Source organism: Pelobates fuscus, chromosome 3, assembly GCF_036172605.1.
Source record: "Pelobates fuscus isolate aPelFus1 chromosome 3, aPelFus1.pri, whole genome shotgun sequence".
NCBI lineage: Eukaryota > Metazoa > Chordata > Amphibia > Anura > Pelobatidae > Pelobates > Pelobates fuscus.
The window spans coordinates 9569036-9857393 of NC_086319.1; the positions used below are offsets into that span (position 1 = coordinate 9569036).

Below are 288358 nucleotides of genomic sequence, written 5' to 3' on the forward strand. Positions count from 1 at the left end.
TGTCTTCTTTAAGAAATGTTATGCCTTTATGGTGTAGTTGTAATATGTAGCCTGCTCAAGTGCTCCAAATTGGGTCACAGACGCATCAAAACCCTCCATGAAAATTCACACTTAAAAACCTGAACTTGTCACATCTCTTTTACAGCACTGTAACTTCACAAAATAGTGTCTAGGTCAGTGATGGCGAAACTTTTTGAGCCCGAGTGCCCAAACCGCAATACATGCCAAAATGTTTTCCTTAAAGTGCCAACATGGTAATTAAACCTGAATATTGAGGTTTAAGTTTAGAAAAAAAACAACTTGTACTGTTGTCCGAACTAATTAACAAATTTTGTTTTAAAAGAACACAACAGAGAGTTCAATTATACAAATTTTAACCCCTTAAGGACCAAACTTCTGGAATAAAAGGGAATCATGACATGTCACACATGTCATGTGTCCTTATAATGATATAAATAGATACAATTAAGCTTATATTTATTAGTATCGCCAACAAATGCAATACACACACACACACAAGACTGCTGAATATAGAGACTGATGAATACACACACAGACAGTCTGCTGAGTACACACACTGCTGAATACACACACACACAGACTGCTGAATACATGCGCACACACACACAGACTGCTGAATACATGCACACACACAGACTGCTGAATACACACACATACTGCATTGAGGGGTGTAGTGTATGTGTTTGTGTGAGGTGCTGTGTGTGAGGGTTGCTGTGTGTGAGGGTTGCTGTGTGTGTGGGGTGTTGTGTGTGTGTGTGAGGGGTGGTGTGTGTGTGTGTGAGGGGTGCTGTGTGTGTGTGGGGGGGTGGTGTGTGTGGGTGTGTGTGTGTGTGTGAGGGGTGCTGTGTGTGTGTGTGAGGTGTGTGTGTGTATGTGTGTGAGGGGTGGTGTGCGTGTGTGTGTGAGGGGTGCTGTGTGTGTGTGTGTGAGGGGTGCTGTGTGTGTGAGGGGTGCTGTATGTGTGTGTGTGTGTGTGAGGGGTGCTGTGCTGTGTGGGGAGGTAGGGGTGCTGTGTTGTGTGGGGGTGCTGGGCGGGGGTAAGGGTGCTGTGTGGGGGGTAGGGATGCTGTATCTGTGTGTGTGTGAGGGGTGCTGTATGTGTGTGTGAGGGGTGCTGTGTGTGAGGGGTGCTGTATGTGTGTGTGAGGGGTGCTGTATGTGTGTGTGTGTATGAGGGGTGCTGTGTGGGGAGGTAGGGGTGATGTGCTGTGTGGGGGTAGGGGTGCTGGGCGGGGGTAAGGGTGCTGTGTGTGGGGGGGTAGGGGTGCTGTGTGTGGGGGGGTAGGGGTAATGTGTGTGAGGGTAGGGATGCTGTGTGTGGGGGTAGGGGTGCTGTGTGGGGGGATAGAGGTGCTGTGTGGGGGTTGTAGAGGTGCTGTTTGGGGGGTTAGAGGGGATGTGCGTGGGGGGGTAGGGGTACTGTGTGTGGGGGGGAGGGGGATGGGAGGGGTGCTGGGTGTGGGGAGGGGTGCTGTGTGTGGGGGTAGGGGTACTGTGTGTGGGGGTAGGGGTACTGTGTGGGGGGGGGTAGGGGTACTGCTGGGGGTAGGGGTACTGTGTGTGGGGGGTAAGGGTACTGTGTGGGGGGGTAGGGGTACTGTGTATGTGGGGGTAGCGGTACTGCTGGGGGGTAGGGGTGCTGAGGGTGTGGGGGGTACTGCTGGGGGGTAGGGGTGCTGTGTGTGTGGGGTAGGGATGCTGTGTGTGGGAGGGGGTAGGGGTAAGGTGTGTGGGGGGGGTAGGGGTACTGTGTGTGGGGGGTAGGGGTACTGCTGGGGGGTAGGGGTGCTGTGTGTGTTGGGGGTAGGGTACTGCTGGGGGTAGGGGTGCTGTGTGTGTGGGGGGGGTAGGGGTACTGCGTGTGTGTGGGGTCTTTCCTCCTGCATTCCACTATAAGCAAACTTTGTGACAGATGCAGAAAAGCCTGAACTCTGGTTCACTTCATTCGAGGCTGGCATCTGCATTAAAGGGACACTATAGTCACCCAAACCACTTCAGCTCAATGAAGTGGTCTAGGTGCCAGGCCCCTCAGGTTTTAACCCTTCAGATGCAAACAGTTTACATTTGGGGTTAATCCAGCCTCTAGTGGCTGTCTTCCGGACAGCCACTAGAGGCACATCTGTGACGCAGGATGCGAATTCCGCATCCATCACGCAGAGCGTCCATAGGAAAGCATTGAGAAAGGCTTTCCTATGGACTCTTTGAATGCGCATTCCGCTCCACTAGGGAGCTGACGTCAGACAGGGAGGAGAGGTCATCAGCGCCGAGGGAGCCCGGCGCTGGATAAAGGTAAGCTGCTGAAAGGGGTTTTAACTCCTTCAGCGCCACGGGAGGGGGACCCTGAGGGTGGGGGCACCCTCAGGGCACTATAGTTGCAGGAAAACCGCTTTTTCCTGACACTATAGTGATCCTTTAAGTCTCTGGGTTTAAATATCCCTGAGAATTATCCCAGCTTCAATTGTTAACCCTTTGTGATCCACTTGATAGTGTCCAGAATCGAGGCTGCTGAGACTATGACTAAAATCAAACTAATAGTCACATCAAAGGGTAAAAGACAATTAAAACACGACTAGTGCTGCTATGGACACAACTAAATGAATCTGAAGAAAAACACTCAAATGGCAAATATAACGAAAATATGACAAATACAAAAAAATTATTAAACAAAATAAGATCAATTATAAGATGATATCTCAGACCAATGGAGCTCATTAAAATACATTAAATACACTAAAATACATTCAGTAGCACAAATAAGAGGACTGAAATACATTAAATATTACTGAATAAGAATAAAATGTTGATGTGTAAAACCATAGCAGCCTGTAAAATGTAAGGATCTGCTTAGTGTGAATAAAAATGGGAAAAAAAGATGTAAAATATAATAATGTGGAAAAAATGCTTAAAAATTCACAAAAACACATTGTGTGAAATCGATGTTTAAACCTTCAGAGGAAAATCCTTGTGAAGAATTCAAAATAAAATTGATAGAACTTTTAGATGAAGGGAAATTCTTAATAAGAAAGAATATGACTATTGCAAATTCCCTAGAATGGCTGCATTCTACTATTTACCAAAAATACGTAAACGGTGGTTGAACAATCCCCCAGGTCGACCTATTATTTTGGGTATTGGATATTACTCTTGGTCGCCTAACTGATGCTGGATGTCTTCACGCTATGAATGAGGACATCCAGCGTTATGTAAACCCCCTCTCCCCCCCAGGAAAGCGTTATACATGTTTTCCTATGGGGGAAATAGTAATGCAAGTGTGGCCATTGCCGCGCATGCGCCTTAGGTTTTCCCTGCCGGCTGACATCAGCGGGGACTTTGGCGCTGGACTCTGATAAGTAATAGAATTCGTTTTTAAACCCTTCTGCGCCACGGGGGCTGGCATGGGGCGCAATGGAGGCGGCACTATAAACAGCTAACTTTGTTTTCTGGGCACTATAGTTTTATTTTAAGGCTCAGGGAGGATCAATTCTGTAGGTACGTGGGATCTCATTCATAGCATGTTCATTCACATTGGAGAATGACAGCCAATCGCCTTAATCTTCTAAAATGTGTATTAAAAGACAGATTGGAGAGTATGGGATTACAAATGCTCGGCGTCTAACTGCCTGATAAAATCCCTCTCCTCCTTTTCCATTTTCTTTATCCCTATAATATAATATAATGTTACAATTAAAACGGGAATACAGATCCATGGCATATCAGAACATTTTAGGAAGGTTCATAGTGGACTGACTGGTGCAGGGACATAATGTAGATTTTGAATTATTACATTTTTTCATAGTATTTTGCATTTTTGACATGTGTAATATGTATTTTGTGAGCTCCAATGTTTTCGTTTGGTGATGAGATCTACTATAAGTGAATCTGTCAATGCAAATCTAATGAAGAGTAGATCGGAATCAGGTGAATAATCAGAGGTTTAGTTTAAATGATGCAGAACGCAGAGAGACGCATTCCGTGTGCAATATGTCAAAGTGTACCAACCATGTCTCTATGTATGTCGAAGCCCAGAAACATGACTATTTATTTAATGATTTACTTTTTTCTTTTTTTTCTTTTAAGTACTTTTCATACATAGTTTACATTAGTTTCATTTATATGTTTTTATTGAGGAATGCACATATTACAATACACAATATTATACGCGTTCACATATTTCAGGTATTAAGAGATCTATACAAAGACCATATTATTATCAAGGTATCAGAAGTATAATAGGTGTATCTGGCAGACTCCAACATAGAATCACACATATAAATGCAGCATTGCACAAAAGGTAAAATAAAGAGAACGGGCAAGTCATCCCTATATAACATGGGGCACTGAAGTTTGAGTACAATTTTCTAGCATGTATTATTTGCTTGAAAGGTGGGACTGATGTCAATCCCTATACACATCCAGACAGCTGTATCAAGTGTTGCCAAGTGTTGTTATAAAGGACACGTTGAGATGATGGTTGACCCCATTTAAATTTAAAATTATGTTGTTTCAAAAGAGGAAAAAATAAACGAAAATGTTCTTCTCTTGGCTCTTGTATCATCTGAAATGTTTGAAAGTATCTTGATAACTTGAAATTTTTCATTAGTAGATGACTTCTTTTTAAATGCTGTGTCTTAAAGGACCACTATCTGTGTCTTAAAGGACCACTATATGTGTCTTAAAGGACCACTATAGGCACCCAGAGCACTTCAACTCAATGAAGTTTTAACCCTGCAGCTGAAAACATAGCAGTTTCAGAAACTGTATCCTGGCTAGGTTTTAAGGAACACTACAAACGCATAAAGCACTTCAGCTTGCTGTGTGAACAGAGCATCTTCTTATTTTCATTTTACAAAAAGTACAGATTTCAATACAAATTGTCACTTTTATAAATTAACCCTGTTACACCCCTCTGGCTTTCAATCAGACAACAGGTCCTGTTACTTCCTGGTTTGGTTAGTTCAGTGGAGCTAACCCCAGAGCACCTGCCTTGCAAAGACTTCTCATTGAGCTGCTTTGGGAAGTCTGTGATTGAACAGCCACAGAAAGTCTGGGCGGGGTTAGAAGGGGAGGGCTTGCAAAGGCAGCAGATCAGAGAAGTGCCTCAATTGCAAGCCAAGATTTCATTTACCTCCATAGAAAATATGCATATTACATATAACATGCATAAAACATATCATATGCAGATTTTCATTGGGGGTAGATCTACTTAAAAAATATTTTTTTTAATGGAATTTTCCTTTAACAGTTGCAAAACTGTAGAAGGCATTTGAGTAGAGTTGCTCAGAATAGAAGTGAGGAGTCGGAAAACCCAGTTTAATATTTTCAAATTATGCCCAAATTTGTGTACATCAACACATATGTAATAATGTATCAGGTCGAAACGGCAAAGTAGAAGGGTGTACATGCTGAGGTTTTGATGGAGTCAATCTTCTATAGACCAGGTGACTGGATACAGGGCAGAAGCACATAAGTTGGAGATAGATCTCTCATAGATTAAATTAACGCTCAACGGATACACTGTATTCATTCCACGGGCAGGGAGAGCTAGACGGTGGATAATATACTGGGAGTTAAAGAGCCGTGGCTCGCCAGTCTGATATCATATGAAGAGTTGGCAAAGTACTTGTGTAGTATGGAGCCTGCTGGAGCTGAAGAACCCAGGTAGAGGACGCCTCGCGAATTTGGCTGAAAAACAGAACATAGAGACCAATGAAGAGACTCAACAAATTACTTGTATTAGCGGCGTTATTCACCAACGTGAGAACTGTGGGGAATTCAAAGTGAATTTCAAATTTAAGGCCATAATTACCAAACTCACAACATCATTGACTTTATGTCATTCAGTTACTTTGATCTAAATTTTTAAATCCCAGAAATTCTCACCTCAGTAAATAACCCGGAATAGATTTTCGAATTAGCATTAGGACTGGAAATATAGTGATATGAATTATCCACAACTGAAATTGTGTAACGTAAATAACTGCGGCAAACCCTGCTAGACCCACAGATATTATAACATTATTATTATTATTATATTATTATTATTATAACATTATTATTATTGTAGCAGTATAGATATGTGGGTGACGCTATACAGGTATAGAATTCTCCTCGCTGAGTATACATAGAATAACCCCCAAAGTGTTTCCATAAGGTGAGAGGCCCATAGTCACCATTTATTCTGTAATTTTTTTGCCTGGAGATAATTAAGTTATTACTATATCAGACTTGATTATCTCCAAGACTAGGGGAGGGAATTGTATGTTTGTGCTGGGAGTGTTTTATGTTTTCCTTGTAACTGATTGGATGTACCTTGTCCCTCCCTGTGGGATGTCCCCTTAAAAGCCAGTTCTGTTGCACCCTTCTTCTAGACTCCGGCTGATGTTTGGGTGTTCGTATGCTTTATTAAGGGAATCATCTTGTAAAGCTATTGTATTCGTATGGATTTCGTTTATTTCATCTGCCGAATGGAGAGTTATATTCACTGATGCTCTGGCCGTTCGGGAGGAAACTACCGAATGAAGATTGAATATACTAGGTTTCCTTACAACTGGTCGGCATACCCGCCTAGACCCTGTCGGGTTGGCTTGGGGATGTCCGATAAAAGTACTTTAGGAGTCCAGTTCGGTCTGTCGGGACAGACCATCCGCATTACCGTTTTGTTTGCCCAGACGGTATTGCATAGTAAAGTTATACAGCTGAAGGACTAGGCTCCACCATAATAGCCTGTGGTTGTCACCAGCTACCCGGTTTAGCCACACAAGGGGGTTGTGGTCAGTCATAAGGGTAAACAATCGTCCATACAGATAAGGTTGTAGTTTCGTTAGGGCCCAAACTAGGGCTAGGCACTCTTTTTCTACGGTGGCATAGTTGACCTCTGTGGGCAAAAGTTTACGGCTGAGATATGCCACCGGGTGTTCCATGCCATTGTCCCCCACTTGGCTCAACACGGCTCCCAGCCCAAACATGGAGGCATCTGTGTGTACAAGAAATTGTTTAGTATGGTTGGGCGCTGCCAACTTAATGCAGCTTTAAGTCTCTGAAAAGCGTCCGCGCTTTCTGGGGTCCAGGTTACTTGTTTAGGTAGGGCCTTTTTGGTAAGGTCGGTGAGAGGCTTGGCCAGTGCGGCGCTATACTCTGGGACAAGCTTTCGGTAGTAGCCTAAAAAGGCTAATACCTGGGTTTTAGTATGGGGTTGGGGCCAATTAGCTATCGCCTCTACTTTAGCAGGCTCTGGACGCTGCCTACCAGAACATATCTTGTGGCCAAGATACTGTAGGTACAGTATCTTGGCCACAAGATAGGTTCCGGTAGGCAGGTTCCGAGGTCGGCCATGTCTACGTGGCATTTGTCAGGTTTCAATGTGAGGCCCGCTAGCCGAATTCGCTTGAGTACCCTGGACAAGTGCCCCAGGTGGTCCTCCCAGGTGTGGCTTTAGACGGCAATATCGTCTAGATACGCACATGCAAAGTCCTGGAACCCCTCCAGGAGCCTATCGGCCATCCTCTGAAAAGTAGCCAGGGCATTCTTCATCCCAAAGGGCATAACCTTGAACTGGTATAGCCCAAATGGAGTGACGAACGCCGACTTGTGGATGGCCGCAGGCTCCAAGGGGATCTGCCAATACGCCTTGCACAAGTCCAGGGTAGTCAAGTAATTCCCCCCGAGCCATACGGTCTAATAGCTCATCTATTCTGGGCATGGGGTAGTCGTCAGTTATGGTGCGATCGTTGAGCCTCCGATAGTCTACACAGAAGCACGTGGTGCCGTCGCGCTTAGGTACTAGTACTACCGGCGAAGCCCAAGGACTACGAGAGGGTTCTATAACCCCTAACTTGAGTATATCCCTTATTTCAGCGAGCATATTTTCACGTACTGCCTCAGGGATATGATATGGTTGCTGTCATAAGGGCGTTTCTCCATGGCTTTCTACACGGTGTACCGCAATGGAGGTATATCCTGGTATGGCAGAAAACATTCCTTGGTATCCCTGAAGCAGCTGAGATGCCTCACTCTTCTCTAAAGGGTTGTTGCTGCTGGGCCTTGTGGAGGGTTACTTACTGGGGCTCTAGCTGGGGCAGGGGTTGCTGGTACTGGGTATGTGTGTAGGTTGAAGGTTGGTCTGCTAACACCCAGTTCTCGCCTCCAGTTTCCCTGGTGTTCATCCGCTAGTCTGGCGGCTTCCTCCACAGTTTTGGGTTTTCTGTCCTTTACCCAGTCTTTTATATCGTCCACTGTGTGATTAAAAAACTGCTCAATAGTATGAGCTGTATGGCATCTTCCAGGGTAGTTGTTTGGCAGCCCTGCATCCAATTCCGGGCTGCCCTGTGTAGCCGGAAAGCACATTCCATGTGCAAATCTTTCCCGGTTTTCCAAAGTTCCCTAAACTTCTTCCTGTACGCCTCTGGGATTACAGCGTATCTGGCCAACAAAATGTCTTTCACCTTGTCATAATTGTGGATGTCCCCATCGGGGACTGCTCACCACGCCTCTGCTGCTCTTCCCGATAACTTGCTGCTAAGTACTGCAGCCCATTTTGTGAAGTCTAATCCCTCCAGCGCACATTGATGTTCAAAGTCTTGTAGATAACTGTCAATTTCCATGTCATTATCATTAAAGTTTTAAAAGCCGCATAATTTACCTTCTTTGGTAGGTCATTTGTACTTCCCGGGGAGTGTAGTAAATCCCCCTGTAACTGTCTCGATCATCTCGCTCTTTTTGCGATTGCCTGGCTTGTGCCATGACCTGCAGAACTGCCTCTGTTGATGGATTGGGTCCCAACACGCTGAGCATCCATCTGATATCCTTCTGCATCTCGGTTTCTTCCTCGTGCTCCATCTCTGTATTACTGGTTCCGTCGCTCTGTATTAAATCCGCAATTAATGTGGCTTTTGTCTTGTTACTTGCCACTACGCCTCGAGCTTCCAGTAAATCTTTTAGCGCAATCTTTTAAGTAGCTGGTATTGCTGAGCCATTCATTCCCTTTCTTGGTTCAGAACATCCATTCGGGATTCGAATCCCACCGCTGCCACCAGTTTTAAGGAAACCTAGTATATCCAATCCTCATTCGGTAGTTTCCTCCCGAATGGCCAGAGCATCAGTGATTATAGCTCTCCATTCGGCAGATGAAATAAACGAAATCCATACGAATACAATAGCTTTACAAGATGATTCCCTTAATAAAGCATACGAATACCCAAACATCAGCCGGAGTGTAGAAAAAGGGTGCAACAGAACTGGCTTTTAATTATCACACACTGGCTTTTATGCAAGTCCCTGTGCAAGGGGACATCCCACAGGTAGGGACAAGGTACATCCAATCAGTTGCAAGGAAAACATAAAACACTCCCAGCACAAACCTACAATTCCCTCCCCTAGTCCTGGAGATAATCAAGTCTGATAAAGTAATAACTTCATTATCTGTAGGCAGAAAAATTACAGTTTTACCCAATATTTAGAACACCCCTTTATGCATATGGTATCCCCACAAATAATATGTCCCCTGATAGTCCCGATCTGGGTGACCAAAATATTCAAATTTCACCCAGATCGGTTCAGGGGTTCTCAAAAAGTATGGAAGTCTTTTGTGATCGGCTAACCACGAGGTTGCTGTCCAAAACAGTTCCAATAATTCCACGAACGATTGTTCCCCTCATATGAATGAACAAAAGTACCGAACAGCGCTCTTCTAGCTGTTCGGGAAATAAAGATCCAGCGTTCGTATGTTCGGCGAGTCGAGTGTCCGATTTTAGTGCCAGACACTCGACGACCAAGTCACGCTGCCTTTGTTCACACAAAAAAAGATGGCCGCCATTTTCTCAGCCACGTGGCGTTCGGCCGGACAGGTAGAGGGTTCAATTGAGGCATGCTTTGAAGTTAATGAGCCAGGGGGGTGGTCTCTGTACTGTAGTTACATCTACCGGATGGAAAGGGGAGAAAGAGGGATTTCTTCACAATCGCCATCTTCTTCCTCGAGATCCTCTTCAGCTCCTGTCAGTGCTCTACCACACTGATGTCCATGAAGGATCCTATGGGATCCTCCATAAAAATAGCCTCCCCCTTCCCCCCCAGTCGTCCCTAGTGATTGCTGAGGGCTTGACAAGGCTTGACAGAGGAAGCTCCACGTTTTGTCAAGCTGTGTCAAATGTAGGAAAAATACAAAAAGAGTTTTCTGAAGATGTCCTTTGACTGGGTTGGAATTCCTGTGAAAAGGCAGTTTTTATTGCAGAAAGCCTGAAGGTAATGTTTCTGCTCACTAGAACAAATACAATAAGCTGTAGTTGTTCTGGTAATGTATTTTATTTGTATAATCTATGAGCCTTGCATTTTATACAATAATAATATCACTAATGAACGCGTTAGCCGACCTGTCTATAGCGTGCTAGCTCAGTAACATGTCAGTGCAACAGGATTTGGCATCGGAGGCTGAAAATCCAGGTTCTGCACTGACTACAAAATCTGGAAAGCTGTCTGATGCTGATCCGAGACTGGGAGAAAGGAGTTTTAAGGGTTATTTTCTAACATGTTATTTAGATAGACACAAATCTGGTATACGGTCAGGCTACGGAGAGACAGATAAATATTGTGTAAGGAAAAAGATGAGCACTTACTCCAAAAAGAGTGCTACTACTGACCACACAGAGCCAGAAACTCTCAAGCAGGAGCTTCAGTTAGCTCCCCTGAGCCAAGCCCTGCAGATTCCTTTAAAAACATGGAGTCCATTGTGATGGAGTTGTTATGGTTCCCAGAGTAGTAATATAAAAAAAAATAAAAAATAGACTAAGACTGTAATTCCCATAGAGGACACTAGATGTCACTGCAAGTTTAACATAGCTTTTCACTATGGATTTAAAATGCAGACGCTAAAAACCATCAGTTATCATAATATAAAAACTTTAAAAGGGGGGCGGGGCCTAACTGTCATGGAGGACAGACGTGATCCACTGAAGCTCCTCCATAATCTTGCTTAAAATAGCAACAAGAAGCATTACAAAGCCTGATTCCGGGTCCACCTGGAGCCCAACCTGACGCCTGACACTGCTGGGCTCGGTTGTAGGGGTCGTTGACCCGGAAAAAACAGATAGCCACGCACGAAACGACATGCGGCCTAGTGTACAACGGGTGGGAGAGGCGGCCGCTCTCCCACTTCGAGGATACACAGTGACCGCTACGGAGAAGCCCCGTTACCCCCCCCCTGGGACCGTTAGGGGTGAACACGGTCCAACACGGGAGAACTGTACGCCACAGTGGCGAGGGGGAGGTGAAAGCCAGCAGACAAGCGACTCACCTAACTGCAGACTCACCTCTAATGGCGGACACCTCGTGCCTCCCTCGCACTAAGACCACGCTCCAGACCAAACTAGAGGCTATCATGGCGGCATTCTGGGTGAAGCTGGAGAACTGGGCACTGCAACATGCTGCACAGCGGGCGAGTAGTCTGTTACCTAACCAGCAACCACCACGTAAACGGGACATACCCACGGCTCCGGCAGGGAAGAGGATCACGCGGAGAAGGCTGCGCAGGCCCCAAACCTCGCCTCAGCACAAGCTAAAGCAAAGCCAGTCACACCAGAGCCCGACTTTTGCCCACCACAGAAGACTCCCAATACTTACCACAACCACTATCCATGGGACTGACCGGCCCCGCAGAACGAGTCCAAAAACCAGGGGCACGAAACACCACATCGACCTGCACAGCCGTGAGCTACGCCACCACAAGCCGGAGGCCTGGAACTCAACCACGCAAAAGCATCAGACACTGCAGGCTGAGAGAGCCCAAGAGGACAGCGTCTGGCACCCAGCTGGAATCGGATGAGTGCAAGTAGCAGACCAGAGTCAGCCAGACACAGACTGATCAATCTGGACGTTACTAACATTCCCCTTAATGCAAGAACTGCCTTATGTCAACTACCTAACCGTAAAGTTACAGTTTATGTGCTGTCATTATCTCACCCAATTTTGAACTGCTTACGTATACATATGTTTATCTTAAAAGCTTACACATAGAATGAATAGCTAACCCTATCTAAAATGACAAGTTAAGTGATTTGTACACTAGCAGTGAAAACAAAACTCAGTTTCTCTATTATTGTTTACTTTAATCTTTTATTTTTTTTGCTGATTATGCGCTACGAACACAAGCCTGTCTAGCCTAACATTTGTAATCTTACTTAATAATGTTAAACAGCCTGTTATTTTCATTTTAAAACAAAAATGTGCAGACCTCTCATGCCACTGCTGATCCTATGTTTAACCATTCATGCACGCTGTTGTGGCGTACGTTTATGCTTTGTAATCACCTGCACGACAAAAATAAAGAATTCAAAAAAAAAAAAAAAAAATTTAAAAGGGCCTTGTTACCTCCAAAGATTGTTAACCCCTTCATATGAGAATGAGGCTAGTTGTTTTTTCCTGCGTAATTTAACATGTTCTCTTTGCACCCAAACACATTATAAATCATGGTAAATAATAGAGCTTTCTTCTTATACCTTACACATGCAATGCACAACTTTTTATTCATAGTGTTTCTAAACGAATTGTGCAACTAAAATAAAATATTTAAAATAGATCTGATTATTGGTAAAATGCTAATTATTGATAAAATGCAAAAGTGAACAGCAGTTTTAAAGCTAAACCTTTGCAATATTTGATATTCTTAGATTCTAACGTTAATAGCAGTCACAGCATCCAAAACTGCTAAACAGAAAGTATAAATTTACAGAAATTAGACCCCCGAGGTATTTATGACAATTTTTACCTAACTTTATAGCCAACCGCTGACAAATCAATTTTAACTTATTTTTGTTTCATTGTTGGTGTGAGGAATTTCTCAGACCACGTCTGTCCCACTGCTGTAGAGACCACCAAATTATATTCTACCACTGCCATAGATTTGTATCTTCCTCAATACAGCAAGACCCAACATGCATACTTTAACCAGGTTTTTTGTGAACTGATTAAATGCCAGACATGCTCTAATTTTGACATTTGCTATAATATCACTGTCTGTGTCACTGTACTGACCAATATCAAAATGTTACATTATTTCTTACTTTAGCTAACCCTAATCCTATCTAACCCTAATCTTATGTGGCCCTAATCCTATCTAACCCTAATCCTAATTATCCTAACCCTGATCCTATGTGATCCTTTCCCTGTCTATCCCTAATCCTATGTGATCCTAACCCTAATCCTAAATGACCCTAACCCTATCTCACCCTAATCCTATGTGATCCTAACCCTATCTAACCCTAATCCTATGTGACCCTAACCCTGTCTAACCCAAATCCTATGTGATCCTAACCCTATTTAACCCTAATCCTATGCGATCCTAACCCTATCTAACCCTAATCCTATGTGTCTAACCCTAATCCTATGTGACCCTCACCATGTCTAACCCTAATCCTATGTGATCCTAACCCTGTCTAACCCTAATCCTATGTGACCCTTACCCTGTCTAACCCTAATCCTATGTGACCCTAACCCTGTCTAAACCCTAATCCTATGTGATCCTAACCCCGTCTAACCCTAATCCTATGTGATCCTAACCCGGTCTAACCCTAATCCTATGTGACCCTAACCCTGTCTAACCCTAATCCTATGTTATCCTAACCCTGTCTAACCCTAATCCTATGTGACCCTTACCCGGTCTAACCCTAATCCTATGTGACCCTAACCCTGTCTAACCCTAATCCTATGTTATCCTAACCCTGTCTAACCCTAATCCTATGTGATCCTAACCCTGTCTAACCCTAATCCTATGTGACCCTTACCCTGTCTAACCCTAATCCTATGTTATCCTAACCCTGTCTAACCCTAATCCTATGTGACCCTTACCCGGTCTAACCCTAATCCTATGTGACCCTAACCCTGTCTAACCCTAATCCTATGTTATCCTAACCCTGTCTAACCCTAATCCTATGTGACCCTTACCCTGTCTAACCCTAATCCTATGTGACCCTTACCCTGTCTAACCCTAATCCTATGTGACCCTTACCCTGTCTAACCCTAATCCTATGTGACCCTTACCCTGTCTAACCCTAATCCTATGTGACCCTAACCCTGTCTAACCCTAATCCTATGTGATCCTAACCCTGTCTAACCCTAATCCTATGTGATCCTAACCCTGTCTAACCCTAATCCTATGTGACCCTTACCCTGTCTAACCCTAATCCTATGTGACCCTTACCCTGTCTAACCCTAATCCTATGTGACCCTTACCCTGTCTAACCCTAATCCTATGTGACCCTTACCCTGTCTAACCCTAATCCTATGTAATCCTAACCCTGTCTAACCCTAATCCTATGTGACCCTAACCCTGTCTAACCCTAATCCTATGTAATCCTAACCCTGTCTAACCCTAATCCTATGTGACCCTAACCCTGTCTAACCCTAATCCTATGTAATCCTAACCCTGTCTAACCCTAATCCTATGTGACCATTGCCCCATCTAACCCTTTCCAAATCTGATCCAAATCAGAATTAAAGGGCGCATCTGGTACTTACTCTCAGCTCTGTGTGAAAAATTCCGGCCGCTCAGAGCTGTCAATTCCTCCGAGCTCCCTGTGTTCAATTTAACCAAGTTCTACTGAGCTAAGCCCCGCGATACACGGTTAGCCCATTGGCTGAGAGCGCAGCTGTTTTAATGTTGGGAAGAACAATGTGACCTTTATTTAAACTGATTTATCTAGAATTAATTTCTTGATGTAAACATGGAGGCCTGAGTCGGTCTGAAAGACGTTACTCACCCCCGCTGATCGGGTCGGGCCCCGGCAGATCCTGTTCCCATGTCCAGAGTTGGGGCTCTTGGTACCGCTGAATGCTGCATGGAAGGACAGGAAGTGAAACTAATTTTATTAAACAGAAAATGACGTCTTACTGAATCATGATCCACTACATTAGCAAAGGAACACAAACAAGCAACGATTCCCCATTACCGCACGCCAGTACTACTGGTAACAGGGAAACAGAGCCCTTTAACCCCTCATATCCCTAAGCAGTTTAACATATGAGACAAGTACCCAGAGACAGGAGAGCAGAACGCGGGCATGGATACTACAATACTTCTGTCTTACTGGCGTATAGCTAGATGTATTGGGATTGTCTCATGGTGATGATGGTTCTGTAATTAGCCTCATGTATCACCTGACGCAGCTTCCGTTTTAGCTGTCTGTGACCGTGACTGGCGACATGAACTGCGACCATCATTCCCCAGAGCCAGGAGGCGGCTGGGTGAGAAGTCGGGGTGAGTGGGTGAAGCCACGCTGTGAGTCCATGGGCTAGATGGCGGCTGTAAGGTGTGAGGAGGAATTTTCTCTCTGAAAATCACACAAAAAACATGGCACACGCAAGCGTTACAGACTAACATCATCACAGGTGAACTTGGGTAAAATATTTTAGCATTTACTTACAATCTGCACAGATCTGCATTCGAAAAATTATCACTTATGGAGTTATTTACTAAAGTGAGAATTCAGAGTGAAGTTTAAATGTTAGGCCAGAGTATGTAAACTGTAAGTAAAACTTTTTGACTTTAGAGGGACATGGTTGGCACCATAAGTCAATACATCACATTAAAGTGGTTATAGTGTCTAGATTCCCCGGTGCTGTCTTACCATTCAGATTGAAACTTTTTTTTAATGTTTTAATGCTAAACCAGAATCCCTGGCAGCCCATCCCATTTGTGCTGCTTGGGTTAATAAGGAAGCATTAGCCTGAGCAGCAATGGGCAGCTGTGATTGGCTGAGAGCATCAGCTGACCGCTTTCAGCCTATCACAATGCCTATTATTGGCATGAGTTTATATGGCTACAAGGAAGTGTTTAATCTCTGCCTTAGCCACAACTTCAATGGGGCGGGACTATGGGAAGCCAGGGACCCTCATTCAGTGTTGTTGAAAATGACTCTATAACCACTTCAATGAGCTAAAATAGTTATAGTGCCTAAAGTGTCCCTTTAAGTGAATAACCCTGTTATAGTTTTGGTAACAAAGAAAAAGCAAATTTATCTCCTAAGATACCAAGCCTGTCCGGAATGCATAAAACAAATAATACTGGAGTTAAGATTGCATTAAAAAGGAATACTGATAAAAGTGCAAAGCATATTTCAAAGTCACAAAGTATTATATAGCAACATTAAATCAAAGTCCATGTTTTCTATATTAAGCTTTTATTGTAGTTTAATGGCCACATTGGGGAATTTAATGTGTGTACCAGTTATATTGAAATAGAAATTGGAATTTTGTGGTTACTTTCTGGGTCCAGCACAACCTTCGCCAACACCCAGACCTTCTTGTTATTATGGGAACACGTTACGTACCGTCGCAATAACACTACCACCTTTTCCTGCTCAGGATACATTGAATGTATGACCGATCCAATGTCTGCGTCCAGATTCCATTCCTGCGTCCTCGGTTTCGACATTTGTGGAGAGGTTTTAGGTCGTTCTTCAGACACTTCATGCCGCTCTATAGATTTGCAGTTTTTGGGCCGCACGGGAGTGTACCACGCCACAGACTGTAGGGAATCAATATTAGAATTTAGGATAATATAGATTAACGGTTAATAGAAACCAATCATATTTTTGAATGAGTGGAAATCTTTTTTAAAATAATTTTATGTTAACTAAACGGCTTCAATACAAGAAGCAGCAGAAGACAGATGTTGTTGGCCTTGGAGTAATCTCCCAGAGAGACTAACACACAATTTCTATGAAGACAGGAAAAGGGCTCTAAGCCCCTTGTTTGGGGCCCATCATTGAGTCCCCATACTATATCCAAGGGCCCTCACTGGATGGAACAGGCTCCAAGTTTACCATCAATGCTGCCTGCTCAGGTAAATTGAGACCCCCTATGACATTGAGAATAACGAATAAAACGTGCAGGATTTATTTAAGCGTGTATTTTATTGCGATCACATGAAGTCTCTCCAAGCGAATGATATTATTTATATTTATATATAAAACCTGAGGTTCCGCACTTAATGTTTCTCCACTTACTTGCACCTGGTATAAATCGTCTGACCAATATATTATAACTCCGTGTATAAGAGAGAACTCTGGGGACATAGTATTGATCATAAGTGAAGGAACGTCGATTATCTATGTTTGTGTGCTATTAAATAAAGCAATGTCCCTTGTGATCCACACCAAAATACCAACTCTCCCGAGTGCTCTCCTGCATCACAATGATTTATTCCTACAGGACTCTCCTGCTAACTAATTCTATTTGAGGGGTGAAAAACGTCCCTTCCATTTTATTTTTAAATGAAGAAAGACTCACATGGCCATTGGCGTTGCTCAGTATGGTGGTACAACGTCGTTCGGTGATGAACGTTTTCAGCTCCTTCCACAGGAAGTCAGATGGTGGATTGTGAGGAACGTTTGCTGTGGCTGCCCACACCTGCCAATCAAGCAATATCATTTTATTTCCTGTTATCATAGAATGTAACATAGAGCACTGAGTGTGTGATTACAGCAATCTGCTCCTGCTATTAAGTCACCAGAATGGGAGAACTGGTATAGATGGCACCATGGATTACAAGCTTATATTGATTATTAGATTATTAGAAAGACAGACTGGACGGCAGGTTTATAGGCAGTGGTGTATTTAGGATTTGTGCTGCCCTAGCCAGGACGGTGCCCAGTTTAAATTTTCTCCACCCCTTCCTGTCAAAGCCGCACCTTGACTGACAGACGCTCACTCACTGACAGACGCACACTCACTGACAGACGCATACACTCATTGACAGACACACACTCTCATATACACTGACAAACAATGACATACCCACACACTATTACTTGGACACACTCTGACAGACGCACGCACTCACTGACCGACACATACACACTCACTGACCAACACATACACACTCACTGACCAACACACACACACATTCATTGACAGACACACACAATTACAGACACACACATTCATACTTACAGACACACACACATTCACTTACAGACACACATACATACATACACACTTACAGACACACACACATAGACACTTACAGACACATACACACACACACACACACACTTACAGACACATACACACACACACACACACACTTACAGACACATACACACACACACACACACACACACACTTACAGACACATACAAACACACGCACATACACACACTTACATACACATTTCAAAATTAAAAAATTATTATTTTTTCATGTTTATGTAAAATCCACCCAGGCTCCCTGGGAGAGCTGGAGTGGATTCCTTACCTGCGGTCCAGTGTGGCTGCTGGGCGGGCAGGCAGGGGGCGGACAGGCTGAGTAGGCGGCAAGGGAGCTTTAATCTTCCTGCTCAGCTCCCTCGCGCGCTGCTTAGTGATGTCGGGAGCCGGAGTAACGTCATATTCTGGCTCCAGGCTTCATTAAGCGGCACGCAAGGGAGTTGAGCAGGAAGAACTCAGGTGAGCATGCTCCCACGCTGCCCGCAACCCGCAGCCAGCCTCGGGGGGGTTCAAAAGTGGCCAGCCGGCCAGCTCTTGAGCCCCCCAGGACACGAGGCAAGCGAGGAAGTGCCGCCCAATGCAGATGCCTTGTTTGCCTCGCGGAAGACACGTCCCTGTTTATAGGGATGGTGTGATGAGAGCCATACATGTAGGAAGTAATGAATGAACCTTAGAGAGATTGTAAGAACAGGAGACTTAGAATGACAATAAAAATCTGAGCTTTAAAGGGACAGTATGGATAAAATCCTTAGAGGGACAGCAACACCTCCCCTGGCAGTGACTGACACAGCCTGCATGAAAACAAAAGCTTAATTTGCAATCAGAAATTTGAAATGTTTAATTGAAATGTTTTTATCTCTTTCTCTGTAAATTGAACTTTAATCACAGACAGGAGGCTTCTACAGGGTCTAGCAAGCTATAAACAGAGCAGGAGATAAGACATTTTAAATTAAACAGAATTTGCAATAAAGGAAGTGTAAATATTAGATGAATCTTTACAGGAAGTTTTTAGTCTGGCTGTGTAAGTCACATGCAGGGAGGTGTGCCTAGGGCTGCATGAACAACAGTGATTTGACTCCTAAATGGCAGATATTTGAGCAGTGAGACTTCAGAGGCATGATCTACTCATACACCAAAACTGTTGCATTATGCTAAAGTTGTTTTGGTGACTATAGTGTCCCTTTAAAGGGACATTATGGATGGGTTAGTAGAGGAACCTAATAGACTGGAGCGTATATGAAAGGGAGTTTTAAAAAAGAGATTTTAAGTAATGATACTTAGAGAATGACTATGGATAAACTCCTTAGAGGGACGATATGAATGAGTGCCTTAAAGGGAGAATATGTATAGGAATCTTAGAGGGACAGTGTAAATATGAAACTTAGAGGGACGATATGCAATGGAGTTGCAGAGGGTCAATGTGCACGTGAGTACTAGAGGGACAGTATGGATAGGAGTTTTAGAGAGACAGTTTAAATAGGAGTCTTAGAGAGACAGTATAAATGTGAAGCTTAGAGGGACAGAATGGATGGGAGTCTTAGAGGGACAGTTTGGATAGGAGCCTTAGAGAGACAGTTTGGATAGGAGTCTTAGAGGGACAGTTTAAATAGGAGTCTTAGAGAGACAGTATAAACATGAAGCTTAGAGAGACAGTTTGGATAGGAATCTTAGAGGGACAGTTTTGATAGGAGTCTTAGAGGGACAGTTTTGATAGGAGTCTTAGAGGGACAGTTTTGATAGGAGTCTTAGAGGGACAGTTTGGATAGGAGCCTTAGAGGGACAGTGTGGATAGGAGCCTTAGAGGGACAGTTTGGATAGGAGCCTTAGAGGGACAGTTTGGATAGGAGCCTTAGAGGGACAGTTTGGATAGGAGCCTTAGAGGGACAGTTTGGATAGGAGCCTTAGAGGGACAGTTTGGATAGGAGCCTTAGAGGGACAGTTTGGATAGGAGCCTTAGAGGGACAGTTTGGATAGGAGCCTTAGAGGGGCAGTTTGGATAGGAGTCTTAGAGGGACAGTTTGGATAGGGGTCTTAGAGGGACAGTTTGGATAGGAGTCTTAGAGGGACAGTTTGGATAGGAGCCTTAGAGGGACAGTTTGGATAGGAGCCTTAGAGGGACAGTTTGGATAGGAGCCTTAGAGGGACAGTTTGGATAGGAGTCTTAGAGGGACAGTTTGGATAGGAGCCTTAGAGGGGCAGTTTGGATAGGAGCCTTAGAGGGACAGTTTGGATAGGAGTCTTAGAGGGACAGTTTGGATAGGAGCCTTAGAGAGACAGTTTGGATAGGAGCCTTAGAGAGACAGTTTGGATAGGGGTCTTAGAGGGACAGTTTGGATAGGGGTCTTAGAGGGACAGTTTGGATAGGGGTCTTAGAGGGACAGTTTGGATAGGAGTCTTAGAGGGACAGTTTGGATAGGAGTCTTAGAGAGACAGTTTGGATAGGGGTCTTAGAGGGACAGTTTGGATAGGAATCTTAGAGGGACAGTTTGGATAGGAATCTTAGAGGGACAGTTTGGATAGGAGCCTTAGAGGGACAGTTTGGATAGGAGCCTTAGAGGGACAGTTTGGATAGGAGCCTTAGAGGGACAGTTTGGATAGGAGTCTTAGAGGGACAGTTTGGATAGGAGTCTTAGAGGGACAGTTTGGATAGGAGTCTTAGAGGGACAGTTTGGATAGGAGTCTTAGAGAGACAGTTTGGATAGGAGCCTTAGAGAGACAGTTTGGATAGGAGCCTTAGAGGGACAGTTTGGATAGGAGCCTTAGAGAGAGTTTGGATAGGAGCCTTAGAGAGACAGTTTGGATAGGAGCCTTAGAGGGACAGTTTGTATAGGAGCCTTAGAGGGACAGTTTGGATAGGAGTCTTAGAGAGACAGTATAAACATGAATCTTAGAGGGACAGTTTGGATAGGAGCCTTAGAGAGACAGTTTGGATAGGAGCCTTAGAGAGACAGTTTGTATAGGAGCCTTAGAGGGACAGTTTGTATAGGAGCCTTAGAGGGACAGTTTGGATAGGAGTCTTAGAGAGACAGTATAAACATGAATCTTAGAGGGACAGTTTGGATAGGAGCCTTAGAGAGACAGTTTGGATAGGAGCCTTAGAGAGACAGTTTAAATAGGAGCCTTAGAGAGACAGTATAAACATGAAGCTTAGAGGGACAGTTTGGATAGGAGTCTTAGAGGGACAGTTTGGATAGGAGTCTTAGAGGGACAGTTTGGATAGGAGCCTTAGAGGGACAGTTTGGATAGGAATCTTAGAGGGACAGTTTGGATAGGAGCCTTAGAGGGACAGTTTGGATTGGAGCCTTAGAGGGACAGTTTGGATTGGAGCCTTAGAGGGACAGTTTGGATAGGAGCCTTAGAGGGACAGTTTGGATAGGAGCCTTAGAGAGACAGTTTGGATAGGAGCCTTAGAGGGACAGTTTGGATAGGAGCCTTAGAGAGACAGTTTGGATAGGAGCCTTAGAGGGACAGTATAGATAAGAGTCTTAGAGGGACAGTTTGTATAGGAGTCTTAGAGAGACAGCATGGATAGGAGCCTTAGAGAGACAGTATAAACATGAAGCTTAGAGGGACAGTTTGGATAGGAGCCTTAGAGGGACAGTTTGGATAGGAGCCTTAGAGGGACAGTTTAAATAGGAGTCTTAGAGGGACAGTATAAACAGGAAGCTTAGAGGGACAGTATGCCCTGGAGCCACAGAGGGACAATGTGCACATGAGCATTAGAGGGACAGTATGCACGGGAGCCACAGCAGCATTTATTGGAACCTTACAGAGACAGCATGAATTGGACTCGTAAAAGCAAACAATTAAACATGCCGTCAGCTTTGAGAAGTACTGGACACAAAGAGAAATGGCAGCTGATGTTCTGACATTATTCTCAGGACTCTGCATTAAAAGCATCCTTCATTTTCTGATTACAGAATCCCACCTCTATCTCCCTACATTCTCACCGTCACCGCACAGGCTGCCGTGATGCGGATCTTGGGTGGGAATCGGTAGACAGATACTGGATGCCCACAGACGTTCTGCTGGAGGATGTAACCCCCAATGTCCTCCTCTTCTTCAGGAGAAGCGTTAATGATTCGTACAAAATTGCCATTTACTTCTACAATCTTCAGGTTCCCAAGAGAGCTATGAGTCCACACAGGGAGAGACAGGAGATACAACAAAATGATGACCTTAATTTCCAGTAATACGAGGGAGAATGTTAGATGACAATAACTGTGGAAATACTTTATGATAAAGTATAAAAACGTGTATTTAACAATAAAAAACAAGAGTCGTAAAACAATATTCGGCTTTACGAGTGACTATAAAGTAGTATATGCTGATCCTTTCCAACCCCTGCCCAGCCTATGACTAAGTACCCAGCATTTAAACTCTCCGTGTTCTCCATGACTCTCTTGGAGACCCCCGTATAATGCTACATTAAAGCTACAATTGGAAAAATGTATCAAAATAAACTGAAACCTGTAAATATCTTTTGTGTGAACCTCGATCTTTGTTAAGGTAATTATAGTTATAGTATCACCCCAATGGCCATTAGATTGTAAGCTCACCTGCCACGTCAAGGTGAGTCCTGCACTAACAATTCACCTTGCTTCCTTCAGGTTCAGGTAAAAAAATATGTAATGAGACAGAGTGGGGTATTTTTCTAAACGCCTACATACTTATCAACACAATAGAGATTTGTTATCGGAAGCTATGGGAAACAAGGTGAATTGTTAGTGTAGGACCCGCCTAATAGGTTTGCCTTGACGTGGCAGGCGAGCTTACAATCTAATGGCTATAATAAAAAACCTCTAGTAATTTAAATGTGCACAGGTATTTGAAATAACGCTTTTCTTTGGTTTTTATTGTATGTATTGGGTCTGATGTGTACTATGGTCGTTGCTGCCGCCCAGGAGTAGTGGGAGTTTGTGCACTGGACTTATTTTTGTATAGTTATAGATTTAATCCGATCCTGTGCCATTATAATGTTTTATATAGTGGACTTTGTAAAAATGTAATTTTTTATAAAAGTAACAAACTCCCTATGCAGAGAGCAGAGCCTGGCACCAATCTATTGAATGTAACCCGATAAGGAACTGCATTCAATTAAAGGGATCCTATAGTGCAAAGAAAACGACTATAGGCTCTTGGAGGGCCCCCCTTCCCTGAGGCCCTCCTCCCTCGGTGCTGAAGCGGTTAAAACCCCAGAAATAATCCAATTCGGCGCTGGTGTCCTCTCCTCCACCCGGCGACGTCAGCTCCCGAGTGGAGCCAACATGCATGCGTGGCCAGAGGCACGTGCACATTCAAACCAACCCATAGGAAAGCATTACTCAGTGCTTTCCTATAGGGATCTTTTCTGACTCTGGGGATGTCCAGCATCAAATAAGTGCCACTAGAGGCTGGATTAACCCTCAGTGAAACATAGCAGTTTCTCTGGAATTGCTATGTTTACAGCTGCAGGGTTACAACTAGGGGGACCTGGCACCCGGACCACTTCATTGAGCTGAAGTAGTCTGGGTGCCTATAGTGGTCCTTTAACCATCCTACCGAGGACACAGAGAGGCCAATAGGGGGCAGCACAGGACATTGAGATCTCTATAAGGTGAACTAACCAGTAAAGTATACCGTTCACCCTTTTGGGAATCAACAACTCCCATAATGCTGAGTGAGCCACAAACGTAGGATTTGATAAAACACCAAATCTGCAATTAGTACTAGCAGATACAATTCACTTACAGACTCTGCCCTTCCCTGGTCGGTGCACAACTAGGATATTTAACTTGTGCCCAGACTGTGATAACCGTGCCTTAGGTGCAGTTTGTCAGATCACTCACCATAATTGCAGCACTTTGATGTAATGGCTGGCTGAGGGTTTATGTAGATAATACTTGTATTCTGTATTGGTTTTGACTATTTTATCTGCGGAACGTGTAACCAGGGCTCAACACATGGTGCAAGAAAACAGACAGAACAGCCACTTAACATTCACTTATTATATAAGATTCATAGTTTAATTTACTACAACAGAGCGGACGATTCTTCCATGTGACATTAAATCCATAATTCACCATTTCTACCATCACAAAGTATTTATGACTAAGGCTTTAATATGAATTAGTAAATTATAATGTCATTTCTATAGGTGCTAATTAGGTTATTTTTAAATAGATTGTGTTGATGTGAGTTTGGAGTTTAGGGGTAACTTTTATTTTTTCAGATCCGTTGTCATTCTTCTCTAGAGAGCAAATTCAATTATTTAAATAAAATTATATTTTGTAATGTTACTGCGCACCCACTGTTGGAAATCAAATGCTAATTCATGAACAAGCCCCTTTCTATCAAAGCTGTAAAGAATTACTCAATGCTCTATCACCCCAAAACCAGCAAAATTCTGCGACCCTTGTGTAGTCAGCCAATTAGTATTATGTTTAATTTTAGATTTCATTATACAAAATCAGGATCATCATTCTCCCCATTATATGAGATCCTTTCAAAAGGAAATTATGGGGGTTCTTGTCTCACTTGACCGATATAAAGATGTGTAATTCATGAGGTCTCAGAGTAATTGGGCAGTTTCTCAGAATATAATTTATTTCCTAGATTTATCTCCTATTTATTTATATTCAGCCTGGTACTCTGGCCATACTGATGGATATAGATGGGTGATATCAGAGTCAGAATTCTATCAGAGAGATACAGACAGCAGACAATCTAAATGTGATTATTTTTTAAATGCAATTTCTTTAACTAAAACAAGTATTAAACCCCTTTATTTAAAGTAGTTTTAATTTCTCATATAATGTGTTTCTTAATATTTTTGATGATAATTAGGATGTGGACTCCCACTGGGCCATGGATGCAGTGCGTGAGGGGGAGACTAATTCCATGGGCAGAGTCTAACGCTATGTCTGTTAACCTGAGGAGAACATATGGGATCAAGAAGGATTTTCCCTTTTTCCAGCTTAATTTAAAATTGCCCCAAGATTGATTTTCACTTTGTTTTGGATCAACAGCAGATTCGGGGAACATGAACGTTTGGACTTGGTGGTCTCACGCTGTTTCATGGTACATGGCGTTTTTAATGAGCGGAGAGATGCTAATTAACAGAGGACATACCTTGCTGTGGCGGATTTGTGGTTGGTATCAGCATGGTGTGAGTTTTTATTCTTTGAACTTAAAGTCTTCCTCATGGAGGATATTGATTCTCGTTCCTCGCCTTCCCCCAGAGAGTGGCCATTGAGTAATGGAGTGACTCTCTGGAGTGACTCTCTGTGCTCAACGTGTTTATCTTCTAAATGGGAATAAATAGCTGGTTAATGTGTGTAAATAAATCATATCAGAATACATATAGCGAGATGGCCGATACAGCGAGATGGCCATTCTACCCACAGCAGTGACAACGTTTCCAATAAAACACGCACTCTGTACGGTTACTGACAACAATCCCAAGAGGTTGAAACGTTGACATTCTGTTATGATTTTCCGATAGACGTTTTATCTGTATGATCTGCGAATGCTCTCATTCTTGGCTATGTATTAATTAGTTTGACAGGAACCTGGGCAGATACATGTGAGGTGATTGTCAGACTACTGGTTACACACCAACATATTGTATAAATAGTATCTGTATATAATACCCTGTCATCGGGTATCTCTCGATGTTAAAATATATCACTTATTCATTAAATAAAAATGGGTTTTATGTCCAATACAACTTGTGAATAATAAAGATTCAAATCTATTTTAAATAGCCTGACATTGACATCTATTTAGCAACTTAAACCCAATCTGTTACCTACAAAACTCAACAGTTTTATACAAATTGATATAAAAAATCATGGTGTATTACTCTCACTTTTTTCCCACCAGATATTAAAGTACTCGGCATCACAGCACCATAGCTAAGAACATGGGAAGTGGTGATGGTGCTATGATTTTATGTGTGCCATGCCTCGCTTTGGGTCAAATAGTTTTTGAGCTTCTTCTGCAGGTCCACACATAATGCAGACACATCACAGTGTGAATCTGTCCAACATGGAAAGCAATTACTGGCTTAGAGTGCTGGGACCGGTTAACATGAATCTGGTCTGTCTGAAAACCAGGGCACAGCACCCAAAGACATAGCACCACAACCACTGCAATAAACTATAGTGGTTATGGTACTTGGAGCTGAATAAATGCAATCATGGAAATGTTCTGTGAAATAAAATGAAAATAAAATAAGCTACGACTCCAAAAGAGAAATACAGCCCAAAATATATTCACAAAATATCTAAGGAGATGGAGGACGCTGGTACTGAATCGAAACGTAACATACAAACTTAATAGATGATTCTTTAAATAGATCAATATAACATAAAACATACTTTATTAAATGTCATAAAAACAAAATAAAGTGGCCACTAAGTATCATTACATTTGTCTGTCACGTTACAATAAACAAGTTCCCCAGTAACAAAGTCTCTAGAAGTGTAAGCTGAATAAGGGCTAGATTTATGGTACTTAAAGTGCCCCCTGCTGGCTGTCAAACATATGATCAATTCCTCATGATTCCTGAACATGTTCTATACTTACTACATGTTTGATCTAATACTGGCATTTATTACATGCTGTATTTATAGTAGAAGCTTATCAGTACGGAGAGATATAGTGATGTAATATTCATTGTGTGTAAGAATAAAGGCTAAAGACAAACATTTCCTTAGCTTTTTGTAAATCGCAATAACCTGCGGCTGATGTAGAGGATTTGACGGTTTCGGAAGAGTCTCCTGAGTTTAATGAAGTTAAGGTCTCCGACGAATCAAGCAGACAGGATTTAGCAAATTCAGAGGCTGCGCTATACATTGACGAGGGGAAGGAATTAATCAGAGGGTGCGATGGGTGTGGGATCAGGGGGCTCTGCATCCGGGTATTACTCATCCTGGGAACAGAAACAGCAATTATTATTGAAAGCAGTAACCTTAAAAAACAATCTCACATAAATACAAAATATAGAGACAAGTGTCATCAGGTGTCGATCATACAGGTGTAATATCTCTGCTACAATCACTAATAATACAGGTAAACCTGATGTAAAATTAAAGCCAGAATGTGTGGGATTTCACTCACTGTTCCTCTTCTTCTTCCAATAATGATTTCAAGACATCCAACTCGGATCTCAGACCCACGTTCGCCTTCTGAATGTTATCTAACTCTTTCATTTTTACCAGCAGGAGGTCTTGGACTTCCTAATGGGACAAAAAAGGTGACATTAAAATGTATGGCAGGTAGAGGGTGATTTCTGAGTGTATGTATCACTCGGAGCTGGTGATATGGCTCTTCTTGCTATTGATCATGATAATGGTTGCTGCCATTGTCCACCAGCCTGGTGCTAACCGTCTACTTGGCGTTTAATTCCCACCACCTCACCCGTCAGTTTGAAGTTTGTTTTCTCCAACTATTAGAAACCCCTACCAATGTCATCCTCTCTCTCTCTGAGGGGAGCAGAGGTTGAGACACTCTGTAGAAGTCGTTCTCAGTAATGTAGGCGTTGTGGTTAATATTACTAATGATAAAATGAGTTGTCCTAATCACATCTCCGGTAATAACATATGTATTTGATATCTGAATATAGAGAGCTGCAGGGTTCAGTGCTCAGCCTATGGAGAGCTGCAGGGCTCAGTGTTCAGTCTATGGAGAGCTGCAGGGTTCAGCGTTAAGTCTATGGAGAGCTGCAGGGTTCAGCGTTAAGTCTATGGATAGCTGCAGGGTTCAGTACTCAGCCTATGGAGAGCTGCAGGGCTCAGTGTTCAGTCTATGGAGAGCTGCAGGGTTCAGCGTTCAGTCTATGGAGAGCTGCAGGGTTCAGTGTTCAGTCTATGGAGAGCTGCAGGGTTCAGCATTAAGTCTATGGAGAGCTGCAGGGTTCAGTGTTCAGTCTATGTAGAGCTGCAGGGTTCAGCGTTCAGTCTATGTAGAGCTGCAGGGTTCAGCGTTCAGTCTATGTAGAGCTGCAGGGTTCAGTCTATGGAGAGCTGCAGGGTTCAGCGTTCAGTCTATGGAGAGCTGCAGGGTTCAGTGCTCAGTCTATGGAGAGCTGCAGGGTTCAGTGTTCAGTCTATGGAGAGCTGCAGGGTTCAGCGTTAAGTCTATGGAGAGCTGCAGGGTTCAGCGTTATGGAGAGCTGCAGGGTTCAGTGCTCAGCCTATGGAGAGCTGCAGGGCTCAGCGTTCAGTCTATGGAGAGCTGCAGGGTTCAGCGTTCAGTCTATGGAGAGCTGCAGGGTTCAGCGTTCAGTCTATGGAGAGCTGCAGGGTTCAGTCTATGGAGAGCTGCAGGGTTCAGCGTTCAGTCTATGGAGAGCTGCAGGGTTCAGTGCACAGTCTATGGAGAGCTGCAGGGTTCAGTGTTCAGTCTATGGAGAGCTGCAGGGTTCAGCGTTCAGTCTATGTAGAGCTGCAGGGTTCAGCGTTCAGTCTATGTAGAGCTGCAGGGTTCAGTGCTCAGCCTATGGAGAGCTGCAGGGCTCAGTGTTCAGTCTATGGAGAGCTGCAGGGTTCAGCGTTCAGTCTATGTAGAGCTGCAGGGTTCAGCGTTCAGTCTATGTAGAGCTGCAGGGTTCAGTCTATGGAGAGCTGCAGGGTTCAGCGTTCAGTCTATGGAGAGCTGCAGGGTTCAGTGCTCAGTCTATGGAGAGCTGCAGGGTTCAGTGTTCAGTCTATGGAGAGCTGCAGGGTTCAGCGTTAAGTCTATGGAGAGCTGCAGGGTTCAGCGTTATGGAGAGCTGCAGGGTTCAGTGCTCAGCCTATGGAGAGCTGCAGGGCTCAGCGTTCAGTCTATGGAGAGCTGCAGGGTTCAGCGTTCAGTCTATGGAGAGCTGCAGGGTTCAGCGTTCAGTCTATGGAGAGCTGCAGGGTTCAGCGTTCAGTCTATGGAGAGCTGCAGGGTTCAGTCTATGGAGAGCTGCAGGGTTCAGCGTTCAGTCTATGGAGAGCTGCAGGGTTCAGTGCTCAGTCTATGGAGAGCTGCAGGGTTCAGTGTTCAGTCTATGGAGAGCTGCAGGGTTCAGTGTTCAGTCTATGGAGAGCTGCAGGGTTCAGCGTTAAGTCTATGGAGAGCTGCAGGGTTCAGTGCTCAGCCTATGGAGAGCTGCAGGGCTCAGTGTTCAGTCTATGGAGAGCTGCAGGGTTCAGCGTTCAGTCTATGGAGAGCTGCAGGGTTCAGTGTTCAGTCTATGGAGAGCTGCAGGGTTCAGTGTTCAGTCTATGGAGAGCTGCAGGGTTCAGCGTTAAGTCTATGGAGAGCTGCAGGGTTCAGCATTCAGTCTATGGAGAGCTGCAGGGTTCAGTGTTCAGTCTATGGAGAGCTGCAGGGTTCAGCGTTCAGTCTATGGAGAGCTGCAGGGTTCAGCGTTCAGTCTATGGAAAGCTTCAGGGTTCAGTATTCAGTCTATGGAGAGCTGCAGGGTTCGGTCTATGGAGAGCTGCAGGGTTCAGTCTATGGAGAGCTGCAGGGTTCAGTATTCAGTCTATGGAGAGCTGCATGGTTCAGTCTATGGAGAGCTGCAGGGTTCAGTCTATGAAGAGCTGCAGGGTTCAGTGTTCAGACTATGGAGAGCTGCAGGGTTCAGTATTCAGTCTATGGAGAGCTGCAGGGTTCAGTCTATGAAGAGCTGCAGGGTTCAGTATTCAGTCTATGGAGAGCTGCAGGGTTCAGTATTCAGTCTATGGAGAGCTGCAGGGCTCAGTACTCAGTCTATGGAGAGCTGTAGGGTTTAGCGTTCAGTCTATGGAGAGCTGCAGGGCTCAGTGTTCAGACTATGGAGAGCTGCAGGGTTCAGGACTCAGTCTATGGGGAGCTGCAGGGTTCAGTACTCAGTCTATGGGGAGCTGCAGGGTTCAGTGTTCAGACTATGGAGAGCTGCAGGGTTCAGTATTCAGTCTATGGAGAGCTGCAGGGCTCAGTACTCAGTCTAAAGAGAGCTGTAGGGTTTAGCGTTCAGTCTATGGAGCGCTGCAGGGCTCAGTACTCAGTCTAAAGAGAGCTGTAGGGTTTAGCGTTCAGTCTATGGAGAGCTGCAGGGTTCAGTATTCAGTCTATGGAGAGCTGCTGGGTTCAGTCTATGGAGAGCTGCAGGGTTTAGTGTTCAGACTATGGAGAGCTGCAGGGCTCAGTACTCAGTCTAAAGAGAGCTGTAGGGTTTAGCGTTCAGTCTATGGAGAGATGCAGGGCTCAGTATTCAGTCTATGGAGAGCTGCTGGGTTCAGTCTATGGAGAGCTGCAGGGTTCAGTTTTCAGTCTATGGAGAGATGCCCGGTTCAGTACTCAGTCTATGGAGAGCTGCAGGGTTCAGTTTATGGAGAGCTGCTGGGTTCAGTCTATGGAGAGCTGCAGGGTTCAGTGTTCAGACTATGGAGAGCTGCAGGGTACATTTACTGAGTTGTTTAATCTCTTTAAAATAGGTTTTATTCCACTGATAATGTTTAATTAGTCCCAAACAAACGATTCAGGTAAGTAGTCCTGTTTCTAAGATAGATGAGGATTTTCCAATCTACTCTCTGCCTCATCCCCAATTCCAGATCTCCCCATTGCCCCCTTCGGTTACCTCCAAATTCAAGCGATCCCTGGTCAATAACCAAACCATCAAAGATCAGAAAAAAATCCTTCCATGTCCGTTACTGCGCTCTATCCACATACATGAAGTTATTACTGTAAATAAGTGCAGATTGATTTGAGCATGTGGCTGATTCCTGCAGACTCTGTGGCGTTAGATTCACTGGGCTGCACTGCAGTAACACAGCAAATCTCACACATTCAGCTAGACTGCACTCTGCGAGCCTCACTAACTGCATTAAAACTAAAACATTTATTAACACAGTGATAAAAGGATGCCTTCCATCTCGCCATAAAGTATGGAGCAGACGTACTGTATGATGGGGGACAGAGTATTATCACTTATTACAAATGCAGCTAACACAGAGCTACAAAGTGGCAGAGAAAGATTGAGGACCCTGATCTTGTGAGCTTACAATCTACATGGTGGTGACATTAGAAATGGCATCGCCATTCGCCACAAAATACTGGAATCGTCATTCAGAGGTTGGCGTAGGGTAACAGATACTTATAATTTTTTATGTAATATAATGCAAACATATAAATAAATACCTTGGTTTAGAGCACCCACTGACTTAGCCCTGCTCTGTGGGGGCGGCCATCTTTAAGGACTCCATGGTCACATGCACAGCTTATCCAACCAAAAACCATGCAAGTCAGAGGAGCTAGCCTGACCAGGCCTCCAAAATGTGAACCAGGTAAGTGATTTTTCTGACCAAAGAGGGTAGGTCTGGCTATCGTACCCTGACTCAGCATGTGCGAGAAGCGAGCTCAGCCGTTCAGTACTTTATTATTATTATTATTGGTATTTATATAGCGAAGCTTATTCCGCAGGACTTTTCAGTTTTATAAAGGGGGGAATTTAACAATAAATGAGACAATAACAAAATGTTACAGGAACAATAGGTTAATGAGGACCTTGCTCAAAAGAGCTTACACTCTAGAGGACCAGATGGTACCTTACGTTAAATAATGCTCCAAGTCAATGGAAAAATACGATTTAAAATGAGTAATCACTCACTGGCAATCTGTGTACTTTCTGGAGAGGAGCATTTTTCCAGGTCCCTGCCCCCTGCGCATTGCTTGAGGGAGGGGTACTCACATTTTTTGGAGCACTCAGGGGGTTCTGGGGATCCCCAGCATTTGAGTTTTGTTTGAATAATGTTTTTTATGGTTGTGTGGCTATGGCTGTAGACAATTAGTTAGTTGCTGTTCCAGATGGCTCTTAACTGCTGATTATTCAGGCCATCCCGACAGCTCCATAAAAAAACATTTTTGTTGATAAAATAAATTCGACTCCCATTGGAGCTGTTACGCAATGCACTTTCTGCTCTATCAGGATCCTGTAACGTGAGGAAAGGCTGTTACAGCCAAAATATGATTAAACAACTGTGCGTCCGCCCAGCAGGTAAACCGCACATTAACCTGTTTAACAATTATTTTATACTGTACATGAAAGAACACTCACCGGACATATTGATATTTAAATACATACATAATATATACATAATATATATATAAACAAAATATAAACATAATATAAACATACTATATATATACACAATACATACTATATATATATATAAACATAATATATACAAAAAATATATATACTATATATATATATACACACAATACATAATATATATATATAAACATATTCCATACATACTATATATATACACAATACATACTATATATATATATATATATAAACATAACACATACATAATATATATATAAACATACTATATATATACACAATACATACTATATATATATAAACATAATATATACAAAAAATATATATACTATATATATATACACACAATACATAATATATATATACACACAATACATTATATATAAACATATTCCATACATACTATATATATATATACACAATACATACTATATATATAAACATAACACATACATAATATATATAAACAATATAAAAATAATATATACAAAAAATATAAATATTAATACCGTACTCGCATGCATTAACTATGCATGTATAAAGAAAAAATGAGAAAAATCAATATGTAAGTATGCAAGAAAAAAATCATTTATTGTACACTAGTTGTGTGTAATTCATGCAAATAGAAAAAGATCTATTGTAGCAAATTAATGATCTCTCCATAAATTCATAGTTAATGCATGCGAGTGCGGTATTAATATTTATATTTTTTGTATATTTTATGAGGTTATATTGGGGATGAACCTCTAATACCTGCACCATTACGTGATCGAGTGCCAGCACTAACTATATTTGTTTAAACATAATATATACATAATACATATAAACATAATATAAACATAATACATACATTATATATATATAAACATAATATATACACAATACATACATAATATAAACATAATATAAACACTATATATATATATATATACACACACACAATACATGCTGTCCCATGTATGCCAAGCTGTGTGTATGCAGAATTATAAAGCAGATTAATGCCTTGATCTCCCATTGTCTAAGAAGAGTCCAGGACTCGATTGGGACCTCGGAATTAAAGAATTTTGCAATAACATATTGGTTTTAGTTAACGCACAGTAATCAATGTTGCATCGGCTAAAAAAAGTTTAGAAAAATTACCGAGAATTTTTCTAAACTTGACAATTCTGCCCTAAATTAATGTAAATTAATATTATCCCATTGATACAATTTTTATTTCCTGTAATACCACACCTGGCCACAGAGGGCGTCTGGTAGAAGCTAAATGAGACAATAACACTTGGGCAGGTTTGTGCCAATGTGACTGCATCAGAGGCAGACTGTCTTTAATTATTATTCATTAATTATTCATATAAAATTTATTTTATTTATAAAGCGCTGGATACTCGAGTGGTACTCCTGCCAGACATAATACGGGTAATATATCAACGTTCTTACACTCACAGTTAGCCTGGGACATGTAACTTTGGCTATTCTAAGCCATTAGAAGCTTAGCTAATCTGGGTTAAAATTTCCATAAGTTTCCAAGTTTGTAAACCTCCCAGTTTAGTGAATAAACGCCTGAATTAGAACCTCTGACAGCTGGCGGGAGTATTATTTACAAGGGCCTTGTTGTATACTTTGTGTTTGGTTTTCGGCTCCGAAATCCTGTGAGTTTGGAGATTTGCTCACTGGATCCTGGGACGTGTCCTTTATTCTGTAAAGAACAGGAAACCCGGAATTTCGTGCGTTATCAATGCTGAGATTGTTAGTCTCAGCGACGCCTCTTACCGAACACAATTCTCCATATTATTTTATGTCAGAGGAAATTAAATGACAGTCTCCATGTGAAGACCATAATGGGCCCTTTGTTGGATAATTATCAGAAAATGACAGACACTGACCTCCAGCCTGACCTCCAGGGCCCGAATGTGCCGAAGTTCGTGAACACGCTCCCCGTCCAGCTTCTCAATGGAGCTCCTGTTTTCCGCTTCTTCTGAGAGGAGCTGGGAATAAAGCAAATACACTGTTACTGTCAGAATTCAGCCATTTTTATTTACCGTTTCTGCATATATTACATCTTATTGTTGATATAATGTATTAAATTGCAATTTGCCATCTAACTCATTAACCAATCAGGCCTGTCTGAGAGATGAGTGCACCCCGGCCTCCGATTAACTTCCTCTGAGAAACACTGTGTGCGCAATGGGGTATAAATGGGCGCCCCCACAGGATATGATTTTATTTCTCCTACATTTCATATAAAGCGCTGGCCTTATGTTGAATAAACAAACAGGTAATTCGCTAAAATGTGAATTGTCTGGATTTCAAAGTGAATTTCAAATTTAAAGACAAATAGAAGGAAACAAACTCTCCAAGTGAGCGAGGCTTCTAGTTTAGCTGTTTTGACTTTAAATTTGAAATTCACTTTGAATTACTAGCAATTCTCACTGTAGCGACTAACCCTGCATATCTGCCAGACGCACGGTGCTCATTGTAAAACGCACGGCCTGCACAACACCACCTGACGCGTTCTGGCCTTGATTGGATTCTGCGATAATGGTCGGGTCTGTGATTAGAATGAACCCTGGCTATTTTGTCTGCCCTAAACCAATCAATGAACATTATGTGATGACAAATGGTGTGTTCAAGTGACTGCAGACTGCGTGGTGGGGGTTGAAGTGCGTTAACAGGGGTGCCAGCTGTGGACAAAGTGGTTAAAGCCAAAAATCAGTGCGAGACTTCCCTGCAGGGTGGTTAATGAGCTCTCTGTATGCCTGGTCAGACCCTACCTCCCCTCCATCCCTATCAATGAATAATAGGAGGGGGGCTATAATGACATGAATGGGGGATTGGAGTGGGCTCTGAATATTCAGATATTTCTCTGTGGAATTGGATCAGATGAAAAGTACCTGATGGAAAGTACCAAGCTCCCTGTGGGATCACCGGCTGAGCCCATTAATCTGTTATTTCATTATTGACAAACTACGGATCTCCAAATATTTACCCAGAGACTCATTTAAATAGCTCATTGACAGCCTTGAGAGGGCAGGACGGACACATTGGCCCTAATAGGTGGTGATGAGGCCTAGGTAGGACAGAGGTTAAAAAATTACTTAATCATTTGTTCCGACACTACAGCATGAGGGTTATCCACTAATCAGCCAGCAGCAATCTGTGACAATAATGTTATATTTATTTAGGATAAAATAGTGAATTCAGATACAATCCTCAACTCTGATACACTGACAGTTTCTTTATCCACCTCAGCTACTTTGGGAACATTATGGGCTCTCTGCTCACAATATCTCAGTACTCCCTAAATAATATAGAGCAAGGCTGTTTATTGTGTCCGTGTCAGGTGGCTCTGTGTGCGATATGGTGACGCAAGTTGGAGGACTCCTCGCAATGTACTGAGATCAAAGCCAGGTCTCCCCGTCAGATTGACGGCAGAACCAGTAATAACGCGTGTTTCGTTATACACCCCCTCCCCTCCACCCTTCCTTTCAAGTAAACCCAGATCATTTGATTCCCTCGCTTCTCTCTGTGAATTTGTATCTCATCCATTTAGATTGTAAGCTTGTTTGGCAAGGGCCCTCTTCAGCTAATCTTACTATATATAGAATCTGTATTCTATGAATTCTTTTTCTTGCTTTACCTGTTGAACAGCGCTGCAGTTAACGTTGGTGCTAAATAAATAATGTTAGCGTCAATAAATGCTGTAAGTAAACCAATGTTTGTGCTAGTAATAAACTAGTTGTGATACGTGGTCTTATTCAAGAGAAATTGGAGAATTGTTACAGATATCACTTTACCTGTGACTGATGAATTTGGAGAAAGGAAATTATGGTACCCCCTCACTCAGGAAAGAGACCCCCCCTCCCGCCGTCAGATTAACCTTGTTCGTCTCCCGTCTCAGACATCAGAGATTTCTTTATTACCCAGCCGCGGGGAGTTCAACGCTATAATTATAATTAATTTCTATTCGTACACCTTACACGGGTGGGGGATGCTCACAGATTGTACGGTTCACAGAACACATTGACCGATGTTAAACTTTTTGCTCTTTTCCTGAATTCTGAAACCTAAAGAGCAGATATTTATTGGAGGGTTACACGAAGTCCATGCCCCAATTCTTCTTCTGCCTACATTCATCTTCAGCGGATAAAATAAATAATCTCAAACTCGCTGAATGCGGACATTGGGAGAATGAGGAAACCCTGGTACACGGAGAACATTTGGGGTTCAATCTGTTTCTCCTGTTACCCTCTATACGGGGACACAGAATCCTAACTGCAACAAGGGCTGTGCCGCCATAAATGATGCTACGGGCGCCAATAAGTAAAGCCGAGACTTGCCAACCTTACTGGAAACAACGTGATTGAAATACAAGGGATTATTTGTAATAAAGTTATCAATAGACTTGTGCACGGTGAAGAAATTTGGTTATTCTGAATAGATCTATCCAGAAAGAGATTCAGGATTTATGGAGGTGGTGGTTCAGTTCGGAATAATTTCTTCCCTGCAATTGTTTTGGCATCACGGACAGAACTTTGAAAAACAAATCAAATTAAACTATTTTGTATGTTGTCTGTTTCTTTTGTTTCGTGATTTGTCGCTATAGCGATTGAGGGTTCAGAAACCAGCCGCCGATTGCCCCACAAAATTACCATCATTAGGGTGCACAGGGCCTTACTCTAAGTTCTGGAGCTCCTTTCTAAGGGTCTTATCTCCATTCTAAGTGTCTAATCTCCAATCTAAGTGTTGTATCTCCATTCTAATGGTCATATCTCCATTCTAAGTGTCGTATCTCCATTCTAAGTCTTGTTTTGCCATTCTACTGAATTGTATCTCCATTCTAATGGTCATATCTCCATTCTAAGTGTCGTATCTCCATTCTAAGTCTTGTTTTGCCTTTCTAATGAGTTGTATCTCCATTCTAAGGGTTGTATCTCCATTCTAAGGGTCGTCTCTCCAATGTAAGGGTCGTATCTCCAATGTAAGGGTCGTATCTCCACTCTAAGTGTCATATCTCCATTCTAAGGGTCGTATCTCCATTCTAAGGGTTGTATCTCCATTCTACTGGGTCGTATATCCAATGTAAGTGTCGTATCTCCATTCTAATGGTCGTATCTCCATTCTAAGGGTCGTATCTCCATTCTAAGGGTCGTATCTCCATTCTAAGGGTCGTATCTCCATTCTAAGGGTCGTATCTCCATTCTAAGGGTCGTATCTCCAATGTAAGGGTCGTATCTCCATTCTAAGGGTCGTATCTCCAGAAATCAGTTACACCTGCTGTAATGTGGCTGTTTTTCCTGTAGCAGGCAGTATACTTAAGGTGGTGGTGATATCATCGAGCACATCAAATTCCCCAGTGCTGCTTCTAAACTAGGGGTGCCCAAAAGGTAGATCCCCAGATGTTTTAAAACGACAGCTACCATGATGCATTGCCATTCTAAATGCATTCCAAATACATGCAAAGCATCATGGGAGTTGTAGTTCTACAACATCTGGGGATCTACATTTTGGGCAACTGTTCTAAATAAACTAAGAAAACCCCTGTGCTGGTCATTACCTAAATCCAGGGACACTGCGGCTATAGCACTGGAACAGTAGAGGGCGACACAGAGCTGAATACAGGGGCGGACTGAGAACCCTCAGGGCCCCCGGGCAAAATAAATCAAGGGCCCCCTTACAGGCCCCACCCATACTCCGCAGCAAGCGCCACCCATGTCCCGCCTCCATGCACCGCCCCAGCCACACCCTACACCAGGGGTAGGCAACCTACGGCACTAGTGCCATGCACGGCACTCAAGGTGCCTTTGCACGGCACTCAAGGCTGCTAGAGCCAAACAGGCTCTGGCCTATCAGGCGTCTCAGTGAAACTTCAGATACCTGCTAATACAAAAAGGTGGTGAAAGACAATCCTCAATTTATGCATTGCAGCACATAGAGGAAGTGATCTCAGATCACTTCCTCCCAGCACTTGTGAATGGTAATCCACACAGTAGTAGAGCAGCCTGCAACTGCTGTTGCAGCTCCTGTCCTCGACCTGTACCTGGCCAGCCTGGTCCCCACTGGAACCAAGGGAAGCCACACACACTGCTAAATATACACATAAATGCACAATAACCCTCCCCTCATACAAATAATACGAACAGCCCACGAACATACTCACAATCCGCAGAAACGTAACCTGCTAACAATCCACATACATGCACACAACCCCACATGCAGTCTCTCACATGCAATACCCCAAACAGCCCCCACACATACACACACTACCAAAGACACAACTTGACATATACATCCACACACACACAATTCCACATGCAGCCCCCATACACAGCCCACATTCATATGTATCATACACGATACCACAAACTACTCCTGTGAACATACACATTATAATAGCTCATATACGCACAAATATTCAGCGATACAAAGCAATTACCGTATAAATAACACAAGCAGAATACGGCAGCATACACACCTCAATTTAAAAAAATAGGACCGGCCCGCTACGGGACATCACAATCCTATATCGGCACAGTGCTGCTACAAGGTTGCCTACCCCTGCCCTACACAATCTTTAGACACAAGGAACAAAAGTGCAATAATCCCTTCGAGGCCCCAGTAGAGACTACAACTGAGGGCTAATGGGCCATGGAGGGGGGTCTTTCTAGCAGAGGCTATCTCAGTGTCCTTTAGAGAGTGTGTTAAAAAGAATTTCCTCCAGGTCCCATTAGAGACTATAATGGAGTCTAATGGGGCCTGGAGGGGGGTCTCTCCAACACTCTGGTTCCTATTCACAATATAGCAACACAACATAGCTTGCTGATACCTAGGCCAAGTTAGCTCCTCTTACCTTAATTACTGTTGCTGGCTGGCAGTCTGTGGGCTTGCTGGAAGGCTGTGGGCTTACTGGCTGCGGCTGGCAGGCTGTGGGCTTGCTGGCAGGCTGTGGGCTTGCTGGCAGGCTGTGGGCTTGCTGGCAGGCTGTGGGCTTGCTGGCAGGCTGTGGGCTTGCTGGCTACTGCCGGCAGGCTGATGGCTTGCTGGCTGCGGCTGGCAGGCTGTTGGCTTGCTGGCTGTGGCTTGCTGGCTGCGGTTGGCAGACTGCGGGCTTGCTGGCTGTAAGCCTAACTGGTGGCCTGTGGGCTGGCTGGCCGGCCTGTGGGCTGGCTGGCTGGCCGGCCTGTGGGCTGGCTGGCTTGCTGGCTACTGGGGCACTTGTAGATTATTTAAAGAAATAATCTATGCACAATAACCACTACTGCTCTGTGTAGTCGTTATGGTGCCAGGAGGGCCGGACCCCCCTTTCAGAGTAAGTAGTCAAACCGTTTAAGAACAGTTTGACAACTTACCTGGGGTCTGCTGGGATATGAGGCTGTAGTAGGGTATAGGAGCAGTGGTGCAATGTGTAAGGGGTGCAGTGTGTGTGAGGGGGTGCAGTGTGTGAATGTGTAGGGTGTGTGGGGAAATGTGTGTATGAGGGGGCTGTGTATGTGTGTGGCAATGTTAGTATTGGGGTGCTGTGTGTGTATGGGTGGGCAGTGTATGTGTGTAAATGTGTATGGTGTGTGTGGGTGTATGGTGGGCAGTGTGTGAATGTGTATGGTGTGTGGGGGCAGTGTGTTTATGGGGCTAGAGTTCATTCTCACCACTGCGACCACCAGGAATCCCTGGTGGTCACAGTGTTGAGAGTGAACTCTAGCCCGTAGCTCCAGGGCTAGAGTTTACTCTCGCAAGAGCCGTAACGTTGCCGTGGTAACCGCGGCAACGATCTGTGCTCGTGCAAGAAGGACCCAGAGGAGCTGCAGGCTGAGCTCCCGGGTCCTCTCTTCCTCCCTCCCCTGCCGGCTGCCCGCACGGTGCCTGCGGACAGGGGAGGGGGCAATTGCCCTCCTCTTACTCCCCCCCTTCTTACCCCCCTCTTCTTACTCCCCCCTCACTCTCTTCTTACTACCCCCTCCCCCTCTTCTTACTCCCACCTCTTCTTACTCCTCCCTCTTCCTACTCCCCTCCCTCTCTTCTTACCCCCTCCCTCTCTTCTCCTAACCCCCCTCTCTCTTCATACGCCCCTCCCTCTCTCTTCCTACCCCCCTCCCTCCCTCTTCTTACCCCCCTCCCTCTTTCTTCTTACCCACCCCCTCCCTTTCTTCTTACCCACCCCCTCCCTTTCTTCTTACCCCCCTCCTCTCCCTCTCTGTTCATTTCCCCCCCTCCCTGTTCATCCCCCCCTCCCTGTTCATCCCCCCCTCCCTGTTATTTCCCCCCCTCCCTGTTCATCCCCCCCTCTGTTTATTCCCCCCCCCGTCCATTCCCCCCTCTCTGTTCATGCCCCCCCACCCCCTCCGTTAATTTCCCCCCACCCCCTCCGTTCATTTCACCCCCCCACCCCATCCGTTCAATTCCCCCCCCCCCATCCGTTCATTCCCCCCCCCCCCCATCCGTTCATTCCCCCCCCCCTCTCTGTAGCGTGGCCGAGCTGCTGTCCGGTCAGATGCCCGGCCGGAGTGATAGGAAGGTGCACACTGAGTGTGTACCTTCCTGTCAGTCCGGCCGGGTACAGGAAACAGAAACTCCTGTTCCGCGCGGAACAGGAGTTTCTGTTTCCTGTACCCGGCCGGACTGACAGGAAGGTGCACACTCAGTGTGCACCCTCCTATCACTCCGGCCGGGCACTGCGGACCGGCGAGCGCTACAGAGGAGGGGAGGTGAGAAGCTGCAGCCGCCTGAGCGCTCTTAAGAGAGCGCTCAGGCGGCTGCAGCATTTAAAGGGGCGGCCGGGCGGGCCCCCTGATGGCGGGCCCCCCTCCCGGCCGGGCCCTCGGACCATGTCCGAAGTGCCCGACCGGTCAGTCCGCCCCTGGCTGAATAGCATAGTAAGGGATTGTGAATAGGTAGGACAGAATGTGCTTTGATATAGAGAAGTAGGGAATTAAATAGTTTGAAAACAAATAGCCAAGCGGCAAATATAGCAAGGTTAGAAGATTTTTCCCAAAATCACTTCTTTTTTCCCAAGTTTTGCAATTCAAATTTCAATTGTCTATAGATCTAGCCAAACCACAATGATTTTATACAAAGTAACCATAGAGCCCTGCTTGATTACGGATGAGAATACAAAATGGAGTAATGACTCCAACACAAGCAGCCGATCGAGGAGAGATCAATGAATGCTGGGAATACACACGCCTGATGGGAGTTTTAGTTCACCTCCCACTGTTGAGAGGTAGGTACAATCCTGATACCCCTGCTGCACCCACACAGCCGTGCCTCCCACTGTTGAGAGGTAGGTACAATCCTGATACCCCTGCTGCACCCACACAGCCATGCCTCCCACTGTTGAGAGGTAGGTGCAATCCTGATACCCCTGCTGCACCCACACAGCCGTGCCTCCCACTGTTGAGAGGTAGGTACAATCCTAATACCCCTGCTGCACCCACACAGCCATGCCTCCCACTGTTGAGAGGTAGGTACAATCCTGATACCCCTGCTGCAACCACACAGCCATGCCTCCCACTGTTGAGAGGTAGGTACAATCCTGATACCCCTGCTGCATCCACACAGCCATGCCTCCCACTGTTGAGAGGTAGGTACAATCCTGATACCCCTGCTGCATCCACACAGCCGTGAGAGGTAGGTACAATCCTGATACCCTTGCTGCACCCAAACAGCCGTGCCGTTTACAGGTTTAGAAATATATTCAGCAAATAAAGCTACGAGAGAATCCGGATTGGCTGAGCCACTTCCTGGTCTGGTCAGAGCTCACTGCAGGAACTTCAAAGCCTGGAGTTTGGCAGCCAATGCAGGAACTTCCATGCAGGAACTTCTGCTCTGGTTAATCAGGGCTTATTTAAATGTTTACTCCAACCCATTTTTACTATACGTTGTTTTTTTTCTAATTATAATTCGTTATTGGGCATTATTCTTTCTTAGAGTTTCCTGGTCGATGGTCCAGTTCTCCCTCCCCACCTTGTGTCACACAGCACGCAGCCACCTGTTTAATGTCAGGCCCGCTATATGTATGTAAACCCTGTTCATCTCGCAGATCCAGCAAACAGACAATTCTCCTCCGCGCTCGTCTTCCCCACTTCGCTACTTGTCAAACAGTTAGACTTTCCGTAAGATGACGCATCTGGAAAATATGACTGTGATAGAATATGCCAGAGAAACCCCCCAGCTCCCTGTAACGGGGACATTTTATGCCCTTGGTAACTTCCTGGGAAACATTTCTAACAAATCTTTACTCCTGTGTTCCAAAGACCGTGAACGGGGCCAGCAGAGCGGGGGTTTGGACGTTCCTTGCCCACTGTGCTACAAATTAAATAAAGTAGGAGGACCATGTGGACCCAATCTCCAGCCAGATCCAAGCCTCCCGTGCCGTTCTGTTTAGAGGTGAAATATCCATCCGGATAGTAATCAGAGTGACACATCATAGGCATCTAATGAAATCACATGAAGTGACCATCACGTGTCAGTATTAATATGATCCAAATAAATGTCACGTGAACTCATAAACTTCTCTAAAATGTTATATTCACCTTTAAATCCGCCTCTGGTAACTCAGGGGTTAATGCAGACTGTGAGCACCTGTGATTAAACCTGCACATTATATCCCTCATTACTCGTCTTATCTTCTGACTGTTACTTTGATTAGAGAAGATGACATCTCAGCAAATAATATGTACCGGTGGGAATGTGTATGGAATGTACTGTCTCACACATTAGAGACAATATCAGTTTGGGGTTTAAGACCTTCATTTAAAGGGACACTCCACACCCTAAAGCAGCATAGCTTGCTGGAGAGCTGTGTGAAGGGTGTGTATAATATTCTAGAAACCATAACCACTTCCAATCATTGAGGCGGTCATGGTGCTTAGACTAATCCCTTCAGTGCATTCTCATGTCTAACCTATAGAATTAAAGGAGCGATCTGATAGCTGAATTAATTGCTAATTTTCATCCAACAAGCAATTTGTTTTCCTTTATTTTGTTAGAAATGCAATTTGTTTATTTGTAATTCTAGGTATGAACACATTGATGAATATGGATTACATTTGGATTTGTCCAAAAGCTACTGCACACGTTTACGGACCAGCAGAAGCTGCTGAACGTATACATTGCTGTTTAAAGCATTGATTTGCATACACCATCCACATTTGTGTTAAGGTTAAAGGGACACCCCAGACCCCTAAAGCAGTTTAACTTGCTGAAGTGCTTTATGTGTGAAGAATGTGTTTGCTTTTTTTTAATTTTACAAAAAGTGCAGATTTCAATAGAAATCAATTCTAAATGAACCTTGTTACACTCCACAGCCAGTCAATGAGATAACCACTCCTGTTACTTCCTGGTTTGTTTAGCTCAGTAGAGCTACAGTCAAGAGGCAGCAACTGTCCAGGGCACCTGCCTTGCAAAGACTTCTCATTGAGCTGCAATGGGAAGTCTGTGATTGGACAGCCACAGAAAGTGTGGGCGGAGTTAGAAGGGGAGGGCTTGTAAAGGCTGCAGACAGGAGAACTTAGATATATTTAGATATAACCCCCCAATTAAAAAAGATGGAATTAAATGCATGCACGTCTTCTTTGGGAACATAACTACTAAATAGAGATTTATTTTTTATTTTTTTATGTATTTTGCATTTGGGCAGCAGAGTGTCTGTTTTATTTAATATTTTTGGATACATTTTTAAATGTTTTTTTTTTTTAAATATTAAGCTATCAAAAATATATTATTCATATATATATATATATAATATGTCTATATATCATAAAGATATCAAAATATAAAAATATTTTTACAAAATAGTAAATCATTTTAAAAGCTTATCAAAAAATGTTTAAATCAAGGCCTAATTTTGCTACAGAGTTACAAAAGAGCAAACTCAGCACCCAGTCAGAATGGCCCGTGAATGCCGAGTAATATTGTATATGTTATATACCACAAAGAATACACTCTGTGGGGCAGGCTGGCTCGCTTGTCTCCCATTGGATGACCTAGTTTAGAAAACTAACACGTGCAAGTTTCAGACAGACTGTAACGGGTCCGGTCAAGCCATCACTCAGTTACCAGCCCACTCTTCTGACACAACTAAAGCCAAGCACATGCATTCCAGCAATATATGTGATATTATTTAAAGCTGGCTGAATCTATGTCTGGCATAAAAAGTGTCATAAATGCGTTCTTGCTGGTGGACTTAAATTATTCCTTCGGTTTATGATCAAGCAATAGACAACCAATGTCCACTGTAGGCCTAACCGCCTGTGACCTGTTCATTAAAAGGATTGGATAAATTACAGATTTTATCTACATAGACTTGAAGAAAAGAGATTTCACCCAGAGCACAGTATGGAAAATGGGATTTAATGATAACAGATTTAATATGCTCATTCGAAGCAAATCTATTATTGTGATAAAGATGAATGTTAAAATGATTTTGTAAAGAAGCTGAGGTTCCATTGTCAGTGTAGGCCTGAGTTACACGCTGGTCAGCCTACATTCAGGGAGGGAATGCCCCCATGACCTCGTTAAATAGCAAGGGGGACTTGATTGCTCTTTGACAATGAGCAGTGATTTCTGTGTAATGACAGCTATAGACTCTCATTACTCAGGATGTTTCACAGGACTCCGCAATCAAGGCGTTAATCAGCACAGCAGATACAAATCATTGTTGGTCTGGGACCGTTTTAGGACTGATTGTGTTCCAGCTGCCAGCTCTATACTTTATACGTAAAGGGCTACAGTTTAACCCTTTCCTGGCTCTGTTCCCTAAATTTAATTTGCAATGCTTGTGGACATAATTAATTGCAGGTGAAATTACTCAACGGATGTTCCATTCTTCGACAAGACGCCATCTTGTTTTTAAAGGAGATATATTTGTGCTGGGCCCTGTGTACCCCCTCAGGCAGCCTAAGGGCGAGGAGAACGTTTCATTGCACTGCCGAGAGACTGGTGAGTTCCCCTCACCCTAAATCAGGGCCTATGCACAGTATTAATGAGTCATAGCCAACACAGAATGTATTAAGCCAGCTCCCAGAATCATCAGGCCGTATCGTTACCCTAAGAGGCGTCCAAACCTCATATAACCAAAGGGCTAAACTGTGACATGAGCCGTTAGGGTACACCAGTCATTTCTCATAAAAGGAGCACACCTCGTACAGATATTAAACAATAACTAAATGCCGCCTTTAACCCTGAGCGTCAGGGAACAATGTTAGTAACAGGCCTAGCAGCAGGATCATATGATGTGTTTCAATATAATTCATAGGATTGTTTAACACAGACACTGATGGTGAGATTCGGTATAAGTAAAGGAAAGATAAATAGTTTAAACTTCGTAAAATACAAAGGGAAGGTGTGGTTTGGATCTTTCTGGAGATCGTTCCTCTGAAGCAACATGAGGAATCTCCTTACTAAGCGAGTTATCACAGTCACCGAGGTTCTGGGGGAGTGAATATATGTAGTTATTGGGATTTTTAGCAAAATGACATCTGCTCTCTTCATAACTGCACTACACACCTCCGTGTATTGTAAAATAAGGCTGATTTTACATATCTGAGCAGGAATAGTTTATATATCTATTTACCAATACGATAAATAGGCTCATTGTTTGCCTTAATAGCCGCAGATCCTGTGACACCTAATCTGCTGATTGATAAAACATGTTCAAATCTCCTCAGTCACTAAAAGACAAATAAACACCGGCTGAAGGGTCCTTTCATTTATTTAACTGATCTTAACTACCAATCAATATCATTTGAAAGGTCAGAGTGACACATCTATTGATCAAATAGGATCAAATGGGCCAGACATGGCCACCCAGCTAGAAAACCCAGCCATGGGGGGGAGTCCTGTTTGGATGTTGTCTTTGTTGCGTGTTTTATACCTTATTGTGTATAATGAATACATTGTGTGTGAAGATGGAGGTGGTCTGCTTAGGGTAATACGGCACCCGATCCATTAACGAGTTAATTTACTGAAACATTTTATTCTGCAATTTCTGTTACAGTTTGAATTATTACTAGTGATGAATCGTGCTGTGCGGATAAAGTGTATCTTTTCGCATTATCCTAATGTTAGCTTATTTCATAATTTATATATATATAATATATGCGGCAGGAAATTAACTCTGATAACGGAACGTTAGCGTTTGTGGGATTTTAATACGGAGAAATGAATTCACAGATTGTCCTGGGAAACTTCGATATTAGGCCTCCCGCCCATCCCGTTACTCCATCAAACATTACATTATTAACAACTAATTATTAACAAACATGATGCTCTCAGTGTGCGAGTGTGACAACACAAACCCATTAAACGTCAAACTATTTCTAGAACTCAGGTTAATATATTGCACTAACATGTTGGACACAATGTGCAGATGGCAACAAGCAACAAGGAACAACTCTAGCCCCTCTTATATCTCCTCACAGATCCATAGGTATGTCCCTTCTCGGTCTCTCCGCTCTGCCCGTGACCACCTCCTGTCCGTTGTCCGCACTCGTACAGCCAACTCGCGCTTGCAGGACTTCTCGCGGGCGGCTCCCTTCCTATGGAATAGCCTGCCTACCGCCATCAGACCCTCCCCTAGTCTTGCATCTTTTAAGAAGTGCCTTAAAACCCATCTCTTTAGGAAAGCTTATGGCCTCCAAGACTAACCAATACCTCACATACCTGTCTCTTGCCCTCTCCTAAAGGGCAGTCCACCTTATTTGATTGTAAATTCCTGTCCTAATGTGTTTTACACCCCACCTCCTATAGAATGTAAGCTCGTTTGAGCAGGGTCCTCTTCAACCTATTGTTCCTGTAAGTTTATTTGTAATTGTCCTATCTATAGTTAAATCCCTTCTCATAATATTGTAAAGCGCTACGGAATCTGTTGGCGCTATATAAATTGCAATAATAATAATAATAATAATAATAATAATAATTTGAACTGTGATCCACAGCAGATGCATTGTGATAGGTTAGAAATTAGTGGAGAACAATCTGTCACCAAAAGGGTTAAAATAACAGAATCATTCCTCCTTTGCTGGTAATCAGCAAAGTGACCACAAGAGGAGACTGATTTTACCAGAGTTATAAATAATAAATACATTAAACCACACAGCAACAGGTCACGCCAATACGTGCAAGGACACCATGCTATGGCAGGGCGAGGAGCAATTATAGACCATTAACGAGCTTTTATCTATGGGAATCATAGGGGGTTGTTTGCTCCTTCCATTAAAACATGACATTTTGAAATATAAAAAGATTAATTACAGAGTTAAAGGACAGCTATCATCAGTTTTTTAAACTGTTTTGCATTTAATGAAATGTATATGATTATAATTATTAATGATGGTGTATTAAAGTATATATAGATATTTTGTTGCGTCAGACTCTACTGTTATCTGAGCAGCTCAGACAGGCAGCAAGTTAGGTTGAGCATCAGTTGGTAAGATAACAGTAGAATCTGACCCATATATCATTTAATATCCATTAAGGGGACACTCCGGGGCACCATAACAACTTCATCCAACTGAAGTTGTTATGGTGCCAGGAGGCGCCTATCGCATTCTGACCTCTAGGTGTTAAACCCAAAAGGGGGCCTCCAGCTCGAATCTCAGCTCGCCAGCGGCAGCATCCCGCTTCTGACATCCCGGTTTCAGGAAGTGCGAAGTGCCGCAGGAGAAGGGCACCGTTGCTTGGCTGAGAGCCTGTAAAAGTTACGTTGCTTTTCAAGTCAATTTTTTTTTTTTGCAGTGCATATAAACGGTACAAGCAGGCGTGAGGTGCCCCAAAAGCAGTCCTCAGGCTTTTCCTCGCTTAACATGCGGGGAAAGTGGGTAATAAGCACAGTTTTATAATATAATCAAGCTTGGTTAGAATGTCAGCAGGCAGACAGTGTCGAGTATGAGAGACATTCATGTAAGCCAATAATGCTATGAAATCTGCAGTGTATATACCAACATTTTGATTAGACAGTGACATGGTAACGTAGCATGTTCGTATTCTAAAAACAGGTTTAAACTTTCTACTGAGGGGCGGAGCCTAACCACCGAGCCGACCAGACGTGCTGTAAATCAGCTCCCACAAAAAACGACGAAAACGGGGGTATAAACCCCGCTAACGGACACGTTCTGGAGCCTGAGTGCACCCATTGAATCAGGGTAACCATGGGGCGTCGAATGAAGCCACAAATGAGTAGTAAATCGCCCGGAAACCCGAAATCCGTGTATGGGGCCTATCTGTGCCGGAGCCAGGGAGAGACGGCAGCTCTCCTGGATGGTAATGCCAGATATCGACCCTCTCAAGCCCCCATTTCTATTCCGCCCCCCCCCTGGACCGGTGGGGGTTATCCCGGTCCGCAATCTGCTCCAAAAGCACGCAGCCGAGCAGACCGCACAAGCATGACACGGGCGTACTAATCAGCAGGCCCTTAACGAGACCACCTAAAATGGCGGACGGCAGACTATCCCGCATGGTGAGGATGTTGCAGCCACCGACCGCACTACTGAGGCACCCAGAGGCGATCCGGTCCCACCCCTGGGACTCACCTAAGGGGAGACAACAGGCGACCCGACCCAAAACGCCTCCACCACAGAAGAACGACAAACGGAACTGTAAATGCTGGGGAAGGAGGGAACTAACCCCGGGTATGAACTCATCTCACTTACCCATCCAAGCGCAACCTTACCCACCCGGGCAGCAGGCCGTAGGGCATAGAGCCCGTAAGCATCGTCCACATCGGCGGAGGAAACATAAATGCAAGCGACAGACAACGACCCGCTCTTCCGTCTCTCCCACAAGAGGAGGAAACCCGGACCCCAGAGGCAACCGAGTTTGTGGAACGAAGATGCAGGCCTGCACTCCAGCCTGGGGCTGGGGGGACACCCTCTCTGACACAGGAATTGCAGCTAACCACAACTACCGAGAGTCGGACACACATCGCCTTTGCAGAGCCGGCATCGGGTGATAGAGAACCGGATGGAGGCTGCATGTAAGCGCTGGTACGGGACACTGTCACTCTGCTAGCCTGCATACTCTGGTCACTAACATGCTCTTAATAGATCCTACCGGACGGTCGGACACGCTTTTGGACAATATGATGCCTATCTAACTGATCTTATACCTTGCTATGTAGGTAAACAGTGGCAGGTACAGATACACGTTATATGCTGCCAGCAAAAGCATTTTAGAGCTTAGACAGTTATGCAACACCGACACATACCTGCCACCTGACCTTACACACACTTGAGAACACATGCTCACATGCATTTGATTTATAAACAGGCATTACACTGTACAGACAGGGACCGGTGCATAGGGGTACCTTAATATTGTCTACATGCCCAAAACCAAACCGTTTAAGCGTTAGTCTAACTGGGTGATACTAAGGGGCAGGAGGCGCTAGACACCAATGGAAGCCGTGTTACAGTTCACTTAGTCCATACGCAGGTCATACCCGCTTAATGTACGTGTTATGTGATTGTCTGCTATGCTACAGTTGTTATATTCTGTTGTGATATGTTCGGTAGTTTTTGGAGCGAATCTAGCCTGAATCGTGCTAGATTTACTAACTGCATGTCTAGGAAATTATATTGTATTTTGCTATTCCTTTGACACTCTAACACGTCATGCAGTGCTCATGAATATATTATGTTGTTCCTGAACGACAAGTTAACTATTTAAAAAACGAAGCATCGTTATCCCAGAAATGTAATAGTTTAAAGCTGATAATGTTTAAACCCTCTACTGTAATCAAACTATACATTTCCCTCCTTCTCTTCTGTACCCCATCAAAAATGCTTCAATAAAAGAAAGATTGACAAAAAAAACCAAAAAACTTTCTACTGTGTCACAAACATAAGAAATTTAGGTACAAGAGTAAAAAGGCATGCATGAGTGTGTTTTTAGAGACCAGACTTGTGATTTGCTTATCTATGTCAAGTGTACCTCTGTGGGCACTGTGTGATTATGTGAATCCGCACTTACTGGAGGAGCAGATAGGGGTGGTATAGGGTGCTGGTGTAGGTCACAGCTCCGGTATTGCGTTGTTAGACTGGATGTCGTTGGATATGTGTTGGTGAGTAGCAAGCAGGATGAACACATGTCTGAACAATATATCTGGTACTGGTGCTTGTGTACGTGTTAAGAGGTGAAAGAGTAGCCATAAACATATATCTGCATAAGAGGTTATGAGTTGCGGAATCAGTGTCCATGAGTGGCTGGGTAGCGTTCATTTATGAGTGTGGGGTGGCGGATAAACGCCCGCCTGTCGATTATTCACCCCAATCCTTCAGGTGGGAACCGTGTCCGCGGCATCTGGGGTTCAGTGAGGTTGGCGGTCGGCCAGGTGGTAACCGGCTGTGCCGTCCAGCTCCGGGTCTGTAGTGGGGCTGGCATCCTGTGGCCATGGACTCGGGGACTTCTGAAGACCGGGTCCTTCCCTTTTGGGACAGGTCGGGAGGCCATGTTGTTGGTGTTGCGCCGCCTTTGGCAGGCAGGTCTACACCTGCGTGGTCGATGCACTGGGGTTGTTCCCTTGGTGGCCCTCAACCCAGATGGGCTAATGTGGAGGTTTGTGGACTGCTTTTTAACGGCTGTGCCCGAGGGTAGCTGAGTCCCATTCCGGCCGATGTCGCCTTGTGTTCCCGCTTTTCAGCAGCAGTGGCGGTTCCGCCATGTGTCGGGCCTTAATCCGTGCCCAGAAGGCCTCGAACAGCTCGTTTAAGCGTGTGGTGAGTGACTCGCTTGTGCTGGGGCTGTGTGTCGGAGGCCTGCTACCTCCACAGGGTTGCGTGTCTGCCATTTTTATGCGGCGGTCTGCTTGCCGGTGTGGTGCGCGGCTAGGGCTGATCTCCGCATTTAGTGTCCATGGAGACATGCCGATCGAGATAGTTGGGACCGGGATAACCCCCACCGGTCCCAAGGGGGGGGGGGGGGGGGCAGCCGTGTGCTGCGTGTGTTTGTGGGCCGGTAGAGTGGCCGTCACTCCCTTGCTCTGCGTGGCATAGGCCCCAAGCCTCAGCTCTGTCATTCCGGCATTCATTCTTGGCGTGTGAGGCATCCCCCGGTTCACCAGTGTTTGTTGAGTAAGTTGTGGTAGGCGGGGGTTCAGGATTGATCAGTTTGACCCGAATTTCAGCCGGTTTTCAGGCCCAGGCCCAGGAGCTCAGAGTTTGTGATTCTGTACAGCTTTAGAGTCAGGCCACGCCCCCATTTCAAGTCAATTTTATGTCAGATTTCAGAAGCCGGATGCCACCTGGGGGGAGTTGAAATCGGTGCTGGAGTCAGCTTTGGGGTTTAACTGTTCCAGCCTGGCACCATGACCACTTCCTTTAGATGGTAACAGTTCCACATGCCAGCCAAGAGACTGGGGGGGCTGAGTATCGATAAAGCTGGCTGAGGGGCATACATTGGCACTCACTCCCTGGCATTGAAAGGGCTACCAGAACACCATCAGCACTGAGCCCACTCACAGGGCAGAGTCTTTATTTCAGCTAATAAAGGGTTGCCTCGCCGCTGAAGGTGACACAGCTCATCAAATCTTCCATTAAATATTTAAATGACCCAAATTAATTTATACACAACGTTTCATTATCGAGTCGCAGCTACTATTTCCTCCTCCGTCAGGTCTAAAAATAAGAGCTGTCCTAGTTTATAGATAAAGTTCTGTAATCTGCCGAATGTAAAGCAAACCCCGGAGCAATTCTAGGGCAACAATGCTAAATACGGAGCAAATACAAGACAAATTCCACTGGTTTCCAAGGTGACTGCTCTAGTTTTAGCAGTTTGCTCCACTTTCTCCTGGAAACTTTCTTTCTGGGCGCCAAAGGCATTTCACACCTGGGATAAAGAGAAATGACACCGAGACAGAGAGAAGAACCCACCGAAAGCCTAAGATTATTAAGCCATTTAGGGATTATTCACAAATAAACGAGCTGTGCCACAATTCATACCGATGGAAGATGAGAACCTTCTCCGGGTCAGTTAGATAGATCTGATTTTATCTTCCACCTATTTAGGGAACAAATCATTCTCCGAGTGTTTAGTGAATAAATCTCTTGGTGAAGCTATCGCACAGCATTTATTAATAACAATTAGTAAATATCGGTATATTGGAGGCGATACTTTGCGGTCACCGTTATTAGAATAGAGACAGAGGTCCAATGCGTAATTTGGGGTACTCTATATTTCTAACACAAAAAATAGGTCAAACGCTGTCAAAGCATCATTGGAATTGTAGTTTGACAAAGGATCTAACTTGTATTGTATCCACAATTTATTAACATTTTTTGATATGAGAACAGAGATGGCCAGATTTGAGAGGTTATATAAAGACCAAATTGTCACCTTTCAGCGCTAGAGGATCCTGGAAATCATTGAATCTCCTGCAACGCAATGCGGACAGGTTCATTAAAAAAATGATTCAATTTATAGGCAACATGTCTGCACTATATATTTAATACCACACATCGCCACGCCAGGTACTGTAAGACCAGTGAAAAGGTAATAAATTGATATAACAAAAAGTCACATTCTCTTTCACAGTAAATACTCCCATCAGATTTATACTACTTTCATCGACCCAAACTCAGTGCAATTGTCCCAGTGGCCTTGAAATTGTTCAGTTTCCTTTAACACAGCACCACGCACTCTGCTCTACTTTAAGAACCTACTTTCACCCCCTCCAATCTGTCTGCCTGAAAACACTTGTTAGCCCCCGCTGCAATATGTTTATAAAAACACGTTCCTGATTTGACTCTTGTTGAATGAAACCCGCTATTTGTTTTATGAGACATGCCCTCTTACAATGCTGCCCTCTGCTATTTCGGAATCAGGGGCATTTGACCATCCTCTGGAAAAAATAGAAAGTCCCCCCTCCCTCCCTTACGATATAATTAGGAGTATTTGATGCTGAACACTGATAATTTGTATTTGTTTTTTAATTTGAACATTTTATTGTAAGTGGAATTTGCTCTGCCTGTAGTTACTGCTGTACAGACCCAGTTTACTGTCCAGTAAAACACTCACTATTATTCACCCTAAACGGCTGCTCTGTTACGCTAATCCTTTCCCCGACGCGTTTCACAGGTTAGGGGTAACACAGCAGTCAGTGCGCTAATCTATGGAATCTGGTAAAATCGGACTAGATTGTCAGCTTGTTAGAGCAGGGTCACTTCCGCTGTTTGCTTATATCTACTTTTGTCATTTGATTGTTTTTACATCCTATTTGTACAGTGCTATGGCATTTGTTTGCACCATATACATAGAAATGATAATGTGTATACTGAGATATGGGGGAGCAGGTATTAGATGACGGGCACATTGGTTTGAATATGGACTAAACAATGAACTATATGGACTATTTGTGTTTAGATTCAGACTCCATTTCTGTATATTGTATACAGCGGTGGGGTGTAATGCACAAATAGCGGAAAGGATGGGATTCCACAAAAATTGGCCCTAAACTGTGGCCCTGCCCGCACTGGTCAGAATAATTGCAACTATGGAACCTGAAATGGTTTTATTCTATTATTATGTAGAAATCACCAACCTATTCCACAGCGCAGTACAAAGTCACAGATACTACCAGTTACTTTGTTTCCCTGTTATCTCTCTTTCTGTTCACTTGATAAAATGAGTCTTTCCTTTATTATTTATTATTATTATTATTATTACTTTTTTGCCCTCTCGCTCACTTACCATATCTTATTGGTGTCTTCTTCTACCAACCACAAAATACTAATAAAAACGTATACAGTTCCCATTCCAGACATTTGTTTTGCTACGATAACAATATGGTCTCTTGGGCAATTACCATTTACCTTCAGATCAAAGACTCCCGTGTCCGGAATCAGGCGACTGAGATGGTCCCCCCTCCCCAGCCTCAGTCAGGAGGATTCACTTGGCACAGTGAGGATTCTTTGGGTAATTGGGATATTATGTAACATCTCACTGAATGTCCATAATCATTTAAGGCGCAGTCAACCCAAATACATATTTGTTGTATAAATGAAAACCTTGGAAAATGAATTATTGTATTTCATTTCAAATAAAAAAACATTTAAAAAAAAAAAAATGACATCTATCCCATATAGCACAGTGCAAAGTTCTAATTAATCCCCCCCCGCTTGACACTCCCAGCTGTAAATTCCTTTAAAGTAAAGTAACTGTCTTATCTCTCTTCCTTAGACCCAAACCATCCATCCCAGCAGCATGAAGGCCATTTCATTTTACTCGGCTCTACCCGCCCACCCTGGTTCCTTCTAACTATATAGCATGCACCTCCAGCTGTTTGGAACCAGAGCCAATCACCTCCCTATTCCCTTCACATGCTATCAGCTGCAGCAGTTATATTATTAACTCTCTCTGCCATCACATACAAATCCCTCTGCTACCTCTTGTCTCATACCCCCATTTTAACCTTTAGATTGTAAGCTCACGGGCACGGCCCTCTACCTGTTGTATCGGTCTGTTCTTATTGTGTTTGTCTTTTTCCCAATTGTACAGCGCTGCGGAATATGTTTGGCGCTTTATAAATGCCAGTAATAATAATAATAATAATAATAATTAGTGGCAGTAGGAAGAGATGATGTAATGGTACACGTATCTGTAGGAACAATAAGAAAATCCTGAGGATAATGGGATCCACTTGTGGTGGTGGTGGTGGTGGTACAATGGCTGCGATGAGAAGCAGTTGTCAGAGATGTTTGGGAGAATGTATTCATTAGAGATAGTTCTTGGAGATGCTTGGCATAATATACACTGATCAGGGCTGTCTATAATATGAATAGGACCCTGGGCAAAGCATTTTCGTGGGCCCCCTAGGCCCTGCCCCTCCCCCCCCCCCCAATTACACCCAACCCCCAATCACACTGAAAGACCTTCTGACACATACACACACACAGACAGATATATTAAAACATTCGCAGATACATACTGACACACATACACTGACACACAAATATATACTTATATACATTCAGACATACTGACACACACATACACTGACAGATATACTGAAACACACACAGACAGATGTATTGACACACACAGACATTCTGACACACACAGGGATACTGACACACACACAGGGATACTGACACTAACACAGGGATACTGACACACACAGGCATACTAACATACACACCGACAGGCATGCTGACACACACACACACACAAACATACTGACACACACACAAACATACTGACATACACACACAGACATACTGACACACACACACACACACACAAACATACTGACACACACACAGACACACTGACATACACACACACAGACATACTGACACACAGACATACTGACACACACAGACATACTACTGACACACACATTTAGCCACCCTCCAGGTTCTTACCTTTTCCTGGAGGGTGGTTTCCCTGGGGTCCAGTGGCAGGCTGAGGCAGATGGGAGTTCTCCTCTGGAACTCCCCTCCTCCTGCCTTTCTCCTCCCGCGCGGCTATTATCTCCGGTGGGAGGAAGTGACGCATGGCACTCACTTCCTCCCAGCCGGTACAGGAAGGGGCCCGGTCGCGCTGTTTAAGCGTCACAGCGCCCGACCGGGCCCCTGCACACACTTGCTTACCGGGTGGCCCGGGTGCATGGGCCACCCAGGGGAGATCCTTAGTTGGCGGGCCGGTGCGGCTCTGTGCAGCCGCACCGCCGGGTACATGGGGGCTGCTCAAATTGCGGGGCCCACGGGGCAGCTGCTCTGGGGCCCCCCAGGAGCAACCGTGCCCGTGGCAGCTGCCCCGTTTGCCCCGCGCTAAAGACGGCCCTGACACTGATCAGCCACAACATTAAAACCACCTGCCCCATCGTGCTATGAAAACATCTCTGATGCGTCTGTCAGGGTACCTGTGGTCTCTACCTCCGAAAGAGGTAGAGACTTAGTTGTTCCTCCATGCAGACGGTCTGATGGCTCCCTTCCCCGCGGTCTATCCGGTCATGCTAGGCCGGCCGCGAGGGAGTGACTGCCATTTACAGCATCTAGGCAGGAAGTAGTCATCAGGACACTCCCCCGGAACGACCTGTCAGTCAATTGCTGCAGGACCAATCAGGACGCCTCGGAGGCGTGGTTACTGCTCTGAACAGGGTATTTAACAGAGCTTCTTTCATTAGCTCATTGCCCTGTCGTGGTTCTAGCTTGTTCTAGTCACTCAGTGCTTGTGTATTCTATTATCCCTTTTGGTTTTGACCCGGCTTGTTTACCTTACTCTGCTTATCTCTGTTACCCTTGATTCGGCTTGTCTCTCGCTTACCTGTCTTCTGTTACCCTCGACCTCGGCTTGTCTTTGACCATTCTATACTGTACTACTTACGTTAGTCCGGCCATTCTAAGGTCCGGTATACGTATCTGGCTACTGTTTGTACTCTGCGTGTTGGATCCCTGTCCCGATCCTGACATTACGACAGGGCCAATGGATCCTGCAAGTACAAACAGTCAGCTGGCTGCTTCTGATCCTAGGTTTGAAGCCATGGATCACAGAATGGATCAGATGGCGCTTGCGCTACAGGCTCTATTAGCTTGTGCCAATAACCCACCAGAGGAGATACGTAATACCCCTGTTTCTCCTGTCGGTTCAGGTCTAGAGGTAGCCACAGTGGGTGCTTCTTCTCACATTACCCCCCCAGTACGCTATGGTGGGGCTCCTGAGAAGTGTCGTGGTTTTTTAAACCAAATTAGTATCCACTTTGAATTGCAACCTCGCTCTTATCCTACAGATAGGGCAAAAGTAGGATTTATTATCACCCTACTCATTGAGAAAGCTCTGAGATGGGCCAACCCACTATGGGAGAACGATAATCCATTAGTTTATAACTATAACGCATTTGTAGCTGCTTTTAGAAGAACATTTGACCCTCCAGGTAGAAAGGTTAATGCAGCCAGATTACTGTTGCGCCTGAGACAGGAGAACCAAACACTGGTGGATTATGCACTAGAGTTCAGGTCTCTGGCGGCAGAAATCAAGTGGAATGAGCAGGCGTATATGGATGTATTTTTGAATGGCCTATCTGATGTAATCCTTGATGAGGTTGCTACCAGAGAACTCCCTGAGAATTTAGAGGATTTAATTTCGTTCATCTCTCGTATAGATGAACATCTAAGAGAGAGACAGAACACTCGAGAGAGGAACCAGAGACCTTCTTTTAGGTTAGCTCCCGCTGTTCCAAGTCCTGACTCCTTGATATCTTTGCTTACTGAACCTATGCAGATAGGGCATACCCGCCTCTCTGAGGAGGAAAGACAGCACAGGAGAAGAGAGGGTTTGTGTATGTATTGTGGAGCCAAGGGTCATTTACTCTCGAACTGTTCTAACCGCCCGGGAAACGCTCGCACCTAAGTCTCTCTAGAGGACAGGCCTTGGGTGTTTCTATTTTGTCCTCTACTCCTGATTATAAAGATCACAGGCTTCTGCTACCAGTTTCCTTAACTTGGGGGAAGGAAGTAGTAAGGGCTATGGCATTGATAGATTCCGGTGCTGCTGAGAATTTTATCGACCAAGCCTTTGCTAGAAAGAACAATTTCCCATCCCAGCTAAGGGAGACACCTTTGGCCGTTGAGGCCATAGATGGTAGACCACTACTAGACCCTGTTATCTTTCGTGAGACCATACCCATTAATTTAAATGTTGGTATCCTACACATGGAGAATTTATCTCTTCTGCTCATTTCGTCTCCTTCCGTTCCCATAGTTCTGGGGTACCCATGGTTGAAAAAACATAACCCTATTATCGATTGGGAGTTAGGAGAGATACTCTCGTGGGGCCAGGGCTGCCAGGATCGGTGTTTGTGCAAGGTTTCTCCATTAGCTAATATTAACATACCGGAGAATCCTACTCAGTCCACAGAAAGACAAATACCAGACCTTTACCTAGACTTAAGGGCAGTGTTTGACAAGAAGAATGCCGATTCTTTGCCTCCACACAGGTCATTTGACTGTAAGATTAAGCTTCTACCCGGCACTATGCCTCCGAGGGGCCATGTATATCCTTTGTCTGTTCAGGAAAACTCGGTTCTAGAGGAGTATATTCGGGAGAATTTAGAAAAGGGATTCATCAGGAGGTCTTCTTCTCCGGCCGGGGCTGGGTTCTTTTTCATTAAGAAGAAGGATGGCACGCTGAGACCTTGTATCGATTACCGAGGCTTGAATAAAATAACTGTCAGAAATGCCTATCCTATCCCACTGATTACCGAGTTATTTGATCGTCTTAAGGGCTCCAAAATCTTCACCAAGTTAGATCTCAGAGGGGCTTACAATTTGGTGAGAATCCAGCAAGGTCACGAGTGGATGACGGCATTCAATACCCGGTATGGCCATTACGAATACACTGTTATGCCATTTGGACTATGCAATGCTCCTGCAGTATTTCAAGATTTAATTAATGAGGTACTTAGGGAGTTTCAGCATGATTGTGTTATCGTTTACCTGGACGACATACTAATACACTCTAAGGAGATTGAGACTCACCATAGACAGGTCAGAAAGGTATTACACAAGCTGCTGCAACATGGTCTATATTGCAAATTGGAGAAGTGCAGTTTTGATCAGTCTCAGGTAGACTTTCTTGGATACGTGATTTCTGGGGAAGGTTTTAAAATGGATCCTGTAAAACTTCAATCTATTTTAGACTGGCCCTTGCCCAAAGGACTCAAGGCTATCCAAAGGTTTATTGGTTTTTCCAACTACTATAGGCGCTTCATTAAAGGATACTCCTCTATCATTGCGCCTATTACCAATATGACCAAACAAGGGGCTGATACTAAGTTCTGGTCTAAGGAGGCTCTGGGTGCTTTCAAGACTCTCAAGGAACTTCTTGCCTCGGCTCCCATTCTAGTCCATCCTGATACGACTCTGCCTTTCTTGCTCGAGGTCGATGCCTCTGAGAAAGCAGTTGGGGCTGTTCTGTCTCAAAGGTTAGGGGTGGATAAACCGTTACACCCTTGTGGTTTCTTCTCTAAGAAATTTTCTGGGCCTGAGAGCAGATATGACATCGGGGAAAGGGAACTGTTAGCAGTCATTAAAGCCTTAAAGGAGTGGAGACATTTGTTGGAGGGGACCCTACACCCTATTACGATTTTGACGGACCACAAAAACTTGTCCTATATTGGGGAGGCTAAGCGCTTATCCTCTAGACAAGCTCGTTGGTCCTTATTCCTGACTCACTTCAATTATGTACTGACTTACAGACCTGGTTCTAAAAACTCTAAAGCCGATGCATTATCTCGCCAATATGAACCTTCTACTGTACCTGAACCAGTTCTTTCTTCTATAGTTCCGAAATGCAATATCATTGCTAATACGAATCTCAGGATTCATTCTCCATTATTGGCCGAGATCATTAAGTTGCAACATCTAGCACCTAAACAGACTCCTGCGGGCCGTCATTTCGTTCCTCCTGCTCTTCAACTGGAACTTTTACAGTGTTTACATAATAGCAAGATGGCGGGACATCCTGGTATTCGCAAGACTTACGCGTTGATCTCTAAGGACTTCTGGTGGCCTGCTTTACGGAGGGATATTGAGGAGTTCATCGCTGCATGTGAAGTTTGTACTAAAACCAAACAATCCCATACGCTTCCATGTGGATTCCTGCAACCCTTGGAGGTTCCAGAAAGACCATGGTCCTGTTTGGCCATGGACTTTATTGTCGATCTACCTATCTCTAAAAGACAGACTGTTATCCTCACCGTGGTTGACAGGTTTACTAAGATGGCACACTTCATTCCCCTGCCTAAACTCCCGTCTTCTCCCGAATTGGCAGAGATATTCGCTAAGGAGATTTTTCGCCTACATGGGATACCCTCTCAAATTGTATCGGACAGAGGCTCCCAATTTGTTTCCCGCTTTTGGAGGTCCTTCTGCTCTCAACTTGGTATTAAATTAAACTTTTCTTCTGCCTATCATCCTCAGTCTAACGGAGCTGCTGAACGTACCAACCAGAAAATTGAACAATATTTACGATGCTTTGTTTCTGAACACCAGGATGATTGGGTCGGTTTGATTCCTTGGGCGGAGTTTGCACACAACAATCTCGTTTGCGATTCTACTCATTCAAGCCCCTTCTTCATGAATTATGGTTTTCATCCGTCTATTCTTCCTTCGGATTCTCCTTCCCAGGGGGTACCGTCGGTTGATGTTCATGTTGCCAATTTGAGGAAGTTGTGGGATCAAACTCGACAAATCCTTGTGCACAACTCTATGTTGGTCAAGAAACACGCTGATAAACGTAGAAGGGCGGCTCCGGTCTTTGTTCCTGGTGATAGGGTATGGCTGAGCACGAGGAACATCCGTTTAAAAGTGCCCTCCATGAAGTTCGCTCCTCGTTATATTGGACCCTACAGGGTGCTGACCCGTATCAATCCAGTTGCGTATCGTTTAGCTCTTCCTAATACCTTACGCATCCCGAACTCGTTTCACGTTTCATTGCTGAAACCACTCATATGTAACAGATTTTCCTCCACAATAGCCCCTCCTCGCTCCGTTCAGGTGGAGGGTCAGGAGGAGTATGAGGTTAACTCTATTATTGATTCTCGAATCTCCCGGGGGAGAGTACAATATCTGGTTGATTGGAAGGGATATGGTCCTGAGGAGAGGAGTTGGGTACCTCAGGAGGATGTTCATGCTCCCCGTCTCCGCAGGGCGTATCACTCTCGCTTCCCATCTCGTCCCGGTTCATTCCGCCCGGTGGGCGTATCTGAGAGGGGGGGTACTGTCAGGGTACCTGTGGTCTCTACCTCCGAAAGAGGTAGAGACTTAGCTGTTCCTCCATGCAGACGGTCTGATGGCTCCCTTCCCCGCGGTCTATCCGGTCATGCTAGGCCGGCCGCGAGGGAGTGACTGCCTTTTACAGCATCTAGGCAGGAAGTAGTCATCAGGACACTCCCCCGGAACGACCTGTCAGTCAATTGCTGCAGGACCAATCAGGACGCCTCGGAGGCGTGGTTACTGCTCTGAACAGGGTATTTAACAGAGCTTCTTTCATTAGCTCATTGCCCTGTCGTGGTTCTAGCTTGTTCTAGTCACTCAGTGCTTGTGTATTCTATTATCCCTTTTGGTTTTGACCCGGCTTGTTTACCTTACTCTGCTTATCTCTGTTACCCTTGATTCGGCTTGTCTCTCGCTTACCTGTCTTCTGTTACCCTCGACCTCGGCTTGTCTTTGACCATTCTATACTGTACTACTTACGTTAGTCCGGCCATTCTAAGGTCCGGTATACGTATCTGGCTACTGTTTGTACTCTGCGTGTTGGATCCCTGTCCCGATCCTGACAGCGTCAAGGCATGGACTCCACAAGACATCTGACCATGTCCTAAGGTATCTGGCACCAAGACATTAGCAGCAGATCCTTTCATTCCTGCAAGTTGCCAAGTCCACAGATGCTCAATCAAATTGAGTTCTGGAAATTTGGAGGCCAAGGCGACACCTTGAACTCTATGTCATGTTCCTCAAACTATTCCTGAACACATTTTGCAGTGTGGCAGGGTGCATTATCCTGCTGAAAGTGGCCACTACCATCAGGGAACACCACTACCATGCAGGAGTGCGTGTGGTCTACAACAATCTCTAGGTAGGTGATACGTTTCAAAGTAGCATCCACATGAATGCAAGGACCCAAGGTTTCCCAGACGAACATTGCCCAGAGCATAACACTGCCTCTGCTAGCCTGCATTCTTCCCATAATGCATCCTGCTGCCATCTCTTCCCCAGGTAAACAATGCACACGAACCCGGCCATCCACCTCATCTAAATGAAAACATAATTCATCAGACCAGGAAACCTTCTTCCATTGCTCCATGGTCCAATTCTGATACTCAAGTCCCCATTGAAGACGCTTTTGGCGGTGGACAGGGATCATCATGGGCACTCTGACTGATCTGCGGCTACGCAGACTGCCGACACCTTTTCTATCATGGCCAGCATAACATTTTTCAGCAATCTGAGCTTCAGTAGTTTTTCTGTGTGATTGGACCAGATGGGCTAGTATTCGCTCCCCATGTGCCTTGGACGCCCAGGACCAAGATGCCAGTTTACCCGTTGTCCTTCCTTGCACCACTTTTGGTAGGTACTAACCCCTGCATACAGGGAACACCCCAGACATGCCGTTTGGGAGACGCTCGAACTTAGTCATCTAGCCATCACTATTTGTTTCTTGTCAAAGTCACTCAGATCTTTCACTTGCCCATTTTTCTTGCTTCAACACATGAAATGCCAGAAATTACTGTTCAATTTCTGCCTAATATATCCCACCCCTTGACAGGGGCCATTGTAACAATATAATCAATGTTATTCCCCACATCTATCAGTGTTTTTTGTGTTTTTAAATATATAATTATTTATTGATTTTTTATCTTTTTGGACCATACAAAAAGACACAGACGAATAAAACAAAAAGTATTGCGTTGAGAACTATTAATAAATAAAGACCCGGGGGGCGTGTCCTGGACTCCGGAGCGAGCGGTCGCATGTAGCCGGAGCTCCGCGCTGCTAAGGCCTACAATACTCACAAACGGTGACCAAATACCGGGGAGACACGAAGCCACATCATGTCCCAAACCAAGCAGCGGCGCCAGACGGAGAAAGGCGAAAAAAGCAACTTCTTTGGCGTCAAATCGAGTCAGACGCGAGGCCCCTTGCAGCATGGAGAAATACAAGATGGCGGGGAGGAAGCTCAAAACTCGCCCCAAACAACGACGGCGGCAGCCGACTTACCTGTTACACAGGGGATCCTGCAGACAATGCTGGACGCCATGTCAGATAAGCTGCAGCACACACTACAAAGTGCAGTGCAGACTCTGCGCACCGACATCACTGAGCTGGAGGATAGAACGGCCACGCTAGAGAACAAAATGGCGGAATACGAAGAAGCACATAATGCAATGGCGGCAAAAATAGACGGCCTTACGAACAAACTGGAAACACAGGAAGGGAAAATGGCAGATCTGGAAGACAGGGGTAGGAGGAATAACCTACGCATCAGGGGCATTGCTGAAAACGTGAGTCAGACAGACCTTATGGCATACCTAGTGGGCCTGTTTAAAGCCCTGACCCCGGCGGTGCCCCAAGATATGTTCCTGATGGATAGAGCCCACAGAGTGCCGAAACCCTCCTTCCTGCCACAAGAGACACCCAGAGATGTTATATTGAAAATGCATTACTTCCACATAAAAGAGGACATCCTGAGAGCAAACAGAACCAGGAGCAAAACAGACCTGCCGACAATGTACCACGGTATCTCGATCTACGCTGACATCTCCGCATACACTCTTCGCCGCCGAAAAGATTTTGCAGAGGTCACCGCGCAACTTCGCCAACACCACCTCCCCTACAGATGGGGGTACCCGGTGAAGCTAGTAGTGCAGAGGAACGGGAAAACAACCATCCTATCGACGCCGGAAGACGGAGAGAAAACCCTCAGCAGCTGGGGAATTGAAGTCCTGAACAAGACAAAAGAGACTCAGAGACTCCCTCCAACTTGGAGGAAGACAAAACGCTAAGCGGCTCCCCAGGGGGACGGCGCTGTGCAGACCGGCCGGGGAGCGAAAAACTCATCCAGGCTTGTATGACAAATGTGACATAATTGCCTTCATCTTGCTTATGATTTTAACATGGCTGTAATGGTGTTAGACGTGTAGACTTATATAAATGATAGCCAACCAATATACAAGGGATGCTGGTAGCGGGTGAGGGGAGGGGGGGAGATAGGGAGGGAGGAGCGGGATGGCGTTCCGTCCGCTGCTCCTGGCTATGTAGGCCTGGAAGGAGAGAGGATGCAGGGAGCAGTGTACCTGAGATCAGGTATTTGTGGCCCGTGCTAACGAAGACCATGTTGGGTGCAGGAGATACTTGCCCCAGCCCATCCCCCCCACCCCACCTTGCCATCCAAACAGCACGTGTCACCAGGCCATGCAGGAGAGCGAGTGGGAGAAAAGTATGTACTAAAAAGAAATTTAAATTAAATTTAATATATTAAAAAAAAAAAAAAAAAAAAAAAAAAATTTTTACTGACCCGAGCCAAAATCAAAATGCACAAGGCAACCCCCCCACCGGTCCACACCACAGGCCGTCCACACCAACCCACCCGGGAACAGGTCACCGCACTTAAAAATAAGGTAACATTGGCCGTGGCCGCAGAACCGTAGCCATGACGGGAGCCAATTGCTCCCACCCCCAAAGCACCACACCCAGGTGCATAGCCGGATACCCGGCAAAATTGGTTTCATGTTATTGTTTGTTAATTTTTGTTATGCTATATGTTCACTTGTATATGTTCATGTATGTAACGCTGTCTACTATCAACAGATCTTGCTCTGCCCAGCACACACCAAGGGTAAACCAGATGACCCAGCGACGCACCCCTCGCAGACCTCCTCACAACATACAACACCGCCAGGTAACATGGGGAAGCCCCCTGAGTTCGTTGGAACTGGGACAGAGGGGACACCCCAACTGTAGTATACACACAGGCACAAACACACAATTCCATGCACACCAACCACCGTGAAGATCTACTCACATAACGTTAGAGGACTCAACATCCCAGTAAAAAGGCACCGCTTGTACAAAGAGATAAAACATAAGCAGGCGGATGTACTGTGCCTCCAAGAGACACACTTCATGACAGGTGCACACCCCAGCATACTGCAGCGAGATTACCCGACCCAATTTCATGCTACAGCGGCGAACCGGACCAAGGGCGCCTCCATACTAATCAGTAAAAATGTAGCCTTCACCCTGACGTCACAGCACATAGACTTGGAAGGTAGATATGCCATTATTGTAGGTACACTCAATGATATGACATACACCATAGCAAATGTATACGCCCCGAATACGAACCAACGCAATTTCCTGCATAAAATAATACAAAAACTGAAAGACATACAACAAGGCACCACGATTATATGCGGGGACTTTAATCACGTGTTAGACCCCAAAATAGACACGACACTAGCACCAGCCAAGACACGCACCATGCCACTCAAGAAGCAGAGTAGGGCACTGCGAAAGCTTGTGCACGACTCCCATTATTATGATGTATGGAGAGCCACACATGTCGGGGAAAGGGGATACACGTTCTTCTCTTCCGTACACAACACCTACTCCCGCATCGACGGATACCTCATACATGGGGCGGGGATGAATCAGGTGGCCCAATGCACAATAGGCCAGATCGAGTGGTCTGATCACGCCCCAGTTGAGCTGACACTCAAGAACCTATATGACCCAACACACAGGAGCCCGTGGCGCCTTAACACTGCCCTACTGGCAGACAACAAATTCACCGAAGAAATAAATAAGGAACTTATACACTACTTCCACGACAACGACACTACAGACACCACACGCAACACACTATGGCAAGCTCATAAATCAGTAATTAGAGGCCAACTGATTAGACGCGCTTCGTATCTCAAAAAACAATCTCGATCCCAACTCCTAACATGCCAAACAGACCTCCAGAGAGCCACGACACAAAACCAACTTACACCCACACGAGAATTGCGGGACCAAATCATGCAACTCACAAAGCGCATACATCAAATATCCCTAGACCAGGTGGGATACCACTTGAAAAAACTTAAAGCGCAAAGCTACATGCAAGGCAACAAAGCGAGTAAATTGCTGGCCCTAAGGCTCAAAACACAACTAGCAGCCCAAAAAATAGCGTACATGGTATCTCCAAATGGACAAAAAATAGTAGCGCCAAAAGACATCAGCAACGTGTTCGCCAAATACTACGAAGGCCTATACAACTTAAAAAACGACCCTAACACGCCCCAACCACAAGACTCCAAGATTTCTACCTTTTTAGACAAAGTAACCCTGCCAACACTCACTCTCACTCAACAAGAGCAACTATCTACACCGATCACAGTGACGGAGGTATTGAAGGCCATCGCCTCCATGCCAGCTGACAAAGCCCCAGGCCCAGACGGGTTTGCGAACAACTACTACAAACGTTTCCAACTAACCCTAGCCCCACATCTCGCGAATGCCTTCAATGAAGCAGTAGAGAGACGGATGCTGCCCCAGGAAGCCTTAAAGGCACACATTATCACACTGCCTAAGCCAGGCAAACCACCTACCCACCCGCAAAACTTTCGCCCTATCTCATTGCTGAACACAGACACAAAACTTTTTGCAAAAATATACGCCACCAGACTAGGAGACATACTCCCACAAGTAATCAAAAATGACCAAGTCGGATTTGTGAAGGGCCGCCAGGGGGGGGACAACACGAGAAAGGTTCTGGACATTATTTACAGCGTTCACAAACAACAATCTAAATGTGTGGTCCTCTCGCTGGATGCAGAGAAGGCCTTCGACCGCCTGGGCTGGAGGTTTCTAGAAGCGGTGCTCCGAAAATTCGGGATGCCGGAGACCTTCCGCTCGGCGGTCGGGGCACTGTACAGCGAGCCGACGGCGCAGGTAATTACAGCGGGCTTCACCTCGGACCCGTTTAACATTACGAATGGCACAAGGCAGGGCTGCCCACTCTCCCCGCTGCTTTATGTACTGGCCCTAGAGCCACTGGCAGAAATGATCAGAGCGCATCGATCCATACATGGAGTGCTAATCGGGGACAAGGAATACAAAATCAACCTATTTGCGGACGATGTCCTGCTGACGCTGACCCAGCCCCAAATTTCACTTCCAAACCTCATGGAAACTATTAAGGAATACGGCCTCAACTCATATTACAAATTGAACATCACCAAATCCCAAGCAATGGGCATACAAATCCAACAAAATCACCTGGCCCACCTAAGTAAAACTTTCACGTTCGATTGGCGATCAGATCATATTACATTTCTCGGAGTACTTATACCCCCCAATCCCCCCCGCTTATTCAAACTAAATTTTGCCAAACTAATTGGGACATTTACAAACACACTACAATCATGGGAGGGAAAATATCTTTCATGGCTGGGCAGGATGGCGGCCATCAAAATGACGTTACTCCCCAAACTCCAGTACCTACTACGTACGATCCCCATTCACCTGCCTAAACAATACCTAACAAATATCCAAAAACTTTTGGTTCAATTCGTATGGGCAAACCGCAAGGTGCGGGTAGCCACCAGACTTCTGCAAAAGCCGATTAAGGACGGGGGGCTAGGACTGCCTAACGTCAAAAACTACTACAAAGCCACTCTGCTGGCGGCCTTAGCAGCGGCCAGCTCGGTGGAAGATCCCCCACAGTGGGTACATATAGAAGCACACTGGGCTTGCAGACAAGGGCTACACCACCTCCCACGGATGCCACGCTCAACACGCCCCAAATATGCAGACATGTTACCACCCACGGTGGTGATGCTCAAGATGTGGGAGAGGGTTAGAACCTCGCTGGGGGCAGTTGGGCCGTCCCTGGGAAACATGACTATGGCGAATGTCTCGGCGAGCATCCAGACATTCGATCACACCCCGTGGGTGGAGGGAGGATGTATTCACCTTAAACAGATATGCAAGGGAGACAAAATACTGCCATTCCCTGTAATACAAGCCAGACACTCTCTCTCAGCCAAACAAATATTCCCATACCTCCAGCTAAAATCCTTTGTATCCACACACCTGAGGGTCGAGAACCCAGTCACACCAAACATAACCACCCTGGAACAGCTCTGCCTGGCGGACAAAATACCCAACAAAACAATATCCCGAATATACACCCTTTTAACGTGTGTAGACACGGAAGAACAGGCTGACTTTAAATTGGCATGGCAGTCAGACATAGGCAGCACCTTCACGAAACACGACTGGAATCAAGCGTTTCAGGCACATAAGGGGCACACCACTTGTGCAGCACACTTAGAAACCATGAGAAAACTCTTATACAGGTGGTACATGGTACCGGACAAGCTAGCAAAGATGTTCCCGGGAGTCCAGGGAGATTGCTGGAGGGGCTGCGGTAACAGAGGGACGATGTATCATATTTGGTGGACATGCCCAATCCTGACCCCCTACTGGTTGATGGTAGAAGGCATAGTGGCAAACACGTTAGACCAACCATACCACTTAACACCGGAACAAGGCATCCTATTCCTACACCTCAACCTCTGGCATAAACCGGAGAGACAGCTGATATTCCATATACTCATAGCGGCAGTAACACTGGTGGCCAGAAACTGGAAGCAAACACATGCACCACTTAAACAAGACCTACTGAACCAGATCTCACTGAACTGGGAATACGAAAGCATGGCCAGCAAACACATTAAGACAAACCACACGACAGAAGTAGCTAAATCCAAATGGGAAGCAAATATAAACAGTCAAACAGCACCCTCAGGGCCAGCTGCAGATACACACGGACAAGTAGAGGGCTCAACATGTTCCACACACAAGAGACTGGGTGAGCTCAAGGCAGAGACGTAAGCATTACAACACTTGCAAGGCGAGCAGGGACGCACGGGGTGTGACTGCACAGCAAGGCTTGACGACAAAAAGCCAGAGGTTAAGCAGAGCAGATCAATAACACAGGATAATTAAACAAGACCCCAGTTTACCTTCCCTCCCCCCCCCCCCCCCCCCCCCACACCCGCTTCAGGCGCTAACCGAGGCCAATTTCCTTCCGGGGACAGTAGAATAAGCGTCTCCAAGTGGTGTACAACATTGGGTAAATAAATATAGATTGCAATAACTCACCTGGACGGACAGCGTCCACATAGGGGGCAGATCCCATGTACAAAGGGTCTGTAAAACAGGGCAACTATCCAAGAGAATGGCATGTACAATTGACCCGAACCCCATCCCTTAACCAGATTTTCTTTCTGTACCCCCACCCCCGTCTACAATACGCAATGTAAATAATGTCAATAATGAAAAGTATGCTGGCGGACGTTTGTTCGACCTGTCTATGGTTGGAATGTTCACCCCTCCCCCCTTTTTTTCTTTTTGTACCCCATACACTGCATTTGCCGACAAAATAAAAATTGTCAAATTGTAAAAAAAAAAAAAATAAAGACCCCCATTTCATAGTTATTCGTATAACAATTTGCTTATGTATTTGGGGGCTAAAAACATTAGCGACCGTTTAACATGATGACGATGTAAACAGACGTACAATACAAACTACACTACATGGAAGCCAGGAGTTGTCCCTAGTGATGATTTGTAGAATTCTAAGACTAAGATACTATTTTATCCCATATTGTATAGTTATTGGACAATCCTATTGTTTTTCCGCTAATAGAATGTTTTTTTACTCTGATATGGAAACTGAACTTTGACTTCTTCCCAACTCAGAATCTCTTTCCAGTGTCTTGCATGGATTAATTTAGAAGCAGTTAATATGTGGGTAATTGTAAATCTGTCCAATTTATTCATTTGTGGCCATTTAGTATGTAGTGGAAAAGGTAATGCAATTCCAATCTGCTTTTTGAGATTACCATACGTGAAGATAGTTTGCGTTCAGAAAACCACATCTCCAACATCGGGGATCTATTAATATTTAAACAATGAACTAAAGTGGTTTTTGTTTTGAAAGATCTGTTGAATTCTGCTTCTGGTATTATACTGTTTAAATCTTTTTACCATTTACAATTTGAGTTATTAGTTCTTGTTCGATTTAAAGATCTGACTAATTGTTTTGCTTTGGATATTGTCCCTTTTTCTGTTTTTAAGGATAAAAGTTTAATAAAGAGATCTGTTGAGAAAGAACGATGTTAATATAAATGTATTTCCAGAATATACTTCACCCTGATGTATGTGCAGATTTCTTTATTTGCAATGTTATATTGTTGCTGTAATTCTGGAAAGGCGATATTTATTTATTTATTTTGGATATAGGGGCAGTTGTTGGACATGTTTGGGATAATATATTCATTGGCGGCACTTGGAAGAGATCCTGGAGATGATGACGGCTATTACTGAGAGATCTGACAGGGTTATTTATTAAATGCGAATTTAAAGTGAATTAAATGTGAATTCATTTCAGGCCAGACTAGCTGCATGGAGAGCACAGCTGATTTAGAGAATGTTTCCATTTTGGCTATTTCACCTTAAAGGACCACTATAGTGCCAGGAAAACAAACTCGTTTTCCTGGCACTATAATTTTAATAGGTCCCCCCCACCCTCATGGCCCCCCTCCCACCGGGCTCTAGGGGGAGGAAGGGGTTAAATCACTTACCTTTCTCCAGCGCCGGGCTCCCTCGGCGCTGGGGACTCTCCTCCTCCTTCCGACGCTATCGGTTGAATGCGCATGCGCGGCAAGAGCTGCGCCCGCAGTCAGTCAGTCCATAGGAAAGCATTCTCAATGCTTTCCTATGAACGCTGGCGTCTTCTCACTGTAAAAATCATAGTGAGAAGCGCGGAAGCGCCTCTAGCGGCTGTGAATGAGACAGCCACAAGAAGCTGGATTAACCCTAACATAAACATAGCAGTTTCTCTGGAACTTCTATGTTTATAGAAAAAAGGGTTAATCCTAGATGGACCTGGCACCCAGACCACTTCATTAAGCTGAAGGGGTCTGGGTGCGTGTAGTGGTCCGTTAAGAAGAAATTCTCTGTGCATTTGTCAGGGTACCTGAGGCCTCTACCTCTAAGGGAGGTAGAGACTTGGTGGTGTATCCGTCCAGGCGAGCTGTCTCCTCCGTTCCTCGCGGTTCATCCAGTCACTTAAACACCGGCCGCGAGGAATCCACGTCCTTTTCTAGCAGGACGCTCAATACGTGACGTCATGACGCTAGCACGAGCAACCTGTCACTCAAGTGTCCGATATCCAATCGGTACTTTTCAGAGGCGTGATTTCCATCCAGAACCAGGGTATTTAAGCTTACTCCTTACTTCAGCTCATTGCCCTGTCGTGGTTCTAGCTTGTCTAGTCACTCAGTGCTCTGGTATTCTAGTTTGCTCTATTGGTTTTGACTCGGCTCGTTGTACTTCCCTGTTTCTCTGTTATCCCTTGACCCGGCTTGTCTCTCGCTTATCTGTCTTCTCGTTCCCTCGACCTCGGCTTGCCTCTGACTATTCTTTACTCTCGGTACGTTAGTCCGGCCATTCTAAGGCCCGGTATACGTACCTTTCCACTCTTTGTACTCTGCGTGTTGGATCCCTGTCCCGATCCTGACATTACGACAGGGCCAATGGATCCTGCAGGTACAAACAGTCAGCTTGGTTCTTCGGATCCCAGGTTTGACGCCATGGAACATAGGATGGATCAGATGGCTTTGGCACTACAGGCACTTTTGTCTCGTGCTAGTAATCCACCTGAGGAGACACGTACTCCTTCTATCTCCCCTGCAGTCTCAGGTCTAGAGGTAGCCACTGTAGGTGCTTCTTCCCGTATTACCCCACCAGTACGTTATGGCGGGTCACCGGAGAAGTGTCGTGGCTTTCTAAACCAGATTAGCATCCATTTCGAACTACAACCCCGCTCTTATCCTACAGATAGAGCAAAGGTTGGATTTATTATTACTCTGCTCATTGAAAAAGCTTTGAGATGGGCCAATCCTTTATGGGAGAATGATAATCCACTCGTCTATAATTATAATGCCTTTGTAGCTGCGTTTAGAAGAACTTTTGACCCTCCTGGCAGAAAGGTCAATGCAGCTAGATTAATGTTGCGCCTTAAACAGGAAAATCGAACACTTGTGGATTATGCACTAGAGTTCAGATCCTTGGCGGCAGAAGTTAAGTGGAACGAACAGGCTTATATAGATGTGTTTCTGAATGGGTTATCAGATGTAATTCTTGACGAGGTCGCTACTAGAGAACTCCCTGAAAATTTGGAGGATTTAATTTCTTTTATATCTCGTATTGATGAACGCTTAAGAGAGAGGCAGAACACTCGAGATAGGACCCGTAGACCCTCCTTTAAACTAGCGCCTACCTTTCAAATCTCTGAGTTCGAGGACTTACGTATTCCTGAACCTATGCAGATAGGCAGTACTCATCTCACTGAAAGGGAGAGACAGTACAGGAGAAGGGAGGGTTTATGTATGTATTGTGGAGTCAGGGGTCATTTACGCCTAAATTGTCCCAATCGTTCGGGAAACGCTCGCACCTAAGTTCCTCTAGAGGACAGGCCTTGGGTGTTTCTACTTTGTCCTCTATTCACAACTACAAGGAGCTCAGGCTTGTGTTACCCGTTTCTTTAAAGTGGGAGAAGGGAGTAGTTAAGACTATGGCACTAATTGATTCTGGAGCTGCTGAGAGCTTTATAGATCAGGGTTTTGCTGCCAAGCATGCTATTCCATCCCAGTTAAAAGAGACACCTCTGGCTGTTGAGGCCATCGATGGTAGACCGTTACTTGAGCCTGTTATTTTTCATGAGACCATACCGATTAACTTGACTGTTGGCATCCTGCATAAAGAGGATATATCCTTGATGCTCATTTCTTCTCCGTCTATTCCCATAGTTCTGGGGTACTCCTGGCTGAGGAGACACAACCCTATTATTAATTGGGAGTCAGGGGAGATAGTTTCATGGGGAGAGAATTGTCAAGAAAAATGCTTGCGGAAGGTCTTACCTCTTGGATTAACTAATACATCGAATACCTCTGACAATCCTACAGAGACACAAATTCCGCCTCAGTATCTAGATTTAAAGGCAGTATTTGACAAAAAGAAAGCCGATACCTTACCCCCACACAGGTCCTTCGATTGCAAAATTAACCTACTCCCTGGTACCATGCCTCCCAGAGGTCATGTATACCCATTATCTATAAAGGAGAACTCAGTCCTAGAGGAATATATTCACGAGAATTTAGACAAGGGATTCATCAGGAGGTCCTCCTCCCCTGCCGGGGCTGGATTTTTTTTTGTTAAAAAGAAGGATGGTTCTTTGAGACCTTGTATTGATTATCGAGGCCTGAATAAGATAACCATTAAAAATGCCTACCCGATTCCCTTGATCACCGAACTCTTCGATCGTTTGAAGGGCTCTACAATTTTCACCAAGTTAGACCTCAGAGGGGCATATAACTTGGTGAGAATCCAGCAGGGACATGAGTGGATGACGGCATTCAATACTCGATATGGCCACTATGAATATACCGTCATGCCTTTTGGGTTATGCAATGCACCAGCAGTATTCCAAGATCTGATTAATGAGGTTCTTAGGGAATTTCAGCAAGAGTGCGTCATTGTATACCTAGATGATATACTCATTCATTCTAGTGACATTGAGATTCATCACAAACAAGTCAGGAGGGTTTTGCACAAGCTTCTCCAGCATGGCTTGTACTGCAAGTTGGAGAAATGTAGCTTTGATCAAACCCAGGTAACCTTTCTCGGCTATGTGATCTCTGGGGAGGGATTTAAGATGGATCCGGATAAGCTCCAATCCATTCTAGAGTGGCCTTTACCCACAGGTCTTAAAGCCATACAGAGATTTATTGGTTTTTCCAATTATTATAGGCGCTTTATTAAGGGCTATTCTTCCATTATTGCACCTATCACTAACATGACCAAACAGGGGGCTGACACTAAGAATTGGACTACTGAAGCTCTCCTTGCGTTCAAGACTCTCAAGGAGCTTTTCGCTTCCGCTCCAATTTTAGTTCACCCTGACACTTCTCTGCCATTTTTGCTCGAGGTAGACGCATCAGAGACTGGTTTAGGTGCTGTTCTATCTCAAAGGTTGGGTGTTGATAAACCATTACATCCATGTGGATTTTTCTCTAAAAAATTGACCGGTACTGAAAGCAGGTATGACATTGGTGACAGAGAATTACTAGCGGTTATCAAGGCTTTGAAAGAATGGAGACATTTATTGGAGGGTACATTACATCCTGTTACCATCCTGACAGACCACAAAAACTTGTCTTATATCGGATAGGCCAAGCGTCTGTCCTCCAGGCAGGCTCGTTGGTCGTTGTTTCTTACCCATTTCAATTACGTTCTGACTTACAGACCTGGGTCAAAGAACTCTAAAGCCGATGCGCTATCTCGCCAATATGAACCCTCTGCTTCAGTTGAACCACTTTTGTCTTCCATTGTACCCAAATGCAATATTATTGCTAATACCAGTCTCAAAATTCATTCCCCGCTACTTGACCAGATCTTGAAGTCACAACATCTAGCTCCCGGAAACACTCCTGAGGGAAGAAACTTTGTTCCTCCTGAACTTCAACTGGAGCTCTTACAATGTTTTCATGAAAGTAAAATAGCTGGTCATCCTGGTATTCGCAAGACGTACTCTCTGATATCCAAAGATTTCTGGTGGCCTTCACTTCGTAAGGATATTGAGGAGTTCGTCGCAGCTTGTGAGACTTGTGCCAAGACTAAACTGTCTCATGCATCCCCATGTGGCCTGTTACACCCCTTGGACATTCCTGAGAAACCTTGGTCCTGTTTGTCCATTGACTTTATCGTTGATTTGCCTGCTTCCAAAAGACAGACTGTTATTCTCACGGTGGTGGATAGATTTACCAAGATGGCTCATTTCGTGCCATTACCTAAACTTCCGACTTCTCCTGAATTGGCGGAGATTTTTGCGAGAGAAGTTTTTCGCCTACATGGGATCCCTTCGGAGATTGTTTCTGATAGAGGTTCTCAATTTGTCTCACGTTTCTGGAGATCCTTTTGTTCTCAAATGGGCATCAAATTGAACTTTTCCTCGGCCTATCACCCTCAGTCTAACGGAGCTGCTGAACGTACTAATCAAAAGATCGAACAGTATCTGCGTTGCTTTGTTTCCGAACACCAGGACGATTGGGTCGGTCTGATTCCTTGGGCGGAGTTCGCACACAATAACCTTGTTTGCGATTCAACTCGCTCTAGCCCTTTCTTCATGAACTATGGCTTTCATCCTTCGATTTTTCCTTCGGTTTCCTCTTCTCAGGGGATACCGTCGGTTGATGATCATGTCGCCAACCTGAAGAAATTATGGGATCAAACTCGACAAATTCTATTACATAGTTCCTCGCTGTTCAAGAAACACGCTGACAAACATAGAAGAGCGGCTCCTGTTTTTGTTCCTGGGGATAGGGTATGGTTGAGTACTAAGAATATTCGCCTAAAAGTTCCGTCCATGAAATTTGCTCCTCGTTACATAGGTCCTTACAGGATTCTCACTCGTATCAATCCGGTTGCGTATCGCCTTGCTCTGCCACCTGCCTTACGCATTCCTGACTCTTTTCATGTCTCCTTGTTGAAACCCCTCATTTGCAACAAATTCTCCTCTAAGGTCTCCTCGCCTCGTCCTGTTCAGGTGGAGGGTCGGGAGGAGTACGAGGTCAGCTCCATCATTGACTCCAGAATTTCAAGAGGAAAATTGCAATATCTGGTCAACTGGAGGGGATATGGTCCTGAGGAGAGGAGTTGGGTACCTCAGGAGGACGTCCATGCTTCTCGCCTTCGCAGAGCATTTCACCTTCGCTTCCCATCTCGCCCCGGTTCATTCCGCCCGGTGGGCGTATCTGAGAGGGGGGGTACTGTCAGGGTACCTGAGGCCTCTACCTCTAAGGGAGGTAGAGACTTGGTGGTGTATCCGTCCAGGCGAGCTGTCTCCTCCGTTCCTCGCGGTTCATCCAGTCACTTAAACACCGGCCGCGAGGAATCCACGTCCTTTTCTAGCAGGACGCTCAATACGTGACGTCATGACGCTAGCACGAGCAACCTGTCACTCAAGTGTCCGATATCCAATCGGTACTTTTCAGAGGCGTGATTTCCATCCAGAACCAGGGTATTTAAGCTTACTCCTTACTTCAGCTCATTGCCCTGTCGTGGTTCTAGCTTGTCTAGTCACTCAGTGCTCTGGTATTCTAGTTTGCTCTATTGGTTTTGACTCGGCTCGTTGTACTTCCCTGTTTCTCTGTTATCCCTTGACCCGGCTTGTCTCTCGCTTATCTGTCTTCTCGTTCCCTCGACCTCGGCTTGCCTCTGACTATTCTTTACTCTCGGTACGTTAGTCCGGCCATTCTAAGGCCCGGTATACGTACCTTTCCACTCTTTGTACTCTGCGTGTTGGATCCCTGTCCCGATCCTGACAGCATTCACCTTGAGTTCTAACCTTAGTGAATACCTCTGTATGGAAAGATATCAAGGCGTGATACAGAAAGACTGAACAGATTAGAGGGACATTTTTATGGGAGCAAAAAACCCAACATTATGTTGTTTCACAGGACACAACAAGTCGTCTGGAAAATGTAAATCATATAAAATAGACGGCACCATTTACTATTCTATTTTATTGTGAAACACGAAGATGTGTTTTATCGTCCACACTGAGACAATGTTTGCTTTTTCCCCAATAATGTTACCATAAATAAATATTAAACGTTTATATTTAACGCAGCCGTCACCTAAACACAACACCGTCTAACTGTTACTTTGTAAGATGTAAGAAACTCGTTCTATGAGAAGATGGAAACTTTCCTCCACGAATAATCTTTTATCGTCTCTCTCCTGACTTATTCCACCGCAGTGAACATATGGCAGATCAAATCACTCGCCATAAAGAGCCTGAAGGAAATCTGCAGTGTCTCAATACGCACATTAACCGGGAGCATCAGACAAAATGAACCGACACACAGAGAGCGCGAGATGGTAAATGAGTCTAAAATATACGGAATATACCAAGGATTATATGCAGTGCGCAAGTATACAGCAATTACCCACAAATCCATTCTGTAGATGATTTCATTTTTTATTTTTAATGAGGTTCCTTCTTGAACTGGATAAATTAATTCTAATTTGTTCTCACGTTTATATATAATTTGACAAATGCTGATTGAGAACTTGAGGGACATATTAACTAAACAATGAATTGTGATGCATTGACAGCTATCCAAGTACATTATGGAACCAGAATGTGAATGCTTGTTACGTTCTCTGCTGTTCTGTGGCTGTAATATATTATACGGTAATTATTCACATGGAGTGTAACACAAAACACCAACTTGTTACCCACAGACTCTATGGGAAAGCATTGGATTGGCTCAAAACCGGCCATTTCAATGATGTCACAAAGGGGGCGGGGCCAGCGCCGGCACACCTGCGCGGTGCTGGAAATAAGGTGAGTTTTATACTTTTATAGGGGGGCTAAGGGGGGGCAAATCACCAAAATGGTGGGTTTAGCACTACAGGGTCAGGAATACATGTTTGCTGATCCTTTAATATTATTATTTGGAAAGTGCTGACATACACTGTAGTGCTGTACAATAACATACAAATAAATGAGGACATACATATTTAAGGAAACAGGAACAAGGTGCCCTGTTCATAGAAGCTGACTGTCTCCCTGCCTTTGCACAGGTGTGTGGGTGAGATCCTATGTCTGACTCTCCCGTATAGAGCAGAGATAATACGTAGTAATGACTAGCAGGCCTGGTGTTATGTTTGAATTTAATAAACCATCACAGGAAATGTTTACGGCAATAAGTATAATCACAAAACTTACCTTCTTCTGTAACACCGAGACCTCACTGCTTAATTCGTCCACACGCAGCTGCAGACGCTGGTTTTCCTCCTGCGCTCGTTTCAGCTGAAGTCGGTCACTGTTCATTCGCATTTCGAATTCCAGAAGCTGCAAATAATACAATAAGGAGAAAATAACGTACTACCGCCAGCAAAAATCAAACAGTACTACTGCCAGCAAAGATAAAATCAAACTGTACTACCGCCAGCAAAGATAAAAGCAAACTACACTACCGCCAGCAAAGATAAAATCAAACTATACTACCGCCAGCAAAGATAAAATCAAACAGTACTACCGCCAGCAAAGATAAAATCAAACTGTACTACCGCCAGCAAAGATAAAAGCAAACTATACTACCGCCAGCAAAGATAAAAGCAAACTACACTACCGCCAGCAAAGATAAAATAAAACAGTACTACCGCCAGCAAAGATAAAATCAAACTGTACTACCGCCAGCAAAGATAAAAGCAAACTACACTACCGCCAGCAAACATAAAATCAAACTATACTACCGCCAGCAAAGATAAAATCAAACTGTACTACCGCCAGCAAAGATAAAATCAAACAGTACTACCGCCAGCAAAGATAAAATCTAACTGTACTACCGCCAGCAAAGATAAAATCAAACTGTACTACCGCCAGCAAAGATAAAATCAAACTATACTACCGCCAGCAAAGATAAAATCAAACTATACTACCGCAAGCAAAGATAAAATCAAACTGTACTACCGCCAGCAAAGATAAAATCAAACTGTACTACCGCCAGCAAAGATAAAATCTAACTGTACTACCGCCAGCAAAGATAAAATCAAACTGTACTACCGCCAGCAAAGATAAAATCAAACTATACTACCGCCAGCAAAGATAAAATCAAACTGTACTACTGCCAGCAAAGATAAAATCAAACTATACTACCGCCAGCAAAGATAAAATCAAACTGTACTACCGCCAGCAAAGATAAAATCAAACTATACTACTGCCAGCAAAGATAAAATCAAACAGTACTACCGCCAGCAAAGATAAAATCAAACTATACTACCGCCAGCAAAGATAAAATCAAACTGTACTACCGCCAGCAAAGATAAAATCAAACTGTACTACCGCCAGCAAAGATAAAATCAAACAGTACTGCCGCCAGCAAAGATAAAATCAAACTATACTGCCGCCAGCAAAGATAAAATCAAACTGTACTACCGCCAGCAAAGATAAAATCAAACTGTACTACTGCCAGCAATGATAAAATCAAACTATACTACCGCCAGCAAAGATAAAATCAAACTGTACTACCGCCAGCAAAGATAAAATCAAACTGTACTACTGCCAGCAAAGATAAAATCAAACTGTACTACTGCCAGCAAAGATAAAATCAAACTATACTACTGCCAGCAAAGATAAAATCAAACTGTACTACCGCCAGCAAAGATAAAATCAAACAGTACTACCGCCAGCAAAGATAAAATCAAACTGTACTACCGCCAGCAAAGATAAAATCAAACTGTACTACCGCCAGCAAAGATAAAATCAAACTATACTACTGCCAGCAAAGATAAAATCAAACTGTACTACCGCCAGCAAAGATAAAATCAAACTGTACTACCGCCAGCAAAGATAAAATCAAACTGTACTACCGCCAGCAAAGATAAAATCAAACTGTACTACCGCCAGCTAAGATAAATTCTGATTTATTTACGCTAGAATGTCTCTTAATAAGAATAAATCTATTGATCCCCTCTATTATGAGGCTCTGATTTTTTTTGTGCAAAATGGGCGAATTGGCTAAAAAAAACAAAACAGAACTCAGCATTTCTTCAGAAAATTAGTATTATTCGGTTTGACTCGATTGAATTTCATTCCAACATGTCTGGAACAATCACAGACTGGCAAGGGGTTATTTACCTCGTTTTATATCAAGAAAACTTCCAAAATAATAACAGTAATTATTGAAAGGAGTAAAACACAAAGTGAGCCTGGAGCGGCTCGTAGAAGGTACTCATTTTCTATCAACATGCAAATTGCCTTTTTGATGAGTCAGGCTGAATAAACAATGGTCTGTGCGTTTCCTGGTGTCTGCGCAGTGTGAGGTCACCGCAGGAGGTTCAGACCACGCCAGCAGGACATGTCGCCCCACTGGCAGACACATTATTAAAAACAATAGTTTTTGGAATGTGTGTAACGTGAAGAAAGGGCACTGTGCCCCAGGAGCTTGCAATCTTTCCTTTTTCAATTACTAGAGTTCTCTTCCAAAACAGTTTGCAACCTCTGCCCACAACTCAAGAAGTAAATCATTCTTTCTAGACAGCTGGTCAGTAAAAGACGTTGCAATGTCCCATTGGTGAATCCTCAGTTTGTCAAGTCGTGCATGGTCTGAGGTGAGCACAATCTAGGTTGACCTCAATGATTTCATTTCCCATGCTATGAGAACATGTCTACCTCCTCAGACACTTTGAAATGGACAAACTAAGCCATCAGAGGATGGAGAAGATTCATTTCAGAAGAGTAGAATATGAGAAACATCTGAGGGTCAATTGTTCCATTTAGCCATTCGTTAAGGAGATTTCCTTCCAACACTGCAATTCTTCAGAGGCTTCAAGCAGATTCGTTACCATCCAGAGCTCTGCAAAACATGTTTCCAAGACCAGGTGGAAATTCGGCAGAGTTCAGTTATGGCGTCCTGTGGAGGTTTTACAGAGTTTAGTTAGGGAATCCTGTGGAGGTTTTGCAGAGTTTAGTTATGGAGTCCTGCGGAGGTTTTGCAGAGTTTAGTTATGGAGTCCTGAGGAGGTTTTGCATAGTTTAGTTATGGAGCCCTGCGGCGGTTTTGCTGAGTTTAGTTATGGAATCCTGCGGAGGTTTTGCAGAGTTTAGTTAGGGAGCCCTGCGGCGGTTTTGCAGAGTTTAGTTAGGGAGTCCTGTGGAGGTTTTACATAATTTAGTTAGGGAGCCCTGCGGAGGTTTTACAGAGTTTAGTTATGGAGCCCTGCGGAGGTTTTGTAGAGTTTAGTTAGGGAGTCCTGTGGAGGTTTTGCAGAGTTTAGTTAGGGAGCCCTGCGGCGGTTTTCCAGAGTTTAGTTAGGGAATCCTGTGGAGCTTTTGTAGAGTTTAGTTGTGGAGTCCTGCTGAGGTTTTGCAGAGTTTAGTTATGGAGTCCTGCGGAGGTTTTGCAGAGTTTAGTTAGGGAATCCTGTGGAGGTTTTGCAGAGTTTAGTTATGGAGTCCTGCTGAGGTTTTGCAGAGTTTAGTTATGGAGTCCTGCGGAGGTTTTGTAGAGTTTAGTTATGGAGTCCTGCTGAGGTTTTGCAGAGTTTAGTTATGGAGTCCTGCAGAGGTTTTGTAGAGTTTAGTTAGGGAATCCTGCTGAGGTTTTGCAGAGTTTAGTTAGGGAATCCTGTGGAGGTTTTGCAGAGTTTAGTTATGGAGTCCTGCGGAGGTTTTGCTGAGTTTAGTTAGGGAGTCCTGTGGAGGTTTTGCTGAGTTTAGTTAGGGAATCCTGTGGAGCTTTTGCAGAGTTTAGTTAGGGAATCCTGTGGAGGTTTTACAGAGTTTAGTTATGGAGTCCTGCTGAGGTTTTGCAGAGTTTAGTTATGGAGTCCTGCGGAGGTTTTGTAGAGTTTAGTTATGGAGTCCTGCTGAGGTTTTGCAGAGTTTAGTTATGGAGTCCTGCGGAGGTTTTGTAGAGTTTAGTTAGGGAATCCTGCTGAGGTTTTGCAGAGTTTAGTTAGGGAATCCTGTGGAGGTTTTGCAGAGTTTAGTTATGGAGTCCTGCGGAGGTTTTGCTGAGTTTAGTTAGGGAGTCCTGTGGAGGTTTTGCTGAGTTTAGTTAGGGAATCCTGTGGAGGTTTTGCAGAGTTTAGTTAGGGAGCCCTGCTGAGGTTGTGCAGAGTTTAGTTAGGGAATCCTGTGGAGGTTTTGCATAGTTTAGTTATGGAGTCCTGTGGAGGTTTTGCAGAGTTTAGTTATGGAGCCCTGTGGAGGTTCTACAGAGTTTAGTTAGGGAGTCCTGCAGAGGTTTTACAGAGTTTAGTTAGGGAGTCCTGCTGAGGTTTTGCAGAGTTTAACTTGTGGCTTGGTGAATGGTGTCGGGAGCAAGGATTTGGCTTTATTGCTCATGGTAGCTCTGTTTGGAATGGAAATAAACTGTACAAAAAAGATGGTTTGCATCTTTCTCAAAAGGGAACAAATGTTCTCAGTGAGCTGTTCAGAGGCTTTGCTAAGATGTATTTAAACTAGGAGGGGGGGCAAAAGGGTGATAAAACATCAATCCAATTGTCCCCCAAAACAAGGACAGAAGGTGCTTGTAGCAAGTGTGTTAAAAAATGATAAGCTTAGAGTCATGTCTACAAATGCTCGCAGTTTAGGGAATAAGATCCATGAACTTGCGGCAATAATGGCAACTGATAGTGTAGATTTAGTCGCTGTTACTGAGACATGGTATAATGAAAAAAATGACTGGGACATAGCAATACCAGGGTACTCTTTATATAGAAAAGACAGGGAAGGCAAGAAAGGGGGAGGGGTGGCCCTGTATGTGAAGGATAGCATAAAATCTAGCCTAATAAAGGTTAGTGAGACGAACATAGAGTCCATTTGGGTTACGTTAGAATTTGGTAATCACACAGTAACTCGTGTAGGTGTGATTTATAGGCCCCCAGGACAAATTGAAGAGTTAGATAATCTACTAGTTAAAGAAATAGCTAAAATGACAATGAAGGGGGAAGTTATCATCATGGGTGACTTTAATCTTCCTGATGTGAATTGGAAAACAAAAATAGCTACTTGTGCCAGAAGCACACATATTCTAAACTCCCTACTGGGATTGTCTCTAAAACAAGTCGTTGAGGAGCCAACTCGTAAAGAGGCCATACTAGATTTAGTGTTAACAAATGGAGATTTGGTATCAGATATTACTGTAGGTGAAAGTTTAGGATCCAGTGATCATCAGTCAGTGTGGTTTAATATAAGAACAGTGACTGAGTCACACCACACAAAAACAAAAGTTTTAGACTTTAGAAAAACAGACTTTTCTAAAATTAGAATATGTGTAAAGGAGTCATTATCAGACTGGAGCAACTTAAATGGAGTCCAAAAGAAATGGGATTATTTAAAAGCTGCACTACTGAAGGCAACAGAAAATTGCATTAGGCTTGTCAGTAAAAGCAAAAAATTCAAGAAACCACTGTGGTACTCCGCAGATGTGGCCAAAATAGTAAAAAACAAAAAGTTAGCATTTAGTAATTATAAAAAAACCCAGAGTGAGGAAGACAGAATGACCTATAAGATTAGGCAGAAAGAGGCTAAGCAAGTTATAAGAGCTTCCAAATCACACACAGAAGAGAAAATAGCACAGTCAGTAAACAAGAGGGACAAAACTTTTTTTAGATACATAAATGAGAAAAGAAAAGTAAAACAAGGATTAGTTAGATTAAAAACAAAAGAAGGAAGGTATGTAGATGAGGATAAAGGTCTAGCTGACTGCCTCAATGAATATTTTTGTTCAGTATTTACAGCTGAAAATGAAGGAAAGGGACCTCAGTTAAGAAAAAGGATAAATGAGTCATTTATTACACGTGAGTTTACAGAGGAAGAGGTTCTATTTCAACTGTCAAAAGTAAAGACAAATAAGTCAATGGGACCTGATGGAATACACCCAAAGCTATTAAAAGAGCTTAGTGGTGTACTATCAAAGCCATTAACAGATTTATTTAACCAATCATTGATAACAGGAGTAGTCCCAGAAGATTGGAAGTTAGCGAATGTTGTGCCCATTCACAAGAAAGGTAATAGGGAGGAGCCGGGCAACTATAGGCCAGTAAGCCTTACTTCAGTAGTGGGGAAAGTGATGGAAACCATGGTAAAGGATAGGATTGTTGAACATCTAAAAACACATGGATTTCAAGATCAGAGACAACATGGGTTTACTTCAGGGAGATTATGCCAAACTAATCTTATTCATTTATTTGATTGGGTAACTAAAATTATAGATCAGGGTGGTGCAGTAGACATTGCTTACCTAGATTTCAGTAAGGCTTTTGACACTGTTGCACATAGAAGGCTTATCAATAAACTGCAATCTTTGAGTTTGGATTCCAATATTGTTGAATAGGTAAGGCAGTGGCTGAGTGACAGGCAACAGAGGGTTGTAGTCAATGGAGTATATTCGAAGCTTGGGCTTGTCACCAGTGGGGTACCTCAGGGATCTGTACTTGGACCCATTCTCTTTAATATTTTTATTAGTGATATTGCAGAAGGTCTTTATGGTAAGGTGTGTCTTTTTGCGGATGATACTAAGATATGTAACAGGGTTGATGTTCCAGGAGGGATAAGCCAAATGGCAAATGATTTAGGTAAACTAGAAAAATGGTCAGAGTTGTGGCAACTGACATTTAATGTGGATAAGTGCAAGATAATGCATCTTGGACGTAAAAACCCAAGGGCAGAGTACAGAATATTTGATAGAGTCCTAACCTCAACATCTGAGGAAAGGGATTTAGGGGTGATTATTTCTGAGGACTTAATGGTAGGCAGACAATGTAATAGAGCAGCAGGAAATGCTAGCAGAATGCTTGGTTGTATAGGGAGAGGTATTAGCAGTAGAAAGAGGGAAGTGCTCATGCCATTGTACAGAACACTGGTGAGACCTCACTTGGAGTACTGTACACAGTACTGGAGACCATATCTTCAGAAGGATATTGATACCTTAGAGAGAGTTCAAAGAAGGGCTACTAAACTGGTTCATGGATTGCAGGATAAAACTTACCAGGAAAGGTTAAAGGATCTTAACATGTATAGCTTGGTGGAAAGACAAGACAGGGGGGATATGATAGAAACATTTAAATACATAAAGGGAATCAACACAGTAAAGGAGGAGACTATATTTAAAAGAAGAAAAACTACCACAACCAGAGGACATAGTCTAAAATTAGAGGTACAAAGGTTTAAAAATAATATCAGGAAGTATTACTTTACTGAGAGGGTAGTGGATGCATGGAATAGCCTTCCAGCTGAAATGGTAGAGGTTAACACAGTAAAGGAGTTTAAGCATGCGTGGGATAGGCATAAGGCTATCCTAACTATAAGATAATGCCAGGGACTAATAAAAGTATTTAGAAAACTGGGCAGACTAGATGGGCCGAATGGTTCTTATCTGCCGTCACATTCTACGTTTAGTTAGGGAATCCTGTGGAGGATTTGCATAGTTTAGTTATGGAGTCCTGTGGAGGTTTTGCAGAGTTTAGTTAGGGAGCCCTGCGGAGGTTTTACAGAGTTTAGTTAGGGAGTCCTGTGGAGGTTTTGGAGAGTTTAGTTAGGGAATCCTGTGGAGGTTTTGCAGAGTTTAGTTATGGAGTCCTGCGGAGGTTTTGCAGAGTTTAGTTATGGAGTCCTGCGGAGGTTTTGTAGAGTTTAGTTATGGAGTCCTGCTGAGGTTTTGCAGAGTTTAGTTATGGAGTCCTGCGGAGGTTTTGTAGAGTTTAGTTAGGGAATCCTGCTGAGGTTTTGCAGAGTTTAGTTAGGGAATCCTGTGGAGGTTTTGCAGAGTTTAGTTATGGAGTCCTGCGGAGGTTTTGCTGAGTTTAGTTAGGGAGTCCTGTGGAGGTTTTGCTGAGTTTAGTTAGGGAGTCCTGTGGAGGTTTTGCTGAGTTTAGTTAGGGAATCCTGTGGAGGTTTTGCAGAGTTTAGTTAGGGAGCCCTGCTGAGGTTTTGCAGAGTTTAGTTAGGGAATCCTGTGGAGGTTTTGCATAGTTTAGTTATGGAGTCCTGTGGAGGTTTTGCAGAGTTTAGTTATGGAGCCCTGTGGAGGTTCTACAGAGTTTAGTTAGGGAGTCCTGCAGAGGTTTTGCTGAGTTTAGTTAGGGAATCCTGTGGAGGTTTTGCAGAGTTTAGTTAGGGAGCCCTGCTGAGGTTTTGCAGAGTTTAGTTAGGGAATCCTGTGGAGGTTTTGCATAGTTTAGTTATGGAGTCCTGTGGAGGTTTTGCAGAGTTTAGTTATGGAGCCCTGTGGAGGTTCTACAGAGTTTAGTTAGGGAGTCCTGCAGAGGTTTTACAGAGTTTAGTTAGGGAGTCCTGCTGAGGTTTTGCAGAGTTTAACTTGTGGCTTGGTGAATGGTGTCGGGAGCAAGGATTTGGCTTTATTGCTCATGGTAGCTCTGTTTGGAATGGAAATAAACTGTACAAAAAAGATGGTTTGCATCTTTCTCAAAAGGGAACAAATGTTCTCAGTGAGCTGTTCAGAGGCTTTGCTAAGATGTATTTAAACTAGGAGGGGGGGCAAAAGGGTGATAAAACATCAATCCAATTGTCCCCCAAAACAAGGACAGAAGGTGCTTGTAGCAAGTGTGTTAAAAAATGATAAGCTTAGAGTCATGTCTACAAATGCTCGCAGTTTAGGGAATAAGATCCATGAACTTGCGGCAATAATGGCAACTGATAGTGTAGATTTAGTCGCTGTTACTGAGACATGGTATAATGAAAAAAATGACTGGGACATAGCAATACCAGGGTACTCTTTATATAGAAAAGACAGGGAAGGCAAGAAAGGGGGAGGGGTGGCCCTGTATGTGAAGGATAGCATAAAATCTAGCCTAATAAAGGTTAGTGAGACGAACATAGAGTCCATTTGGGTTACGTTAGAATTTGGTAATCACACAGTAACTCGTGTAGGTGTGATTTATAGGCCCCCAGGACAAATTGAAGAGTTAGATAATCTACTAGTTAAAGAAATAGCTAAAATGACAATGAAGGGGGAAGTTATCATCATGGGTGACTTTAATCTTCCTGATGTGAATTGGAAAACAAAAATAGCTACTTGTGCCAGAAGCACACATATTCTAAACTCCCTACTGGGATTGTCTCTAAAACAAGTCGTTGAGGAGCCAACTCGTAAAGAGGCCATACTAGATTTAGTGTTAACAAATGGAGATTTGGTATCAGATATTACTGTAGGTGAAAGTTTAGGATCCAGTGATCATCAGTCAGTGTGGTTTAATATAAGAACAGTGACTGAGTCACACCACACAAAAACAAAAGTTTTAGACTTTAGAAAAACAGACTTTTCTAAAATTAGAATATGTGTAAAGGAGTCATTATCAGACTGGAGCAACTTAAATGGAGTCCAAAAGAAATGGGATTATTTAAAAGCTGCACTACTGAAGGCAACAGAAAATTGCATTAGGCTTGTCAGTAAAAGCAAAAAATTCAAGAAACCACTGTGGTACTCCGCAGATGTGGCCAAAATAGTAAAAAACAAAAAGTTAGCATTTAGTAATTATAAAAAAACCCAGAGTGAGGAAGACAGAATGACCTATAAGATTAGGCAGAAAGAGGCTAAGCAAGTTATAAGAGCTTCCAAATCACACACAGAAGAGAAAATAGCACAGTCAGTAAACAAGAGGGACAAAACTTTTTTTAGATACATAAATGAGAAAAGAAAAGTAAAACAAGGATTAGTTAGATTAAAAACAAAAGAAGGAAGGTATGTAGATGAGGATAAAGGTCTAGCTGACTGCCTCAATGAATATTTTTGTTCAGTATTTACAGCTGAAAATGAAGGAAAGGGACCTCAGTTAAGAAAAAGGATAAATGAGTCATTTATTACACGTGAGTTTACAGAGGAAGAGGTTCTATTTCAACTGTCAAAAGTAAAGACAAATAAGTCAATGGGACCTGATGGAATACACCCAAAGCTATTAAAAGAGCTTAGTGGTGTACTATCAAAGCCATTAACAGATTTATTTAACCAATCATTGATAACAGGAGTAGTCCCAGAAGATTGGAAGTTAGCGAATGTTGTGCCCATTCACAAGAAAGGTAATAGGGAGGAGCCGGGCAACTATAGGCCAGTAAGCCTTACTTCAGTAGTGGGGAAAGTGATGGAAACCATGGTAAAGGATAGGATTGTTGAACATCTAAAAACACATGGATTTCAAGATCAGAGACAACATGGGTTTACTTCAGGGAGATTATGCCAAACTAATCTTATTCATTTATTTGATTGGGTAACTAAAATTATAGATCAGGGTGGTGCAGTAGACATTGCTTACCTAGATTTCAGTAAGGCTTTTGACACTGTTGCACATAGAAGGCTTATCAATAAACTGCAATCTTTGAGTTTGGATTCCAATATTGTTGAATAGGTAAGGCAGTGGCTGAGTGACAGGCAACAGAGGGTTGTAGTCAATGGAGTATATTCGAAGCTTGGGCTTGTCACCAGTGGGGTACCTCAGGGATCTGTACTTGGACCCATTCTCTTTAATATTTTTATTAGTGATATTGCAGAAGGTCTTTATGGTAAGGTGTGTCTTTTTGCGGATGATACTAAGATATGTAACAGGGTTGATGTTCCAGGAGGGATAAGCCAAATGGCAAATGATTTAGGTAAACTAGAAAAATGGTCAGAGTTGTGGCAACTGACATTTAATGTGGATAAGTGCAAGATAATGCATCTTGGACGTAAAAACCCAAGGGCAGAGTACAGAATATTTGATAGAGTCCTAACCTCAACATCTGAGGAAAGGGATTTAGGGGTGATTATTTCTGAGGACTTAATGGTAGGCAGACAATGTAATAGAGCAGCAGGAAATGCTAGCAGAATGCTTGGTTGTATAGGGAGAGGTATTAGCAGTAGAAAGAGGGAAGTGCTCATGCCATTGTACAGAACACTGGTGAGACCTCACTTGGAGTACTGTACACAGTACTGGAGACCATATCTTCAGAAGGATATTGATACCTTAGAGAGAGTTCAAAGAAGGGCTACTAAACTGGTTCATGGATTGCAGGATAAAACTTACCAGGAAAGGTTAAAGGATCTTAACATGTATAGCTTGGTGGAAAGACAAGACAGGGGGGATATGATAGAAACATTTAAATACATAAAGGGAATCAACACAGTAAAGGAGGAGACTATATTTAAAAGAAGAAAAACTACCACAACCAGAGGACATAGTCTAAAATTAGAGGTACAAAGGTTTAAAAATAATATCAGGAAGTATTACTTTACTGAGAGGGTAGTGGATGCATGGAATAGCCTTCCAGCTGAAATGGTAGAGGTTAACACAGTAAAGGAGTTTAAGCATGCGTGGGATAGGCATAAGGCTATCCTAACTATAAGATAATGCCAGGGACTAATAAAAGTATTTAGAAAACTGGGCAGACTAGATGGGCCGAATGGTTCTTATCTGCCGTCACATTCTACGTTTAGTTAGGGAATCCTGTGGAGGATTTGCATAGTTTAGTTATGGAGTCCTGTGGAGGTTTTGCAGAGTTTAGTTAGGGAGCCCTGCGGAGGTTTTACAGAGTTTAGTTAGGGAGTCCTGTGGAGGTTTTGGAGAGTTTAGTTAGGGAATCCTGTGGAGGTTTTGCAGAGTTTAGTTATGGAGTCCTGCGGAGGTTTTGCAGAGTTTAGTTATGGAGTCCTGCGGAGGTTTTGTAGAGTTTAGTTATGGAGTCCTGCTGAGGTTTTGCAGAGTTTAGTTATGGAGTCCTGCGGAGGTTTTGTAGAGTTTAGTTAGGGAATCCTGCTGAGGTTTTGCAGAGTTTAGTTAGGGAATCCTGTGGAGGTTTTGCAGAGTTTAGTTATGGAGTCCTGCGGAGGTTTTGCTGAGTTTAGTTAGGGAGTCCTGTGGAGGTTTTGCTGAGTTTAGTTAGGGAATCCTGTGGAGCTTTTGCAGAGTTTAGTTAGGGAATCCTGTGGAGGTTTTACAGAGTTTAGTTATGGAGTCCTGCTGAGGTTTTGCAGAGTTTAGTTATGGAGTCCTGCGGAGGTTTTGTAGAGTTTAGTTATGGAGTCCTGCTGAGGTTTTGCAGAGTTTAGTTATGGAGTCCTGCGGAGGTTTTGTAGAGTTTAGTTAGGGAATCCTGCTGAGGTTTTGCAGAGTTATGTTAGGGAATCCTGTGGAGGTTTTGCTGAGTTTAGTTATGGAGTCCTGCGGAGGTTTTGCTGAGTTTAGTTAGGGAGTCCTGTGGAGGTTTTGCTGAGTTTAGTTAGGGAATCCTGTGGAGCTTTTGCAGAGTTTAGTTAGGGAATCCTGTGGAGGTTTTGCAGAGTTTAGTTAGGGAGCCCTGCTGAGGTTTTGCAGAGTTTAGTTATGGAGTCCTGTGGAGGTTTTGCAGAGTTTAGTTATGGAGCCCTGTGGTGGTTTTACAGAGTTTAGTTAGGGAGTCCTGCGGAGGTTTTACAGAGTTTAGTTAGGGAGTCCTGCTGAGGTTTTGCAGAGTTTAGTTAGGGAATCCTGTGGAGGTTTTGCATAGTTTACTTATGGAGTCCTGTGGAGGTTTTGCAGAGTTTAGTTAGGGAGCCCTGCAGAGGTTTTACAGAGTTTAGTTAGGGAGTCCTGTGGAGGTTTTGGAGAGTTTAGTTAGGGAATCCTGTGGAGGTTTTGCAGAGTTTAGTTATGGAGTCCTGCGGAGGTTTTGCAGAGTTTAGTTATGGAGTCCTGCGGAGGTTTTGCAGAGTTTAGTTATGGAATCCTGCGGAGGTTTGGAGAGTTTAGTTAGGGAATCCTGTGGAGGTTTTGCAGAGTTTAGTTATGGAGTCCTGCGGAGGTTTTGCAGAGTTTAGTTATGGAGTCCTGCGGAGGTTTTGCAGAGTTTAGTTATGGAGTCCTGTGGAGGTTTTGCAGAGTTTAGTTAGGGAATCCTGTGGAGGTTTTGCTGAGTTTAGTTAGGGAATCCTGTGGAGGTTTTACATAGTTTAGTTAGGGAGTCCTGTGGAGGTTTTACAGAGTTTAGTTATGGAATCCTGCTGAGGTTTTGCAGAGTTTAGTTATGGAGTCCTGCGGAGGTTTTGTAGAGTTTAGTTAGGGAATCCTGTGGAGGTTTTGCTGAGTTTAGTTATGGAGTCCTGCGGAGGATTTGCAGAGTTTAGTTAGGGAATCCTGTGGAGGTTTTGCATAGTTTACTTATGGAGTCCTGTGGAGGTTTTGCAGAGTTTAGTTAGGGAGCCCTGCGGAGGTTTTACAGAGTTTAGTTAGGGAGTCCTGTGGAGGTTTTGGAGAGTTTAGTTAGGGAATCCTGTGGAGGTTTTGCAGAGTTTAGTTATGGAGTCCTGCGGAGGTTTTGCAGAGTTTAGTTATGGAGTCCTGCGGAGGTTTTGCAGAGTTTAGTTATGGAATCCTGCGGAGGTTTTGGAGAGTTTAGTTAGGGAATCCTGTGGAGGTTTTGCAGAGTTTAGTTATGGAGTCCTGCGGAGGTTTTGCAGAGTTTAGTTATGGAGTCCTGTGGAGGTTTTGCAGAGTTTAGTTAGGGAATCCTGTGGAGGTTTTGCTGAGTTTAGTTAGGGAATCCTTTGGAGGTTTTACATAGTTTAGTTAGGGAGTCCTGTGGAGGTTTTACAGAGTTTAGTTATGGAATCCTGCTGAGGTTTTGCAGAGTTTAGTTATGGAGTCCTGCGGAGGTTTTGTAGAGTTTAGTTAGGGAATCCTGCTGAGGTTTTGCAGAGTTATGTTAGGGAATCCTGTGGAGGTTTTGCTGAGTTTAGTTATGGAGTCCTGCGGAGGTTTTGCTGAGTTTAGTTAGGGAGTCCTGTGGAGGTTTTGCTGAGTTTAGTTAGGGAATCCTGTGGAGCTTTTGCAGAGTTTAGTTAGGGAATCCTGTGGAGGTTTTGCAGAGTTTAGTTAGGGAGCCCTGCTGAGGTTTTGCAGAGTTTAGTTAGGGAATCCTGTGGAGGTTTTGCATAGTTTAGTTATGGAGTCCTGTGGAGGTTTTGCAGAGTTTAGTTATGGAGCCCTATGGTGGTTTTACAGAGTTTAGTTAGGGAGTCCTGCGGAGGTTTTACAGAGTTTAGTTAGGGAGTCCTGCTGAGGTTTTGCAGAGTTTAGTTAGGGAATCCTGTGGAGGTTTTGCATAGTTTACTTATGGAGTCCTGTGGAGGTTTTGCAGAGTTTAGTTAGGGAGCCCTGCGGAGGTTTTACAGAGTTTAGTTAGGGAGTCCTGTGGAGGTTTTGGAGAGTTTAGTTAGGGAATCCTGTGGAGGTTTTGCAGAGTTTAGTTATGGAGTCCTGCGGAGGTTTTGCAGAGTTTAGTTATGGAGTCCTGCGGAGGTTTTGCAGAGTTTAGTTATGGAATCCTGCGGAGGTTTTGGAGAGTTTAGTTAGGGAATCCTGTGGAGGTTTTGCAGAGTTTAGTTATGGAGTCCTGCGGAGGTTTTGCAGAGTTTAGTTATGGAGTCCTGTGGAGGTTTTGCAGAGTTTAGTTAGGGAATCCTGTGGAGGTTTTGCTGAGTTTAGTTAGGGAATCCTGTGGAGGTTTTACATAGTTTAGTTAGGGAGTCCTGTGGAGGTTTTACAGAGTTTAGTTATGGAATCATGTGGAGGTTTTGCAGAGTTTAGTTAGGGAGTCCTGCGGAGGTTTTGCAGAGTTTAGTTATGGAATCCTGTGGAGGTTTTGCAGAGTTTAGTTATGGAGTCCTGTGGAGGTTTTGCAGAGTTTAGTTAGGGAATCCTGTGGAGGTTTTGCTGAGTTTAGTTAGGGAATCCTGTGGAGGTTTTACATAGTTTAGTTAGGGAGTCCTGTGGAGGTTTTACAGAGTTTAGTTATGGAATCATGTGGAGGTTTTGCAGAGTTTAGTTAGGGAGTCCTGCGGAGGTTTTGCAGAGTTTAGTTATGGAATCCTGTGGAGGTTTTGCAGAGTTTAGTTATGGAATCCTGTGGAGGTTTTGCAGAGTTTAGTTATGGAGTCCTGTGGAGGTTTCACAGAGTTTAGTTATGGAATCCTGTGGAGGTTTTGCAGAGTTTAGTTATGGAGTCCTGTGGAGGTTTTACAGAGTTTAGTTAGGGAATCCTGCGGAGGTTTTGCAGAGTTTAGTTATGGAGTCCTGTGGAGGTTTTGCAGAGTTTAGTTAGGGAATCCTGTGGAGGTTTTGCTGAGTTTAGTTAGGGAATCCTGTGGAGGTTTTGCATAGTTTAGTTATGGAGTCCTGTGGAGGTTTTGCAGAGTTTAGTTAGGGAGTCCTGTGGAGGTTTTACAGAGTTTAGTTATGGAATCATGTGGAGGTTTTGCAGAGTTTAGTTAGGGAGTCCTGCGGAGGTTTTGCAGAGTTTAGTTATGGAGTCCTGTGGAGGTTTTATAGAGTTTAGTTATGGAATCCTGTGGATGTTTTGCAGAGTTTAGTTATGGAGTCCTGCGGAGGTTTTACAGAGTTTCATCAGGATATTTTGTGGTTATTTTACAAAGTTCAGTTAGGGATTTCTGTGGAGGATTTGCAGAGTTTAGTTAGTTATGGAGTTGTGTGGAGTGATGAATGAATCAATAGCCGAAATTCCTGACCGAATTTCAGACATAAGAGGATGCCCAAGTGTTTAACTGGCATGTGCGGTAATTTCACAGTGTTTTCTAGTGTGGGCAGATGACGTGTCCCACAGGGCCTTCATCTGCCCACACAAAGATGGCGGCTCTCAGGACCTAGATCCGGGCTTTAAAATAAAGATGAACAAAAAAGTAAAATGGGGACATTTGGGAGTGACTAGGGGGAAAATTAGATGTAGTGAAGTTGGTAGGGGGTTAAAAAAAAACAGATGTGGCGATGACAGTCCCGCTTTAAAAAGTACGCATTTCTGCTGCAAGGCACTGCAAGGGTTACTAATTTCCATATTTTGCTGATCCTGCCCTGCAAACCATGTTAATTCCAATGAAAAAATTATAAAGAATAAAAAGAAAAGTTTAGCAAAACCAATAATTAACTTTTAGTTAGCTATTTGTGCTATTATTGAGGAAGCGACAGTTCCTTTTTAAGACCAAACTTGCAATTAAAATACAGTTTGCTTCAATATCCCACTTACTGGAATTAAAATCTTTACACAAACAGAGAGATACAGTAATCCTCTGTGATTATTTCACCATTCTATAGACGTCACTGATACCGATCTGTGCGCAGTGATAAAGGGTCTATGTCGGGATCACCCCATAGACTAGGAGACCCTATAAAAAGAGGCACAGAGCTGGCTATCTTAATAGCCCAAGATTTTCCACTCAGAAAACCTCAAATACATTCTAACTCATGTGTTTAGTTGTATTGTGGTTTCCCACAAATTAGACCACCCAGGAACATCTGTGGCCGCCTGAGTGCAATCCACAAATATTAGTAAACAGAGTCTGGTTTAGCACAAAGATGCCCATACAGAGGGCTGTAAATTGGTCAACTTCAAATATAACTGGGGATTCCATCTTTACGATTTGCACAGAATGTGGTACCGTAGGAGATTCCGTGACAATGGATCCATCAGTCTCAGGAAGTTCTAGATCTAACAGACAATGTATCTCCTACTGCAAATAGATAGCACTAGGTCGCACAGTTTTACCAGCTCATCCTCCGGGATACAAAGAATTTTGGTCATAACCTGAAAGAATAATTTATTACATCCTCTCCAGATAAAATAAAAATTATAGGCTTTTATTTAGTAGGAGGTTTTTGTAACGTGTTTATTTTGGTCATAAAGTGGGAGTTGGTTGATGACTCTCCATTTACTCTCTACGCTAACAGTGAAAGATGGTACCTTAGTCCCCACTTTGTTCCTAATACAGTGAACATTCGTATTCTGCATTATAGCTCCATCTATTGCTCCATGTCTCACACCTTACGTAACCTTCCTCCAGCAGACCTATCTCTACAGTCCTGAGGGCTATATATTGATTACCGAGGGCAGAGTTTGCATGACAACTGTGGGTTCTTTATCCGGCAGCCTCAGATGTCACAGAATCGCCACTTCTACCTTGGCTTCTTAACACTAGCCACCTTAGTGATAGCTCCCCTCCCCAAACCTTGACTCCTCTCCTGCAACTGTCATAAAAATAAATGACACCATGTTCAGTGAATACTATTCTACTTCTACCAACCTTCTCTTCTTCCCTACCCTTACCCTTTGTGTCACTATACCCCACTCCCTCTAACATGTAAACTCACTGAGCAGGCCCTCAATCCCTCTGTTACTGTGTCACTATACCCCACTCCCTCTAACATGTAAGCTCACTGAGCAGGGCCCTCAATACCCCTGTTACTGTGTCACTATACCCCACTCCCTCTAACATGTAAGCTCACTGAGCAGGGCCCTCAATACCCTGTTACTGTGTCACTATACCCCACTCCCTCTAACATGTAAACTCACTGAGCAGGGCCCTTAATACCCCTGTTACTGTGTCACTATACCCCACTCCCTCTAACATGTAAACTCACTGAGCAGGCCCTCAATCCCTCTGTTACTGTGTCACTATACCCCACTCCCTCTAACATGTAAGCTCACTGAGCAGGGCCCTCAATACCCTTGTTACTGTGTCACTATACCCCACTCCCTCTAACATGTAAGCTCACTGAGCAGGGCCCTCAATACCCCTGTTACTGTGTCACTATACCCCACTCCCTCTAACATGTAAACTCACTGAGCAGGGCCCTCAATCCCTCTGTTACTGTGTCACTATACCCCACTCCCTCTAACATGTAAACTCACTGAGCAGGCCCTCAATCCCTCTGTTACTGTGTCACTATTCCCCACTCCCTCTAACATGTAAGCTCACTGAGCAGGGCCCTCAATCCCTCTGTTACTGTGTCACTATACCCCACTCCCTCTAACATGTTAGCTCACTGAGCAGGCCCTCAATCCCTCTGTTACTGTGTCACTATTCCCCACTCCCTCTAACATGTAAACTCACTGAGCAGGCGCTCAATCCCTCTGTTACTGTGTCACTATACCCCACTGCCTCTAACATGTAAACTCACTAAGCAGGGCCCTCAATCCCTCTGTTACTGTGTCACTATACCCCACTCCCTCTAACATGTAAACTCACTGAGCAGGCCCTCAATCCCTCTGTTACTGTGTCACTATTCCCCACTCCCTCTAACATGTAAACTCACTGAGCAGGCGCTCAATCCCTCTGTTACTGTGTCACTATACCCCACTCCCTCTAGCATGTAAGCTCATTGAGCAGGGGCCCTCAACCCCTCTGTTACTGTGTCACTATACCCCACTTCCTCTAACATGTAAACTCACTGAGCAGGCCCTCAATCCCTCTGTTACTGTGTCACTATACCCCACTTCTTCTAACATGTAAACTCATTGAGCAGGCCCTCAATCCCTCTGTTACTGTGTCACTATACCCCACTCCCTCTAACATGTAAGCTCACTGAGCAGGCCCTCAATCCCTCTGTTACTGTGTCACTATACCCCACTCCCTCTAGCATGTAAACTCACTGAGCAGGGCCCTCAATTCCTCTTTTACTGTCACTATACCCCACTCCCTCTAACATGTAAACTCACTGAGCAGGGCTCTCAATCCCTCTGTTACTGTGTCACTATACCCCACTCCCTCTAACATGTAAGCTCACTGAGCAGGGCCCTCAATCCCTCTGTTACTGTGTCACTATACCCCACTCCCTCTAGCATGTAAACTCACTGAGCAGGCCCTCAATCCCTCTGTTACTGTCACTATACCCACTCCCTATAGCATGTAAGCTCACTGAGCAGGGCCTTCAATCCCTCTGTTACTGTCACTATACCCCATTCCCTCTAACATGTAAACTCACTGAGCAGGGCCCTCAATCCCTCTGTTACTGTGTCACTACACCCCACTCCATCTAACATGTAAACTCACTGAGCAGGGCCCTCAATCCCTCTGTTACTGTGTCACTACACCCCACTCCATCTAACATGTAAACTCACTGAGCAGGCCCTCAATCCCTCTGTTACTGTCACTATACCCCACTCCCTCTAACATGTAAACTCACTGAGCAGGGCCCTCAATACCTCTGTTACTGGGTCACTATACCCCACTCCCTCTAACATGTAAACTCACAGAGCAGGGCCCTCAATCCCCCTGTTACTGTGTCACTATACCCCACTCCCTCTAACATGTAAACTCACTGAGCAGGGCCCTCAATCCCTCTGTTACTGTGTCACTATACCCCACTCCCTCTAACATGTAAACTCACTGAGCAGGCCCTCAATCCCTCTGTTACTGTCACTATACCTCACTCCCTCTAACATGTAAACTCACTGAGCAGGCCCTCAATCCCTCTGTTACTGTCACTATACCCCACTCCCTCTAGCATGTAAACTCACTGAGCAGGCCCTCAATCCCTCTGTTACTGTCACTATACCCCACTCCCTCTAACATGTAAACTCACTGAGCAGGCCCTCAATCCCTCTGTTACTGTGTCACTATGCCCCACTCCCTCTTACATGTAAACTCACTGAGCAGGGCCCTCAATCCCTCTGTTACTGTGTCACTATACCCCACTCCCTCTAACATGTAAACTCACTGAGCAGGGCCTCAATCCCTCTGTTACTGTGTCACTATACCCCACTCCCTCTAACATGTAACCTCACTGAGCAGGGCCCTCAATCCCTGTTACTGTCACTATACCCCACTCCCTCTAACATGTAAACTCACTGAGCAATGGCCCTCAATCCCTCTGTTACTGGGTCACTATACCCCACTCCCTCTAACATGTAAACTCACTGAGCAGGGCCCTCAATCCCTCTGTTACTGTGTCACTATACCCCACTCCCTCTAACATGTAAACTCACTGAGCAGGGCCCTCAATCCCTCTGTTACTGTGTCACTATACCCCACTCCCTCTAACATGTAAACTCACTGAGCAGGCCCTCAATCCCTCTGTTACTGTGTCACTATGCCCCACTCCCTCTTACATGTAAACTCACTGAGCAGGGCCCTCAATCCCTCTGTTACTGTGTCACTATACCCCACTCCCTCTAACATGTAAACTCACTGAGCAGGCCCTCAATCCCTCTGTTACTGTCACTTTACCCCACACCCTCTAGCATGTAAACTCACTGAGCAGGTCCCTAAATCCCTCTGTTACTGTGTCACTATACCCCACTCCCTCTAACATGTAAACTCACTGAGCAATGGCCCTCAATCCCTCTGTTACTGTGTCACTATACCCCACTCCCTCTAACATGTAAACTCACTGAGCAGGGCCCTCAATCCCTCTGTTACTGTGTCACTATACCCCACTCCCTCTAACATGTAAACTCACTGAGCAGGCCCTCAATCCCTCTGTTACTGTGTCACTATACCCCACTCACTCTAACATGTAAACTCACTGAGCAGGGCCCTCAATCCCTCTGTTTCTGTGTCACTATACCCCACTCCCTCTAACATGTAAACTCACTGAGCAGGGCCCTCAATCCCTCTGTTACTGTGTCACTATACCCCACTCCCTCTAACATGTAAACTCACTGAGCAGGGCCCTCAATCCCTCTGTTACTGTGTCACTATACCCCACTCCCTCTAACATGTAAACTCACTGAGCAGGGCCCTCAATCCCTCTGTTACTGTGTATCCAACTCGTCTGGTTACAAATACGTGTCTGTTAGTCCACCCATTGTACAGCGCCACGGAATTTGTTGGCGATATATAAATAACAATAAAATGACAAGCCCTCGTTAGGTAGCTCTTAAAAGTAGACCATCTGCCCTAAAGACTAGGCACTAAGAAAATGGGAAATCTCCGCCCCTGTTTCTTCTTCTGTGTAACATTGTTTTCTTATGTACCTCGTCATGGGGCCCAAAATACCTCATTATTTGTCATGCGGAACACAACAGACACAGTATGGAATCCCAGCATCTTTCCTCTATACAATGTATCAACTAGGAATCATTTAGAGATTTCTTAACACAACCTGCCCAACGCAAGCTCTGCCGCGCCGGGTACTTAGGGAGTCTGTCAACAGGTACCTTACCGTGGCGTTACCGTGACCTTAAACCGTAACTTTTCTAACCCTCATATGGTGTGCCATTACCGCCAGTTATTGCACGATTTACTCATTATTGATCATTATTGGAGCTTTACATAGTGATTAGATTATTGATAACAGTGATTTATTTAAAAATAATGTTACAATACATACACTCTGATTGTATACGTTTTCTGTTTGATTTTGCATCCTTTTCATCTCCGCCTCGCTGGCCTCCTGAATCTTCTGAACCGTTTCTGTTAGAGTCGGACTGCTACGGCTTGCACTTCGCAATTTTTCCTCTAACTGTAGCACAAGGGATTCTGATTGGGAGACGCGGGCTCTCAATTCTTGTGTAACCTAGAACAAGGGTTCAGTAATACAATGTTACTAAAACAGAATATACATTGGGCTATATGTACAAGCTGCAGGTTAGGACAAGTTTGTAGAAAATAGAGCAATTACCACGGAAAACAATGGAATATTCCTCCAACTTTGGCCTTGAAATAAATCTATGACCGGCGTTAGTAATTTGTTAAATAGCGCTGCACTGCTGAATGTGTTTCCATATTTTCCATAAATATCACAAGTCTAAATTTAAACGCTTTGCTGTGAGCTGCTCCAGCCTCAGACATTCTCATAAAGCCGTTATTCATTTTTAATTGTAGTGGCGATGTCTAAAAATACATTTTAAGGACCACTTTGAAATATCTGCCAAGATTTTCTGGAGACCATTAATTACTAAAGCTGAAGAGACTCTTTCTTAATAAAAGTCCCAAAACACATTGCCTGCCGAGACACGACCCTCTAAACGCGGGTAGGCACATCTGTCAGCAATTAGCAATTTGCAGAAATTTATATTTTCTTTCAATATAACAACATTCGGTAAACTGCGTTTAAACTTCACATTAAGGAACTTTCTCTCTAGAAATTAAATCTGAAATTTGGGGGATCCCAAATAATTCTTTCCCCTTTTCTCTGTTGTGTGTAATCCGAAGGATAGAAGTCATAGTTAGAAGATCCTCATTGAGTAACGGCTGAACTTCATACCCTCTTCCATGGCGCTCTCACAGTCTAAAGGTTTTTAACGTATTATTAATAATAAACAGTTTTGGATTCCTAGTCTTTGCTTTAGATGTGTAATTGGGGTGTAAGTATCTCAATACATTGGTCTGTATGCTCTGATCCTCCTAACTAGTTAGAAGGTCACTATAGGATTAGGAATACACGTCTGTATTTCTAACTCTGTAGTGTTTCTTTAAAAATGTGTGTGCCAGAAATGCCTTTGCCACGTGTTCCTGAAGGGGCCTGCTGGCCCAAAGACTATGGGCCCTGCAAAAAGCCTGTTAAAAGACTTAGTTTGTGCCGGGAACCGAACAGGCGCAGGAACCATGGACCTACCAGGAGCTTGTCAAGTCCTATCATCACCTCTTATCGATTCTAACCGCACTGTTCTAATTGGTCATCTGTGTGGCCACATTTCATATGAACGAGCATGAGGTGGTGGCCATCTTGTTCCCGCAAACGCAGGCAGCAGTGTTTGGTCGTCGAGTTCATGGAACTCAAATCGGACATAGCAACTCCTGAACACTGCTGGACTTTCATCATCGTCTGCGTTCGGATTCTACACCACCTAGAAGGGCACTGTTCGGTGGAATCGTTCATCTGGATGAGGGGAACAAGCTCCACGGTATGAATATTGACTACGTTCGGTAGTTTGCTAATTTTTAAACTAACAAACCTGACCGACCATTAGCACTGATTTCATGGAACTGTTTTGGGCATAGGACCATGTGCACGGTCGGTCAAATTATGACTTCCATAGAAATCCCGAACCCCTGAACCGATCTTGGTGATTTTTGGATATGTTGGTCACCCAAATCAGAGCTATCGGGGGATGTAACTTTTGTGGGATTTCCATGTGTTTTTAGGGGTACTTTTAGGGTGTCTGAAAAACGTGTGTTTTTCTGTACCTGGAGATAATTGAGTTAGTACAGTTCCTGACTCAATTATCTCTCAGGCACAGAGGAGGAGTTTGTAACTTGTATAAATTCTGTGACTGTGCTTCCATTAAACAGACTACTTCCAGGATTAAGCCTTGGCTCATGTGTGGGGGAGATTGCTATACTGCTCTTTGGATTACTATACCTGCTATACTCTCTTGGAGGAGAGGTCTTCCCACTAGGAGCTGTATATAGGTGTTGGTCCAAGGTGGGAAGGGATGGCGAGACCCCATCCAAGCTGCGGCGGCTAATGGGGCTACAGTGGTTATGGTGTCTGGTGCGGTGCTTATAGTACTCGGCAACAACTGGGAAGCGCGATTGGCGGAGGTACCCAATGTGTGATATCTCACCATTTACTAAGACCCCATAAGAATCTACCGATTGATTCTTAGAATCTGCCTCTGTACCCTGAAAATCTAAATGTTACATTAACGTCCTTTCTTAAGGCCCAAACTTTGCTATTTTTTTCTGTTTATAGGAAACCTATTCCAAACAAAAAATGAGGCAGTGACAAAGCCTCCACGGTGCTCCCAGGATCCCTGAACATTAATAAGAGAGATTTCAAGTGCAATGTCATGTACTGAGCACATAACAATCCTGGCGAGAACATAATACATTATGAAAAATGAAACAAACTCACTGTCTCTATCTGCCACAAACACACAAACAGCCAGATCAATAAACATTTCATACAATGAATGTCTCTTCCCTAACAGGGATCAGGGCCGGTGCAAGAATTTTTGGCTACACAGGCGAAGATGCATTTTGCTGCCCCACCCCCCCAACAAAAAAAAATGCATCTTCACCTTTGTGTCTCTTAGCCCCCTTTTGAATTTCTTACCCTCTTTAGTGGTTCATATCCCCTCTCTTCAATGATTTGCCCTTTTGTTTCTTACACCCCCTTTAGTGTGTGTCTTACAACCCCTCTTGTTTATTTCTTACTTCCCCACCAGCCACATTCTATGTCTATTTCTTCCCCCAGCCCCTTTCTGTCTCTTTTTCCAATACAAACATAGATAAATGGGCAAAAATACATATATGCACAAAGACACAAAAATAGAGACACACAATCATACAGGCACACAGACAGTTATTTAGGCACACAGTGACAAAGATATACAGACACACAATCAAACAAACACATGCATACAAACACAGTCAAACAATCTACACTTACAGGTAAACTGTCATATAAATACAGACAGACTGTAATACAGAGACATACAGACACAGTCATACAGAGACATAAAGACACAAGCAGTCACACATGCAGTCACAAGTACATATTTACATCTCAGGCCAGTGTATATGTATTTAAATGTAAGCATGTTTTTGTATACAGTATGGAGTATGTTTATGTGAATGTAGGGCTTGTATGTTGACATTTGAATGCAGGGGTGTCTTTGTATGTAGTGTTGGCGTTTTACTGCTGAGATGTATGCACATTTACACAAACATTGCCACAAACACTGTGATACACATACACACAGATTCACACACTGACACACATGCAGATACACTGATATGCATGCAGATACACACACACACACACACACACACACATATATATATATATATATATATATATATAAACTGGTAAATATATACACACACACTGACATACACAGACACAGTGACAGACATACACACTGACATACAGATACAAACACAGACAGACATACAGATAAACACAAAGACACACATACAGACACACACACACACTGACAGACAAACATATATATACACAGACACACACACTGACAGACATACAGGTATACACACATACAGACACACTGACAGACATAAAGATACACACACTGACAGACATACAAACTGATAGACATACAGGTATACACACAGTCAAACACTGACAGACATACAGATACAGACACACACACTGACAGACATACAGGTATACACACAGTCACACACCTAATTGCTACTTTGCAGCAATTTCCACCGCAGTGTTCTAAGTGTTCGTCTGGGTGGCCGCATTGCCCATGGACGACCACGAGATGGCAACCATCTTGTTCGCACGTACGCAGGCAGCGGTGTTTGGTTATCGAATTCATGGAACTGAAAACAGACACAGAAACTCCCGAACACCACTGGACTTCTAGCATCACCTGCGTTCGGTTCTACAACACTTAGGAAGACACTGTTCAGTGGAAAGGTTCCCACGAACAAGGGAAACAAGCTCCAGGGTAAGAATATTGACTATGTTTGGTAGTTTGTTCGGTTTTAAACTAGCGAACTAGACTGACCGCTAGTCCTTATCTTATGGAACTGTTTAGGGCAGGAGCCTCGTGTGCGATTGGTCAAATTAGGACCTCCAGGAAATTCCCGAACCCCTGAACCGATCTGGGTGATTTTTGGATATGTTGGTCACCCAGATAGGGGGTTGTAACTTTTAGGTTTTTTATGTATTTTAACGTACTTTTGGGGTGTTTGTGAAATGTTTGGGTTTTGTGCGTGGAGATAATTGAGTTTTAAAGTTCCTGGGAGTGTCATGGGCATGCTTGTCTGTGTTCAGAAATGTATAAAAGCAAACCATCTGGCCAGATTAAATCATTCCAGTTTGTACTCCCAGAACTATGTGTCGTCTGGTTACTAGGAGGGGAAAGGGCTAATCACTAATCACTGTTCCAGTGTGGAGGATTCAACGGGGAAAGTCCTTGTAAGGACTAGAGCTTCCAGTGCCTGGGGGTGGATAGAGCAAGTTCCCCATTCGGCTCCAGGAGGGTACTGTTCCAGGACCCCAGTCAAGCCACGGCGACTGTGGGCAGAAATGCTGCAATTTGCCCCCTGTTCTAGCTAGGAAGCGGTCTCTGGCAGAGGTACCCAGCCAGGGGTACAGGGAGCTCCGTTAAACACTGTTAAAGCAATCTTTAAAGCTATTCAATAAGTGTGAGGAGATTAGAGACTAAGAATAAAAGCCAGGTTTCGGTGCCCTCTGATAGATCTGGTACCGCTGATGGTGCCCGTACCTTGGAATGGCTCTGGGTCAGACTCTCGATGTGTTGATTAAGCGACATTATCTCGTCCTGGAGCTTTAAACGCTGGAAAAATTCTTCTTCATATCTTAAGAAAAAAAACACAGATTTATCCTTTTTTTACAGTTCGGTTTTGAAGATTTTGCCCTTTTAGGCTAAATGTGAGAACAAAGCGGGGCACTGTTTATAACCAACTGCCTGTGTGTCAAATCTGTGTCAACCGGGTCTCTATACAAATATCAGGACCAATAAGTAGATCAAATACAACTGCTCGATATCAACATGCTCAAATCCCGCAAATACCCAAATACTAAGCCGGGCTTGAAAAATTAATAATAATGCGCTAGATCAGGGCCGCCATCAGGGCATGACAACCATAACAGTTGTCATGGGCCCGGCGGTCCTGGGGGGCCCTGAGCCCCACATACTGCTGCAGTAAGTAATGGCTGAGCTGGGGAGTTAAACAATCTCCCCAGCCAGCCTGCACTCAGCAAGGGGCCCGCATAGCCGTCCGCGGGCCCCTGCTGCTACTAATCATCTCCTCCGTGCAGGGCACACTGAGGGACAGCTATAGGGGCCTCCCAAAGACCCCACTAGGCTGCCCCTCAGTGTACCTGTCTCAGAACACAGCCTCACTGAGCTGCCTGTAACACTGCTCAGGGCAGCTCTGTGCGGCTGGTTCTGCAGGAAGTGACATCACCAGTCACAGTGCAGAGTGAGCTGTGCGGAGCTGCCCTGAGCAGACTTACAGGCAGCATGTCAGCATTGTGAGGTTCCTTCAGAAGAGGACCACCAGAGAGGTAAGGTTTGGGAGGGTTTTGGGAGCCCCTACCCCCCCTTGCTCCCACTGCATCCCCTACCCCCCTTGCTCCCACTGCATCCCCTACCCCCCCTGCTCCCACTGCATCCCCTACCCCCCCCTGCTCCCACTGCATCCCCTACCCCCCTTGCTCCCACTGCATCCCCTACCCCCCCTGCTCCCACTGCATCCCCTACCCCCCCTGCTCCCACTGCATCCCCTACCCCCCCTTGCTCCCACTGCATCCCCTACCACCCCTTGCTCCCACTGAATCCCCTACCCCCCTTGCTCCCACTGCATCCCCTACCCCCCCTGCTCCCACTGCATCCCCTACCCCCCTGCTCCCACTGCATCCCCTATCCCCCCTACCCCCCTGCTCCCACTGCATCTCCTACCCCCCCTTGCTCCCACTGCATCCCCTACCCCCCCTGCTCCCACTGCATCCCCTACCCCCCCCTGCTCCCACTGCATCCCCTACCCCCCTTGCTCCCACTGCATCCCCTACCCCCCCTGCTCCCACTGCATCCCCTACCCCCCCCTGCTCCCACTGCATCCCCTACCCCCCCTTGCTCCCACTGCATCCCCTACCACCCCTTGCTCCCACTGCATCCCCTACCCCCCTTGCTCCCACTGCATCCCCTACCCCCCTGCTCCCACTGCATCCCCTATCCCCCCTACCCCCCTGCTCCCACTGCATCTCCTACCCCCCCTTGCTCCCACTGCATCCCCTACCCCCCTTGCTCCCACTGCATCCCCTACCCCCCCTTGCTCCCACTGCATCCCCTACCCCCCCTTGCTCCCACTGCATCCCCTACCCCCCCTTGCTCCCACTGCATCCCCTACCCCCCTTGCTCCCACTGCATCCCCTACCCCCCCTGCTCCCACTGCATCCCCTACCCCCCTGCTCCCACTGCATCCCCTATCCCCCCTACCCCCCTGCTCCCACTGCATCCCCTACCCCCCCCCTGCTCCCACTGCATCCCCTACCCCCCCTTGCTCCCACTGCATCCCCTACCCCCCCTTGCTCCCACTGCATCCCCTACCCCCCTGCTCCCACTGCATCCCCTACCCCCCTGCTCCCACTGCATCCCCTATCCCCCCTACCCCCCTGCTCCCACTGCATCTCCTACCCCCCTTGCTCCCACTGCATCCCCTACCCCCCCTTGCTCCCACTGCATCCCCTACCCCCCTTGCTCCCACTGCATCCCCTACCCCCCCTTGCTCCCACTGCATCCCCTACCCCCCCTTGCTCCCACTGCACCCCCTACCCCCTGCTCCCACTGCACCCCTACCCCCTGCTCCCACTGCATCCCCTACCCCCTGCTCCCACTGCATCCCCTACCCCCCTGCTCCCACTGCAGCTCCTGCCCCCTGCACTGTGCGCAATGGTAGGGTTTCGCTTTTGGTAGTGGCTAGTGGGCTACCCAACTGCTCCCACTGCAGCTCCTATTACCCTTTGCACCCACTACAGCCTCTATTCCCCCCTGTACCCTCTGCAGCCCCTTCCACTCACACCCTTTACAGCCCCTTCCTTTCGGCACCCTCTGCAGTCCCTACCCCTTTGCACGCACAAACATAAAGGGACACTATAGTTACCAGAACAACTACAGCTTAATTTATATTATACAGCTTAATGTAGTTGTTCTGGTGAGTATAGTCTACCACTGCAGGGTTTTTGCTGCAAAGACTGCCTTTTCAGAGAAAATGCAGTGTTTACATTGCTGCCTAGGAACACCTAAGCGCTTCCTGTGTCAGTGTTGCAAAATGTGCAGCACTCACATTCAACATCTCCATGCTCTGCATGTCGATGCTGAACGCTTGTCATAGAGAAGCACATAAATATATGTGCACAGAGGGCCCCCTGCTACCTGTATGACGAAGAGGGGGCCCAGCAGCAAACTCTGTCCTCCTTTCCAGCTGCTCTCTGTCTAACTTTCCTGCACCCTGCGGCTGCCAGAGCGTTGCCACGGGTTACTATGGCAACGCTCCGCACAGCACACAGGCCTGTCTCGTGAGATTTAGTCAGAGAGGAGCTGGAAAGGAAGACAATGTGTGCTGCTGGGCCCCCTCTTCAATGTACCGCGGCTGGCTCCCTCCACCATGCCACTGGATCAACAGGAAATGCGATCTCCCCCTGCCCTGGCATGGTAAGAACCAGGGAGTGGGGAATAAAATTGAAATATACACAAATAAATAAATAAAATAATACTCCCCTTCCCCCCTATTTTACACACACACTGAATCCTTACAAGCACACTCTGCACTACACACACACACACACACTACATTCACTAACCACACTCTGCACTACACATACACTACATTCACTAAACACACTCTGCACTACACACACACACACACACACACTACATTCACTCAACACACTCTGCACTACACACACACTACATTCACTAAACACACTCTGCACTACACACACACTACATTCACTAACACACTCTGCACTACATTCACTAAACACACTCTGCACTACACATACACTACATTCACTAAAACACTCTGCACTCACTACAAACACTACATTTACTAAACACACTGCACTAAACACACACACACACTACATTCACTAAACACACTTTGCGCTACAGACACACACTACATTCACTATACACATTTTGCTCTACACACACACACACACACTACATTCACTATACACATTTTGCACTACACACACACACACACACTACATTCACTATACACTCTGCACTACATTCACTATACACTCTGCACTCACTACAAACACTACATTCACTAAACACACTCTGCACTACACACACACTACATTCACTAAACACACTTTGCACTACACACACACACACACTACATTCACTATACACACGTTTCACTCACTACAAACACACTACATTCACTACAAAAACACACACTCTGCATTCACTATACACAGACCTGCATTCACTACACACACACTCTGCATCTAATGCATGCATACAAACATTACATACATTACACAAAACGTACAATCTGCATCCATGACACACATACTGCATCCACTATACACACTGCATCCATGACACACATACCGCATCCACTATACACATTGTACATCCACTATACACACCGCATCCATGACACACATACCGCATCCACTATACACACACACACACTTCATCCTTGTGGGCGGACTCGGGACTGACCCCGGGGGCCCAGATCTTGAGCTGTGTCAGGGGCCCTAAAATTTCTGATGGCAGCCCTGCGCTAGATTCCTGAAGGTCTCCATCTATCCCAGTACTGAGTACTAATGTGATCCCCAATAACTGTCTGCAAGGGGGCTTCTCAAACCAAATATCAGTAACTACCCCAGATTAATGTACCCCTCGTTCTATTCCAGTACTGAGTACTAATGTGATCCCCAATAACTGTCTGCGAGGGGGCATCTCAAACCAAATATCAGTAACTACCCCAGATTAATGTACCCCTCCTTCTATCCCAGTACTGAGTACTAATGTGATACCCCAATAGCTGTCTGCAAGGGGGCATCTCAAACCAAATATCAGTAACTACCCCAGATTAATGTACCCCTCGTTCTATCCCAGTACTGAGTACTAATGTGATCCCCAATAACTGTCTGCAAGGGGGCTTCTCAAACCACATATCAGTAACTACCCCAGATTAATGTACCCCTCGTTCTATCCCAGTACTGAGTACTAATGTGATCCCCAATAACTGTCTGCGAGGGGGCATCTCAAACCAAATATCAGTAACTACCCCAGATTAATGAACCCTTCGTTCTCTTCCAGTACTGAGTACTAATGTGATCCCCAATAACTGTCTGCAAGGGGGCATCTCAAACCAAATATCAGTAACTACCCCACATTAATGTACCCCTCGTTCTATCCCAGTACTGAGTACTAATGTGATCCCCAATAACTGTCTGCAAGGGGGCTTCTCAAACCAAATATCAATAACTACCCCAGATTAATGTACCCCTCGTTCTATCCCAGTACTGAGTACTAATGTGATCCCCAATAACTGTCTGCGAGGGGGCATCTCAAACCAAATATCAGTAACTACCCCAGATTAATGTACCCCTCGTTCTAACCCAGTACTAAGTACTAATGTGATCCCCAATAACTGTCTGCAAGGGGGCTTCTCAAACCAAATATCAGTAACTACCCCAGATTAATGTACCCCTCCTTCTATCCCAGTACTGAGTACTAATGTGATCCCCAATAACTGTCTGCAAGGGGGCATCTCAAACCAAATATCAGTAACTACCCCAGATTAATGTACCCCTCATTCTATTCCAGTACTGAGTACTAATGTGATCCCCAATAACTGTCTGCAAGGGGGCTTCTCAAACCAAATATCAGTAACTACCCCAGATTAATGTACCCCTCGTTCTATCCCAGTACTGAGTACTAATGTGATCCCCAATAACTGTCTGCGAGGGGGCTTCTCAAACCAAATATCAGTAACTACCCCAGATTAATGTACCCCTCGTTCTATCCCAGTACTAAGTACTAATGTGATCCCCAATAACTGTCTGCAAGGGGGCTTCTCAAACCAAATATCAGTAACTACCCCAGATTAATGTACCCCTCGTTCTATCCCAGTACTGAGTACTAATGTGATACCCCAATAGCTGTCTGCGAGGGGGCATCTCAAACCAAATATCAGTAACTACCCCAGATTAATGTACCCCTCGTTCTATCCCAGTACTGAGTACTAATGTGATACCCCAATAGCTGTCTGCGAGGGGGCATCTCAAACCAAATATCAGTAACTACCCCAGATTAATGTACCCCTCGTTCTATCCCAGTACTGAGTACTAATGTGATCCCCAATAACTGTCTGCGAGGGGGCTTCTCAAACCAAATATCAGTAACTACCCCAGATTAATGTACCCCTCCTTCTATTCCAGTACTGAGTACTAATGTGATCCCCAATAACTGTCTGCGAGGGGGCTTCTCAAACCAAATATCAATAACTACCCCAGATTAATGTACCCCTCCTTCTATCCCAGTACTGAGTACTAATGTGATCCCCAATTTTTTTCTATGACTGGCTTTATTCTATTCACAGATTTCTTGGGGCACGTTTAAATTCTTCTGAATTATTTTATTCATTATACCGTATAACATGAAATTGGATTGGACAACTGGAGAATAAAAAGTGAATTGCAAATTTTGTAAAGTGATCTAGAAAATATCTTAGTTTGTAATTAGAAGCTTTTATTTTGGCTATTTCTTCTAAATTCTGTTATTCTGGAATTCCCTCTGTTCCCCAGAGAATAATCCTGTGTATTTGTTTACATGCACACAGGTCCAGTTGTATAATACATACTGCGTTATCTTGACTCTGACACTTCATCGAACGCCCCGTGTTTCTGTCTAAACAAAACCTTATCAGAACTTCACCTGAAATGTTAAACAGACAACGCTGTGTCCTGTGTCCCAGGACATGAAACAAACATGTATCATTGCTGCCATTTAAAACACACATGTTCTAGATCAGGATAACAAGACTGTATCATGCATTTCCTACCCTTCAGACTTTCTCCCTGGCTACTGAACAAGAGGTGGCTGCGCTTCTCCTTTCCTCTCACCCCACCACTTGCCCGCTCGATCCGGTCCCATCTCACCCTCTCCCCACCACTTGCCCGCTCGATCCGGTCCCATCTCACCTTATGAGATCTCTCTCCCCTTGTCTTGTGCCTTCCTTAACACATAACTTCAACTGCTCTGTCTCTTCTGGCATTGTCCCTGCTGACCTTAAACATGCCCCTGTAGTACCTATCCTGAAAAAAACATCTCTCGACCCATCCACCCCCTCTAACTATTACTCCCTTTTTCCTCAAAGCTTCTGGAAAGACTTGTCTTTACCCGTGTGTCTAACTTCCTCAATTCCAACTCTCTCCTTGACCCTCTTCAATCTGGCTTCTGCCCTCTCCACTCTACAGAGACTGCTCTTATCAAAGTTACTAATGACCTAATCGCAGCTAAATCCAATGGCCACTACTCCATACTAATTCTTCTTGACCTCTCTGCTGCCTTTGACACCGTTGATCATGCTCCCCTTCTTCAAACTCTTCACTAAGACGTGTAGCATTGGTATTATAATTATTATTATTATTATTATTATTTTATTATTTATATAGCACCAGCAAATTCCCTAGCGCTGTACAATGGGTGGACTAACAGACATGTAATTGTAACCAGATAACTGGACAAGGGAGGGAATGAAAACCCGCTAACAGTTTAAATGATATGCTTTCCTGAAGAAGTGTGTTCTCAAGGTATCAATGAACAAGTTAATAATAATATGTAATATTCAATGTTGCTAATATAAAAGAGTTTAATCTCACAGGGTGACAGACTCATTAATTGCCAATAAATTCAAACATTAAGCGTCTACTACTGACGTAGACAGACGCAATTCTAAATGTCAGAGACTGAGCCGCACTCTATGGAAATTTCCTTATAAAACGTGCGTCCTTTCCTATAAATACTGTGAATCATTGTGCATTTTTACAACCAGACTGCGCCATAGCAACTCCCACTACTCCAGCCAGACACAAGCCCTAATTGATAGAAAACCCACAGTTCAAGAATAGGTTTAATGCTGTGAGGGCTTGTACACAATTTAGCTAATGCTCGTCATAATCTAACATTGCTAATTTCTCCCACTAGAGACTGACCCCAAGAGCTGGCACTCTACCCTTGGTGTCCTAAGAGGAAGTACGCCCTTCACTGTTTGCACTGTGTGAAGCAATGTTGGGTTAAAGGAGATTCTGAAAGATTCCCTACTTTGTTTGAGACATGTGAATGTTTCTTTGCAGCTCTCCGAGCTCCTGTTTGGCAAGATCCAGTTTGATGGCCGGCGATATCGCTGCCCCCCTTAACGTCTGGATATCAGCTTCCTTCTGGGCGACCAGCAGCTGTAAGGCACCGATCTCATCATCCTTCTTTAGGAGCTGTCTGTTTAACTCCCACAGTCTGTGGATGGAAAACAAATCGATACATAGAGTCATTAATTACATAATGATAAAGAGAGAAATATGTAACATATTGATACATAGAGTCATAAATAACATAAGGACACACAGAGTAATATATAACATATCGACACACAGAGTAATATATAACATATCGATAAACTGTGTAATACATAACATAGAGATACAGAGAGTAATATATAACATATCGACACACAGAGTAATATATAACATATCGATAAACTGTGTAATACATAACATAGAGATACAGAGAGTAATATATAACATATCGATACACAGAGTAATATATAACATATCGATAAACTGTGTAATACATAACATAGAGATACAGAGAGTGATATATAACATATCGATAAACTGTGTAATATATAACAGAGATACAGAGAGTGATATATAACATATCGATACACAGAATAATATATAACATATCGATACACATAGTAATATATAACATATCGATACACTGTGTAATATATAACATATCGATACGCAGAGTAATATATAATATAGAGATACAGAGAGTGATATATAACATATCGATACAAAGAGTAATATATAATATATCGATACACATAGTAATATATAATATATCGATACACATAGTAATATATAACATATCGATACGCAGAGTAATATATAATATATCGATAAACTGTGTAATATATAACATAGAGATACAGAGAGTAATATATAACATATCGATACAAAGAGTAATATATAACATATCGATACACTGTATAATATATAACATATCGATACACAGAGTAATATATAACATATCGATACACATAGTAATATATAACATATCGATACACTGTGTAATATATAACATATCGATACAAAGAGTAATATATAACATATCGATACACATAGTAATATATAACATATCGATACACAGAGTGATATATAACATATCGATAAACTGTGTAATATATAACATATCGATACACTGTGTAATATATAACAGAGATACAGAGAGTGATATATAACATATCGATACACAGAGTAATATATAACATATCGATACACAGAGTAATATATAATATATCGATAAACTGTGTAATATATAATATAGAGATACAGAGAGTGATATATAACATATCGATACAAAGAGTAATATATAACATATCGATACAAAGAGTAATATATAATATATCGATAAACTGTGTAATACATAACATAGAGATACAGAGAGTAATATATAACATATCGATACACAGAGTAATATATAACATATCGATACACTGTGTAATATATAACAGAGATACAGAGAGTGATATATAACATATCGATACACAGAGTAATATATAACATATCGATACACATAGTAATATATAACATATCGATACGCAGTGTAATATATAACATATCGATACGCAGAGTAATATATAACATATCGATACACATAGTAATATATAACATATCGATACACTGTGTAATATATAACATATCGATACACAGAGTAATATATAACATATCGATACACAGAGTAATATATAACATATCGATACACAGAGTAATATATAACATATCGATACACTGTGTAATATATAACATATCGATACGCAGAGTAATATATAACATATCGATACACAGAGTAATATATAATATATCGATAAACTGTGTAATATATAATATAGAGATACAGAGAGTGATATATAACATATCGATACAAAGAGTAATATATAACATATCGATACAAAGAGTAATATATAATATATCGATAAACTGTGTAATACATAACATAGAGATACAGAGAGTAATATATAACATATCGATACACAGAGTAATATATAACATATCGATACACTGTGTAATATATAACAGAGATACAGAGAGTGATATATAACATATCGATACACAGAGTAATATATAACATATCGATACACATAGTAATATATAACATATCGATACGCAGTGTAATATATAACATATCGATACGCAGAGTAATATATAACATATCGATACACATAGTAATATATAACATATCGATACACTGTGTAATATATAACATATCGATACACAGAGTAATATATAACATATCGATACACAGAGTAATATATAACATATCGATACACAGAGTAATATATAACATATCGATACACTGTGTAATATATAACATATCGATACGCAGAGTAATATATAACATATCGATACACATAGTAATATATAACATATCGATACGCAGTGTAATATATAACATATCGATACGCAGAGTAATATATAACATATCGATACACATAGTAATATATAACATATCGATACACATAGTAATATATAACATATCGATACACAGAGTAATATATAACATATCGATACACAGAGTAATATATAACATATCGATACGCAGTGTAATATATAACATATCGATACACATAGTAATATATAACATATCGATACACAGAGTGATATATAACATATCGATATGCAGAGTGACATATAACATATCGATACGCAGAGTAATATGTAACATATCGATATGCAGAGTAATATATAACATATCGATACACAGAGTAATATATAACATATCGATACGCAGAGTAATATATAACATATCGATACACAGAGTGATATATAACATATCGATACGCAGAGTAATATATAACATATCGATACGCAGAGTAATATATAACATATCGATACACATAGTAATATATAACATCGATACGCAGAGTAATATATAACATATCGATACACATAGTAATATATAACATATCGATACACATAGTAATATATAACATATCGATACGCAGAGTAATATATAACATATCGATACACAGAGTAATATATAACATATCGATACGCAGAGTAATATATAACATATCGATACACAGAGTAATATATAACATATCGATACGCAGAGTAATATATAACATATCGATACACATAGTAATATATAACATATCGATACACATAGTAATATATAACATATCGATACGCAGAGTAATATATAACATATCGATACGCAGAGTAATATATAACATATCAATACACAGAGTGATATATAACATATCGATATGCAGAGTAATATATAACATATCGATACACAGAGTAATATATAACATATCGATACGCAGAGTAATATATAACATATCGATACACAGAGTGATATATAACATAGCGATACACAGAGTAATATATAACATAGCAATACACAGAGTAATATATAACATATCGATACACAGAGTAATATATAACATATCGATACACAGAGTAATATATAACATATCGATATGTTATATATTACTATGTGTATCGATATGTTATATATTACTCTGCGTATCGATATGTTATATATTACTCTGCGTATCGATATGTTATATATTACTCTGTGTATCGATATGTTATATATTACTCTGCGTATCGATATGTTATATATTACTCTGTGTATCGATATGTTATATATTACTCTGCGTATCGATATGTTATATATTACTATGTGTATCGATATGTTATATATTACTATGTGTATCGATATGTTATATATTACTCTGCGTATCGATATGTTATATATTACTATGTGTATCGATATGTTATATATTACTCTGCGTATCGATATGTTATATATTACTCTGCGTATCGATATGTTATATATTACTCTGCGTATCGATATGTTATATATTACTCTGTGTATCGATAGAGTAATATATAACATATCGATACGCAGAGTAATATATAACATATCGATACACAGAGTGATATATACGCAGAGTAATATATAACATATCGATACACAGAGTAATATATAACATAGCGATACACAGAGTAATATATAACATAGCAATACACAGAGTAATATATAACATATCGATACACAGAGTAATATATAACATATCGATACACAGAGTAATATATAACATATCGATACGCAGAGTAATATATAACATATCGATACATAGAGTAATATATAACATATCGATACGCAGAGTAATATATAACATAGCGATACACAGAGTAATATATAACATATCGATACACAGAGTAATATATAACATAGCGATACACAGAGTAATATATAACATATCGATACACAGAGTAATATATAACATAGCGATACACAGAGTAATATATAACATAGCAATACACAGAGTAATATATAACATATCGATACACAGAGTAATATATAACATATCGATACACAGAGTAATATATAACATATCGATACGCAGAGTGATATATAACATATCGATACACTGTGTAATATATAACATAGCGATACACAGAGTAATATATAACATATCGATACGCAGAGTGATATATAACATATCGATACGCAGAGTAATAAATAACATATCGATACACAGAGTGATATATAACATATCGATACGCAGAGTAATAAATAACATATCGATACACAGAGTAATATATAACATATCGATACACAGAGTAATATATAACATATCGATACGCAGAGTAATAAATAACATATCGATACACAGAGTGATATATAACATATCGATACGCAGAGTAATAAATAACATATCGATACACAGAGTAATATATAACATATCGATACACAGAGTAATATATAACATATCGATACGCAGAGTAATAAATAACATATCGATACACAGAGTGATATATAACATATCGATACGCAGAGTAATAAATAACATATCGATACACAGAGTGATATATAACATATCGATACGCAGAGTAATAAATAACATATCGATACACAGAGTAATATATAACATATCGATACACAGAGTAATATATAACATATCGATACCCAGAGTAATATATAACATATCGATACACAGAGTAATATATAACATATCGATACGCAGAGTGATATATAACATATCGATACACTGTGTAATATATAACATATCGATACATAGAGTGATATATAACATATCGATACGCAGAGTAATATGTAACATATCGATACATAGAGTGATATATAACATATCGATACACTGTGTAATATATAACATATCGATATGCAGAGTAATATGTAACATATAGATACATAGAGTGATATATAACATATCGATACGCAGAGTGATATATAACATATCGATACACTGTGTAATATATAACATATCGATACACAGAGTGATATATAACATATCGATACACTGTGTGTTAAGGCACCTTTTGTCTTAATAAGTAAATCACCGTTTAGTCCACCTTCCCCTCTCACCGTATCAAGTCCTTGTTCGTATACTGTATAATCCACGAACCATAACCAGGGGCAGCAGTAATTTCTCGAATAACGATATCCACCAAACGGCATAAGTTTCCCAATAATAGTCCTTAAGCGTAAATAAGAATCCCCCCAATAACGAGACTGAAGCTCCGTGTTGAGGGTCAAAACAAGATCTGAGGACTGGAACATCCAGCCTGCTTTTTATTAGGAAAAAGGCACACACAGGGCACTCCCAGGGGGAGGATGAAAATAACCAATTATACACAGGGTAACACCCCCACCTCTCCTCCCCTCAGATAACCACATAACACAATTATGCTGTACAATATTTTACCCCAGTTCTGGATGTACCCCAAAACCAGGGGGTACACCTTTAAGTCCAGCACCGCTTGAAAGGTCTTGGTTAGGGGAACACTCTGTCCAAATCCCAGCCCATTCGGTTAAGGGGTTCGGGAGTTATGGATGATTGAAGTTTTGACCGACTGCACGGATCTTCTAGCCGAAAAGAGTTCCACAAGTTTTGGCCCTGCAGTCGGTCTCCGTTCGCCGGTTAGAATCATACGAAATCCTCATCATCCACAACTATCTCCGAGTTCGCTGGATTACCCCTAGGCCGATTACAGGTAACTACCGAATGGCTCGTCGTTCGGTAGTTCCAACACGAATTTCTGGGTGTATGGAGGTCTCAGCGGTGTTCGCCTGTTTGGGTATCCGTTTTTAGTTCCACGCGTTCACAGGCAAACACCGCTGTTCGCACGCAAGATGGCCGCGAACACGTGCAAAAGTCCCGAAATGGCGGCCACCCATATGTTAGACATGGAGTTCGTGCGAAATGAGGTGAACGGCTGGAAAACAGGCTGGAACGGTAAAACATGCTTCATAACATAACGGATCAGTCATTTAGACGGATGGCACAAAATAGCCGAATCCACCAAAGCACTAGACAGACGGATGGTTCTGTCACACGGCTCCCCCCTTGTGGAACACTCCGGCAGACCCGGCTTGACCCTGTGGCGGGTCAACTTGGGGATGCCCGGACTAAGAGGTGGTGGATATGTCGGTTTGCCGTGATAAGCCATCCGCATTTCTGTTCAGCTTACCGGGTCTGTAGCTAATAGTAAAGTTGTAAGGTTGCAATGCCAAGCTCCATCTCAGCAGTCTCCCATTGTCGCCTGAGACCCGGTTAAGCCAAACGAGGGGGTTATGATCTGTTACAAGGGAAAACTCTTGCCCATACAAGTAGGGACTTAACTTTTTCAATGCCCAGACTAGGGCTAAACATTCTTTCTCAACTGCCGCATAACTCACTTCTCGGGGTAGTAATTTTCGGCTGAGGTATGCGACAGGATGCTCTCCTCCATCTTCCCCAACTTGGCTTAACACAGCCCCCAGTCCATACATGGAAGCATCTGTGTGAACGAGAAAGCGTTTGTTAGGGACTGGGGCAGCCAAGATAGGGGCATTCACAAGAGCTTGTTTCAGTGCCTGGAACGCAGCTTCACAAGCCGGGGACCACAGGACCTGCTTAGGCAAATTCTTTTTCGTCAGGTCTGTCAGGGGCTTAGCAATAGAGCTGTAGTCAGGAACGAAACGTCGGTAGTACCCTGCTGTCCCTAGGAAGGCCAATACCTGGGTCTTAGTAGTGGGTGTGGGCCAGTTAGCCACCGCTTCTACTTTGGCGGGCTCTGGTCTCTGGTTCCCACATCCCACTCGGTGACCCAGGTACTGTACTTCTGCCATACCTACATGGCACTTTTCTGGCTTCAATGTCAGGTCGGCGGCCCGAATCTTATCCAGTACCACCCCTATGTGTACCAGGTGTTCCTCCCAGGACCCACTATAGATCGCTATGTCGTCCAAGTATGCACAGGCAAATTCTTGGAAGCCATCCAGGAGTCTATCCACCATCCGTTGGAAGGTAGCCGGGGCATTCTTCATCCCAAAAGGCATGACCCTAAATTGGTACAGGCCAAATGGGGTGACGAAGGCCGACTTGGGGATAGCATCCTCGGCCAGGGGAATCTGCCAGTAGCCCTTACATAGATCTATGGTGGTCAGATAACGTCCCCTGGCAATACGATCTAGTAATTCGTCTACCCGGGGCATTGGGTAGGCGTCAGTGGTAGTCCGCTCGTTGAGTCGCCTGTAGTCCACACAGAACCGGGTGGTCCCATCTTTCTTAGGTACTAGGACTACAGGCGAAGCCCAAGGGCTGTCAGAGGGTTCGATGACCCCAAGCTGGGTCATCTCCTGTATCTCCTTCCGCATTCCATCTCGGACTGCTTCAGGGATACGGTAAGGCGGCTGTCGTAAGGGGGTCTGTCCAGGGGTCTTGTGTACCTTGTGTACAGCGAGGTGGGTGTAACCTGGCTCCTGGGAGAAAGTTGCTTGTTTCTCCCACAACAACTGTTTCGCTTGGATCCTTTCTGTGGGGTTTAACCTGTCTCCTAACTGTACGAGGGCGGTGAGGTCAGTCTGGGGGTCCCTCTCTAATAGATCAGGGAGAGGCAAATTCTCAGGGTCATCTGTAGCTGGGGCAAATACGGCTGCAATGTTCTCCGGTCGTTCTTGATACTCTTTCAGCATGTTCACATGAAAGGATCTCTGGACCCTCTCGTCTGAACAGCTGGCTATCAAATAGGTAGTATCGCAGATCTGCGCTACTATTTTGTACAGGCCTTGCCAAGAGGCTTGCATCTTGTTGGCCTTCACAGGTTTGAGCACTAATACTTTTTGCCCCACCTGGAAGGCTCGCTGTCGGGCACCCTGATCGTACCATCTCTTCTGTCTCCCCTGGGCCGCATGGAGATTCTCCCTTACCATCAGGGACAGTTTCTCCATGCGGTCCCGAAGTTCCAGAACATATGGCACTATGGGGGTCCCTTCTTGCTCAGTCTCCCCTTCCCAGTGTCCCCGGATGAGATCTAGGGGTCCGCGGACCCGTCTCCCATACAGTAACTCAAAAGGGGAGAACCCAGTAGATTCCTGGGGCACCTCCCAGTATGAAAACAGTAGGTGAGGCAGGAATCTCTCCCAGTCCCTGCAAGTGTCTGTAAAGGTCCTCAGCATCTGTTTGAGGGTACCGTTAAAACGCTCGCAGAGACCGTTAGTCTGTGGATGGTAAGGCGAGCTAAGCAAGGGTTTAATGCCACACACTTTCCACAGCTGCTGGGTGAGCACCGCAGTAAATTGGGTTCCCTGGTCGGAGAGAATCTCCTTAGGGAACCCAACCCTGGTAAAAATCCTAACCAGGGCATCAGCAACCGTCTCTGCCTCTATGTTAGACAGCGCTACTGCCTCTGGATAGCGAGTGGCATAGTCCACTACAGTAAGAATATACTTCTTGCCTGATGGACTAGCCCTGGCCAGTGGATCCACAATGTCAACAGCTATGCGGGAAAAGGGCTCCCCTATAATAGGCATCGATGATAGTTTAGCCTTAGGGTGGTCCCCCCGCTTTCCTACCCGTTGACATGTGTCACAAGTATTGCAATATATCCGCACAGCCTGGTTGAAGTTGGGCCAAAATAAATTCTGGGAGATCCTATAGGCCGTGCGGCGGGACCCTAGATGTCCTGCTAAAGGGACATCGTGCCCTATCCGCAGAAGCTCCTGCCGGTATTTTGCGGGCACCACCAGCTGGTGATTCTGCGGAGGGGCTATCTTCTTCTGGGAAGGTTTCGGGATTCTGTATAGCCTGTCCCCCACCCACTTATACCGCTCCCCGTCTATCCCTTCCTCTCCAGCATCTGCTCTGTCCCTGTACTTTTGAAGGGTCGGATCGGCCCGGGTTTCCCTCCCAAACTCCTCTGGGGAATCCCAACGTAAGGGGGTCTGAGCTAAGGTGTCAGTCGGGGAAAAGGGTCTTACCTGGGTCTCCTCGGCAGGTGGGCTGGTTCCAGAGGCACGGGTCTGAGAACGAGTAGTCACTGGGTTAACGTCCAAGGGGCCCATCGGAGCATAGGCCGAAACCAAAGGGGCCAAATCATTCCCAAGAAGCACATCAGCGGGCAAGTCTTTCATATCTCCAACATCTACGTGTCTAGCGCCCACTCCCCAATCCAGGTGAACACGGGCAACAGGTAACCGGAATACGGCTCCCCCTGCTACCCTCACGGCCACTGTGTCTCCTGTGTGCTGGTGTTCTGAGACTAAGTTCTTTTGGAGCAGTGTCATGGTGGCTCCTGTGTCTCTAAGTCCATTTACCACTCGGCCATTTAGTTTCACAGTCTGCCGGTGTTGCTGGCGATTGTCCTGATGGGCTGCTTGCACCGGGTCGGCTTCGTGCAAGATGCCCCAGAATTCCTCCTGCTCTACACAGTGAGCAGCAGGCTGTGGTGGTCGCTGATTCGTGTTGGCTGGTCTCCTCCAGGACTGCGCTTGGTTGGCGTGGTTCAGTGGACACTCCGGGCGCTTGTGTCCCAACTGTTTGCACAGAAAGCACCGGATGGGTTGGGAATAATCCCTGGCATTAAATTTGGATGGCTGCACATAAGTATTGGTCGGTGGTACTACTGGGTTGCGATGCACTGGGGGTTGGTATGTTGTTGGAATCGGAGGGGCTGCTGGTCGGTATTCCACTCTGGTCGGAACTTTAACAACGGTATTGTCCAGTTTGCGAGCATCAGTATATTCGTCTGCCAACCGGGCCGCCTCGGGTAGGGTAGAGGGTTTTCTATCTCTGACCCACTCCCGGACCCCGGTAGGCAATTTCTCGAAGCAGTGTTCCAGTAAAAATACCTGCAGCACCTCCTCCCCCGATACTGCTTGGCATCCCGCCATCCAGTGGGCTGCAGTACGGTGAACTCTGCAAGCCCATTCCACATAAGAGTCGCCACTTTGCTTGTTGGTTTCCCTGAAGCGCCGTCTGTAAACTTCTGGGGTCACCGCATACCTGGCTAGGAGCGCATCCTTCACTGCCCGGTAGCTGGTGATCTCCTCCTCTGGGATGGCCCGAAATGCGTCACTAGCCCGGCCGGATAATTTCCCAGAGAGGATGGTGACCCATTGATCTGTGGGTACCTGGTGTAGAGCACACTGCCTCTCAAAATCGGCCAGGAACCCATCGATCTCTCCTTCATTTTCAATAAAATTTTTAAATGCAGCAAATGGTACCTTTTTCCTTCCGGGATCGTTATTGGGTACCTCTGCTGCTGCAGCTCCTCTTCCTTGGAGCGCTTGGTGTGCTGCTACTGCGGCTTGCACACGTTCCACAATGTCTGCTGAGGGGTTGGGGCCAAAGTGTGCCAGCCTTATTTGCACTGCCCGGTTAAATTGTATTTCCTCGGGTGTTAAATCCAAACTGCTGGGCACATTAGCGCTCTCCGTTCCCTGTGTTGCATCCATTTCCCTTAGCAAAGCAATAATTTCCCGTTTCTTTAAATTGCTTGCTGATCGACCTCGGCGTTCTATTATGTCCTTAAGAGTAGCACGTCTTAACTGTTCATACTGCATTTCTTTCCTTCTGTGTTGTGGGATTCATCCCGTCGCTTGCCACCAATTGTTAAGACACCTTTTGTCTTAATAAGTAAATCACCGTTTAGTCCACCTTCCCCTCTCACCGTATCAAGTCCTTGTTCGTATACTGTATAATCCACGAACCATAACCAGGGGCAGCAGTAATTTCTCGAATAACGATATCCACCAAACGGCATAAGTTTCCCAATAATAGTCCTTAAGCGTAAATAAGAATCCCCCCAATAACGAGACTGAAGCTCCGTGTTGAGGGTCAAAACAAGATCTGAGGACTGGAACATCCAGCCTGCTTTTTATTAGGAAAAGGCACACACAGGGCACTCCCAGGGGGAGGATGAAAATAACCAATTATACACAGGGTAACACCCCCACCTCTCCTCCCCTCAGATAACCACATAACACAATTATACTGTACAATATTTTACCCCAGTTCTGGATGTACCCCAAAACCAGGGGGTACACCTTTAAGTCCAGCACCGCTTGAAAGGTCTTGGTTAGGGGAACACTCTGTCCAAATCCCAGCCCATTCGGTTAAGGGGTTCGGGAGTTATGGATGATTGAAGTTTTGACCGACTGCACGGATCTTCTAGCCGAAAAGAGTTCCACAAGTTTTGGCCCTGCAGTCGGTCTCCGTTCGCCGGTTAGAATCATACGAAATCCTCATCATCCACAACTATCTCCGAGTTCGCTGGATTCCCCATAGCCGATTACAGGTAACTACCGAATGGCTCGTCGTTCGGTAGTTCCAACACGAATTTCTGGGTGTATGGAGGTCTCAGCGGTGTTCGCCTGTTTGGGTATCCGTTTTTAGTTCCACGCGTTCACAGGCAAACACCGCTGTTCGCACGCAAGATGGCCGCGAACACGTGCAAAAGTCCCGAAATGGCGGCCACCCATATGTTAGACATGGAGTTCGTGCGAAATGAGGTGAACGGCTGGAAAACAGGCTGGAACGGTAAAACATGCTTCATAACATAACGGATCAGTCATTTAGACGGATGGCACAAAATAGCCGAATCCACCAAAGCACTAGACAGACGGATGGTTCTGTCACACTGTGTAATATATAACATATCGATACATAGAGTGATATATAACATATCGATACGCAGTGTAATATATAACATATCGATATGCAGAGTAATATATAACATATCGATACACAGAGTGATATATAACATATCGATACACTGTGTAATATATAACATATCGATATGCAGAGTAATATATAACATATCGATACATAGAGTGATATATAACATATCGATACGCAGTGTAATATATAACATATCGATACACAGAGTAATATATAACATATCGATACGCAGAGTAATATATAACATATCGATACACAGAGTAATATATAACATAGCGATACACAGAGTAATATATAACATATCGATACACAGAGTAATATATAACATAGCGATACACAGAGTAATATATAACATATCGATACACTGTGTAATATATAACATATCGATATGCAGAGTAATATATAACATATCGATACATAGAGTGATATATAACATATCGATACACTGTGTAATATATAACATATCGATACACAGAGTAATATATAACATATCGATACACTGTGTAATATATAACATATCGATACACAGAGTAATATATAACATATCGATACACTGTGTAATATATAACATATCGATACATAGAGTGATATATAACATATCGATACACTGTGTAATATATAACATATTGATACACAGTGTAATATATAACATATCGATACACTGTGTAATATATAACATATCGATACATAGAGTAATATATAACATATCGATACGCAGTGTAATATATAACATATCGATACACAGAGTAATATATAACATATCGATACGCAGAGTAATATATAACATATCGATACACAGAGTAATATATAACATATCGATACACAGAGTAATATATAACAGAGATACAGAGAGTGATATATAACATATCGATACGCAGTGTAATATATAACATATCGATACGCAGTGTAATATATAACATAGCGATACACAGAGTAATATATAACATATCGATACGCAGAGTAATATATAACATATCGATACACAGAGTAATATATAACATATCGATACACAGAGTAATATAGAACATATCGATACGCAGTGTAATATATAACATAGCGATACACAGAGTAATATATAACATATCGATACACAGAGTAATATATAACATATCGATACGCAGTGTAATATATAACATAGCGATACACAGAGTAATATATAACATATCGATACACAGAGTAATATATATAACATATCGATACACAGAGTAATATATATAACATATCGATACGCAGAGTAATATATAACATATCGATACACAGAGTAATATATAACATATCGATACACAGAGTAATATATAACAGAGATACAGAGAGTGATATATAACATATCGATACGCAGTGTAATATATAACATATCGATACGCAGTGTAATATATAACATAGCGATACACAGAGTAATATATAACATATCGATACGCAGAGTAATATATAACATATCGATACGCAGAGTAATATATAACATATCGATACACAGAGTAATATATAACATAGCGATACACAGAGTAATATATAACATATCGATACACAGAGTAATATATAACATATCGAAACACAGAGTAATATATAACATATCGATACACAGAGTAATATATAACATAGCGATACACAGAGTAATATATAACATATCGATACGCAGTGTAATATATAACATAGCGATACACAGAGTAATATATAACATAGCGATACACAGAGTAATATATAACATATCGATACACAGAGTGATATATAACATATCGATACACAGAGTGATATATAACATATCGATACACAGAGTGATATATAACATATCGATACGCGGTGTAATATATAACATATCGATACACTGTGTAATATATAACATATCGATACACTGTGTAATATATAACATATCGTTCTGCATATGGACATCCTGTGTCAGTTAAATCCCCATAGGAAAGCACTGAGTCAATCCTTTCCTATAGGGGGTGGAGGGGGGATGACAGAGGGACATCAGTGCTGGGATCGGGTAAGTAAATAAAGTGTTTTTAACACTATATTGGCCGGGTGCTGCAAGGGAGGGGGAGACAGGGGGAGCTATGGTGTTATTAATACAGGTTTGTATTCCTAGGACTATAGTATCCTTTTACGTCAATAGTGAGTTCTAACTTATGTCATGTTTGTATTGTAATCGCATTGAAGGCCAACGTTCAGAAGAAAATATTGATGGAATACAAGTTCTGAATTGGGATTAGAGTCTATATCATTATGGTCCTTCAGCAGGGCCAGATTAAGAGCCCAGTGGGCCTGGTGCTGACAATTATGATGGGGCCTAATTACAGAATCTTATCAACCAAAAACACTAAAACAGTCATACCTCCCAAGCGTCATGTATCTGATGGAGATGGTGCTGGAGGGAAACTCAAAGGATGCAGCTATAAGAAAACACATACTCTATGCTAATCTCTCTCTAATTTATGCTTTCATCTTTCAAGTAAATACATACCCCCTAACAGCAGTGTCCAGTGAAGCAGGAAGTCAATGGGCGGGGTAAAAGGGTGTGCCACTGACACGAATCACGTGACCAGAACTGCCAAAAGGGACGAGCATGCCCAAAAAGGGGGCATGTCTGTCCAAAGAATTGGACGCCCAGTCCCCTAGTCTTCCAGTGTCTCAGTGTCCTCATTTCTCCCCGTGTCCCCATGTCTCAGTGTTTCCCTTGTCACTAGGATACTAGGGGACACTGAGAGACATGGAGACACTGAGACACCAGGGAACACTGAGACACTTGGGGACACTGGGAGACATGGGGCACTTGTGGATACAGACATGGGGACACAGACACTGGGAGACATGGGGACACAGACACTGGGAGACTAGGAGACATTGGGAGACATGGGGACACTGAGACACTAGGGACACTGGCTGGGAGGCATGGGGAAACAGACACTTGGGGACACTGTGAGACATGGGGACACTGAGACACTAGGGACATTGGCTGGGAGACATGTGGACACTGTGAGACATGGAGACATTCTGTCCCTATGTCTCACAGTGTCCCCTAGTGTCTCAGTGTCCCCTAGTGTCTCAGTGTCTCAGTGTCCCCATGTCTCCCTGATGCCTTTCCCCTCATCCCTCACTTCCCTGAGCTGTTGTCTATCTGCAGGCTGGGAGCTGCTGTCTGAACTCTCTGTGCAGAGCTGCTGCCCCGCGGATCAGTGAGTAGAGAGAGGCAGGGAGGGATATGCTGTAACTTCCTATCCCTGCCTCTCTCCACACACAGTGACCCCTACTGGCTGATGCTGGTACTGCAGAGTAATCTCCATTTATACTGAGAAAAATATCTGCATTGTATTGCCGGTATTACTGCAATACCGGCACGGCCAGGCAGCCCCAAATACCAGTCAGATAGCAAACCCAAGAGTAGGGTGTAAAAAAAAGCTCCATCAGCCCCTATGTTAATCCGGCTCTGTCCTTCAGCTTTAATTGTTCTAATTTAGACTAATCTCCGGCGATTTTCCTTTCCTGTGACATTTAATACATTTTTCTGTTTTGGTCAATAAGCATATTTCAGTTTTGAGGTCGTGCAATGAAGCACTTTATGTACCTGTGCTGATATTCTGCGCCTATCAAGCTATTCTGTTGACCGATGAGTCCGTCTTGGGTTTGGTAATTTTTATCCAGTTTTTCCTGGAGATTTCGGATCTCCTCCTCGTACAGACCACGTATAAACGTCACCTCATCCTCAGGACGTTTGGGGGCTGTTATACTCTCAGTCTGGTGAAGGAAATATAGAGACTGTTAGATCAATGATTAAATATCAGCTAACTTCTTGTACAGCGAGTCGCAGAGACGGCCAGTCTGTAAAAATAGAATCAGGATTGTTTATGGGATAAATAAAAAGCAACTGCAAGGTGAAAGATGTTATTAGCCCCAAACTATACGATAGGGATTCATTCCACTCCCAGACACTCTTGGTGGAAAACTGAAGTTAGTCTGTGTCTGATTTTATTAAGGTTCGTTAGTGGTGCGAACTGGCTAATATGCCGCCTGTTGCTGAATTCCCAAATGATTTAATATATTTACGAGTAATGCCTCCTATGTTACTTTATAACAGCATGAATTACAAACTGAGAAGATGAAATGGAACCTTTTAATGATTGACCCCACCTGGGACCAGTTACCGGATGCTCAGTGATTATTAAAAGAAAGAAATACAATTCTAGAGGTTCCATATTCTGTTTTCTCACATTCTGCCCTTAGCTGAGGTCGTCGGTGAGATAGTAAAGAATTGCAGTAAATTAATCCTATATTAAATGCGGTGCTAGAGCACATTCCACATTCCAAATGTAGTGTTTATGGTGCCATGAATGCCCAGATCATACCCCTCCCCCCCCCCCCACCGCCAATTGTAAAGAGTCAGACTGTTTTTGAATAGGTCCATCATGCGCCACTGTCCGCCTCCATTACCGATATCCAACAGCAGCAACTTCTGTTAGTTATCCTGATAGGGCCGCAAAGGGTAATAAGGTCATCAGAAACTATTTGGTTTTTCTCATCTCCAAGAAACTTATATAAACATGGTAAATGATACAAGAATTGGCAGATGACTGATCGTTGGTCAAGTAATGGAACAAACAGAATACTGCCGAGTGTCGGTCAGTTTCTCTCTGAATTGAATGTGGAATAATAATTTATCCAATGGCTGTGGTTCATCGTTCCCCCATAAATAAATAAACACATTTGCCACTACAGCACTGCCAATCTTGGGGTGACACCATCACCCTGTCATACTGTAGGTACACCCCTGCATGTTCGGGCCTCTGCAGAGAAACGTTGGGCTAGCACTTGTGAGCTCGAGAATTATTTCACTAGTGCCGTACATAAACATACATTACCATGTTGATTAACCCCTTAAGGACCAAACTTCTGGAATAAAAGGGAATCATGACATGTCACACGTCATGTGTCCTTAAGGGGTTGAACTGATTTACTTGCAATATACACTAGCTTTGCCCAGAAAGAAAGATACTAACACTGTACCCGTATAACCATGCACTTGTCATGGTGGAATATGTTTATTACCTGTTATGTATTAAATCTATATATGTGTGTATATATATATATATATATATTGTTTGTGTATTGTACTTTTGTATTATTGTATCCTATTGTAACAATGCAATGTTTTGTGGACCCAGGACATATGTGAAAACAGGAGAAATCTCAATGTATCCTTCCTGGTAAAATCGTTTATAAATAAATAACCCATTTCATTATCTATCAGGTGGGCCATGGTCTCTGATGTGAAAGCTCCAATTTAAGGAATTAAGGCATTTATTTAACCCACGGAGTGGCAGCTTGTTCAGCTATAATGACAAATGCCCCTTTGAAACTCGGAAGCCTTTTATATACTTTTTTAGAGGTAACAGAGCTCTGACCCTCATTCTTTGCCAGAGCAGCTCACATCTTCCACGGTCCATTACAGATAAATAAATAATAAATAATTTAAATAATAAAATTAAAAATATAAGCAACTTGGATTTTTCAAACATAATTATTTTTCCTATAAATAGATACATAATATCGGGTCAGCTCTATAGAATATAATTGGGCCGCTGCATTCAGTAAATTAGCAATTCAGCCTAATTTACCAAATTTACTAACCAGAGTGTTACCCAACCTAAAATCACCCAGGTAAACAGTGGATCAATACAAATTGTCCAGTAAGATCTGTACAAACCCTTCTAGAACTGTCCATTATGTTCGACTCTACCACCACTGCTGGAAGTCTATTCCATGCACCCATTAATATTTATTCTAATACTACATATTAACCTTTACCAGCCCGTAGTGAAAGGTCCATCTCCCAAGATACACAGAGGGATCGGGAATCAATAAATCCATGAGGCTGAATGAATGAAAGAATATAAAATGGACAATCACTCACTCACGGTGCTTTATGTGCAGATTGTGGAAAGTGCTGATATTTTAATGGAAACCTGAAGAATTAATCTCACAGTAATTACATAGCCTCTTACTCCCCGGCAGATGATGTTTAAGTGCCTGATTGCGTTTCCAAGACTTTATTCAGATAGAATTAGGATGCATGGGTTACATCCTTCATTCTCTCCACATCTGAATTCTTGTAATAAATTGCAGAAATACAATTATTTAATGCCCGTGCCCTGAATTACAGTTTATACACAGACCAAGCGTTCAGAACATCTTATGGACAAAGGACCATTACCATTTGCAATGTTCTATGAATTCCTGTCATTTTGTCCAAAATCCTTAATAATTTATATTCTTAAAAGGACCGAGCACCTGAATAAAATGAGGAGACTTCTTAAATAATGGGGTTTGACTCACAAAACTGAGAATTGTGGGGAATTTCCAAAGAAACTGCACATTTTAGGCAAAATGGCTGAGGATTTGGGATTTTTGAAGTTCAGTTTTGTTTTGTAAAATTTGTGATCCAGTCTCCAGTTCTCTACAATCCTGGGTTCAGTGAATATAAATAAATCTTATTGTTGTACTTTATTTAGTAGCACTAGATCTGTGTTTGTCCAAATACTATGCACAAAACAAAAAGCATGGCATGCATGGCATTCAACTTACAGATAGCTAGTCTAAAGGCCAAAAACCTTCCTGCTACACAAAGAACAAATGTCATCAAATATTCACAATAATTACCCAAAAACTGCATGGACCCTGACCATAGCTCACAAAGCCTTACTTAGCTAGGGCTAGCACAGTCTCAGTGCAGCAATTCTGGATCCTTCCCAGAAAGCAATATATACGCCCATGGCCAGCATTGCATGCAGTACAAACACGTGTACTGCCAGAGGAAAGCCTAGCCTCGGACTGTGATGTATTTGAGTGAGGGGGTGGGATTAAATCTGCAGCAAATTTAGAGAATTAATGTAATCCTACATGCAGTTACTGGAAGTAGTGGCAGTATTGTCTCAGAGTGCGGCGTGCAGTTACTGGAAGTAGTGGCAGTATTGTCTCAGAGTGCGGCGTGCAGTTACTGGAAGTAGTGGCAGTATTGTCTCAGAGTGCGGCGTGCAGTTACTGGAAGTAGTGGCGGTATTGTCTCAGAGTGCGGCGTGCAGTTACTGAAAGTAGTGGCAGTATTGTCTCAGAGTGCGCCGTGCAGTTACTGGAAGTAGTGGCAGTATTGTCTCAGAGTGCGGCGTGCAGTTACTGGAAGTAGTGGCAGTATTGTCTCAGAGTGAGGTGTACAGTTACTGGAAGTAGTGGCAGTATTGTCTCAGAGTGCGGCGTGCAGTTACTGGAAGTAGTGGCGGTATTGTCTCAGAGTGCGGCGTGCAGTTACTGGAAGTAGTGGCAGTTTTGTCTCAGAGTGCGGCATGCAGTTACTGAAAGTAGTGGCGGTTTTGTCTCAGAGTGCGGCGTGCAGTTACTGAAAGTAGTGGCAGTATTGTCTCAGAGTGCGGCGTGCAGTTACTGGAAGTAGTGGCGGTATTGTCTCAGAGTGCGGCGTGCAGTTACTGGAAGTAGTGGCAGTTTTGTCTCAGAGTGCGGCATGCAGTTACTGGAAGTAGTGGCGGTTTTGTCTCAGAGTGCGGCGTGCAGTTACTGGAAGTAGTGGCGGTATTGTCTCAGAGAGCGGCATGCAGTTACTGGAAGTAGTGGCAGTATTGTCTCAGAGTGCGGCGTGCAGTTACTGGAAGTAGTGGCAGTTTTGTCTCAGAGTGCGGCATGCAGTTACAGGAAGTAGTGGCGGTATTGTCTCAGAGTGCGGCGTGCAGTTACTGAAAGTAGTGGCAGTATTGTCTCAGAGTGCGGCGTGCAGTTACTGGAAGTAGTGGCGGTATTGTCTCAGAGAGCGGCATGCAGTTACTGGAAGTAGTGGCGGTATTGTCTCAGAGTGCGGCGTGCAGTTACTGAAAGTAGTGGCAGTATTGTCTCAGAGTGCGGCGTGCAGTTACTGGAAGTAGTGGTGGTTTTGTCTCAGAGTGCGGCGTGCAGTTACTGGAAGTAGTGGCAGTTTTGTCTCAGAGTGCGGCATGCAGTTACTGGAAGTAGTGGCGGTTTTGTCTCAGAGTGCGGCGTGCAGTTACTGGAAGTAGTGGCGGTATTGTCTCAGAGAGCGGCATGCAGTTACTGGAAGTAGTGGCAGTATTGTCTCAGAGTGCGGCGTGCAGTTACTGGAAGTAGTGGCAGTTTTGTCTCAGAGTGCGGCATGCAGTTACTGGAAGTAGTGGCGGTATTGTCTCAGAGTGCGGCATGCAGTTACTGGAAGTAGTGGCGGTATTGTCTCAGAGAGCGGCATGCAGTTACTGGAAGTAGTGGCGGTATTGTCTCAGAGTGCGGCGTGCAGTTACTGAAAGTAGTGGCAGTATTGTCTCAGAGTGCGGCGTGCAGTTACTGAAAGTAGTGGCAGTATTGTCTCAGAGTGCGGCGTGCAGTTACTGGAAGTAGTGGCGGTATTGTCTCAGAGTGCGGCGTGCAGTTACTGGCAGTAGTGGCAGTATTGTCTCAGAGTGCGGCGTGCAGTTACTGGAAGTAGTGGCAGTATTGTCTCAGAATGCGGCGTGCAGTTACTGGACGTAGTGGCAGTATTGTCTCAGAGTGCGCCGTGCAGTTACTGGAAGTAGTGGCAGTATTGTCTCAGAGTGCGGCGGGCAGTTACTGGCAGTAGTGGCGGTATTGTCTCAGAGTGAGGCGTGCAGTTACTGGAAGTAGTGGCAGTATTGTCTCAGAGTGCGGCGTGCAGTTACTGGAAGTAGTGGCGGTTTTGTCTCAGAGTGCGGCGTGCAGTTACTGGAAGTAGTGGCAGTATTGTCTCAGAGTGCGGCATGCAGTTACTGGAAGTAGTGGCAGTATTGTCTCAGAGTGCGGCGTGCAGTTACTAGACGTAGTAGCGGTATTGTCTCAGAGTGCGGCGTGCAGTTACTGGCAGTAGTGGCGGTATTGTCTCAGAGTGCGGCGTGCAGTTACTGGAAGTAGTGGCAGTATTGTCTCAGAGTGCGGCGTGCAGTTACTGGCAGTAGTGGCAGTATTGTCTCAGAGTGCGGCGTGCAGTTACTGGACGTAGTAGCGGTATTGTCTCAGAGTGCGGCGTGCAGTTACTGGAAGTAGTAGCGGTATTGTCTCAGAGTGCGGCGTGCAGTTACTGGCAGTAGTGGCGGTATTGTCTCAGAGTGCGGCGTGCAGTTACTGGCAGTAGTGTCGGTATTGTCTCAGAGTGCGGCGTGCAGTTACTGGAAGTAGTGTCGGTATTGTCTCAGAGTGCGGCATGCAGTTACTGGAAGTAGTGGCAGTATTGTCTCAGAGTGCGGCGTGCAGTTACTGGCAGTAGTGGCAGTATTGTCTCAGAGTGAGGCGTGCAGTTACTGGCAGTAGTGGCAGTATTGTCTCAGAGTGAGGCGTGCAGTTACTGGCAGTAGTGGCAGTATTGTCTCAGAGTGCGGCGTGCAGTTACTGGCAGTAGTGGCAGTATTGTCTCAGAGTGCGGCGTGCAGTTACTGGAAGTAGTGGCGGTATTGTCTCAGAGTGCGGCGTGCAGTTACTGGAAGTAGTGGCGGTATTGTCACAGAGTGCGCCGTGCAGTTACTGGCAGTAGTGGCAGTATTGTCTCAGAGTGCGGCGTGCAGTTACTGGCAGTAGTGGCAGTATTGTCTCAGAGTGCGGCGTGCAGTTACTGGCAGTAGTGGCAGTATTGTCTCAGAGTGCGGCGTGCAGTTACTGGCAGTAGTGGCAGTATTGTCTCAGAGTGAGGCGTGCAGTTACTGGAAGTAGTGGCAGTATTGTCTCAGAGTGCGGCGTTCAGTGACTGGAAGTAGTGGCGGTATTGTCTCAGAGTGCGGCGTTCAGTGACTGGAAGTAGTGGCAGTATTGTCTCAGAGTGCGGCGTGCAGTTACTGGAAGTAGTGGCAGTATTGTCTCAGAGTGCGGCGTGCAGTTACTGGAAGTAGTGTCAGTATTGTCTCAGAGTGCGGCGTGCAGTTACTGGAAGTAGTGGCGGTATTGTCACAGAGTGCGGCGTGCAGTTACTGGAAGTAGTGGCAGTATTGTCTCAGAGTGCGGCGTGCAGTTACTGGAAGTAGTGGCGGTATTGTCACAGAGTGCGCCGTGCAGTTACTGGAAGTAGTGGCGGTATTGTCACAGAGTGCGGCGTGCAGTTACTGGAAGTAGTGGCGGTATTGTCTCAGAGTGCGGCGTGCAGTTACTGGAAGTAGTGGCGGTATTGTCTCAGAGTGCGGCGTGCAGTTACTGGAAGTAGTGGCGGTATTGTCACAGAGTGCGGCGTGCAGTTACTGGAAGTAGTGGCAGTATTGTCTCAGAGTGCGCCGTGCAGTTACTGGAAGTAGTGGCGGTATTGTCTCAGAGTGCGGCGTGCAGTTACTGGAAGTAGTGGCAGTATTGTCTCAGAGTGCGGCGTGCAGTTACTGGAAGTAGTGGCAGTATTGTCTCAGAGTGCGGCGTGCAGTTACTGGAAGTAGTGGCGGTATTGTCTCAGAGTGCGGCGTGCAGTTACTGGAAGTAGTGGCAGTATTGTCTCAGAGTGCGGCGTGCAGTTACTGGAAGTAGTGGCGGTATTGTCTCAGAGTGCGGCGTGCAGTTACTGGAAGTAGTGGCAGTATTGTCTCAGAGTGCGCCGTGCAGTTACTGGCAGTAGTGGCAGTATTGTCTCAGAGTGCGGCGTGCAGTTACTGGCAGTAGTGGCAGTATTGTCTCAGAGTGCGCCGTGCAGTTACTGGAAGTAGTGGCGGTATTGTCTCAGAGTGCGGCGTGCAGTTACTGGAAGTAGTGGCAGTATTGTCTCAGAGTGCGCCGTGCAGTTACTGGAAGTAGTGGCAGTATTGTCTCAGAGTGCGCCGTGCAGTTACTGGCAGTAGTGGCAGTATTGTCTCAGAGTGCGGCGTGCAGTTACTGGCAGTAGTGGCAGTATTGTCTCAGAGTGCGCCGTGCAGTTACTGGAAGTAGTGGCAGTATTGTCTCAGAGTGCGGCGTGCAGTTACTGGCAGTAGTGGCAGTATTGTCTCAGAGTGCGCCGTGCAGTTACTGGCAGTAGTGGCAGTATTGTCTCAGAGTGCGCCGTGCAGTTACTGGAAGTAGTGGCAGTATTGTCTCAGAGTGCGCCATGCAGTTACTGGCAGTATTGTCTCAGAGTGCGGCGTGCGTTTGCATGTAATTAGCCGTAAGGAGTCTGCCCTCAATGCACCGCGTTCACTTTCTTACCATAAAGTAATAATCATGGAAACGCTATAATCATCTCCCAGCTCACTGATTTGTAAATATACAATTACAGATTTCAAATGATTTACATTTTATCACCTGGATAATATCAAGGAATAGAAAGAAAACGACAGAGATCGCATTGTTTTACAAATAATAAATAGCAGTTCCATAGGGACGGGGGACCCGGCATTAACAAACATTGCGAGGTATGCGTCAGTACTGAGCACAATTTGGCCAAAATGGAACAATTGTGAATTAGCTTCTCATTGCAACTTGTTATTCTCATACTGTGATACCCGCCCAGGGCAGACGTGGAACTTATAGCAATAACCTAAGCTGAAAAAGTGGGATTTTTTTATTATCTTGATACATGTACTGCAAAAAATTATTAAACCTTTGATATCTCGCTTTTCCCCAACGGCGGAATCATTGGCCCTCCATTTCTGGCTGCAATGATTTATTCGTATGCACAGAACTGCTCTACTTTCTCACAGAGACATTGCATTGAATATAAGAAAAAACAGAACTCCCATTGCTTGTCCTTCACCTAGACAAAGTAAGCAAAGAATGGATAGGAAGGCCACCAGATCTATCAGGAAAGTCTCTTTAGATATATTTTAAAGGATATGATTTTTATCTCATATACAGTAAATGTTTTATATCTCAGCTTGGGAATTTAGCAAACAAGTCAGAATAACAAAAACATTTTTATAAGCTGACCATTTCATAAGCTGCATTTATGACAAACTAGTCCTGACCTCATTCTCTGGTATAACTTATAAAACAGATAAAAAAAAAAAGAAACAAAAAAAAGAATATTATTAAAAAAGCAATTGTCTTCAGTAACTTGGAGCTTAAAAGCTCCATAGCAACAGAACTGCTCTATATATTTTGTAAAAGTACAGTAATACTATGTAAACAAGCAGAGAACGAGTAGAGTCTGGCATTCTCTTGTTTAATATATAGAACAGTCGCTCCCAGCAAGATCGAGTACTAGAATGAAACTCTTGGCTAAAAACGATCTGTTCCGTACAATGGTAGACAGCGCAAAGGCAGCACGCCAAGATAATTACCGTGCGCTGCAACAAAAAGGCACCCGGCCTCCATTTTCTGATAGAAAAGAGATTTATGTGGATTGCGGACATGAATGAAATTTGTGTATTATGATCTATAACAGGCAGACGAGCCACCGGGGGAAACGCAGTCTTTGGAAAGTACCATAAATTAGCGACTCGCAGTCAGCTGTTTTGCTCGTCTCTAACAAGGTAAATGAGCATCAGGTCTGTAAAGATTCTGTATTTTTTATTTCTTTTTTGTGTATCGTGCCCGGGGGGATTTTATTATGATTAGACGGGACAAATGATTTCGATAATGTTGCCTCTGACTACTGCTGTCCTAATAGGGCTATTACTTGCGAAAAGGTTCTCCAAATAATGGCGGAGATGAGAGTTCATCAAACACACATCTGCTGAGAATCTTGAGGACCGGCGTCGGGGGAGCCAGGCAGCCATTGTCCTGTCAGCCACTCAAGGATATACATTCTGTTCAACACAAACTGGCCCTTGGAGGCCTTATTCTGTACAAAAACAAATGTTCAGCGCACACAGCCGTCAAGCTGGGCCATGCAACGCGCTCTGAAAAGGACGCTTTTTTTGTTTTGTTTCGTTTTTTTTGTTGCTGGTTTGTTTCCAAGTAAACATTTTTATGAAATAATAACTCTGCGGCTGACAGTCTGTCAGGACCAGACCTAGGTGGCCACGGCCTCTCTTCAGTAACCCTGAATAATAGAAACCGTGGGTTATGGGAAAAGGAGGATTTTTTTTGTAGTTTCTTAGCTTTGTCAGGTTATCTGGAACCCATATCTACAGAGAGTTAGGGCAGTGTCTGTGACAATAAGGGCTGAAAGAAAAATTCTACATTTTACTAAAAAGTTCAAAAGTCCCATAAACTCCAAGCTGCCCATAAACTCCAAGCGCTGGAGCTCTTGGGCGGTTTTACGCAGAGCTGTTGGGCGGTTTTACGCAGGGCTGGTAAGTCTGACAAGGTAACATGATGGATATTGGGGGTAGTGATAGAGCCGGGAAGTGTAGATCCCAAATGTCCAATCTGTGTTTATAAAGTAATTCTGTTATCATTCATGTTATGTTTGCCTTCCGTTAGACTAAGCTGAGCATAGTGTCTTCCTCTATAACAGACGGCAGTCAGTATATGCTCTGTATGGCCAGGGTGGCAAGATCCACCATGTTTACTGGGACACAGATACGTTTCTCATATTTATGAAAACGCATGAAAAGGGCTGCCCTGCAGTGTGTATAATGCATATTCTGCATTATTGCCTACTGCCTAATTGCAGGATTCTTCACTGCCTAATCACTTAATGTAATACACCTTCTCCTGAAAATTACATACTACAGGGCAACCCTTTTCATGTGCTGCCCATCAATATGTATGTGTGATACGTGTCCCAGAAAGCATGGGGGGTCTGGTCACCCTGTCTATGGCCCCCTGTCCTAGGCTGGATGATAAGCCAGAATGGCACTAACTAGCCAGATCCTTCCATCATGGCATCAAGGTAGGAATGGGAGAAGATTTCCTGGTACTGGACGCATCACTCACTGAGTGTTTATCAGTCTACCTACCTATCTACCTATCTACCTATCTACCTATCTATCTATCTATCTATCTGTCTGTCTGTCTATCTGTCTATCTGTCTATCTATCTATCTATCTGTCTGTCTATCTATCTATCTGTCTATCTATCTATCTGTCTGTCTATCTGTCTATCTATCTATCTGTCTATTCTTCCTTCATCGGGATCATTCTCAAAACAGAATGCACCTGTCATGGTTGATTATATATTTCCCACCTGTTCTTGTTACATTTTGTATATATTGTGTATTAAAATTGTTTTTTAGTTGGGAAAAAAATAAATCATATAATTAATCCAAATATTTAGGTGGGAAAAGTTGTTAAATTTTAGATTTTTTTCCATCTCTTTTGTTGTATAATCTGTTCAATGACCCATCATGCAATGGTACATATACAATAGATGTTAAGAGTATTGGTTCAGCGAGGGTACTAGAGTCATCCTGGAGTCAAAGGGTCTTTCTGTGACAAACGCTCCTTCCCACTTACGTTTGCCACGGACTCCTGGAGGAGTGTGGAAGCCAGCCTCCTGCCCACCGACTATGGTTCAGTTACCCTGCCCAGCCGCCATTAACAGCTTTCCCTAGGTGCCCCTGGTTCGGCACTTTCCCTTCATGCGAATGGAACCGAACGCTGCCTCCCTGGCGGCCGTTCGCATGAACCCAACCCATGAATAGTCCCAGCGGTACTTAGCCGCGACCGCTATGGAACTAAATTCAGCATGAGGACTTTGTGGGTTTATGTTTGCCTCTCTGTCCATTGGAGATTATTAGCTTACCGGTCTTGAACACAATTATCTCCTAGGCCCAGAGATTCCTGGGAGTGGCTTGTGGTGAATACAATGCTGGGGCCGAGTTTGGCTTATTAAAATTAGTTGTACTCCCAGAGCTATGTGTCCTCTAGTTACCGGGAGGGGAAAGGGCTGATCACTGCTCAGCATCTTCTTCCAACTCGTGGAGGATTCGGCGGGGAAAGTCCTTGTAAGGACTAGAGCTCCCAGGACTGGGTGTCGTCCAGTGCCTGGGAGGGAATAGAGCCAGTCCCCTATCCTGCTCAGGACGGAGAGGCTTCAGGAGGACCCCAGTCAAGCCATGGCGACTAGGGCAGAAGCGCTGAGGTTTTCCCCTGTTCCAGCTAGGAAGCGGCCCTTGGAGGAGGTACCCAGCCGGGGTACAGGGAGCTCCGCTACACTTTCCAACCCGGAGTCAGAGGGACTTCATCTATTGCCCATTTGCAACAGTAACCAGCTTGATGTGGGCCTCACCAGTATTTCAACACAACTCAAGGGGACGGACTGAAATAAAAGGAGGACCCCAACCCTCGGCTATGGAGTAACTACAGACATAAAGCAGCAGGCTATGGCGAACCAGTGATTCCTGGCTATGTGTTTCCATAATAATTACAGAGATCAGAATTAGCAGATTTCCAGCCAGGAGTCAGATTCATTGCCACGGTTTAGTGAATGAGCTCCCTTTATTTTGTGACGTTTTTTACTTACCGCCTTCAGCTGACTTCGCATTAATTTAACATTCCGAATGTAGTTCTGAAATCGCTCCTTAATATCCTGCAGTTGGACCTTCTCAGAGTTTGGCCGCAGCATGTTCTCGTTAGCAGTGATCATAATTATTCTGTGTAATTAAAATCATGGTTTAATGTTATTCACATCATCCAATCAATAATTATCTCGCTAACCGGCAATCAAAATCGATATATCGGGTAACATGCTAACCTACAGGAGCCAGCCTTGTATAATATACACACATTGCTATTCATATCATCCAATCAGTAATTATCTCGCTAACCGGCAATCAATATCGATACATGTAATGGGTCCTACGTGTTATTATATCACAAAGCTCTGTGATACATTTATACACACTGCCTGTAACAGGGAGCTTTATTGCTGTGGAGCACTGTGATACATTTATACACACTGCCTGTAACAGGGAGTTTATTGCTGTGGAGCTCTGTGATACATTTATACACACTGCCTGTAACAGGGAGCTTTATTGCTATGGAGCTCTGTGATACATTTATACACACTGCCTGTAACAGGGAGTTTATTGCTGTGGAGCTCTGTGATACATTTATACACACTACCTATAACAGGGAGTTTATTGCTGTGGAGCTCTGTGATACATTTATACACACTGCCTGTAATAGGGAGTTTATTGCTGTGGAGCTCTGTGATACATTTATACACACTGCCTGTAACAGGGAGTTTATTGCTGTGGAGCTCTGTGATACATTTATACACACTGCCTGTAACAGGGAGTTTATTGCTGTGGAGCTCTGTGATACATTTATACACACTGCCTGTAACAGGGAGTTTATTGCTGTGGAGCTCTGTGATACATTTATACACACTGCCTGTAACAGAGAGTTTATTGCTGTGGAGCTCTGCGATACATTTATACACACTGCCTGTAACAGGGAGTGTATTACTGTGGAGCTCTGTGATACATTTATACACACTGCCTGTAACAGGGAGTTTATTGCTGTGGAGCTCTGTGATACATTTATACACACTGCCTGTAACAGGGAGTTTATTGCTGTGGAGCTCTGTGATACATTTATACACACTGCCTGTAACAGAGAGTTTATTGCTGTGGAGCTCTGCGATACATTTATACACACTGCCTGTAACAGGGAGTGTATTACTGTGGAGCTCTGTGATACATTTATACACACTGCCTGTAACAGGGAGTTTATTGCTGTGGAGCTCTGTGATACATTTATACACACTGCCTGTAACAGGGAGTTTATTGCTGTTGAGCTCTGCGATACATTTATACACACTGCCTGTAACAGGGAGTTTATTGCTGTTGAGCTCTGTGATACATTTATACACACTGCCTGTAACAGGGAGTTTATTGCTGTGGAGCTCTGTGATACATTTATACACACTGCCTGTAACAGGGAGTTTATTGCTGTGGAGCTCTGTGATACATTTATACACACTGCCTGTAACAGGGAGTTTATTGCTGTGGAGCTCTGTGATACATTTATACACACTGCCTGTAACAGGGAGTTTATTACTGTGGAGCTCTGTGATACATTTATACACACTGCCTGTAACAGGGAGTTTATTGCTGTGGAGCTCTGTGATACATTTATACACACTGCCTGTAACAGGGAGTTTATTGCTGTGGAGCTCTGCGATACATTTATACACACTGCCTGTAACAGGGAGTTTATTGCTGTGGAGCTCTGCGATACATTTATACACACTGCCTGTAACAGGGAGTTTATTGCTGTGGAGCTCTGTGATACATTTATACACACTGCCTGTAACAGGGAGTTTATTGCTATGGAGCTCTGTGATACATTTATACACACTGCTTGTAACAGGGAGTTTATTGCTGTGGAGCTCTGTGATACATTTATACACACTGCCTGTAACAGGGAGCTTTATTGCTATGGAGCTCTGTGATACATTTATACACACTGCCTGTAACAGGGAGTTTATTGCTATGGAGCTCTGTGATACATTTATACACACTGCCTGTAACAGGGAGTTTATTGCTATGGAGCTCTGTGATACATTTATACACACTGCCTGTAACAGGGAGCTTTATTGCTGTGGAGCTCTGTGATACATTTATACACACTGCCTGTATCAGGGAGCTTTATTGCTATGGAGCTCTGTGATACATTTATACACACTGCCTGTAACAGGGAGTTTATTGCTGTGGAGCTCTGTGATACATTTATACACACTGCCTGTAACAGGGAGTTTATTGCTATGGAGCTCTGTGATACATTTATACACACTGCCTGTAACAGGGAGTTTATTGCTGTGGAGCTCTGTGATACATTTATACACACTGCCTGTAACAGGGATGTAGCGGAATGCAGTGAGCCTGTCCTGCAAAATGCCGGTGTGACTGTGTTTGTATATGTTTTCCCTATGTTGAAATTGCTATTCGTGTGTGTATTATGTGAATTGTATGGTATTCGGTAGTTTCCATCCGTACTATATACTTATGGAAACTACCGAACGGAGGGACCACCCCAGAGAGAAGTGTGCCGGCTATTAAAGTTCACATTCCTTCCAACCGCAAGTTAACCGGCTCATTAGCATTGTATCTGGGTGGCCGCCATTCGGCATGCGTACACGTGGCGGCGGCCATCTTACGCATGAAAATCCCAGCGGTGTTTGGTCGTCGAGTGCCTGGAACTCAAATCGGACACTCAAACAACCAAACACCGCTGAGACCTCCAGAGCTCCGTAACTGCCGAACGGAGAAACATAACGAATCCCCATTCGGTAGTAATAAAGTACCGAATGAGGGAATCACTATCTAGGTGAATGTAAATGTGGATGGCAATTATAAATGCCTGTTTTAACTGCCGAACGGAGACCGACCGCAGGGCCCATTCTCGTGGAACCCTTTTCGGATACCAACTCGTGTGCGGTCGGTCAAACTTCCCCTGCCTGTAACTACCGAACCCCTGGTCCGATCTGGGTGAATTTTGGATATTATATTCACCCAGATCAGGGCTACCTAGCGGTACCCTGATATTAAGGATATGTGATGGTTTAGGGGTACATCCAAGTTTGGGGTAAAGTACTGTACAACTTAAGGGGATTATGACTCACTCTGAGGGGAGGAGATGTGTGGGAGGTAACAAGAATGGTATTGGTTACTGTCATAATTACTGTAGTTCCCTCCCTTGCATGGGAGCAGGCTTTATAAGAAACCTTGGAATAAACGATTGTCAGTTCTACTCCTGAAACTGTGTGTCGTCCAGTTATTGGGAGTGCTGTGGGGATTTCACTGAACCTTTTTACCTGCTGGAAACTCTGCTGTGGATTTACTAATGACTTGTTCCTGAGCCTCCCTTGGATCTAAAGTGGAGAATAGCTGCGAGAAATCAGCTCTCCGCTACATTGGTTGGCAGCGCTGGGATCCAGACTCACAGAGGAACAAGGATTAATGGAGATTGACCTTTCTACGCTAAAAAGAACCACATTGAAAGACCTTCTGGAAGCGAAAGGTGTTTCTGCCAGCAGCAAATCCAAAGCAACGCTTATCACCGAAGTAATGGCAGAATACAGAGCAGAGGAGGTCCAGGCCACGGAACAAAGACCTGAAACAGAACAGGAGGAGTTCCAAAGGCAGTTACAATACAGACTGGCCTTTTATGGGGAAAACCCACCCACAGAGATCATCTCTAAAACCATGACAGAGGTGCAGGAGTTTGTGAAGAGAAATAGGAGACCACAAACACCAGAAAGAAGTACAGCAGGAGCTGTGGCACAAGAGGGTAAGCCCAAAATTCCCTATCAAGCTTTTAAAACGTATGTGGAAGCAGAGGAGGATATAGATGCTGTGGCGAAACCAACCTCGCCACTGGGCCCTGGAGAAGCCTGTTTGCTAGCCTCCTACCTACTGACTATGGCCCCTGGGTTATTTGGGGCATATTGTACTGTATATTGCTGCTACTGGCCCTTTTAACAGCATCTATGGACATATTGGGACTTTTGGGACTACTGTCCCTTTAAGACTGTGAAGCATATTCGAGTGTACTGCCTGTAATATTATATATGTATTTATAGATGTGTTAAGTGTATCCTGGGTGATTTGTATGCAACATTCATCTGATTGTTCGGTAGAATCACTCCATTCAGTATATTGAGTGAAACTACCGAACAACCAGACCACCCAGGAATGAGTGTGCCTCCAATTACCGTTTGCAACAATGTTGCAAACAGGTAATTGGCAATCAGTGCAGTGTGGTCTTTGTCCTCTGGGTGGCCGCCATTCGGGAAACAAACACGTGGCGGCGGCCATCTTAAACTACCGAACAGCGGTGTTTTGCCGTCGAGTGTCTGGAACTAAAATCGGACACTTGACTAGGCAAACACCGCTGAGACCTCCATACTTCCAGAAATTCGTATGGAAACTACCGAATGACCCGCCGTTCGGTAGAAAGAGCCCCATAAACAAGGGAATTCATTCAAACCCTCTCCAGGCTCTATAACACAGGCAATTCGCCTGTTTTCATTCCCTTGTTTGTGACCGACCGCAGGGCCAAAATGCATGGAACTGTTTTCGGATACTTTACCCATGCGGTCGGTCAAATCTTTGGAACCCCATATCTCACGAACCATTCATCCGAATTACTTGAATTTTGGATATGTTGTTCCCCTGAATAAGGGCTATCCAGCGATGCTGGATTTAAAGGTGTACCCCCGGGTTTTGGGGTACATCCAGAACTTGGCTGAAAAAGTGTACCGGATAATTGAGTTTAATGTTATCTGAGGGGAGGGGATGTGTGGGCTGAACCATGTATGTGATTGGTTATTTTATGCCTCCCCCTGGGTGTGGCCTGTATGTGGATTAGTGTAATAAAAGCCAGGCTGGATGAGCCAGTCGAGAGTTCCTGTTTTAACCTCAAAGTGATGTGTCGTCTCATTATTGGGGGAAGGATTTATTGTATGCTGTTCCAGTTGACTGCTAGGGGTACAAGCCTATTCGTATGGTTCCTATTCAATGGTCTACAGCATTCATACGCTTGGGAGAATTTAAAGGTTTCTTGGATTCGGTGATTATGGTGTCTGCCAGAGTGCTTGGACCCCTCAGGAAGCACTAGGAGCATCCATTAACGGAGGTACTCAGTCGGGGTGCCAGGTGATCCGTTACATTGGTGGCAGCGGTGGGATGGCGTCCTAGTGCGAGGTAAAGCAGCTCGGAGACACAGTACGTTTGGATTTACAAATTGAGGGCAACGCTAGCAGTCGTGCAGCGCCCCTGGGAGCAGACTAGTATGGAAGGTTCTGGCTCTGGAGATGATTGGCTGGCCGAGGTGAGGCAGCGAGTGGCCGAGTATGGGGATGATATACCCATGGAGACACGCCGGGTGATCTGGAACCAGGTCATGGCTGAGCGAAACACAAGGCTGGACCGAGAATTCCGGTTGGCGAAAGAGAGGAAGTATGCTCAGCAGCAGGAGCGTTACAGCAGCCGAGTAGAGGCTGCATCCGAGGAGGTTAGCCGTCTTTCCCTGAGGCGGCGGGAGGAACCCGAAGTGGGGGTCCTCATAGACTGGTCCTGTGAGGAACCACAACAGGCAGGTAGAGATGGGACCAAGGTCTCTCCACCGGGCCCACCGGGATGCTGGGCAGCCGGCCCAGATCCCCAGCAGCAGCCAGAGTTGCCAGGTGGGGAAGCAGGTGGCCCTTACTCACAAATGTTGAGGGGCCTCACGGATTGGTCCTGGGAAGACCCACAGATGGCAGGTGGAGATGGGACTGCGGTCTCTCTACCGGCCCTACAGGGATGCTGGGCAGTCGGCCCAGATCCCCAGCGGCAGTGTGCGTTACAGGGAGCTGAAAGTGCCGTTCTTGCTCCCCAGCGGCAGTCTACGGTGCAGGGAGAGGAGCCTGTTATCCCCTCTCCCCAGCGGTTGAAGGTGTGTAAGGGAGAGGAGTTTGTTACCCCCTCTCCCCACCGACAACCTAACCCACCAAGGGGAGACAGTAAACCCCTCACCAGCGCAGATGGGACCGTGGTCTCTGTGCCCAAGTTACAGGGAGCTGAAGGGGCCATCCTTGCTCCCCAGCGGCAGGTTACAGTTCAGAGAGAGGAGCTTGTTACACCCTCTCTCCAGCGGCAGCCTAACCCACCAAGGGGAGACCGTAAGCCCCACACCAGCGCAGATGGGACCGTGGTCTCTGCGCCCAAGTTACAGGGAGCTGAAGGGGCCGTCCTCCCTCCCCAGCGGCAGTGTGATTTGTTGGGAATTGGGAGCCCAGTCTCCATTCCCCAGCGGCAGTGTGAATTGCAGGGAATTGGGAGCCCAGTCTCCATTCCCCAGCGGCAGGCTGAGTTACAGGGGGCAGAGGTAGTTGGTCCTATCCCCCAGCAGCAGAGTGATATGCCGGGAATGCAGTGTGAAGTGCAGGGAGAGGAGAGCAGCGTCCTCCCTCCCCAGCGGAAGGCTGAGTTACAGGGGGCAGAGGTAGTTGGTCCTACCCCCCAGCAGCAGCGTGATTTTTTGGGAATAGAGAGCCCAGTCTCTATTCCCCAGCAGCAGGACACTGAATTGGGAGGAGAGACAGTCGGTCTCCCTCCACAAAGACTGAAAGTAGGCATGGGAGAGGAGATTGTTACCACCTCTCCCCAGCGGCGGATCATCAATGGGCAGAGTGTTCTAATGGGAGAGGAGCTGGTTACCACCTCTCCCCAGCGGCAGCTTAATGTACCAGGGGGAGACTGTAAGCCCCACACCTGTGCAGATGGGACCGTGGTCTCTGCACTTCCAGCACAGGGGGTAGGGACGGTCGGTCCTGCCCCCCCACAACAGGGCTGTTTAGCCAAAGGGGAGACAGTCGGTCTCCAGCAACCAGGCTCCAACCAGACTACTCCTGTAGTAGTGCTGGCACCAGGGCAGAGTACCGCTGGTCTCTGCCCACTCAGCAACCCACCAAAACAGCCTACCAGTCCCCCACACAGCCGGGGTGAGGCACCTGGACCTGGACAAGTTTTTCCATTACTCAGGTGTAGTAACCATTTATTGTGGGTGGGCTGTACTGCTGTTTCTGTTTTGTGGGTGGGCTGCTGGACTAACAAGGGCACTGACCGGCAAGAGGTCAGGTACCCTGTTAGTCTGTTTGGAAAAGGGGAGAAATGTGGCGAAACCAACCTCGCCACTGGGCCCTGGAGAAGCCTGTTTGCTAGCCTCCTACCTACTGACTATGGCCCCTGGGTTATTTGGGGCATATTGTACTGTATATTGCTGCTACTGGCCCTTTTAACAGCATCTATGGACATATTGGGACTTTTGGGACTACTGTCCCTTTAAGACTGTGAAGCATATTCGAGTGTACTGCCTGTAATATTATATATGTATTTATAGATGTGTTAAGTGTATCCTGGGTGATTTGTATGCAACATTCATCTGATTGTTCGGTAGAATCACTCCATTCAGTATATTGAGTGAAACTACCGAACAACCAGACCACCCAGGAATGAGTGTGCCTCCAATTACCGTTTGCAACAATGTTGCAAACAGGTAATTGGCAATCAGTGCAGTGTGGTCTTTGTCCTCTGGGTGGCCGCCATTCGGGAAACAAACACGTGGCGGCGGCCATCTTAAACTACCGAACAGCGGTGTTTTGCCGTCGAGTGTCTGGAACTAAAATCGGACACTTGACTAGGCAAACACCGCTGAGACCTCCATACTTCCAGAAATTCGTATGGAAACTACCGAATGACCCGCCGTTCGGTAGAAAGAGCCCCATAAACAAGGGAATTCATTCAAACCCTCTCCAGGCTCTATAACACAGGCAATTCGCCTGTTTTCATTCCCTTGTTTGTGACCGACCGCAGGGCCAAAATGCATGGAACTGTTTTCGGATACTTTACCCATGCGGTCGGTCAAATCTTTGGAACCCCATATCTCACGAACCATTCATCCGAATTACTTGAATTTTGGATATGTTGTTCCCCTGAATAAGGGCTATCCAGCGATGCTGGATTTAAAGGTGTACCCCCGGGTTTTGGGGTACATCCAGAACTTGGCTGAAAAAGTGTACCGGATAATTGAGTTTAATGTTATCTGAGGGGAGGGGATGTGTGGGCTGAACCATGTATGTGATTGGTTATTTTATGCCTCCCCCTGGGTGTGGCCTGTATGTGGATTAGTGTAATAAAAGCCAGGCTGGATGAGCCAGTCGAGAGTTCCTGTTTTAACCTCAAAGTGATGTGTCGTCTCATTATTGGGGGAAGGATTTATTGTATGCTGTTCCAGTTGACTGCTAGGGGTACAAGCCTATTCGTATGGTTCCTATTCAATGGTCTACAGCATTCATACGCTTGGGAGAATTTAAAGGTTTCTTGGATTCGGTGATTATGGTGTCTGCCAGAGTGCTTGGACCCCTCAGGAAGCACTAGGAGCATCCATTAACGGAGGTACTCAGTCGGGGTGCCAGGTGATCCGTTACATTGGTGGCAGCGGTGGGATGGCGTCCTAGTGCGAGGTAAAGCAGCTCGGAGACACAGTACGTTTGGATTTACAAATTGAGGGCAACGCTAGCAGTCGTGCAGCGCCCCTGGGAGCAGACTAGTATGGAAGGTTCTGGCTCTGGAGATGATTGGCTGGCCGAGGTGAGGCAGCGAGTGGCCGAGTATGGGGATGATATACCCATGGAGACACGCCGGGTGATCTGGAACCAGGTCATGGCTGAGCGAAACACAAGGCTGGACCGAGAATTCCGGTTGGCGAAAGAGAGGAAGTATGCTCAGCAGCAGGAGCGTTACAGCAGCCGAGTAGAGGCTGCATCCGAGGAGGTTAGCCGTCTTTCCCTGAGGCGGCGGGAGGAACCCGAAGTGGGGGTCCTCATAGACTGGTCCTGTGAGGAACCACAACAGGCAGGTAGAGATGGGACCAAGGTCTCTCCACCGGGCCCACCGGGATGCTGGGCAGCCGGCCCAGATCCCCAGCAGCAGCCAGAGTTGCCAGGTGGGGAAGCAGGTGGCCCTTACTCACAAATGTTGAGGGGCCTCACGGATTGGTCCTGGGAAGACCCACAGATGGCAGGTGGAGATGGGACTGCGGTCTCTCTACCGGCCCTACAGGGATGCTGGGCAGTCGGCCCAGATCCCCAGCGGCAGTGTGCGTTACAGGGAGCTGAAAGTGCCGTTCTTGCTCCCCAGCGGCAGTCTACGGTGCAGGGAGAGGAGCCTGTTATCCCCTCTCCCCAGCGGTTGAAGGTGTGTAAGGGAGAGGAGTTTGTTACCCCCTCTCCCCACCGACAACCTAACCCACCAAGGGGAGACAGTAAACCCCTCACCAGCGCAGATGGGACCGTGGTCTCTGTGCCCAAGTTACAGGGAGCTGAAGGGGCCATCCTTGCTCCCCAGCGGAAGGTTACAGTTCAGAGAGAGGAGCTTGTTACACCCTCTCTCCAGCGGCAGCCTAACCCACCAAGGGGAGACCGTAAGCCCCACACCAGCGCAGATGGGACCGTGGTCTCTGCGCCCAAGTTACAGGGAGCTGAAGGGGCCGTCCTCCCTCCCCAGCGGCAGTGTGATTTGTTGGGAATTGGGAGCCCAGTCTTCATTCCCCAGCGGCAGTGTGAATTGCAGGGAATTGGGAGCCCAGTCTCCATTCCCCAGCGGCAGGCTGAGTTACAGGGGGCAGAGGTAGTTGGTCCTATCCCCCAGCAGCAGAGTGATATGCCGGGAATGCAGTGTGAAGTGCAGGGAGAGGAGAGCAGCGTCCTCCCTCCCCAGCGGAAGGCTGAGTTACAGGGGGCAGAGGTAGTTGGTCCTACCCCCCAGCAGCAGCGTGATTTTTTGGGAATAGAGAGCCCAGTCTCTATTCCCCAGCAGCAGGACACTGAATTGGGAGGAGAGACAGTCGGTCTCCCTCCACAAAGACTGAAAGTAGGCATGGGAGAGGAGATTGTTACCACCTCTCCCCAGCGGCGGATCATCAATGGGCAGAGTGTTCTAATGGGAGAGGAGCTGGTTACCACCTCTCCCCAGCGGCAGCTTAATGTACCAGGGGGAGACTGTAAGCCCCACACCTGTGCAGATGGGACCGTGGTCTCTGCACTTCCAGCACAGGGGGTAGGGACGGTCGGTCCTGCCCCCCCACAACAGGGCTGTTTAGCCAAAGGGGAGACAGTCGGTCTCCAGCAACCAGGCTCCAACCAGACTACTCCTGTAGTAGTGCTGGCACCAGGGCAGAGTACCGCTGGTCTCTGCCCACTCAGCAACCCACCAAAACAGCCTACCAGTCCCCCACACAGCCGGGGTGAGGCACCTGGACCTGGACAAGTTTTTCCATTACTCAGGTGTAGTAACCATTTATTGTGGGTGGGCTGTACTGCTGTTTCTGTTTTGTGGGTGGGCTGCTGGACTAACAAGGGCACTGACCGGCAAGAGGTCAGGTACCCTGTTAGTCTGTTTGGAAAAGGGGAGAAATGTGGCGAAACCAACCTCGCCACTGGGCCCTGGAGAAGCCTGTTTGCTAGCCTCCTACCTACTGACTATGGCCCCTGGGTTATTTGGGGCATATTGTACTGTATATTGCTGCTACTGGCCCTTTTAACAGCATCTATGGACATATTGGGACTTTTGGGACTACTGTCCCTTTAAGACTGTGAAGCATATTCGAGTGTACTGCCTGTAATATTATATATGTATTTATAGATGTGTTAAGTGTATCCTGGGTGATTTGTATGCAACATTCATCTGATTGTTCGGTAGAATCACTCCATTCAGTATATTGAGTGAAACTACCGAACAACCAGACCACCCAGGAATGAGTGTGCCTCCAATTACCGTTTGCAACAATGTTGCAAACAGGTAATTGGCAATCAGTGCAGTGTGGTCTTTGTCCTCTGGGTGGCCGCCATTCGGGAAACAAACACGTGGCGGCGGCCATCTTAAACTACCGAACAGCGGTGTTTTGCCGTCGAGTGTCTGGAACTAAAATCGGACACTTGACTAGGCAAACACCGCTGAGACCTCCATACTTCCAGAAATTCGTATGGAAACTACCGAATGACCCGCCGTTCGGTAGAAAGAGCCCCATAAACAAGGGAATTCATTCAAACCCTCTCCAGGCTCTATAACACAGGCAATTCGCCTGTTTTCATTCCCTTGTTTGTGACCGACCGCAGGGCCAAAATGCATGGAACTGTTTTCGGATACTTTACCCATGCGGTCGGTCAAATCTTTGGAACCCCATATCTCACGAACCATTCATCCGAATTACTTGAATTTTGGATATGTTGTTCCCCTGAATAAGGGCTATCCAGCGATGCTGGATTTAAAGGTGTACCCCCGGGTTTTGGGGTACATCCAGAACTTGGCTGAAAAAGTGTACCGGATAATTGAGTTTAATGTTATCTGAGGGGAGGGGATGTGTGGGCTGAACCATGTATGTGATTGGTTATTTTATGCCTCCCCCTGGGTGTGGCCTGTATGTGGATTAGTGTAATAAAAGCCAGGCTGGATGAGCCAGTCGAGAGTTCCTGTTTTAACCTCAAAGTGATGTGTCGTCTCATTATTGGGGGAAGGATTTATTGTATGCTGTTCCAGTTGACTGCTAGGGGTACAAGCCTATTCGTATGGTTCCTATTCAATGGTCTACAGCATTCATACGCTTGGGAGAATTTAAAGGTTTCTTGGATTCGGTGATTATGGTGTCTGCCAGAGTGCTTGGACCCCTCAGGAAGCACTAGGAGCATCCATTAACGGAGGTACTCAGTCGGGGTGCCAGGTGATCCGTTACATTGGTGGCAGCGGTGGGATGGCGTCCTAGTGCGAGGTAAAGCAGCTCGGAGACACAGTACGTTTGGATTTACAAATTGAGGGCAACGCTAGCAGTCGTGCAGCGCCCCTGGGAGCAGACTAGTATGGAAGGTTCTGGCTCTGGAGATGATTGGCTGGCCGAGGTGAGGCAGCGAGTGGCCGAGTATGGGGATGATATACCCATGGAGACACGCCGGGTGATCTGGAACCAGGTCATGGCTGAGCGAAACACAAGGCTGGACCGAGAATTCCGGTTGGCGAAAGAGAGGAAGTATGCTCAGCAGCAGGAGCGTTACAGCAGCCGAGTAGAGGCTGCATCCGAGGAGGTTAGCCGTCTTTCCCTGAGGCGGCGGGAGGAACCCGAAGTGGGGGTCCTCATAGACTGGTCCTGTGAGGAACCACAACAGGCAGGTAGAGATGGGACCAAGGTCTCTCCACCGGGCCCACCGGGATGCTGGGCAGCCGGCCCAGATCCCCAGCAGCAGCCAGAGTTGCCAGGTGGGGAAGCAGGTGGCCCTTACTCACAAATGTTGAGGGGCCTCACGGATTGGTCCTGGGAAGACCCACAGATGGCAGGTGGAGATGGGACTGCGGTCTCTCTACCGGCCCTACAGGGATGCTGGGCAGTCGGCCCAGATCCCCAGCGGCAGTGTGCGTTACAGGGAGCTGAAAGTGCCGTTCTTGCTCCCCAGCGGCAGTCTACGGTGCAGGGAGAGGAGCCTGTTATCCCCTCTCCCCAGCGGTTGAAGGTGTGTAAGGGAGAGGAGTTTGTTACCCCCTCTCCCCACCGACAACCTAACCCACCAAGGGGAGACAGTAAACCCCTCACCAGCGCAGATGGGACCGTGGTCTCTGTGCCCAAGTTACAGGGAGCTGAAGGGGCCATCCTTGCTCCCCAGCGGCAGGTTACAGTTCAGAGAGAGGAGCTTGTTACACCCTCTCTCCAGCGGCAGCCTAACCCACCAAGGGGAGACCGTAAGCCCCACACCAGCGCAGATGGGACCGTGGTCTCTGCGCCCAAGTTACAGGGAGCTGAAGGGGCCGTCCTCCCTCCCCAGCGGCAGTGTGATTTGTTGGGAATTGGGAGCCCAGTCTCCATTCCCCAGCGGCAGTGTGAATTGCAGGGAATTGGGAGCCCAGTCTCCATTCCCCAGCGGCAGGCTGAGTTACAGGGGGCAGAGGTAGTTGGTCCTATCCCCCAGCAGCAGAGTGATATGCCGGGAATGCAGTGTGAAGTGCAGGGAGAGGAGAGCAGCGTCCTCCCTCCCCAGCGGAAGGCTGAGTTACAGGGGGCAGAGGTAGTTGGTCCTACCCCCCAGCAGCAGCGTGATTTTTTGGGAATAGAGAGCCCAGTCTCTATTCCCCAGCAGCAGGACACTGAATTGGGAGGAGAGACAGTCGGTCTCCCTCCACAAAGACTGAAAGTAGGCATGGGAGAGGAGATTGTTACCACCTCTCCCCAGCGGCGGATCATCAATGGGCAGAGTGTTCTAATGGGAGAGGAGCTGGTTACCACCTCTCCCCAGCGGCAGCTTAATGTACCAGGGGGAGACTGTAAGCCCCACACCTGTGCAGATGGGACCGTGGTCTCTGCACTTCCAGCACAGGGGGTAGGGACGGTCGGTCCTGCCCCCCCACAACAGGGCTGTTTAGCCAAAGGGGAGACAGTCGGTCTCCAGCAACCAGGCTCCAACCAGACTACTCCTGTAGTAGTGCTGGCACCAGGGCAGAGTACCGCTGGTCTCTGCCCACTCAGCAACCCACCAAAACAGCCTACCAGTCCCCCACACAGCCGGGGTGAGGCACCTGGACCTGGACAAGTTTTTCCATTACTCAGGTGTAGTAACCATTTATTGTGGGTGGGCTGTACTGCTGTTTCTGTTTTGTGGGTGGGCTGCTGGACTAACAAGGGCACTGACCGGCAAGAGGTCAGGTACCCTGTTAGTCTGTTTGGAAAAGGGGAGAAATGTGGCGAAACCAACCTCGCCACTGGGCCCTGGAGAAGCCTGTTTGCTAGCCTCCTACCTACTGACTATGGCCCCTGGGTTATTTGGGGCATATTGTACTGTATATTGCTGCTACTGGCCCTTTTAACAGCATCTATGGACATATTGGGACTTTTGGGACTACTGTCCCTTTAAGACTGTGAAGCATATTCGAGTGTACTGCCTGTAATATTATATATGTATTTATAGATGTGTTAAGTGTATCCTGGGTGATTTGTATGCAACATTCATCTGATTGTTCGGTAGAATCACTCCATTCAGTATATTGAGTGAAACTACCGAACAACCAGACCACCCAGGAATGAGTGTGCCTCCAATTACCGTTTGCAACAATGTTGCAAACAGGTAATTGGCAATCAGTGCAGTGTGGTCTTTGTCCTCTGGGTGGCCGCCATTCGGGAAACAAACACGTGGCGGCGGCCATCTTAAACTACCGAACAGCGGTGTTTTGCCGTCGAGTGTCTGGAACTAAAATCGGACACTTGACTAGGCAAACACCGCTGAGACCTCCATACTTCCAGAAATTCGTATGGAAACTACCGAATGACCCGCCGTTCGGTAGAAAGAGCCCCATAAACAAGGGAATTCATTCAAACCCTCTCCAGGCTCTATAACACAGGCAATTCGCCTGTTTTCATTCCCTTGTTTGTGACCGACCGCAGGGCCAAAATGCATGGAACTGTTTTCGGATACTTTACCCATGCGGTCGGTCAAATCTTTGGAACCCCATATCTCACGAACCATTCATCCGAATTACTTGAATTTTGGATATGTTGTTCCCCTGAATAAGGGCTATCCAGCGATGCTGGATTTAAAGGTGTACCCCCGGGTTTTGGGGTACATCCAGAACTTGGCTGAAAAAGTGTACCGGATAATTGAGTTTAATGTTATCTGAGGGGAGGGGATGTGTGGGCTGAACCATGTATGTGATTGGTTATTTTATGCCTCCCCCTGGGTGTGGCCTGTATGTGGATTAGTGTAATAAAAGCCAGGCTGGATGAGCCAGTCGAGAGTTCCTGTTTTAACCTCAAAGTGATGTGTCGTCTCATTATTGGGGGAAGGATTTATTGTATGCTGTTCCAGTTGACTGCTAGGGGTACAAGCCTATTCGTATGGTTCCTATTCAATGGTCTACAGCATTCATACGCTTGGGAGAATTTAAAGGTTTCTTGGATTCGGTGATTATGGTGTCTGCCAGAGTGCTTGGACCCCTCAGGAAGCACTAGGAGCATCCATTAACGGAGGTACTCAGTCGGGGTGCCAGGTGATCCGTTACATTGGTGGCAGCGGTGGGATGGCGTCCTAGTGCGAGGTAAAGCAGCTCGGAGACACAGTACGTTTGGATTTACAAATTGAGGGCAACGCTAGCAGTCGTGCAGCGCCCCTGGGAGCAGACTAGTATGGAAGGTTCTGGCTCTGGAGATGATTGGCTGGCCGAGGTGAGGCAGCGAGTGGCCGAGTATGGGGATGATATACCCATGGAGACACGCCGGGTGATCTGGAACCAGGTCATGGCTGAGCGAAACACAAGGCTGGACCGAGAATTCCGGTTGGCGAAAGAGAGGAAGTATGCTCAGCAGCAGGAGCGTTACAGCAGCCGAGTAGAGGCTGCATCCGAGGAGGTTAGCCGTCTTTCCCTGAGGCGGCGGGAGGAACCCGAAGTGGGGGTCCTCATAGACTGGTCCTGTGAGGAACCACAACAGGCAGGTAGAGATGGGACCAAGGTCTCTCCACCGGGCCCACCGGGATGCTGGGCAGCCGGCCCAGATCCCCAGCAGCAGCCAGAGTTGCCAGGTGGGGAAGCAGGTGGCCCTTACTCACAAATGTTGAGGGGCCTCACGGATTGGTCCTGGGAAGACCCACAGATGGCAGGTGGAGATGGGACTGCGGTCTCTCTACCGGCCCTACAGGGATGCTGGGCAGTCGGCCCAGATCCCCAGCGGCAGTGTGCGTTACAGGGAGCTGAAAGTGCCGTTCTTGCTCCCCAGCGGCAGTCTACGGTGCAGGGAGAGGAGCCTGTTATCCCCTCTCCCCAGCGGTTGAAGGTGTGTAAGGGAGAGGAGTTTGTTACCCCCTCTCCCCACCGACAACCTAACCCACCAAGGGGAGACAGTAAACCCCTCACCAGCGCAGATGGGACCGTGGTCTCTGTGCCCAAGTTACAGGGAGCTGAAGGGGCCATCCTTGCTCCCCAGCGGAAGGTTACAGTTCAGAGAGAGGAGCTTGTTACACCCTCTCTCCAGCGGCAGCCTAACCCACCAAGGGGAGACCGTAAGCCCCACACCAGCGCAGATGGGACCGTGGTCTCTGCGCCCAAGTTACAGGGAGCTGAAGGGGCCGTCCTCCCTCCCCAGCGGCAGTGTGATTTGTTGGGAATTGGGAGCCCAGTCTCCATTCCCCAGCGGCAGTGTGAATTGCAGGGAATTGGGAGCCCAGTCTCCATTCCCCAGCGGCAGGCTGAGTTACAGGGGGCAGAGGTAGTTGGTCCTATCCCCCAGCAGCAGAGTGATATGCCGGGAATGCAGTGTGAAGTGCAGGGAGAGGAGAGCAGCGTCCTCCCTCCCCAGCGGAAGGCTGAGTTACAGGGGGCAGAGGTAGTTGGTCCTACCCCCCAGCAGCAGCGTGATTTTTTGGGAATAGAGAGCCCAGTCTCTATTCCCCAGCAGCAGGACACTGAATTGGGAGGAGAGACAGTCGGTCTCCCTCCACAAAGACTGAAAGTAGGCATGGGAGAGGAGATTGTTACCACCTCTCCCCAGCGGCGGATCATCAATGGGCAGAGTGTTCTAATGGGAGAGGAGCTGGTTACCACCTCTCCCCAGCGGCAGCTTAATGTACCAGGGGGAGACTGTAAGCCCCACACCTGTGCAGATGGGACCGTGGTCTCTGCACTTCCAGCACAGGGGGTAGGGACGGTCGGTCCTGCCCCCCCACAACAGGGCTGTTTAGCCAAAGGGGAGACAGTCGGTCTCCAGCAACCAGGCTCCAACCAGACTACTCCTGTAGTAGTGCTGGCACCAGGGCAGAGTACCGCTGGTCTCTGCCCACTCAGCAACCCACCAAAACAGCCTACCAGTCCCCCACACAGCCGGGGTGAGGCACCTGGACCTGGACAAGTTTTTCCATTACTCAGGTGTAGTAACCATTTATTGTGGGTGGGCTGTACTGCTGTTTCTGTTTTGTGGGTGGGCTGCTGGACTAACAAGGGCACTGACCGGCAAGAGGTCAGGTACCCTGTTAGTCTGTTTGGAAAAGGGGAGAAATGTGGCGAAACCAACCTCGCCACTGGGCCCTGGAGAAGCCTGTTTGCTAGCCTCCTACCTACTGACTATGGCCCCTGGGTTATTTGGGGCATATTGTACTGTATATTGCTGCTACTGGCCCTTTTAACAGCATCTATGGACATATTGGGACTTTTGGGACTACTGTCCCTTTAAGACTGTGAAGCATATTCGAGTGTACTGCCTGTAATATTATATATGTATTTATAGATGTGTTAAGTGTATCCTGGGTGATTTGTATGCAACATTCATCTGATTGTTCGGTAGAATCACTCCATTCAGTATATTGAGTGAAACTACCGAACAACCAGACCACCCAGGAATGAGTGTGCCTCCAATTACCGTTTGCAACAATGTTGCAAACAGGTAATTGGCAATCAGTGCAGTGTGGTCTTTGTCCTCTGGGTGGCCGCCATTCGGGAAACAAACACGTGGCGGCGGCCATCTTAAACTACCGAACAGCGGTGTTTTGCCGTCGAGTGTCTGGAACTAAAATCGGACACTTGACTAGGCAAACACCGCTGAGACCTCCATACTTCCAGAAATTCGTATGGAAACTACCGAATGACCCGCCGTTCGGTAGAAAGAGCCCCATAAACAAGGGAATTCATTCAAACCCTCTCCAGGCTCTATAACACAGGCAATTCGCCTGTTTTCATTCCCTTGTTTGTGACCGACCGCAGGGCCAAAATGCATGGAACTGTTTTCGGATACTTTACCCATGCGGTCGGTCAAATCTTTGGAACCCCATATCTCACGAACCATTCATCCGAATTACTTGAATTTTGGATATGTTGTTCCCCTGAATAAGGGCTATCCAGCGATGCTGGATTTAAAGGTGTACCCCCGGGTTTTGGGGTACATCCAGAACTTGGCTGAAAAAGTGTACCGGATAATTGAGTTTAATGTTATCTGAGGGGAGGGGATGTGTGGGCTGAACCATGTATGTGATTGGTTATTTTATGCCTCCCCCTGGGTGTGGCCTGTATGTGGATTAGTGTAATAAAAGCCAGGCTGGATGAGCCAGTCGAGAGTTCCTGTTTTAACCTCAAAGTGATGTGTCGTCTCATTATTGGGGGAAGGATTTATTGTATGCTGTTCCAGTTGACTGCTAGGGGTACAAGCCTATTCGTATGGTTCCTATTCAATGGTCTACAGCATTCATACGCTTGGGAGAATTTAAAGGTTTCTTGGATTCGGTGATTATGGTGTCTGCCAGAGTGCTTGGACCCCTCAGGAAGCACTAGGAGCATCCATTAACGGAGGTACTCAGTCGGGGTGCCAGGTGATCCGTTACATTGGTGGCAGCGGTGGGATGGCGTCCTAGTGCGAGGTAAAGCAGCTCGGAGACACAGTACGTTTGGATTTACAAATTGAGGGCAACGCTAGCAGTCGTGCAGCGCCCCTGGGAGCAGACTAGTATGGAAGGTTCTGGCTCTGGAGATGATTGGCTGGCCGAGGTGAGGCAGCGAGTGGCCGAGTATGGGGATGATATACCCATGGAGACACGCCGGGTGATCTGGAACCAGGTCATGGCTGAGCGAAACACAAGGCTGGACCGAGAATTCCGGTTGGCGAAAGAGAGGAAGTATGCTCAGCAGCAGGAGCGTTACAGCAGCCGAGTAGAGGCTGCATCCGAGGAGGTTAGCCGTCTTTCCCTGAGGCGGCGGGAGGAACCCGAAGTGGGGGTCCTCATAGACTGGTCCTGTGAGGAACCACAACAGGCAGGTAGAGATGGGACCAAGGTCTCTCCACCGGGCCCACCGGGATGCTGGGCAGCCGGCCCAGATCCCCAGCAGCAGCCAGAGTTGCCAGGTGGGGAAGCAGGTGGCCCTTACTCACAAATGTTGAGGGGCCTCACGGATTGGTCCTGGGAAGACCCACAGATGGCAGGTGGAGATGGGACTGCGGTCTCTCTACCGGCCCTACAGGGATGCTGGGCAGTCGGCCCAGATCCCCAGCGGCAGTGTGCGTTACAGGGAGCTGAAAGTGCCGTTCTTGCTCCCCAGCGGCAGTCTACGGTGCAGGGAGAGGAGCCTGTTATCCCCTCTCCCCAGCGGTTGAAGGTGTGTAAGGGAGAGGAGTTTGTTACCCCCTCTCCCCACCGACAACCTAACCCACCAAGGGGAGACAGTAAACCCCTCACCAGCGCAGATGGGACCGTGGTCTCTGTGCCCAAGTTACAGGGAGCTGAAGGGGCCATCCTTGCTCCCCAGCGGCAGGTTACAGTTCAGAGAGAGGAGCTTGTTACACCCTCTCTCCAGCGGCAGCCTAACCCACCAAGGGGAGACCGTAAGCCCCACACCAGCGCAGATGGGACCGTGGTCTCTGCGCCCAAGTTACAGGGAGCTGAAGGGGCCGTCCTCCCTCCCCAGCGGCAGTGTGATTTGTTGGGAATTGGGAGCCCAGTCTCCATTCCCCAGCGGCAGTGTGAATTGCAGGGAATTGGGAGCCCAGTCTCCATTCCCCAGCGGCAGGCTGAGTTACAGGGGGCAGAGGTAGTTGGTCCTATCCCCCAGCAGCAGAGTGATATGCCGGGAATGCAGTGTGAAGTGCAGGGAGAGGAGAGCAGCGTCCTCCCTCCCCAGCGGAAGGCTGAGTTACAGGGGGCAGAGGTAGTTGGTCCTACCCCCCAGCAGCAGCGTGATTTTTTGGGAATAGAGAGCCCAGTCTCTATTCCCCAGCAGCAGGACACTGAATTGGGAGGAGAGACAGTCGGTCTCCCTCCACAAAGACTGAAAGTAGGCATGGGAGAGGAGATTGTTACCACCTCTCCCCAGCGGCGGATCATCAATGGGCAGAGTGTTCTAATGGGAGAGGAGCTGGTTACCACCTCTCCCCAGCGGCAGCTTAATGTACCAGGGGGAGACTGTAAGCCCCACACCTGTGCAGATGGGACCGTGGTCTCTGCACTTCCAGCACAGGGGGTAGGGACGGTCGGTCCTGCCCCCCCACAACAGGGCTGTTTAGCCAAAGGGGAGACAGTCGGTCTCCAGCAACCAGGCTCCAACCAGACTACTCCTGTAGTAGTGCTGGCACCAGGGCAGAGTACCGCTGGTCTCTGCCCACTCAGCAACCCACCAAAACAGCCTACCAGTCCCCCACACAGCCGGGGTGAGGCACCTGGACCTGGACAAGTTTTTCCATTACTCAGGTGTAGTAACCATTTATTGTGGGTGGGCTGTACTGCTGTTTCTGTTTTGTGGGTGGGCTGCTGGACTAACAAGGGCACTGACCGGCAAGAGGTCAGGTACCCTGTTAGTCTGTTTGGAAAAGGGGAGAAATGTGGCGAAACCAACCTCGCCACTGGGCCCTGGAGAAGCCTGTTTGCTAGCCTCCTACCTACTGACTATGGCCCCTGGGTTATTTGGGGCATATTGTACTGTATATTGCTGCTACTGGCCCTTTTAACAGCATCTATGGACATATTGGGACTTTTGGGACTACTGTCCCTTTAAGACTGTGAAGCATATTCGAGTGTACTGCCTGTAATATTATATATGTATTTATAGATGTGTTAAGTGTATCCTGGGTGATTTGTATGCAACATTCATCTGATTGTTCGGTAGAATCACTCCATTCAGTATATTGAGTGAAACTACCGAACAACCAGACCACCCAGGAATGAGTGTGCCTCCAATTACCGTTTGCAACAATGTTGCAAACAGGTAATTGGCAATCAGTGCAGTGTGGTCTTTGTCCTCTGGGTGGCCGCCATTCGGGAAACAAACACGTGGCGGCGGCCATCTTAAACTACCGAACAGCGGTGTTTTGCCGTCGAGTGTCTGGAACTAAAATCGGACACTTGACTAGGCAAACACCGCTGAGACCTCCATACTTCCAGAAATTCGTATGGAAACTACCGAATGACCCGCCGTTCGGTAGAAAGAGCCCCATAAACAAGGGAATTCATTCAAACCCTCTCCAGGCTCTATAACACAGGCAATTCGCCTGTTTTCATTCCCTTGTTTGTGACCGACCGCAGGGCCAAAATGCATGGAACTGTTTTCGGATACTTTACCCATGCGGTCGGTCAAATCTTTGGAACCCCATATCTCACGAACCATTCATCCGAATTACTTGAATTTTGGATATGTTGTTCCCCTGAATAAGGGCTATCCAGCGATGCTGGATTTAAAGGTGTACCCCCGGGTTTTGGGGTACATCCAGAACTTGGCTGAAAAAGTGTACCGGATAATTGAGTTTAATGTTATCTGAGGGGAGGGGATGTGTGGGCTGAACCATGTATGTGATTGGTTATTTTATGCCTCCCCCTGGGTGTGGCCTGTATGTGGATTAGTGTAATAAAAGCCAGGCTGGATGAGCCAGTCGAGAGTTCCTGTTTTAACCTCAAAGTGATGTGTCGTCTCATTATTGGGGGAAGGATTTATTGTATGCTGTTCCAGTTGACTGCTAGGGGTACAAGCCTATTCGTATGGTTCCTATTCAATGGTCTACAGCATTCATACGCTTGGGAGAATTTAAAGGTTTCTTGGATTCGGTGATTATGGTGTCTGCCAGAGTGCTTGGACCCCTCAGGAAGCACTAGGAGCATCCATTAACGGAGGTACTCAGTCGGGGTGCCAGGTGATCCGTTACAGATGCCTTCCTCCAGGACTTTGAGAGACTGTGTACACTGCATAACATACCAAGGGAAGAGTGGGTACCCATATTAGCAGGACGGCTGTCAGGAAGGGCAGCGGAAGCCTACCGCACTGTACCAGATGTGGAAATTAGGAACTATAACCGGGTGAAAGAGATTATCCTGGCCCGGTATGCAATAACAGCAGAGGCATACCGGAGACGTTTCAGGGAATTGAAAAAGGTGGACAAAGATTCACATGCAGAGTGGGCTTGCCGACTAGAAAGGGCAGCTCTTGGGTGGATGCAGTCGAGTAAAGCGAGGTCCATGGAGGACTTGTTACAAATGCTGCTGTTGGAGCAGTTTTATGAGGGTATATCCTCAGAACTACAGGAATGGGTGAGGGATCGTAACCCCACCACCCTCACCGAGGCTGCCAAAAAGGCAGATGACTTTATGGATGCTCGCAGACAAACCAAGGCAGTGGGTACCAAACCGGCCATGCGGCCACTAGGGGTAAATTCATTTTCTCCTAACCCTCAACCCCCACCAAGACCCCTTCCTCCACCAGCACCAGCAGCAGCGCAGCAGAGATACCGCACACCTGCTTCTGTGCAATGCCACCGATGCCAGAGGTGGGGACATTACCAGCGAGATTGTCCGCAGTCCAGGGAACGCAACACCTGGATCCGACCAGGGCCTCCACCACCACCACCAAGAGCAGCAGCACATCATTACCAGGACGAGGTACCACTTCCCTACAGCTCTGCCGTTCCAGTCACGACTGTGGAACAGTGGGAAGTGCTGCATGAGGCCAACCCCTTACAGGCACATGCGGATAACCGCCAGCACCATAGGCAGACCGTATATCTGGAAGGGAAGCCTATGCAGGGGCTCCGAGACTCGGGAGCCACTATCACCCTGGTGCAAAGCCATTTGGTTTCGGACAAGGCCAAGCTGAATAAGACTGTGGCTGTCAGGGTTGCAGGGGGAGCCGTGTATCGGCTAGACACAGCCAGGGTACATTTGCATTGGGGTGCGGGGTTCGGGAATGTGGAAGTGGGACTAATGCCGCAATTACCTGCTGAGGTGGTCCTGGGGAATGATCTGGGCAAACTCACCTCCGCATTTGAACCACAAACTACTGAAGAAGCACACCCAGTAGTCACCAGGCAACAGGCCCGCACCCAACAAAACAACGCACTGCCGGAGGTCCAGGTAAGAAATTCCTCCCCTTCCCTAGACTGTATCCCTTGGGCCCCTCCTGACGAGTTTGTAGCCGAGGTAATCACTGACCCTACCTTACAGGTATACCGAGACAAGGTCACCTCTATCCAACCGGGGGCAGAGGGGGAAAGATTTGTATGGGACAGACAGCTATTGTACCGGGAAACAAGTAAACAGATAGATGGGTCAGACCCCATTGCTACAAGGCAGCTGGTGGTACCTCAGAGGTACCGAACCGAATTACTCCAGATAGCGCACGATATTCCGCTATCCGGACATTTGGGGGTCAGCCGTACCAGATATCGATTGACCCAAAGTTTCTTCTGGCCAGGGATTAGCCAGGAGGTACGCAGGTACTGTAATACCTGCGACACGTGCCAGAGGGTGGGAAAGAGGGGGGATAAACGTAAGGCGAGGCTGCACCCCCTACCCATAATTGAAGAACCCTTTCATAGGGTTGCCGTAGATATTGTAGGCCCCTTCCGGAAACCTAGCCCCTCGGGCAAACGGTACATCCTGACCGTAGTGGACTATGCCACTCGCTACCCCGAGGCGGTAGCTTTAACGAATATACATGCAGAGACGGTGGCTGAGGCGCTGATGCAGATTTTCTCCCGGATGGGGTTACCCAGGGAGATCATCTCGGATCAGGGCACTCAGTTCACGGCAGAGGTTACCCAACAACTCTGGAAGTTCTGCAAAATTAAGCCTATAATTAGTGCTCCGTACCACCCCCAGACTAATGGGCTCTGCGAACGGTTCAATGGCACCTTAAAACAGATGCTCCGAACCTTCGCCGAGACTCACCGAGACTGGGAAAAATTCCTGCCGCACTTACTGTTTGCTTACAGGGAGGTGCCGCAGGAATCTACAGGATTTTCCCCCTTTGAACTGCTGTTTGGGAGGAGGGTAAGGGGACCCCTAGACTTGATTAGAGAGCACTGGGAGGGAGACCGTAGCGTGGACGGTACCCCTATTGTACCATATGTGTTGGCCCTCCGAGATCGCCTGGAAGCACTCACCAAGACGGTAAAGGAAAACCTACAGGCAGCTCAGACGCGTCAGCGCACCTGGTACGATAGGGGCGCCAGGGACCGCAGCTTTCAGGTCGGACAGAATGTTTTAATTTTAAAACCTGTCCGACACGATAAGCTACAGGCCGCCTGGCAAGGCCCTTATAAAGTGGTAGAACAACGATGTGACACCACGTATATAATTGGCCACTGCGCAGGGAATGGGGGGCGACGCATGATCCATGTGAACATGCTGAAACCTTACCAGGAGCGTTCAGAGGAGGTGACAGCTATCTGCGCCCCCACCTCTGAAGAGAGCGACAGCCTACCCCTCCCCGATCTGTTAGAAGATGGACAGCTGGCTGGGGATTTAGGAGCAGTTGTATTGGGGGATCGGTTGAGCCCACAGGAGCGTATCGAGGTACAACAACTCCTGCAGGAAAAGCAGGAGACCTTTTCTAATGTACCTGGATACACCCCTCTGGCCACCCACCGAGTAGACACCCCCGGTCAACTTCCCATGCGCCAGACCCCATACCGCATCCCTGAAGCGGTCCGGGAGAATATGCGCAAAGAGATTGAGGAGATGATACAGTTAGGAGTGATTGAGCCCTCAGATAGTCCCTGGGCATCTCCAGTGGTCCTCGTACCAAAGCGGGACGGCACGACCCGCTTTTGCGTGGACTACAGGAGACTGAATGAGAAGACCGTATCCGACGCATACCCGATGCCTAGGATCGATGAATTACTAGACCGGATGGCCAGGGGACAATACCTTACCACGATTGATCTGTGCAAAGGGTATTGGCAGATTCCCTTAGCCCCGGAAGCCATCCCTAAGTCCGCCTTTGTCACCCCATTCGGCCTGTACCAATTTAAGGTCATGCCGTTTGGGATGAAAAACGCGCCGGCTACCTTCCAGCGGATGGTGGACCGCCTCCTAGATGGGTTCCAAGACTATACCTGCGCATATCTCGATGATATTGCCATATTTAGCGATACCTGGCAGGAACACTTGGCCCATATAGGAGCGGTTCTAGACAGGATCCGGGAGGCTGGTTTGACCCTAAAACCAGCTAAATGTAGTATTGGGATGGCCGAGGTACAGTACCTGGGCCACAGAGTGGGCTGTGGTAAGCAGAAGCCGGAACCCGCCAAAGTAGTTGCAGTATCACAGTGGCCTACCCCGACAACTAAAACCCAGGTGTTAGCCTTCCTAGGGACAGCAGGGTATTACCGGAAATTTGTCCCCAATTATAGTGCCCTGGCCAAACCCCTCACGGACCTGACACGTAAAAACCTTCCCCGCCAAGTAACCTGGACCCCGGAGTGTGAGCAGGCATTCCAACACTTGAAAGATGCACTTGTTAATGCCCCTGTCTTGGCCGCTCCCAATCCAACTAAACGTTTTCTTGTTCACACAGACGCTTCTATGTTTGGATTGGGGGCAGTATTGAGCCAAGTCGGGGCCGATGGCGGAGAACATCCCGTGGCTTACATCAGTCGCAAACTTTTACCCCGGGAAGTAAGCTACGCCGCCATCGAGAAGGAATGCCTGGCTGTGGTGTGGGCCTTGAAGAAATTGCAACCCTACTTGTACGGACAGGCTTTTTCGCTGCTCACGGATCACAACCCGTTAGTCTGGCTGAACCGGGTGGCTGGGGACAATGCCAGGCTGCTGCGCTGGAGTTTGGCGCTGCAGCCTTTTGACTTTAACATTCAATACCGCCCGGGTAAGCAAAATGGAAACGCCGACGGGTTGTCGCGACAAACTGATCTGGAGAAATGATCCGTGAGCACCCCGGTCATCCCCAAGCCGATCCGTGTGGGATCAGACTGTGTATGCCGGCTTGTGGGCAAGGGGGAGCAGTGTAGCGGAATGCAGTGAGCCTGTCCTGCAAAATGCCGGTGTGACTGTGTTTGTATATGTTTTCCCTATGTTGAAATTGCTATTCGTGTGTGTATTATGTGAATTGTATGGTATTCGGTAGTTTCCATCCGTACTATATACTTATGGAAACTACCGAACGGAGGGACCACCCCAGAGAGAAGTGTGCCGGCTATTAAAGTTCACATTCCTTCCAACCGCAAGTTAACCGGCTCATTAGCATTGTATCTGGGTGGCCGCCATTCGGCATGCGTACACGTGGCGGCGGCCATCTTACGCATGAAAATCCCAGCGGTGTTTGGTCGTCGAGTGCCTGGAACTCAAATCGGACACTCAAACAACCAAACACCGCTGAGACCTCCAGAGCTCCGTAACTGCCGAACGGAGAAACATAACGAATCCCCATTCGGTAGTAATAAAGTACCAAATGAGGGAATCACTATCTAGGTGAATGTAAATGTGGATGGCAATTATAAATGCCTGTTTTAACTGCCGAACGGAGACCGACCGCAGGGCCCATTCTCGTGGAACCCTTTTCGGATACCAACTCGTGTGCGGTCGGTCAAACTTCCCCTGCCTGTAACTACCGAACCCCTGGTCCGATCTGGGTGAATTTTGGATATTATATTCACCCAGATCAGGGCTACCTAGCGGTACCCTGATATTAAGGATATGTGATGGTTTAGGGGTACATCCAAGTTTGGGGTAAAGTACTGTACAACTTAAGGGGATTATGACTCACTCTGAGGGGAGGAGATGTGTGGGAGGTAACAAGAATGGTATTGGTTACTGTCATAATTACTGTAGTTCCCTCCCTTGCATGGGAGCAGGCTTTATAAGAAACCTTGGAATAAACGATTGTCAGTTCTACTCCTGAAACTGTGTGTCGTCCAGTTATTGGGAGTGCTGTGGGGATTTCGCTGAACCTTTTTACCTGCTGGAAACTCTGCTGTGGATTTACTAATGACTTGTTCCTGAGCCTCCCTTGGATCTAAAGTGGAGAATAGCTGCGAGAAATCAGCTCTCCGCTACAAGGGAGTTTATTGCTATGGAGCTCTGTGATACATTTATACACACTGCCTGTAACAGGGAGTGTATTACTGTGGGGCTCTGTGATACATTTATACACACTGCCTGTAACAGGGAGTTTATTGCTATGGAGCTCTGTGATACATTTATACACACTGCCTGTAACAGGGAGTTTATTGCTATGGAGCTCTGTGATACATTTATACACACTGCCTGTAACCGGGAGTTTATTGCTGTGGAGCTCTGCGATACATTTATACACACTGCCTGTAACAGGGAGCTTTATTGCTGTGGAGCTCTGTGATACATTTATACACACTGCCTGTAACAGGGAGCTTTATTGCTGTGGAGCTCTGTGATACATTTATACACACTGCCTGTAACAGGGAGTTTATTGCTGTGGAGCTCTGTGATACATTAATACACACTGCCTGTAACAGGGAGTTTATTGACGTGGAGCTCTGTTAATATCAGTGCAGGATTCCTGTAAAAGGGAGTTTAATTGATATATAGCACAATGAAACACACACCCTACATACAGCTGTGAGTTTTATTGCTATGGAGCTCTATGAGACCCTCCTAAACAATGCACATTACTGTGAGTTATATTGTTGTGAAGCCCTGTGATGACATTTTAGACACAGCCCATTACTGTGAGTTTTATTGGTGTGGAGCTCTGTGATATAATAATACATAGGACCCATTACTGTGAGTTTTGTAGCTGTGGAGCTCTGTGATATAATAATACATAGGACCCATTACTGTGAGTTTTGTAGCTGTGGAGCTCTGTGATATAATAATACATAGGACCCGTTACTGTGAGTTTTGTAGCTGTGGAGCTCTGTGATATAATAATACATAGGACCCATTACTGTGAGTTTTATTGGTGTGGAGCTCTGTGATATAATAATACATAGGACCCGTTACTGTGAGTTTTGTAGCTGTGGAGCTCTGTGATATAATAATACATAGGACCCGTTACTGTGAGTTTTGTAGCTGTGGAGCTCTGTGATATAATAATACATAGGACCCATTACTGTGAGTTTTATTGCTGTGGAGCTCTGTGATATAATACATAGGACCCATTACTGTGAGTTTTGTAGCTGTGGAGCTCTGTGATATAATAATACATAGGACCCGTTACTGTGAGTTTTGTAGCTGTGGAGCTCTGTGATATAATAATACATAGGACCCATTACTGTGAGTTTTGTAGCTGTGGAGCTCTGTGATATAATAATACATAGGACCCGTTACTGTGAGTTTTGTAGCTGTGGAGCTCTGTGATATAATAATACATAGGACCCGTTACTGTGAGTTTTGTAGCTGTGGAGCTCTGTGATATAATAATACATAGGACCCATTACTGTGAGTTTTGTAGCTGTGGAGCTCTGTGATATAATAATACATAGGACCCGTTACTGTGAGTTTTGTAGCTGTGGAGCTCTGTGATAGCCATAAGAGGATCAGGGGGTTTGGATTTAAAGAGATACTGACCTCATTAAGAGTTTTTAATACAGAGAATCCCACTTACCTCCAGTTGTGGGGGACGCTGACGCGGGGTATACTGCCAGTAAATCCCACTCAGAATATTCTCATTTTATCCAGCAGTGTTTCCTATGGCCGGGAGAGATTTGTTGATGGTTGCCAATGGTAACAGGAGTGATTGAAGTTTACAATGGGGGTGGGGCAGTTTTGTGACCATGGGATCCATTGTCTTTCCTACTCTGTGTGTCAACAATGTAACCCTTTCAGTGTCAGGGGGCTGAGAATCCTGTACTGAATGGGTTAACCCTTCTAACAATTCAACTATTCCTAGTTAACAATACAGTGTATAAACCCCAAACCTTCCACTAAGATACAAACGTTATAACCATAAAAAGAGGCTCATTCTACCCTCGGATGTTTTATTAACTAAAGTGGGAATGGTGAGGAAGGGAGCAGGCAGCGGCAAAATTCAGGCCAAAAAATAGCTAAATTAGAAAAATAAAACACAATTCCAGCCCAAAATCTCCCAATTCCTCTCAATTCCCAGTTTAGTAAATAGACTCTTCCGACAGAGTTTAGATTTCCTTCTAGATACAGGGTTACTCACTAAAATGACAATTGTCGGGAATTCAAAGTGAGTTTTACATTTAGGCCAAAATCGGTGAATTGGAAGATTCTCTGCTGGGCTTCCAGTTCTCATATTTTGACTTTAAGTTTGAGTCTCTCGCGGTAATTCCATGCTCAATCACAGAAAATGTATTCATTTCATTTCTTTACTTTATCCTTAAACGTACATGTTTTGGGGTGTTAATCGGTGAGACAATTCCTATAATCAGTGTATTCCCGGAAGCCAAGCTTCTCAAAGTCTCTGGGGAAAACGAGGGAATCTGATAACAGAGTTTAGCAAACCGGTGATACCTTGTATCCTAAACATGAAACCCCAAACAGGTAGAGACAGACAGAACCCACAAACCACAAACGCTTTCCCTGTAAATCAATGCGTTTTGCCAAATCCGACGCTGGTTACACACGGGAGATACATTTAGACACGTTTAGTTGGATGTGATAAACAGTAATTAAGGAGAAAATTGCGTATTCTTTATTTACCCACTTGTTTAGTCTCAAAATGCAGACAATCAAATGAACCCTTTAGAGACAAGAAGCCAATCTATGTATCCAGCTCAACGATATGTCACATTTTACTGCACAACATCAGCGCAACATCAGCGAGGCTGCTTTCAAAGCTGGACGCTGTTACTTTATGCTCTAGAACAGGGGTAGGCAACCTTTTAGCAGCACTGTGCCGATATAGGATTGTCCCGTAGCGTGCCGATCCTCAGGCCCGTCGCTACCAGGCAAGCAAACCAAGCAATTGCTTGGGGCCCCGAGCTGGCCTGGGCCCCAAAGCAGGGCCGGCGCTTCCTATAAGGCTGCAGCTGCCTGAGGAGAAGGGGAGATGAGGAGAACACGTGGAGTGGGAGGTGAGGAGAAGGGGAGATGAGGAGAACACAGGGGGGGGGGTTGAGGAGAAGGGGAGATTAGGAGAACACAGGGAGTGGGGGGTGAGGAGAAGGGGAGGTGAGGAGAACACAGGGAGGGGGTGAGGAGAACACGGAGCGGGTGAGGAAAAGGGAGATGAGGAGAACACGGGGGGGGGTGAGGAGAAGGGGAGATGAGGAGAACACAGGGAGGGGGTGAGGAGAAGGGGAGATGAGGAGAACACAGGGAGGGGGGTGAGGAGAACACAGGGAGGGGGGTGAGGAGAACACAGGGAGGGGGTTGAGGAGAACACAGGGAGGGGGTTGAGGAGAACACAGGGAGGGGGGTGAGGAGAACACAGGGAGGGGGGTGAGGAGAACACAGGGAGTGGGAGGTGAGGAGAATGGGAGATGAGGAGAACACAGGGAGGGCAAGGTGAGGAGAAGGGGAGATGAGGAGAACACAGGGAGGGCGAGGTGAGGAGAAGGGGAGATGAGGAGAACACGGAGGGCGAGGTGAGGAGAAGGGGAGATGAGGAGAACACAGGGAGGGGGAGGTGAGGAGAAGGGGAGATGAGGAGAACACAGGGAGGGGGGTGAGGAGAACACAGGGAGGGGGTGAGGAGAACACAGGGAGGGGGTGAGGAGAACACAGGGAGGGGGGTGAGGAGAACACAGGGAGGGGGTGAGGAGAACACAGGGAGGGGGTGAGGAGAACACAGGGAGGGGGGTGAGGAGAACACAGGGAGGGGGGTGAGGAGAACACAGGGAGGGGGGTGAGGAGAACACAGGGAGAGGGTGAGGAGAACACAGGGAGGGGGAGGTGAGTAAAGGGGAGATGAGGAGAACACAGGGAGGGCGAGGTGAGGAGAAGGGGAGATGAGGAGAACACAGGGAGGGGGTGAGGAGAACACAGGGAGGGGGGTGAGGAGAACACAGGGAGGGGGGTGAGGAGAACACAGGGAGGGGGTGAGGAGAACACAGGGAGGGGGGTGAGGAGAACACAGGGAGGGGGTGAGGAGAACACAGGGAGGGGGTGAGGAGAACACAGGGAGAGGGTGAGGAGAACACAGGGAGGGGGAGGTGAGGAGAAGGGGAGATGAGGAGAACACAGGGAGGGGGTGAGGAGAACACAGGGAGGGGGGGGTGAGGAGAACACAGGGAGGGGGGTGAGGAGAACACAGGGAGGGGGGTGAGGAGAACACAGGGAGAGGGTGAGGAGAACACAGGGAGGGGGAGGTGAGTAAAGGGAGATGAGGAGAACACAGGGAGGGGGAGGTGAGGAGAATGGGAGATGAGGAGAACACAGGGAGGGCGAGGTGAGGAGAAGGGGAGATGAGGAGAACACAGGGAGGGGGAGGTGAGGAGAAGGGGAGATGAGGAGAACACAGGGAGGGGGAGATGAGGAGAACATGTGCATGTATGAGCTATTATATTGTATATGTTCATTAGTAGTTTATGGTATCGTGTATGATACATATGAATGTGGGCTGTGTATGAGGGCTGCTTGTGGAATTGTGTGTGGGTGGATATGTCACATTGTGTGTTTGGTAGTGTGTGGGGGCTGTTTGGGGTTTGGCATGTGAGAGGCTGCATGTGGGATTGTGTGCATGTATGTGGATTGTTAGTGGTGTTGCGTTTGTGGGGATTGTGTGTATGTTTGCTTGTGGGCTGTTCGTATTATTTGTATGAAGGGAGGCTTATTCTGCAGGTCTGTGTATATCTAGCAGTGTGGGTGGCTTCCCTGGGTTCCAGTGGGGACCAGCCTGGGCAGGTACAGGTCAAGGACAGGAGCTGCAACATCAGCTGTGGGCTGCTCTACTACAGTGTGGATTCCCATTCACAAGTGCAGGGAGGAAGTGATCTGAGATCACTTCCTCTAAGTGCTGCAATGCATAAATTGAGGATTGTCCTTCACCACCTTTTCGTATTAGCAGATATCTGAAGTTTCACTGAGACTCCTGAGAGGCCAGACCCTGTTTGGCTCTAGCAGCCTTGAGTGCCGTGGAAAGACACCTCGAGTGCCGTGCATGGCACTAGTGCCGTAGGTTGCCTACCCCTGCTCTAGAACATCCACTAGAGGTGCTTTCTGAGTCAGTGCCGCACAGTTTGCAGAACCTTCGTTAGTCTCCACGCTCTGCATGGATATGCTTACTGCTCCGCATAAAGATGTATTGATTCAATGCATCTGTATGAGGAGAGGATGATTGGCGGAGCTTTTTGCTGCGCTTGCAAAATAGCCTCCCAATACTTTCCTATGGGTGAGCATTGGATTGGCTGAGATCACCAAGAGTGATTATCTCAGTCATGGAGGCGGGGCCAGCTGCAGTATAACCAGCGCCGCATGGGAAAACGATTAGTAAAAAACAGCTTTCTCATACAATCGGAAGGGGGCAGATCACCTAAATAGTTCCATATTTGTATTCCTAACACTATAGTGTTCCTTTAAGGCCCAATAACCTCAACTGAAACCCTGGGGAATCTTTTCAGTTTGGCTATTTTAAATCATAAACTAACCAACCCCCTCATCCTTGCCAAAGATGGTAGCTCAGCGATAAGATCCTGTAATATATTTATATATAACTGCACACAGTGGGATGGCCAGGCATCACTATATGTTAAATCAAAGCAGTAGCATTAGATATATAGTATATATACGGTTACAATCTCTACTTTATATATATCAGTGGTAGTCAACCTTTTTCTACCTACCGCCCACTAATGCATCTTTTTGGTTGAAAAAATTTCCTTACCGCCCACCAGTTTTCGCGCAAATGCGGAATATTTTTAAGAAAGGAGGCTGTTTTAAAAAAAATAAATGTACGTACATTTATCTTTTTATTTCTACTTAATGCAGGTTTATAAGGTTTTTAATAGTGTTGTCGCGAACCCGAAATTTTCGGTTCGCGAACGGCGAGCGCGAACTTCCGCAAATGTTCGCGAACCGGCGAACCGCGCGAACCGCCATTGACTTCAATGGGCAGGCGAATTTTAAAACCAACAGGGACTCTTTCTGGCCACAAAAGTGATGGAAAAGTTGTTTCAAGGGGACTAACACCTGGACTGTGGCATGCCGGAGGGGGATCCATGGCAAAACTCCCATGGAAAATTACACAGTTGATGCAGAGTCTGCTTTTAATCCATAAAGGGCAGAAATCACCTAACATTGACACCTGTCCTCAAAGCCCCTGATACACACTGACACAGAGCAGAATAGAGACTGTTCCCCGTCCTCAGAGACCATGATACACACTGACACAGAGCAGAATAGAGACTGTTACCCCTACATAGGGTCACTTGGCAGATATGGCGGGGTCGTGGGAGGGGGAGGATGACTTTCACCTCTTCCCCTGTTAGATTCCCGTTGTGCTGTGACATCACCCTTATACGCTGTGTAAAGCATACTATTTAATTTGATCAGCACGGCCACTTGAGTTTTTATAGTTTTCACGCTGCTTGTAGTTTATATATGGTTCACAAAAATCAAACAAACGATAAAGTAAACGTGTAAGGATTCAGAATATTCTTTCAAACCCTTACACATTGTGTGTACGTATTTTTTGTCTTAAGTTTGTGGCTTTAAAGAGGTTTACGTTGTTTCTATGATGTGCATAACATGTTCTTGTAAATGTTTGTTAATTTTTTCCTGGAATTGTAATTTTTCAATCTGAATAAAGATAGTCAAATCCCTGATACACACTGACACAGAGCAGAATAGGGACTGTTCCCCCTACATAGGGTCACTTGGCAGATATGGATTGACACCTATCCTAATGATCCCTGATACACACTTACACAGAGCAGAATAGAGACTGTTCCCCCTACATAGGGTCACTTGGCAGATATGGATTGACACCTGTCCTCAAAACCCCTGATACACACTGACATAGAGCAGAATAGGGACTGTTCCCCCTACATAGGGTCACTTGGCAGATATGGATTGACACCTATCCTAATGATCCCTGATACACACTTACACAGAGCAGAATAGAGACTGTTCCCCCTACATAGGGTCACTTGGCAGATATGGATTGACACCTGTCCTCAAAACCCCTGATACACACTGACACAGAGCAGAATAGGGACTGTTCCTCCTACATAGGGTCACTTGGCAGATATGGATTGACACCTGTCCTCAAAACCCCTGATACACACTGACACAGAGCAGAATAGGGACTGTTCCCCCTACATAGGGTCACTTGGCAGATATGGATTGACACCTGTCCTCAAAACCCCTGATACACACTGACACAGAGCAGAATAGGGACTGTTCCCCTACATAGGGTCACTTGGCAGATATGGATTGACACCTGTCCTCAAAACCCCTGATACACAGAGCAGAATAGAGACTGTTCCCTGGCCACAGAGACCATGATACACACTGACACAGAGCAGAATAGAGACTGTTCATCGTCCACAGAGACCATGATACACACTGACACAGAGCAGAATAGGGACTGTTCCCCCTACATAGGGTCACTTGGCAGATATGGATTGACACCTGTCCTTAAAACCCCTGATACACACTGACACAGAGCAGAATAGGGACTGTTCCTCCTACATAGGGTCACTTGGCAGATATGGATTGACACCTGTCCTCAAAACCCCTGATACACACTGACACAGAGCAGAATAGAGACTGTTCCCCGTCCACAGAGACCATGATACACACTGACACAGAGCAGAATAAGGGTAACAGTCCCCCTACATAGGGTCACTTGGCAGGTATGGATTGACACCTGTCCTCAAAGCCCATGATACACACTGGGGGGAGCTACTGTCCTCCCCAACCCCTGCGCGGTGGGTGGGGGCCATAAATCACAATGGGGGGACCTACTGTCCTCCCCCCCTCGGCCCCCACCCCTGCGCGGTGGGTGGGGGCCATAAATCACAATGGGGGGGCCTACTTTCCTCCCCCCCGGCCCCCATCCCTGCGCGGTGGGTGGGGGGCATAAATCACAATGGGACGGACCTACTGATAGGAGTGGAGTATTGTTCATATCAGTTTAATACCTTCCGCGTCTCCTATCAGTGGACGTGTAAATGGCAGAGATTTTTAATTGTTGAATCACCTCCCCTTTTTAGGCCAAGGTGGGAAGATGCTTAGACCACTGGTATATTGGTGCCATCTTGGAGGATTTTTTTTGGTTTGGTTTTTGAAGCCACAGTGCTGCACCAGTGGGCCTAAAAATTAGGCATGTACACATGCCTGAAAAATTTGGTATTGTTGCAGCCGCTGCTGTAGCAGCGGCCAGAAAAATTGATGTTTGTTTCACAGGCAGAAAGTGCCCTAAAACATGGCGGCTTGAACCCTAGTTGGTGGCGGATAAGTCACGCAAGTCAAACATCATTCAGAGCTAAAATACAGCAGCGTGTGGATCATTTTTAGCCCAAGGCAGCTCATCTCATCAGGCCTTTTTTAAGCGAATGTATCGCCCAGTGTCAGTCCCTTCGGGATCCATCCCTCATTCATCTTAATAAAGGTGAGGTAATCTAGACTTTTTTGACCTAGGCGACTTCTCTTCTCAGTGACAATACCTCCTGCTGCACTGAAGGTCCTTTCTGACAGGACACTTGAAGCGGGGCAGGCCAGAAGTTCTATCGCAAATTGGGATAGCTCAGGCCACAGGTCAAGCCTGCACACTCAGTAGTCAAGGGGTTCATCGCTCCTCAGAGTGTCGATATCTGCAGTTAAGGCGAGGTAGTCTGCTACCTGTCGGTCGAGTCGCTCTCTGAGGGTGGATCCCGAAGGGCTGTGGCGATGCATAGGACTTAAAAAGGTCCGCATGTCCTTCATCAACAACACGTCTTTAAAGCGTCCTGTCCTTGCCGGCGTGGTCGTGGGAGGAGGAGGAGGAGGATGACTTCCACCTCTGCCCCTGTTAGATTCCCGTTGTGCTGTGACATCACCCTTATACGCTGTGTAAAGCATACTTTTTAATTTATTTTGCAAACGCTGCATCCTTTCCGACTTGTTGTAATTCGGTAACATTTCCGCCACTTTCTGCTTATACCGGGGGTCTAGTAGCGTGGACACCCAGTACAGGTCATTCTCCTTCAGCCTTTTTATACGAGGGTCCCTCAACAGGCAGGACAGCATGAAAGACCCCATTTGCACAAGGTTGGATGCCGAGCTACTCATTTCCCGTTCCTCCTCCTCACTGATGTCATTGAAGGTATGTTCTTCCCCCCAGCCACGTACAACACCACGGGTACCAGATAGGTGACAACGAGCACCCTGGGTCCTCCTCTGACTCCTCTTCCTCACAATCCTCTTCCAGCGTTGCCGCAGGTCCAGCAAGCGATGCTGATAAGGCTGTTTCTGGTGGTGATGGTGACCACAACTCTTCCTCTTCACGCTCATCTACAGCCTGATCCAGCACTCTTCGCAGGGCACGCTCCAGGAAGAAAACAAATGGTATGATGTCGCTGATGGTGCCTTCGTTGCGACTGACTAGGTTTGTCACCTCCTCAAAAGGACGCATGAGCCTACAGGCATTGCGCATGAGCGTCCAGTAACGTGGCAAAAAAATTCCCAGCTCCCCAGAGGCTGTCCTAGCACCCCGGTCATACAAATATTCATTAACAGCTTTTTCTTGTTGGAGCAGGCGGTCGAACATTAGGAGTGTTGAATTCCAACGTGTAGGGCTGTCGCAAATCAAGCGCCTCACTGGCATGTTGTTTCGCCGCTGGATATCGGCAAAGTGAGCCATGGCCGTGTAGGAACGCCTGAAATGGCCACACACCTTCCTGGCCTGCTTCAGGACGTCCTGTAAGCCTGTGTACTTATGCACAAAGCGTTGTACGATCAGATTACACACATGTGCCATGCACGGCACATGTGTCAACTTGCCCAACTTCAATGCCGCTATAAATTTTTTTCCGTTGTCACACACCACTTTGCCGATATCCAGTTGCTGCGGAGTCAGCCACTTTTCCACCTGTGCGTTCAGGGCGGACAGGAGTGCTTGTCCGGTGTGACTCTCTGCTTTCAAGTCAAACCCAAGACGGCGTGACACTGCCGTATCCGGGATGTGAAATAGTACCTGGGGAGCTGGGGGGGTGCCGTTGATGTGGAGCAAGAAGCAGCGGCACAAGAGGACTCAGCCGAGGAGGTTATGGAAGAGGATGGAGTAGGAGGAGTAGAGGAGGTGGCAGCAGGACTGCCTGCAATTCGTGGCGGTGTCACCAACTCCTCTGCAATGCCACGCATTCCTTGCTTGTCAGCCGTCAGCAGGTTTACCCAATGCGCAGTGTAGGTGATATACCTGCCCTGACCATGCTTTGCAGACCAGGTATCAGTGGTCAGATGGACCCTTGCCCCAACACTGTGTGCCAGACATGCCATGACTTCCTTTTGCACAATCGAGTACAAGTTGGGGATTGCCTTTTGTGAAAAGAAATTCCGGCCGGGTACCTTCCACTGCGGTGTCCCAATAGCTACAAATTTTTTGAACGCCTCAGACTCAACCAGATTGTATGGTAAAAGCTGGCGGGCTAATAGTTCGGACAAGCCAGCTGTCAGACGCTGGGCAAGGGGGTGACTTGGTGACATTGGCTTCTTACGCTCAAACATGTCCTTGACAGACACATGACTGTGGGCAGATGAGCGGGAACTGCTCAAGGCGGGAGACGGAGTGGCGGATGGTTGAGAGGGGGCAAGAAGGACAGCAGTGGTTGACGTGGCTGAAGATGCTGGACCAGGAGGAGGATGGCGGCTTAGAGTAGAGCTGCTTGTACTCATGTGTTGATCCCATAGGCGTTTGTGATGTGAGATCATGTGCCTACGCAAAGCAGTTGTACCTAGGTGGGTGTTGGACCTCCCACGACTCAGTTTCCTTTGGCACAGGTTGCAAATGGCATCGCTGTTGTCAGAGGCAGACACACAAAAAAAATGCCACACTGCTGAGCTCTGCAATGACGGCATTCTGGTGGTGGACACAGCATGCGTTGATTGGCGTGCTGTCGGGCTGACCCCGGGTGCCGATGCATGCTGTCTGACTGTGCCACTAGCTCCTTGCGACGACCCCCCCCTGCTTCCAACTCGTCTCCTCCTCCTCTCTGTCTCCCCATCTGAACTTTCGCCCTGTTCTTCTTCTTGCCGAGCGGGCACCCACGTGACATCCATGGACGCATCGTCATCATCAACCGCTTCGCTTGTATCTGACAATTCAGAAAAGGAAGCAGCAGCGGGTACAACATCATCATCATCACACCGTACCTCCATGTGTTTAATGCTGCCTGCCTGAGACATATCGCTGTTATCTACATCCTCTAGCAATAATGGTTGCGCATCACTCATTTCTTCAAACGGGTGTGTGAATAACTCCTCTGACATACCAAGTAAAGCGGCTGTGGTGCTAGTTTTGGTGGTGGCGGCAGGCGGGTGAGTGGTATCTTGAGAGGTGCCTGAAGCTAAGCTGGAGGAGGATGGTGCGTCAAGGTTCCGAGCGGAGGCTGTACAAGATTGGGTGTCCTGTGTTAGCCAGTCAACTATGTCCTCAGAACTTTTCAAGTTCAGGGTACGTGGCTTCTGAAAACTGGGCATTATTCTAGGGCAAAAGGGAATCACAGCACCACGACCACGACGGCCCCTGCGGGGTGGCCTGCCTCTGCCTGTCATTTTTTTTGGGATTAGTGGTACTATGCGTGCAAGCTACTGTGAGACCAGATATGATTGGCAATGTGAACTGTAACAGTTCTGCAGAGCACACACTGTAGGCCTGACACACCCGCTTGAAGACAAGTAACTGCTATTCAATCTATAACAGTGAAAAATAAATTTTGGTTTTAAAAGCACGCTATAGAGACACCAGATATGATTGGCAATGTGCACTGGAACAGTTCTGCAGAGCACACACTGTAGGCCTGAGACACCCGCTTGAAGACAAGTAACTGCTATTCAATCTATAACAGTGAAAAACTAATTTTGGTTTTAAAAGCACGCTATAGAGACACCAGATATGATTGGCAATGTGCACTGGAACAGTTCTGCAGAGCACACACTGTAGGCCTGAGACACCCGCTTGAAGACAAGTAACTGCTATTCAATCTATAACAGTGAAAAATAAATTTTGGTTTTAAAAGCACGCTATAGAGACACCAGATATGATTGGCAATGTGCACTGGAACAGTTCTGCAGAGCACACGCTGAAGGAAGGACTGACAGAGCCGCTTGAAGACAAGTAACTGCTATTCAATCTATAACAGTGAAAAATAAATTTTGGTTTTAAAAGCACGCTATAGAGACACCAGATATGATTGGCAATGTGCACTGGAACAGTTCTGGAGAGCACACGCTGAAGGAAGGACTGACAGAGCCGCTTGAAGGACACTGACTGGCTGCTATTAGCTTACACTAGAAACCTTTTTTCTTTGTAAAAGCACGCTATAGAGACACCAGATATGATTGGCAATGTGCACTTGAACAGTTCTGCAGAGCACACACTGTAGGCCTGACACACCCGCATGAAGACAAGTAACTGCTATTCAATCTATAACAGTGAAAAACAAATTTTGGTTTTAAAAGCACGCTATAGAGACACCAGATATGATTGGCAATGTGCACTGGAACAGTTCTGCAGAGCACACACTGTAGGCCTGAGACACCCGCTTGAAGACAAGTAACTGCTATTCAATCTATAAAAGTGAAAAACAAATTTTGGTTTTAAAAGCACGCTATAGAGACACCAGATATGATTGGCAATGTGCACTGGAACAGTTCTGGAGAGCACACGCTGAAGGAAGGACTGACAGAGCCACTTGAAGGACACTGACTGGCTGCTATTAGCTTACACTAGAAACCTTTTTTCTTTGTAAAAGCACGCTAAAGAGACACCAGATATGATTGGCAACTGTCAAAGCACGCTGGAACAGGTCTACAGAGCACACGCTGAAGTAGGCCTGACACCCAGACGCTTGCAGACAACTAACTGCTCTTCTATTACAGTGAAAAAAAATTATTTCTTTTAAATCTAAAGCTTAAGCTATTGTAAAAACAGATATGAGTGGTGGCACTGGGCAAGAGGGCACAGTATCCACTGTGAACCTCACACAGAAGCTGGCAGGCAGGCAACTGCTCTTCTATTACAGTGGAAACAAAATTTTGGTTGTAAAAGCACGCTATAGAGACACCAGATATGAGTGGCAACTGTCAAAGTACGCTGGCAGGGTTGTGCAGGGCACACGCTGAAGGAAGGCCTGACAGAGCCGCTTGAAGGACACTGACTGGCTGCTATTAGCTTACACTGGAAACCTTTTTTCTTTGTAAAAGCACGCTAAAGAGACACCAGATATGATTGGCAACTGTCAAAGCACGCTGGCACAGGTCTGCAGAGCACACGCTGAAGTAGGCCTGACACCCAGACGCTTGCAGACAACTAACTGATCTTCTATTACAGTGAAAAAAAATGATTTCTTTACAATCTAAAGCTTAAGCTATTGTTAAAACAGATATGAGTGGTGGCACTGACTGTGCAAATGGGCAAGGCATCCAACCTGACACAGAAGCTGGCAGGCAGGCAACTGCTCTTCTATTACAGTGAAAAAAAATGATTTCTTTAAAATCTAAAGCTTAAGCTATTGTTAAAACAGATATGAGTGGTGGCACTGACTGTGCAAATGGGCAAGGCATCCAACCTGACACAGAAGCTGGCAGGCAGGCAACTGCTCTTCTATTACAGTGAAAACAAATTATTTATTTAAAATCTAAAGCTTAACCAATTGTTAAAACAGATATGAGTGGTGGCACTGACTGTGCAAATGGGCAAGGCATCCAACCTGACACAGAAGCTGGCAGGCAGGCAACTGCTCTTCTATTACAGTGAAAACAAATTATTTATTTTAAATCTAAAGCTTAACCAATTGTTAAAACAGATATGAGTGGTGGCACTGGGCAAGTGGGCACAGTATCCAATGTGAACCTCACACAGAAGCTGGCAGGCAGGCAACTGCTCTTCTATTACAGTGAAAAAAAAATATTTATTTTAAATGTAAAGCTTAACCTATTGTTAAAACAGATATGAGTGGTGGCACTGGGCAAGTAGGCACAGTATCCAATGTGAACCTCACACAGAAGCTGGCAGGCAGGCACCTGCAATTACATTACACAGGAAAAAAAAAAAAAAAAAGCAGCCTGGTGTTATAGCCCTAAAAATGGCTTTTTGGGGTTTACAGCAGAGATCAGATGAGTCCTTCAGGATTGTAGTGGACACTGAATACCCTAGCCTAGCTATCAATTTCCCTATCTAATCAGCAGCAGCTAAACGTTCCCTCCTCTCACTAAGCATGCATCTTCCGAATGAATCGAAAATGGATGCTGGGAGGGAGGTTGGAGGGTGTGGAAGGGAGGGAGTGCTGCTTATTGGCTGGAATGTGTCTGCTGACCGAGAGGCACAGGGTCAAAGTTTGCCCAATGATGACGAATAGGGGGCGGATCGAACTGCGCATGTGTCCGCTCGCCGCGGCAAACGCGAACACGCTAAGTTCGCCGGGAACTGTTCGCCGGCGGACAGTTCGGTACATCACTAGTTTTTAACTTTATAAAGTTTAATGAGAAAACAATAAAGTAAATTGAAATTACCTTTACTAGTGATTAATGAGATCCCTGAGGTTGATGCTGCGAGACTAAATATTTGATATCGGGTTCAATTTTCGTAAGGAACAAACGAAGGTCTCTTTCAGTGATATTCAGACGACTTCTCTGTTTGCGCATAATATGATTTCTCATTTGTGCGGCAGCTCATCTCCTCTCCCTCCTCAATTCCCCTCCCCACCTTTTTTTCCCCTTTTTTTCTATTTTTTAACCTTCCTTATAGCAATGCCCAGTAGGAAGGCTGAGCTAGGTAGCCCACTATAACAGACAGGCACACATACAGACACACATACAAGACACACACACAAAGACACATACATACACACACACGACACATACAAGACACACACACATGTACAGACACACACACATACAGACACACATACACACATACAGACACACAAGACACACATACATACACACACAAAGACACAGACAGGCACACATACAAGACACACACACACACACACACATACAAGACACACACACACATACAAGACACACACACACGAGACACACACACACACACACACAAGACACACATAGGACACATACAGACACACAGACAGGCACACATACAGACACACAAGACACATACATACACACACAAAGACAGACAGGCACACAGACAGGCACACATACACACAAGACACATACATACAAACAGACAGGCACACATACAAACAAACAGACACACACAGACATGCACACACACATATAAGACATACATAGACACACACACATGCAGACACACATACAATGACACATACATACAAAGACAAGACACACATATATACAGACAGACACATACACACACACAAGACATACATACAAAGACACATACAGACAGACACACACACACACACACACACAAGACATACCTACAAAGACACACACACACAAACACACACACACACACAAACAAACACACACACATTATATTTAAGTCACCCTCCTGTTTCCTACCTTTAAGGTGCAGGAGGGTGACTTTCCCTGGGGTCCAGCGGTGGCTCAGGTGGATGGGAGTCAGAGTTCCCACTCTGACTCCCTGGTGTTCCTCCCGCGCGGCTCTCTGTTTTAGCTGGGAGGAGTGAACGGGAATCACTTCCTCCCAGCTCTGATGTCATCACAGGGGGCCCGGTCGCGCTGTTAAAGCGCCCAGTGCTGACCGGGCTCCCTTACAATCCGCATCCATCGGGTGGCCCTGACAGCATGGGCCACCCGATGGACACTTTGGAAGGCGGCTGGAGCCGCAAATGGTCACAGAGGTACCCAGTCGCACGGGTACCACCGGCTCGCACCCGTCCGCCCGCACTATCAACCTGGAAATCCCTACCGCCCACCTGGAATCCTGAAACGCCCACTAGTGGGTGGTAGGGACCAGGTTGACGAACCATGATATATATGATAACTTTAAAAAAAAATACGTCTTAATTAAGTGAGCAACCCAATTACCATTACTGGTATTGACTATCAGGGCAGTATAGCTATGGCCAATAGTATTGACTATCGGGGCAGTATAGCTATGGCCAATGGTATTGACTATCGGGGCAGTATAGCTATGGCCAATGGTATTGACTATCGGGGCAGTATAGCTATGGCCAATGGTATTGACTATGAGGCAGTATAGCTATGGCCAATGGTATTGACTATCGGGGCAATATAGCTATGGCCAATGGTATTGACTATCGGGGCAGTATAGCTATGGCCAATGGTATTGACTATCGGGGCAGTATAGCTATGGCCAATGGTATTGACTATGAGGCAGTATAGCTATGGCCAATGGTATTGACTATGAGGCAGTATAGCTATGGCCAATGGTATTGACTATCGGGGCAGTATAGCTATGGCCAATGGTATTGACTATGAGGCAGTATAGCTATGGCCAATGGTATTGACTATCGGGGCAATATAGCTATGGCCAATGGTATTGACTATCGGGGCAGTATAGCTATGGCCAATGGTATTGACTATCGGGGCAGTATAGCTATGGCCAATGGTATTGACTATGAGGCAGTATAGCTATGGCCAATGGTATTGACTATCGGGGCAGTATAGCTATGGCCAATGGTATTGACTATCGGGGCAGTATAGCTATGGCCAATGATATTGACTATCGGGGCAGTATAGCTATGGCCAATGGTATTGACTATCGGGGCAGTATAGCTATGGCCAATGGTATTGACTATCGGGGCAGTATAGCTATGGGCAATGGTATTGGCTATCGGGGCAGTATAGATATGGCCAATGATATTGACTATCGGGGCAGTATAGCTATGGCCAATGGTATTGACTATCGGGGCAGTATAGCTATGGCCAATGGTATTGACTATCGGGGCAGTATAGCTATGGCCAATGGTATTGACTATCGGGGCAGTATAGCTATGGCAAATGGTATTGACTATCAGGCAGTATAGCTATGGCCAATAGTATTGACTATCGGGGCAATATAGCTATGGCCAATGGTATTGACTATCAGGCAGTATAGCTATGGCCAATAGTATTGACTATCGGGGCAATATAGCTATGGCCAATGGTATTGACTATCGGGGCAGTATAGCTATAGCCAATGGTATTGACTATCGGGGCAGTATAGCTATGGCCAATGGTATTGACTATCGGGGCAGTATAGCTATGGCCAATGGTATTGACTATCAGGCAGTATAGCTATGGCCAATAGTATTGACTATCGGGGCAATATAGCTATGGCCAATGGTATTGACTATCGGGGCAGTATAGCTATGGCCAATGGTATTGACTATCGGGGCAGTATAGCTATGGCCAATGGTATTGACTATCGGGGCAGTATAGCTATGGCCAATGGTATTGACTATCGGGGCAGTATAGCTATGGCCAATGGTATTGACTATCAGGCAGTATAGCTATGGCCAATGGTATTGACTATTGGGGCAGTATAGCTATGGCCAATGATATTGACTATCGGGGCAGTATAGCTATGGCCAATGGTATTGACTATTGGGGCAGTATAGCTATGGCCAATGGTATTGACTATCGGGGCAGTATAGCTATGGTCAATGGTATTGACTATCAGGCAGTATAGCTATGGCCAATGGTATTGACTATCGGGGCAGTATAGCTATGGCCAATGGTATTGACTATCGGGGCAGTATAGCTATGGCCAATGGTATTGACTATCAGGCAGTATAGCTATGGCCAATGGTATTGACTATCGGGGCAGTATAGCTATGGCCAATGGTATTGACTATCGGGGCAGTATAGCTATGGCCAATGGTATTGACTATCGGGGCAGTATAGCTATGGCCAATGGTATTGACTATCGGGGCAGTATAGCTATGGCCAATGGTATTGACTATCAGGGCAGTATAGCTATGGCCAATGGTATTGACTATCGGGGCAGTATAGCTATGGCCAATGGTATTGACTATCAGGCAGTATAGCTATGGCCAATAGTATTGACTATCGGGGCAATATAGCTATGGCCAATGGTATTGACTATCGGGGCAGTATAGCTATAGCCAATGGTATTGACTATCGGGGCAGTATAGCTATGGCCAATGGTATTGACTATCGGGGCAGTATAGCTATGGCCAATGGTATTGACTATCAGGCAGTATAGCTATGGCCAATGGTATTGACTATCGGGGCAGTATAGCTATGGCCAATGGTATTGACTATCGGGGCAGTATAGCTATAGCCAATGGTATTGACTATCGGGGCAGTATAGCTATGGCCAATGGTATTGACTATCGGGGCAGTATAGCTATGGCCAATGGTTTTGACTATCGGGGCAGTATAGCTATGGCCAATGGTATTGACTATCGGGGCAGTATAGCTATGGCCAATGGTATTGACTATCGGGGCAGTATAGCTATGGCCAATGGTATTGACTATCAGGCAGTATAGCTATGGCCAATGGTATTGACTATTGGGGCAGTATAGCTATGGCCAATGATATTGACTATCGGGGCAGTATAGCTATGGCCAATGGTATTGACTATTGGGGCAGTATAGCTATGGCCAATGGTATTGACTATCGGGGCAGTATAGCTATGGTCAATGGTATTGACTATCAGGCAGTATAGCTATGGCCAATGGTATTGACTATCGGGGCAGTATAGCTATGGCCAATGGTATTGACTATCGGGGCAGTATAGCTATGGCCAATGGTATTGACTATCAGGCAGTATAGCTATGGCCAATGGTATTGACTATCGGGGCAGTATAGCTATGGCCAATGGTATTGACTATCGGGGCAGTATAGCTATGGCCAATGGTATTGACTATCGGGGCAGTATAGCTATGGCCAATGGTATTGACTATCGGGGCAGTATAGCTATGGCCAATGGTATTGACTATCAGGGCAGTATAGCTATGGCCAATAGTATTGACTATCGGGGCAGTATAGCTATGGCCAATGGTATTGACTATCAGGCAGTATAGCTGTGGCCAATGGTATTGACTATCAGGCAGTATAGCTATGGCCAATGGTATTGACTATCAGGCAGTATAGATATAGCCAATGGTATTGACTATTGGGGCAGTATAGCTGTGGCCAATGGTATTGACTATCAGGCAGTATAGCTATGTCCAATGGTATTGACTATCGGGGCAGTATAGCTATGGCCAATGGTATTGACTATCGGGGCAGTATAACTATGGCCAATGGTATTGAGTATCGGGGCAGTATAGCTATAGCCAATGGTATTGACAGGGTCAAAGTTTGCCCAATGATGACGAATAGGGGGCGGATCGAACTGCGCATGTGTCCGCTCGCCGCGGCAAACGCGAACACGCTAAGTTCGCCGGGAACTGTTCGCCGGCGGACAGTTCGGTACATCACTAGTTTTTAACTTTATAAAGTTTAATGAGAAAACAATAAAGTAAATTGAAATTACCTTTACTAGTGATTAATGAGATCCCTGAGGTTGATGCTGCGAGACTAAATATTTGATATCGGGTTCAATTTTCGTAAGGAACAAACGAAGGTCTCTTTCAGTGATATTCAGACGACTTCTCTGTTTGCGCATAATATGATTTCTCATTTGTGCGGCAGCTCATCTCCTCTCCCTCCTCAATTCCCCTCCCCACCTTTTTTTCCCCTTTTTTTCTATTTTTTAACCTTCCTTATAGCAATGCCCAGTAGGAAGGCTGAGCTAGGTAGCCCACTATAACAGACAGGCACACATACAGACACACATACAAGACACACACACAAAGACACATACATACACACACACGACACATACAAGACACACACACATGTACAGACACACACACATACAGACACACATACACACATACAGACACACAAGACACACATACATACACACACAAAGACACAGACAGGCACACATACAAGACACACACACACACACACACATACAAGACACACACACACATACAAGACACACACACACGAGACACACACACACACACACAAGACACACATAGGACACATACAGACACACAGACAGGCACACATACAGACACACAAGACACATACATACACACACAAAGACAGACAGGCACACAGACAGGCACACATACACACAAGACACATACATACAAACAGACAGGCACACATACAAACAAACAGACACACACAGACATGCACACACACATATAAGACATACATAGACACACACACATGCAGACACACATACAATGACACATACATACAAAGACAAGACACACATATATACAGACAGACACATACACACACACAAGACATACATACAAAGACACATACAGACAGACACACACACACACACACAAGACATACCTACAAAGACACACACACACAAACACACACACACACACAAACAAACACACACACATTATATTTAAGTCACCCTCCTGTTTCCTACCTTTAAGGTGCAGGAGGGTGACTTTCCCTGGGGTCCAGCGGTGGCTCAGGTGGATGGGAGTCAGAGTTCCCACTCTGACTCCCTGGTGTTCCTCCCGCGCGGCTCTCTGTTTTAGCTGGGAGGAGTGAACGGGAATCACTTCCTCCCAGCTCTGATGTCATCACAGGGGGCCCGGTCGCGCTGTTAAAGCGCCCAGTGCTGACCGGGCTCCCTTACAATCCGCATCCATCGGGTGGCCCTGACAGCATGGGCCACCCGATGGACACTTTGGAAGGCGGCTGGAGCCGCAAATGGTCACAGAGGTACCCAGTCGCACGGGTACCACCGGCTCGCACCCGTCCGCCCGCACTATCAACCTGGAAATCCCTACCGCCCACCTGGAATCCTGAAACGCCCACTAGTGGGTGGTAGGGACCAGGTTGACGAACCATGATATATATGATAACTTTAAAAAAAAATACGTCTTAATTAAGTGAGCAACCCAATTACCATTACTGGTATTGACTATCAGGGCAGTATAGCTATGGCCAATAGTATTGACTATCGGGGCAGTATAGCTATGGCCAATGGTATTGACTATCGGGGCAGTATAGCTATGGCCAATGGTATTGACTATCGGGGCAGTATAGCTATGGCCAATGGTATTGACTATCGGGGCAGTATAGCTATGGCCAATGGTATTGACTATGAGGCAGTATAGCTATGGCCAATGGTATTGACTATCGGGGCAATATAGCTATGGCCAATGGTATTGACTATCGGGGCAGTATAGCTATGGCCAATGGTATTGACTATCAGGGCAGTATAGCTATGGCCAATGGTATTGACTATGAGGCAGTATAGCTATGGCCAATGGTATTGACTATGAGGCAGTATAGCTATGGCCAATGGTATTGACTATCGGGGCAGTATAGCTATGGCCAATGGTATTGACTATGAGGCAGTATAGCTATGGCCAATGGTATTGACTATCGGGGCAATATAGCTATGGCCAATGGTATTGACTATCGGGGCAGTATAGCTATGGCCAATGGTATTGACTATCGGGGCAGTATAGCTATGGCCAATGGTATTGACTATGAGGCAGTATAGCTATGGCCAATGGTATTGACTATCGGGGCAGTATAGCTATGGCCAATGGTATTGACTATCGGGGCAGTATAGCTATGGCCAATGATATTGACTATCGGGGCAGTATAGCTATGGCCAATGGTATTGACTATCGGGGCAGTATAGCTATGGCCAATGGTATTGACTATCGGGGCAGTATAGCTATGGGCAATGGTATTGGCTATCGGGGCAGTATAGATATGGCCAATGATATTGACTATCGGGGCAGTATAGCTATGGCCAATGGTATTGACTATCGGGGCAGTATAGCTATGGCCAATGGTATTGACTATCGGGGCAGTATAGCTATGGCCAATGGTATTGACTATCGGGGCAGTATAGCTATGGCCAATGGTATTGACTATCAGGCAGTATAGCTATGGCCAATAGTATTGACTATCGGGGCAATATAGCTATGGCCAATGGTATTGACTATCAGGCAGTATAGCTATGGCCAATAGTATTGACTATCGGGGCAATATAGCTATGGCCAATGGTATTGACTATCGGGGCAGTATAGCTATAGCCAATGGTATTGACTATCGGGGCAGTATAGCTATGGCCAATGGTATTGACTATCGGGGCAGTATAGCTATGGCCAATGGTATTGACTATCAGGCAGTATAGCTATGGCCAATAGTATTGACTATCGGGGCAATATAGCTATGGCCAATGGTATTGACTATCGGGGCAGTATAGCTATGGCCAATGGTATTGACTATCGGGGCAGTATAGCTATGGCCAATGGTATTGACTATCGGGGCAGTATAGCTATGGCCAATGGTATTGACTATCGGGGCAGTATAGCTATGGCCAATGGTATTGACTATCAGGCAGTATAGCTATGGCCAATGGTATTGACTATTGGGGCAGTATAGCTATGGCCAATGATATTGACTATCGGGGCAGTATAGCTATGGCCAATGGTATTGACTATTGGGGCAGTATAGCTATGGCCAATGGTATTGACTATCGGGGCAGTATAGCTATGGTCAATGGTATTGACTATCAGGCAGTATAGCTATGGCCAATGGTATTGACTATCGGGGCAGTATAGCTATGGCCAATGGTATTGACTATCGGGGCAGTATAGCTATGGCCAATGGTATTGACTATCAGGCAGTATAGCTATGGCCAATGGTATTGACTATCGGGGCAGTATAGCTATGGCCAATGGTATTGACTATCGGGGCAGTATAGCTATGGCCAATGGTATTGACTATCGGGGCAGTATAGCTATGGCCAATGGTATTGACTATCGGGGCAGTATAGCTATGGCCAATGGTATTGACTATCAGGGCAGTATAGCTATGGCCAATGGTATTGACTATCGGGGCAGTATAGCTATGGCCAATGGTATTGACTATCAGGCAGTATAGCTATGGCCAATAGTATTGACTATCGGGGCAATATAGCTATGGCCAATGGTATTGACTATCGGGGCAGTATAGCTATAGCCAATGGTATTGACTATCGGGGCAGTATAGCTATGGCCAATGGTATTGACTATCGGGGCAGTATAGCTATGGCCAATGGTATTGACTATCAGGCAGTATAGCTATGGCCAATGGTATTGACTATCGGGGCAGTATAGCTATGGCCAATGGTATTGACTATCGGGGCAGTATAGCTATAGCCAATGGTATTGACTATCGGGGCAGTATAGCTATGGCCAATGGTATTGACTATCGGGGCAGTATAGCTATGGCCAATGGTATTGACTATCGGGGCAGTATAGCTATGGCCAATGGTATTGACTATCGGGGCAGTATAGCTATGGCCAATGGTATTGACTATCGGGGCAGTATAGCTATGGCCAATGGTATTGACTATCAGGCAGTATAGCTATGGCCAATGGTATTGACTATTGGGGCAGTATAGCTATGGCCAATGATATTGACTATCGGGGCAGTATAGCTATGGCCAATGGTATTGACTATTGGGGCAGTATAGCTATGGCCAATGGTATTGACTATCGGGGCAGTATAGCTATGGTCAATGGTATTGACTATCAGGCAGTATAGCTATGGCCAATGGTATTGACTATCGGGCAGTATAGCTATGGCCAATGGTATTGACTATCGGGGCAGTATAGCTATGGCCAATGGTATTGACTATCAGGCAGTATAGCTATGGCCAATGGTATTGACTATCGGGGCAGTATAGCTATGGCCAATGGTATTGACTATCGGGGCAGTATAGCTATGGCCAATGGTATTGACTATCGGGGCAGTATAGCTATGGCCAATGGTATTGACTATCGGGGCAGTATAGCTATGGCCAATGGTATTGACTATCAGGGCAGTATAGCTATGGCCAATAGTATTGACTATCGGGGCAGTATAGCTATGGCCAATGGTATTGACTATCAGGCAGTATAGCTGTGGCCAATGGTATTGACTATCAGGCAGTATAGCTATGGCCAATGGTATTGACTATCAGGCAGTATAGATATAGCCAATGGTATTGACTATTGGGGCAGTATAGCTGTGGCCAATGGTATTGACTATCAGGCAGTATAGCTATGTCCAATGGTATTGACTATCGGGGCAGTATAGCTATGGCCAATGGTATTGACTATCGGGGCAGTATAACTATGGCCAATGGTATTGAGTATCGGGGCAGTATAGCTATAGCCAATGGTATTGACAGGGTCAAAGTTTGCCCAATGATGACGAATAGGGGGCGGATCGAACTGCGCATGTGTCCGCTCGCCGCGGCAAACGCGAACACGCTAAGTTCGCCGGGAACTGTTCGCCGGCGGACAGTTCGGTACATCACTAGTTTTTAACTTTATAAAGTTTAATGAGAAAACAATAAAGTAAATTGAAATTACCTTTACTAGTGATTAATGAGATCCCTGAGGTTGATGCTGCGAGACTAAATATTTGATATCGGGTTCAATTTTCGTAAGGAACAAACGAAGGTCTCTTTCAGTGATATTCAGACGACTTCTCTGTTTGCGCATAATATGATTTCTCATTTGTGCGGCAGCTCATCTCCTCTCCCTCCTCAATTCCCCTCCCCACCTTTTTTTCCCCTTTTTTTCTATTTTTTAACCTTCCTTATAGCAATGCCCAGTAGGAAGGCTGAGCTAGGTAGCCCACTATAACAGACAGGCACACATACAGACACACATACAAGACACACACACAAAGACACATACATACACACACACGACACATACAAGACACACACACATGTACAGACACACACACATACAGACACACATACACACATACAGACACACAAGACACACATACATACACACACAAAGACACAGACAGGCACACATACAAGACACACACACACACACACACATACAAGACACACACACACATACAAGACACACACACACGAGACACACACACACACACACACAAGACACACATAGGACACATACAGACACACAGACAGGCACACATACAGACACACAAGACACATACATACACACACAAAGACAGACAGGCACACATACACACAAGACACATACATACAAACAGACAGGCACACATACAAACAAACAGACACACACAGACATGCACACACACATATAAGACATACATAGACACACACACATGCAGACACACATACAATGACACATACATACAAAGACAAGACACACATATATACAGACAGACACATACACACACACAAGACATACATACAAAGACACATACAGACAGACACACACACACACACACAAGACATACCTACAAAGACACACACACACAAACACACACACACACACAAACAAACACACACACATTATATTTAAGTCACCCTCCTGTTTCCTACCTTTAAGGTGCAGGAGGGTGACTTTCCCTGGGGTCCAGCGGTGGCTCAGGTGGATGGGAGTCAGAGTTCCCACTCTGACTCCCTGGTGTTCCTCCCGCGCGGCTCTCTGTTTTAGCTGGGAGGAGTGAACGGGAATCACTTCCTCCCAGCTCTGATGTCATCACAGGGGGCCCGGTCGCGCTGTTAAAGCGCCCAGTGCTGACCGGGCTCCCTTACAATCCGCATCCATCGGGTGGCCCTGACAGCATGGGCCACCCGATGGACACTTTGGAAGGCGGCTGGAGCCGCAAATGGTCACAGAGGTACCCAGTCGCACGGGTACCACCGGCTCGCACCCGTCCGCCCGCACTATCAACCTGGAAATCCCTACCGCCCACCTGGAATCCTGAAACGCCCACTAGTGGGTGGTAGGGACCAGGTTGACGAACCATGATATATATGATAACTTTAAAAAAAAATACGTCTTAATTAAGTGAGCAACCCAATTACCATTACTGGTATTGACTATCAGGGCAGTATAGCTATGGCCAATAGTATTGACTATCGGGGCAGTATAGCTATGGCCAATGGTATTGACTATCGGGGCAGTATAGCTATGGCCAATGGTATTGACTATCGGGGCAGTATAGCTATGGCCAATGGTATTGACTATGAGGCAGTATAGCTATGGCCAATGGTATTGACTATCGGGGCAATATAGCTATGGCCAATGGTATTGACTATCGGGGCAGTATAGCTATGGCCAATGGTATTGACTATCGGGGCAGTATAGCTATGGCCAATGGTATTGACTATGAGGCAGTATAGCTATGGCCAATGGTATTGACTATGAGGCAGTATAGCTATGGCCAATGGTATTGACTATCGGGGCAGTATAGCTATGGCCAATGGTATTGACTATGAGGCAGTATAGCTATGGCCAATGGTATTGACTATCGGGGCAATATAGCTATGGCCAATGGTATTGACTATCGGGGCAGTATAGCTATGGCCAATGGTATTGACTATCGGGGCAGTATAGCTATGGCCAATGGTATTGACTATGAGGCAGTATAGCTATGGCCAATGGTATTGACTATCGGGGCAGTATAGCTATGGCCAATGGTATTGACTATCGGGGCAGTATAGCTATGGCCAATGATATTGACTATCGGGGCAGTATAGCTATGGCCAATGGTATTGACTATCGGGGCAGTATAGCTATGGCCAATGGTATTGACTATCGGGGCAGTATAGCTATGGGCAATGGTATTGGCTATCGGGGCAGTATAGATATGGCCAATGATATTGACTATCGGGGCAGTATAGCTATGGCCAATGGTATTGACTATCGGGGCAGTATAGCTATGGCCAATGGTATTGACTATCGGGGCAGTATAGCTATGGCCAATGGTATTGACTATCGGGGCAGTATAGCTATGGCCAATGGTATTGACTATCAGGCAGTATAGCTATGGCCAATAGTATTGACTATCGGGGCAATATAGCTATGGCCAATGGTATTGACTATCAGGCAGTATAGCTATGGCCAATAGTATTGACTATCGGGGCAATATAGCTATGGCCAATGGTATTGACTATCGGGGCAGTATAGCTATAGCCAATGGTATTGACTATCGGGGCAGTATAGCTATGGTCAATGGTATTGACTATCAGGCAGTATAGCTATGGCCAATGGTATTGACTATCGGGGCAGTATAGCTATGGCCAATGGTATTGACTATCGGGGCAGTATAGCTATGGCCAATGGTATTGACTATCAGGCAGTATAGCTATGGCCAATAGTATTGACTATCGGGGCAATATAGCTATGGCCAATGGTATTGACTATCGGGGCAGTATAGCTATGGCCAATGGTATTGACTATCGGGGCAGTATAGCTATGGCCAATGGTATTGACTATCGGGGCAGTATAGCTATGGCCAATGGTATTGACTATCGGGGCAGTATAGCTATGGCCAATGGTATTGACTATCAGGCAGTATAGCTATGGCCAATGGTATTGACTATTGGGGCAGTATAGCTATGGCCAATGATATTGACTATCGGGGCAGTATAGCTATGGCCAATGGTATTGACTATTGGGGCAGTATAGCTATGGCCAATGGTATTGACTATCGGGGCAGTATAGCTATGGTCAATGGTATTGACTATCAGGCAGTATAGCTATGGCCAATGGTATTGACTATCGGGGCAGTATAGCTATGGCCAATGGTATTGACTATCGGGGCAGTATAGCTATGGCCAATGGTATTGACTATCAGGCAGTATAGCTATGGCCAATGGTATTGACTATCGGGGCAGTATAGCTATGGCCAATGGTATTGACTATCGGGGCAGTATAGCTATGGCCAATGGTATTGACTATCGGGGCAGTATAGCTATGGCCAATGGTATTGACTATCGGGGCAGTATAGCTATGGCCAATGGTATTGACTATCAGGGCAGTATAGCTATGGCCAATGGTATTGACTATCGGGGCAGTATAGCTATGGCCAATGGTATTGACTATCAGGCAGTATAGCTATGGCCAATAGTATTGACTATCGGGGCAATATAGCTATGGCCAATGGTATTGACTATCGGGGCAGTATAGCTATAGCCAATGGTATTGACTATCGGGGCAGTATAGCTATGGCCAATGGTATTGACTATCGGGGCAGTATAGCTATGGCCAATGGTATTGACTATCAGGCAGTATAGCTATGGCCAATGGTATTGACTATCGGGGCAGTATAGCTATGGCCAATGGTATTGACTATCGGGGCAGTATAGCTATAGCCAATGGTATTGACTATCGGGGCAGTATAGCTATGGCCAATGGTATTGACTATCGGGGCAGTATAGCTATGGCCAATGGTATTGACTATCGGGGCAGTATAGCTATGGCCAATGGTATTGACTATCGGGGCAGTATAGCTATGGCCAATGGTATTGACTATCGGGGCAGTATAGCTATGGCCAATGGTATTGACTATCAGGCAGTATAGCTATGGCCAATGGTATTGACTATTGGGGCAGTATAGCTATGGCCAATGATATTGACTATCGGGGCAGTATAGCTATGGCCAATGGTATTGACTATTGGGGCAGTATAGCTATGGCCAATGGTATTGACTATCGGGGCAGTATAGCTATGGTCAATGGTATTGACTATCAGGCAGTATAGCTATGGCCAATGGTATTGACTATCGGGGCAGTATAGCTATGGCCAATGGTATTGACTATCGGGGCAGTATAGCTATGGCCAATGGTATTGACTATCAGGCAGTATAGCTATGGCCAATGGTATTGACTATCGGGGCAGTATAGCTATGGCCAATGGTATTGACTATCGGGGCAGTATAGCTATGGCCAATGGTATTGACTATCGGGGCAGTATAGCTATGGCCAATGGTATTGACTATCGGGGCAGTATAGCTATGGCCAATGGTATTGACTATCAGGGCAGTATAGCTATGGCCAATAGTATTGACTATCGGGGCAGTATAGCTATGGCCAATGGTATTGACTATCAGGCAGTATAGCTGTGGCCAATGGTATTGACTATCAGGCAGTATAGCTATGGCCAATGCTATTGACTATCAGGCAGTATAGATATAGCCAATGGTATTGACTATTGGGGCAGTATAGCTGTGGCCAATGGTATTGACTATCAGGCAGTATAGCTATGTCCAATGGTATTGACTATCGGGGCAGTATAGCTATGGCCAATGGTATTGACTATCGGGGCAGTATAACTATGGCCAATGGTATTGAGTATCGGGGCAGTATAGCTATAGCCAATGGTATTGACTATCGGGGGAGCATAGCTGTGGCCAATGGATAGCTGTGGACTATCGGGGCAGTATAGCTATGGCCAATGGTATTGACTATCAGGCAGTATAGCTGTGGACAATTGTATTGACTATCAGGCAGTATAGCTATGGCCAATGGTATTGACTATCGGGCAGTATAGCTATGGCCAATGGTATTGACTATCAGGCAGTATAGCTATAGCCAATGGTATTGACTATCGGGGCAGTATAACTATGGGCAATGGTATTGACTATCGGGGCAGTATAGCTATAGCCAATGGTATTGACTATCGGGGCAGTATAGCTATAGCCAATGGTATTGACTATCGGGGCAGTATAGCTATGGCCAATGGTATTGACTATCGGAGCAGTATAGCTATGGCCAATGGTATTGACTATCGGGGCAGTATAGCTATGGCCAATGGTATTGACTATCGGGGCAGTATAGCTATGGCCAATGGTATTGACTATCGGAGCAGTATAGCTATGGCCAATGGTATTGACTATCGGGGCAGTATAGCTATGGCCAATGCTATTGACTATCAGGCAGTATAGCTATAGCCAATGGTATTGACTATCAGGGCAGTATAGCTATAGCCAATGGTATTGACTATCGGGGCAGTATAGCTATGGCCAATGGTATTGACTATCAGGCAGTATAGCTATGGCCAATAGTATTGACTATCGGGGCAATATAGCTATGGCCAATGGTATTCCCCCAATGTGTCCTATTATTGGAAGCGCTCTGCTATTAAGGACGCCGACGCAGATTGACAGATGGCAGGAAATGGGTGAATCATTGGCTTTGACCATTGTTTAACTTTCTGCTTGAAGAACGAGATCTTATAATAAACCTTATTTTCATATTTCCATAGAAACTGTAAATATGTTTATCTTTTGTAAATTATGTTAATGTAAAGCAAAGGTGGCGGTAATTAATGCATTTCACAATATTTCAGACAGCACACGCAGCTGCAGAATAATATATGACTGAATATGTATAAGTGATAAAGGTGCATGTTATAACTGCCGGTATCCTCTCTGTCTCACTGCCTGCCTGTCGGTCTGTCTGTCTGTCTCACTGCCTGCCTGTCTGTCTCACTGCCTGCCTGTCTGTCTCACTGACTGTCTGTCTGTCTGTCTGTCTCACTGCCTGTCTGTCTGACTGCATGTCTGTCTGTCTATAAGAACAGCAGTCACAGGATTCTGTTTGATAAAGTGCTGACTGACTGTGTTGCAGTTTTTTTCAGTTAAAAAACTGTATTAATTTTCAGAAATGACACATTATTCCGGATGCTGTGTTACTCTTTATTTACTTGTATAAAACTTCCATCCAGTCATGGCCTGCTAGGTAAAACTAACAAGATTTTCTAATATTTAGATAGAAGAGCACACAGATAATGACGCATCATGTGATAGAACATGGATATCTGTACCTGCATGGCCCCTGTATTAAAGCACCCAGGGGGGCGGCCAGCCATTACTATGATACATGTTTCAGTCGCTGACCAGAATTCCAGCTCAGCTCTCGTTGGATGGAGAGCAGCCGGTAAGACTGTGGGTTTCATTTTACCAGCTTTCTTTCTGCAGTAAAACGTTCATAATATAAATTATTAAACTAACTTCATTTTTTCTAAAATAAATTGTTTAATGAACCCTGTGCGTAACAGTTATTTATTTGGGTTTATTTATTACACTGAGCGTTGCAAACAAATGACAACGAAATTGAACATTTGGCCAATTTTGGAAAAATTGATTTGCAGAATTTTTGTGGTATACTGGTATATTCCGGATAAGATCTTACATTAGTAATACGGTATTAAAGGAACCGTCTGGACACCATGACATCTTAGTTTTGATGAAGTTGTTATGGTGCCCATACAGATCCTTTAATGATGATAAATGTACATTACGGAGGATTCATCGAGGAAAAAAATAATTGCGTATCTGCCATCTCCTCGTCCTTGCTGCGTTCCAAATCCTTCATTGTGATTTTTTTTTAAATATAACCCAATTATAGAAAAACTCTAAAAACTGTATTTTCTGTGCCCCGCTTTGCCATTATCTGAAAGGCATCAAGAAACTCAATTATCTTAAATCTGTCATCCAATCTGTCTCTCGGTGGGGGAAACCACGGACTCCTAGTCTGCAAGGAGCTGCGAATTAACTCCAATGGGCAGAGAGCAGAATCCGTGCTTTTACACCTCAAAAAAGGCCGTTCTTCTCCCAGTAAGGTATTGATTTAGATTGTAGTCCTGTTAGTTATTGACAAGAGTGGGAACTGTAAAGGGGTGGGGGGAAGCAGGGTGGGTGAACATTTTCCAGGGATACAAAGTGACTGTTCTTCTAATGCAGTGATTTTTTTAACCTCTGAGTCACGACCTAAATTAATTCCTCGTGCTACTTTAGTGAGTCACCATGAATTACCTTTGACTCCGTCATGCCCAAAGTAATGGATTGAAAACCCCTCTAACAATGGGAAGAGTCTAACAATGAAATGTTGGATTTATTATTAAAAGCATATTTTACTATGTATCCTCCTAACATTTCACATGGACAAAGAGGGACACTTTCATTTCTGGGGTGTGAATGGGGACGTGGATTGTCCTGAGAAATTTTAGGTGACTTACCAATAACAATTTATAGAACTAAAATGTAATTTAGAACCAGAACAATGTATCGTATTTACTAGGAGCTGGAGGTTATTTGGGGACTTACTGGGAGGATTACTGGAAGTTGGGGGGAGTTACTGGGGGCTGTTTTGGAAGTTACTGGGGGCTGGGGGAGTTACTTTGTTTTGTTTTGAGAGGTACTGGGAGCTAGCGGGTTTATTGAGAGTTGGGGGGGGACTTACTAGGGGCTGGGGGAGTTACTGGGGGCAGGGGAAGTTACTGGGCGCTGGAGGGAGTTACTGTGAGCTGGAGGGTTACTGTGTTTTGTTTTGAGAGTTACTGGGAGTTAGGGGGTTTATTGAAAGTTGGGGGGTAGTTATTGGGAGCTGGCTTTGTTTTGGAAGTTACTCGAGCTGGTGAAGGTGCTACTGGAAGTTGGGGGGGGAGTTACTGGGGCCAATACTAGGAGCTGGTGGGAGTTATTGGGGACTGGGGTTATTTTGCAAAATACTGTAAGCTGGGGGAGTTTCTGGGAGCTAGGGGCTTTATTGGGTGGAGTTATTGGGAGTTGGGGCTAGGGGGGAGTTACTGGGAGCTGGAGGGAAGTTATTGGGAGCAGGTGTTATTTTGGGAGTTACTGAGAGCTAGAGGGAAGTTATTGGGAGCTGAGGGGGAGTTACTGGCAGCGGGTTGGGGAAGTTACTGGGATCTGGGGTTGTTTTGAACGTTACTGGGAGCTAGAGGGAATTTACTGGGGGGGCTGTTTGGGGATTTACTGGGAGCTGGGGTTGTTTTGGGAGTTGAGGAGGCTGGAGGGAGGTACTGGTTAAAGGGGGTTGTTTTAGAAGGTGCTGGGGGAAGTGCTGGGAGTGGCTGGAGGGAGTTACTGGGAGCTAGAGGGGAGTTACTGGGGGTCTGGAGGGGTGTTACTGGGAGCTGGAGTTGTTTTGGGAGTTACTGAGAGCTGAGGGGGAGTTTATGGGGGCTGGGGTTGTTTTGGGAATTACTGGGAGCTGAGGGGGAGTTACTGGGAGGGGGGTTGTTTTAGAAGTTGCTAGGGGAGTTACCGGGAGATAGAGGGGAGTAACTGGGGGCTGGAGGGAGTTGATGGGGAGAAGTTACTGGACAGGCTGGGAGTTAGCGGGGGCCAGACTGGGACAGGCTGGGAGTTAGCAGGCTCCAGATTGGGACAGGCTGGGAGTTAGCAGGCTCCAGATTGGGACAGGCTGGGAGTTAGCAGGCGCCAGATTGGGACAGGCTGGGAGTTAGCAGGTGCCGGATTGGGACAGGCTGGGAGTTAGCAGGTGCCGGATTGGGACAGGCTGGGAGTTAGCAGGCGCCGGATTGGGACAGGCTGGGAGTTAGTGGGGGCCGGACTGGGACACGCTGGGAGTTAGAGGGGGCCGGATTGGGACAGGCTGGGAGTTAGCAGGCGCCAGATTGGGACAGGCTGGGAGTTAGTGGGGGCCGGATTGGGAAAGGCTGGGAGTTAGTGGGGGCCGGACTGGGACAGGCTGGGAGTTAGTGGGGGCCGGACTGGGACAGGCTGGGAGTTAGCGAGGGCCGGACTGGGACAGGCTGGGAGTTAGCGGGGGCCGGATTGGGACAGGCTGGGAGTTAGCGGGGGCCGGATTGGGACAGACTGGGAGTTAGTGGGGGCCGGATTGGGACAGGCTGGGAGTTAGTGGGGGCCGGATTGGGACAGGCTGGGAGTTAGCAGGCGCCGGATTGGGACAGGCTGGGAGTTAGTGGGGGCCGGGCTGGGACAGGCTGGGAGTTAGTGGGGGCCGGACTGGGACAGGCTGGGAGTTAACGGGGGCCGGAGTGGGACAGGCTGGGAGTTAACGGGGGCCGGAGTGGGACAGGCTGGGAGTTAGCGGGGGCCGGAGTGGGACAGGCTGGGAGTTAGCGGGGGCCGGAGTGGGACAGGCTGGGAGTTAGCGGGGGCCGGAGTGGGACAGGCTGGGAGTTAGCGGGGGCCAGAGTGGGACAGGCTGGGAGTTAGTGGGGGCCAGAGTGGGACAGGCTGGGAGTTAGTGGGGGCCGGACTGGGACAGGATGGGAGTTAGCGGGGGCCGGATTGGGACAGGCTGGGAGATAGTGGGGGCCAGAGTGGGACAGGCTGGGAGTTAGCGGGGGCCGGAATGGGACAGGCTGGGAGTTAGCGGGGGCCGGATTGGGACAGGCTGGGAGTTAGTGGGGGCCGGACTGGGACAGGCTGGGAGTTAGTGGGGGCCGGATTGGGACAGGCTGGGAGTTAGTGGGGGCCGGACTGGGACTGGCTGGGAGTTAGCGGGGGCCGGATTGGGACAGGCTGGGAGTTAGTGGGGGCCGGACTGGGACAGGCTGGGAGTTAGTGGGGGCCGGACTGGGACTTAGTGGGGGCCGGGCTGGGACAGGCTGGGAGTTAGCGGGGGCCGGTTTGGGACAGGCTGGGAGTTAGTGGGGGCCGGAGTGGGACAGGCTGGGAGTTAGCGGGGGCCGGAGTGGGACAGGCTGGGAGTTAGCGGGGGCCGGAGTGGGACAGGCTGGGAGTTAGTGGGGGCCGGAGTGGGACAGGCTGGGTCTGGACCTCCTCTGCCGGGAGGCGGAGCTATGTACCCGGTGTGTTTCTCTCTCCAGAAGTTCTGTTTGTTCTCCGAACTCTCCGCATCCTGTTTCTGGCCCCCGGGGGCCCCAGCGGATTATAGCGGAACTGGAGGGGCCTCAGCTCGGTGAGTAACCCTCCCCGGAGTGTGCCCTGAGTATGGACTATCTGCACTCACTGAGTGCCCCCTCCTCCCCCACTGCACGCACCCCCCACTGCACTCACTGTGTGTCCCCCCCCCCACTGCACTCACTGTGTGTCGTCTCCCCCCCACTGCACTCACGGTGTGTCCCCCCCCCACTGCACTCACGGTGTGTCCCCCCCCCACTGCACTCACTGTGTGTCCCCCCCCCCCACTGCACTCACTGTGTGTCCCCCCCCACTGCACTCACTGTGTGTCCCCCCCCCACTGCACTCACTGTGTGTCCCCCCCCACTGCACTCACTGGGCCCCCCCCCCACTGCACTCACTGTGTGTCCCCCCCCACTGCACTCACTGTGTGCCCCCCCCACTGCACTCACTGTGTGTCCCCCCCCACTGCACTCACTGTGTCCCCCCCCCCCCACTGCACTCACTGTGTGTGTCCCCCCCACTGCACTCACTGTGTGTGTCCCCCCCACTGCACTCACTGTGTGTGTCCCCCCCCATCTGCACTCACTGTGTGTGTCCCCCCCCATCTGCACTCACTGTGTGTGTCCCCCCCCATCTGCACTCACTGTGTGTGTCCCCCCCCATCTGCACTCACTGTGTTTGTGTCCCCCATCTGCACTCACTGTGTGTGTCCCCCCATCTGCACTCACTGTGCCCCCCCACTGCACTCACTGTGCCCCCCCACTGCACTCACTGTGCCCCCCCACTGCACTCACTGTGCCCCCCCACTGCACTCACTGTGCCCCCCCCACTGCACTCACTGTGCCCCCCCCACTGCACTCACTGTGTCCCCCCCCCACTGCACTCACTGTGTGTCTGATATACTGCTACAGTCACTGAGTGCCCCCTCTAGTAACAGATCTGTAAAATCCACTCACTTTACCTTATGTACTATAACTGCACTCACGTGTTCCTTATGTAATAATGTTTGTGGTGAGTGCACTCACCTGGGTATTACCGTTCTCTATCTAGGTTTCCTTTGAGTGACAGACTGCACTCTCCTGAGTTTTAAGTAATATTTGATGAACCTGAAAAAACGTTACTATTCATAAATATATGGTAATGGATGAGTGTGCACTCACCTCACCTTAGTACTCCTATATTGATAGTAATGGATGAGTGTGCACTCACCTCACCTTAGTACTCCTATATTGATAGTAATGGATGAGTGTGCACTCACCTCATCTTAGTAATCCTATATTGATAGTAATGGATGAGTGTGCACTCACCTCACCTTAGTACTTCTATATTGATAGTAATGGATGAACCTGCACTCATGTGACTATTGTGGGATTTATCGTCATGGATGAGTGTGCACTCTCCCGGGGAGTACTCAGAGGTAGTAATGGATGAGTGTGCACTCTCCTGAGTACTCAGAGGTAGTAATGGATGAGTGTGCACTCTACTGAGTATTCAGATAGTAATGGATGAGTGTGCACTCTCCTGAGTACTCAGATGGTAGTGGATGACAGATGTGTAACATGGTACTTGGCGTGTAACATGTAATGTACATTATACTTTCACTCTTTGAACACATGACGTCATGTCACCTTCACATGTATGGCAGATCGCTTAACCCTCTCGCTGCTGATCCCACCGCCCGATTCTCCCAACCTAGAGAGAGAGTCTACGTATGCTGCCCCCGCTCCGAGATCTAGAGATCCCACTGCCTGATTCTCCCAACCTGGAGAGAGAGTCTGCGTATGCTGCCCCCCCTTCCGAGATCCAGAGATCCTACTGCCCGATTCTCCCAACCTAGAGAGAGAGTCTACGTATGCTGCCCCCGCTCCGAGATCTAGAGATCCCACTGCCCGATTCTCCCAACCTGGAGAGAGAGTCTGCGTATGCTTCCCCCCTTCCGAGGTCCAGAGATCCCACCGCCTGATTCTTCCAACCTGGAGAGAGAGTCTGCGTATACTGCCCCCCTCCCCTCCGAGGTCCAGAGATCTCACTGCCTGATTCTCCCAACCTGGAGAGAGTCTACGTATGCTGCCCCCCCCTTCCGAGGTCCAGAGATCTCACTGCCTGATTCTCCCAACCTGGAGAGAGTCTGCGTATGCTGCCCCCCTTCCGAGATCCAGAGATCCCACTGCCCGATTCTCCCAACCTAGAGAGAGAGTCTACGTATACTGCCCCCCCCCCCCCTCCGAGGTCCAGAGATCCCACCGCCCGATTCTCCCAACCTGGAGAGAGAGTCTGCGTATACTGCCCCCCTCCCCTCCGAGGTCCAGAGATCTCACTGCCTGATTCTCCCAACCTGGAGAGAGTCTACGTATGCTGCCCCCCCTTCCGAGATCCAGAGATCCCACTGCCCGATTCTCCCAACCTGGAGAGAGAGTCTGTGTATGCTGCCCCTGCTCCGAGATCTAGAGATCCCACTGCCTGAGTCTCCCAACCTGGAGAGAGTGTACGTATGCTGCCCCCCCTTCCGAGGTCCAGAGATCTCACTGCCTGATTCTCCCAACCTGGAGAGAGTCTGCGTATGCTGCCCCCCTTCCGAGATCCAGAGATCCCACCGCCCGATTCTCCCAACCTAGAGAGAGAGTCTACGTATACTGCCCCCCCCCCTCCGAGGTCCAGAGATCCCACCGCCCGATTCTCCCAACCTGGAGAGAGAGTCTGCGTATACTGCCCCCCTCCCCTCCGAGGTCCAGAGATCTCACTGCCTGATTCTCCCAACCTGGAGAGAGTCTACGTATGCTGCCCCCCCTTCCGAGATCCAGAGATCCCACTGCCCGATTCTCCCAACCTGGAGAGAGAGTCTGCGTATGCTGCCCCCGCTCCGAGATCTAGAGATCCCACTGCCTGAGTCTCCCAACCTGGAGAGAGTGTACGTATGCTGCCCCCCCTTCCGAGGTCCAGAGATCTCACTGCCTGATTCTCCCAACCTGGAGAGAGTCTGCGTATACTGCCCCCCCTTCCGAGGTCCAGAGATCCCACTGCCCGATTCTCCCAACCTAGATTGAGAGTCTACGTATACTGCCCTCCCCTCCGAGGTCCAGAGATCTCACTGCCTGATTCTCCCAACCTGGAGAGAGAGTCTGCGTATGCTGCCCCCCCTCCGAGATCCAGAGATCCCACCCTCTGCTGACAATCGCTGTGTGTGGCTCTCACTCCCTGCTCTGCCACGAATGGGTCTGCAGCATGCTTACTGACAGGGGGCTTCAATCAGCGCACTTCGTCCCTCACTCTATTAAAGGATTTGGTGTGCAGATTCCTGGACAGCTGAGCAGCCACTCCGAGTGACCGTACGGGGAGTTCTGCCGGATGCCAGGTCAGTCCACACTCACATGTTGTGATGCCTTTTTACCCCACTCTGGGACCCGGTGTGGATCATATAATCTGCATTATTCCTGCTTGACGTCCGATCCTCGTTCTTTGTAATTTTGTTTTTTTTCCCATCGTTCCTGGATTGTTAAAACGGATACGTGAATTTCTGAGAGCGAAGTGTTGTCTGGCTTATCCTAGGTTTGTTTCCCAGGCTGTTACTATATTAACCCACTTTGTACGCAGGCTGTCAGTGACATCGGTCGCTATGGTAAACATGGAATTAACGTAATCCTTGCTGGTGATTTAGGATTTGGTCGAGGAAGCTGCTTGTGGTTTGGGGAGAGGGCAAGCCATCTAAAACTCTTTCATTTCCAATTTAATTTTCCAACTTTCCTACCTGTGTGTCTGGCAGTGGAGGGGGGGCACCACATATTATAATGTGTTTTAGCTCCGGGCGGGCCTGTCCCAGGTTTGATTTACTGATATATTTTACATAACTAAGAGCACAATACACTGGGATTGAAATACAATGTCTGTGTGTTGTCTCCATCTGACCCGGATGGGGGATTTGCGATATTTAGAATTGTCTAAGGGGATTTCCAATTACTGGAAGGAACGGGTTAGATTAGTGACACTTCCATTCAGTGTCCACAATCGCCTTCTACATTATGTCCATTGGAAATGGACTGTTCACTGTGGAAAATGTTTTTGCTTTTGTTTGTTTGTTGTTAAGAATCAATAGTTTATTTAGTTTTTCTTAGTTATGTTGTATCTGTGCGTTATTGGCCGTCACTTTACATTTATTCTAAATATTCTGAAGGCTTTAGAAATGGGATGTTTTCTGATATATATTCGGATTGTGCCAGCCTTTGGCACTGGTTGTCATGGGATTTAAACTCTAATGACGGGTGCCAAGATGCCAGTAATTTGTGCCATGCTAACCGCTCCAGGTCCTGGTGTGGGAGCAAGCAATGGGGCCCCAGAGACCCCACTATTGGCCACCAATGGGCTCAGCTGGTCCTTAGAATCATTATTGGCACGGTTTGTGTTACCAGATTCCATATTTTTGTAGGCATGCATATCCTCCCCATGCTGAGGTTTTCCTTATGATATGCGGTATTCATGAAGTAATGAGGGAATCCCCCTCTGGCAGTATATGAAGGCTGCATACTGCAGGGCAGCACTTTTCATTTACTGCCCATCATCACATGCAAGAAATGTGTCCGGGGTTACATTGTGCTCTGGCCCCCCTGGACTGGACCCAGTTTGTCCCAGTTTTGGTGCCTTTTTTCACAGTTGGAATTTGTGGTTTTACTCCAACAGGAAATTGCCGATAACTGACATCATCCGATTTGGGCTATATTTAGGCATTGTTCTGGTTTGCATTTTGTTTTATCTTTTCTTGTTTTTAGATCACTTGGTGCTAGTTAGATTTTTTTTTTGCGGGGTGGGGGGAGTTCCCCTTAATCTTGTTCACAAGGTGGCTTTCCTCGCCACGTTCAGACTATTTAAAACACATTCTTGTGAAGAACAATTCCAGACACTCTCAGGCAGCCAATTGCATTGTGTATGAGTGAGTTTCGCAGCCTGTCTTTGGCACGTATATTTCTAATTCACAGAAAATCACTGAATTTTACTGGCTTATTTAACTTTGTAGATACACAAAAATAGGTCCTGTGTGACAGCAATGACCATAGTACACATCAACCCCAATACATACAATAAAACCAAAGAAACAAATTACAAATCCCTGTGCGTTATTAGATAAATGGAGAATTTTAGTTTCACTCCAATGGCCTCTATATGTAAGCCCACCATGTGCTCCCTCCCTATTATTATTATTATTATTATTATTATTATTTCTATAGCGCCAGCAAATTCCGTAGCGTTGTACAATGGATGGACTAACAGACATGTAATTGTAACCAGACAAGTTGGACACACAGTAACAGAGGGGTTGAGGGCCCTGCTCAATGAGCTTACATGGCAGAGAGAGTGGGGTATAGTGACACAAAGGGTATAAGTAGGGGTAACAAAAAAGGTTGCTAGAAAAGTATTCACTGAGAACTTAGTACGTTATTTTAGACAGTTGCACGAGAGGAGTCATGGGGGGGAATGAAAACCCGCTAACAGTTTAAATGATATGCTTTCTTGAAGAAGTGAGTTTTCAAAGATTTTTTGAAGGAGTGGAGACTGGGTGAAATTCTAACGGAGAAGGGAAGGGAGTTCCACAGGAGAGGTAAATCTTCGGCAGAGCACAGGGGCCTCGATGGGACATATTTGTATATTAGGGAGGATAGGTAGGTTGGAGCAGCATTATGTAGAGACTTGTAAGCAAGCACCAGAATTTTAAATTGAGCCCTATATCTTACGGGAAGCCAATGCGGGGACTGACAGAAGGGTGAGGCATGGGAGGTGTGGGCGGACAGGAAGATGAGCCTCGCCGCCGCATTCATTATGGACTGTAACGGTGCAAGTTGGGAGCACGTAAGACCACTGAGAAGCGGATTACAGTAGTCAAGGCGACAAAGGACAGCGGCATGGACCAGCACCTTAGCCGCATCCGGCGTTTAAATAGGGTCGGATGCGCGCAATGTTTTCTAGATGGAAATGACAGGATTTGGCGATCAACTGGACATGAGTGGTGAAGGAGAGGTCAGAGTCAAAGAGAACACCTAGGCAGCGAGCCTGCGAGGACTTGGAGGGAGACAGACACGGGAGTAGCAACACTTGAGGGAGGGAAGACCAGAAGTTCTGTTTTGGACAGATTGATAGAGTGCTATTCAGTATGTAGAGGTTTTAAAAAAATTACCCTCTCTGTTTCATTAGAGATTTAAAAAAAAAAAAAAAAATGTATCTGAAGCTGAAGCAAGCAAGGTGACAGCATCACTTGTGCGCTAGTGGTGTAGGGGTATCATGCAAGATTCCCATTCTTGCGACCCGAGTTTGAGTCCCGGCTGGCGCACTTCGCTTTTCCCAGGACAAGCTTGAAAACGAGAAAAATCTCAATGTATCCTTCCTGGTAAAATATTTTAAAAATAAATTACTTGTTTTCCTTTAACAATTGAAAGCCTGTTTTAATTTACTGCACAATGCGTTCTCTATCTTTAATTCCATATGATTATTAGCCAGGTCTGTGCTGTATAGTAACTTTGTTTAGGTTTTGTTGTGTCCCCTTGTAGCAGGGATCGCTCTCTAATACAGATTAAAGCTTTGGCTGACCACAGATCACACTTAGCTCATGTTGTTTATATAATGCAGAGTCTGCAAATTCTCCCATCGAAAGCAAGGAAGACAGAATTCAACAGATTGCTTTAAGGCAAGTGCTGACAGACACCAGGGGCCAGGGGTGCCGGATCCTAAAATCCCTTCCATTTATCAAACAGAGCTCCACGGATGCACCACTTTCGTGGCCACTAAATAAAATAGACAGTTGCCAATCTGACTATTATGTTTCTGCCTGGCATGACCTCATGTGAAGCTCAGAGAAAAACCTTTAAATTGTTTATTTATATGAGCATTTGCTATTTAAACTAAATAATTTTCTATAGTAATCAAATGTAAAGTAATTACAATTAATTCTATGGCGCCCACATATTCTGCAGCGCTGTACAATAGCTAAACCAAGACAATTAATGACAATTTATTGTGTTAATATCTTTGGTTTTTAAGCGGTTTGCTATAGTTTGATTTTTTTTTAAACTGGGGTTCAGATGCTAAAAAAACTCAGTTGAGCGGGTTATTCCTTGGCAATGCATTATGGGAGTTGTAGTCTGCCACTGGGCCACCTGTGTATTTAGTGATTTCAGTCTGTTTGCCATGGCACACAGGATACTAATGACATGCACGTGCAAAGGCTAATGGAAATTAATACTGTCTTCCCTGGAGTCCTGCACCAGTTTTAGTAAAAAAGCTCTCAGTGAAACGATTGGAAAGACATTCATTAAACTGCCCCTCTCTTCTGAACCAGTTAATAATGGAAGCTGTGCCAAGGCTGGGTACCTGCAATACGCCTTTACTGACGTTCCCTCTCAGCTGAGGGAACTGTATGATAAATCACATATATATATTTATTTATTTTTGTGATGTGCTTTTTTTTATTGAATTTTTGGAAACTTGGCTCAAAAGTGTATCATATGTCGGTTATCATTCAGCATTTGTTTTTGGCAGAGTGATCAACCACAGTTCAGTTTTGAGGCGACGGGAGTGCCTGTTGCCAGTGAACCCAAACTTGCCGTAATGTGGGGGGTATTGCACGTTAAACCTTCGCTCCCCAGTACCCCATGTTTCATATCGCAGTGTATTGGGCTGGGAACGACTGACATTCCTTGCTGCGTTTTGGCTGTATGTGTTCTGGATCGAGTTTAAAGCGGCTCCCAGGCCAGGGTGGAAATGAATTTGAGAAGCCATTCACATGGAAAGAACATTTGTGGAGCATCGGCAGACTGGAGCTTCTAATTGAGCTGGGATTCTCCCGCTGTTCTGTTGAGATCCCCGTTCCATTGGCAGATGCCATCAGTGTCTGGGCCGGGAGCTGTACGAGACGTTTGTTGCGGCAAACGTTGGCTTCGTGTTGTCAGATCTGTTAGTGGCATTTAAAGGGACGATGGCATTTACAGTTCAATTTCCGTTTTTTTAAAGCCCATCTTCTCTGAGACTGACAGGTACACAGCCCGTCACTCCAGTGCAGCTAAAATACGCAGGCCTCAGTTTAATATTGTTGGATAAGCTTTTCATATGATTAGATAGTTTTTGGTAAATGTTTTTAAATGTTTTTTTTTTTTTTCAAAATGTTAAAATATAAAAAAATAAAATTAAAAAAATTAATATATCCAATTTTTTTTTAAAATATTACATTTTAATATCTACCTTAAGATTAAATAATTGAAAAAGTATAACCAAAACTATAATATCGTTGAAAAATCTTGTCTAACAATATTACATTGAGGCCGTAGATGAATAAAGCACAGAGTGGAGGTAAGTAACGCAAATACTATGCACAAACAGGCATTTCTTCCATACTGGACATTATACAATATATAAAGGATCGCAGAGTGCAGAGCTGAGCTTTGCTATAAGGTTTTGCAGACATCTGAGATGTGACTGATTTCATTGACGTCTGGGTTGGATTAGGTCGTTTTTGCGCAGTACCACGTATCGGATTTTGTAAAACCTCTTCCCAAATAGGTTCTTTGCTCTTTGTTTTTCTGGTATCACATTTTGTCTCGTGTTCTCTGCCTGGAAAAGACATTGAATTCTCTCTCATCTGTCCTGATGGTTTGACATAATATAATGAGCAACATCTGTTTAATATATTGGGGCTTATTCACTGCTGGTAAACGGGCTTTAACCATCTTTTGGCCTGCTGCAATCTTCAATTCTCTTATCAGTTCTAAATTCCGAGTTTGGAATGTAAACCCCATTGTGTAAATGAGTCATTTCTCTCAACGCATTGGTTTCTGTGCAAACGTGTTACAGAATAAAACCCACGGACGTCCCATTCAGCCATGGTGTTGAGCTAAGAGACGGTATGAACTTATCATCAGGGTTATTGAATAAAGTGAATTCACAGTGAATATCACATTTAAGATCAAAATAGCTGAACTACAAAAATTCTCTAAGTGTACTTTCAATTTGTCTCCTTCTGCCTTATAATTGAAATCCCCTTTGAGTTTGCACTTTAGCAGGCCCCCCAACAGTCCCAAATTCGGCAGAACACACCCAAATTCAGGGTGCTGTCCTGATGTAGCTCCCTAGCCTCTGTCATCCAGGTACTAGGATCTGCCCACCTCCAGCATCACTCTGCAAGGTCCCAACACTGGGGGCTGGCCAGACAGTCTGCTTCGGCCCTTGGTGCGTTCCCAGTGTCGCCAGTCACCTCTCTGACGCGTGTTGGTGATTGATGGGAATCCTGAACACTAACACTCACTTTTTATTAAGTTATGTTGCAGTTAATTTATAGACCTTGAGTTAAATGTTTACTAACGTTGGGAAATGACTGTCTGAGGACTTTATTGGGAGCCAAACCTGATGTTAGAACATGTTGACCAACTAAGCTATCTTATGGGTGTCAAGTGATTTGTTACCATGGCAATGCAAACGCACACTGTGGGAGGTTTATTAAGCCATTACAAGTGCTGACCTGGGGAAATGCTTAATGTTGGAAGATGTTAGTGTTGGTTTCCATGGCGATTGCTCACTTTTCCCTAGAATAACTCCTGTTTTTGCCTGGACAAATCTCGCACTGTGTGTGACTGTGCATTTCAATGTTTTCACGATACTGTCCCGTTAAATGACATTTGGGTTTTATCCAATGGTTTAACATTTTGTATATGCAAGCAGTAAGTAATGTACATGGACATATAGCGGAGATGATGAATACTTGCATTTAAACTCGCCTCCCTCTTTTTTTGGAGGTTTTTACTGTTGAATTCGCCTGTAAAACGATCCATAAATTAGCGGGTAAAATTATTCTTATCCTTTTTCATACAACCCGTTACACTCGGCAGTCCCATTTTATTTACCTACTTTTCATTTTTAGTAATAAGTGTTTCAGCCAGAGATTGCGTGAATGAGACATTACCGCCGTGGTTGTGTGCTTATTGTCTGCATGTTGGTTGGAGATATATCATTGAGGATAGGTTTACACTTGGTAAAATGGTACAGAGTTACCGAATCACCATTATAATGTATCTGTAGATTCCAATGGTGTCTGCGCCAATGTCCAATTAGCAACATTAACAAAACTCCCAATGAATGACATCATAAGAGCCTGACATTCTTCATTTACAAAAATAAAGAATAAAGATGTCGTCATTTCATGGTGCTCAAAGAGATTTATATCTTCTCTTGGGAATGTAGTACGCTTCTCAGATTTGTGTTACTGTTCTTTTAACTCTGTACAAAGGGTTCTAAGTTTTGTTCACTTTGTTTCTCTGTCTGCCTGTGCAGTTCCTTTAAAAGCTGCATTACTGCAGAAACCAAATGTCTAATCTCCTGGTGTTTCACTTCAATGCACAAAAGCTGCCATGCTGGGCCGTGCAGTTACCCAACGCCCTCTGATAACCCACGGCTCAGCTGCTTCTCATTACCCCTTGGCACTCTCTTCAAAGCCAGCGGATTTCGTGGTTTGTTTTAGGGATCTCTCTGACCACCCTGCTGGTACAGACGGTAACCCAGGATTGGCAAATTGCTCAAATAGTATCACTTCCTCGCCCCTTACTACTTTTCTTAGATCACGGGGAAAATTAGTTTTAAAAAAAAAAACAAAATAAACGAATGAATAAAGTCATATTCTATCTTCATTCGTTAAATGTGGCTTTGGGAGAAGTTGGTTAAATTGTAAAGTTTGTAATGTGGCTTGTCCTTGTTTTTTCAATGTTTCAATGTTTGTGAATTCCTCTTTATTCACTGATTTCTGTGAATTGTTTCCTGTGGCACGACGAGGCCTTCCCTTGTTAGATCCTACTGAGATTTCTATCAGACTGACACCGACCAGCAAGCTATTACGCAGAATATGCCGGACCTGTTCACTATTCCTGCTCGGCAGAGCTGCTGCGTGACTAAGCCTTTCACTGTCCAGGCATTATTCCTTTTATAATGTCCATGCATTGTGCATGATGTATTGTGGCTTTACCAACAAAAATAATCTCAAAAATAGCACTGGGCGTGTGGCGTTATCCTTAGTATGTCGCAATATGCGTCATTTATTTAAAGCTTATCGGCACTGGCTGGCGTATCCTTCTGGGCACTCCCAGAGTCTGTCACAGATACATTGCTACAGACACTGTTGGCGATACAGAAGGTAACTAATAAGATGGCAGCTGTCTTTATACCAAAATCTTCAGTAAATACACTCTAGAACTAAGAATTGTACAGCGCTACGGAATCTGATGGCGCTATATAAATAATAAAATAACAATAATAAGACGTTTGGTTAGTGGGATTTGATTATGTGTCATGTTAAACCATTGTGCTCAAGCACTGAAAGGGTTAAATGCATGCTTTTGGGGCTATGATGAGAATATATATTTCTACATCTTGACCCTTGACAATGTGGGTTTTAACCCCTTAAGGACCAAACTTCTGGAATAAAAGGGAATCATGACATGTTAATATACATGTGTAATATAAGGGGGAACATGGAGGGCTGATTCCGGTGGTTCAAATCGTTATCTTATCCTACATATGTCTAATTCTGTACCAGTTATGATCTTTAGCAACAGCCAGCAAGTGACATGAGTCTTCCTATATGTGATTATACCAGGAATAATAGCCTATCAGAATGTCTAGATACACAATCAACCGTTTAGACATGCATGATCAGCCTGTAGGGCACTGACTCCCACATATAGGTAATTGCATCCTACTTTTATTAACATATCTACGCTTAACCTTTAGTGACTCTTTCAAAGTTAACCTATACGTATACTGCTTCGCCTGTACTTATTGTGCATTGTTTCTCTCACTACCCCAATTGTAATGCGGGATGATTGGCATGAGGACTGCTGTTGGGGCACATCAAGCGTGTCTGTAATGTCATTATGCACTGCAAAAAAACAAAACAAATTAAACTCCAAATGATACTGACCTTTTAAATGTCTTGTATCTACAAGTTTCCAGCTTTTTTGTGAACTCTGTCCAAACCAGGACGGGCACAGGAGGTTCAGTTTGGTCCCAGGAGAAGGTACATCATTCTCAGCAGGGAACGTAGTTAAGCCCTTAGCAGCTACTACATTGCTCACATTGAACAGATGGAAATAATGCTTAAGCTGACAGCAGCAACTCCAAGCCCATTACATTACTGTCGGCTCTGTTCATGTTGTACGTGGGCCTGTCAGGTGTGGTCATGCATGCATGTAACGTTGCCTCAGTCTACTTTACGGTATGGTGTGAAGGAGCCAATCGGGAAAGGCTGCAATTTGTATAGCACGCCACACACGCGGTACAAACCTGTGGGCGAGCAGAGGAAGACGTATTATAAGACTTATAATGGTTTAGTTTTGCAAATCACTGCCGTTCCAGGCAATTTGTGTGCAAGGAGACCTGGAAACCTTACAACCTACACAATGCAAGAAGCACTTTGTTATTGTGTTTGGTGTCCCTTGAAGCAGTTTAATGTACTGTGAGGTAATGCCTGGTGTCATGGATTTGGGGTTCAGCTACTTTGGGAATAAGCTTGTGGTAGTGGTGTTCCTAGTGGTGTATTTCTGGAAATGGCTTTTGGATTGCTGCAGTAGAGGTGTCTTCTAACCGTGAATGTCACTTTAGTTTAGTCATCGTCCTGAGAGGTTTGATGTCACAGGAGAGACATCAGGCGGCCTCGTGTACGTTCCGCTAGATTAACCGAACCAAAATGCACGCGGATGACTCACACCAATGGGGGAAAGGGAGATTCACGAAAAAACACTTTTTTACAAATTATTATTCGATTTCAAACCTTTCTAGCCATCCTCCAAAGCACGAGCATTAGATGGTAGTTAAATTTGTATATTAATGGGTTCGTGCATCGCGCATGCTGAGTGTACAGGATATTTAAAATGGTGTTACGGGATTCTTAATGGGCGACAATGCACACTAGGCAATATTAAACAGTACATTACTCTAGAAGGGAGATTTCCAGATATATAGTTATAATTTCTCTAAAATAAAATAAATGTAGATTTTGTGTTTTGTAATAATTTAAGTCGCACGGTTTATACTTTATCTGTGGGAAGCACGTATTTCGTTCTGTTCTTGTTTAGAGAATTTTCCCTTGTTCCTCATTTAGCGGATTCTCTCCGTACTACCTGTTATAACAGACCGACAATTCCTGCCATTGGAATAATCGCACCTGCTAGTTTTAACGCAGGGATGGACTACATTCCCCATAATTCTCTGCCAGTGTTCCGGTCTCAAATCTTGTTAGCATTGACTGACTGATTTTGAATAGTAGTGACTGTGCAGTGAAGGAATTAATTCTAAAGTTTGCCTGGTTTTTTTTTAATCATTTTTATAAGACATTTGCATTAAGCCGGACCCTTTGGCAGTGGAATTGTTTATCACACTGGATTTGGGGCACGGATTCTTTGTGAGGGACTGGCAGGCTCCCAAATATGTACCGCTCCCCGGATCCGATACACACCTTCCCTTCTAAAAAGAACTCTCTCTGCCCCAAGGAGAGCAGTGAAAGTCTTGTTTTACTCCCGAGCTGTGCGCTAACCGAGAGCATTCAGAATATTTCACAGGAGGCCAGTAACACGCCCGCCAGCTGAACTGCCCAGCTCCTGCGTTACTTCTTCTTATGTTGGGAAGAACGAAACGCAAACATGGCTTCCGAGCTGCGCCTCACAGCTATTTGTTTGTTGAATTAATTTTCTAAACTCAGCGAGACCATAAGTGTAACTGTGCTCTGAACAGACCTGAGGCATATTATTGTGTCCGGTTTAAAGGGTCCGCTGAGTTATACCTGGTACCCTGTCTGTCCGTTGTATGTGGGTTATTTGGACCATCTGAACACAACAATTTCCTTTTCTACATATTCACGTTGTGGTGAGGTCAGGTTCGTTTGGTGTCTTCTCTACATGTCCGGTAAGAGTTTGGCTTTAAACCACACCGGCACGTAAAACGCTTGTAGTTTGTAAGTATCGGAATGCTGCAGGTGCTCACAAAATACTCACATTAACCCCTGCAGATTTCTAATTATAGGGACGTAATAAACAGCGTAATGATAATTACTTTCTGTGTCATGTTTCTGAGTTAATAAATGAATTGGCAGGAAGTCCTGTGTGCTACGAATTTACCCTTGGCACTTTTTATTCTATAGACTGAGATCGTCCAGTGTGTTCGCAGCGACCCACGGAGTCTCCTTTGTGTTGGATGTCGTTATAGAAACGGTTGATAAATAGTGAATTTTGGTGCATTGAATGTTAGAATGGAAGACTTGAGCTAAAACGGTACATTCCACGGTGTCGGTGTGTAAGCTCAGTCTATCAGAGAATGAATCACTGCGTCACATGTAGATAGAAGGGCTGCGTGATTCTGTCTCACAGATTGAAACCGTGATACTCTGCTCTCTCTATCTGTATAGGAGAAGAGGAATGCTGTGGGTAAATAGTACAGTAGCTTTATCCTGGAGATAGCTGCTTTCCTGAATAACTGGTAACAATCACCTAATCTTATCAGTGAAAGAGACTTTATTTACAGAGGAGATTGGGAATCCACAAACAATGAGCCCATTCTAATGATATGAACTGTATCCAGGGCAATGAAAGCCTGGCTTAACGTTGGAATATTATGAAAATATTATTACAGTTAAAAAGGTATCGCTTTAACTACTATAGGAGAGAATATCATGAAAATATAGAAATTGGGGTCGGGGTCTCTAAGTGTGTAGTTGGCACAGAAAACTGAGAGATGTCTAAAATACATATATTGTATCCTAACTGTACTAACTCCCCGACGGGTGCATTGGAAGAGCCAGGCTGAATTGCCAAAGGGTTCAGTAACCTGCGAGTCGTGGTCTCACTCACTCTATAAAGGGGTCTCTTCACTGTCTAGTCGTGGTGTGCTCACGTTATAAAGCGGTCTGTTCACTAACTAGGAGTCGTGGTGTGCTCACTGTATAAAGAGGTCTGTTCACTAACTGGGAGTCGTGGTGTGCTCACTGTATAAAGGGGTCTGTTCACTAACTGGGAGTCGTGGTGTGCTCACGTTATAAAGGGTTCTGTTCACTTACTGGGAGTCGTGATGTGCTCACGTTATAAAGGGGTCTGTTCACTAACTGGGAGTCATGTTGTGCTCACGTTATAAAGGGGTCTGTTCACTAACTGGGAGTCGTGGTGTGCTCACGTTATAAAGGGGTCTGTTCACTAACTGGGAGTCGTGGTGTGCTCATGTTATAAAGGGGTCTGTTCACTAACTGGGAGTCGTGGTGTGCTCACGTTATAAAGGGGTCTGTTCACTAACTGGGAGTCATGGTGTGCTCACGTTATAAAGGGGTCTGTTCACTAACTGGGAGTCGTGGTGTGCTCACGTTATAAAGGGTTCTGTTCACTAACTGGGAGTCGTAGTGTGCTCTTGTTATAAAGGGGTCTGTTCACTAACTGGGAGTCGTGGTGTGCTCACGTTATAAAGGGGTCTGTTCACTAACTGGGAGTCGTGGTGTGCTCACTCTATAAAGGGGTCTGTTCATTTACTGGGAGTCGTGGTGTGCTCACGTTATAAAGGGTTCTGTTCACTAACTGGGAGTCGTGGTGTGCTCACGTTATAAAGGGGTCTGTTCACTTACTGGGAGTCGTGGTGTGCTCACTGTATAAAGGGGTCTGTTCACTAACTGGGAGTCGTGGTGTGCTCACTGTATAAAGGGGTCTGTTCACTAACTGGGAGTCGTGGTGTGCTCACGTTATAAAGGGTTCTGTTCACTTACTGGGAGTCGTGATGTGCTCACGTTATAAAGGGGTCTGTTCACTAACTGGGAGTCATGTTGTGCTCATGTTATAAAGGGGTCTGTTCACTAACTGGGAGTCGTGGTGTGCTCACGTTATAAAGGGGTCTGTTCACTAACTGTGAATTTTGTTCATTTTTCTGCTATTGGGCCCTCTAGCTTTAATTTCAGCTCCTCCGCTGGCAATATTTGGGGTCCAGGGAGTTTTTGGGTGTAGATTTTGAAATGCTTGGACATTCCCTCTCCCCCCATGAACCAGCGGGGTTAATATAAACCACTTATAGCAAGTAAACCATTCCTAAACCCCCCTGGCAGCAGCTGGCCCTGTGTGTACCTTCCTATTGTCTGCGGCTGGTGATGCTTTGTAGCCATCGTGGGAAATGAGTAAAATCGAACACGTTCAAACAGGCCGCAGGTAGCGAGCACGTCGCTTTGTGTTCCTGTCATTGTCCGTCTTGTGTGAAGACCTTGTTACACATTAAGTGTGAATTCAATGATTTCACTAGATGCAGAGAAACTATGAAAAGAATATACAGTTTTATAGGAGAGAAAAAAAGGTAAACTGGTAATGCATTAAATAGTTCAAATAAATGCATTTGTTTCCAACCCGTGACCGAGCTGCTTCAGACCAATTCAGGCTGAGGTGGGGTGCACTATAGCAGAAGGTTTATCCATGCACATTTTAAATCCTAGATTTGAAGGCTGATGTAAGGGCAGTGAATAATTAACTAGATTTTCCTATGGCTATCAGTAATTTGGATACTAGCTGGGGCAGTAATGGGAAGCAGGAGGCTGTGTGCGGGGCATTAATGGGAAGCAGGGGGCAGTAATGAGAAGCAGGAGGCAATGAGCGGGGCAGTAATGGGAAGCAGGGGGCAGTAATGGGAAGCAGGGGGCAGTAATGGGAAGCAGGAGGCTGTGTGCGGGGCAGTAATGGAAAGCAGGAGGCTGTGTGCGGGGCAGTAATGGGAAGCAGGGGGCAGTAATGGGAAGCAGGAGGCAATGAGCGGGGCAGTAATGGGAAGCAGGGGGCAGTAATGGGAAGCAAGAGGCAATGAGCGGGGCAGTAATGGGAAGCAGGAGGCAATGAGCGGGGCAGTAATGGGAAGCAGGGGGCAGTAATGGGAAGCAGGAGGCTGTGTGCGGGGCAGTAATGGAAAGCAGGAGGCAATGAGCGGGGCAGTAATGGGAAGCAGGGGGCAGTAATGGGAAGCAGGAGGCTGTGTGCGGGGCAGTAATGGAAAGCAGGAGGCTGTGTGCGGGGCAGTAATGGGAAGCAGGGGGCAGTAATGGGAAGCAGGAGGCAATGAGCGGGGCAGTAATGGGAAGCAGGAGGCAATGAGCGGGGCAGTAATGGGAAGCAGGAGGCTGTGTGCAGGGCAGTAATGGGAAGCAGGAGGCTGTGTGCGGGGCAGTAATGGGAAGCAGGGGGCAGTAATGGGAAGCAGGAGGCTGTGCGGGGCAGTAATGGGAAGCAGGGGGCAGTAATGGGAAGCAGGAGGCAATGAGCGGGGCAGTAATGGGAAGCAGGAGGCAATGAGCGGGCAGTAATGAGAAGCAGGAGGCAATGAGGCAATGAGCGGCGCAGTAATGGGAAGCAGGGGGCAGTAATGGGAAGCAGGAGGCTGTGTGCGGGGCAGTAATGGGAAGCAGGGGGCAGTAATGGGAAGCAGGAGGCAATGAGCGGGGCAGTCATCGGAAGCAGGGGGCAGTAATGAGAAGCAGGAGGCAGTGAGCGGGGCTGTGATGGCAAACGGGGCAGTAATGGGAAGCGGAGGGCAGTAAGCGGGGCAGTAATGGGAAGCAGGGGGCAGTAGCGGGAAGCAGGGGGCAGTAGCGGGAAGCAGGGGGCAGTAGCGGGAAGCAGGGGGCAGTAATGGGAAGCTGTTGCCTTTTCCTCTCTTTCTCTCTCTCCGCTTTGCTTTTCCCTTCAGATGTCCGTCATGCTGCATTTCCTTCATAATTGCTGTAAAAGTGATAACTGCATGAGTTAACACAAACGGTCTTTGTGAAGGTGACGGGACAAATTGGCCTATTTTCAGATTGTTCACGTGTTATTTTCCTGTATTTCCTGTGCTTGCACCTAGTGAAATCATAGCGGGGATCACGTGTCCTTGAGCGTTGCTTCTAGTGAATATTTAGTGTTACGTTGGGGTAAATCTGTGTGAATTTACTGAATTCTAAACATGTAACCTTCGTGCCGGGACTATCTGGGCACAGACGTGGCTGTACGGGCGCTGGTGCCACGTTTTGGAATAATTATTTTTTTTGGAATATTTTCACCTCATTCCTGATTCTGCCTCTATCTTGGTCATTGATTGTGAGTGTGAACAACCACTTTCGTGAGCCTCGTCGGCACTACCAACGAGGACTGGCTGGGTGTTAACCCGTTTGCTGTCTAATCAGTGGTTTATATCCCAATGTGTGGATTCAGTGATTGGCACCCAATTCATTTTCATCAATTTCTGTTTCTCAATATTTTATCATATTTTGTAGTTCGATAGAACGAGGAAGGGACCTGTCTCATCAAGGCCCCATATATATATATACGCTATATATCTTTCCTAGTTAAATCTCATTCTGTACTAAATGAACTACTTTACTACTCGTACAATCCATTACGGCTAGCGAGAGGGAATATAGAAATGTGAACTGGTATTGGGAAATTATTGAATAATGGCTTATATCGGATGGCTGAACTTCGAAGTTACCAACTAGCACAAACCGACAGAGATCGCTTTCACTACTTTAGTCTCTACCAACTCTGCCGGAGGGCTGTTCCAGGTATCTACAGCATTCTGTAAATCATTTTATAGGCTACGATTCCAGTCCCCTATATGGAATCCATTTACAGTGTGTGTGACAGACAGAGAGTGTTTATTTGTTGTTTACCAGGTCCTGTGCTGAGCTCAGCAGTGCGGCCTCCGCTCCTCAAATCCAGCATTAGTCATCCTTTGCTGCGATCGCTTTTTACACAATGTCACAGCGATGTAACAATGGCTGACACACAATGCCAGTTAGCTTGTGATTCCCCCATGGCCAGCTTGTGATATCCCCCCCCCCATGGCCAGCTTGTGATATCCCCCCCCCCATGGCCAGCTTGTGATATCCCCCCCCCCATGGCCAGCTTGTGATATCCCCCCCCCCATGGCCAGCTTGTGATATCCCCCCCCCATGGCCAGCTTGTGATATCCCCCCCCCCATGGCCAGCTTGTGATATCCCCCCCCATGGCCAGCTTGTGATATCCCCCCCCCCCATGGCCAGCTTGTGATACCCCCCCCATGGCCAGCTTGTGATATCCCCCCCCCCCATGGCCAGCTTGTGATATCCCCCCCCCCCCATGGCCAGCTTGTGATATCCCCCCCCCCATGGCCAGCTTGTGATATCCCCCCCCATGGCCAGCTTGTGATATCCCCCCCCATGGCCAGCTTGTGATATCCCCCCCATGGCCAGCTTGTGATATCCCGCCCATGGCCAGCTTGTGATATCCCCCCCCCATGGCCAGCTTGTGATATCTCCCCCTCCCCCCCCCAATGGCCAGCTTGTGATATATCCCCCCCCCATGGCCAGCTTGTGATATATCCCCCCCCATGGCCAGCTTGTGATATCTCCCCCTCTCCCCCCCATGGCCAGCTTGTGATCTCCCCCTCTCCCCCCCCAATGGCCAGCTTGTGATATCTCCCCCTCTTCCCCACCCAATGGCCAGCTTGTGATATCTCCCCCCCTCCCCATGGCCAGCTTGTGAGAACCCTCCCCCCCATGGCCAGCTTGTGATAACCCCCTCCCCCCCCATGGCCAGCATGTGATATGCCCCCTCCCCCCATGGCCAGCTTGTGATATCCCCCCCCATGGCCAGCTTGTGATATCCCCCCCCATGGCCAGCTTGTGATATCTCCCCCTCTCCCCCCCCCAATGGCCAGCTTGTGATATATCCCCCCCCATGGCCAGCTTGTGATATCTCCCCCTCTCCCCTCCATGGCCAGCTTGTGATCTCCCCTCTCCCCCCCCCCCCATGGCCAGCTTGTGATATCTCCCCCTCTTCCCCACCCAATGGCCAGCTTGTGATATCTCCCCCCCTCCCCATGGCCAGCTTGTGATATCTCCCCCCCTCCCCATGGCCAGCTTGTGATATCTCCCCCCCTCCCCATGGCCAGCTTGTGATAACCCCCTCCCCCCCCCATGGCCAGCTTGTGATAACCCCCTCCCCCCCATGGCCAGCTTGTGATAACCCCCTCCCCCCCATGGCCAGCATGGGATATGCCCCCTCCCCCCATGGCCAGCTTGTGATATCCCCCTCCCCCCGGCCAGCTTGTGATATGCCCCCTCTCCCCCCCCCCCCAATGGACAGCTTGTGATATCTCCCCCTCTGCCCCCTCAATGGCCAGCTTGTGATATCTCCCCCCCCCCCCCCATGGCCAGCTTGTGATATTTCCCCCCCCCCCCACGGCCAACTTGTGATCTCCCCCTCTCCCCCCCCATGGCCAGCTTGTGATATCTCCCCCTCTCCCCCCATGGCCAGCTTGTGATATCTCCCCCTCTCCCCCCATGGCCAGCTTGTGATATCTCCCCCTCTTCCCCCCAATGGCCAGCTTGTGATATCCCCCCCATGGCCAGCTTGTGATAACTCCCCCCCCATGGCCAGCTTGTGATCTTCCCCACCCAATGGCCAGCTTGTGATAACTCCCCCCACCCCCCCCCCCCATGGCCAGCTTGTGATATCTCCTCCCTCCCCCCCCCCATGGCCAGCTTGTGATATCTCCTCCCTCCCCCCCCCATGGCCAGCTTGTGATATCCCCCCCCCATGGCCAGCTTGTGATATCACTCCCCCCACCCATGGCCAGCTTGTGATATCACTCCCTCCCCCCCATGGCCAGCTTGTGATATCACTCCCCCCCCCATGGCCAGCTTGTGATCACTCCCCCCCCCCCCCCCCCATGGCCAGCTTGTGATATGCCCCCTCCCCCCATGGCCAGCTTGTAATATGCCCCCTCCCCCCATGGCCAGCTTGTAATATGCCCCCTCCCCCCATGGCCAGCTTGTAATATGCCCCCTCCCCCCATGGCCAGCTTGTAATATGCCCCCTCCCCCCATGGCCAGCTTGTGATATCCCCCCCCCCCCCCCACACGGCCAGCTTGTGATCTCCCCCTCTCCCCCCCCCCCCACGGCCAGCTTGTGATATCTCCCCCCTCCCCCACGGCCAGCTTGTGATATCTCCCCCCTCCCCCATGGCCAGCTTGTGATATCCCCCCCCCCCCCCATGGCCAGCTTGTGATATCACTCCCCCCCCCCCCCCCCGATGGCCAGCTTGTAATATCCTCCCCCCATGGCCAGCTTGTGATATCTGCCTCCACGGTCAGCTTGTGATTTCCTCTCTCTGTGGTTATTTTGTGACAGATTTCCCTCGCTCTCTCTGACGTGTGTGGCAGATCCCCCCCCCCCCGGCCAGTGTGTGACAGACCCCCACCCTCTCTCTTACCAGTGTGTGACAGACCCCCACCCTCTCTCTTACCAGTGTGTGACAGACCCCCACCCTCTCTCTGACCAGTGTGTGACAGACCCCCACCCTCTCTCTGACCAGTGTGTGACAGACCCCCACCCTCTCTCTGACCAGTGTGTGACAGACCCCCACCCTCTCTCTGACCAGTGTGTGACAGACCCCCACCCTCTCTCTGACCAGTGTGTGACATACCCCCACCGTCTCTCACCAGTGTGTGACAGACCCCCACCCTCTCTGACCAGTGTGTGACAGACCCCCACCCTCTCTGACCAGTGTGTGACAGACCCCCACCCTCTCTGACCAGTGTGTGACAGACCCCCACCCTCTCTGACCAGTGTGTGACAGACCCCCACCCTCTCTGACCAGTGTGTGACAGACCCCCACCCTCTCTCTGACCAGTGTGTGACAGACCCCCACCCTCTCTCTGACCAGTGTGTGACAGACCCCCACCCTCTCTCTGACCAGTGTGTGACAGACCCCCACCCTCTCTCTGACCAGTGTGTGACAGACCCCCACCCTCTCTCTGACCAGTGTGTGACAGACCCCCACCCTCTCTCTGACCAGTGTGTGACAGACCCCCACCCTCTCTCTGACCAGTGTGTGACAGACCCCCACCCTCTCTCTGACCAGTGTGTGACAGACCCCCCCTCTCTCTCTGACCAGTGTGTGACAGACCCCCCCTCTCTGACCAGTGTGTGACAGACCCCACCATCTCTGACCAGTGTGTGACAGACCCCACCCTCTCTGACCAGTGTGTGACAGACCCCACCCTCTCTGACCAGTGTGTGACAGACCCCACCCTCTCTGACCAGTGTGTGACAGACCCCCACCCTCTCTCTGACCAGTGTGTGACAGACCCCCACCCTCTCTCTGACCAGTGTGTGACAGACCCCCCTCTCTCTATGACCAGTGTGTGACAGACCCCCACCCTCTCTCTGACCAGTGTGTGACAGACCCCCCTCTCTCTCTCTGACCAGTGTGTGACAGACCCCCCCTCTCTCTGACCAGTGTGTGACAGACCCCCACCCTCTCTCTGACCAGTGTGTGACAGACCCCCCTCTCTCTATGACCAGTGTGTGACAGACCCCCACCCTCTCTCTGACCAGTGTTTGACAGACCCCCACCCTCTCTCTGACCAATGTGTGACAGACCCCCTCTCTCTCTGACCAGTGTGTGACAGACCCCCCTCTCTCTGACCAGTGTGTGACAGACCCCCCCCTCTCTCTCTCTGACCAGTGTGTGACAGACCCCCCCCCCTCTCTCTCTGACCAGTGTGTGGCAGACCCCCACCCTCTCTGACCAGTGTGTGACAGACCCCCCCCTCTCTCTGACCAGTGTGTGACAGACCCCCCCCTCTCTCTGACCAGTGTGTGACAGACCCCACCCTCTCTGACCAGTGTGTGACAGACCCCACCCTCTCTGACCAGTGTGTGACAGACCCCCACCCTCTCTCTGACCAGTGTGTGGCAGACCCCCCTCTCTCTATGACCAGTGTGTGACAGACCCCCACCCTCTCTCTGACCAGTGTGTGACAGACCCCACCCTCTCTGACCAGTGTGTGACAGACCCCCACCCTCTCTCTGACCAGTGTGTGACAGACCCCCCCCTCTCTCTGACCAGTGTGTGACAGACCCCCCCTCTCTCTGACCAGTGTGTGACAGACCCCACCCTCTCTGACCAGTGTGTGACAGACCCCCACCCTCTCTCTGACCAGTGTGTGACAGACCCCACCCTCTCTGACCAGTGTGTGACAGACCCCCCCCTCTCTCTGACCAGTGTGTGACAGACCCCCCCTCTCTCTGACCAGTGTGTGACAGACCCCACCCTCTCTGACCAGTGTGTGACAGACCCCACCCTCTCTGACCAGTGTGTGACAGACCCCCACCCTCTCTCTGACCAGTGTGTGACAGACCCCCCTCTCTCTATGACCAGTGTGTGACAGACCCCCCCCTCTCTCTCTCTGACCAGTGTGTGACAGACCCCCCCCTCTCTCTCTCTGACCAGTGTGTGACAGACCCCCCCTCTCTCTGACCAGTGTGTGACAGACCCCCCCTCTCTCTGACCAGTGTGTGACAGACCCCCACCCTCTCTCTGACCAGTGTGTGACAGACCCCCCTCTCTCTATGACCAGTGTGTGACAGACCCCCACCCTCTCTCTGACCAGTGTGTGACAGACCCCCACCCTCTCTCTGACCAGTGTGTGACAGACCCCCTCTCTCTCTGACCAGTGTGTGACAGACCCCCCCTCTCTCTGACCAGTGTGTGACAGACCCCCCCCTCTCTCTCTCTCTGACCAGTGTGTGACAGACCCCCCCCCTCTCTCTGACCAGTGTGTGGCAGACCCCCACCCTCTCTGACCAGTGTGTGGCAGACCCCCACCCTCTCTGACCAGTGTGTGGCAGACCCCCACCCTCTCTCTGACCAGTGTGTGGCAGACCCCCACCCTCTCTCTGACCAGTGTGTTACAGACCCCCCCCTCTCTCTGACCAGTGTGTTACAGACCCCCCCTCTCTCTGACCAGTGTGTGACAGACCCCCCCTCTCTCTGGCCAGTGGCTGAGGATGCTGTGCGTTACAGCTGGAGTTTTGTTAGAATCTGAGATAAAGTATTTTTGTTATTTAATGCTCCCTCTAGAGCAGTTAAACATGAGACGGTGCACAGACCCCCCCCCCTTACCCTCGCAGTCTCCATTTTTTTTATTACGTTTGTTTGTATAATAAGTCGCTCCATGCCGTGCCAGCTTTCTGTGTGTATTTCATGTAAGTATTTTCCACTTGGCTTTGTGTATCACTATTCACATCCCATGGGCACAGAACCCTCTCTTTGGATCTCTAACCGCCTGCAAAAAGCATCAATCCATTGGCGTAAAATAAAGGGGCTGCGACTGCATGAACTCATAAATTAATTTGGAAGGGATCCTCCCAATTGGCTGGGGGAGTCATTTTACTCTGGGAAAAATATATGCAAATTATAAGCTCGCTGGCTAAAGGTTTATCGATAGAATACACCTCCCATCACACTCAGTCAGCAAACTGTGAGGCTGTGAAACGGAGCTAATTAGCTGGCCTGTCTGATCTGCCTGTAACTGTCCTCAAAAATAAATAAAAATGGCAATGGTCACCCGTACGTGTACGGGCCTGGACGCCATGCAGCGTGGGGGGCCTGGACGCCATGCAGCGTGGGGGGCCCGGACGCCATGCAGCGCGGGGGGCCCGGACGCCATGCAGCGTGGGGGGCCCGGACGCCATGCAGCGTGGGGAGCCTGGACGCCATGCAGCGTGGGGGTCCCGGACGCCATGCAGCGTGGGGGTCCCGGACGCCATGCAGCGTGGGGGTCCCGGACGCCATGCAGCGTGGGGGTCCCGGACGCCATGCAGCGTGGGGGTCCCGGACGCCATGCAGCGTGGGGGTCCCGGACGCCATGCAGCGTGGGGGGCCCGGACGCCATGCAGCGTGGGGGTCCCGGACGCCATGCAGTGTGGGGGTCCCGGACGCCATGCAGTGTGGGGGTCCCGGACGCCATGCAGTGTGGGGGTCCCGGACGCCATGCAGTGTGGGGGTCCCGGACGCCATGCAGTGTGGGGGTCCCGGACGCCATGCAGTGTGGGGGTCCCGGACGCCATGCAGTGTGGGGGTCCCGGACGCCATGCAGTGTGAGGGTCCCGGACGCCATGCAGTGTGGGGGTCCCGGACGCCATGCAGTGTGGGGGTCCCGGACGCCATGCAGTGTGGGGGTCCCGGACGCCATGCAGTGTGGGGGTCCCGGGCGCCATGCAGTGTGGGGGTCCCGGGCGCCATGCAGTGTGGGGGTCCCGGGCGCCATGCAGTGTGGGGGTCCCGGGCGCCATGCAGTGTGGGGGGCCTTTGTAGTGGGGGCTTAACTCTTAAACCAGTTCTGTTCCCTCTCTTCAATGGCACAATAACTAACAGAAAGTGTGTGTCTGTTTTAGTAAATAACAGTGAAAGCACATAAAATGCATTTCCTCTCCTACAGTCGTGCGTTTTCCAAGCATCGTGGGTCAATGATATCGCTCACACCAAAAAGAGAAAACGTTGCACACCCCAGTTGCATCATGTAGTTCAGAAACATTGCCATGTCTGCGCACGAGTGTCCGACGTAGCAGACGGGTGTGGATGCTGAAGGTTTGGGATTTCATTGGTACGTTACAGGGCCATGGAATCCCACCAATGCCATCCAGACTGTGCACCGCCACCAGTCCTACTGACTACATTCTCAGGTTGTTTATATGGCAAGGAAAGTGCACATTCCTCTGTCACTGTTTATTTCTGTGTAATTAAATTTACTGGGGACTTAATGTCAGCTCTTTAAAGTGCCACATTTGGCAGATGGCTCTTGTACAGCTCGAGGAATTAGTGCTGATCCTTTAAGAACAAGCCATAGTAATGTGCTGTGTATTCATTAAAAAGGATCCAAACTGCTCATGGCAGAGGGACAATCACGAGACAGACACAAGTGACCTTAGATTTACCCACAAACAGCAGCATCGTCATAACACACAGCAGTGGTGTAGCGTGGGGTGGGGGGCACAGGGGCGAAGGCCCTGGGCGAAGAATTTCAAAATAAGGTAGTAATAGATAACCCCCCCCCCACACGCACACACCTCCCAATGGTTGAACATTCTACGCAGCATTTCAGCATGACGGGGCAAATAACCGTTGGCATATGGTAATACGTTACAATATTTTTCTTGTTAACCCCTTAAGGACACAACTTCTGGAATAAAAGGGAATCATGATGGAATATTAGTAGGAGGCGAGTCCCGCACAGGCTGGGCTGGAGGAAGCTCGGGGGAGTGTCTCTAATATTACAGACTGCTGACCCTGAGAAGTAGGAGGCGAGTCCCGCACAGGCTGGGCTGGAGGAAGCTCGGGGGAGTGTCTCTAATATTACAGACTGCTGACCCTGAGAAGTAGGAGGCGAGTACCGCACAGGCTGGGCTGGATGAAGCTCGGGGGAGTGTCTCTAATATTACAGACTGCTGACCCTGAGAAGTAGAAGGTGAGTACCGCACAGGCTGGGCTGGAGGAAGCTCGGGGGAGTGTCTCTAATATTACAGACTGCTGACCCTGAGAAGTAGGAGGCGAGTACCGCACAGGCTGGGCTGGAGGAAGCTCGGGGGAGTGTCTCTAATATTACAGACTGCTGACCCTGAGAAGTAGGAGGCGAGTACCGCACAGGCTGGGCTGGATGAAGCTCGGGGGAGTGTCTCTAATATTACAGACTGCTGTCCCTGAGAAGTAGGAGGCGAGTACCGCACAGGCTGGGCTGGAGGAAGCTCGGGGGAGTGTCTCTAATATTACAGACTGCTGACCCTGAGAAGTAGAAGGTGAGTACCGCACAGGCTGGGCTGGGGGAAGCTCGGGGGAGTGTCTCTAATATTACAGACTGCTGACCCTGAGAAGTAGAAGGTGAGTACCGCACAGGCTGGGCTAGAGGAAGATCGGGGGAGTGTCTCTAATATTACAGACTGCTGTCCCTGAGAAGTAGAAGGTGAGTACCGCACAGGCTGGGCTAGAGGAAGATCGGGGGAGTGTCTCTAATATTACAGACTGCTGTCCCTGAGAAGTAGAAGGTGAGTACCGCACAGACTGGGCTGGAGGAAGCTCGGGGGAGTGTCTCTAATATTACAGACTGCTGTCCCTGAGAAGTAGAAGGTGAGTACCGCACAGGCTGGGCTAGAGGAAGATCGGGGGAGTGTCTCTAATATTACAGACTGCTGTCCCTGAGAAGTAGGAGGTGAGTACCGCACAGGCTGGGCTGGAGGAAGCTCGGGGGAGTGTCTCTAATATTACAGACTGCTGACCCTGAGAAGTAGGAGGTGAGTACCGCACAGGCTGGGCTGGAGGAAGCTCGGGGGAGTGTCTCTAATATTACAGACTGCTGTCCCTGAGAAGTAGAAGGTGAGTACCGCACAGACTGGGCTGGAGGAAGCTCGGGGGAGTGTCTCTAATATTACAGACTGCTGTCCCTGAGAAGTAGAAGGTGAGTACCGCACAGGCTGGGCTAGAGGAAGATCGGGGGAGTGTCTCTAATATTACAGACTGCTGACCCTGAGAAGTAGGAGGTGAGTACCGCACAGGCTGGGCTGGAGGAAGCTCGGGGGAGTGTCTCTAATATTACAGACTGCTGACCCTGAGAAGTAGAAGGTGAGTACCGCACAGGCTGGGCTGGGGGAAGCTCGGGGGAGTGTCTCTAATATTACAGACTGCTGACCCTGAGAAGTAGAAGGTGAGTACCGCACAGGCTGGGCTGGAGGAAGCTCGGGGGAGTGTCTCTAATATTACAGACTGCTGACCCTGAGAAGTAGGAGGCGAGTACCGCACAGGCTGGGCTGGAGGAAGCTCGGGGGAGTGTCTCTAATATTACAGACTGCTGACCCTGAGAAGTAGAAGGTGAGTACCGCACAGGCTGGGCTGGAGGAAGCTCGGGGGAGTGTCTCTAATATTACAGACTGCTGACCCTGAGAAGTAGGGGGCGAGTACCGCACAGGCTGGGCTGGAGGAAGCTCGGGGGAGTGTCTCTAATATTACAGACTGCTGACCCTGAGAAGTAGGAGGCGAGTACCGCACAGGCTGGGCTGGAGGAAGCTCGGGGGAGTGTCTCTAATATTACAGACTGCTGACCCTGAGAAGTAGAAGGTGAGTACCGCACAGGCTGGGCTGGAGGAAGCTCGGGGGAGTGTCTCTAATATTACAGACTGCTGACCCTGAGAAGTAGAAGGTGAGTACCGCACAGGCTGGGCTGGAGGAAGCTCGGGGGAGTGTCTGGGCGGTCAGCGTCACACCCATCCAGCCCAGTAGGACTTTACCTTGCAGATCAAGTGTAAATCAAGGAGAGCGGTGAGCTGCTGGGTAATTATTAGAATTGGTTAGAATTCAAACAGTATGGGGCAGCCATCACAAAGCCCCCACACATTGTGCTCCTAGCAGGCTGTACACCCCCTCACAGGCCCTCTGATACCCAAAGCCGCCAGCAAAGTGAAATATCAGGAACGCACTCAATTTAAAATGTTGGGCCAAACACACCGGACATTTTGTCAATTTCAGCTGTTTTCATTTGGCCATTTTGGCTAAAATTCTGACTTTTGTGACTAAACCCGAACCTTAAGTTTTCTTAGTAAAGAAGCAATTATCCCAAATACGCGTTTCATGGATCACATGGTCATTGCCCTTCTGCAGAAAGCAGTTAAAACCACACGCTCTGTGCTGGCTTCAGAACTGTCAGAATGCAGGTCAGACGGACCATGATGGTGTCCAAAAATGTGAATTAATTCACAATACGCCCAGAACCGTCCTGTGAGATTAGTTATTAAACAAGTTCTGGGAACAGCCAGCAATTACAGAGCATCTGGTGTGCCACAACTCACAGCATCCTCAGCCAGCAATTACAGAGCATCTGGTGTGCCACAACTCACAGCATCCTCAGCCATCAATTACAGAGCATCTGGTGTGCCACAACTCACAGCATCCTCAGCCATCAATTACAGAGCATCTGGTGTGCCACAACTCACAGCATCCTCAGCCAGCAATTATAGCGCATCTGGTGTGCCACAACTCACAGCATCCTCAGCCAGCAATTATAGCGCATCTAGTGTGCCACAACTCACAGCATCCTCAGCCAGCAATTATATTGCGTCTGGTGTGCCACAACTCACAGCATCCTCAGCCAGCAACTACAGAGCATGCAATGTGCACCAAAGGCTAATCAGCTGGTGTGCCATAACTCCCAGCATCCTCAGCCTGCAATTATGGAGCAGGCCGTGTACAACCCTAGCTAATCAACTGGTGTGCGTTGCCATAACTCCCAGCATCCTCAGTCAGCAACTACGGAAGATCTGGGGTACAACCAGTGCTTTTAAAGCACCAAGCAACCCGTGTGCAGACTCCCATTATCCTCTGTCAGCATTCTGTCCTCCCACCAGTATAATGCAATCCCTATAGGAAACTGATCATCAGAGTGCCAAGCCCCCGGAGTCTATCGTCTGCCTCCACACACATACAATGTCAGGTATCTGATAAAGCTGTATTAATTATTGGGAGGAATTGCTTTCTATAACGAGTAAGGGATTACACCCAACATGTGCCATTACACATTGTTCCTATATTTAGCCTATAGGCAGGCCACCCTGAAGTAATAATAATTGTGTAACATTAAATGCTAATTCACTGTGAAGGTGTGAGATCTCCTGTGTTAATGGGAAGCCTGTGATGTGCTTCATTCTGTCGTTGTGGGTTGTTGTGTCTGCGTCCGTTGCCTGGTATCACAGGGACCCCACAGTCACCATGACGAGCCTAGGAATTGTCTCCTTGTTATAATCTCACTGGATTGTAGCAACTCGAAAACTTAATTAAATTGAAGATTCAGACAGAAACAGCCAAAATAGGCGAGCTGTGACTGTACCAGAAAGTTTCACAAAGCTGCATTTATTGCATGAAGTTTTGTCATTCAGTTTTGTGTCTCTCCAGTTCGATGTTTAGTAAATAAAGCCCTCTAGCATGGGAACCTGTAATTTACTCATAGTGTCCCTTCCTCTCCTCTCTGTTAGAGAGTTGTGCTGCTTCAGTGGGTGTGGGCTGCTGACAATACAATAAATAAAGACAATATCACCACAATTCAATAATTTATCTCTGTTCTGCCTCCAGGAACGCGGGTGACGTATGAGACGGGTGAAAGTAATAGCTAGCAGCTGTATGTTTGTATTCCTGTTTTAGTAAAGAAACAAAGCCTGTTGTAGTTGTGGTGAATGGACACTTTGGCTGCAGTTTCCATGGCCTTTGGCAGGCCTGCGCGAGCGGTGTGAAAGAAACCGGCTCTCCTGGCCCCGGCAGACCCACTCATTGCCGGCCATTACCTGACCAGAATTTACTTGGCATTCAGCACAGTTTGTGCTTATATTCAGCGCCTAATTTTGTCTTCCAATTCTGGATGGATTTGGATGGAAACGTTGAGATTCTCTCCTGATTTTGTATGTCTCTATTGGCTCCTCTAACACACTCTGCAGGTGAGGAAGCACAGGTAGCGTCAGAATACATTGTTACCAGTTTACTCAATGCTTTCTGTATGAGATACTTTATTCTATATAACAAGATATGCACTGCTGGTCACAGAGCGATTATCTTCCCACGTCCGTGTGTAAGTCTAATTTTATATACTTATCGCCTGTCTTGTGATGCTGTCCATCCGTCTGTCAGTTGCAGATTTTATCATTTTACACACAGATTAGCCTGTAGGGTATTTGTCATTTTACTGACACCCTGTTTTGTAAATGTATAACACACAGCTATAATATCCGCAGCAGTATTATTGCTGTACGCCGGTATAGCCCACCCACAGATGCTGCCATAGAGGGCCGCAGGACTGGTTTATGGCTACACGTAGTACCAGAGTGAACGTGTTTCTCCCAGAAACAAGCTGTTATACGCTAAAATAGATAGTTTTTGTGTTTTTCTTTTGCTTTATTTAATTTGCAGACTAGTTTATTTTACAATAAGGACATACTTGAAAATGAGAGAAATCTCAATGTATCCTTCCTGGTAAAATATTTTATAAATAAATTAATAAGTTAAATGGAAAAAATTAGTTTCGAAAGACATTTAATGCATGTATGACCTTAGGCTTTTCTTTGCCCCCGTGGAGCCTGAGATCTGATTACAGAGGTTGTATGATTGGATGGCCTGCAGCTTTGCTCCTACCTGGGGTTAGATCTAAAGACGCCCCAATCGCGTCCCCAGCAGAACGCGAGATAACTTATTGTGCAGATGGCGCTGCGGGTAGTCCTTGTAGGATGTTTCCATTATATAATTTCCTGATCTCTCCAGTCCAGGCTTCCTGATTGTGTCACCGCCGTTCACTGACATTGGCTAGTGCCGTCAATATGTATCGGCAGGCTGCCACTTCCTTCCTTATCTGCCGCCCATTCTGGCCGAATCTCCTGTATCGGGGTCTCCATATGGCTCCTCGTCACAGTTTGTTTTTATTTAAATTTCCATCATTCTAAACAGAACTCTGGTGGGGGGTAGATTGTTCTGTGTCATTGGTATTTGTTTGCAGATTGGATAATCACGCTCTACGCCTGGACGGAGGCTATTTAGCTAGATTAATGTTATCACCCGCTGTATTTTAAAACGTCTCCAATAACTCCCGGGTGAGGCTCTGTGACGCGCTGTGGGATGTGTTTCTGCTTCCATATTTAACGTGATGGGTCGGCACATCTTTAAACAAAGTGGTTGCATTCAGCTTGCTGTGAATCTGGCATGCGCCTCTCTGAGGGCAAATGCTTCCAAAATTCTTCTATACATTGATCAGATTAAGTCACAACTAACTATAATATAGCAAGGAAATTGTACATGGGACTTTCGTTTCGTTTCCTTTTCTTACAGTGCTGGAAATCATTTAAACATGGCACCTCTTTCTCGGTTTACTCACTAGAATGTGACTTATTGGGAATTCAGACCAAAATGGCAGAATTGCTCAAACTCTCCCAGTCCGCAGAGTTTTCAGTTCCGCCATTTTAAATTTACTTTGAGTTCAATAATTGAGGATTTTGTTAATTGGGAAGCTTTATAGGTCTGTGGTGGTTTGCAGCCAAATCATTCAGAAATATCGAGAGGCATTGCTGTACCGGGCAGTTTCTAACCTCAAATCTGCATTGGAGATTATCGGTTACCGTCATTATCCAAATAACTTCGACACAAAGAAAACATCTACTGCTTCCTGAACAAAGCTGGGAATTACTGCTAAATAATGGACCTTGGAAATCTTACCATGAGATGAACTCAAGTAACTTCCTCTTCGTTTTAGAAATTCCAGATTGTAATTTTATATTGCATTCTCAAACCAGGTAGTAGATACCTGGAATAGCCTTCCAGTGGGAGCAGTAACAGTAATATAGAAAGGGTAGTAGATACCTGGAATAGCCTTCCAGTGGGAGCAGTAACAGTGATATAGAAATGGTAGTAGATACCTGGAATAGCCTTCCAGTGGGAGCAGTAACAGTGATATAGAAATGGTAGTAGATACCTGGAATAGCCTTCCAGTGGGAGCAGTAACAGTGATATAGAAAGGGTAGTAGATACCTGGAATAGCCTTCCAGTGAGAACAGTAACAGTGATATAGAAAGGGTAGTATGTACCTGGAATAGACTTCCAGTGGGAGCAGTAACAGTGATATAGAAAGGGTAGTAGATACCTGGAATAGCCTTCCAGTGGGAGCAGTAACAGTGATATAGAAAGGGTAGTAGGTACCTGGAATAGCCTTCCAGTGGGAGCAGTAACAGTGATATAGAAAGGGTAGTAGATACCTGGAATAGGCTTCCAGTGGGAGCAGTAACGGGGATATAGAAAGGGTAGTAGATACCTGGAATAGACTTCCAGTGGAAGCAGTAACAGTGATATAGAAAGGGTAGTAAATACCTGGAATAGCCTTCCAGTGGGAGCAGTAACAGTGATATAGAAAGGGTAGTAAATACCTGGAATAGCCCTCCAGTGGAAGCAGTAACAGTGATATAGAAAGGGTAGTAGATACCTGGAATAGCCTCCCAGTGGGAGCAGTAACAGTGATATAAAAAGGGTAGTAGATACCTTGAATAGTCTTCCAGTGGGAGCAGTAACAGTGATATAGAAAGGGTAGTAGATACCTGGAATAGCCTTCCACTGGGAGCAGTAACAGTGATATAGAAAGTGTAGTAGATACCTGGAATAGCCTTCCAGTGGGAGCAGTAACAGTGATATAGAAAGGGTAGTAGATACCTGGAATAGCCTTCCAGTGGGAGCAGTAACAGTGATATAGAAAGGGTAGTAGATACCTGGAATAGCCTTCCAGTGGAAGCAGTAACAGTGATATAGAAAGGGTAGTAGATACCTGGAATATCCTTCCAGTGGGAGCAGTAACAGTGATATAGAAGGGGTAGTAGATACCGGGAATAGCCTTCCAGTGGGAGCAGTAACAGTGATATAGAAAGGGTAGTAGATACCGGGAATAGCCTTCCAGTGGGAGCAGTAACAGTGATATAGAAAGGGTAGTAGATACCTGGAATATCCTTCCAGTGGGAGCAGTAACAGTGATATAGAAGGGGTAGTAGATACCGGGAATAGCCTTCCAGTGGGAGCAGTAACAGTGATATAGAAAGGGTAGTAGATACCTGGAATAGCCTTCCAGTGGGAGCAGTAACAGTGATATAGAAAGGGTAGTAGATACCTGGAATAGCCTCCCAGTGGGAGCAGTAACAGTAACATAGAAAGGGTAGTAGATACCTGGAATAACCTTCCAGTGGAAGCAGTAACAGTGATATAGAAAGGGTAGTAGATACCTGGAATATCCTTCCAGTGGGAGCAGTAACAGTGATATAGAAAGGGTAGTAGATACCTGGAATAGCCTTCCAGTGGGAGCAGTAACAGTGATATAGAAAGGGTAGTAGATACCTGGAATAGCCTTCCAGTGGGAGCAGTAACAGTGATAGAGAAAGGGTAGTAAATACCTGGAATATTGGTTAATGTTATATATATATATTTGAAATATTATTATTTGAATTTATATAGCTCCTACATATCCCGCTGTGCTTTGTAAGCACTCGTTGGATGCAACGTGTATGTTAGTTGATGTTGTATTAACTATTTATTACACACAGGATAATAAGGTGTCCGCAATAATGTGAGATGAAAGTAGATTTATATTGGTCTAATTTAAAAGAGTTAGTTTCCCCGCCCCCCCCCTATAATCTTCCTGCAAAAGCTGTATATATAATAAACTGTGTAAAGTTGTAAAACGATGATGAGAATTCACAGTACAAAACACCTGGCTCCACATCCCCCAGGGTACCTCGTATTAAAGTCAAATCCCATGCTATATGCGCTGTTCCCACATACTGTATTGTACTGGGTGTTTACCAACTGCTGTTATTTAGCACAGCACATTATTATTCACAGAGTCTCGATCGGTATATAATAAAATGCTAATCGTGAGCACGTTCCTGCTAATAGTCCATATTGTGTCCTAAAGATCACAGTGTCTCGCTTCAGACACACTATGTCAATTGGTAACAAGATGCCCATAAAGAATCGGCTAGGAAGCTCTGTACATGTCTTACAATATGGTGTAAAAGTACCGGGCTATAAGTAATGGTTTACAGAGGAGAGAATTATCTGCTTCTCTGGCAGATAGCATTCTATTCCTGGGCGGGCGACCGTTATCGCCTTGTTACTTGGTGAGATGTGAGAATCAGAATCTCAGACACTTGTCTTGGGTTTTATCAGTCTCTGATTTTCCACTCCTAGGTCTGTCGCGTTCTTTCCTGACGGCTCCGTGGAGGCTCCGTACCTGTTTATAAATAGCACCTGACACCGAGTTTGAGCTAAATCTAGTCTGACGGAAAAGCGAGCATTTAGGAACGATCCAGCTCTGGGTGATTCATATTTAAAGAGCGGCCGTCGTTTTAGATGTGAAGGTTCATTCTGATAGCTAGAAACGGAAAAAAGATTCAGTTAACACATTACGGTCTGTTACATGGCTTCCTTACACGGCTCTACATTTGGTCCATTCCTCCGTTACAGTGTAAATTGGCCTTGCACAATGTCAAGCCATGTTTACACTAGGGTCCTTTTCAAGTACATCTTAAACCCCTGTGAATGAAAGCTTAACTTGTGTTCGATAGGGCTTTGCATCTTACGATCTTTTTATTACATTATGAAGCCTGGTTGGTAGTTTTATTTATACAGAGGGATTGCTTTAGTGATATAGCCACGGTGCATTTTTGTACTCTGAACCTTTTTTGCCATTTACCCCCCATTGATCTAAATCCATACGATTCTCTCATTACGTATTGGTGGCGTGGCATGGGTTTCGGTACAGATGGACTCTCTGTGGCCAGATTTATTTGCAGCCTGTTTGTAGTATAAACTCGTAGCCTTTTTTTTTTTTACAATTACAGATAATTCCAGTATACGCCAATCGGTCGTCTCGTACCATTACCTGCGATGACATCAGAGAGAGGTTCCTACACATCCCTGATATCCGATTGGCCAGTTAATCAGGGCGGGTGGGAAAAACCCCTTTAAAAACCCGCAGTCAATTAGATATGGGTTGGTCCCTGACGAAGGTGCATCAGTAGCCTCATATTTCACATTCATGTCACACACTATGCACCAATCACTCTGACACCATCTTCTCTTTCTTGTATCCTGCTTCTATTTAGTCAGATTTAAAGGGAGAGAGGGGTCTGTCTGTCATTCTCTGTCTACCATCGCTAGAATAAATTCTTACAATAACTTCACTACTAGCAGCACACTGTGTGGAGGTTTCGTTTTGTCCGATTGCAATAAATCTAGTATTGAATATTTATTTTTTAGGGTGGACAACCCAATCTCCACTATTACATTATATGTCTATATATAGTCATGTTTACATGTAGCATTCTCAATATTAGCAACATAGTCACAGAGGATTAATGTCGGACTGTAATAGATCCAGCATTGATTACCAAACGATCTAGACCAACTTTATCTCTATAAGCTCTCTATCTATCCATATACACCCATATTGTAATTTAGCTCACGCCGGTAACCACACGGCTGACCACACGGCTGACCACACGGCTGACCACACGGCTGACCACACGGCTGACCACACGGCTGACCACACGGCTGACCACACAGGTGACCACGCCGGTAACCACACAGGTAACCACACAGGTGGTTTACTTCTTATTGTTACATTGTCTATAATTAGGATAATTGTTACACTTGACTTATGTATTAGAATGTTTAATATTCACGTTGTTTCATTATAATACCGGGTAGAATTGTCTAATTGTTTTTTCTTGGGATAGCCCATTTTCTCTCATTCTAATAACTCTTAAAGAAAAAAAAGAATAATTAAAAATGTTAATTATTTTACTTTAATATTTGCGTTTGGTCCAGATAATCGGCATTTGTTTGATAATGTCCCACGATTCCATGAGTACAAAAAAATTCGCAAAAATGCGAGTACATAGCACCCTGAGCAGGCTGTATCCTCGCATACATGCTGTGCATCTTGAGAGAGAGATCACAGAGGCAGCAAACGTAAATGATTATTTATCACTATCTGCTTCACCCTCCTCACCATCAATGATTTCATAGCTTGTGCTGGGGTGACTGACAAAACGATGTGACTATTTTTAATACACAGAATACAGCGTCAGATAATCAACAGATTTTATATATATATATATGTTTCTTTTAAATACATATATAAAAAAAAAAGTGTTTTATTCTGACTTGCTGAACACAATTCCAAGCAGAGATGTAAAGAATCTCTGTCTGGAGCTCGTCGTTTAGCACAGACAGTGAGCCGTGACAATGTGTCACTCGTCAAGTAACATCGAATCACAATGTGCTGGCTGAGAGTGAAGGAGACCTTCAGGCACCAGCAAAGTCTCAGATTACTTCCTGTATTAGAATAATTGTGTCCAGACGAGCACCGACTCTGAGATTGGGTGTTGTGTGAATATTTGGGTGCGCAAAGTGGCGAGAGAGGGTTTAAAGGTCCGGCCTTGTCCGAAATCTGAGCTTTTTTCCTGTGTGTTGTTTTGGAGGGGGTGGGGTGTTTTGACTGAGGATGTATAACTCTGTGCAGCGGTCGAGGTTGGTCTTTAAACATATGTTTAAAATGTCGCTCAGGACACGGCTTAGCTTACTACAGGCCTGTTTTCACATGAAGTGGTTCTGGCAGCCATATCTGTATATTGATATGGAAATATTCTGCCTGTTCCAGCATTATCTTGGCTGCAGTGTCTGTGCGGGGGCGAGCCGTATCCCTGCCAGAGATTTCGTACACTCTGCATCGAGGCCTCCACGATGGAGCAAGAGCAGAGTTACTGACACACCACGCACCGTACATCAAACATGCCTGTTCCATGACACATACCCGGAGAATGGATTCATCTAGAACTCACGTCTATAGCAATTACATTAATTGGAGATTTCTTGCCTGAAAATTTAGACTGTTAGTTACGAGCTGGAGGGGGGGTTTGTAAATACAAAGACAGGGGGGGCGCGAGTAGTAAATACAGAGAGCCTGGGGAGATAGTAAATACAGAGAGCTTGGGAGCGGGATAGTAAATACAGAGAGCTTGGGAGCGGGATAGTAAATACAGAACACAAATAACGAGTACCGGGGCACTACCCTTTAATTAATGGCTTTACAATGAATCGTAACGTGAAGGAGGTGTTTCAATCCCACTTCACGGCTTCTGTAAAATCAAATACATTTTCAAAGTGTGTGAGAACTTGTTAGTCAATGGGAGCTATTGGGGTATCATGGCCCCCTTATTTCTTAAAGGGACACTATAGTCACCAGAACAACTACAGCTTATTGTATTTGTTCTGGTGAGTAGAATCATTCCCTTCAGGTTTTTTGCAGTAACCACTGGGTTTTCAGAGAAAATGCAGTGTTTACATTACAGCCTGGGGATACCTCCACTGGCCACTCCTCAGATGGCTGCTAGAAGTGCTTCCTGGGGCAGTGCTGCACAGTGTGACTGCCATTCAGTATCTCCACCCTCTGCATGGAGACACTGAACTTTACTCAGAGATGCATTGATTTAATGTATCTCTATAAGGGCTATGTTTGACTTGTGCTGGCTCTGCCCCTGAACAGCCTCCCTGACAGTCTCAGCCAATCCTATGGGAAAGCATTGTGATTGGCTCAGACCACCACTTCTGATGACTTCAGCCAAGGAGGCAGATCAGGGACATAGCCAGCAGCTGCAGACTTGAATACAAGTAAGAATTTACCATATTTAGGAAGGTAAGAGAGTGGGACAGTTGGGCTAGATGGAGGTTTTAACAGTGTAGTGTCATGAATGCATGTTTGTGTTCCTGACCCTATAGTGCTCCTTTAATGTATTATACAGATAATCCATAGAATGAAACATAAAATGATACATCTCTTTGGAAGCAGAGTTTAGAGGCCGTTGCCTCATATAGGTTTATATACTACAGTTAGAATTCAGTGCGAATTTCAAAGTTACGGCAAGAGTAGCTGAACTGATAGCATCGCTGACTTAGAGAATGTTTTCAGTTCGGCTATTTTAACCTTAAATTTGAATTCACTTTGAATTCTCACGTTAGTGAATAACCCTATATAGAATTAGTAGTTGATCTCCCAAGATTAGTTCTGCTCGGCACATAAAATGGGTGGGATTGCTCGGTAATGGGAGTTTAGTCATGCCGCGGTTACTGTCAGTGTACATGTCGGCCAATTTACTGGCGCACAGAATATTCATGGCTCTGTTTGGCACCCTCTCCTGGAAGGGGAGAGAGATCAGCCCAAGTTAATATCAGTCATGCCGTGGTTACTGTCGGTGTACACGTCGGCCAGGTTACTGGCGCACAGGATGTTCATGGCTCTGTTTGGCGCCCTCTCCTGAAAGGAGAGAGAGATCAGCCCAAGTTGATATCAGTCATGCCGCGGTTACTGTCGGTGTACACGTCGGCCAGGTTACTGACTCACAGAATGTTCATGGCCCTGTTTGGCGCCCTCTCCTGGAAGGGGAGAGAGATAAGTCCAAGTTGATATCAGTCATGCCGCGGTTACTGTCAGTGTACATGTCGGCCAATTTACTGGCGCACAGAATGTTCATGGCTCTGTTTGGCACCCTCTCCTGGAAGGGGAGAGAGATTAGTCCAAGTTAATATCAGTCATGCCGTGGTTACTGTCGGTGTACACGTCGGCCAGGTTACTGACGCACAGGATGTTCATGGCTCTGTTTGGCACCCTCTACTGGAAAGGGAGAGAGATTAGTCCAAGTTGATGTCAGCCATGCCGCGGTTGCTGTCGGTGTACACGTCGGTCAGGTTACTGGCGCACAGGATGTTCATGGCTCTGATTGGTGCTCTCTACTGGAAGGAGAGAGAGATCAGTCCAAGCTGATATCAGTCATGCCGCGGTTGCTGTCGGTGTACACGTCAGTCAGGTTACTGGCGCACAGGATGTTCATGGCTCGGTTTGGCGCCCTTTCCTGGAAGGAGAGAGAGATCAGTCCAAGTTAATATCAGTCATGCCGTGGTTACTGTCAGTGTACACGTCGGTCAGGTTACTGGCGCACAGAATGTTCATGGCTCTGATTGGAGCTCTCTACTGGAAGGAGAGATCGATCAATCTAAGTTGATGTCAGCCGCGACTGAGAATCCCAGTGTTGGTGTACAGATCATACCCCCTGCAGTTTCACTGCTCAATTCTCTGCCATTTAAGAGTTAAATCATTTTGTTTATACAGCCTTAGGCACACCTCCCTACGTGCGCCTTACACAGCCTTCCTAAACACTTCCTGTAGAGAGAGATTTAATGTTTAAACTACCTTTTATTTCAAATTCTGTTTAATCTAGAATTGCGTATCTCCTGCTCTGTTAATAGTTTGCTAGACCCTGCAGGAGCCTGTTAAAATGGCCTTGCACAATGTCTAAAGTAAGTTAACATCTGATTGAAAAAATGAAACCATTTTGTTAATGCAGGCTGTGTGAGTCACAGTCAGGGTAGGTGTGGCTAGGGCTGCATAAACAGAAATAACAGTAATTTAACTCCTAAATGGCAGATCATTGAGCAGTGAGACTGCAAGGGCATGAGCTATGCACCACAACTACTTCTTTAAGCTAAAGTTGTTTTGGTGACTATATTATATCCCTTTAACCCCTTAAGGACCAAACTTCTGGAATAAAAGGGAATCATGACATGTCACACATGTCATGGGCCCTTAAGGGGTTAAATCTGAAATTCACTTTGAAATCTCACTGTAGAATAGTAAATACCACTGCCTGTTTTGAGTCCATAAACCCCACCGCGTTTAACATAATATCGCTACATATTCTTTGGAAGAGAAGCTGATATCTTGACCTACACTGTGTGCTTTGCCTGGTTTCATTTCTTTTACATTATTTAGAAAATCCCAAATATGCCATCATTTACTGAACTGCGCCTTCTTCACGTGTCAAACTAAGTTCACTCTTGTTTCTTTCGTAATCTTGACCTTGGCCTGCGTTTGCCCCTCCCAAATCTGTCCGCAACCAAAGAACGAACGATCTCTCTCTCCCCCTCTCTCCCCCTCTCTCCCTCTCCTCCTCTCTCCCCCTCTCTCTCCCCCTCTCTCTCCCCCTCTCCTCCTCTCTCTCCCCCTCTTTTGATTGTCTGCTTTTCTGGCAGTTATATTTTAGTACATAGCTCCAGGTTTGTATTCTTAATTCACCTGGTTTGGCAAACGGTTTGACACAGCTTCTCGTATAACCCTGCTCCCCCACAAAGCAGGGAACACCCCCTGTTTTATAATGGGGTGCATGGACAGCTTTTAGGGATCTGATCAGCAAGATGTATCGTAAAGTCAGAATCTTACAGCATGAAAGGACTGATTGTCCTATACCTAACAGCACAGTATTGTTATTCTGGTAATTCCCCTTTAATTTACCTGCGGTTACGGTATGCGACCCTGCCTGCGTAACATTGTGTAACCTATGTAAATTCTGTTGGTTTAGACGACTTTCATCTTGTGCCCCGGGGCAGGTTTACTAGCGAGCCGTGAAACACGTGAACCCAACATCGGATTATGAACGCCAAAGAAGGTTATTCCAGCAGAATATTTATTCAAGAGTTATTTGGGGGAGAATGGGGACCAGCTTTATGGCTTCTCCGCATTAAATCGGTCACTAATATCGAGGCGAGGGTAAGACAGGTCATCGTGGTCCCGTGTTTAGAATATATTGAGACATTTCTCATCGCAGGGGATCCGAAGTCATCCATATAAACTTTTATTTTCTAACAAACCAATTGCTATGGTTAGTTGAATAATCCGATAATATGTTTTACCCTTTGTGGTAATGGGGACTGATCGGTTGTCACAGGTTCCGATGATGACTCTACTCCACAATTTGCCACTTGCTGGGACAGACTTTCCATAATCCACAGTAAGTGACGGACTACGCACTTGTTTTTGTTTGTTTGTTTTTTTGTAGCTGTCGTTTAGACATATACTTTTATCAGATTTATATGTCTTTAAGTGAGATACATTATAAATATACATTATACATTATAAAATAGATCGAATTAACTTGAATGATCCCTTTAAACTAGAAGAACACACGCGTGACGTTACAAACGGCGTTTCTCTCCGAGCGGCACAATGTAACCACAGCTCTCCGTTATCACTTCCTGGATGCAACATGTGGACTGGTACTTCAAGAGTTAAAACGGTTTACCATCATCTGTACGAGACCAAAAAATGAACCGGGTTTTGACAAACGCCTCCAGGAGCCCAATTCTTTTTCTATAATAGGCCTTTTTTGTACCTTTTATTTTATTCCCTAAATCAGGAAGGTTTTCCACTATAAATGTGAGATGGATTGGCACCTAACGGTTGGCAAATAAGCAAAAAGAAATTTAATGTGAAGAAAATAATAAAATAACTCCCTTATCTCTTAGAAGCATGGAGGAAAGAAACTGCATTAGGTTTCTATGGAAACCAGCGGAAAAATGAACGAACTGTAATTGGGGGAAAAAAATGAGGTTGCAATGTAAGCCAACGCCAGAGGAAAATACGTGAAATTGACGTCAGCGCAATCTGTATACAGAAACGAGTCCTGCTTCCCAACATTCCCCTATTAATAGAAAATTAGCGGGAGACATTTAAACAGCCGTTAGAATTCACTAACCGAACACCATACATGGCGGGTAACCCCTCTCCGGGTCTGTATTCATATTTTGAAAAAGATAAAGGATATTTCTACCATTTTTCTACCCGTTTCCAATTGTGGCTCCTATGAATTGAAGACAGCAAAGAGCGCTCAATCCTTTCAGAGAGAATGTCAGGTTTATTCGCTGATCTAAACAAATCGGTGAAAACCAACAAGGGAATCACACATTTTTGGCAAGTTGGAAACATTTTAGACTTTCTCTCAATGGTTATATAGATACGTTCCCTAGATTCTTCTCCATACTCCAGTTTCCCTGTTTATGACTATTTGTGTAATTAGTGGGTAGATGCGGCAATTTGTCTGAAGTTTTAGTAAGACACCAGGTTTTTGCAGTTAAAATGTACAAAAATAATCTACATGTAAAAAATGACAGGAAAATCAAAGTTTAGGGTTTGAGAAATGGAGGATGTTAATTATCCTTAAATATTTTGCTGAATAAAACATTTATTTGACAGCACAGCCAGGGCCTTTCTGCATATTAACATTTCTCAAGGCCATAAAGTATAACTGCACGAGTGTTTTTACTCTTAATTGCAAGATTGTCTCTGTTTCCCTAAAAAGTCTGCTGGTTGGACGCATGAGCGATTCAACGTTGAAGACAAAATGGAATGAACGATAATAAGCAAAACATGCGCAGCAGATGCAGTTTTATGGAACCAGATGATAGTTGGAATTTCATGCCGTGCCTGTTTATAACTGTTTTTTGTTTTTTTGTGGCTGTTACTAGAGTCCCAGTTGTAACGGTTCCCCTGCGCTCTGCTTTGTGGAGACTGTCACATCGCACTGTCAGGGTAACTCGGGATGCCTCGGGTGCCGCTGAGTCATATCCTCATCAAACCGTGATTAATGAATTCTTTCGCTCTGACTCCTCAGTATAATGAAAGTATTTCTCTTCCGTTCAGTGAAGAAATAAACAAATTGATGTGGAGCCTTGCGACTCCCAGATTTTGAGTTAAATAATGCATCATTTTTCAGATTCTTCCTGTGAATTATCTCCTGATAGGAATCTGCATGCCGTGTCCCCACTCTACAGCCAGCGTGCAAAAACATTGCTGGGTGGAAAACAGTTTTAATAAATGGGTTTGGTTTCCAGAAACATAGTTGCTACATGTATCTGTGTAAAGTACCAAGCGTCTGGTACCAACTCAATGGACCCCCTATACCCCAGTGCTGTGTCCAGCAGTGGTAGGAGGTGTATCCTGGAGGGTGCGCTTTATTTACTAAACAGTAAATTCAGAAATGTGACTTGGAAAATGTGTGACAAAACTGCTAAGTTGGGATATTTTATCTGATTTATTAGAGAATTGTTTAGTAGAGATTTATTACCCTTCTGTTTAAGTGTAGAACCTATTATTTATCTCGTCAGCAGAGCTAACTATTTAGTCAACATCCCAGTGATTTATCTTCTGGAATGCGAGTTCTGCTCCCCTGGGTGCAAGTTCCCCCACCACCTCCACACTGTCCTGGGTTCCGGTTCCGGCTCCCCCACAATTTCTTTGGTGCAAAGTCTCCCACCACCTTTCCTGGGTTCCAGGTCTCTCTTGCTACTCTGGGTCTCAGATTTCCCCCTTCCTGGGATTGTTTATCAATCTCTGTACATGGTGCCAGCTCCCCCCCATCTTCTGGGTGCCAGTCTCCCCCCCATCTCCTGGGTGCTGATCCCCTTCTTTGATTTCCCTCTCACCCTATTCATTAACACACCATATCCCTGTAAGCCTCTTTTAGTCTATTTCCCACTTCCGAAAAGCATTGTTCTCCAAATAATTCCCGTTCTATACATTGCTACAAAGCTGTGGGCAGAGATTCCCATAAACATTATTACAGTGCCCACATTGAACAAAGGCCTTCATTATCACTGGATGAACACAGCGCCGATACAGTAACAGTTTCCTGGTCCGTGGCAGTCCAAGTTAAACGCTCTGTTACATTGTTTTGTTATACAAGAGGTTTCATCCTTGTGTTTGTTTTTCATTAAATGTTTTAGCAGTTCTGCTGTCCTTTATTTTCCTTCCCACATAATTCCTATGTACGGTTTGTCCTTGATAAGAAAATTGCCTGGAAAGTAAAACCACTGACAGATTATCAAAATGGCTGGCAAACAGTCCGTCTCACTCAAAATTAATTTTAACGGCTTATTTACTAAGCTGGTGATCATTTTCAATTGACTCGGGTTTGGGAAGCTCTAGCCCAAAAAAGTTTATGCAAACACAGAGGACAGACAATAACTCAAGTCCCCACTCGGGTCTCACACAGGTTTCCGCTTGTGCCATTAAAGAGCGAACCTTCGCCAATTGCAGATTGATAAACAAGGTTCATTTATAGGAGTGTCAGTTTCTATTAAAATCTGTACTTATTGTAAAATTAAAAAAGGAAACACATTCTTCACATGGAAAGTACTTCAGCGAGGTAAAATGCTTCAGGGGTCTGGAGTGTCCCCTAAAATTTAGGGTTGTGACTGGGAGTGTGGAGAAATGTCACCTGACTTACCAATAACAATTTTAAGGAACTAAACTGTATTTTAGAATAACTCTGTATCTTATTTACACTGATTTCCAAACACATTTATTGTAGTTTAAAGACACATTACTGGGAGTATTATTACTGTGGAGCTCTGTTATACACTCAGACACATTACTGGGAGTATTATTGCTGTGGAGCTCTGTTATACACTCAGACACATTACTGGGAGTATTATTGCTGTGGAGCTCTGTTATACACTCAGACACATTACTGGGAGTATTATTGCTGTGGAGCTCTGTTATGCACTCAGACACATTACTGGGAGTATTTTTGCTGTGGAGCTCTGTTATACACTCAGACACATTACTGGGAGTATTATTGCTGTGGGGCTCTGTTAATACACTCAGGCACATTACTGGGAGTAGTATTGCTGTGGAGCTCTGTTATACACTCAGACACATTACTGGGAGTATTATTGCTGTGGAGCTCTGTTATACACTCAGACACATTACTGGGAGTATTATTGCTGTGGAGCTCTGTTATACACTCAGATACATTACTGGGAGTATTATTGCTGTGGAGCTCTGTTATACACTCAGATACATTACTGGGAGTATTATTGCTGTGGAGCTCTGTTATACACTCAGACACATTACTGGGAGTATTATTACTGTGGAGCTCTGTTATACACTCAGACACAATACTGGGAGTATTATTGCTGTGGAGCTCTGTTATACACTCAGACACATTACTGGGAGTATTATTGCTGTGGAGCTCTGTTATACACTCAGGCACATTACTAGGAGTATTATAGCTGTGGAGCTCTGTTATACACTCAGACACATTACTGGGAGTATTATAGCTGTGGAGCTCTGTTATACACACAGACACATTACTGGGAGTATTATTACTGTGGCGCTCTGTTATACACACAGACACATTACTGGGAGTATTATAGCTGTGGAGCTCTGTTATACGATTGTGTAGTTGGGGTTAGTGGATTCCCAGGCTGTTAGTTTAGGACCCTGAAGTAAAGGATTGAATTGCAAATACAAGGGGGGAAGACACATGGTGCGGGCAAATGGAAACCCAATCCCTCCCACCCCACCATCACTGCACGGCTTGGCAGGTACACACATTAATAGTGCACATATGGTTTTAATTTATGCTGGACTTGTTACGTCTCCACCATTAATCGGGTCTGTACACCAACACCGGAAAGCACAGAATTGATCACCTCCCATCATTCTCTGGCTGGCTGAAGGTGATGGTAGTTTTAGAAAATTATTTTTTTCAATTTTTTTTTTAGTTTTTAAGATCAAGCTTAAAGGCCTTCAGTGTCGGGAAATTAAATACAGCGAGAGACCATTCATTTTGAATGCCTGAATTTGTTTTCCTCCAGCAGCATATGGCAAGCAGCAGCGCTCAGAATTCATACGCGCCTTATTGACAATTTTATAAAATGTGACTTTACCACCAGCCTTCAGTAATTCCAAAATGAAGCTCTTCCAAGATGATGTGGCGCTGCGCAGCCATGGTGCTTGTATAGCAGACTACATGTGGGTGTTGTTTGCCGTCTCTGATAATGTGGATCAATACGGGGCAGTGAGAAGGTCGATGTTGGTTGTCTGGGCAGCTTAAAAAGTTTGTTTGTACATTATTTAAACCCATCACTTTCTGATCAAATTGGTATTATTTATTCTTTTTATTATCACAGAGCATGCGGATGATATTTATTCAGCGCTGTGGGGATAGACGCCTGTGAAACATTCTAGATGGAGTCCTGTTCAGGTCACAGTGACTATCACCAGTCTGCCATTTTAACACTTTACCGATTTGGGTTCGTTTATTGGTTTTCTTTAGGTTTAACCCATTCAGTACTTTGCTTACCCTGAATTGTGGAAAGGGTTACTGTGAGGTATGTAAGTGGTGGAGTGGGGTATTTGGGGTAGGGCATGGGAGGGATATTTCGCGCTGTCCCACACATGCCGCTTGTCACACTACACGGACTGATGTAAAGGATCGGTTTATAGTGCAGGAATTCTGTGAGTTAATTAAACCCGGGCGAATACAGTGTGTCAATGTTCTACTTGCAGGATTCGTACATTTTTGGGCTGAAGACAAAATCTAAATGTAGAAAGTGTTTTCCTTTGATGCTCGTGATGTGATACTTTCAGTGCCACCTCCCCGCTGTGTTATCCCAAGGCCCAGTCTAACAGGACATCCGATCACCCCTCCGAATCAGGCAGCTGATACATTTATTGGACTCTGAGCCATAGAATGCAATCTGTGCAGCCAAATCCGGCCTCAAAGTATTGCAACCCTACCTCCAGTAAAGGACTAGTGATTAGAAACCAAGTTATCCATTTATTGCACCTGGGGAGATTGAAAGAAAACCCCAAAACCTGAAGCCATCGTCCATGCTTTGCCTGTCTTTTATGTTTCAAATGCAGTTAATGATCTCTTTGTAAAAGACGATCCTAAAATATCGCTAGTAAGTAGAGCGGTTTATTATAAACACACAGAATGGCAAATGCAAAAAAAACAACCTGTAAATGTCAAACTTGATTTCTTTTTTTTCAATGTGACAATGGTATTCACGGTTATTTGTGAGTCATGGATATTGGTGCGAAGTAACGCCTGGGTGGCTTGGTGTGATGGTAAATGGCTGTGTAAGTGTGTGAGGATATTAAGGACGCCCATACCTGTTCCAGTGTGGCGTGACTTGACTTCATTACATTATTAACCCTTTCCTACCAGCATTCGAGTGCTTGCAATGTGCGTATTGAGCCCAGATATTCCTGTTAGATATTCCCGTTTTAAAAACGGATTTCTTGATTTATTTTAAGGCTTCGTATATGGAATTCTCAATGTTCGTTGTGTTTCTTTCCTCGCAGAGCGCCCTTGACATCGGTTTTTCCTGTGGAGTACTGCATGTGACATGACGCTTGAGGATTGCAACGTATGGAAATCAGCCACTCATTGAGTTCGAAATGGAGCTGAAAGTATGGGTGGACGGCGTGCAAAGAATAGTTTGTGGCGTTACCGAAGTTACAACGTGTCAAGAAGTGGTGATCGCCCTAGCACAGGCTATCGGTGGGTATGAATCACAAACGCACTAATTAATTAACGCAGGCACGCCCACAGCTGATATATTAAAAACAAAATGGAGAAAAAACTTCAAAGTATTTAAAGATTCTAAGGTGGAGTTGGCGTGTACTTTTTTAATGACCCTTGATTTATTTATTTTTCTAATTTGTTTCCCTTGAAGAATTGAGCAATTTTAATACAGTGAGCGTTTGTGTGAAGATAAAATGTCATTATGTACTATTTGCGATTATTATTTATATTATATATAAATTGTTATTAATTATATTGTTATTATTTATATAGCGCCAACAAATTCCGCAGCGCTTTACAATGGGTGGACGAACAAACATGTAGTTGTAACCAGACAAGTTGGACACACAGTAACAGAGGGATTGAGGGCCTGCTCAGTGAGTTTACATGTTAGAGGGAGTGGAGTATAGTGACACAGTAACAGAGGGATTGAGGGCCCTGCTCAGTGAGCTTACATGCTAGAGGGAGTGGGGTATAGTGACACAGTAACAGGGATTGAGGGTCCTGCTCAGTGAGTTTACATGTTAGAGGGAGTGGGGTATAGTGACACAGTAACAGAGGGATTGAGGGCCCTGCTCAGTGAGTTTACATTTTAGAGGGAGTGGGGTATAGTGACAGTAACAGAGGGATTGAGGGCCCTGCTCAGTGAGTTTACATGTTAGAGGGAGTGCGGTATAGTGACACAGTAACAGAGGGATTGAGGGCCCTGCTCAGTGAGTTTACATGCTAGAGGGAGTGGGGTATAGTGACACAGTAACAGAGGGATTGAGAGCCCTGCTCAGTGAGTTTACATGCTAGAGGGAGTGGGGTATAGTCACACAGTAACAGAGGGATTGAGGGCCCTGCTCAGTGAGTTTACATGTTAGAGGGAGTGGGGTATAGTGACCGTAACAGAGGGGTAGAGGGCCATGCTCAGTGAGCTTACATGTTAGAGGGAGTGGGGTGTAGTGACACAGTAACAGAGGGATTGAGAGCCCTGCTCAGTGAGTTTACATGTTAGAGGGAGTGGGTTATAGTGACACAGTAACAGAGGGATTGAGGGCCCTGCTCAGTGAGTTTACATGTTAGAGAGAGTGGGGTATAGTGACAGTAACAGAGGGGTAGAGGGCCCTGCTCAGTGAGCTTACATGCTAGAGGGAGTGGGGTGTAGTGACACAGTAACAGAGGGATTGAGAGCCCTGCTCAGTGAGTTTACATGTTAGAGGGAGTGGGGTATAGTGACACAGTAACAGAGGGATTGAGGGCCTGCTCAGTGAGTTTACATGTTAGAGGGAGTGGGGTATAGTGACACAGTAACAGAGGGATTGAGGGCCTGCTCAGTGTGTTTACATGTTAGAGGGAGTGGGGTATAGCGACACAGTAACAGATGGATTGAGGGCCCTGCTCAGTGAGTTTACATGTTAGAGGGAGTGGGGTATAGTGACATTAACAGAGGGATTGAGGGCCCAGCTCAGTGAGTTTACATGTTAGAGGGAGTGGGGTATAGTGACACAGTAACAGAGGGATTGAGGGCCCTGCTCAGTGAGTTTACATGTTAGAGAGAGTGGGGTATAGTGACAGTAACAGAGGGGTAGAGGGCCCTGCTCAGTGAGCTTACATGCTAGAGGGAGTGGGGTGTAGTGACACAGTAACAGAGGGATTGAGAGCCCTGCTCAGTGAGTTTACATGTTAGAGGGAGTGGGGTATAGTGACACAGTAACAGAGGGATTGAGGGCCTGCTCAGTGAGTTTACATGTTAGAGGGAGTGGGGTATAGTGACACAGTAACAGAGGGATTGAGGGCCTGCTCAGTGAGTTTACATGTTAGAGGGAGTGGGGTATAGTGACACAGTAACAGAGGGATTGAGGGCCCAGCTCAGTGAGTTTACATGTTAGAGGGAGTGGGGTATAGTGACACAGTAACAGAGGGATTGAGGCCCTGCTCAGTGAGTTTACATGTTAGAGGGGGTGGGGTATAGTGACACAGTAACAGAGGGATTGAGGGCCCTGCTCAGTGAGTTTACATGTTAGAGGGAGTGGGGTATAGTGACATTAACAGAGGGATTGAGGGCCCTGCTCAGTGAGTTTACATGTTAGAGGGAGTGGGGTATAGTGACACAGTAACAGAGGGATTGAGAGCCCTGCTCAGTGAGTTTACATGTTAGAGGGAGTGGGGTATAGTGACACAGTAACAGAGGGATTGAGGGCCTGCTCAGTGAGTTTACATGTTAGAGGGAGTGGGGGTATAGTGACACAGTGACAGAGGGATTGAGGCCCTGCTCAGTGAGTTTACATGTTAGAGGGAGTGGGGTATAGTGACATTAACAGAGGGATTGAGGGCCCAGCTCAGTGAGTTTACATGTTAGAGGGAGTGGGGTATAGTGACACAGTAACAGAGGGATTGAGGGCCCTGCTCAGTGAGTTTACATGTTAGAGAGAGTGGGGTATAGTGACAGTAACAGAGGGGTAGAGGGCCCTGCTCAGTGAGCTTACATGCTAGAGGGAGTGGGGTGTAGTGACACAGTAACAGAGGGATTGAGAGCCCTGCTCAGTGAGTTTACATGTTAGAGGGAGTGGGGTATAGTGACACAGTAACAGAGGGATTGAGGGCCTGCTCAGTGAGTTTACATGTTAGAGGGAGTGGGGTATAGTGACACAGTAACAGAGGGATTGAGGGCCTGCTCAGTGAGTTTACATGTTAGAGGGAGTGGGGTATAGTGACACAGTAACAGAGGGATTGAGGGCCCAGCTCAGTGAGTTTACATGTTAGAGGGAGTGGGGTATAGTGACACAGTAACAGAGGGATTGAGGGCCCTGCTCAGTGAGTTTACATGTTAGAGGGAGTGGGGTATAGTGACACAGTAACAGAGGGATTGAGAGCCCTGCTCAGTGAGTTTACATGTTAGAGGGAGTGGGGTATAGTGACACAGTAACAGAGGGATTGAGGGCCCAGCTCAGTGAGTTTACATGTTAGAGGGAGTGGGGTATAGTGACACAGTAACAGAGGGATTGAGGCCCTGCTCAGTGAGTTTACATGTTAGAGGGGGTGGGGTATAGTGACACAGTAACAGAGAGATTGAGGGCCCTGCTCAGTGAGTTTACATGTTAGAGGGAGTGGGGTATAGTGACATTAACAGAGGGATTGAGGGCCCTGCTCAGTGAGTTTACATGTTAGAGGGAGTGGGGTATAGTGACACAGTAACAGAGGGATTGAGAGCCCTGCTCAGTGAGTTTACATGTTAGAGGGAGTGGGGTATAGTGACACAGTAACAGAGGGATTGAGGGCCTGCTCAGTGAGTTTACATGTTAGAGGGAGTGGGGTATAGTGACACAGTGACAGAGGGATTGAGGCCCTGCTCAGTGAGTTTACATGTTAGAGGGAGTGGGGTATAGTGACACAGTAACAGAGGGATTGAGGGCCTTCTCAGTGAGTTTACATGTTAGAGGGAGTGGGGTATAGTGACAGTAACAGAGGGATTGAGGGCCCTGCTCAATGAGCTTACATGCTAGAGGGAGTGGGGTATAGTGACACAGTAACAGAGGGATTGAGGCCCTGCTCAGTGAGTTTACATGCTAGAGGGAGTGGGGTACAGTGACAGTAACAGAGGGGTAGAGGGCCCTGCTCAGTGAGTTTACATGTTAGAGGGAGTGGGGTATAGTGACACAGTAACAGAGGGGTTGAGGGCCCTGCTCAGTGAGTTTACATGTTAGAGGGAGTGGGGTATAGTGACATTAACAGAGGAATTGAGGGCCCAGCTCAGTGAGTTTACATGTTAGAGGGAGTGGGGTATAGTGACACAGTAACAGAGGGATTGAGGGCCCTGCTCAGTGAGTTTACATGTTAGAGAGAGTGGGGTATAGTGACAGTAACAGAGGGGTAGAGGGCCCTGCTCAGTGAGCTTACATGTTAGAGGGAGTGGGGTATAGTGACACAGTAACAGAGGGATTGAGGGCCTGCTCAGTGAGTTTACATGTTAGAGGGAGTGGGGTATAGTGACAGTAACAGAGGGATTGAGGGCCCTGCTCAATGAGCTTACATGCTAGAGGGAGTGGGGTATAGTGACACAGTAACAGAGGGATTGAGGCCCTGCTCAGTGAGTTTACATGCTAGAGGGAGTGGGGTACAGTGACAGTAACAGAGGGGTAGAGGGCCCTGCTCAGTGAGTTTACATGTTAGAGGGAGTGGGGTATAGTGACACAGTAACAGAGGGGTTGAGGGCCCTGCTCAGTGAGTTTACATGCTAGAGGGAGTGGGGTATAGTGACAGTAACAGAGGGATTGAGGGCCCTGCTCAGTGAGTTTACATGTTAGAGGGAGTGGGGTATAGTGACACAGTAACAGGGATTGAGGGCCCTGCTCAGTGAGTTTACATGTTAGAGGGAGTGGGGTATAGTGACAGTAACAGAGGGATTGAGGGCCCTGCTCAGTGAGTTTACATGTTAGAGGGAGTGGGGTATAGTGACACAGTAACAGAGGGATTGAGGGCCCTGCTCAGTGAGTTTACATGTTAGAGGGAGTGGGGTATAGTGACACAGTAACAGAGGGATTGAGGGCCCTGCTCAGTGAGTTTACATGTTAGAGGGAGTGGGGTATAGTGACACAGTAACAGAGGGATTGAGGGCCCTGCTCAGTGAGTTTACATGTTAGAGGGAGTGCGGTATAGTGACACAGTAACAGAGGGATTGAGGGCCCTGCTCAGTGAGTTTACATGTTAGAGGGAGTGGGGTATTGTGACACAGTAACAGAGGGATTGAGGGCCTGCTCAGTGAGTTTACATGCTAGAGGGAGTGGGGTATAGTCACACAGTAACAGAGGGATTGAGGGCCCTGCTCAGTGAGTTTACATGTTAGAGGGAGTGGGGTATAGTGACACAGTAACAGAGGGATTGAGAGCCCTGCTCAGTGAGTTTACATGCTAGAGGGAGTGGGGTATAGTCACACAGTAACAGAGGGATTGAGGGCCCTGCTCAGTGAGTTTACATGTTAGAGGGAGTGGGGTATAGTGACCGTAACAGAGGGGTAGAGGGCCATGCTCAGTGAGCTTACATGCTAGAGGGAGTGGGGTGTAGTGACACAGTAACAGAGGGATTGAGAGCCCTGCTCAGTGAGTTTACATGTTAGAGGGAGTGGGTTATAGTGACACAGTAACAGAGGGATTGAGGGCCCTGCTCAGTGAGTTTACATGTTAGAGAGAGTGGGGTATAGTGACAGTAACAGAGGGGTAGAGGGCCCTGCTCAGTGAGCTTACATGCTAGAGGGAGTGGGGTGTAGTGACACAGTAACAGAGGGATTGAGAGCCCTGCTCAGTGAGTTTACATGTTAGAGGGAGTGGGGTATAGTGACACAGTAACAGAGGGATTGAGGGCCTGCTCAGTGAGTTTACATGTTAGAGGGAGTGGGGTATAGTGACACAGTAACAGAGGGATTGAGGGCCTGCTCAGTGAGTTTACATGTTAGAGGGAGTGGGGTATAGTGACACAGTAACAGAGGGATTGAGGGCCTGCTCAGTGAGTTTACATGTTAGAAGTAACAGAGGGATTGAGGGCCCAGCTCAGTGAGTTTACATGTTAGAGGGAGTGGGGTATAGTGACACAGTAACAGAGGGATTGAGGCCCTGCTCAGTGAGTTTACATGTTAGAGGGAGTGGGGTATAGTGACACAGTAACAGATGGATTGAGGGCCCTGCTCAGTGAGTTTACATGTTAGAGGGAGTGGTGTATAGTGACATTAACAGAGGGATTGAGGGCCCAGCTCAGTGAGTTTACATGTTAGAGGGAGTGGGGTATAGTGACACAGTAACAGAGGGATTGAGGGCCCTGCTCAGTGAGTTTACATGTTAGAGAGAGTGGGGTATAGTGACAGTAACAGAGGGGTAGAGGGCCCTGCTCAGTGAGCTTACATGCTAGAGGGAGTGGGGTGTAGTGACACAGTAACAGAGGGATTGAGAGCCCTGCTCAGTGAGTTTACATGTTAGAGGGAGTGGGGTATAGTGACACAGTAACAGAGGGATTGAGGGCCTGCTCAGTGAGTTTACATGTTAGAGGGAGTGGGGTATAGTGACACAGTAACAGAGGGATTGAGGGCCTGCTCAGTGAGTTTACATGTTAGAGGGAGTGGGGTATAGTGACACAGTAACAGAGGGATTGAGGGCCCAGCTCAGTGAGTTTACATGTTAGAGGGGGTGGGGTATAGTGACACAGTAACAGAGGGATTGAGGGCCCTGCTCAGTGAGTTTACATGTTAGAGGGAGTGGGGTATAGTGACATTAACAGAGGGATTGAGGGCCCTGCTCAGTGAGTTTACATGTTAGAGGGAGTGGGGTATAGTGACACAGTAACAGAGGGATTGAGAGCCCTGCTCAGTGAGTTTATATGTTAGAGGGAGTGGGGTATAGTGACACAGTAACAGAGGGATTGAGGGCCTGCTCAGTGAGTTTACATGTTAGAGGGAGTGGGGGTATAGTGACACAGTAACAGAGGGATTGAGGCCCTGCTCAGTGAGTTTACATGTTAGAGGGAGTGGGGTATAGTGACACAGTAACAGAGGGATTGAGGGCCCTGCTCAATGAGCTTACATGCTAGAGGGTGTGGGGTATAGTGACACAGTAACAGAGGTATTGAGGCCCTGCTCAGTGAGTTTACATGCTAGAGGGAGTGGGGTACAGTGACAGTAACAGAGGGGTAGAGGGCCCTGCTCAGTGAGTTTACATGTTAGAGGGAGTGGGGTATAGTGACACAGTAACAGAGGGGTTGAGGGCCCTGCTCAGTGAGTTTACATGCTAGAGGGAGTGGGGTATAGTGACACAGTAACAGAGGGGTTGAGGGCCCTGCTCAGTGAGTTTACATGCTAGAGGGAGTGGGGTATAGTGACAGTAACAGAGGGATTGAGGGTCCTGCTCAGTGAGTTTACATGTTAGAGGGAGTGGGGTATAGTGACACAGTAACAGAGGGATTGAGGGCCCTGCTCAGTGAGTTTACATGTTAGAGGGAGTGGGGTATAGTGACAGTAACAGAGGGATTGAGGGCCCTGCTCAGTGAGTTTACATGTTAGAGGGAGTGGGGTATAGTGACACAGTAACAGAGGGATTGAGGGCCCTGCTCAGTGAGTTTACATGTTAGAGGGAGTGCGGTATAGTGACAATGTAACAGAGGGATTGAGGGCCCTGCTCAGTGAGTTTACATGTTAGAGGGAGTGGGGTATTGTGACACAGTAACAGAGGGATTGAGGGCCCTGCTCAGTGAGTTTACATGTTAGAGAGAGTGGGGTATAGTGACAGTAACAGAGGGATTGAGGGCCTGCTCAGTGAGTTTACATGCTAGAGGGAGTGGGGTATAGTGACACAGTAACAGAGGGATTGAGAGCCCTGCTCAGTGAGTTTACATGCTAGAGGGAGTGGGGTATAGTCACACAGTAACAGAGGGATTGAGGGCCCTGCTCAGTGAGTTTACATGTTAGAGGGAGTGGGGTATAGTGACAGTAACAGAGGGGTAGAGGGCCCTGCTCAGTGAGCTTACATGCTAGAGGGAGTGGGGTGTAGTGACACAGTAACAGAGGGATTGAGAGCCCTGCTCAGAGAGTTTACATGTTAGAGGGAGTGGGGTATAGTGACACAGTAACAGAGGGATTGAGGGCCTGCTCAGTGAGTTTACATGTTAGAGGTAGTGGGGTATAGTGACACAGTAACTGAGGGATTGAGGGCCTGCTCAGTGAGTTTACATGTTAGAAGTAACAGAGGGATTGAGGGCCCAGCTCAGTGAGTTTACATATTAGAGGGAGTGGGGTATAGTGACACAGTAACAGAGGGATTGAGGGCCCAGCTCAGTGAGTTTACATGTTAGAGGGAGTGGGGTATAGTGACACAGTAACAGAGGGATTGAGGGCCCAGCTCAGTGAGTTTACATGTTAGAGGGGGTGGGGTATAGTGACACAGTAACAGAGGGATTGAGGGCCCTGCTCAGTGAGTTTACATGTTAGAGGGAGTGGGGTGTAGTGACACAGTAACAGAGGGATTGAGAGCCCTGCTCAGTGAGTTTACATGTTAGAGGGAGTGGGGTATAGTGACACAGTAACAGAGGGATTAAGGGCCCTGCTCAGTGAGTTTACATGTTAGAGGGGGTGGGGTATAGTGACACAGTAACAGAGGGATTGAGGGCCCTGCTCAGTGAGTTTACATGTTAGAGGAAGTGGGGTATAGTGACACAGTAACAGAGGGATTGAGAGCCCTGCTCAGTGAGTTTACATGTTAGAGGGAGTGGGGTATAGTGACACAGTAACAGAGGGATTGAGGGCCTGCTCAGTGAGTTTACATGTTAGAGGGAGTGGGGGTATAGTGACACAGTAACAGAGGGATTGAGGCCCTGCTCAGTGAGTTTACATGTTAGAGGGAGTGGGGTATAGTGACACAGTAACAGAGGGATTGAGGGCCTGCTCAGTGAGTTTACATGTTAGAGGGAGTGGGGTATAGTGACAGTAACAGAGGGATTGAGGGCCCTGCTCAGTGAGTTTACATGTTAGAGGGAGTGGGGGTATAGTGACACAGTAACAGAGGGATTGAGGCCCTGCTCAGTGAGTTTACATGTTAGAGAGAGTGGGGTATAGTGACAGTAACAGAGGGGTAGAGGGCCCTGCTCAGTGAGCTTACATGCTAGAGGGAGTGGGGTGTAGTGACACAGTAACAGAGGGATTGAGAGCCCTGCTCAGTGAGTTTACATGTTAGAGGGAGTGGGGTATAGTGACACAGTAACAGAGGGATTGAGGGCCCTGCTCAATGAGCTTACATGCTAGAGGGAGTGGGGTATAGTGACACAGTAACAGAGGGATTGAGGCCCTGCTCAGTGAGTTTACATGCTAGAGGGAGTGGGGTACAGTGACAGTAACAGAGGGGTAGAGGGCCCTGCTCAGTGAGTTTACATGTTAGAGGGAGTGGGGTATAGTGACACAGTAACAGAGGGGTTGAGGGCCCTGCTCAGTGAGTTTACATGTTAGAGGGAGTGGGGTATAGTGACATTAACAGAGGGATTGAGGGCCCAGCTCAGTGAGTTTACATGTTAGAGGGAGTGGGGTATAGTGACACAGTAACAGAGGGATTGAGGGCCCTGCTCAGTGAGTTTACATGTTAGAGAGAGTGGGGTATAGTGACAGTAACAGAGGGGTAGAGGGCCCTGCTCAGTGAGCTTACATGTTAGAGGGAGTGGGGTATAGTGACACAGTAACAGAGGGATTTAGGGCCTGCTCAGTGAGTTTACATGTTAGAGGGAGTGGGGTATAGTGACAGTAACAGAGGGATTGAGGGCCCTGCTCAATGAGCTTACATGCTAGAGGGAGTGGGGTATAGTGACACAGTATCAGAGGGATTGAGGCCCTGCTCAGTGAGTTTACATGCTAGAGGGAGTGGGGTACAGTGACAGTAACAGAGGGGTAGAGGGCCCTGCTCAGTGAGTTTACATGTTAGAGGGAGTGGGGTATAGTGACACAGTAACAGAGGGGTTGAGGGCCCTGCTCAGTGAGTTTACATGCTAGAGGGAGTGGGGTATAGTGACAGTAACAGAGGGATTGAGGGCCCTGCTCAGTGAGTTTACATGTTAGAGGGAGTGGGGTATAGTGACACAGTAACAGGGATTGAGGGTCCTGCTCAGTGAGTTTACATGTTAGAGGGAGTGGGGTATAGTGACAGTAACAGAGGGATTGAGGGCCCTGCTCAGTGAGTTTACATGTTAGAGGGAGTGGGGTATAGTGACAGTAACAGAGGGATTGAGGGCCCTGCTCAGTGAGTTTACATGTTAGAGGGAGTGGGGTATAGTGACACAGTAACAGAGGGATTGAGGGCCCTGCTCAGTGAGTTTACATGTTAGAGGGAGTGGGGTATAGTGACACAGTAACAGAGGGATTGAGGGCCCTGCTCAGTGAGTTTACATGTTAGAGGGAGTGGGGTATAGTGACACAGTAACAGAGGGATTGAGGGCCCTGCTCAGTGAGTTTACATGTTAGAGGGAGTGCGGTATAGTGACACAGTAACAGAGGGATTGAGGGCCCTGCTCAGTGAGTTTACATGTTAGAGGGAGTGGGGTATTGTGACACAGTAACAGAGGGATTGAGGGCCTGCTCAGTGAGTTTACATGCTAGAGGGAGTGGGGTATAGTCACACAGTAACAGAGGGATTGAGGGCCCTGCTCAGTGAGTTTACATGTTAGAGGGAGTGGGGTATAGTGACACAGTAACAGAGGGATTGAGAGCCCTGCTCAGTGAGTTTACATGTTAGAGGGAGTGGGGTATAGTGACACAGTAACAGAGGGATTGAGGGCCCTGCTCAGTGAGTTTACATGTTAGAGGGGGTGGGGTATAGTGACACAGTAACAGAGGGATTGAGGGCCCTGCTCAGTGAGTTTACATGTTAGAGGAAGTGGGGTATAGTGACACAGTAACAGAGGGATTGAGAGCCCTGCTCAGTGAGTTTACATGTTAGAGGGAGTGGGGTATAGTGACACAGTAACAGAGGGATTGAGGGCCTGCTCAGTGAGTTTACATGTTAGAGGGAGTGGGGGTATAGTGACACAGTAACAGAGGGATTGAGGCCCTGCTCAGTGAGTTTACATGTTAGAGGGAGTGGGGTATAGTGACACAGTAACAGAGGGATTGAGGGCCTGCTCAGTGAGTTTACATGTTAGAGGGAGTGGGGTATAGTGACAGTAACAGAGGGATTGAGGGCCCTGCTCAGTGAGTTTACATGTTAGAGGGAGTGGGGGTATAGTGACACAGTAACAGAGGGATTGAGGCCCTGCTCAGTGAGTTTACATGTTAGAGAGAGTGGGGTATAGTGACAGTAACAGAGGGGTAGAGGGCCCTGCTCAGTGAGCTTACATGCTAGAGGGAGTGGGGTGTAGTGACACAGTAACAGAGGGATTGAGAGCCCTGCTCAGTGAGTTTACATGTTAGAGGGAGTGGGGTATAGTGACACAGTAACAGAGGGATTGAGGGCCCTGCTCAATGAGCTTACATGCTAGAGGGAGTGGGGTATAGTGACACAGTAACAGAGGGATTGAGGCCCTGCTCAGTGAGTTTACATGCTAGAGGGAGTGGGGTACAGTGACAGTAACAGAGGGGTAGAGGGCCCTGCTCAGTGAGTTTACATGTTAGAGGGAGTGGGGTATAGTGACACAGTAACAGAGGGGTTGAGGGCCCTGCTCAGTGAGTTTACATGTTAGAGGGAGTGGGGTATAGTGACATTAACAGAGGGATTGAGGGCCCAGCTCAGTGAGTTTACATGTTAGAGGGAGTGGGGTATAGTGACACAGTAACAGAGGGATTGAGGGCCCTGCTCAGTGAGTTTACATGTTAGAGAGAGTGGGGTATAGTGACAGTAACAGAGGGGTAGAGGGCCCTGCTCAGTGAGCTTACATGTTAGAGGGAGTGGGGTATAGTGACACAGTAACAGAGGGATTTAGGGCCTGCTCAGTGAGTTTACATGTTAGAGGGAGTGGGGTATAGTGACAGTAACAGAGGGATTGAGGGCCCTGCTCAATGAGCTTACATGCTAGAGGGAGTGGGGTATAGTGACACAGTATCAGAGGGATTGAGGCCCTGCTCAGTGAGTTTACATGCTAGAGGGAGTGGGGTACAGTGACAGTAACAGAGGGGTAGAGGGCCCTGCTCAGTGAGTTTACATGTTAGAGGGAGTGGGGTATAGTGACACAGTAACAGAGGGGTTGAGGGCCCTGCTCAGTGAGTTTACATGCTAGAGGGAGTGGGGTATAGTGACAGTAACAGAGGGATTGAGGGCCCTGCTCAGTGAGTTTACATGTTAGAGGGAGTGGGGTATAGTGACACAGTAACAGGGATTGAGGGTCCTGCTCAGTGAGTTTACATGTTAGAGGGAGTGGGGTATAGTGACAGTAACAGAGGGATTGAGGGCCCTGCTCAGTGAGTTTACATGTTAGAGGGAGTGGGGTATAGTGACAGTAACAGAGGGATTGAGGGCCCTGCTCAGTGAGTTTACATGTTAGAGGGAGTGGGGTATAGTGACACAGTAACAGAGGGATTGAGGGCCCTGCTCAGTGAGTTTACATGTTAGAGGGAGTGGGGTATAGTGACACAGTAACAGAGGGATTGAGGGCCCTGCTCAGTGAGTTTACATGTTAGAGGGAGTGGGGTATAGTGACACAGTAACAGAGGGATTGAGGGCCCTGCTCAGTGAGTTTACATGTTAGAGGGAGTGCGGTATAGTGACACAGTAACAGAGGGATTGAGGGCCCTGCTCAGTGAGTTTACATGTTAGAGGGAGTGGGGTATTGTGACACAGTAACAGAGGGATTGAGGGCCTGCTCAGTGAGTTTACATGCTAGAGGGAGTGGGGTATAGTCACACAGTAACAGAGGGATTGAGGGCCCTGCTCAGTGAGTTTACATGTTAGAGGGAGTGGGGTATAGTGACACAGTAACAGAGGGATTGAGAGCCCTGCTCAGTGAGTTTACATGCTAGAGGGAGTGGGGTATAGTCACACAGTAACAGAGGGATTGAGGGCCCTGCTCAGTGAGTTTACATGTTAGAGGGAGTGGGGTATAGTGACCGTAACAGAGGGGTAGAGGGCCATGCTCAGTGAGCTTACATGCTAGAGGGAGTGGGGTGTAGTGACACAGTAACAGAGGGATTGAGAGCCCTGCTCAGTGAGTTTACATGTTAGAGGGAGTGGGTTATAGTGACACAGTAACAGAGGGATTGAGGGCCCTGCTCAGTGAGTTTACATGTTAGAGAGAGTGGGGTATAGTGACAGTAACAGAGGGGTAGAGGGCCCTGCTCAGTGAGCTTACATGCTAGAGGGAGTGGGGTGTAGTGACACAGTAACAGAGGGATTGAGAGCCCTGCTCAGTGAGTTTACATGTTAGAGGGAGTGGGGTATAGTGACACAGTAACAGAGGGATTGAGGGCCTGCTCAGTGAGTTTACATGTTAGAGGGAGTGGGGTATAGTGACACAGTAACAGAGGGATTGAGGGCCTGCTCAGTGAGTTTACATGTTAGAGGGAGTGGGGTATAGTGACACAGTAACAGAGGGATTGAGGGCCTGCTCAGTGAGTTTACATGTTAGAAGTAACAGAGGGATTGAGGGCCCAGCTCAGTGAGTTTACATGTTAGAGGGAGTGGGGTATAGTGACACAGTAACAGAGGGATTGAGGCCCTGCTCAGTGAGTTTACATGTTAGAGGGAGTGGGGTATAGTGACACAGTAACAGATGGATTGAGGGCCCTGCTCAGTGAGTTTACATGTTAGAGGGAGTGGTGTATAGTGACATTAACAGAGGGATTGAGGGCCCAGCTCAGTGAGTTTACATGTTAGAGGGAGTGGGGTATAGTGACACAGTAACAGAGGGATTGAGGGCCCTGCTCAGTGAGTTTACATGTTAGAGAGAGTGGGGTATAGTGACAGTAACAGAGGGGTAGAGGGCCCTGCTCAGTGAGCTTACATGCTAGAGGGAGTGGGGTGTAGTGACACAGTAACAGAGGGATTGAGAGCCCTGCTCAGTGAGTTTACATGTTAGAGGGAGTGGGGTATAGTGACACAGTAACAGAGGGATTGAGGGCCTGCTCAGTGAGTTTACATGTTAGAGGGAGTGGGGTATAGTGACACAGTAACAGAGGGATTGAGGGCCTGCTCAGTGAGTTTACATGTTAGAGGGAGTGGGGTATAGTGACACAGTAACAGAGGGATTGAGGGCCCAGCTCAGTGAGTTTACATGTTAGAGGGGGTGGGGTATAGTGACACAGTAACAGAGGGATTGAGGGCCCTGCTCAGTGAGTTTACATGTTAGAGGGAGTGGGGTATAGTGACATTAACAGAGGGATTGAGGGCCCTGCTCAGTGAGTTTACATGTTAGAGGGAGTGGGGTATAGTGACACAGTAACAGAGGGATTGAGAGCCCTGCTCAGTGAGTTTATATGTTAGAGGGAGTGGGGTATAGTGACACAGTAACAGAGGGATTGAGGGCCTGCTCAGTGAGTTTACATGTTAGAGGGAGTGGGGGTATAGTGACACAGTAACAGAGGGATTGAGGCCCTGCTCAGTGAGTTTACATGTTAGAGGGAGTGGGGTATAGTGACACAGTAACAGAGGGATTGAGGGCCCTGCTCAATGAGCTTACATGCTAGAGGGTGTGGGGTATAGTGACACAGTAACAGAGGGATTGAGGCCCTGCTCAGTGAGTTTACATGCTAGAGGGAGTGGGGTACAGTGACAGTAACAGAGGGGTAGAGGGCCCTGCTCAGTGAGTTTACATGTTAGAGGGAGTGGGGTATAGTGACACAGTAACAGAGGGGTTGAGGGCCCTGCTCAGTGAGTTTACATGCTAGAGGGAGTGGGGTATAGTGACACAGTAACAGAGGGGTTGAGGGCCCTGCTCAGTGAGTTTACATGCTAGAGGGAGTGGGGTATAGTGACAGTAACAGAGGGATTGAGGGTCCTGCTCAGTGAGTTTACATGTTAGAGGGAGTGGGGTATAGTGACACAGTAACAGAGGGATTGAGGGCCCTGCTCAGTGAGTTTACATGTTAGAGGGAGTGGGGTATAGTGACAGTAACAGAGGGATTGAGGGCCCTGCTCAGTGAGTTTACATGTTAGAGGGAGTGGGGTATAGTGACACAGTAACAGAGGGATTGAGGGCCCTGCTCAGTGAGTTTACATGTTAGAGGGAGTGCGGTATAGTGACAATGTAACAGAGGGATTGAGGGCCCTGCTCAGTGAGTTTACATGTTAGAGGGAGTGGGGTATTGTGACACAGTAACAGAGGGATTGAGGGCCTGCTCAGTGAGTTTACATGCTAGAGGGAGTGGGGTATAGTGACACAGTAACAGAGGGATTGAGAGCCCTGCTCAGTGAGTTTACATGCTAGAGGGAGTGGGGTATAGTCACACAGTAACAGAGGGATTGAGGGCCCTGCTCAGTGAGTTTACATGTTAGAGGGAGTGGGGTATAGTGACAGTAACAGAGGGGTAGAGGGCCCTGCTCAGTGAGCTTACATGCTAGAGGGAGTGGGGTGTAGTGACACAGTAACAGAGGGATTGAGAGCCCTGCTCAGAGAGTTTACATGTTAGAGGGAGTGGGGTATAGTGACACAGTAACAGAGGGATTGAGGGCCTGCTCAGTGAGTTTACATGTTAGAGGGAGTGGGGTATAGTGACACAGTAACTGAGGGATTGAGGGCCTGCTCAGTGAGTTTACATGTTAGAAGTAACAGAGGGATTGAGGGCCCAGCTCAGTGAGTTTACATATTAGAGGGAGTGGGGTATAGTGACACAGTAACAGAGGGATTGAGGGCCCAGCTCAGTGAGTTTACATGTTAGAGGGAGTGGGGTATAGTGACACAGTAACAGAGGGATTGAGGGCCCAGCTCAGTGAGTTTACATGTTAGAGGGGGTGGGGTATAGTGACACAGTAACAGAGGGATTGAGGGCCCTGCTCAGTGAGTTTACATGTTAGAGGGAGTGGGGTGTAGTGACACAGTAACAGAGGGATTGAGAGCCCTGCTCAGTGAGTTTACATGTTAGAGGGAGTGGGGTATAGTGACACAGTAACAGAGGGATTGAGGGCCCTGCTCAGTGAGTTTACATGTTAGAGGGGGTGGGGTATAGTGACACAGTAACAGAGGGATTGAGGGCCCTGCTCAGTGAGTTTACATGTTAGAGGAAGTGGGGTATAGTGACACAGTAACAGAGGGATTGAGAGCCCTGCTCAGTGAGTTTACATGTTAGAGGGAGTGGGGTATAGTGACACAGTAACAGAGGGATTGAGGGCCTGCTCAGTGAGTTTACATGTTAGAGGGAGTGGGGGTATAGTGACACAGTAACAGAGGGATTGAGGCCCTGCTCAGTGAGTTTACATGTTAGAGGGAGTGGGGTATAGTGACACAGTAACAGAGGGATTGAGGGCCTGCTCAGTGAGTTTACATGTTAGAGGGAGTGGGGTATAGTGACAGTAACAGAGGGATTGAGGGCCCTGCTCAGTGAGTTTACATGTTAGAGGGAGTGGGGGTATAGTGACACAGTAACAGAGGGATTGAGGCCCTGCTCAGTGAGTTTACATGTTAGAGAGAGTGGGGTATAGTGACAGTAACAGAGGGGTAGAGGGCCCTGCTCAGTGAGCTTACATGCTAGAGGGAGTGGGGTGTAGTGACACAGTAACAGAGGGATTGAGAGCCCTGCTCAGTGAGTTTACATGTTAGAGGGAGTGGGGTATAGTGACACAGTAACAGAGGGATTGAGGGCCTGCTCAGTGAGTTTACATGTTAGAGGGAGTGGGGTATAGTGACACAGTAACAGAGGGATTGAGGGCCTGCTCAGTGAGTTTACATGTTAGAGGGAGTGGGGTATAGTGACACAGTAACAGAGGGATTGAGGGCCCAGCTCAGTGAGTTTACATGTTAGAGGGAGTGGGGTATAGTGACACAGTAACAGAGGGATTGAGGCCCTGCTCAGTGAGTTTACATGTTAGAGGGGGTGGGGTATAGTGACACAGTAACAGAGGGATTGAGGGCCCTGCTCAGTGAGTTTACATGTTAGAGGGAGTGGGGTATAGTGACATTAACAGAGGGATTGAGGGCCCTGCTCAGTGAGTTTACATGTTAGAGGGAGTGGGGTATAGTGACACAGTAACAGAGGGATTGAGAGCCCTGCTCAGTGAGTTTACATGTTAGAGGGAGTGGGGTATAGTGACACAGTAACAGAGGGATTGAGGGCCTGCTCAGTGAGTTTACATGTTAGAGGGAGTGGGGGTATAGTGACACAGTGACAGAGGGATTGAGGCCCTGCTCAGTGAGTTTACATGTTAGAGGGAGTGGGGTATAGTGACATTAACAGAGGGATTGAGGGCCCAGCTCAGTGAGTTTACATGTTAGAGAGAGTGGGGTATAGTGACAGTAACAGAGGGGTAGAGGGCCCTGCTCAGTGAGCTTACATGCTAGAGGGAGTGGGGTGTAGTGACACAGTAACAGAGGGATTGAGAGCCCTGCTCAGTGAGTTTACATGTTAGAGGGAGTGGGGTATAGTGACACAGTAACAGAGGGATTGAGGGCCTGCTCAGTGAGTTTACATGTTAGAGGGAGTGGGGTATAGTGACACAGTAACAGAGGGATTGAGGGCCTGCTCAGTGAGTTTACATGTTAGAGGGAGTGGGGTATAGTGACACAGTAACAGAGGGATTGAGGGCCCAGCTCAGTGAGTTTACATGTTAGAGGGAGTGGGGTATAGTGACACAGTAACAGAGGGATTGAGGGCCCTGCTCAGTGAGTTTACATGTTAGAGGGAGTGGGGTATAGTGACACAGTAACAGAGGGATTGAGAGCCCTGCTCAGTGAGTTTACATGTTAGAGGGAGTGGGGTATAGTGACACAGTAACAGAGGGATTGAGGGCCTGCTCAGTGAGTTTACATGTTAGAGGGAGTGGGGGTATAGTGACACAGTGACAGAGGGATTGAGGCCCTGCTCAGTGAGTTTACATGTTAGAGGGAGTGGGGTATAGTGACACAGTAACAGAGGGATTGAGGGCCTGCTCAGTGAGTTTACATGTTAGAGGGAGTGGGGTATAGTGACAGTAACAGAGGGATTGAGGGCCCTGCTCAATGAGCTTACATGCTAGAGGGAGTGGGGTATAGTGACACAGTAACAGAGGGATTGAGGCCCTGCTCAGTGAGTTTACATGCTAGAGGGAGTGGGGTATAGTCACACAGTAACAGAGGGATTGAGGGCCCTGCTCAGTGAGTTTACATGTTAGAGGGAGTGGGGTATAGTGACACAGTAACAGAGGGATTGAGAGCCCTGCTCAGTGAGTTTACATGCTAGAGGGAGTGGGGTATAGTCACACAGTAACAGAGGGATTGAGGGCCCTGCTCAGTGAGTTTACATGTTAGAGGGAGTGGGGTATAGTGACTGTAACAGAGGGGTAGAGGGCCATGCTCAGTGAGCTTACATGCTAGAGGGAGTGGGGTGTAGTGACACAGTAACAGAGGGATTGAGAGCCCTGCTCAGTGAGTTTACATGTTAGAGGGAGTGGGTTATAGTGACACAGTAACAGAGGGATTGAGGGCCCTGCTCAGTGAGTTTACATGTTAGAGAGAGTGGGGTATAGTGACAGTAACAGAGGGGTAGAGGGCCCTGCTCAGTGAGCTTACATGCTAGAGGGAGTGGGGTGTAGTGACACAGTAACAGAGGGATTGAGAGCCCTGCTCAGTGAGTTTACATGTTAGAGGGAGTGGGGTATAGTGACACAGTAACAGAGGGATTGAGGGCCTGCTCAGTGAGTTTACATGTTAGAGGGAGTGGGGTATAGTGACACAGTAACAGAGGGATTGAGGGCCTGCTCAGTGAGTTTACATGTTAGAGGGAGTGGGGTATAGTGACACAGTAACAGAGGGATTGAGGGCCTGCTCAGTGAGTTTACATGTTAGAGGGAGTGGGGTATAGTGACACAGTAACAGAGGGATTGAGGCCCTGCTCAGTGAGTTTACATGTTAGAGGGAGTGGGGTATAGTGACACAGTAACAGATGGATTGAGGGCCCTGCTCAGTGAGTTTACATGTTAGAGGGAGTGGGGTATAGTGACATTAACAGAGGGATTGAGGGCCCAGCTCAGTGAGTTTACATGTTAGAGGGAGTGGGGTATAGTGACACAGTAACAGAGGGATTGAGGGCCCTGCTCAGTGAGTTTACATGTTAGAGAGAGTGGGGTATAGTGACAGTAACAGAGGGGTAGAGGGCCCTGCTCAGTGAGCTTACATGCTAGAGGGAGTGGGGTGTAGTGACACAGTAACAGAGGGATTGAGAGCCCTGCTCAGTGAGTTTACATGTTAGAGGGAGTGGGGTATAGTGACACAGTAACAGAGGGATTGAGGGCCTGCTCAGTGAGTTTACATGTTAGAGGGAGTGGGGTATAGTGACACAGTAACAGAGGGATTGAGGGCCCAGCTCAGTGAGTTTACATGTTAGAGGGAGTGGGGTATAGTGACACAGTAACAGAGGGATTGAGGCCCTGCTCAGTGAGTTTACATGTTAGAGGGGGTGGGGTATAGTGACACAGTAACAGAGAGATTGAGGGCCCTGCTCAGTGAGTTTACATGTTAGAGGGAGTGGGGTATAGTGACATTAACAGAGGGATTGAGGGCCCTGCTCAGTGAGTTTACATGTTAGAGGGAGTGGGGTATAGTGACACAGTAACAGAGGGATTGAGAGCCCTGCTCAGTGAGTTTACATGTTAGAGGGAGTGGGGTATAGTGACACAGTAACAGAGGGATTGAGGGCCTGCTCAGTGAGTTTACATGTTAGAGGGAGTGGGGTATAGTGACACAGTGACAGAGGGATTGAGGCCCTGCTCAGTGAGTTTACATGTTAGAGGGAGTGGGGTATAGTGACACAGTAACAGAGGGATTGAGGGCCTGCTCAGTGAGTTTACATGTTAGAGGGAGTGGGGTATAGTGACAGTAACAGAGGGATTGAGGGCCCTGCTCAATGAGCTTACATGCTAGAGGGAGTGGGGTATAGTGACACAGTAACAGAGGGATTGAGGCCCTGCTCAGTGAGTTTACATGCTAGAGGGAGTGGGGTACAGTGACAGTAACAGAGGGGTAGAGGGCCCTGCTCAGTGAGTTTACATGTTAGAGGGAGTGGGGTATAGTGACACAGTAACAGAGGGGTTGAGGGCCCTGCTCAGTGAGTTTACATGCTAGAGGGAGTGGGGTATAGTGACAGTAACAGAGGGATTGAGGGCCCTGCTCAGTGAGTTTACATGTTAGAGGGAGTGGGGTATAGTGACACAGTAACAGGGATTGAGGGTCCTGCTCAGTGAGTTTACATGTTAGAGGGAGTGGGGTATAGTGACAGTAACAGAGGGATTGAGGGCCCTGCTCAGTGAGTTTACATGTTAGAGGGAGTGGGGTATAGTGACAGTAACAGAGGGATTGAGGGCCCTGCTCAGTGAGTTTACATGTTAGAGGGAGTGGGGTATAGTGACACAGTAACAGAGGGATTGAGGGCCCTGCTCAGTGAGTTTACATGTTAGAGGGAGTGGGGTATAGTGACACAGTAACAGAGGGATTGAGGGCCCTGCTCAGTGAGTTTACATGTTAGAGGGAGTGGGGTATAGTGACACAGTAACAGAGGGATTGAGGGCCCTGCTCAGTGAGTTTACATGTTAGAGGGAGTGCGGTATAGTGACACAGTAACAGAGGGATTGAGGGCCCTGCTCAGTGAGTTTACATGTTAGAGGGAGTGGGGTATTGTGACACAGTAACAGAGGGATTGAGGGCCTGCTCAGTGAGTTTACATGCTAGAGGGAGTGGGGTATAGTCACACAGTAACAGAGGGATTGAGGGCCCTGCTCAGTGAGTTTACATGTTAGAGGGAGTGGGGTATAGTGACACAGTAACAGAGGGATTGAGAGCCCTGCTCAGTGAGTTTACATGCTAGAGGGAGTGGGGTATAGTCACACAGTAACAGAGGGATTGAGGGCCCTGCTCAGTGAGTTTACATGTTAGAGGGAGTGGGGTATAGTGACCGTAACAGAGGGGTAGAGGGCCATGCTCAGTGAGCTTACATGCTAGAGGGAGTGGGGTGTAGTGACACAGTAACAGAGGGATTGAGAGCCCTGCTCAGTGAGTTTACATGTTAGAGGGAGTGGGTTATAGTGACACAGTAACAGAGGGATTGAGGGCCCTGCTCAGTGAGTTTACATGTTAGAGAGAGTGGGGTATAGTGACAGTAACAGAGGGGTAGAGGGCCCTGCTCAGTGAGCTTACATGCTAGAGGGAGTGGGGTGTAGTGACACAGTAACAGAGGGATTGAGAGCCCTGCTCAGTGAGTTTACATGTTAGAGGGAGTGGGGTATAGTGACACAGTAACAGAGGGATTGAGGGCCTGCTCAGTGAGTTTACATGTTAGAGGGAGTGGGGTATAGTGACACAGTAACAGAGGGATTGAGGGCCTGCTCAGTGAGTTTACATGTTAGAGGGAGTGGGGTATAGTGACACAGTAACACAGGGATTGAGGGCCTGCTCAGTGAGTTTACATGTTAGAAGTAACAGAGGGATTGAGGGCCCAGCTCAGTGAGTTTACATGTTAGAGGGAGTGGGGTATAGTGACACAGTAACAGAGGGATTGAGGCCCTGCTCAGTGAGTTTACATGTTAGAGGGAGTGGGGTATAGTGACACAGTAACAGATGGATTGAGGGCCCTGCTCAGTGAGTTTACATGTTAGAGGGAGTGGTGTATAGTGACATTAACAGAGGGATTGAGGGCCCAGCTCAGTGAGTTTACATGTTAGAGGGAGTGGGGTATAGTGACACAGTAACAGAGGGATTGAGGGCCCTGCTCAGTGAGTTTACATGTTAGAGAGAGTGGGGTATAGTGACAGTAACAGAGGGGTAGAGGGCCCTGCTCAGTGAGTTTACATGCTAGAGGGAGTGGGGTGTAGTGACACAGTAACAGAGGGATTGAGAGCCCTGCTCAGTGAGTTTACATGTTAGAGGGAGTGGGGTATAGTGACACAGTAACAGAGGGATTGAGGGCCTGCTCAGTGAGTTTACATGTTAGAGGGAGTGGGGTATAGTGACACAGTAACAGAGGGATTGAGGGCCTGCTCAGTGAGTTTACATGTTAGAGGGAGTGGGGTATAGTGACACAGTAACAGAGGGATTGAGGGCCCAGCTCAGTGAGTTTACATGTTAGAGGGAGTGGGGTATAGTGGCACAGTAACAGAGGGATTGAGGCCCTGCTCAGTGAGTTTACATGTTAGAGGGGGTGGGGTATAGTGACACAGTAACAGAGGGATTGAGGGCCCTGCTCAGTGAGTTTACATGTTAGAGGGAGTGGGGTATAGTGACATTAACAGAGGGATTGAGGGCCCTGCTCAGTGAGTTTACATGTTAGAGGGAGTGGGGTATAGTGACACAGTAACAGAGGGATTGAGAGCCCTGCTCAGTGAGTTTATATGTTAGAGGGAGTGGGGTATAGTGACACAGTAACAGAGGGATTGAGGGCCTGCTCAGTGAGTTTACATGTTAGAGGGAGTGGGGGTATAGTGACACAGTAACAGAGGGATTGAGGCCCTGCTCAGTGAGTTTACATGTTAGAGGGAGTGGGGTATAGTGACACAGTAACAGAGGGATTGAGGGCCCTGCTCAATGAGCTTACATGCTAGAGGGTGTGGGGTATAGTGACACAGTAACAGAGGGATTGAGGCCCTGCTCAGTGAGTTTACATGCTAGAGGGAGTGGGGTACAGTGACAGTAACAGAGGGGTAGAGGGCCCTGCTCAGTGAGTTTACATGTTAGAGGGAGTGGGGTATAGTGACACAGTAACAGAGGGGTTGAGGGCCCTGCTCAGTGAGTTTACATGCTAGAGGGAGTGGGGTATAGTGACACAGTAACAGAGGGGTTGAGGGCCCTGCTCAGTGAGTTTACATGCTAGAGGGAGTGGGGTATAGTGACAGTAACAGAGGGATTGAGGGTCCTGCTCAGTGAGTTTACATGTTAGAGGGAGTGGGGTATAGTGACACAGTAACAGAGGGATTGAGGGCCCTGCTCAGTGAGTTTACATGTTAGAGGGAGTGGGGTATAGTGACAGTAACAGAGGGATTGAGGGCCCTGCTCAGTGAGTTTACATGTTAGAGGGAGTGGGGTATAGTGACACAGTAACAGAGGGATTGAGGGCCCTGCTCAGTGAGTTTACATGTTAGAGGGAGTGCGGTATAGTGACAATGTAACAGAGGGATTGAGGGCCCTGCTCAGTGAGTTTACATGTTAGAGGGAGTGGGGTATTGTGACACAGTAACAGAGGGATTGAGGGCCTGCTCAGTGAGTTTACATGCTAGAGGGAGTGGGGTATAGTCACACAGTAACAGAGGGATTGAGGGCCCTGCTCAGTGAGTTTACATGTTAGAGGGAGTGGGGTATAGTGACACAGTAACAGAGGGATTGAGAGCCCTGCTCAGTGAGTTTACATGCTAGAGGGAGTGGGGTATAGTCACACAGTAACAGAGGGATTGAGGGCCCTGCTCAGTGAGTTTACATGTTAGAGGGAGTGGGGTATAGTGACAGTAACAGAGGGGTAGAGGGCCCTGCTCAGTGAGCTTACATGCTAGAGGGAGTGGGGTGTAGTGACACAGTAACAGAGGGATTGAGAGCCCTGCTCAGAGAGTTTACATGTTAGAGGGAGTGGGGTATAGTGACACAGTAACAGAGGGATTGAGGGCCTGCTCAGTGAGTTTACATGTTAGAGGGAGTGGGGTATAGTGACACAGTAACTGAGGGATTGAGGGCCTGCTCAGTGAGTTTACATGTTAGAAGTAACAGAGGGATTGAGGGCCCAGCTCAGTGAGTTTACATATTAGAGGGAGTGGGGTATAGTGACACAGTAACAGAGGGATTGAGGGCCCAGCTCAGTGAGTTTACATGTTAGAGGGGGTGGGGTATAGTGACACAGTAACAGAGGGATTGAGGGCCCAGCTCAGTGAGTTTACATGTTAGAGGGAGTGGGGTATAGTGACACAGTAACAGAGGGATTGAGGGCCCAGCTCAGTGAGTTTACATGTTAGAGGGGGTGGGGTATAGTGACACAGTAACAGAGGGATTGAGGGCCCAGCTCAGTGAGTTTACATGTTAGAGGGGGTGGGGTATAGTGACACAGTAACAGAGGGATTGAGGGCCCAGCTCAGTGAGTTTACATATTAGAGGGAGTGGGGTATAGTGACACAGTAACAGAGGGATTGAGGGCCCAGCTCAGTGAGTTTACATGTTAGAGGGGGTGGGGTATAGTGACACAGTAACAGAGGGATTGAGGGCCCTGCTCAGTGAGTTTACATGTTAGAGGGAGTGGGGTGTAGTGACACAGTAACAGAGGGATTGAGAGCCCTGCTCAGTGAGTTTACATGTTAGAGGGAGTGGGGTATAGTGACACAGTAACAGAGGGATTGAGGGCCTGCTCAGTGAGTTTACATGTTAGAGGGAGTGGGGTATAGTGACACAGTAACAGAGGGATTGAGGGCCCTGCTCAGTGAGTTTACATGTTAGAGGGGGTGGGGTATAGTGACACAGTAACAGAGGGATTGAGGGCCCTGCTCAGTGAGTTTACATGTTAGAGGAAGTGGGGTATAGTTACACAGTAACAGAGGGATTGAGAGCCCTGCTCAGTGAGTTTACATGTTAGAGGGAGTGGGGTATAGTGACACAGTAACAGAGGGATTGAGGGCCTGCTCAGTGAGTTTACATGTTAGAGGGAGTGGGGGTATAGTGACACAGTAACAGAGGGATTGAGGCCCTGCTCAGTGAGTTTACATGTTAGAGGGAGTGGGGTATAGTGACACAGTAACAGAGGGATTGAGGGCCTGCTCAGTGAGTTTACATGTTAGAGGGAGTGGGGTATAGTGACAGTAACAGAGGGATTGAGGGCCCTGCTCAGTGAGTTTACATGTTAGAGGGAGTGGGGGTATAGTGACACAGTAACAGAGGGATTGAGGCCCTGCTCAGTGAGTTTACATGTTAGAGGGAGTGGGGTATAGTGACACAGTAACAGAGGGATTGAGGGCCTGCTCAGTGAGTTTACATGTTAGAGGGAGTGGGGTATAGTGACAGTAACAGAGGGATTGAGGGCCCTGCTCAATGAGCTTACATGCTAGAGGGAGTGGGGTATAGTGACACAGTAACAGAGGGATTGAGGCCCTGCTCAGTGAGTTTACATGCTAGAGGGAGTGGGGTACAGTGACACAGTAACAGAGAGGTTGAGGGCCCTGCTCAGTGAGTTTACATGTTAGAGGGAGTGGGGTATAGTGACAGTAACAGAGGGATTGAGGCCCTGCTCAGTGAGTTTACATGTTAGAGGGAGTGGGGTATAGTGACACAGTAACAGAGGGATTGAGGGCCTGCTCAGTGAGTTTACATGTTAGAGGGAGTGGGGTATAGTGACAGTAACAGAGGGATTGAGGGCCCTGCTCAATGAGCTTACATGCTAGAGGGAGTGGGGTATAGTGACACAGTAACAGAGGGATTGAGGGCCCTGCTCAGTGAGTTTACATGTTAGAGGGAGTGGGGTATAGTGACAGTAACAGAGGGATTGAGGGCCCTGCTCAGTGAGTTTACATGTTAGAGGGAGTGGGGTATAGTGACACAGTAACAGAGGGATTGAGGGCCCTGCTCAGTGAGTTTACATGTTAGAGGGAGTGCGGTATAGTGACAATGTAACAGAGGGATTGAGGGCCCTGCTCAGTGAGTTTACATGTTAGAGGGAGTGGGGTATTGTGACACAGTAACAGAGGGATTGAGGGCCTGCTCAGTGAGTTTACATGCTAGAGGGAGTGGGGTATAGTCACACAGTAACAGAGGGATTGAGGGCCCTGCTCAGTGAGTTTACATGTTAGAGGGAGTGGGGTATAGTGACACAGTAACAGAGGGATTGAGAGCCCTGCTCAGTGAGTTTACATGCTAGAGGGAGTGGGGTATAGTCACACAGTAACAGAGGGATTGAGGGCCCTGCTCAGTGAGTTTACATGTTAGAGGGAGTGGGGTATAGTGACAGTAACAGAGGGGTAGAGGGCCCTGCTCAGTGAGCTTACATGCTAGAGGGAGTGGGGTGTAGTGACACAGTAACAGAGGGATTGAGAGCCCTGCTCAGAGAGTTTACATGTTAGAGGGAGTGGGGTATAGTGACACAGTAACAGAGGGATTGAGGGCCTGCTCAGTGAGTTTACATGTTAGAGGGAGTGGGGTATAGTGACACAGTAACTGAGGGATTGAGGGCCTGCTCAGTGAGTTTACATGTTAGAAGTAACAGAGGGATTGAGGGCCCAGCTCAGTGAGTTTACATATTAGAGGGAGTGGGGTATAGTGACACAGTAACAGAGGGATTGAGGGCCCAGCTCAGTGAGTTTACATGTTAGAGGGAGTGGGGTATAGTGACACAGTAACAGAGGGATTGAGGGCCCAGCTCAGTGAGTTTACATGTTAGAGGGGGTGGGGTATAGTGACACAGTAACAGAGGGATTGAGGGCCCTGCTCAGTGAGTTTACATGTTAGAGGGAGTGGGGTGTAGTGACACAGTAACAGAGGGATTGAGAGCCCTGCTCAGTGAGTTTACATGTTAGAGGGAGTGGGGTATAGTGACACAGTAACAGAGGGATTGAGGGCCTGCTCAGTGAGTTTACATGTTAGAGGGAGTGGGGTATAGTGACACAGTAACAGAGGGATTGAGGGCCCTGCTCAGTGAGTTTACATGTTAGAGGGGGTGGGGTATAGTGACACAGTAACAGAGGGATTGAGGGCCCTGCTCAGTGAGTTTACATGTTAGAGGAAGTGGGGTATAGTGACACAGTAACAGAGGGATTGAGAGCCCTGCTCAGTGAGTTTACATGTTAGAGGGAGTGGGGTATAGTGACACAGTAACAGAGGGATTGAGGGCCTGCTCAGTGAGTTTACATGTTAGAGGGAGTGGGGGTATAGTGACACAGTAACAGAGGGATTGAGGCCCTGCTCAGTGAGTTTACATGTTAGAGGGAGTGGGGTATAGTGACACAGTAACAGAGGGATTGAGGGCCTGCTCAGTGAGTTTACATGTTAGAGGGAGTGGGGTATAGTGACAGTAACAGAGGGATTGAGGGCCCTGCTCAGTGAGTTTACATGTTAGAGGGAGTGGGGGTATAGTGACACAGTAACAGAGGGATTGAGGCCCTGCTCAGTGAGTTTACATGTTAGAGGGAGTGGGGTATAGTGACACAGTAACAGAGGGATTGAGGGCCTGCTCAGTGAGTTTACATGTTAGAGGGAGTGGGGTATAGTGACAGTAACAGAGGGATTGAGGGCCCTGCTCAATGAGCTTACATGCTAGAGGGAGTGGGGTATAGTGACACAGTAACAGAGGGATTGAGGCCCTGCTCAGTGAGTTTACATGCTAGAGGGAGTGGGGTACAGTGACACAGTAACAGAGGGGTTGAGGGCCCTGCTCAGTGAGTTTACATGTTAGAGGGAGTGGGGTATAGTGACAGTAACAGAGGGATTGAGGCCCTGCTCAGTGAGTTTACATGTTAGAGGGAGTGGGGTATAGTGACACAGTAACAGAGGGATTGAGGGCCTGCTCAGTGAGTTTACATGTTAGAGGGAGTGGGGTATAGTGACAGTAACAGAGGGATTGAGGGCCCTGCTCAATGAGCTTACATGCTAGAGGGAGTGGGGTATAGTGACACAGTAACAGAGGGATTGAGGCCCTGCTCAGTGAGTTTACATGCTAGAGGGAGTGGGGTACAGTGACAGTAACAGAGGGGTTGAGGGCCCTGCTCAGTGAGTTTACATGTTAGAGGGAGTGGGGTATAGTGACACAGTAACAGAGGGATTGAGGGCTCTGCTCAGTGAGTTTACATGTTAGAGGGAGTGGGGTATAGTGACACAGTAACAGAGGGATTGAGGGCCTGCTCAGTGAGTTTACATGTTAGAGGGAGTGGGGTATAGTGACACAGTAACAGAGGGATTGAGGGCCCTGCTCAGTGAGTTTACATGTTAGAGGGAGTGGGGTATAGTGACACAGTAACAGAGGGATTGAGGGCCTGCTCAGTGAGTTTACATGTTAGAGGGAGTGGGGTATAGTGACACAGTAACAGAGGGATTGAGGGCCCTGCTCAGTGAGTTTACATGTTAGAGGGAGTGGCGTATAGTGACACAGTAACAGAGGGATTGAGGGCCTGCTCAGTGAGTTTACATGTTAGAGGGAGTGGGGTATAGTGACACAGTAACAGAGGGATTGAGGCCCTGCTCAGTGAGTTTACATGTTAGAGGGAGTGGGGTATAGTGACACAGTAACAGAGGGATTGAGGGCCTGCTCAGTGAGTTTACATGTTAGAGGGAGTGGGGTATAGCGACACAGTAACAGATGGATTGAGGGCCCTGCTCAGTGAGTTTACATGTTAGAGGGAGTGGGGTATAGTGACATTAACAGAGGGATTGAGGGCCCAGCTCAGTGAGTTTACATGTTAGAGGGAGTGGGGTATAGTGACACAGTAACAGAGGGATTGAGGGCCCTGCTCAGTGAGTTTACATGTTAGAGAGAGTGGGGTATAGTGACAGTAACAGAGGGGTAGAGGGCCCTGCTCAGTGAGCTTACATGCTAGAGGGAGTGGGGTGTAGTGACACAGTAACAGAGGGATTGAGAGCCCTGCTCAGTGAGTTTACATGTTAGAGGGAGTGGGGTATAGTGACACAGTAACAGAGGGATTGAGGCCCTGCTCAGTGAGTTTACATGTTAGAGGGAGTGGGGTATAGTGACAGTAACAGAGGGATTGAGGGCCCTGCTCAATGAGTTTACATGTTAGAGGGAGTGGGGGTATAGTGACACAGTAACAGAGGGATTGAGGCCCTGCTCAGTGAGTTTACATGTTAGAGGGAGTGGGGTATAGTGACAGTAACAGAGGGGTAGAGGGCCCTGCTCAGTGAGCTTACATGCTAGAGGGAGTGGGGTATAGTGACATTAACAGAGGGATTGAGGGCCCTGCTCAGTGAGTTTACATGTTAGAGGGAGTGGGGTATAGTGACACAGTAACAGAGGGATTGAGGCCCTGCTCAGTGAGTTTACATGTTAGAGGGGGTGGGGTATAGTGACACAGTAACAGAGGGATTGAGGGCCCTGCTCAGTGAGTTTACATGTTAGAGGGAGTGGGGTATAGTGACATTAACAGAGGGATTGAGGGCCCTGCTCAGTGAGTTTACATGTTAGAGGGAGTGGGGTATAGTGACACAGTAACAGAGGGATTGAGAGCCCTGCTCAGTGAGTTTACATGTTAGAGGGAGTGGGGTATAGTGACACAGTAACAGAGGGATTGAGGGCCTGCTCAGTGAGTTTACATGTTAGAGGGAGTGGGGGTATAGTGACACAGTGACAGAGGGATTGAGGCCCTGCTCAGTGAGTTTACATGTTAGAGGGAGTGGGGTATAGTGACACAGTAACAGAGGGATTGAGGGCCTGCTCAGTGAGTTTACATGTTAGAGGGAGTGGGGTATAGTGACAGTAACAGAGGGATTGAGGGCCCTGCTCAATGAGCTTACATGCTAGAGGGAGTGGGGTATAGTGACACAGTAACAGAGGGATTGAGGCCCTGCTCAGTGAGTTTACATGCTAGAGGGAGTGGGGTATAGTCACACAGTAACAGAGGGATTGAGGGCCCTGCTCAGTGAGTTTACATGTTAGAGGGAGTGGGGTATAGTGACAGTAACAGAGGGGTAGAGGGCCATGCTCAGTGAGCTTACATGCTAGAGGGAGTGGGGTGTAGTGACACAGTAACAGAGGGATTGAGAGCCCTGCTCAGTGAGTTTACATGTTAGAGGGAGTGGGGTATAGTGACACAGTAACAGAGGGATTGAGGGCCTGCTCAGTGAGTTTACATGTTAGAGGGAGTGGGGTATAGTGACACAGTAACAGAGGGATTGAGGGCCTGCTCAGTGAGTTTACATGTTAGAGGGAGTGGGGTATAGTGACACAGTAACAGAGGGATTGAGGGCCTGCTCAGTGAGTTTACATGTTAGAGGGAGTGGGGTATAGTGACACAGTAACAGAGGGATTGAGGCCCTGCTCAGTGAGTTTACATGTTAGAGGGAGTGGGGTATAGTGACACAGTAACAGATGGATTGAGGGCCCTGCTCAGTGAGTTTACATGTTAGAGGGAGTGGGGTATAGTGACATTAACAGAGGGATTGAGGGCCCAGCTCAGTGAGTTTACATGTTAGAGGGAGTGGGGTATAGTGACACAGTAACAGAGGGATTGAGGGCCCTGCTCAGTGAGTTTACATGTTAGAGAGAGTGGGGTATAGTGACAGTAACAGAGGGGTAGAGGGCCCTGCTCAGTGAGCTTACATGCTAGAGGGAGTGGGGTGTAGTGACACAGTAACAGAGGGATTGAGAGCCCTGCTCAGTGAGTTTACATGTTAGAGGGAGTGGGGTATAGTGACACAGTAACAGAGGGATTGAGGGCCTGCTCAGTGAGTTTACATGTTAGAGGGAGTGGGGTATAGTGACACAGTAACAGAGGGATTGAGGGCCCAGCTCAGTGAGTTTACATGTTAGAGGGAGTGGGGTATAGTGACACAGTAACAGAGGGATTGAGGCCCTGCTCAGTGAGTTTACATGTTAGAGGGGGTGGGGTATAGTGACACAGTAACAGAGGGATTGAGGGCCCTGCTCAGTGAGTTTACATGTTAGAGGGAGTGGGGTATAGTGACATTAACAGAGGGATTGAGGGCCCTGCTCAGTGAGTTTACATGTTAGAGGGAGTGGGGTATAGTGACACAGTAACAGAGGGATTGAGAGCCCTGCTCAGTGAGTTTACATGTTAGAGGGAGTGGGGTATAGTGACACAGTAACAGAGGGATTGAGGGCCTGCTCAGTGAGTTTACATGTTAGAGGGAGTGGGGTATAGTGACATTAACAGAGGGATTGAGGGCCCAGCTCAGTGAGTTTACATGTTAGAGGGAGTGGGGTATAGTGACACAGTAACAGAGGGATTGAGGGCCCTGCTCAGTGAGTTTACATGTTAGAGAGAGTGGGGTATAGTGACAGTAACAGAGGGGTAGAGGGCCCTGCTCAGTGAGCTTACATGCTAGAGGGAGTGGGGTATAGTGACACAGTAACAGAGGGATTGAGGCCCTGCTCAGTGAGTTTACATGCTAGAGGGAGTGGGGTACAGTGACAGTAACAGAGGGGTAGAGGGCCCTGCTCAGTGAGTTTACATTTTAGAGGGAGTGGGGTATAGTGACACAGTAACAGAGGGATTGAGGCCCTGCTCAGTGAGTTTACATGTTAGAGGGAGTGGGGTATAGTGACAGTAACAGAGGGATTGAGGGCCCTGCTCAATGAGCTTACATGCTAGAGGGAGTGGGGTATAGTGACACAGTAACAGAGGGATTGAGGCCCTGCTCAGTGAGTTTACATGCTAGAGGGAGTGGGGTACAGTGACAGTAACAGAGGGGTAGAGGGCCCTGCTCAGTGAGTTTACATTTTAGAGGGAGTGGGGTATAGTGACACAGTAACAGAGGGGTTGAGGGCCCTGCTCAGTGAGTTTACATGTTAGAGGGAGTGGGGTATAGTGACACAGTAACAGAGGGGTTGAGGGCCCTGCTCAGAGAGTTTACATGTTAGAGGGAGTGGGGTATAGTGACACAGTAACAGAGGGATTGAGGGCCTGCTCAGTGAGTTTACATGTTAGAGGGAGTGGGGTATAGTGACACAGTAACTGAGGGATTGAGGGCCTGCTCAGTGAGTTTACATGTTAGAAGTAACAGAGGGATTGAGGGCCCAGCTCAGTGAGTTTACATATTAGAGGGAGTGGGGTATAGTGACACAGTAACAGAGGGATTGAGGGCCCAGCTCAGTGAGTTTACATGTTAGAGGGAGTGGGGTATAGTGACACAGTAACAGAGGGATTGAGGGCCCAGCTCAGTGAGTTTACATGTTAGAGGGGGTGGGGTATAGTGACACAGTAACAGAGGGATTGAGGGCCCTGCTCAGTGAGTTTACATGTTAGAGGGAGTGGGGTGTAGTGACACAGTAACAGAGGGATTGAGAGCCCTGCTCAGTGAGTTTACATGTTAGAGGGAGTGGGGTATAGTGACACAGTAACAGAGGGATTGAGGGCCCTGCTCAGTGAGTTTACATGTTAGAGGGGGTGGGGTATAGTGACACAGTAACAGAGGGATTGAGGGCCCTGCTCAGTGAGTTTACATGTTAGAGGAAGTGGGGTATAGTGACACAGTAACAGAGGGATTGAGAGCCCTGCTCAGTGAGTTTACATGTTAGAGGGAGTGGGGTATAGTGACACAGTAACAGAGGGATTGAGGGCCTGCTCAGTGAGTTTACATGTTAGAGGGAGTGGGGGTATAGTGACACAGTAACAGAGGGATTGAGGCCCTGCTCAGTGAGTTTACATGTTAGAGGGAGTGGGGTATAGTGACACAGTAACAGAGGGATTGAGGGCCTGCTCAGTGAGTTTACATGTTAGAGGGAGTGGGGTATAGTGACAGTAACAGAGGGATTGAGGGCCCTGCTCAGTGAGTTTACATGTTAGAGGGAGTGGGGGTATAGTGACACAGTAACAGAGGGATTGAGGCCCTGCTCAGTGAGTTTACATGTTAGAGAGAGTGGGGTATAGTGACAGTAACAGAGGGGTAGAGGGCCCTGCTCAGTGAGCTTACATGCTAGAGGGAGTGGGGTGTAGTGACACAGTAACAGAGGGATTGAGAGCCCTGCTCAGTGAGTTTACATGTTAGAGGGAGTGGGGTATAGTGACACAGTAACAGAGGGATTGAGGGCCTGCTCAGTGAGTTTACATGTTAGAGGGAGTGGGGTATAGTGACACAGTAACAGAGGGATTGAGGGCCTGCTCAGTGAGTTTACATGTTAGAGGGAGTGGGGTATAGTGACACAGTAACAGAGGGATTGAGGGCCCAGCTCAGTGAGTTTACATGTTAGAGGGAGTGGGGTATAGTGACACAGTAACAGAGGGATTGAGGCCCTGCTCAGTGAGTTTACATGTTAGAGGGGGTGGGGTATAGTGACACAGTAACAGAGGGATTGAGGGCCCTGCTCAGTGAGTTTACATGTTAGAGGGAGTGGGGTATAGTGACATTAACAGAGGGATTGAGGGCCCTGCTCAGTGAGTTTACATGTTAGAGGGAGTGGGGTATAGTGACACAGTAACAGAGGGATTGAGAGCCCTGCTCAGTGAGTTTACATGTTAGAGGGAGTGGGGTATAGTGACACAGTAACAGAGGGATTGAGGGCCTGCTCAGTGAGTTTACATGTTAGAGGGAGTGGGGGTATAGTGACACAGTGACAGAGGGATTGAGGCCCTGCTCAGTGAGTTTACATGTTAGAGGGAGTGGGGTATAGTGACATTAACAGAGGGATTGAGGGCCCAGCTCAGTGAGTTTACATGTTAGAGAGAGTGGGGTATAGTGACAGTAACAGAGGGGTAGAGGGCCCTGCTCAGTGAGCTTACATGCTAGAGGGAGTGGGGTGTAGTGACACAGTAACAGAGGGATTGAGAGCCCTGCTCAGTGAGTTTACATGTTAGAGGGAGTGGGGTATAGTGACACAGTAACAGAGGGATTGAGGGCCTGCTCAGTGAGTTTACATGTTAGAGGGAGTGGGGTATAGTGACACAGTAACAGAGGGATTGAGGGCCTGCTCAGTGAGTTTACATGTTAGAGGGAGTGGGGTATAGTGACACAGTAACAGAGGGATTGAGGGCCCAGCTCAGTGAGTTTACATGTTAGAGGGAGTGGGGTATAGTGACACAGTAACAGAGGGATTGAGGGCCCTGCTCAGTGAGTTTACATGTTAGAGGGAGTGGGGTATAGTGACACAGTAACAGAGGGATTGAGAGCCCTGCTCAGTGAGTTTACATGTTAGAGGGAGTGGGGTATAGTGACACAGTAACAGAGGGATTGAGGGCCTGCTCAGTGAGTTTACATGTTAGAGGGAGTGGGGGTATAGTGACACAGTGACAGAGGGATTGAGGCCCTGCTCAGTGAGTTTACATGTTAGAGGGAGTGGGGTATAGTGACACAGTAACAGAGGGATTGAGGGCCTGCTCAGTGAGTTTACATGTTAGAGGGAGTGGGGTATAGTGACAGTAACAGAGGGATTGAGGGCCCTGCTCAATGAGCTTACATGCTAGAGGGAGTGGGGTATAGTGACACAGTAACAGAGGGATTGAGGCCCTGCTCAGTGAGTTTACATGCTAGAGGGAGTGGGGTATAGTCACACAGTAACAGAGGGATTGAGGGCCCTGCTCAGTGAGTTTACATGTTAGAGGGAGTGGGGTATAGTGACACAGTAACAGAGGGATTGAGAGCCCTGCTCAGTGAGTTTACATGCTAGAGGGAGTGGGGTATAGTCACACAGTAACAGAGGGATTGAGGGCCCTGCTCAGTGAGTTTACATGTTAGAGGGAGTGGGGTATAGTGACTGTAACAGAGGGGTAGAGGGCCATGCTCAGTGAGCTTACATGCTAGAGGGAGTGGGGTGTAGTGACACAGTAACAGAGGGATTGAGAGCCCTGCTCAGTGAGTTTACATGTTAGAGGGAGTGGGTTATAGTGACACAGTAACAGAGGGATTGAGGGCCCTGCTCAGTGAGTTTACATGTTAGAGAGAGTGGGGTATAGTGACAGTAACAGAGGGGTAGAGGGCCCTGCTCAGTGAGCTTACATGCTAGAGGGAGTGGGGTGTAGTGACACAGTAACAGAGGGATTGAGAGCCCTGCTCAGTGAGTTTACATGTTAGAGGGAGTGGGGTATAGTGACACAGTAACAGAGGGATTGAGGGCCTGCTCAGTGAGTTTACATGTTAGAGGGAGTGGGGTATAGTGACACAGTAACAGAGGGATTGAGGGCCTGCTCAGTGAGTTTACATGTTAGAGGGAGTGGGGTATAGTGACACAGTAACAGAGGGATTGAGGGCCTGCTCAGTGAGTTTACATGTTAGAGGGAGTGGGGTATAGTGACACAGTAACAGAGGGATTGAGGCCCTGCTCAGTGAGTTTACATGTTAGAGGGAGTGGGGTATAGTGACACAGTAACAGATGGATTGAGGGCCCTGCTCAGTGAGTTTACATGTTAGAGGGAGTGGGGTATAGTGACATTAACAGAGGGATTGAGGGCCCAGCTCAGTGAGTTTACATGTTAGAGGGAGTGGGGTATAGTGACACAGTAACAGAGGGATTGAGGGCCCTGCTCAGTGAGTTTACATGTTAGAGAGAGTGGGGTATAGTGACAGTAACAGAGGGGTAGAGGGCCCTGCTCAGTGAGCTTACATGCTAGAGGGAGTGGGGTGTAGTGACACAGTAACAGAGGGATTGAGAGCCCTGCTCAGTGAGTTTACATGTTAGAGGGAGTGGGGTATAGTGACACAGTAACAGAGGGATTGAGGGCCTGCTCAGTGAGTTTACATGTTAGAGGGAGTGGGGTATAGTGACACAGTAACAGAGGGATTGAGGGCCCAGCTCAGTGAGTTTACATGTTAGAGGGAGTGGGGTATAGTGACACAGTAACAGAGGGATTGAGGCCCTGCTCAGTGAGTTTACATGTTAGAGGGGGTGGGGTATAGTGACACAGTAACAGAGAGATTGAGGGCCCTGCTCAGTGAGTTTACATGTTAGAGGGAGTGGGGTATAGTGACATTAACAGAGGGATTGAGGGCCCTGCTCAGTGAGTTTACATGTTAGAGGGAGTGGGGTATAGTGACACAGTAACAGAGGGATTGAGAGCCCTGCTCAGTGAGTTTACATGTTAGAGGGAGTGGGGTATAGTGACACAGTAACAGAGGGATTGAGGGCCTGCTCAGTGAGTTTACATGTTAGAGGGAGTGGGGTATAGTGACACAGTGACAGAGGGATTGAGGCCCTGCTCAGTGAGTTTACATGTTAGAGGGAGTGGGGTATAGTGACACAGTAACAGAGGGATTGAGGGCCTGCTCAGTGAGTTTACATGTTAGAGGGAGTGGGGTATAGTGACAGTAACAGAGGGATTGAGGGCCCTGCTCAATGAGCTTACATGCTAGAGGGAGTGGGGTATAGTGACACAGTAACAGAGGGATTGAGGCCCTGCTCAGTGAGTTTACATGCTAGAGGGAGTGGGGTACAGTGACAGTAACAGAGGGGTAGAGGGCCCTGCTCAGTGAGTTTACATGTTAGAGGGAGTGGGGTATAGTGACACAGTAACAGAGGGGTTGAGGGCCCTGCTCAGTGAGTTTACATGCTAGAGGGAGTGGGGTATAGTGACAGTAACAGAGGGATTGAGGGCCCTGCTCAGTGAGTTTACATGTTAGAGGGAGTGGGGTATAGTGACACAGTAACAGGGATTGAGGGTCCTGCTCAGTGAGTTTACATGTTAGAGGGAGTGGGGTATAGTGACAGTAACAGAGGGATTGAGGGCCCTGCTCAGTGAGTTTACATGTTAGAGGGAGTGGGGTATAGTGACAGTAACAGAGGGATTGAGGGCCCTGCTCAGTGAGTTTACATGTTAGAGGGAGTGGGGTATAGTGACACAGTAACAGAGGGATTGAGGGCCCTGCTCAGTGAGTTTACATGTTAGAGGGAGTGGGGTATAGTGACACAGTAACAGAGGGATTGAGGGCCCTGCTCAGTGAGTTTACATGTTAGAGGGAGTGGGGTATAGTGACACAGTAACAGAGGGATTGAGGGCCCTGCTCAGTGAGTTTACATGTTAGAGGGAGTGCGGTATAGTGACACAGTAACAGAGGGATTGAGGGCCCTGCTCAGTGAGTTTACATGTTAGAGGGAGTGGGGTATTGTGACACAGTAACAGAGGGATTGAGGGCCTGCTCAGTGAGTTTACATGCTAGAGGGAGTGGGGTATAGTCACACAGTAACAGAGGGATTGAGGGCCCTGCTCAGTGAGTTTACATGTTAGAGGGAGTGGGGTATAGTGACACAGTAACAGAGGGATTGAGAGCCCTGCTCAGTGAGTTTACATGCTAGAGGGAGTGGGGTATAGTCACACAGTAACAGAGGGATTGAGGGCCCTGCTCAGTGAGTTTACATGTTAGAGGGAGTGGGGTATAGTGACCGTAACAGAGGGGTAGAGGGCCATGCTCAGTGAGCTTACATGCTAGAGGGAGTGGGGTGTAGTGACACAGTAACAGAGGGATTGAGAGCCCTGCTCAGTGAGTTTACATGTTAGAGGGAGTGGGTTATAGTGACACAGTAACAGAGGGATTGAGGGCCCTGCTCAGTGAGTTTACATGTTAGAGAGAGTGGGGTATAGTGACAGTAACAGAGGGGTAGAGGGCCCTGCTCAGTGAGCTTACATGCTAGAGGGAGTGGGGTGTAGTGACACAGTAACAGAGGGATTGAGAGCCCTGCTCAGTGAGTTTACATGTTAGAGGGAGTGGGGTATAGTGACACAGTAACAGAGGGATTGAGGGCCTGCTCAGTGAGTTTACATGTTAGAGGGAGTGGGGTATAGTGACACAGTAACAGAGGGATTGAGGGCCTGCTCAGTGAGTTTACATGTTAGAGGGAGTGGGGTATAGTGACACAGTAACACAGGGATTGAGGGCCTGCTCAGTGAGTTTACATGTTAGAAGTAACAGAGGGATTGAGGGCCCAGCTCAGTGAGTTTACATGTTAGAGGGAGTGGGGTATAGTGACACAGTAACAGAGGGATTGAGGCCCTGCTCAGTGAGTTTACATGTTAGAGGGAGTGGGGTATAGTGACACAGTAACAGATGGATTGAGGGCCCTGCTCAGTGAGTTTACATGTTAGAGGGAGTGGTGTATAGTGACATTAACAGAGGGATTGAGGGCCCAGCTCAGTGAGTTTACATGTTAGAGGGAGTGGGGTATAGTGACACAGTAACAGAGGGATTGAGGGCCCTGCTCAGTGAGTTTACATGTTAGAGAGAGTGGGGTATAGTGACAGTAACAGAGGGGTAGAGGGCCCTGCTCAGTGAGTTTACATGCTAGAGGGAGTGGGGTGTAGTGACACAGTAACAGAGGGATTGAGAGCCCTGCTCAGTGAGTTTACATGTTAGAGGGAGTGGGGTATAGTGACACAGTAACAGAGGGATTGAGGGCCTGCTCAGTGAGTTTACATGTTAGAGGGAGTGGGGTATAGTGACACAGTAACAGAGGGATTGAGGGCCTGCTCAGTGAGTTTACATGTTAGAGGGAGTGGGGTATAGTGACACAGTAACAGAGGGATTGAGGGCCCAGCTCAGTGAGTTTACATGTTAGAGGGAGTGGGGTATAGTGGCACAGTAACAGAGGGATTGAGGCCCTGCTCAGTGAGTTTACATGTTAGAGGGGGTGGGGTATAGTGACACAGTAACAGAGGGATTGAGGGCCCTGCTCAGTGAGTTTACATGTTAGAGGGAGTGGGGTATAGTGACATTAACAGAGGGATTGAGGGCCCTGCTCAGTGAGTTTACATGTTAGAGGGAGTGGGGTATAGTGACACAGTAACAGAGGGATTGAGAGCCCTGCTCAGTGAGTTTATATGTTAGAGGGAGTGGGGTATAGTGACACAGTAACAGAGGGATTGAGGGCCTGCTCAGTGAGTTTACATGTTAGAGGGAGTGGGGGTATAGTGACACAGTAACAGAGGGATTGAGGCCCTGCTCAGTGAGTTTACATGTTAGAGGGAGTGGGGTATAGTGACACAGTAACAGAGGGATTGAGGGCCCTGCTCAATGAGCTTACATGCTAGAGGGTGTGGGGTATAGTGACACAGTAACAGAGGGATTGAGGCCCTGCTCAGTGAGTTTACATGCTAGAGGGAGTGGGGTACAGTGACAGTAACAGAGGGGTAGAGGGCCCTGCTCAGTGAGTTTACATGTTAGAGGGAGTGGGGTATAGTGACACAGTAACAGAGGGGTTGAGGGCCCTGCTCAGTGAGTTTACATGCTAGAGGGAGTGGGGTATAGTGACACAGTAACAGAGGGGTTGAGGGCCCTGCTCAGTGAGTTTACATGCTAGAGGGAGTGGGGTATAGTGACAGTAACAGAGGGATTGAGGGTCCTGCTCAGTGAGTTTACATGTTAGAGGGAGTGGGGTATAGTGACACAGTAACAGAGGGATTGAGGGCCCTGCTCAGTGAGTTTACATGTTAGAGGGAGTGGGGTATAGTGACAGTAACAGAGGGATTGAGGGCCCTGCTCAGTGAGTTTACATGTTAGAGGGAGTGGGGTATAGTGACACAGTAACAGAGGGATTGAGGGCCCTGCTCAGTGAGTTTACATGTTAGAGGGAGTGCGGTATAGTGACAATGTAACAGAGGGATTGAGGGCCCTGCTCAGTGAGTTTACATGTTAGAGGGAGTGGGGTATTGTGACACAGTAACAGAGGGATTGAGGGCCTGCTCAGTGAGTTTACATGCTAGAGGGAGTGGGGTATAGTCACACAGTAACAGAGGGATTGAGGGCCCTGCTCAGTGAGTTTACATGTTAGAGGGAGTGGGGTATAGTGACACAGTAACAGAGGGATTGAGAGCCCTGCTCAGTGAGTTTACATGCTAGAGGGAGTGGGGTATAGTCACACAGTAACAGAGGGATTGAGGGCCCTGCTCAGTGAGTTTACATGTTAGAGGGAGTGGGGTATAGTGACAGTAACAGAGGGGTAGAGGGCCCTGCTCAGTGAGCTTACATGCTAGAGGGAGTGGGGTGTAGTGACACAGTAACAGAGGGATTGAGAGCCCTGCTCAGAGAGTTTACATGTTAGAGGGAGTGGGGTATAGTGACACAGTAACAGAGGGATTGAGGGCCTGCTCAGTGAGTTTACATGTTAGAGGGAGTGGGGTATAGTGACACAGTAACTGAGGGATTGAGGGCCTGCTCAGTGAGTTTACATGTTAGAAGTAACAGAGGGATTGAGGGCCCAGCTCAGTGAGTTTACATATTAGAGGGAGTGGGGTATAGTGACACAGTAACAGAGGGATTGAGGGCCCAGCTCAGTGAGTTTACATGTTAGAGGGAGTGGGGTATAGTGACACAGTAACAGAGGGATTGAGGGCCCAGCTCAGTGAGTTTACATGTTAGAGGGGGTGGGGTATAGTGACACAGTAACAGAGGGATTGAGGGCCCTGCTCAGTGAGTTTACATGTTAGAGGGAGTGGGGTGTAGTGACACAGTAACAGAGGGATTGAGAGCCCTGCTCAGTGAGTTTACATGTTAGAGGGAGTGGGGTATAGTGACACAGTAACAGAGGGATTGAGGGCCTGCTCAGTGAGTTTACATGTTAGAGGGAGTGGGGTATAGTGACACAGTAACAGAGGGATTGAGGGCCCTGCTCAGTGAGTTTACATGTTAGAGGGGGTGGGGTATAGTGACACAGTAACAGAGGGATTGAGGGCCCTGCTCAGTGAGTTTACATGTTAGAGGAAGTGGGGTATAGTTACACAGTAACAGAGGGATTGAGAGCCCTGCTCAGTGAGTTTACATGTTAGAGGGAGTGGGGTATAGTGACACAGTAACAGAGGGATTGAGGGCCTGCTCAGTGAGTTTACATGTTAGAGGGAGTGGGGGTATAGTGACACAGTAACAGAGGGATTGAGGCCCTGCTCAGTGAGTTTACATGTTAGAGGGAGTGGGGTATAGTGACACAGTAACAGAGGGATTGAGGGCCTGCTCAGTGAGTTTACATGTTAGAGGGAGTGGGGTATAGTGACAGTAACAGAGGGATTGAGGGCCCTGCTCAGTGAGTTTACATGTTAGAGGGAGTGGGGGTATAGTGACACAGTAACAGAGGGATTGAGGCCCTGCTCAGTGAGTTTACATGTTAGAGGGAGTGGGGTATAGTGACACAGTAACAGAGGGATTGAGGGCCTGCTCAGTGAGTTTACATGTTAGAGGGAGTGGGGTATAGTGACAGTAACAGAGGGATTGAGGGCCCTGCTCAATGAGCTTACATGCTAGAGGGAGTGGGGTATAGTGACACAGTAACAGAGGGATTGAGGCCCTGCTCAGTGAGTTTACATGCTAGAGGGAGTGGGGTACAGTGACACAGTAACAGAGAGGTTGAGGGCCCTGCTCAGTGAGTTTACATGTTAGAGGGAGTGGGGTATAGTGACAGTAACAGAGGGATTGAGGCCCTGCTCAGTGAGTTTACATGTTAGAGGGAGTGGGGTATAGTGACACAGTAACAGAGGGATTGAGGGCCTGCTCAGTGAGTTTACATGTTAGAGGGAGTGGGGTATAGTGACAGTAACAGAGGGATTGAGGGCCCTGCTCAATGAGCTTACATGCTAGAGGGAGTGGGGTATAGTGACACAGTAACAGAGGGATTGAGGGCCCTGCTCAGTGAGTTTACATGTTAGAGGGAGTGGGGTATAGTGACAGTAACAGAGGGATTGAGGGCCCTGCTCAGTGAGTTTACATGTTAGAGGGAGTGGGGTATAGTGACACAGTAACAGAGGGATTGAGGGCCCTGCTCAGTGAGTTTACATGTTAGAGGGAGTGCGGTATAGTGACAATGTAACAGAGGGATTGAGGGCCCTGCTCAGTGAGTTTACATGTTAGAGGGAGTGGGGTATTGTGACACAGTAACAGAGGGATTGAGGGCCTGCTCAGTGAGTTTACATGCTAGAGGGAGTGGGGTATAGTCACACAGTAACAGAGGGATTGAGGGCCCTGCTCAGTGAGTTTACATGTTAGAGGGAGTGGGGTATAGTGACACAGTAACAGAGGGATTGAGAGCCCTGCTCAGTGAGTTTACATGCTAGAGGGAGTGGGGTATAGTCACACAGTAACAGAGGGATTGAGGGCCCTGCTCAGTGAGTTTACATGTTAGAGGGAGTGGGGTATAGTGACAGTAACAGAGGGGTAGAGGGCCCTGCTCAGTGAGCTTACATGCTAGAGGGAGTGGGGTGTAGTGACACAGTAACAGAGGGATTGAGAGCCCTGCTCAGAGAGTTTACATGTTAGAGGGAGTGGGGTATAGTGACACAGTAACAGAGGGATTGAGGGCCTGCTCAGTGAGTTTACATGTTAGAAGTAACAGAGGGATTGAGGGCCCAGCTCAGTGAGTTTACATATTAGAGGGAGTGGGGTATAGTGACACAGTAACAGAGGGATTGAGGGCCCAGCTCAGTGAGTTTACATGTTAGAGGGAGTGGGGTATAGTGACACAGTAACTGAGGGATTGAGGGCCTGCTCAGTGAGTTTACATGTTAGAAGTA

The 288358-nt window shown here is 46.5% G+C and overlaps 2 protein-coding genes across 3 annotated transcripts in view; one reads left to right on the forward strand and one right to left on the reverse strand.

Moving 5' to 3' along the window:
• Positions 1-4815: 4815 nt before the first annotated feature.
• Positions 4816-166342, reverse strand: LMNTD1 (lamin tail domain containing 1). The gene is made up of 17 exons (XM_063446105.1): positions 166257-166342; positions 137924-138053; positions 126174-126343; positions 110677-110865; positions 103087-103180; positions 98271-98456; positions 77401-77526; positions 33945-34046; positions 27096-27214; positions 26714-26907; positions 25104-25278; positions 21944-22124; positions 17296-17415; positions 16335-16531; positions 15163-15335; positions 14766-14839; positions 4816-5703 (listed from the first exon to the last, which is right to left on the reverse strand). Exons 2-17 carry the CDS (start codon positions 138044-138046, stop codon positions 5563-5565), a joined length of 2364 nt encoding a protein of 787 aa, XP_063302175.1. The 5' UTR covers positions 138047-138053; positions 166257-166342; the 3' UTR covers positions 4816-5562.
• A 32656-nt stretch (positions 166343-198998) lies between these two features.
• Positions 198999-288358, forward strand: part of RASSF8 (Ras association domain family member 8) — a 117195-nt gene continuing 27835 nt past the window's right edge. Inside the window, exons 1-2 of one of the 2 annotated variants that reach the window (XM_063446686.1) lie at positions 198999-199161; positions 246470-246668. In XM_063446686.1, the coding sequence (XP_063302756.1) occupies positions 246566-246668 (103 nt within the window). In that variant the 5' untranslated portion in view covers positions 198999-199161; positions 246470-246565. Of the gene's footprint in view, positions 199162-202341; positions 202459-246469; positions 246669-288358 lie in introns of those variants that run through there. The other variant, XM_063446685.1, reaches the window with a different exon arrangement.

What these genes read in the sequence shown, in the direction of transcription:
- LMNTD1 (XM_063446105.1), bottom strand. Translation starts at nt 138,046, where the DNA reads ATGATCACTGCTAACGAGAACATGCTGCGGCCAAACTCTGAGAAGGTC. An exon ending in CGGCAGCCTGTGCGGTGACG is followed by an intron (nt 17,416 to 21,943) that starts GTGAGAATGTAG and finishes CTTGATTGGCAG; the next exon opens with GTGTGGGCAGCCACAGCAAA. An exon ending in TGAGCAACGCCAATGGCCAT is followed by an intron (nt 16,532 to 17,295) that starts GTGAGTCTTTCT and finishes GATTCCCTACAG; the next exon opens with TCTGTGGCGTGGTACACTCC.